The sequence below is a fragment of the Anolis sagrei genome, chromosome 8 (genome assembly GCF_037176765.1).
Source record: "Anolis sagrei isolate rAnoSag1 chromosome 8, rAnoSag1.mat, whole genome shotgun sequence".
NCBI classification, from domain to species: domain Eukaryota; kingdom Metazoa; phylum Chordata; class Lepidosauria; order Squamata; family Dactyloidae; genus Anolis; species Anolis sagrei.
Genome location: NC_090028.1, coordinates 38129029 through 38417386, shown reverse-complemented (window position 1 = coordinate 38417386; position 288358 = coordinate 38129029). Strand labels below are relative to the sequence as shown.

Below are 288358 nucleotides of genomic sequence, written 5' to 3'. Positions count from 1 at the left end.
TTGGGAACTACTGTCCTAAGGCATGATGCTACCATGTACATACACTCATTGTATAATGGTAGCCAATTGAATTCCTGGTGCACTACACTTCTGGTGTCCAATGGGCACTGATACACATTGGAGCACTGCTGGTCTGCCTATGGAGACCAGCTAGGGAAGGTTGACATACAACAGAGCTGCCTGGTGCATATCAGATGTGTCCACTCAACATCAGAAGTAGATAGTCATAAAAAATGGTCCATTGTACATCGCAAGGGTTCAATGAGATTGAGAAATGTCTCATGTTCACCAGGAGTAGTCGTGCACATCAGGAGCACCCAATGCAAATCTGGGCACTCTTCCTACCATTGCCAAAATTCACTGACTAGCTTTTCTTAGGAACTGTGGGAGGTTAAGTCCAACATACCTGGAGGACCAAAGGTTGGGAACTACTGACTAAAGGCAAGATGTTACCATGTACATTCACTCATTTATTTATTTATTTATTTATTTATTTATTTATTAACTTTATTTGTACCCCGCTAGCATCTCCCGAAGGACATCTCCCGAAGGATGCGGCTTACAAAGGCCGAAGCCTCAGAACACAATACAGTAAAAAACATAACACAACAATAAACAAAGCAAATCAAATAGTTAAGCAAAATAACAACAGTAACAATACATCAAGACACTTTAAAACTGGGCCGGCCAGCGCAATGGGGTACAGGGTTAAAAGTGCTGGAATGGCAGGAGGAACGTAGGATTAAAATAGTGCGGTGTGCAGTAATATTAATTGTACTAAAGTGCTTCTAGGACTTGGGATGGGAGATTCCTAATCTGAGAAGGCACATCGGAACAGCCAAGTTTTTAGGTTCTTTCTGAAATCTGCTAAAGTAGGGGCCTGTCGAAGATCTTTTGGAAGGGCATTCCAAAGTCGGGGGGCCGCCACAGAAAAGGCCCTGTCCTGTGTCCCCACCAAGCGCGCTTGCGACGTGGGTGGGATCACGAGCAGGGCCTCCCCAGATGACCGGAGCGAGCGTGTGGGTTCGTAGATGGAGATGCGGTCACGCGGGTTGGGTGGTCCCAAACCATTCAGGGCTTTGTAAGTGAGCACCTGCACCTTGAATTGGGCTCGGAAAATGAATGGCAGCCAGTGGAGCTCCTTAAACAGAGGGGTAGACCTCTCTTGATAATGAGCCCCGGTTAGCATCCTGGCTGCTGCCCGCTGGACCAATTGAAGTTTCCGAGCCGTCTTCAAGGGCAGCCCCACGTAGAGCGCATTGCAGCAATCCATTCTAGAGGTGACCAAGGCATGGACCACCCTGGCCAGATCAGCCTTCGCGAGGTACGGTCGCAGCTGGCGCACAAGTCTCAATTGTGCAAAGGCCCTCCCGGATACCGCCGACACCTGAGCCTCAAGTGTGAGCGACGAATCCAAGAGGACACCCAAACTGCGGACCTGTGGCTTCAGGGGGAGTGTAACCCCGTCCAACACAGGTAGCCACCCTATACCCCATCATTGCATAATGGTAGCCAGCTAGGACACCAGATAGGAAATATTGGCATACAACAGAGCTGCCTGGTGTACATCAGATACGGTGCACATCGGATGTGTCCACTCTACATCAGAAGTAGATATGCATAAAAAATGATCCATTGTACATCAGAATGAGATTAAGAAGTGCCTCGTGTTCATCAGGAGCAGTCATGCACATTGCATCCAATGCAAACAGGGCACTCTTCCTACCATTGCCAGAATTCACTGACGAGGTTTTGTTGCATTTCTGCTAAGCTGCAGTCCTGAGTTCTCAGGAAGAGTGGCTTCCCAGCTCTGTCGCTCAAGATCCTTCCTCTGCCAAGGGCATTGTTAATGCAAAGCATATCTTCGAGCAGCAGGCTGCAGAGAATGTTCCTGTGTCCAGCGCCTGGCTGTCATTCCAACATGCCGGCCCTTGGACATCTAAATCTGAGCTTGGAAAAGGAATAGATTTCAACAGAATCAGGGCTTACCATTTGAAGGGGCTTTAATTTTTTCCCTTACAAGTCCTTATATTCTAATCCAGTTAAGGTTAATGACTTACTGATTAACAACAGAGGACACATTATTGTCGAATTATCCATGGCAGCAGTGGTGATTTCAGGAATACCTTTGAAGAACATCTTTTAAATGGATGAGCATCATCCTGAAGTCATATTTCCTAAATGTCTTGACAGGTGTGGTAGAATCAAAGTTATTCATCTCTAGAGTGCCTTTCAAGTAACCAGTTCTTTAAAGAACTACATGATTGGTAGCAAAGCACATATTCTGACTGAGTACTTAGACAGAGAGAGCTGTTTGGCTCATCTCTAAAAAGATACAGAAGGAGGCATTATACAAGAGGAGTCTGTTTAAAAAAGAAATGGTGGTGGATAAGTACAGATGAAGATCTGTATGGTGGCTACTGGCTAGCTTATAATATTGATAGTTATGTGATGACAATTTTCTCCTTTTACAATTTTTTGAAAAGTCAAGCCATTATTTATTTATTATTATTTAAAAGTTTTGTATACCGGCCTTCTCACCTCTCTTGAGAGACTCAGACCGATTTCCAACCATAATATCACATACAATCAATAAAACATCATAATACATATTACAGTAAAACATTAAAACAGCAATTACAATCAATAACTACAATGGTCAGTTGTCACACTAAAATCGTTGCTCATCATCCTCCATCCATATCTCAGGGTGTTGGCTCACTCGTCGAATGCCTGTCTCCATAACCAAGTCTTCACCTGTTTCCTAAATGTCAGGATAGATGGGGCGGTTCTGATCTCCAGTGGGAGAGAGTTCCAGAGTCGAGGGGCCACCACCGAGAAGGCCCTGTCCCTCGTCCCCACCAGACACACTTGCGAGGCCGGTGGGACCGAGAGCAGGGCCCCTCCAGACGATCTTAATAATCTTGATGGTTCATAGGGGGAGAATACGTTCGGAGAGGTAAACAGGGCTTTATAGGATAACACCAGCACTTTGAATTGTGCTCGGAAGCTAATTGACAGCCAGTGGAGCTGGTGTAACAGCGAAGTGGTGTGCTCCCTGTACCTAGCACCTGTTAGTAGTCTGGCTGCCGAGCGTTGGACTAGCTGCAGCTTCCGGGCAGTCTTCAGATGCAACCCCACGTAGAGAGCGTTGCAGTAGTCTAAACGGGATGTAACCAAAGCGTGGACCACCGTGGCCAAGTCAGCCTTCCCAAAGTACGGGCGCAGCTGGCGCACAAGTTTTAATTGTGCGAAAGCTCCCCTGACCACCGCCAAAACCTGGGGCTCCAGGCTCAGCGATGAATCCAGGAGAACTCCCAAACTGCGAACCTGCACCTTCAGGGGGAGTGTAACCCCGTCCAGCACAGGCTGTCACCCTATGCCCTGTTCGGCCTTGCGACTGACCAGGAGTACCTCTGTCTTGCCTGGATTCAGTTTCAATCTCTTGTCCCTCATCCAGTCCGTCACAGCGGCCAAGCACCGGTTCAGGACTTGGACAGCCTTGGCATCAAGGCACAACTTGTCTCAGAAATCAGCAGCCAATAAGTGCAGTTTTGAAAATAAAGTGTATGGAGAGGAATGGGGAGGGAACCAGAATATAGAAAGGTTTGTTTGTTTATTTATTTATTTCAGATATTTGTATCCCTTCTCAATCCCCGGGGGAGGGGGGAGGACTCAGGGCGGTTTCCAGCCTGCAACAATTCGATGCCTCCAATGCACACATAGTAAAATACATAATAAAATCCAATCATTACATACATTTAAAATATTAAATCACATTAATTAATTAAAATATGCTTCTGTTTCTATAACAGCCTGGTGGCCTTACCTGAGCCAAATTCTGTAGTTAGAGACTCCTTCAAGCATGTCCATAGTCCATTTCCATAGCGATTTGTCATCATTGTCACTGTCATTGTCAGCAAGAAAACCCAAAGGCCTGATCCCACATCCACATTTTAAACTTCTTTCTAAAGGAAAGGAGGGACATCGATAATCTAATTTCACTGGAGAGTGAATTCCACAGGCGGGGGGGCCACCACCGAGAAGGCTCTGTCCCTCGTCCCCATCAAGAGTGTTTGTGACAGAGATGGGGCCAAGAGAAGTGCCTCCCCAGAAGATTTTAAACTCTGTGGTGGGATGTAGAAGGAGATACGTTCAGACAGGTATGCTGGTCCAGAACCGTATAGGATTTATAGGTAAACACCAGCTCTTTGAACTGTGCTCAGAACTGGATCGGCTACCTGTTGGGGTTCAGCCTGTGTGTGAACTTGAACCTAATTCTCTGATTGTATTTCCTGATGCCCATGTGAATTCTGAGGCCAATTTAGATGATGATGGGTTGAGTAGTGAAAATCCTACAGCTTTGGAAAGCGAAAGTCAAGATTCCCATGAGAACATACATTCCAAGCTAAGCGGAGATGGTTCACTCCCTTTTCCTCCCAGTTTTAGCTCTCCAGAGAATCAGGAACCTGGCCTGCCTAATGAGGATAGGGAGGGGCAGATTTGGCAGAGTTGGGGAGAAGCCCAATGTTTACGCAGGTCAGCCAGATTGAAGGAAATCCAAACAAAATCTTCAGGCGTGTCTCGCAATAGATTTCTTGGCCTTAAATATAACTGTTCTGAATACAGCTTCAGACCAGGCATTGTTCCAGATTCATGTGCCAGCGTTTGCAGGTCTCCTGATTCAAGTAGCCTTGTTCTTCAGAGGTCTTCTAGATGTCCTAAGTACGGTTAGTGATTTGCTAACAGGTTCCAGGTTTCAGCAGTTTTGCTGTGGGTTTCATGATCTTGTTTATGGACATTTCTTGTTGCTGGCTTTTTACTTTGCAATTTTTTCCTCTATTTTGTATTCATCTTTTATCAATAAAAAAGGATTGTTTCCTGAAGCCAAGTGTGGTGGATTGTTGTCTGAGGGTCCAGTTTCTTGCTCTGGGTTGCAACACTACCATTGAGACCAATGATTCCTAACCTGTGGTTCATGGACCACCAGTAGTTGTTTTACTCCAGAAGCAAGGAAAAGCAAGTGGAGGAAATTCCTTCCTTCTCTGGTTTAAAACTGGCTTCTCTGGCTTTAGCCAAGGCCAGGAAATTCCCTCCTTCTCTGGTTTAAAACTGGCTTCTCTGGCTTTAGCCAAGGCCAGGAAATTCTCCCCTTCTCTGGTTTAAAACTGGCTTCTCTGGCTTTAGCCAAGGCCAGGAAATTCCCCCCTTCTCTTGTTTAAAACTGGTTTCTCTGGCTTGAGCCGAGGCCAGGAAATTCCCCCATTCTCTGGTTTAAAACTGGTTTCTCTGGCTTGAGCCGAGGCCAGGAAATTCCCCCCTTCTCTTGTTTAAAACTGGCTTCTCTGGCTTTAGCCAAGGCCAGGAAATTCTCCCCTTCTCTGGTTTAAAACTGGTTTCTCTGGCTTGAGCCGAGGCCAGGAAATTCCCCCCTTCTCTGGTTTAAAACTGGCTTCTCTGGCTTTAGCCAAAGCCAGGAAATTCCCCCCTTCTCTGGTTTAAAACTGGCTTCTCTGGCTTTAGCCAAGACCAGGAAATTCCCCCCTTCTCTGGTTTAAAACTGGTTTCTCTGGCTTGAGCCTAGGCCAGGGACCAGAAGCGGGGAAAAGCTAAATAATTTCCGACTCACTTCCTGAGTCATAACAAAAATGGCGGAAAAAGCTTTGGAAGGGCAAAGGGACTTCCGGTTTTTAAAAAAGCTTCAATATTGCTTCAAAAAAGATAATTTTAACGAAATTACTACAAGCAACAAGTTATCCGATGCGACTCTATCCATGCCTAGTACTGACATTGACTTATGGATAAGTCAACTCGGGTTTGGCGGGTTAATTTTTTGACTTATATATAAGTCTATCCACTGTAGTAGCCTGTAGTTTGAGAATTGTTTAACCTCTCCAACAAAGCAGTTCCATGCCTTTGCAAAAGAGAGTCCAAACAAGAGAACTTGGCTTTGCAAAGATTTCAAATGCTAACCCAAGGAGTGTCCCTGACTGTGTCATTAACATGCTGGGTCAACACTAATGAAAAATTAATTGCCTTGTGAATTATACATTTCATATCCCCTTCTGCAAATCTAGCTCAGAGTGTCTGCCATTTATGTGATCTCTTTTCTATCAGCGGAGTTGGCTGCTAAATGAGCGGGTTTCAGGATTTCAGGCCTTGTTCTCGCTTGTTATTACAATTTGCCTTGAATGTTTTGCTTCAACCTTTTAATATGTTTTTCTTTCCTTAATTGCTTTCCCAGCAATTACGACAACCTGCCTAGGAAAAACCAATAACATCACTCCCACCGATCTAATAACATAAGGAGCTGCTTAATCATTTGATGAAGTAATCAAATCTTTATTTAAAAAACCCTTTTTTGGCTCTTTTGAATATTCACTCCAGGGAGATTTGGCCATCTACGTCAAGTGGCATTTCCTTCCTTGACAACTGAGTCTTTATTTGATGTTTGGAATAAATAAATAAATAAATAAATAAATAAATAAATAAATAAACGGACTCTGTTGTTGTTTATTGGCATTCTGAAAGGCAATATGAGGTTATAATTATCCATTATAATTCAATGCTGCTCAACAGGCATGATCTAATTTCAGAACTGGGGTTGGGAAGGGAGGAGAAACAGGAAATTGCAGGTCACTGGTGCAAGGAAAGGGGTAATTAAAATATTTTTGCCTTAACTGGGTTTCTAAATTGAAAGGGAAAATAATATTATACGGGTCCCTGGCAAGCATGGAGGCCGGGTCACCAGATCAATCGCGTTTTCAGAATCTTCAAGCAAGCTTTTCACCTTGAGACATAATTCTTTGTTCTTCCCAATGTTGAATTGTTTTAGGAAGCTCATTCCATGGGGTTTAACAGGTGCCCTAGAATCATAGGATCCTTGAGTTGGAAGAGACCTCGTGGGCCAACCAGTCCAAATGGTATTGCTGCCTCATCAAACTACAACTCCCAGGTTCCATAGCATTGAATCATAGAGTTGGAAGACACCTCGTGGGCCATCCAGTCCAAATGGTGTTGCTGCCTCACCAAACTACAACTCCCAGCTTCATAGCATTGAATCATAGAATCATAGAGTTGGAAGAGACCTCATGGGCCATCCAGTCCAAACCCTGTTGATGGCACTTCCCTTGTCAATTCTTTCCAAGATGAAGAGGAAGCATTGGGGAGAATCACCCTCTGGGTTCGTCCATTTAACCAATTCCAGATCCACCTCACCGTAGTTTTGCCTAGCCCACATTGGACTAGTTTCCTTGCCAGAAGGTCATGGGGGACCTTGTCGAAGGCCTTTCTGAAGTCCAGGTACGCTACATCCACAGCATTCCCTGCATCTACCCAGCTTGTAACTCCATCAAAAAAGAGATCCGATTAGTCTGGCATGACTTGTTTTTGATAAATCCGTGTTGACTATTAGCGATGACCGCATTTCTTTCTAAGTGCTTGCAGAGAACTTCCTTGGGCAGGTCACACACTCTTGGACACTCTTAGGGTGTTCATAAGCAAGAAATGACTGTTCTAAATGAAGGGATCTAGACTTTCTCATATTTACAGTACAGCGGAGAGTCATTTTTAAAAGAAAAGCACAAAAATGTGTCTCAGCCATGTCTTAGTGACCTTAAAAAACTCTACCAGAAACTGCAGAAAAATCTGTCCTGATGACATCACCACTACTCGCCAACTGAAGCTGCCTGCAAGCTGGTTTTTCTGACACTTCTCAGAAGGTGACATTACAGAGTTTGACTGTGGAAGGGAAGCAAGAAGATTTGCCCCAAATGTAGCACAAACGCTTCAAAAAGCAGCATGAAAAGTCTGAAAATACTCAATTGGAACAAGGGGTAAGAAACAGTAGCCTTTCAGGTGTTGTGAGACTCCCAATACCATCAGATGTAGACGCAGTGGTGCAATCATATCTGGAGAGCCGTGGGTTCAAGATCTCTGCCCTAAAGACCAGCATACATTTGAAATTTAACAAGTCAAGACACTTTTCTGCTGCATCTTCACCAACTTCAGACAGGTGCCAACATGTGTTTATTTACATTTCTCGCACATGCCATGCCATAGGCCCCTAATGGTAGCAGGATATGGAAAGCAGGTGCCACACCTGCCAACTGCATTGCTTTTCTAGGTCAAGCTCAGCTGACCTGCAACTGTGATTTCATCCATCAGATCTAGCAATTATATATTTTATTATTTATTTATTTACTAGCCATCCCCTGCCAGGCATTGCTGTGGCCCAGTGTGGAGATCTGGAAAGTAAAGTAATGAGAAAGTGTTGGTTTCTAATATATGTAATGCCTTTATGCTTGTGGATAAACACTATTTCTTGCTGTTTCTTTGTCAGTGTTAATGTGGTGATTGTCTGGTTTGCCTACTCTGGAACATGCAACATAGAATTGTCCTTCTGTAGGGGTCCCTTTCAAATCTATAATACTATATCTGTGTGTGTGTGTGTGTGCGTGTGCGTGTGAATCATATCTATCTATCTATATCTAAGGCTGGACGACTCTTTGTTGGGAGGACTTTGATTATGTTTTCTTGCTCTTGTGAAAGGAGTTGGGCTGGATGGCCTTAAGTATTTTCTATTGGTCATGGGGGTTCTGTGAGGGAAGTTTGCCCCAATTCTGTCGTTTGTGCAATTCCGAGTGCTCTTTGATTGTAGGTGAACTATAAATCCCAGTAACTACAACTCTCAAATGTCAAGGTCTATTTCCCTCAAACTCCATCTGTGTTCATATTTGGGCATATGGAATATTTGTGCCAAGTTTGGTCCACAGCCATCATTGTTTGAGTCCACAGTGCTCTCTGGATATAAGCGAACTACAACTCCCAAACTCAAGGTCAATGCTCACCAAACCCTTCTAGTGTTTTCTGTTGGTCATGGGAGTCCTGCTCTGCCACATTTGGTTCAATTCCTAGATAAATTTCATCAACTATCCATTGGATTGAGCAACAGGTTAGACTGTGAAGCTCCAGTTCCCAAAATAAATAGTAAAGGTAAAGGTAAAGGTAGTCCCCTGACGTTAAGTCCAGTCATGTCTGACTCTGGGGTGTGGTGCTCATCTCCATTTCTAAGCCAAAGAGCCAGCGTTGTCCGTAGACACCTCCAAGGTCATGTGGCCGACATGACTGCATGGAGCGCCGTTACCTTCCCGCCGGAGTGGTACCTATTGATCTACTCACATTTGCATGTTTTCGAACTGCTAGGTTGGCAGAAGAAAATAAATAGTACTGTATATCATATAATAATAATGGTTTGAGCACAGGAGTACAACTCTGGAGACCACTCAGCCCATTGTCCATGTATTCTCGCCCTCAGAAAACCCATTGAGATGTTTCCAAAATAGTCACCATAAATCATAAATGACAAGGTAATAGATCTTCTCTCTAAAGGTGACTCAGTCAATCAAACCCAAGTCATTAAATAAGGAATCCCTTTGTGGAATGTGTCAGGGGACCAGGAGAAACCGATCACCACCCACTTCCTCCTAGATAAGTTCCACCAGCGGTTCATTGGATTGAGCAACAGGTTAGACTGTGATGCTCCAGGTCCCAAAATAAATAGTACTGTATATCATATAATAGTATATCATATAATAATAATGGCTTGAGCACAGGAGTACAACTCTGGAGACCACTCAGCTCATTGTCCATGCGCTCTCACCCTCAGAAAACCCATTGAGATGTTTCCAAAATGGTCACCATAAATCATAAATTACAAGGTGATAGATCTTCTCTCTAAAGGTGACTCAGTCAATCAAACCCAAGTCATTAAATAAGGAATATGTCCAGGGACCAGGAGAAACCGATCACCACCCACTTCCTCCTAGATAAGTTCCACCAACTATCCATTGGATTGAGCAACAGGTTAGACTGTGAAGCCCCAGTTCCCAAGATATATTGCCCTCTGCTTTCTGTTATCTCAGCAGACCCTCTAAAAGCCACCATCTTCGACCCACAGACATCCCTTCTTCTGAGAAAAACAACTCGCCACCCTTTCTCGTATCTTCCTAGGTAATAAGCAAGGATATGCAGTTTGCAGTGATTTGCCATGTCAACTCAAACTCTTATCTCCCTGGGAAAGAGCAATATGTTTTTCTCACCGTCAAAGCTCAGCGTCTCATTGCTATACTCCAGACTCCTTTTGCCCAACAAAATGAAACAAAACCTAGGGCTTCAGTGGGAGAAAGTCATTGATAAACCAGTATGGTTCCTTCACCAATTTCAGGCAGAGCAAAGAAAATGATGAACAAGCGACTGAGTTGATTGGATTAGAGATGGGCAAATCTATCTATTTTACACAGGATGTTTTTTCCTCCGTATACAGAAATGTGCTGATTTTAGAACATTCTTATTAAGAACATGAATCAAAACATGAATTCCAGCCCATTCTTAGACATAGCTTTGAATAGATAAGCTGGGGTTAGTCCCAATGACTATCCAGGGTGCAAATCTGTTACTTACTTACTTGTAGTGATCCCTTGTAGCTTGAAGATGATAGTCCTCCAAGTGTAATGCCTTAGTGGTGGGTCCATAGGTGGCTGTGGAGCCCTATTCTTGACCCACATGTTCTCCCACAGTGAGGACATTGGTTTCCAGGTGGAAGGCGGTCCCTGAGGGTGATGGCCCTCCAAGTGTAGTGTCTTGGCCGTGGGTCCGTAGGTGGCTGTGGAGTCCTATTCTTGATCCGCATGTTCTCCTGCAGTGAGGACATCAGTTTCCAGGTGGAAAGCAGTCCCGGTCAGGGTTGGCTTGATGTGCCTTCCTCTTGGTATGTTTTCCCCTCTATTTGTATCTCTTCAAATTCTGCAGCACTGCTGGTCACAGCTGACCTCCAGCTAGAGCACTCAAGCGCCAAGGCTTCCCAGTTCTCAGTGTCTATGCCAGAGTTTTTAAGGTTGGCTTTGAGTTCATCTTTACATCTGTTTTCCTGTCCTCCATCATTCCATTTCCTGTTCTTGAGTTGGAGTATAGTTGCTTTGGGAGATGGTGATTCATACACATAGCTTTGAATAGATAAGCTGGGTTAGTCCCAATGACCATCCAGGGTCGAAATCTGTTACTTACTTACTTGTAGTGATAGCCTGAGGATGATAGTCCTCCAAGTATAATGTCTTGGTGGTGGGTCCATAGGTGGCTGTGGAGCCCTAGTCTTGACCCACATGTTCTCACACAGTGAGGACATCGGTTTCCAGGTGGAAGGCAGTCCTGGAGGGTGATGGCCCTCCAAGTGGAGTGTCTTGGTCATGGGTCCATAGGTAGTTGTGGAGCCCTATTCTTGACCCACATGTTCTCCCACATTGAGGACATTGGTTTCTAGGTGGAAGGCAGTTCCGGAGGGTGATGGCCCTCCAAGTGGAGTGTCTTGGTGGTGGGTCTGTAGGTGGCTGTGGAGCCTTATTCTTGACCCACATGTTCTCCCACAGTGAGGACCAGGATTTCCAGGTGGAAGGCGGTCCCAGAGGGTGATGGCCCTCCAAGTGTAGTGTCTTGGGCATGGGTCCGTAGGTGGCTGTGGAGCTCTATTCTTGATCCGCTGCACACTGCACACTGCACTTACCCTATAATCCTTACATATCACCTGTCACATCAGCACTTTTAATTCTGTACCCATTACTCTAGCCTGGCCCAGTTTTATTGTGTCTTGTTGTATTGTTTATTGTTTGCTGTTTAATATAGCTTTAATTGTTTTTTAATTTGCTTTAGGTTTTGTATTGTTATGTTGTGTTGTGAGGCCTTGGCCTTTGTAAGCCGCATCGAGTCCTTCAGGAGATGCTAGCGGGGTACAAATAAAGATAATAATAATAATAATAATAATAATAATAATAATAATAATAATAGGAGCAGCAATAGGACACCGTTCCTGCCAAATGCCATAAAGATCACATCCCACAATTTTTAGGAAATTTCAAAACTTTTTTTTACTAATTAAAACAAGTACCCTCTGTTCCAACTTCCTAAGCATTTGCCTTTCTTCTGTCTCTACATGGTTGTCATTGTCAACATAATGAAAGACGCCATCCTCCACAAGTAGACTATCCCCTAGAAGAAAAAGCACTGAGAGATACAGTGAACGGAACTAGCTAGCACACAATCTCTCTCTCTCTCTCTCTCCCTCTCAACATCCAGGACGCCACAGGAAAAAAGAGGTGCTCACCCTGGTATTTATAGACCAGCTTGATTAAAAGACACACGAGTGGCTTTCTTCTTCTGATTAGCTCAGGCAACAGGGCTCACAGAGAAAACCCATGCGCGCCTCTGGCTGCCACTCCATGTGAAGCCAAAACAAACCGAAAGCAGCCATTTTAGGCTGCCGCATGTTTTGTTGTGGCTAAAAAAAAAAATCATGGCTGCGCCGCCCATGCTATGTATTACAGGTAATCCGGTGCCCGAAAATGCCAAATAATTCGGAGGCCATTCTGAAAAACGGAACGGCGCACCCCCCTATTCCTCTTCTCATTGCTTCCCAAATTGTTGATTCGGTCAACGAATAGGAGTGGTAGCTGGTGGGGTTCATATTAATGGGACTGTAAATCCATCTGGATTTTATTTATGTATTTATTTTAAACATTTATATTCCACCCTTCTCACCCTGAAAGGGGGGGGGGGGGTCTCAGGGCAGAGCACAGCATATATACAGCAAACATTCAATGCCAGGACAAGAATTCATATAGGTAAAGGTAAAGGTTTTCCCCTGACATAAAGTCCAGTCGTATCCGACTCTGGGGGGTGCTGCTCATCTCCATTTCTAAGCCAAAGAGCTGGAGCAGTACCTATTGATCTACTCACCCGCCTCATAGGAAACCTGCTACAAAACAGGAGCATTTTTGTTGAGTTCCAGGGCCAGAGAAGTTGATGGCAGAAACAGAAGAATGGCCTGCTTCAGGGGAATGTGCTTGCTCCATCCATGTTCAACATCTACACAAATGACCAGCCACTGCCAGAAGGGACAGAGAGTTTCATCTATGCTGATGATCGTGCCATTATTGCTCAAGCAGGGAGCTTTGAGATAGTAGAACAGAAGCTCTCCGGAGCTCTAGGTGCTCTTACTGCCTATTACAGGGAAAACCAACTGATCCCCAACCCATCTAAAACACAGACATGTGCCTCAAGAACAGACAAGCATCCTGAGCTCTGAATATCACCTGGGAAGGAATCCCACTGGAGCACTGCAGCGCACCCAAATCCCTGGGAGTCACTCTGGGCCATGCTCTTACCTACAAGAAGCACTGCCTGAACATCAAGCAAAAAGTGGGTGCTAGAAGCAATATCATACGAAAGCTGACTGGCACAACCTGGGGATCACAACCAGACACATTGAAGACATCTGCCCTTGTGCTATGCTACTCTGCTGCTGAATACGCATGCCCAGTGTGGAACACATCTCACCACACTAAAACAGTAGATGTGGCTATTAATGAGACATGCCGCATTATCACGGGGTGTCTGCACCCTACACCACTGGAGAAATTACACTGTCTAGCCGGTATTGCACCACCTGACATCTGCCGGGAAGAAGCTGCCAATAGTGAAAGGACCAAGGCAGAGACATCTCCAGCTCATCCCCTGTTTGGGTATCAGCCAGCACGTCAACAACTTAAATCTAAAAATAGTTTTCTAAGATCTACAAAGACACTCGCTGGAACACCTCAGCAAGCGAGAGTCCAAAAGTGGCAGGCTCAAACCCAGAACCTCAACCAATGGCTGATACCAAATGAGAGACTCCCCCTGGACACGCAGAAGACTGGGCGACTTGGAAGATGCTGAACAGACGAGATGCAGAGCCAGCCTTAAGAAATGGGGCCACAAAGTGGAATCCATGACATGCGAGTGTGGAGAAGAGCAAACCAGAGACCGCCTGTTGCAATGCACCCTGAGCCCTGTTACATGCACAATGGAGGACCTCCTTGTGGCAACACCAGAGGCACTCCAAGTGGCCAGATACTGGTCAAAGGACATTTAATCAACTACCAAACTTACACATTTTGTGTGTTGTCTGTTTGTTTGTTTGTTTGTTTGTTTGTTTGTTTGTTTTGTTCTGTTAGAAATGTAACACAATTGACTGGTTGCCCTGACACGACAAATAAATACCCGAAGGCCTGGTCCCACACCCATGTTTTTACCTTCTTTCTAAAGGTGAGGAGGGATGACAATGACCTAATTTCCCCAGGGAGTGAATTCCACAGGCGAGGGGCCACCACTGACAAGGCCCTGTCCCTCATCCCCACCAAGCGTGTTTGAGACAGAGGCGAGGCCAAGAGCAAGGCCTCCCCAGAAGATCTTAAACTCCGAGGTGGGATGTTGAAGGAGATACCTTCGGACCAGGCCTGTAGCGAGGGGGTGGTTTTAGGGGTTCACCCCCCCCCCCGAAATGTTTCAGATTTTTTAAAAACCCTGGTTTACTCATGAATTGTAACTGGTTAATGCAGTCCCCATGCTGCTAAGTCTATGAGATACAAAAAATTAAGAGTCCCTCCAGAACTGCAAGCACTATCTCAAGCAAATATTGACAATGTATTCACACTGTCATTACTTGCAGCAATAGCTGATGTAGCGAAGCAACCAAGTTGGGGGTGTGTGAGTTGAATGCTCTCATTAAGGAGGCCAGACTTGGTGGAGGTGGTTGACAGGGGTGGAGCTGCGGGCTATGGAAGGTTGCTCTGCCCCCTGCTGTGCTCTTTGCTTCAGCGTGAGCTAGGAGGCAGGCTTCAACCCCACCCCCCCCCCACCCCAAATTTTCAACCCTCCCCAAAATTTTCAACCCCCCCCCCCCCAATTTTCAACGCCCCCCCCCCAATTGTCAACCCTCCCCGAAATTTTTTTCTGGCTACGGCCCTGCTTCGGACAGGTATGCTGGGCCAGAACTGTATAAAGTTCCCACTGTTAGCCCCAGCTTCTGCCAATCTAGCAATTCAAAAACATGTGAGTAGATCAATAGGTACTACTACTATGGGAAGATAAGGGTGCTCCATGCAGTCATGCTGGCAGCATGACCTTGGAGGTGTCTATGGACAACGCCGGCTCTTTGGCTTAGAAATGGAGATGAGCACCACCTCTCAGAGTTGGACACAACTAGACTTAATGTCAGGGGAAACCTTTATCTTTAGTTAAAGTTAGTTCTATCCTATCTATAAGGGAAGAGCAATCAACGATCCTCCAAATATTACTAAACTGCATTTCCATCATCCTGATACTATGTCAGTTAGGGCTAACTGGAGTTGCAATCCAATAACAACTATCAAGGTCAAATATTCTCCAGCTCTGTTGTGAACAATCCATTTTACACAACTCTCCTGTGCAAACTCAACTGTCAGGTAATTTTGCTTGCAGTTGCTTTAATAACATCTCAGAGAAGAACAGAAAAATCTGGGGAAATTCACTTGTATCCTCAATGGAACTCCCCAAATTGTTCTGCTGATATTCAGAAATGTGGTGCCTGCACCCCAGCTCAAAATCACCTTCTCCGTGATGTAGAGAGATCTATGATAGAAAGCCCGATGGCAAAATGCCATCATTGTCACATCCGTTCTGCAGAAAGTATACAAAATCTACCTAGCTGTAAACCAGGTTGCTTTTCTGCGTGATGACCTTAAAATAACTTTTATGCCAAGTAAGTGTCAGATAAGGAAAGGTTGCAAATACCCAGAGACTTCAGTCTTAATCCAGTATGTAGAGGGGAAATATCAGTGAGGTAGAAAAGGTTTTGAAAAAAATCAAATATAGCATTGAGAGTGGCAGGAAATCTAAGGAGGAGGAGAGAAGAGGAGCAAAGCAATGGAACACATTGAGATTTCACTACAAGCCATGTCAGGCATGTCGCTCTTCAAAATCCTGCCAGAGCAGGGCTTCCCCAGATAATCTTAAGGTCCTAGATGGTTCATAAGGGGAGATGTGTTCGGACATGTAAGTTGGGCCAGAACCATTTAGGGCTTTACAGGCTAAAGTCATTACTTTGAATTGTGCCCAGTAGCAAACTGGCAGCTAGTGGAGCTGGCGCAACAGAGGAGTTGTATGCTCGTTACTGCCTTTGTCACAAGTATGTTTGGCGGAGACGAGAAACAGGGCCTTCTCGGTGGTGGCCCCTTGGCTGTGGAACGCTCTCCCTATAGATCAGTTTTTCTCAACCTGGGGGTCGGGACCCCTGGAGGGGTCGCGAGGATGCGTCAGAGGGGTTGCCAAAGACCATCAGAAAACACAGTATTTTCTGTTGGTCACGGGGGTTCTGTGTGCCAAGTTTGGCCCAATTCTATGGTTGGTGGAGTTCAGAATACTCTTTGATTGTAGGTGAACTATAAATCCCAGCAACTACAACTCCCAAAGGTCAAGGTCTATTTTCCCCTGCATAGGCCTGCATAACTAGGTGTATAGTGTCTAGATCCAGGGAAGTCATACTACCCATGCTCTATTCCAGTGTTTCTCAACCTGGGGGTCGGGACCCCTGGAGGGGTCACGAGGGGGTGTCAGAGGGGTCACTCTTTGATTGTAAGTGAACTATAAATCCCAGCAACTACAACTCCCAAATGTCAAGCCTATTTTCGCCAACCTCCACCAGTGTTCACATTTGGGCATATTGAGTATTCGTGCCAAGTTTGGTCCAGATCTATCATTGTTTGAGTCCACAGTGATCTCTGGATGTAGGTGAACTACAACTCCAAAATTCAATGCCCACCAAACCCTTCCAGTATTTTCTGTTGGGCATGGGAGTTCTGTGTGCCAAGTTTGGTTCAACTCCATCATTGGTGGAGTTCAGGATGCTCTTTGATTGTAGGTGAACTACAAATCCCAGCAACTACAACTCCCAAATGACAAAATCAATCCCCCCCCCCCCCCAACTCCACCAGTATTCAGAATTGGGCGTATCAGGTATTTGTGCCCAGTTTGGTCCAGTGAATGAAAATATACCCTGCATATCAGATATTTACATTACGATTCATAACAATAGCAAAATTACAGTTATGAAGTAGCAAGGAAAGTAATTTTATCGTTGGGGGTCACCGCAACATGAGGAACGGTATTAAGGGGTCGCGGCATTCGGAAGGTTGAGAACCACTGCTATAGATATTACCTAGAAGGCCCTGTCTCTCGTCCTCACCAAACGTGACTGCGATGGCAGTGGGACCGAGAGCAGAGCCTCCCCGAATGATCTTAATGACCTTGATGGTTCATAGAGGGAGACACGTTTGGACAGGTAAACTGGGATGGAATAATTTAAGTTGGTATTTCTAAAGTGAGTGTGCTGTTGCACGCTGGGCCTGTGCATCAGACTGTAGACAGGACATAAATTCTGTGTGCCCAACGGGACGCCGGGGCTGCCTCAGATTAAAGGCCTTTGGATTTCCTTAAAACAGAGTCTTTAGATTGCTTAAAGGTTCAACAAAGTTCTTTATTATTGAAAACAAACAGGTACTTTAAGGCTTTCTTAGCAGTCTATTGGCTCTCTCTCAAGCTTGTCCACAGGGAACAGGCACTATCTTCTTAACTGTAATTATTATTATTATTTCAAAGTTTTATATACCGAGCTTCTCACCTCATAAGAGGGACTCAGCCCGGTTTCCAACCATAAAAACACATACAATCGGTAAAATATCAAAATACACATTACAATAAAACATTAAAAAAGCACATATATTTAAAACTACAGTGGTCAGTCGTCACACTAAAATCGAATATACACCGTCTTCCATCCAGATCATTGTCTAATTCTTCGAAAGCCTGTCTCCACAACCACGACTTCACCTGTTTCCTGAATGTCAGGATTGTTGGGGCAGTTCTAACCTCTGGCGGGAGAGAGTTCCAGAGTCGTGGGGCCACTACCGAGAAGGCCCTGTCCCTCGTCCCCACCAGCAGTGCTTGTGAGGCCGGCGGGACCAAGAGCAGGGCCCCTCCAGACGATCTTAGTAATCTTGATGGTTCGTAGGGGAGAATACGTTCGGAGAGGTAAACTGGGCCGGAGTCGTTTAGGACTTTATAGGTTAACACCAGAACTTTGAAATCCTTAATTTCTAATCTGGGCAGTCTGTCTTTGCCTCTGTTGGCGTGGAGCCCCTGCACCCGGTACCAACTACTTCTGGCTTCCGCGAGTGACCCTTACCAAGCAGAGCTTTGTAGACTTCCAGGGGAAAAGAACTCAGGTTTCCGTGATGGCTGACTGAAGTCCTTCAGCAAAGGAGATGTAAGGCTGTATAAACCCAGCCAAGCTGTGGGCTGTATATCTCCCCGGTCAAGCCGTAGAAGACGAAGCTTTCTACAGGAGTTCTTGGTATTATGTCCTGCATGAAAGGCTTCTCTGTGTGGAATGAACACAAATTGGCTCCTATTCCCTCCAAAATCCAAAAAAGGGGGTGGGACCAGGGAACCTAACTATAATTGACAGGTGGCTTGCCCTAGGATTGCAGCCAAAAGAAGCCACCTAACTGCAGAGTCCCTGAAACTTAGGACTACAACAAACATTCAATGCAAAGCAAACAAAATTGGAGCTCCTGGTACAGCTGTACCTGCACAGTGAGACTTACCTTCTTCCAAGATGGCCAGGGATCCAGGAGAAGATTCCTCCCACCTGACCTCTTCAACAGAGTACGGCAAAAGGCATCTCTGTACTTAACGAGATGCTTGAAAGTCAAATTTATCAAGCAGAGGTTGCAACTGGAGAAAAATCTCATTTGGGGAGAAATACCCTCATCTCCCTTCCCAACTTATTTATACCCCTAAAGATTCTTAATGTGAGGAATATGGTTTCATAGTTCCTTACTTTACTTACTTACTTAGGCGATCCCTCACTTTCTGAGGATGATTGTCTTCCAGTGTTCTTGTGGGTCCGTATGTGGCTGTGGAGCCCTATTCTTGCTCTGCATCTTCTTCCGCAGTGAGGGCATTAGTTTCCAGGTGGAAGGCGGTCTCGGTCGGGATTGGCTTGACGCGCCTTCCTCTTGGCACGCTTCTCCCTTTCGCCCTCCATTCATGCCTCTTCAAATTCTGCAGCACTGCTGGTCACAGCTGACCTCCAGCTGGAGTGCTCAAGGGCCAGGGCTTCCCAGTTCTCAGTGTCTATGCCAGAGTTTTTAAGGTTGGCTTTGAGCCCATCTTTAAATCTCTTTTCCTGTCCACCAACATTCCGTTTTCTGTTCTTGAGTTCGGAGTAGAGCAACTGCTTTGGGAGACGGTGGTCTGGCATCCGGACAACGTGGCCGATCCAGCGGAGTTGATGGCGGAGGACCATCGCTTCAATGCTGGTGGTCTTTGCTTCTTCCAGCACGCTGATGTTTGTCCGCCTGTCTTCCCAAGATTTGCAGGATTTTCCGGAGGCAGCGCTGATGGAATCGTTCCAGGAGTTGCATGTGACGTCTGTAGACAGTCCACGTCTCACAGGCAGGGTTGGGAGGACAATAGCTCTATAAACAAGCACCTTGGTCTCCCTATGGATGTCCCGGTCCTAAAACACTCTCTGTTTCATTCGGAAAAATGCTGCACTTGGAGAGCTCAGGCGGTGTTGTATTTCAGTGTCGATGTTGACTTTGGTGGAGAGGTGGCTGCCAAGTTAGCGGAAATGGTCAACATTTTCTAATATTACACCATTAAGCTGGAGAGGGGTTGGTTGGTGTCTGCTGGAACAGCACCTTGGTTTTTTCAATGTTCAATGACAGGCCGAGCTTCTCATATGCTTCTGCGAAGGTGTTTAGAGTGGCTTGTAGATCTTCTTCTGAATGCTCACAGACAATGTTGTCATCAGCATACTGGAGTTCTATAACAGATGTTGTTGTAACCTTGGTTTTGGCTTTCAGTCTGCTGAGGTTGAATAGCTTGCCATCTGTCCGATAGATGATTTCAACTCCAGTGGGAAGCTTCCCATCAACAAGGTGAAGTATCATAGCAATGAAGATGGAGAATAGAGTTGGGGCAATAACACATCCCTGTTTGACACCGGATTCCACTTTAAATGGGTCACTTTGGGAGCCACTGCTGTCCAAGACTGTTGCCATCATGTCATCATGGAGGAGCCGCAGATTCTTAATGTGAGGAATGGTTTCACAGATCCATGGTAGGACCGGCTATCTCAAATCCCTACTAAACGAATCCAGCCATTGCTGATGCCAACCATGGGAACATCTCTAACCTTGTTCAGAGCTAAACATGACAAACGGAAAGGGCAAATGAAAGAAAGAAAGGGAGAAAGAGACGGAGCAATGGCCAAGCGAGTGTTGTGTTACTGTTAATCTCTGCTTTGCAATACAGGCCCTGACAGTTTTCCACCAAGACATACGTGTCTGGGATAAGAAGGAGAGGAAGGGGAGAGGGGAAAAAAAAAGAGATCACAAACAATGTTGCCCTGAACTTTTTCGAAGAGCTCCTGTAAGTCTGCTCAGCAGCCCTGTACTTTCTGACAGGTATTTACCTGGGCTGATATAGTGGCAGCGAATGACGGGCGCTTGATGGATGCCGACCTGAAGCGAACATTCCGTTGACTTCTCCAAATTACTTTCTGTTCTGCTGGAGATGATTCTGTATCATTTCTGGGAGTGCTTTGTAAACTATCAAAGCAGGAGTCAAAGAAGGAATTGGGTGCTGAGTTACTGCATAATAATATTTCAAGGGGAGGATGTGAGCATTTACCATATTATGGCACCATCTCCCTTGCCATCATGAATCAGAAGTGCAGAGGAATATTAGGTCAGAGGTGTAGTCATTCTTGCACAGCTCATCTCGCTATGCATAAGTCCTTGGAGTTTTTTCCCCCAACTCAAGTCGCCTTCCCTCTTTATGGCAAAGATGGCCACAGACAGTAAGGGGATCAACGGGGGGCATCAAGGGATGTCATGTCTGCAGAACCATTGCCTTATCTTGGGAAGTTAGATCTGGCTACGGTGGTCCACGCTCTTGTTACATCCCGAATAGATTACTGGAATGCACTCTATGTGGGGCTGCCTTTGAAGACTATTTGGAAACTACAACTAGTCCAATGGGCAGCAGCGAGATTACTAACTGGATCAACATACAGGGAGCATACCACCCCGTTGTTGTGCCAGCTCCACTGGCTGCTGGCCCACTTCTGAACTCAATTCAAAGTATTGTCTAAGGCTTTCATGGTCGGACTCACTGGGTTGTTGTAGGTTTTTTCAGGCTATATGGCCATTGTCTAGAGGCATTCTCTCCTGACGTTTCACCTGCATCTATGGCAAGCATCCTCAGAGGTAGTGAGGTCTGTTGGAATTAGGAAAGTGGGTGTATATATTTGTGGAATGACCAGGGTGAGACAAAGGACTCTTGTCTGCTGGAGCTAAGTGTGAATTCTTCAACTGACTACCTTGATTAGCATTTGATGGCCTGGAAGTGCCTGGAGCAAACTTTTGTTGAGAGGTGATTAGATGTCCTTGTTTGTTTCCTCTCTGTTGTTTTGCTGTTCTAATTTTAGAGTTTTTTAATACTGGTAGCCAGATTTTGTTCATTTTCATGGTTTCCTCCTTTCTGTTGAAATTGACCCACCCCTTTCCCCGGGGTTTTGGAGGGAAAGGAGAACCTTTGTTCAGTCTCACTGTTTGAAGCCTAACAGCAGGACGTGTGGGATTCGCTTTCCCATCTGCAAAAAAGCTTCACTTCTCACAGCTCTGCTGGGGGAGTAAAGGAATTTCCACAGCTCTGCTGGGGGAATACAGCCAGCTTTTGCTGGGGGTTAAAGAAATAGATCCACAGCTCTGCTGGGGAGTAAAGAAATAGTTCCTACAGCCTTCATGGAGAAACTAAAGGACACCTTTCAGCTTGGCAAATCTACAGGAACCTTGCCTGGTAAGGGACCACTCGGGCTATCCATAAAGCAGCTTGGAGCTGGAAGTAGGGTCCTCACGCCAGCAAGGTAAAGAGAGATTGCCCAGGAAGGGGTCAAAGGATTTCCCTAAAGAAGAAAGGAACAGTTTACCACCAGTTGCCTGCCCCCTTGTTGGCAGATTGAGGAAGCTACCGGTTTTCCAAGGTTATAAAGTGTTTAATTCATTTGTTTGAAGATTTAATCCCAAATAAAGAACTTAATGTTGAACTTATCTTGAGCCTCAATAGAACTTTGTGTGGGGAAATCTAAAGGGCCTTTCAGCTGAGGCACCCCGGCGTCCCGTTGGGCATACAGAGAGCACGTCCTGTAAACAGACATTATTTCAGGCCCAGTGTGCAACAGCACATGGCTACAAAGGGCTGCTTAGTGTGAGTTTAGATTTCATCAAAGTCGCCAAGATTGCAAATGTAAATCTTGGGGTCCATTTTCTCTTTGCTTGTAAAATAGCCACAACCAAATATGTTTGCTCAGATTTAATTTTAGCTCAGAAAAACTATGCTGCAACCCATGCTGTTTGCTTCAAATCACCTTAAGCACCTTTACCTCCAGGTTGTCCAAAAGATTGATCAAAATGCAATTCACACATTCGAAGAAGGTGAGAAAATCTCAGGGGTGTTTAATAACTCCTACGAAAAGCCAATTACATCTTATGCCCAAATCCTTCCAGCATTTGACTGGACAGCAAAATAAATCGTCATTTCCCTTCATCCTTCCCCTTGCTGTGTATGTTACATAACTGCTTATTTACTGACAGGCAGCGTCCTGTTTTAAGCACTGGTATCATCTCAAGGAAAATGACTGAATGCTTGCATGCAGTTGGGAAAGAACCATTCATTGCCCAAGGCGTTCTGTTTCCTTTTAAGCAGTGCATGAACATCAATGAGGTTTTGCCATCCGTACTAACCAAAAAAAGTAGACAAGACTTCTATATTGTCTACACAGTTATGTGTGGATAGCTAGGTACTAGGGCTGTGCCTTTTTTGTAGTGTCTGTTTCATAAGATTCGTATATACAGTATGACTCGATATTAAGAAATGGATGGATGCCCATGCAAAAAAGTATGATTCAAAACACTGACTTATGACTTTCAGAAGAGTTATGTAAGTCTCATAAATGGCTCCAGGTCTCTGTCATGATACCAATCCCCCTCAAATGCCAGAAATACAGCTTAATGGTGTAACATTAGAAAATGTTGACCATTTCCGCTCCCTTGGCAGCCACCTCTCCACCAAAGTCAACATTGACACTGAAATACAACACCGCCTGAGCTCTGCGAGGGCAGCATTTTTCCGAATGAAGCAGAGAGTGTTTGGGGACTGGGACATCCGTAGGGATACCAAAGTGCCCCCGGTGGCACAGTGGGTTAAAGCGCTGAGCTGCTGAGCTTGTTGACTGAAAGGTCGCAGGTTCGAATCCGGGGAGAGGAGTGAGTTTTCATTGTCAGCCCCAGCTCCTGCCAACCTAGCAGTTTGAAAACATACAAATGCGAGTAGATCAATAGGTACCACTTTGGCAGGAAGGTAATGGCGCTCCATGCAGTCATGCTAGCCACATGACCTTGGAAGTGTCTATGAACACTGCCGGCTCTTTGGCTTAGAAATGGGGATGAGCACCAACCCCCAGAGTCTGACACAACTGGACTTAATGTCAGGGGAAAAACTTTACCTTCTCTTACCAAGGTGCTTGTTTATAAAGCTATTGTCCTCCCAAACCTGCTATATGCCCGCAAAACATGGACTATCTACAAACGTCACATGCAACTCATGGAACAATTATTATTTATATTATTTCGGGCACTTCTACCCTGCCCTTCTCAACCCCCAAGGGGGGGACTCAGGGCAGCTTACAACCAGCACATTTCGATGCCAACAATTCAACAGATAAAATACATAACAACAATAACCACAATAGTTAAAACATTCAATTAATACAATAACAACTAAAAAGCCAATCTAGTGGCCAACGTTCACCGAGTTCTAAAATCCGTAAGTCCATTCAGCATTACCATAGTCCTTCCCAAAATTCTGGTCGTCATTACCTTGTCAGTCTGCCAGATTACCCAAAGGCCTGGTCCCATATCCATGTTTTCATCAGCGCTATCAGCGCTGATGAATTCTATCAGCGCTACCTCTGAAAAATCCTGCAAATCTCCTGGGAAGACAGGTTAACAAATGTCAGCGTGCTGGAAGAAGCAAAGACCACCAGCATTGAAGTGATGGTCCTCCGGCATCAACTCCTCCGGCATCAACTCCTCCTCCGGCCTCATTGTCCAGATGCCTGACCACCGTCTTCCAAAGCTGTTGCTATACTCCGAACTCAAGAATGGAAAATGGAATGTTGGTGGACAGGAAAAGAGATTGAAAGATGGGCTCAAAGCCAACCTTAAAAACTCTGGCATAGACACTGAGAACTGGGCAACCCTGGCCCTTGAGCACTCCAGCTGGAGGTCAGCTGTGACCAGCAGTGCTGTAGAATTTGAAGAGTCATGAATGGAGGGCAAAAGAGCGAAATGTGCCAAGTGGAAGGCACGTCAAGCCAACCGTGACCAGGACCACCTTCCACCTGGAAACCGATGCTCTCACTGCGGGAGAACATGCAGATCAAGAATAGGGCCCCACAGTCACCTATGCACCCACCACCAAGGCACCGATCTTGGAAGAGAATCCTACTCAGACAACAAGGGATCACCTAAGTAAGTAACTAAGTCTGGGTCCCTATGCACACTGATCTCTTGGTACAATATCAGAGAGCAACTTTTCTGAATATTTGTATTGCCTTCAAAACATATGCCTCTTCTCACCTGTGTTTACTTACTTTGCAGTATCAAGGGAGAAGGAATCCATTCATATCACCAAAATTATGAGGCTGAGTTCCCTTCTCGCTATGATATAGCAATGATGATGACACCGAGCAAGCCAACTTCAGCAGAATAGCCACTCAGGGAGCATCGGTCCTGTTGTTTTCACAATAGGGCATATTCTTTTTGCTCGCCACCCACTGTTCAGAGCCAGGACAAAAAGGCTGGATTCATTTTCCCACTGCAAGGTTGTCACGTTGCCAAATACAGTTGACTTTATGGTGCTGTGACACAATCACTATCACTACATGGTTCCTGAGAGGTTGAGATCATGTAGAGAAGGACAAAGGAGTTGTAGTAAACGTATGGTGTTGAAAAAAGGATGTAGCAGAAGGAACCGTGTTTGGTAGGCATTCTGGCCTCCTCTGAGGAATACATTTTATGGATGAGCATTCGATCCCAATCTACCAAACAGTACATTGAATACAATTCTAATATTTTTTTGAACAATGCAAACAGAGGGTTCTACAAGTTATTGTTCAAAATATAACTTCCAAACTGTTGGGTTTCATTCCTGAACTACAGAAGTCTCTTGTGTCATCAAGTCTCCAGTCCTCAAAGAGTAGCTAGACTAGAGATAAGGTAAGGGCTATATTTTTACTCTTACTCCTTGTCACTATCCCCTTGTCACTATTGCATTTCTGTGAAGTAATTTCCTTTTTAAAAGTATTTTATTGCCCTGGGCTTGACTATATAGCCATTTTCCATTGTCCCTTCTGTCTTTTACTTCCTTCCAGTGAAGACACATTTTGCAGTTTATGTTCTCTTGGCTTTGCAAAAGTTGCTTATTGCTTTGCTACCTTCTTTAGACACCTTTGTAGATTCAATCAGTTTATTTTAAATTTAGCCAAAGACTGCTGCAGACAGCTATAGGGGTCCTTCAGCCATTTTGGCTAATGAGCAACAAGGCAGTGTGGGAAATGTACTTTAACAGCAGTGCCTTTTGCAATCTCTACCACCTTGTCTCTCTCCTGAGAAATCTGTATAAGGACCAAGTAGCAACAGTAAGAACTGACTATGGAACAACAGACTGGTTCAAGATTGGGAAATGCGAACGGCAGGGTTGTATCCTCTCCCCCAACCTATTCAACTTGTATGCAGAACACATCATGCGATGTGCGGGGCTTGAGGAATGCAAGGCCAGGGTGAAAATTGCTGGAAGAAACATTAACAACCTTAGATATGCAGATGACACCACTTTGATGGCTGAAAGAAAGGAGGAGCTGAGGAGCCTTCTAATCAAGGTGAAAGAAGAAAGGGCAAAAGCTGGGTTGCAGTTAAACATAAAAAAAACCCAAGATTATGGCAACAAGAATGATTGACAACTGGGAAATAGAGGGACAGAACATGGAGGCAGTGACAGACTTTGTATTCCTAGGTGCAAAGATGAGTGCAGATGCAGACTCCAGCCAGGAAACCAGGAGACACTTACTTCTTGGGAGGGGAGCAATGTCCAATACCAATAAAAGAGTGAAGAGTAGAGACATCACACTGGCAACAAAGATCCGCATAGTAACAGCAATGGCATTCCCCATAGTCACCTACGGATGTGAGAACTGGACCTTAGGGAAGGATGAGCAAAGGAAGAGAGATGCTTTTGGACTGTGGTGCTGGAGGAAAGTGCTGAGAGTGCCCTGGACAGCGAGAAGATCCAACCAGTCCATACTTCAGGAATTAAAGCCCGACTGCTCATTGGAGGGAAGGATACAAGAGGCAAATATGAAGTCCTTTGGCCACATCATGAGAAGAAAGGAAAGCTTAGAGAAGACAATGATGCTGGGGGGAAAGGAAGGAAAAAGGAAGAGGGGTCGACCAAGGGCAAGATGGATGGATGGCATCCTTGAAGTGACTGGATTGACCTTGAAGGAGCTGGGGATGGTGACGGCTGACAGGGAGCTCTGGCGTGGGATGGTCCATGGGGTCATGAAGAGTTGGAAACGACTAAACGAATGAACAACAACAACAGGTTGGCAGAATCTGGGCTAAAGGTCAGGCGCTCACATTGACCCGGGCTTTGTAGTGTCAACCTTCCGATTGGCAATATTTACGGCAGCTTGGTGATTAACCTGCTGTGCAGAAGCCTGGCCCAATGACTACTGTATGAGGCATTGACCCTCACCATCCCATCACTGAAGTGTAATGCCAATGGTATTGTATTCATTGTGGCTGGAATCCTCTTGGTGACATACTTATGCAAAATGTTACTACCTTCTGCAAATGGTGGAAGCTTTATCTTCCATGCATGCATTCATTCAAGGATTTCAATCTATATATGCCTTCTTCGTGCATTTCCTTTTGGCAAAACTAGTGATGCATGGATCAAACTTAATCCTTCCTGTATGCCTTTCAGCAAGTCAGGAGTATTCCTCTCCTCCATCATCCGCACAGCACTCTTTCTGGATTCTGTTTTCATGCTTACCGATTTTGGGGTGAAAAACAACATACAAAGTAATATGCATTTTTTTCTACAGGGCATGCTAGCGTGAAGCTATTTACATGTATTTGGATATGCAAAAACGTTCTTCTCCCTTTTTCCTTCATTTGCATCTCTTTCATCGTTGTCCATCCCTTTCTAAAGCAATACAATACGTCCCAGAGGCATGGATAGAGATAACCCCAAATTACTCCTCCTGCATTGTAATACTCAGCGGGACTTGTTTTGTAAATGTTGTGGAGAGTGAATCCTTGCAGTCCAGCTTCCCAAGGAGGCTCCCTTATGGAACACAGGGTGCGTTTACACTGTAGAATTAATGCAATTCAACAACAATTTAACTGCTATTGCTCAAGGCTATGGAATCATTGGAGCTGTCCTTTCAGAAGGTCTTTACTGCTTTGTGTTGTGTTGCTGCAGACTACAACTCCCAGGTTTCCATAGCATTGAGTCATAGAATCATAGAGCTGGAAGAGACCTCGTCCAGTCCAATCTCCTGCTAATAAAATCACATTCAGAGCACCCCCAACAGATGGCCATCCAGTCTCTGCTTCTTCTTCTTTTGGTCGTGTCAGGAGCGACTTGAGAAACTGCAAGTCACTTCTGGTGTGAGAGAATTGGCCGTCTGCAAAGACATTGCCCAGGGGACGCCCGGATGATTTGATGTTTTTATCATCCTTATGGGAGGCTTTTCTCATGTCCCCGCTTGGGGAGCTGGAGCTGACAGAGGGAGCTCATCCACCTCTCCCTGGATCCGAACCTGCAACCTGTCGGTCTTCAGTCCTGCCAGCACAGGGGTTTAACCCACTGCACCGGGGGCTCCAGTCTCTGCTTAAAAGCCTCCAAAGGAGGCGCCTCCACCACACTCCAGGGCAGAGAGTTCCACTGCTGAACAGCTCTCACAGTCAGGAAGTTCTTCCTAATGTTCAGGTGGAATCTCCTGTTCAGGTGGAATCTCCTTTCCTGTAGTTTCAAGCTGTCCTAGTCTCCAGGGAAGCTGAAAACAAGCTTGCTCCCCCGCCCTCCCTATGACTTTTCCTTACATTTTAATACATGGCCACCATGTCTCCTCTCATGTTGCTCTACTCCAAACTCAAGAACGGAAAACAGAATGTTGGTGGGCAGGAAAAGAGATTGAAAGATGAGCTCAAAGCCAATCTTAAAAACTCTGGCATAGACATTGAGAACTGGGAAGCCCAGGCCCTTGAGCGCTCCAGCTGGAGGTAAGCTGTGACCAGCAGTGCTGTAGAATTTGAAGAGGCACAAATAGAGGGCAAAAGAGAGAAATGTGCCAAGAGGAAGGCATATCAAGCCAACCCCAACCAGGACCGCCTTCCACCTGGAAACCAATGCCCTCACTGCGGGAGACGATGCAGGTCAAGAATTGGGCTCCACAGTCACCTACGGACCCACCGCCAGAACACCGACTTGGGGTGTGAAAAAGATCTTGGAGTCCTTGTGGACAACAAGTTAAACATGAGCCAGGAATGTGATGTGGCGGCAAAAAAAACCAATGAGATTTTGCCCTGCATCAAGAGGAGCCTAAGGTCTAGATCTAGGGAAGTCATGCTCCCCATGCTCTATTCTGCTTTGTTTAGACCACACCTGGAATATTGTGTTCAATTCTGGGCACCACAATTCAAGAGAGATATTGACAAGCTGGAATATGTCCATAGGAGGGTGACTAAAATGGAGAACAAGCCCTATGAGGAGCGGCTTAAGGAGCTGGGCATGTTTAGCCTGAAGAAGAGAAGGCTGAGAGGAGATATAGCCATGTATAAATATGTGAGAGGAAGCCACAGGGAGGAGGAGGGAGCAAACTTGTTTTCTGCTTCCATGGAGACTAGGAAGCAATGGAACAATGGCTTCAAACTACAAGAAAGGAGATTCCATCTGAACATGAGGAAGAACTTCCTGACTGTGAGAATCGTTCAGCAGTTGAACTCTCTGCCCTGGAGTGTGGTGGAGGCTCCTTCTTTGGAAGCTTTTAAACAGAGGCTGGATGGCCATCTGTCAGGGGTGATTTAATTGCAATATTCCTGCTTCTTGGCAGAATGGGGTTGGACTGGATGGCCCAAGAGGTCTCTTCCAACTCTTTGATTCTAGGATTCTATGGATTTGGTTGCTATTTCTCCTGCAAATAGGGCTAAAGACTGAAAGAATTACAAAAAACAGACTGCCGGTATTTTGTTTCATCATAAGTGACCTGGAGCTGTCAACAAATGCGAAGAACGAATACATTAGAGCATCTTAGCAAATATATTAGGGTACCTTTTATCATGATGCTAAGGTACTGAGAAGGCACGCAGAAAACACTAAATCAAATGTATTGATTCAGAGAGCCCCTGATGCTGGGGAGGAAAGAGTTGGAGTGGAGTATTGATTAAAATGGTTCAAAAGTTGCTTTACAGGAAGAAGCAATCTTTTCATATATATAAAAATCCCATTTTTTTCCATTGGAAATGTGCCCCCCCCCCCCCCCCCCGTCCAACTTCTGAGTAATTTGCCTGGAAGGGCAATCTTCAAAAGCCTGTTGCAGAAGGATCCCAATGGGAGAAAAAGACTACATCTGTGATACCTATGGATTTATCATCTGAACACATCTTTTGATCTCGAAAAATGTTCAGCAAGTCCCACTGACTTTTACAATGCAGGAGGAGTAATTTCGGGTGTTTTCCCCCCCTCCTTTCCCTCTCTCTCTCGTGGGTTTTGCTTTGATGACCTATTGATCTACTCAAGTGGCTTCCTGAAACATCTGGGGCATACAGATACGGCACCGAACCATCAGAGCAAAAATAGGATTAAAGCTGAAATTCTTGAAGTGACATTTCGCTCGGCGAGATCTGAAAATATCGGGCACTTTGCCTGCAACAAAGGCACCTCTCCAGCACTGCCAAAGAGGACTTGCAACCGTGAATCTCAACAGAGCTTGGAGCTCTCTCCTTAGTTAGTAGTCCCTGCCTTTTTTTAAAAAAAATCAGTTGTTAGGTGCGCAAAATTAAAAGAGTACGCAACAAAAGAACAGCCTCCTGCGTGCTCCCAACAACGGAGGCTCAAACGACTCAAAAGGAGCAGGTAGAGAGCCAAAGAGAGTTTGATGCTTGGAGAGGAAGGAGGGAGAGTTGGGGAGCATTAAACACCTGAGATCACCAACAAATCTAAGGAAAACACTGGAGAGCAAAAGAAAAAAAAATACCTTTAAACATCCTTGAGCTGTCACTAAACATTTCCCAACAATACAGCATTTTTCTATTTCCACTGCTAAGGCATCCAAGATATAAGAAATACAGATATCTATTGCTAAGATACACAAAGTATTATGTTATTGTTGTTGAAACTTCAAATATGATGTCATATGACAGGTTTATCTATATCAGTGTTACTCAACCTGGGGGTCGGGACCCCTGGAGGGGTCGCGAGGAGGCGTCAGAGGGGTCCCCAAAGACCATCAGAAAACACAGTATTTTCTGTTGGTCACGGGGGTTCTGTGTGCCAAGTTTGGCCCAATTCTATGGTTGGTGGAGTTCAGAATACTCTTTGATTGTGCCAAGTTTGGTCCAGATCCATCATTGTTTGAGTCCACAGTGCTGTCTGGATGTAGGTGAACTACAACTCCCAAACTCAAGGTCAATGCCCACCAAACTCTTCCAGTATTTTCTGTTGGTCAAGGGAGTTCTGTGTGCCAAGTTTGGTTCAATTCCATCATTGGTGGAGTTCAGAATACTCTTTGATTGTAGGTGAACTATAAATCCCAGCAACTACAACTCCCAAAGGTCAAGGTCTATTTTTCCCTAAACTCCACCAGTGTTCACATTTGGGCATATTGAGTATTCGTGCCAAGTTTGGTCCAGATCTATCATTGTTTGAATCCACAGTGATCTCTGGATGTAGGTGAACTACAACTCCAAAATTCAATGTCCACCAAACCCTTCCAGTATTTTCTGTTGGGCATGGGAGTTCTGTGTGCCAAGTTTGGTTCAACTCCATCATTGGTGGAGTTCAGGATGCTCTTTGATTGTAGGTGAACTCTAAATCCCAGGAACTACAACTCCCAAATGACAAAATCAATCACCCCCCCCCCCCCCAACTCCACCAGTATTCAGAATTGGGCGTATTGGGTATTTGTGCCCAGTTTGGTCCAATGAATGAAAATATACCCTGCATATCAGATATTTACATTACAATTCATAACAATAGCAACATTACAGTTATGAAGTAGCAACGAAAGTAATTTTATGGTTGGAGGTCACCACAACATGAGGAACGGTATTAAGGGGTCACAGCATTCGGAAGGTTGAGAACCACTGGTCTATATATATATAAATGCTCTGGTCATAATGGGTTCCTTAAAAACAAAAAAAAAACAATGAATGAAATCACACCAAATTTGGCAATAAAACGTCTCTCAACACAAGGAGTGACCATCACTCAAAAAATTATGATTTTGTCATTTGGGAATTGTAGTTGCTGGGATTTATAGTTTACCTACAATCAAAGAGCATTCTGAACTCCATCAACAATGGAATTGAACCAAACTTGGCACACAGAACTCCCATGACCAACAGAAAATACTGGAAGGGTTTGGTGGGCATTGACCTTGAGTTTGGGAGTTGTAGTTCCCCTACATCCAGAAAGCACTTTGGACACAAACAATGATGGATCTGGACCAAACTTGGCACGAATACTCAACATGCCCAAATATGAACACAGATGGAGTTTGGGGAAAATAGACCTTGACATTTAGGAGTTGTAGTCACTGGGATTCACAGTTCACCTACAATCAAAGAGCATTCTGAACCACACCAACGACAGAATTGGGGCAAACTTCCCATACAGAACCCCCATGACCAACAGAAAATACTTAAGGCCATCCAATCCAACTGCCTTCATCAGGGCAAGAAAACATAATCAAAGTCCTCCTTACAAAGAGCCATCCAGCCATAGATAAATAGATAGATAGATAGATAGATAGATAGATAGATAGATAGATAGATAGATATGATTCACACACAGAGAGATATAGTATCATAGATTTGAAAGGGACCCTTAAAGGACAATGATATCTTGCATGTTCCAGGGTGAGCAAAACAGAAACTCTCCACATCAACACTGACAAAGAAACAGCAAGAAATACTGTTTACCCATAAGCATAAAGAAATTACATATATCAGAAACCAACACTTTCTCATTACTTTATTTTCCAGATCAACAGACTGGGCCACAGCAACGCATGGCAGGGGACAGCTAGTTACTCATATAGTGAAAGGACCAAGGCAGTGACATCTCCGACCCATCCCCTGTTTGGGTATCAGCCAGCACATCAATGACTTAAATTAAGAAATAGTTTTCTAAGATCTACAGAGACACTCGCTGGAACACCTCAGCAAGCGAGAGTCCAAAAGTGGCAGGCTCAAACCCAGCACCTCCATCAATGGCTGGTACCAAATGAGACTGGGAGACTTGGAAGGTGCTGAACAGACTGCACTCTGGCACCACAAGATGCAGAGCCAATCTTAAGAAATGGGGCTACAAAGTGGAATCCATAACATGCGAGTGTGGAGAGGAGCAAACCACAGACCACCTGCTGCAATGCACCCTGAGCCCTGCCACATGCACAAGGGAGGACCTCCTTGCGGCAACACCAGAGGCACTCCAAGTGGCTAGATACTGCTCAAAGGACATTTAATCAACTAACAAACTCACAAATTTTGTATTATGTCTGTTTGTTTGCTTTGTTCTGTTAGAAATGTAATATAATTTACTGGTTGCCCTGACACGACAAATAAAATAAATAAATTGTACATCAAGTCTGATTGTTCATATGTTTAACAAGCACGGAATGTGCACTCTTTTCTAAATATTTTGCATATTTTTTCTTTTTTCATTTTTTGTTCATTTCTTTTGTTTCCTATATTCACTATAAAACAATAAAAAATAAAAAAAACAATGGATGAAATGGGAGAAATAAATCCCGCACACAACTCTAACAACAAGGTCAATGCATACTATTATCGTATTTACTTCTGCCTCTATTGCCAAGTCTTGAGTTCTCTCTCTTGGCTTACATTTTTGATGTTTCCCAACATCTAAAATGCTCTGCTCTTTTGCAATCTTTTTTTTTTTGCATTACCATGCTTGTTGATGGAATACTTAATCGACATCATCACAGATGAGAGACTACACGAAGTGAAACATGACTTATTGTGTGTCTTCGTTCCAATTTCTCCTTTATTCTTTCAGAATGCAACACAGCACGTGTGTCAGTGAGTGTGGTGGGGAGGTAATGCTTAGGTATTTCAGACATACTCCGTTTCACAGATTTCATTTCTGAACTTTTGATCTGACAGCAGGATTGCTGTAGCAGATCATAGTGCACCTGTTTTTTTGTATAGCAAATATTCATCCCATCACAGGGAACAATGTAGAGCAGAGCAGAGGTGAGCGACTGCGGTTAACGCTTTTAATATTGAAATATAGCATCAACGAGGGACAAAGCAATCAAATGCTTGGGTAGAATTTATTCAACTACGACCAAATGAGGAAAGGGAAATATAAAGTCCCTTCTAGGCCCTAGAATTTATGATTCTTGCTGAGGTAGAATCACCCATGCGTTTTTGGTAGAGATTTTCAACAGCTGCCTCCCTTTTAAAAAGTATTTTTTCATCAACCCCAAAGAAATGTTCATTGGCATTAATGCGGCGTGCTCTCACTTTCATTGGGTTTCATGTGGTATCACAATATTGTGATATAGTCTAATTTAGCTGATCTTCAATCAGCATGAGATCCTCCTTGATAGAATGCAGTGTTTCTCAACCTGGGGGTCGGGACCCCTGGGGGGGTTGCGAGAGGGTGTCAGAGGGGTCTCCAAAGACCATCAGAAAACACAGTATTTTCTGTTAGTTGTGGAGGTTCTGCATGGGAAGCTGGGCCCAATGCTCTCGTTGGTGGGGTTCCGAATTCTCTGTGATTATAGGTGAACTATAAATCCCAGCAACTACAACTCCCAGATGTCAAGCTCTATTTCCCCCAAACTCCACCACTGTTCACATTTGGGCATATTGAGTATTTGGGCCAACATTTTGTCCAGATCTATCATTGTTTGAGCCCACAGTGCTCTCTGGAGGTTGGTGAACTATAACTCCCAAACTCAAGGTCAATACCCACCAAACCCTTCCAGTATTTTTATAGGTCATGTGTGCCAAATTGGGTTCAAGTCCATCGTTGGTGGAGTTCAGAATGCTCTTTGATTGTAGGTGAACTATAAATCCGAGCAACTACTACGTCCAAATGTCAAGGTCTATTTTCCCCAAACTCCACCAGTGTTCATATTTGGGCATATTGAGTATTTGTGCCAAGTTTGGTCTAGATCCATCATTGTTTGAGTCCACAGTGTTCTCTGGATGTAGTTGAACTACAACTCCAAAACTCAAGGTCAATGCTCACCAAACCCATCCAGTATTTTCTGTTGGTCATGGGGGTCCTGTGTGCAGAGGTGGCCCTAGGTAATTTTCAACAGTAAGCAAACAGTATTTTGCCCCCCCCCCAAAAAACAAACAAACAAACAATCACTGATATATATTTTCTGTTCGTCGTGGGAGTTCTGTGTGCCATATTTGGTTTAATTCCATCATTGGTGGAGTTCAGAATGCTCTTTGATTGTAGGTGAACTATACATCCCAGTAACTACAACTCACATATGTCAAGGTCTATTTTCCCTCAAGAGCGCCCCTGGGCAAAATCAACTATACTACAAATGCTTACTTTGCGTAATGTGTTGAGCCGCCCCTGCTTGTGTGGGAAGTTTGGTTCAATTCCAACATTGGTGGAGTTCAGAATGCTCTTTGATTGTAGGTGAACTATAAATCCCAGTAACTACCACTCCCAAATGATAAAAGTCAATCCACTCTCCAACTCCACCAGTATTCAAATTTGGGTGTATTGGGTATTTGTGCCAATTTGCTCCAGTGAATGAAAATGCATCCTGCATATCAGATATTTACATTACGATCCAGTAGCAAAATTACAGTTATGAAGTAGCAACAAAAATAATTTTTTGATTGGTGGGGGGGAGGGGTCACCACAACATGAGGAAATTTATTCAGGGGTCGTAGCATTAGGAAGGTTGAGAACCACTGATATAATGTGATCCCTGGTTGACTGGGATCATTTCAGAAAGAGAAACAAAACCAAAGGAGCAGCAACCCGGATCCAAAATAATATTTCCAAAAGGTTAATATTTTATAACCCAAACACAAAAAATCACGTTACATCATATAATAAGGCTCAAATGCAGCCATCGCTAATAGTCAACATGGATTTATCAAAAACAAGTCATGCCAGACTAATCTGATCTCTTTTTTCGATAGAGTTACAAGCTGGGTAGATGCGGGGAACGCCGTGGTTGGAGTGTATCTGGATTTCAGTAAGGCCTTCGACAAGGTCCCCCATGACCTTCTGGCAAGGAAATGAGTCCAATGTCGGCTACAGTGAGGTGGATCTGTAATTGGTTAAATGGACAAACCCAGAGGGTGATTCTCCCCAAGGCTTCCTCTTCATCTTGGAAAGAAGTGACAAGTGGAGTGTCGCAGGGTTCCGTCCTGGGCCCGGTCCTGTTCAACATCTTTATTAATGACTTAGATGAAGGGTTAGAAGGCATGATCATCAAGTTTGCAGACGACACCAAATTGGGAGGGAGAGCCAAACTCCAGAGGACAGGAGCTGGATTCAAAACGATCTTGACAGGTTAGAAAGATGGGCCAAAACTAACAAAATGACGTTCAACAGTGACAAATGCAAGATACTCCACTTAGGCAGAAAAAACGAAATGCAAAGAGACAGAATGGGGGACGATGCCTGGCTCGAGAGCAGGATGTAGGAAAAAGATCTTGGAGTCCTCGTGGACAATTCTATGATTCTTCTGAAGGCTAAATATACCTGTCTCTTTAAGCCGCTCCTCATAGGGCTTGCTCTCCAGACCTCTGATCATTTTAGTCACCCTCCTCTGGACACTTTCCAGCTTGTCAACATCTCCCTTCAATTATGGAGCCCAAAATTAGACACAATATTCCAGTTGTGGTCTAGCCAAGGTAGAATAGAGCATGGGGAGCATGACTCCCTTGGATCTAGACACTAGACTCTTATTGATGCAGGCCAAACTCCCATTGGCTTTTTTTGCCGCTGCATCACATTCCTGGCTCATGTTTAACTTGTTGTCCATGAGGACTCCAAGATCTTTTTCACACATACTACTCTCGAGCCAGGCATTGTCCCCCATTCTGTATCTTTGCATTTCATTTTGTCTGCCTAAGTGGAGTATCTTGCATTTGTCACTGTTGAGGAAGCTTAATCATGGTGTAACGTGGCACCCAAATGGGCAAACTATAGATTGCAATCCTGGCAAAACAACTGTAGCCCACTGCCTCTTTCATGTGTGGGAGAATAGAGACAAAGGATCTCCCTTCTTATTGTGACATTGCGAGAGATCTATACTGTATATTTCTCCATCACAACGAAGCGGATAACTATCTTCCAATATTCCATTACCTTTTTATATATATACCAAGTGGGTTTTTTAATAATTCCAAAGCAATTCTGTGACACCCTTGGGGATCCCTTAATAAAGTTCTTGAGTTTGTTCTGTTATTCTAACCGATAAATGTCTTTAATTCTTGGCAACTTTCATTTTGCAAGCTGTAACAGTTTCTAAGTATAGGCTCTAAAGTGGATTCCCCAGAGCTTTCCTTTGCCTGACAAAGAAAAAGGCACAAATCTCGCCACCAAATAAAACCTCTGGCATTGCAAGTGAATAATTTTACACCGTCCCCTTTCATCTAGAGAGCATTTTGTTGATGAAGGGGTGAGAATTTGAAGCAGTGCATGGGGAGGGCAGCTCTGTCAATTTCAATTTCTCTTTCTTTATTTTCCAGCCACTATTCTATACTATTACTGTATCGGTTTCTATAATTTTAAATGGTGCATGGAAATTCAGATGTTTTTTAACATTAATTTTCCTAACACAGGTACTTGTGCAGTTTTTGCCTTGAATGGATGGTAAAATGATAATATGAGGGGCATTCATTAAAGATTTCCCCTGACCCACTTCTATTTATCACAAGATGCTGAAACTGCACATGTGTAATGATATATGTCTCTATAGCTTACGTGCCAATTTACAACTCAGAACTGAGAACAGTCTTGATTTTGGGTTGTTGTAGGGTTTTTTCAGGCTATATGGCCATTTTCTAGAGGCATTCTCTCCTGACGTTTCGCCTGCATCTATGGCAAGCGTCCTTGGAGGTAGTGAGGATGCTTGCCATAGATGCAGGCAAAACGTCAGGAGAGAATGCCTCTAGAACATGGCCATATAGCCCAGTGATTCCGGCCATGAAAACCTTCGACAATACAGTCTGGATGTTACAGGTGCTGAAGTGGTTTGAGGTTTGATAATGGACCCAAGGAATACAGAGTAGTCCTCAAGTTCCTTTACTTGAAAGGCCACATGTCAAAGGAGACATTAGATGAGATGAAAGAGGTTTATGGTGAGGGTTCCCCATCATATGATGTACTCAAGAACTGGCATTGTTCATTCCATTGTGGTCAGACTGTGGTGGAAAAAGCTTCAATTCCAGAGTGACCCCACTCTGCTATTGATGAACACACCATCCAGCAAGTGGAGGTCACCGTTTTGGAAAATCATCGCCAATCAGACCATCTTCACATGCATAAGGTATCCCCAGCTGCTCACACCTTTCCAGAAGCAGGAATAATAATAATAATAACAATAATAATAATAATAATACTTTATTTGTACCTCGCTACCATCTCCCCAAGGGGCTTGGTATGGTTTACATGAGGCCAAGCCCACAATACATCAGCAAAAAACAACAACAGTAATACAAAGCAATAAAATAAAACTCATAAACAGAAAATAAGCAGAAAACATTAACAATAACACAACAATGTTTAAAAAACCTATGACTGGGCCAAATGTAATAGCTAAATTTTTAAAAATAATGCTGAGCGTGACCAGGTGAAATATAACTAGGATAGAATTTTCGGAGAAGAATGAGGTGTGCAGACAATCCTAGATCACTAATAAAGTGCATTTAGGGACATATTGCTGGGAGTTTCCTTATTCTGGGAAGGCACACTGGACCAACCACGTTTTCAGGCTCCTCCTAAAAACTGCTAGAGTTGGGGCATGCCTGATGTCCTTGGGGAGTGAGTTCCAGAGTCGGGGGGCCACCACCGAGAAGGCCCTCTCCCTCGTCCCCACCAATCGCGCCTGCGATGGAGGTGGGAGCGCGAGCAGGGCCTCTCCAGATGATCAAAGAGATCATGTGGGTTCGTATACAGAAATGCGGTCACGCAGGTAGGCAGGTCCCAAACCATTCAGGTTTTTGTAGGTCAGAACCTGCACCTTGAATTGGGACCAGAAGATGAACGGCAGCCAACAGAGCTCCTTAAACAGGAGGGTTGACCACTCCCTGTAAGGAGCACCAGTTAACAACCTGGCCACTGCCCGTTGGTCCAATTGAAATTTCCAGGCTGTTTTCAAGGGCAACCCCACATAGAGTGCATTACAGTAGTCTAATCTGGAGGTGACTAAGGCATGAACCACCCTGGCCAGATCCGCCTTCACGAGGTACGGTCGCAGTTGGCGCACCGGTCTTAATTGTGCGAAGGCCCTCCCAGCCACTGCTGACGCCTGAGCCTCAAGCGTAAGTGATGAGTCCAGAAGGACACCCAAACTGCGGACCTGTGACTTCAGGGGGAGTGCAACCCCATCCAACACAGGTTGCCACCCTATACCCCAATCCGCTTTATGATCTACCAGGAGGACCTCTGTCTTGTCAGGATTGATCTTCAGCTTGTTCCTCCTCATCCAGACAGCCACAGCGGCCAGGTACTCGTCCAGCACCCGAGGGGCTTCCTTGGAGTTAGGTGGAAAAGAGTAGTAGAGTTGTGTGTCATCTGCGTAGAGATGGCACCCAACTCCAAAACTCCGGATGACCTCTCCGGAGGTCATGTAAATGTTAAAAAGCATGAGTCGAATGCTCTCAGGCTCTATTGACAATGTTCCATGGGAACCAGGAGGCCTTTTCAACAGACTGATCACACTGGATGAAAGCTGGCTCCATCACTCTGATCCTGAGACTAAAGTCCGGTCGATGCAATGGAAGCATCCTCACTCCCTGCCTCCAAAGAAGGCATGTGCCCAACTCTCGTAAGGCAAGATCATGCTCACAGTATTTTGGGACCAGCACGGAGTAGTTTTGATGGATTTCCTAGCAAAGGGTACCATGATCGCTGGGATATCCTATGCTTCACTGCTGTGGACATTGAGGAGGCCATCAAAACTGAGAGACAATGTGACATGCTCCCCAAAGGTGTCTGCCTTCTGCAAGACAATGCAGCAGTTCACAACTCTCCTGTTGCCCAAATGGAAGCATGCTCCTGTGGCTTTGAAACTTTACCGCATCCCTTATTTTGTACAGCCATTTAAGACTTAAAGCTGAAGTCTTCCATGCACCCATTTAGTGTTATATTCCCAGTGGACACAGAGGGATTTTATTCCTTGTGAAAATGGATTGAATTGGACTGTAATATCTTCTTTCTTTTTTTTTTTTGCAACAGAACAAAACAACAAGTACGGTAATTGCCAAAGCTGAGTGGAGACAGCCAAGGAGCTATTTGGATTCCAATCTCTGAAGAACAGGATCAAGAAATCAGTCTTGCAATGGAAAAAGCATCTGTCAGAAGCCTTCTCTTTCTTCCTTGACATCAGCTGAATATGGCTGACAGATATCCTCTGGACATAGCAAGTCGGCCTGCTTAATGGTGTGGTGAGTCTGGACACATAAAGCACATAAATGCGCTGTTTTGATCAGGTCCAGCCCAACTGTTTTGTAAAGTGAAGGCGACTACTTCAGGGAGCAGAAGAACAGCCTCTAAGACCGTGGTTCTCAACCTTCCTAATGCCGCAACCCCTTAATGCAGTTCCTCATGTTGTGGTGACCTCCAAACATAACATTATTTTCAATGCTACTTCAAAACCATAATTTTGCTACTGTTATGAATCATAATGTAAATATCTGATATGCAGGATGTATTTTCATTCACTGGACCAAATTTGGCACAAATACCAAATACGCCCAAATTTGAATACTTGTGGAGTTGGGGGGGGGGGCAGATTTTTACATTACAGTTATGAAGTAGCAACAAAATAATTTTATGGTTGGGGGGTCACCACAACATGAGGAACTGTATTAAGGGTTGCAGCATTAGGAAGATTGAGAACCACTGTATTAGAATAAAAAATATAGCATGGGAAAATCATGTTGGGGAGCTGTCCATGGTACTGATCTCTAGTTCTATAATAACTCCTTTGAATTTTGGGTTAAGATCAGAGTAAATTCATATCCCACTGCCTTTGGAGCGTCCACAACTTCTCAGATTAAAGCTGATCATCTTCATCTGGAAAAGGCCTCTGTGTGTGTGAGTATGTGTGAATGTGTGTGTGCACAAGAGCTCTCCCTTGATGTGATTCTGATATGATTCTGTGATTATTGTATTTCACATCTCACCACACTAAAACAGTGGATGTGGCTCTTAATGAGACATGCCGCATTATCACAGGGTGTCTGCACTCTACACCACTGGAGAAAATACACTGTCTAGCCAGTATTGCACCACCTGACATCCGCCGGGAAGTAGCAGCCAATAGTGAAAGGACCAAGGCAGAGACATTTCCAGCCCTTGTTTGGGTATCAGCCAGCACGTCAATGACTTAAATCAAGACATAGTTTTCTTAGATCTACAGAGACACTCGCCGGAACACCTCAGCAAGCGAGAGTTCAAAAGTGGCAGGCTCAAACCCAGCACCTCAATCCATGGGTGATACCAGATGAGAGACTCCCCTCTGGGCACACAGAGGACTGGGCGACTTGGAAGGCGCTGAACAGACTGCGCTCTGGCACCTCGAGATGCAGAGCCAATCTTAAGAAATGGGGCTACAGGGTGGAATCCACGACATGCGAGTGCGGAGAAGAGCAAACCACTGACCACCTGCTGCAATGCAACCTGAGCCCTGCTACATGCACAAGGGAGGACCTTCTTGCGGCAACACCAGAGGCACTCCAAGTGGCCAGATACTGGTCAAAGGACATTTAACCAACTACCAAATTTGCAAAATTTGTGTGTGTTTTTTATCTGTTTGTTTGATTTGTTCTGTTAGAAATGTAATACAATGTTCTGGTTGCGGATGACACGATAAATAAATAAATAAATATTGTATTTCAATAAATGTTACCTGAATAGTGTTAAAACCAAATTTGATCTCTAAATTTGGACTAAACTGCCTTACTATTCCTTGACCACTCTGCACAAAAGAACAGGAACCTCTTTGGGTTCATAACACTATGGCTCTGGAGACTAGGGTGCAAATACTGCTCAGTTTTGGAAACTCATTGATTGACCTTGGGCAAGTCGCATGCTCTCAGCTCAGAGGAAGGCAAAGACAACCCCCCGCTAAACTAATTTTGCCAAGAAAACCCCATACTAATTCCACCTTAGAGTCACCATTAGAAAAGATGGAAAAGCACACAACAACAAAAATAGATTTGTTATAGAAGCACAAAAATTTAACTGTAATGAAAATGCAGTGGAAACAGACTATTGTGCAAACCAGCTTCGTGGCGCAGACTGTCTTTCAAGTCAAATCCCTTAAGCCTTCACTATATTGAGACTACCAGCAAAGTACACAGTTGAGTGTGTCTAGTCATCTCATCTAGGTTCTGATCAAGCAGTGGAAAAAGAAAGATAAACTGTTGGAATTTGTCTATAAGTAGGTATTTTACAGCCAAGTGGAGAGGGAGAACATGGAAGGGAAACCACAGCCAACAGCTCTGTCAACTACAAAATCCCTTTGATTAAGCGCCGTTTAAGCTTCATGGTATCTGATTCTAAGTTTTCCTCTGTCACACGCCGACTGTCACTCTCTCCGTTTGAGCATATTTTTAGTTCTCTTTCTCCCCGTTCCTTTGTTCAAGCCCAAGTCAGGTGCATTTATTTTTGGCAGCACACATCCCGAGGTGTCAGAGGATATGGATCAATAGGGAAGGCAGACTATCTCTAAATTCCCTTCACCTCGCGATGTGGAGTCACGGAGGACAAACATTAGGACTATATGAATTCCCTTTGGCTCCATTTTGAGCATGAGTTGGTAAGCTAAGCTATTGGGGTGGAGGGGAATGGCATGGGAAATTAGGGTTGCCAAATCTCAAGCCCTGAGAGTCCAAAGCCAAAATCTGAAACCAAGGGAGGACTCCTTGTGGCATCGTAGAGAACAGCCCCTGATGATGTCATCAAGTATGACATATTAAATATCAACTATTTTAAAAAAACCCAGTGTAATAATTGGGGAATACATACACCCACATCTACCTTTCAAGGCAACCCTATCTCCCAGAGATTTCTCCTATTGCCTCAGAACCAGAGAAGAGGGCCCAAGTCTTGTCAATCAAAGCCAGTTCTCCCCATCTGGGAGCCCCAAATAGTAGGCCTGGGCGGTTTCGTTTCGTTAATTCGTAATTCGTTAATAATTCGTTAATTTTTCCAATTACAAAACGATAACGAACCATTCTGGAGCAATCATTAAAAAAAATGAATTTTTAAACACATTTTGTAAATGCTTCGTATTTCGTTATTGTGTTCGTTTCGTTATTGTTCTGAGGTCGTTTCGTTATTATTTCCACATGTCTGGGCCAGTTTTATGGTTTAATTAGTGAAAAAAAATTATAATATCACACCAACAGTCAAGAACAGAGGGAGAGGGAAGCTTCAGAAGTTTTTGGAGGTTTTTTAGCGTATTTCGCGGTCGCGTCCGCCATTAACGAATCGATTCGTTATTGTTTCGGAAATCGATTCGTTAATTTTTTACCATTTACGAAATTTCGTAAATATCGAACTTTTTAAAAGGAAAATTTTGTAATTATTTTAAATATCGAAACAAAAAAAAACCCCAAATACAAATCGATTTTAGAAACAAATTTTTGCGTTGTTACCCAGGCCTACCAAATAGATATTACTTGCACAGGCTGGAAGAAGAACTCCCTCAACTTTTGCTAGCTTCCCACTTACAAAGTGCACTGAAGCCAAGGCTCCCAATTCTTTATTCAGAATTCAATCACCCTAGAATTACAACATTAACAACCCTAGATATGCAGATGATACCACTTTGATGGCTGAAAGTGAGGAGGAGCTGAGGAGCCTTCTAACTAAGGTAAAGGAAGAAAGTGCAAAAGCAGGGTTTCAGTTAAACATAAAAAAACCAAGATTATGGCAACCAAACTGATTGACAACTGGCAAATAGCGGGAGAAAACATGGAGGCAGTGACAAACTTAGTATTCTTAGGCACAAAGATTACTGCAGATGCAAACTGCAGCCAGGAAATCAGGACACGTTTACTTCTTGGGAGGAGAGCAATGACCAATCTTGATAAAATAATTAAGAATACAAACATCACACTGGCAATGTAGATCCGCAAAGTTAAAGCGATGATATTTGCTAGGCTTGGTTGATCAAGAAAAAAAATGGTTATAAACCCGTTTCGTATATAGGGGGCACTGGCGTTTCGATTTTAAAATTATTTCTCAAATTTTCTTGAAAAAAAGATCGGAACTAATCCCGCAGTTTCCCTTCCCTGGGTGACTGCAAATGGCGATGGATGGCAGGGGAATGAGGTGGACATGGCTACGCCCAGCTCTTCTTGACGGCCACTGGGGGCCTGGCCTTCAGGAAGAGCTGGGCGTAGCCACGTCCACCTCACCCTTCCGCATCACCGCTTGTCGCCAGGGAGGCCAGGGAAACTGCGAGATTATAAACCTTGACCAGACATCCGAAAATAATTCCGAAAAATGGGTAAATTGTTTCAATCCGTAATTACTCCTCACACTATTCCGGCATGGCTCGAAATTGTTTCAAAAGTCATTTTAATACTAATTCATTCCGATTTTAGAAGCTTCCGAACAAGATCAACCAAGCCTAGTATTTGCCATACTAACCTATGGATGCAAATGCTGGACCTTAAGGAAGGCTGAGTGAAGGAAGATTGATGCTTTTAAAATGTGGTGATGAAGGGGAATTCTGAGAGTGCCTTTGACTGCAAGAAGATCCAACCAGTCCATACTTCAGGAAATAAAGCCCAACTGCTCACTGGAGGGAAGGATATGAGAGGCCAAGATGAAGTACTTTGGCCACATAATGAGAAGAAAGGAAAGCTGGGAGAAGAGAATGATGCTGGGGAAAATGGAAGGAACAAGGAAGAGGGGCCGACCAAGGGCAAGATGGATGGTATCCTTAAAGTGACTGGTTTGACCTTGAAAAAGCTGGGGGTGGCCATGGCCAATAGGGAGTTCTGGCTTGGCCTGGTCCATGAGGTCACAAAGAGTCAGAAGTGACTGAACAAATCAACAACAAAAAAGAATTACATTTTCCTGGGTATCTACCCTGCAGCATTCCAGGTGCCAGTGGAAGAACAAAGTACCTGTCCGAACGTATCTCCCCTTTTGAACCATCAAGGACCTTGAGATCGTCTGGGGAGGCACTGCTCTCAGTCCCACCTTTGTCTCAGGTACGTTTGGCGGGGACGAGAGGCAGGGCCTTCTCAGCGGTGGCCCCCCTACTATGGAATGCCCTCCCTAGAGAGATTAGATCTGTTCCCTCCCTCCTCATGTTTCGGAAGCAAGTCAAAACATGGCTGTTTGAGCAAGCGTTCTCAAACACAGAGTAACAGATATGGATAGATATAGGAATGGACGATTAACGATTGAACTGGACAATGCTTGACAATAAGGAGACGCAAATGATGTTGTTTTTATTGTTGCTGTGGTTTATGTAATTGAAATGTTCTATAATACTGTGTATACTGTTTTGTTGGAAACCGCCTTGAGTCGCCAATAGGCTGAGAAAGGCGGTATACAAATACAGCAAATAAATAAATAAATAAACAATAACAATTGTATTCTGTGCTAAAGAATATCTGAAAAAAAATCAAGATCATGTAATCAGAGCAACCATTCTGCACTGGAAAATTAATATCTGAAACTAGATGCATTTCCAATTTTGACACCATTCACACCTTGAAATTACTTTCTTAGACTGGGTATCATGACAACAATGTTCTATAAACCACATATAGACGTATTGTCGAAGGCTTTCATGGCTGGAATCACTCAGTTCTTGTGGGTTTTTTTGGGCTATATGGCCATGTTCTAGAGGCATTTCTCCTGACGTTTTGCCTGCATCTATGGCAAGCATCCTCAGAGGTTGTGAGGTCTATTGGAACTGGGAAAAAGGGTTTATATATCTGTGGAATGACCCGGGTGAGACAAAGGGCTTTTGTAAGTTGGGCTAGGTGTGAATCTTTTGACTGACCACCTTGATTAGCATACAATGGGCTGACTGTGCCTGGAGCAAACTCTTCTTGAAGGGTGATTAGATGTCCCTGCCTGTTTTTCTCTCTGCTGTTTTTGCTGTTGCAATTTTAGATTTTTTTTAATACTGGTAGCCAGATTTTGTTCATTTTCATGGTTTCTTCCTTTCTGTTGAAATTGTCCACGTTTGTGGATTTCAATGGCTTCTCTGTGTAGTCTGACATGGTGGTTGTGGACATCTAATCACCTTTCAAGAAGAGCTTGCTCCAGGCACAGTCAGCCCATTGTATGCTAATCAAGGTGGTCAGTTGAAAAGATTCACACCTAGCCCAACTGACAAAAGCCCTTTATCTCACCCTGGTCATTCCACAGATATATAAACCCCTTTTTCCCCAGTTCCAGCAGACCTCACCTCTGAGGATGCTTGCCATAGATTCAGGCGAAACGTCAGGAGAAATGCCTCTAGAACATGGCCATATAGCCCAAAAAACCCCACAAGAACACATATAGACGATTTTTGGTACTTCTGGTATTTGCTTTTCCAGAATATATGGCTTGAGTATCCATTACCTGAAAAACTTGGAACCATTTATTTATTACTCCCTGAGCTGCAATATTTTATCTGCTGAAAGAGGAAAATAAACCCTCATCCTCCACAGCTGGAGTAAAACACATCAAGACCTGCATTTGGAGTTGACACCTGCAGTCTCCATTGACAAGACCTCAACTGTGAAACAGCTCCATGGATCTTCGAAATACTCAGAGTGCCTCTTCATTCACACTCCACTTGTCAGCGACAGGCATTTTGCTAGTAAATAATGATCTGGACCCATTCACTGCAATTGGACTAAGTGACCTTTAGATCTGCTTTAACACAACAGTGTTTCACTCCCAGAGTCCCTTCCTCAACCTTTCTTTTGATGAGTCAATGAAACACAGAAAGACAAAAATCAATTCCAAACTCTCCATTGAAAACGAAATCCAAGCAATAGCTTTTGTAAACAAACAAACACCAACGCTGTATCATCTACTGATGGGTGCGTTCTCCCATTTATGACCTGCCAATGGGCAAACTTTGTTATGTGTGGATATGATGCCTAATCCATATCCAACCAACTTCTTCTGTCAACCAAAGCGCTTGTTAATGATTGGAGAGGACGTCGCCTCCATAAAGAACACCACTTTTGATGGACAGTCTCAAACGCAGAATATAAATCACAAAGGGCTTCAAATGGAACTGACAAGCAATGGGAACTGTCCTTTGGCAAGCTTGTCAGAAGGGTTTTTTAAAAAAGATTTATTTATTTTACACAGCCAAGACTACTGCTACACTAAACAGGGACATCCAGGAAGAGGTATTTTGCCAGCAATGAAGAGTTGACATCAAACTGTGATATGCTGAGAAAACAGACTAGTTTGGAAACAGGAATCAAAATTCAAGGTGCATGTTATGACCTATAAAGCCCACAACTGAAGAGAGATATTGACAAGCTGGAATGTGTCCAGAGGAGAGCGACTAAAATGATCAAGGGTCTGGAGAACAAGTCCTATGAGGAGCGGCTTAAGGAGCTGGGCATGTTTAGCCTGAAGAAGAGAAGGCTGAGAGGAGACATGATAGCCATGTATAAAAACGTGAGAGGATGTCACAGGGAGGAGGGAGCTGCCCTGGAGACTAGGACGCTGAACAATGGCTTCAAACTACAAGAAAGGAGATTCCATCTGATCATGAGGAAGAATTTCCTGACTGTGAGAGCCGTTCAGCAGTGGAACTCTCTGCCGTGGAGTGTGGTGGGGGCTCCTTCTTTGGAAGCTTTTAAACAGAGGCTGGATGGCCATCTGTCAGGGGTGCTTTGAACGCAATTTTCCTGCTTCTTGGTAGAATGGGGTTGGACTGGATGGCCCATGAGGCCTCTTCCAGCTCTATGATTCTGTCTTTGCAATTGCATCTCCCTCTACCAACCAGCATGAACTCTGACATATAGGAGTACTCCCAAATTGCAAACAGTCTTTCGGGGGCAGGATAACCTCGTCCAGTTCATAACCTCCAACACCAGGCTAGGACCTCTGATGGCAAGCACCTCTGTCATATCTGGATTCAGTCTCGATTTGTTTTTCTTCATCCAGCTCTTTACCTCCTCCAGGATGTGCTATCCTTAGCTGAGACTGTTATAAAGGTTTAGAGAAATATATTTGAGCGTCATCACCCAAATATAGTATTTCTCCAAATGCATGCCTCTGGAAGATTTTTTCTCATCATGTGGATGTCAAGAAGTATTGGAGATACAATGGCACCCTGTTGAAAGCTACATAACAGCTCCTTTTTTGAGGAGCTGCTATCCCTAAGCATCTTCATCTGGAACCCACTAGAGAAGTGTAATCAGAACCACTGCAGCACAGTGTCCTTGATTCCTACATCTCCCAGATATTCCAGGTTTTAACCTGTTTTATTGTATTTATATGTTTTAACTGTTTTGAACCAACCTTGGCACACATGATCTATACAAAATACTGGAAGGTTTTGGTGGGTATTGACCTTGAGTTTGGGAGTTATAGTTCACCGACCTCCAGAGAGCACTGTGGGCTCAAACAATGATAGATCTGGACAAAATGTTGGCACAAATACTCAATATGCCCAAATGTGAACAGTGGTGGAGTTTGGGGGAAATAGAGCTTGACATCTGGGAGTTGTAGTTGCTGGGATTTATAGTTCACCTATGTTGTTGTTCATTCGTTCAGTCGTCTCCGACTCTTCGTGACCTCATGGACCAGCCCACGCCAGAGCTCCCTGTCGGCCGTTACCACCCCCAGCTCCCTCAAGGTCAGTCCAGTCACTTCAAGGATGCCATCCATCCATCTTGCCCTTGGTCGGCCCCTCTTCCTTTTGCCTTCCACTTTCCCCAGCATAATTGTCTTCTCTATAATCACAGAGAATTCTGAACCCTACCAATGAGAGAATTGGGTCAAGCTTCCCATGCAGTACCCCCACAACTAAAAGAAAATACTGTGTTTTCTGATGGTCTTTGAAGACCCCTCTGACACCCCCTTGCAACCCCCCCCCCAGGGGTCCCAACCCCCAGGTTGAGAAACACTGGTATAGGGCTATCTATCCAAAAGCCTCCAGAGAAGGAGTTTAAGTGGAAAGAAGGAGCTTAAGTGGCAACTGGCAATCTCAATTTTTTGTTTATTTGATGCCCGCCTTTCTCTCTCCACCTTGCTATTCCTTAAGAATCTTTATAGCGTCAAAAGGACTTTTAAAAAGAATGTGGGGAAAATAAAAGAAGTTTAAATTGTGTTCATTTGAGAGCTTCAGTCTATCAGCAAGGCGGTAAGAAGAGAGAACTGAAGCCGCAGCAGAGGAATCCGACAGTTCCTGAAATGGCGGGGCTGATGACATATGACTAGAAGATAGAGAATAAGTTTTTAAGAGAGCGGTAAAGCAGCAAATTTGAAAACCACTGAATCACAATGAGTATAATCCACGGTGCGCAATCTTAAATATATCTGTAACACTCACTTCTGACATTTCCTAATCCTAGTTTTATATTGGAGACTATTGCCTGCTCATAAATACCTGAACTTAAAACTCACAGTTTGCAATATAACTAAAATGGAATGCAAAAGAACAGTTGATGGTGGAGAAAAAAAATCCCTTCCCCCCTCCCAGTCCTTTGTGGTTCTCCAACAGTGAATCCGAGGAAAGACTGGCACAGTCTCATGCAACAACTCTTTCCATCATTTACAGGTAGGCAAAACTTCATGGCATCATGATTTTCGAGAGGAATGGAACTGAATGTGCTATCGGAAAGTCATTGTAATGGTAGGGATGGAAGATCAAAATTGGAACTTAATCGTGCTTTGCAACAATGTGATGTAATTGTTGGAAGTCTAATATATTTTAGACTAGCCCAGTGTTTCTCAACCTGGGTGTTGGGACCCCTGGGGGGGGGGGTCGTGAGGGGGTGTCAGAGGGGTTGCCAAAGACCATCAGAAAACACAGTACTTTTTCAGTTCTTGTGGGGTTTTTCGGGCTATATGGCCATGTTCTAGAAGCATTTCTCCTGACGTTTCACCTGCATCTATGGCAAGCTTCCTCAGAGGTGAGGTCTGCTGGAGCTGGGAAAAAAGGGGGTTTATATATCTGTGGAATGACCAGGGTGAGACAAAAGGCTTTTGTAAGTTGGGCTAGGTGTGGATCTTTCAACTGACCACCTTGATTAGAATACAATGGGCTGACTGTGCCTGGAGCAAACTCTTCTTGAAAGGTGATTAGATGTCCCTGCCTGTTTTTCTCTCTGCTGTTTTTGCTGTTGCAATTTTAGAATTTTTTAATACTGGTAGCCAGATTTTGTTCATTTTCATGGTTTCTTCCTTTCTGTTGAAATTGTCCACATGTTTGTGGATTTCAATGGCTTCTCTGTGTAGTCTGACATGGTGGTTGTGAGAGTGGTCCAGCATTTTTGTGTTCTCAAATAATATGCTGTGTCCCAGTTGGTTCATCAGGTGCTCTGCTATGGCTGACTTCTCTGGTTGGAGTAGTCTGCAGTGCCTTTCATGTTCCTTGATGCGTGTCTGGGCGCTGCGTTTGGTGGTCCCTATGTAGACTTGTCCACTGCTGCATGGTACACGGTAGACTCCTGCAGAGGTGAGGGGATCCCTCTTGTCCTTTGCTGAACGTAGCATTTGTTGGATTTTCTTGGTGGGTTTGTAGATTGTTTGTATGTTGTGTTTCCTCATCAGCTTCCCTCTGCGGTCAGTGGTTCCCTTGATGTATGGCAGGAACACTTTTCCTCTGGGTGGATCTTCATCTTGACTCTCGTGGCTTGTTCTTGGTCTTGCAGCTCTTCTGATGTCTGAGGTGGAGTCTCCATTGGCCTGGAGAGCCCAGTTGAGGTGGTTCAGTTCATCTTGGAGGAGGTGGGGTTCGCAGATTCTTTTTGCACGGTCTGCCAAGGCTTTAATGGGGCTTCTTTTTTTACTTGGGTGATGGTTGGAGTTTTTATGTAGATATCTATCTCTGTGTGGGGTTTTTCTGTAAACAGTGTGACCCAATTGTTGATCTGGTTTACGGATGACTAGGACATCTAGAAAAGGCAGTCTTCCTTCATTTTCTTTTTCCATGGTGAACTGGATGTTTGGGTGGATGCTGTTAAGATGGTCCAGGAACCTTTTGAGTTCTTCTTCTCCATGGCTCCAAATGGTGAAGGTGTCATCCACATATCTGAACCATATCGTGGGCTTTTTGGTTGCTGTCTCCAGGGCAGTACTTTTTGTTGGTCATGGGGGTTCTGTGTGGGAAGTTTGGCCCAATTTTATCATTGGTGGGGTTCAGAATGCTCTTTGATTGGAGGTGAACTATAAATCCCAGGAATTACAACTCCCAAATGTCAAGTCTCTTTCCCCCAAACTCCACTAGTGTTCACATTATTGAGCATTCATGCCCATATTGATCCAGATCCATATTGTTCTTCGGATGTAGGTGAACTACAACTCCAAAACTCAAGGTCAATGTCCACCAAAACCTTCCAGTATTTTCTATTGGTCATGGGAGCTCTGTGTGCCAAGTTTCGTTCAACTCTATTGTTTGCGGAGTTCAGAATGCTCTTTGATTTTAGGTGAACTATAAATCCCAGCAACTACAACTCCGAAATGACAAAATAACCCACCCACCTACCCCCAATATTCAAATTTGGGCGTATTGGGTATTTGTGTCAAATTTGGTCCTGGGAATGAAAATACATTGTGCATATCGGATATTAACACTACGATTCATAACACTAGCAAAATTACAGTTATGACTTAGCAACAAAAATAATATTATGGTTGGGGGTCACCACAACATGAGGGACTGTATTATGGGTCACGGCATTAGGAAGGTTGAGAACCACTGTGCTATCGGAAAGTCATTGTAATGGTAGGGATGGAAGATCAAAATTGGAACTTAATCGTGCTTTGTAGCAATGTGATGTATTTGTTGGAAGTCTAATATATTTTAGACTAGCCCAGAGTTTCTCAACCTGGGGGTCGGGACCCGTGGGGGGGGGGGGTCGCGAGGGGGTGTCAGAGGGGTCCCCAAAGACCATCAGAAAACACAGTATTTTCTGTTAGTTGTGGGGATTCCACATGGGAAGCTTGGTCCAATTCTCTCGTTGGTGGGGTTCAGAATTCTCTGTGATTATAGGTGAACTATAAATCCCAGCAACTACAACTCCCAGATGTCAAGCTTTATTCCCCCCAAACTCCACCACTGTTCACATTTGGGCATATTGAGTATTTGGGCCAACATTTTGTCCAGATCTATCATTGTATATGTCTCTCTCGTTGACTTCCTTCATATCTTCCAAGTGGGTTTTCCTTTTCCTTCTTCCATCTTTATTTTCTTTTCTATTTTCTCTTCTACTTATCTTGCTGTATTTTTATTTATTTGGTCTGTATAGTTTGTCACATTTGTCCAGTCAGTTTCTTTTATTGGGGTTCCTTTATTTTTAGATATCAGATATGTTAACCTATCCATATTTCTGTTGTCTAAGACTTTTTCTATCCAGTTCTTTATTTCTGGAATATCTTCTTTTTTCCAAAGTTTCGCGTAGCACATTCTTGCTGCTGTGTTCAGTAAGAAAAGAAGTTTATCTGTATTTTTTCCAATTTGAATGCTATTTGTTTGTATGTGAACTATAAATCCCAGCAACTATAACTCCAAAATGGCATAGTCTATTTTCCCCAAACTCCACCAGTGTTCACATTTGGGCATATTGAGTATTTGTACCAAGTTTGGTCCAGATCTATCATTGTTTGAGCCCACAGTGCTCTCTGGAGGTTGGTGAACTATAACTCCCAAACTCAAGGTCAATACCCACCAAACCCTTCCACCCAGATCCACCCAGAGGAAAAGTGTTCCTGCCATACATCAAGGGAACCACTGACCGCATAGGGAAGCTGATGAGGAAACACAACATACAATCTACAAACCCACCAAGAAAATCCAACAAATGCTATGTTCAGCAAAGGACAAGAGGGATCCTCTCACTTCTGCAGGAGTCTACCGTATACCATGCAGCTGTGGACAAGTCTACAGAGGGACCACCAAACACAGCATTGCCCAGACACGCATCAAGGAACATGAAAGGCACTGCAGACTACTTCAACCAGAGAAGTCAGCCATAGCAGAGCACCTGATGAACCAGCCTGGACACAGCATTTTATTTGAGAACACAGAAATGCTGGACCACTCCAACAACCACCATGTCAGACTACACAGAGAAGCCATTGAAATCCACAAGCATGTGGACAATTTCAACAGAAAGGAAGAGACCATGAAAATGAACAAAATCTGGCTACCAGTATTAAAAAAAACTCTAAAATTACAACAGCAAAACAGCAGAGAGGAAACAACCAGGCACAGCTTAACACCTCTCAGCAGGAGATGTTTTCCTAGGCTCAGGCAGGCCTTCAAATGCTAATGAAGGTTGAAACATTCACACCTGGCTCTAGCAGGGAAGAGCTCCTTGCCCCACCCCAGCCATTCCACAGATATATAAACCCATTGTCCTAATTCCAACAGACCTCACTACCTCTGAGGATGCTTGCCATAGATGCAGGCGAAACGTCAGGAGAAATGCCTCTAGAACATGGCTCTATAGCCCGAAAAAAACCACAAGAACCTTCTAGTATTTTCTGTAGGTCATGTGTGCCAAGGTTGGTTCAATTCCATCGTTGGTGGACTTTAGAATGGTCTTTGATTGTAGGTGATTGTAGGTATTAAGGGGTCACGGCATTAGGAAGGTTGAGCAACACTGCCCTATACGGTTCTGGCCCAGCTTACTTGTCTGAACACATCTCCGTCTACGTCCCGCCTCACAGTTTAAGATCATCCGGGGAGGCAATTGTTTTACTGCTGTACCATGGACTCTGTTTTGAACTTTGCCTATAGGATTGTGCCTCTTGTTTTTACCTGAAGATCTTTGGAATTATATTCTGCGTTTAACCTAAATCTTTGGAACTTTGCAATGCTTACTCTTTATTTTGACTTGGACTTTTTCCTCGATAAACTATAAAACTACAGCTCTTGTGTGGTGGTGTTTGGAAGCAAGGCGAAGCTTACTCTGAGTTGCAACAGTGTCAACTTCTTCCATGACGGCTTCAGAAAACTTGTTCATTGTTGGCAGAAATGTATCCAATTGTCTGGTGATTATGTGGAAAAGTGAATAGTGGTAGTTAAAAAGCACATTCTAAGGATTACTTCGGTGTTTGATTTATTAAAATACTAGCTGTACCCGCCACGCATTGCTATGGCAAACCTTCCCTCTCTCTTTCTCCTCCTTCTTTTTCTCTCTCCTTCCTTCCTTCCCTCCCTCTTTCCTTCTTTCCCTCTTTTTCTTTCTCTTCTTCTTTCTTCCTTCTCTACCTGTTTCTTTTCTTGCTTCCTTTGCTGTTTGGTTTCATCCTTCCTTGTCTCCTTCCTTCCTTCCTTCCTTCCTTCCTTCCTTCCTTCCTTCCTTCCTTCCTTCCCTCTTTCGTTCCTTCTCTCCTTCCTTCCTTCTTTCACTTTTTTATTCCCTTCTCTTTCTTTCCTTCTCTACCTTTCTTTCTTTCCTTCTCTCCTTCTTTCCCTCCTCCTCTATCTTCCTTTCTTTCCTTCTCTCCTTCTTTCCCTCCTCTCCCCTTCCTTCCTTCTCTACCCTGCTTTCTTTTCTTCCTTCCCTCCTTCTTTCTCTCTTTCTCTCCCTCTTTTCTTCTCTATCTTTCTTTCCTTCCTTCTTTCTCTCCTTCCCTCCTTCTTTCCCTCTTTCTCTCCCTCCCGTTTCGTGTCGGTTTAGTTGCCCTCGGCGGCCCCCTGCAGCTCCCATGCCCTCTCCGAGTGTGAGTGCTTACATCGGTCTGGTGGGCTTTCTCAGGCTGGGCTCGTGTAGAGGGAGGCAGGCAGATGGCAGTGTGCATGCGGAGGGAGATTTGGGCATGGGGGAAGCTGGGAAATGGAGTCCTTGCTCATCGTTTTCCTCCCGAGGCCTCTGTGCATGCTCTGTGTTTTTCGGGTATTGTGCATTTGTGTTGTTGCGTATTGGTGTTTTGAGGGTTGTTGGTCATACCTTGGGGGAAGAGGTATGAGCAAGGCAAATGTGGTTAGATTTCGTCTGGTGGTTTAGCCATTTTTGACCGCCTAATTACGACCTTAAGGTTCTTATATATATAGATTCCCATCCAAACCGAAGTAACGAAGGTGAAGGCATTACTTTTCATTCAACCCTCGTATTTCTCATCAAAGGCAAAAGTCTTGGACTGTATTCTTGGCATGCTTCAGCTCGGGCTCTCCAGCGCATGCACACATTGAACACGGATATGTTTTCCATCTAGAGCGGCATTCTTAACATGCAGCTACTGTTATGAATAACCAAGGTGGGATGAAGCCAACCTTTCTGGTGAAACAGATCCATCTGCCGATCATCTGTCAATCCACGGGGGAATTAAGAAGAGAAATGGAACCGTTAATAAGACAAAGTGTCAGGAGAAAACACTAAAGTAAGTATGGGCATGACAAAGAGAAGATGTTGCTGCACGCAAAACCAATCGCAGCCTTCCTTCCTTCGCCTCCTCATCACACCCCGAATTCATTTCCTTCTGCTTATTTCCTTAAGGTAACAAAAACCTTACAAGGAACTCGGTGGTAGGCATACACAAATGTATGTAAATTTAAGAGCCTTTGTATAATGAAGTTACCCACCTGTCGGAGGATAACTCGAGTTGTTATTTTCTCTCCGTTCAAACTGTTTTGTCAGAGGCTGGTGTGTGTGTTTTTGTTTTGTTTTGTTTTCCATAAAGAACTTTCCTCCCGTTTTAACATCTTGAGGAACAAACATCGGGATTCTTCCTGCAGGAAATCATTGGGACTCCGTTCAGTCTCTAAATGTTATAGCTTCATCTCTCCATAGCCCGCCCCACACGCTTCTGTTTTCCACCATCTCTGGCAAAAGCAATCTGTCAGGTGATACCGGTAGGCAGTTTGTTTGTTCACGGCGCACTTTATTGCCTTGCTTACAACAAACAGTTTTTCAACTGCTCATCTCCCAACAATATCTGAGAATGGTTTTTCAATCTCCCTTGAATTTTATTACATGATGTTCAAAACATTGTGGATTTTTAAACAGAAATGATGGGAAAGGACTTGGGATTCAGATTCTTAACTAGGTTAATGGAGACATTTCCCTAAAATATCTTTGTTAAGAGGCTGAAAATAAAAGGAAGAGTGCATCTACACTGTAGAATGAATTGGGTTTGACACTACATGAACACCCATGGCTCAATGCTATGGAATCCTGGAAGGTGTGGCATTATTATTCATTTATTTATTTATTTAACTTGTATACTGCTACTCCCAATTTGGCTCGGAGCGGTTTACAGAAGCAGATTAAAACAATACAATTAGCTTTAAAATAACAATAAGCAGCGAGGACAGGTCATAGAATCATAGAATCAAAGTGTTGGAAGAGACCTCATGGGCCATCCAGTCCAACCCCATTCTGCCAAGAAGCAGGAATGTTGCATTCAAATCACTCCTGACAGATGGCCATCCAGCCTCTGTTTAAAAGCTTCCAAAGAAGGAGCCTCCACCACACTCCGGGGCAGAGAGTTCCACTGCTGAACGGATCTCACAGTCAGGAAGTTCTTCCTCGTGTTCAGATGGAATCTCCTCTCTTGTAGTTTGAAGCCATTGTTCCATGTCTTATTTATTTATTTATTTATTTACAGTTCTTATATTCCGCCCTTCTCACCCCGCAGGGGACTCAGGGTGGATTACAGTAAACACATATATGGCAAACATTCAATGCCAGTTTGACAAACATTTAACAGACAAATACACCGAGGCTATTTAATTTTTTTTTTGGCCACCAGGGGAGCTGCTGCTTTTCATCGTCCATCAATGACACCAATGAAGTTCTTCCGCATTCCACATTCCCCGGAGTCTTTTTTATTTATGGCATCATAAATTAGTTAAATTTAGCCTCCCACACAAGGTGGTACCTTATTTTCCTACTTGACAGATGCAACTGTCTTTTGGGTTGCAAATGTCGACAACGGGCTACACAATGGCTGGACACCCACTCCAGCCCGGGCTGGCTTCAAACTCATGACCTTTTGGTCAGAGTGATCTTAATGCAGCTGACACTCAGCCAGTTGCGCCACAATCCCGGTGCTAGTCTCCAAGGAAGCAGAAAACAAGCTTGCTCCCTCCTCCCTGTGGCTTCCTCTCACATATTTATACATGGCTATCATATCTCCTCTCAGCCTTCTCTTCTTCAGGCTAAACATGCCCAGCTCCTTAAGCCGCTCCTCATAGCGCTTGTTCTCCAGAGCCTTGATCATTATAGTCGCCCTCCTCTGGACACATTCCAGCTTGTCAATATCTCTCTTGCCCCGAGTTGTTCACCCATCAAAAGCTTGTCAGAAAAGAAAAGTTTTATTTATTTATTTATTTATTTATTTATTTATTAACTATATTTATACCCCACTAACATCTCCCGAAGGACTCGGTGCGGCTTACAAGAGGCCAAGGCCCAACACATCAATAAAACAACAGCGTAACAAATACAACAATAAATAAACTCATAAAGCAAAGCAATAAACATTAAAACAATAACAATAAGCATTAGACAGTAACACCACGACGTATTTAAAAACTAAGGCCAGGCCAAATGTAATGAATAAAATTTAAAAAATGCTGGACATGACAGGTGAAATGGATAGGTTTTTGGAGATAGGTGCGGTGTGCAGACAATCTTAAATCTCTAGTAAAGTGCATTTTGGACATGATGCTAGGAGTTTCCTATTCTGGGAAGGCACACTGGAACAGCCACGTCTTCAAGCTCTTCCTAAAGACTGCCAACGTTGCGACTTGTCTGATGTCCTTTCCGAAAAGCAAGTAGGTCTCGGATGGTTCGAGTTTCAACCGGCAAGGCATTCCATAAATAAGGGGCTACAATCGAGAAGGCTCTCTGCCTAGTAGATGACAAATGATAAATCCGGATGGTAGGGACTTCAAGCAAATTTTGGTCTTCAGACCAGAGTAATCTCTGGGGTTGGTAGGGGGATAAGCGGACCCTCAGATACGCCGGCCCCAGACCATGTAAGGCCTTAAAGGTTAATACCAGCACCTTGAAAGTAATCTGGTATTCAATCAGTAGCCAGTGCAGCTGTTGGAGAATTGGCGTGATACGACATCTCACCGGCACCCCGGCGAGAAGACAAGCCACCGCATTTTGCACCAGCTTTAGTTTCTGGATCACTGACAAAGGAAGGCCAATGTAGAGGGTGTTACAGTAGTCAAGGCTCGAGATGGCCATCGCCTGGATCACCGTAGCCAGGTCGTTCCTAGATAGGTAGGGAGCCAGTCGCCTAGCCTGACATAGATGGAAAAACGCAGATCTGCTCATTACAACTTCTTTAGTCCTCATTAGCAACAGAGTGATGTCGCCTCATGAACCTACAGCTACCAGGATTCCGTAGCATTGACCCATGGCAGTTAAAGTGGTGTCAAACTTCATTCATTCTACAGTATAGATGCACCCCAACAAGTCTTGTGATCTCTGGAGAGTACTTCCTCTCTGCCCTCTTCATTCCTATATTCATATGCTTGCTGATGTTATTGGTTATGGTAGAAGCATATGCCACAATGTGTTGAGATATGTGTGTGTGTGTGTGTGTGTGTGTGTATACCCTCATAGGGCTTGACTTCCAGACCTTTGACCATTTTTGGTCCTTCTCTGGACACCTTTCAGCTTGTCAATATCACTTTTGAATTGTGAGATCCAGAACTGGACACCGACCTAAAGCACTCTGTTCTCAAGGATCTATCATCATCACCTGCCAGTAGACCTATTTATTTATTTATTTGCTTACTATATTTATATACCGTCCCTCTCACTTTACTTAGGCGATCCCTCGTAGTCCGTGGATGATTGTCCTCCAAGTGTAGTGTCCTGGCAGTGGGTCCGTAGGTGACTGTGGAGCCCTATTCTTGATATGCATCTTCTCCCGCAGTGAGGGCATTGGTTTCCATGTGGGAGGCAGTCCTGGTCGGGGATGGCTTGACGCGCCTTCCTCTTGGCACGTTTCTCTCTTTTGCCCAGGAGGGAGTCTCTCATTTGTTGTCAGCTATTGGTTGAGGTTCTGTGTTTGAGCCTGCCACTTTTGGACTCTCGCTTTCTGAGGTGTTCCAGCGAGTGTCTCTGTGGATTTTAGAAAACTATTTCTAGATTTAAGTCGTTGACGTGCTGGCTGATACCCAAACAGGGGATGAGCTGGAGATGTCCACAGAAGCAACCAGCATGCTGCCAGATAATCTGGGATGAAGAAATAATCTGGGATCAGATCCTGTGATACAGGGCAGTGTAAATCTATCCTGAGTTACATTCACTTTCAGGGAAGGCAGCTGTGTATGTTGAAGGCAAAAATTGTTGAAATTCTTCTCCGTGCCAGAATTCCTTCCGAATGGAAAAGATTTGTGCATTTCTAGATGTTATAGGGCTAGCAGGTCGGGTTTGCCCTGAGCGTCCACGTCACCCATTTCATTCTTTTCCTGCAGATGGTAACCCCATGTGATATATCTTGCAATAACCTAGCCTGAAGGTGCTTAGTATAGTTTTGTTTCAAAACCTATTTGCATTTAGATGCCATTTAGGAAATATTTTTAGCCCGGACTCTTTACCATTTGACCTTGGGTGTGACCGAGCTGTCTTCTTACGAGCGCATCACAAACCCGAGGCTCCAACAATAAGACACTGTGAAACAAGCAATAATGGGGGGAAAAAATAAATAAAGCAAGCCACAAATAAGTATTCAATACTGAGGACAACAACAACAAAATCAGACCAACAGGACTTGATGGTTATGAATATGTATTTATGTATACCGGTGGGGATATTAATTATTTGAGCGTATTCCTGGGAATAACAACTTAAAATTCATCACCTAGCCCAGTATGTCATACATATTAACAAAGACAAATTTAGAACTCATTTGAATATTTTGCAATTTTGCCTTTAAGAAGCCTTTTGTTTCAGAGAGGATGACTGCAAAGGGAGGGAAAACAAAAGAGCAGCAATTTGGTTTTTACTCAGAGGTAAGTACAAAGGGAACACTTATAAAGCATGTCGTTACAAATGGGAAGCGAGCAAAGGGAGGTCAAGATGTGAGGGTTTTGTGAGATTTTCTCCATATTTTACACACAGACAATAATAAAATCCCAGATAATAATAAAAAAAATCAATGGCAGCAAAAAGCAAATCAGTTTTGAGCACAACACAATGACAAGAAAACCTGTTTTAAACATCATCCCATTAGATAAGAAGCACTGCCTGAACATCAAGAAAAAAGTGGGTGCCAGAAACAATATCATACGAAAGCTGACTGGCACAACCTGGGGATCACAACCAGATACAGTGAAGATATCTGCCCTTGCGCTATGCTACTCTGCTGATGAGTATGCATGCCCAGTGTGGAACACATCTCACCACGCTAAAATAGTGGATGTGGCTCTTAATGAGACATGCCGCATTATCACGGGGTGTCTGCGCCCTACACCACTGGAGAAATTACACTGCTTAGCCGGTATTGCACCACCTGACATCCGCCGGGAAGTAGCAGCCAATAGTGAAAGGGCCAAGGCAGAGACATCTCCAGCTCATCCCCTGTTTGGGTATCAGCCAGCACATCAACAACTTAAATCTAGACATAGTTTTCTAAGATCTACAGAGACACTCGCTGGAACACCTCAGCAAGCGAGAGTTCAAAAGTGGCAGGCTCAAACCCAGCACCTCAACCAATGGCTGATACCAAATGAGAGACTCCCCCCTGGGCACACAGAGGACTGGGCGACTTGGAAGGCATTGAACAGACTGCGCTCTGGCACCACGAGATGCAGAGCCAATCTTAAGAAATGGGGCCACAAAGTGGAATCCACAACATGCGAAAGTGGAGAAGAGCCAACCACTGACCACCTGCTGCAATGCACCCTGAGCCCTGCCACATGCACAGTGGAGGACCTTCTTGCAGCAACACCAGAAGCACTCCAAGTGGCCAGATACTGGTCAAAGGACATTTAACCAACTACCAAACTCACAAATTTTGTGTTTGTCTGTTTGTTTGCTTTGTTCTGTTAGAAATGTAATATAATGGACTGGTTGCTCTGACACGACAATTAACTAAATAAATTAGATAAAACCGTTTTGACGTCTTCTTGACAAAAACAGGGACAGAACAGACCATTTCGCATTATAGAACGGCAGTCTCTGTGGATGTAACTGTTAATGGCAGTCTCTGTGGATGTTACTGGAGCACCTCCTTGTCCAATTTTGATGCATTCATTTCAATTGGTGAATACTTGGAGGAATGAGGGCGACCACATGCATCCAAGACCCCTGCCCATCCCAGCTTTTAAAGGAAGATTGGCCGAGTGGGTGGAGGTGGTGGTTAATGCCTCCTTTCGGGAAGGCAAGTTTCCAGTGAGCTTAAAGCAAGCTGTGATACAACCGCTGTTGAAGAAACCATCACTGGACCCCACTCAATTGGAAAACTATCGGCCTGTTTCCAATCTCCCCTTTTTGGGCAAAGTCCTGGAATGTGTGGTGGCTTCTCAACTCCAGATATTCTTGGAAGACACAGATTATCTGGATCCGGCACAGTCTGGTTTTAGGCCGGGACATGGTACTGGGACAGCCTTGGTTGCCTTAGAAGATGATCTGCGCCGGGAACTAGACAGGGGGAGTGTGTCACTGTTGGATCTGCTGGACCTCTCAGCGGCCTTCGATACCGTCAACCATGGTATCCTTTTGGGACGCCTCGCAGGAATGGGCCTTGGAGGTACTGTTCTGCAGTGGCTCCAGTCCTTCCTAGAGGGTCATACCCAGAAGGTGTTGTTGGGAGATTCCTGCTCGACCCCACAACCATTGTCTTGTGGGGTTCCGCAGGGGTCAATACTATCTCCCATGTTATACTCCACTTTGGCAGGAAAAACGAAATGCAAAGATACAGAATGGGGGACGATGCCTGGCTCGAGAGCAGTACGTGTGAAAAAGATCTTGGAGTCCTCATGGACAACAAGTTAAACATGAGCCAACAATGTGATGTGGCGGCAAAAAAAGCCAATGGGATTTTGGCCTGCATCAAGAGGAGCCTAGTGTCTAGATCTAGGGAAGTCATGCTCCCCATGCTCTATTCCGCTTTGGTTAGACCACACCTGGAATATTGTGTCCAATTCTGGGCACCACAATTCAAGAGAGATATTGACAAGCTGGAATGTGTCCAGAGGAGAGCGACTAAAATGATAAAAGGTCTGGAGAACAAGCCCTATGAGGAGCGGCTTAAGGAGCTTGGCATGTTTAGCCTGAAGAAGAGAAAGCTGAGAGGGGATATGATAGCCATGTATAAATATGTGAGAGGAAGCCACAGGGAGGAGGGAGCAAGCTTGTTTTCTGCTTCCCTGGAGACTAGGACGCGGAACAATGGCTTCAAACTACAAGAGAGGAGATTCCATCTGAACATGAGGAAGAACTTCCTGATTGTGAGAGCCGTTCAGCAGTGGAACTCTCTGCCCCGGAGTGGGGTGGAGGCTCCTTCTTTGGAAGCTTTTAAACAGAGGCTGGATGGCCATCTGTCTGGGGTGATTTGAATGCAATATTCCTGCTTCTTGGCAGGGGGTTCGACTGGATGGCCCATGAGGTCTCTTCCAACTCTTTGATTCTATGATTCTATGATTCTATGTTATTTAACATCTACATGAAGCCGTTGGGAGAGATCATCCGGAGTTTTGGGGTGCGGTGTCATCTGTACGCAGATGATGTCCAACTCTGTCACTCCTTCCCACCCGCTACTAAGGAGGAATCAAAGAGTATTCTGAACCCCAACGACGATGGAATTCAACCAAACTTGGCACACAATGGGCAGTGTCCTTAAGTTTGGGAGTTGTAGTTCACCTACATCCAGAGAGCTGTAGACTCAAACAATTATAGATCTGGACCAACCTTGGCACGGATTATTATTATTATTATTATTATTATTATTATTATTATTATTATTATCAATGAGTCATGCCGCATGGTGGTGATGATGCTAATGTTTAATGTTCCTCTGTAAAGCACCATCCAAGAGTATGCTATTTGGTATAACAACAAGAAAAATAGTAGTAGCAGACAGTAAACTACCTGCCTCATCCAGAAACACCACTCACAATTCACAACCACCCCTTCAATCACGCACATGATGCACTGACTAAGGAAGCGAGAGACTGGGATTTCAGTATTGTTTCCATTTGCGGCGGCATTTCCATTTAGTCAAACCCTAAATGGGGGAATCAGACAGACAAGTGTTCATCAAGCAAAGATCATGATTTGACATTTCTGTAACTGCTTTGCTGAATTTGCCAGCCCTTGTGGGCTTTGCCGCGGTCTACGGAGCCATATAATAAGTATTGAGCAAGGATCCTGGAAGTTACACTGCAGTTTATTTCAATCAATATTTCTCGCTTTCTTTTTCTCGCTGGATGCCAAAGGCTCTCCTGCTATGTTCATCCTGGGCAGCCTGTGAAATGAGCAGCATTTAATAAATGTTGGCATTTGAAATGATTGCTCTCTCTCTCGCTCTCCAAACACATGTATGCCAGCTAGACAGGGACGCACCCGTCCTATTTCCCTGCCGAGTTTGATCCTATCAGTGCACAAAAGTGGAGAGGGTCACGAAAAGGAAACCTTTGGCAAGTAAAATAATCTCTAAACACAACTCTGAAGCTATATTTTTGGGGCTAGAGTCCTCAGAAAGCCCAAAATATCCTAAACACACCAGAGATTGTCTGCTCATGGAAAGTAAACAGAGACAGTCCTGGTTAGTACTTAGATGGGAGGCTGCTAAGGAATACTAAATGCTATAGACCAGTGGTTCTCAACCTGGGGGTCGGGACCCCTCCGGGGGTCACCAGAGAGTGTTAGAGGGGTCGCCAAAGACCATCAGAAAACACAGTATTTTCTGTTGGTCATGGGGATTCTGTGTGGGAGGTTTGGTCCAATTCGATTGTTGGTGGCGTTCAACTACAACTACAACTCCTCCCAAATGTCAAGGTCTATTTTCCCCAAACTTCACAAGTGTTCATATTTTGGCATATTGAGTATTCATGTCAGGTTTGGTCCATATCCATCATTGTGTGCTGTCGCATGCTGGGCCTGTGCATAAGACTGTAGATAGGACATAAATTCTGCGTGCCCAACGGGATGCCGGGGCTGCCTCAGATTAAAGGCCTTTGGATTTCCTTAAAACAGAGTCTTTAGATTGCTTTAAGGTTCAACAAAGTTCTTTATTAATGAAAACGAACAGGTACTTTAAGGCTTTCTTAACAGTCTATTGGCTCTCTCTCAGTCTTGTCCACAGAGAACAGGCACTATCTTCATAACTGTAACTAATGGGGAAATCCATAACTTCTAATCTGGGCAGTCTGTCTTTGCCTCTGATGGCGTGGAGCCCCTGCACCCGGTACCAACTGCTTCTGGCTTCCGCGAGTGACCCTTACCAAGCAGAGCTTTGTAGACTTCCAGGGGGAAAAGAGTTCAGGTTTCGGTGATGGCTGGCTGAAGTCCCTCAGCAAAGGAGCTGTAAGGCTGTATGATCCTCGGCCGAGCTGTGGGCTGTATAACCCCAGCCAAGCTGTAGAAGAGGAAGTTTTCTACAGGAGCTCTTGGTATTATGTTCTGCATGGAAGCTTCTCTGTGTGGACTGAACCCAAACTGGCTCCTATTCCCTCCAAAACCCAAAAAGGGGGCAGGAACAGGGAACCTAACTATAATTGACAGGTGGCTTGCCCTTTGATTGCAACCAAAAGAAGCCACCTATCTGCAGAGTCCCCGAAACTACAACAAACATGCAATGCAAAGCAAACAAAATTTGAGCTCCTGGTACAGCTGTACCTGCACAGTTTGAGTCCACAGTGCTCTCTGGATGTAGGTGAACTACAACTCCAAACTCAAGGTCAATGCCCACCAAACCCTTCTAGTGTTTTCTGTTGGCCATGGTAGCTTTGTGTGCCAAGTTTGGTTCAATTCCATCATCGGTGGAGTCCAGTGAATGAAAATACATCCTTTGATTGTAGGTGAACTATAAATCCCAGCGATTATAACTCCCAAATGACAAAATCAATCAACCCCCCCCCCCCACCCCACCACTATTCAAATTTGGGCATATTGGGTATTTGTGCCAAATTTGGTCCAGTGAATGAAAATACATCCTGCTTATCATATAATTGCATTACAATTAATAACAGGAGCAAAATTACAGTTATGAAGTAGCAAAATAATGTTATGTTTGGGGGTCACCACAACATGAGGAAATGTATTAAGGGGTCGCTGCATTAGGAAGGTTGAGAAACACTGCTATAGACTATACCAGTGGTTCTCAACCTTAACGCCTTAATACAGTTCCTCATGTTGTGGTGACCCCCCAAACATAACATTATTTTTGTTGCGACTTCATAACTGTAATTTTGCTACTATTATTAATCATAATGTAAATATCTGATATCACTGGACCAAATTTGACACATAATCTGATATGCCCAAATTTGAATAATGGTGTGGTTGGGGAGGGGATTCATTTTGTCATTTAGGAGTTGTAGTTGCTGGAATATATAGTTCACTTAGAGTCAAAGAGCATTCTGAACTCCACCAATGATTGAACTGACCCAGACTTGGCACACAGAACTCCCATGACCAACAGAAAATACTGGAAGGGCTTGGTGGGCATTGACCTTGGTTTTGGATCTGTAGTTCAGCTACATCCAGAGAGCACTGTGGACGCAAACAATTGTAGATCTGGACCAACCTTGGCATGGATACTCAATATATCCAAATGTGAATGCTGGTGGAGTTTGGGGAAAATAGACCTTGACATTTGATAGTTGTAGATTATTCGCAGAAAATACTGGGACTGTTTTGGCATTGACCTTGATTTTTGGAGTTGTAGTTCACCTACATCCAGAGAGAACTGTAGACTCAAACAATTATAGATCTGGACCAACCTTGGCACAGATACTCAATACATCCAAATGTGAATGCTGGTGGAGATTGGGGAAAACAGACCTTGACATTTGACAGTTGTAGTTGATCAGCAGAAAATACTAGGACTGTTTTGGCATTGACCTTAAGTTTGGGAGTTGTAGTTCACCTACATCCAGAGAGCACTGTAGACTCAAACAATTATAGATCTGGACCAACCTTGGCACGGATACTCAATATATCCAAATGTGAATGCTGGTGGAGTTAGGGGGAAATAGACGTTGACATTTGATAGTTGTAGTTGATCAGCAGAAATACTGGGACGGTTTTGGCACTGACCTTGATTTTTGGAGTTGTAGTTCACCTACATCCAGAGAGCAGTGTGGACTCAAACAATGATGGATCTGGACCAAGCTCAATATGCCCAAATGTGAACACTGGTGGAGTTTGGGGGAAAATAGACCTTAACATTTGATAGTTGTGGTTGCTGGGATTTATAGTTCACCTACAATCAAAAAGCATTCTGAACCCCACCAATGACAGAATTGGGTCAAAATTCCCACACAGAATCCCCCTTCCTTGAAGGGATTCACTGGCGCAAGCCTCCCTCTGGCCTAAACAGATAATCTGGGTTATTTATTTATCGTGTCATCAGCAACCAGACATTTGTATTACATTTTTAACAAAAACAAACAAATAGACAAAACACAGAATTTGCATGCTTAGTATTTGATTAAATGTCCTTTGACCAGTATCTAGCCCTTTTGAGTGCCTCTGGTGTTGCCGCAAGAAGGTCCTCCATTGTGCATGTGGCAGGGCTCAGGTTGCATTGCAGCAGGTGGCCTGTGGTTTGAAAACCACACTTGCATGACGTGGATTCCACTTTGTGGCCCCATTTCTTGAGGTTGGCTCTGCATCTCATGGTGCCAGAGCGCATTGAACTCCCACCATGAAATAAAGAGTCAGACATAAGAAAATGGATCTAAAGGGCCATTTTCTGACCTATTTATTGAAAGAATTTGTAGTAAGCTGTAGAGGGAAAATCTGTAAAAATACAAAATAGAACTCCCGGCTGAATGGCCACCTGGTGAGCCTAGTCCCTGGGCCAGGTGTCACTTCCTCTGACCACCTCCAAGGACAAGCGTGCACCAAGGATCCCGAGGGCCAAGCAAAATCCTTTGTCTGCACCTCTCGGCCGATCATAGTTGGAAGGCCATCCTGAGGGCGCTCCCTCCCAAACCTCAGAGTTTTTCAAGAGTGAGAATCCAGCTCCAAGGGGAGATCCCATTTTATGAAAACTTATGGGGACTTTGGTGGGAGTCCACCCTTCACCCCCTTAGGCGGGGGTGCCACGGTGCCTACCATAACCATTTCACCTTTAACATGCCATGGAAACTTATTAATACTCAAGGAAACCTATTTAAATGACACCACCCAAAAGCCAATTACCACACCCATCTGAAACAGTATGGGGTAGGAGAAAAAAAAACCAATGCAAACTTGGGGGGAAAAAATTCCTACCCGGCCCACATGCGACCAGTCTATACTCACACTGTCCATAGGGAGGGAGGGTGGGTCACGCCGTCCAAAGGAAACTGAAAGAGAGGAACAGAGCAGCCTCACCCAACTTGCTGCTCCACCCCCTCACATGCATGGGACAGCAAACTAGCTGGCCCAAACCAAGTCTGCCTCCTTCATGGGGTCATTCAAAATGCCCCCCCCCCCCCCGCATCTTAAGCTTTGCTTGGCTGCGGGTGGGGCGTCTGTTCAGCACTTTCCAAGTTGCCCAGTCTTCTGTGTGCCCAGGGGGGAGTCTCTCATTTGGTATCAGCCATTGATTGAGGCTCTGGGTTTGAGCCTGCCACTTTTGGATTCTCGCTTGCTGGGATGTTCCAGCGAGTGTCTCTGTGGATGTTAGAAAACTATTTCTTGATTTAAGTCATTGACGTGCTGGCTGATACCCAAACAAGGGATGAGCTGGAGATGTCTCTACCTTGGTCCTTTCACTATTGGCTGCAACTTCCCGGCGGATGTCAGGTGGTGCAATACCGGCTGAACAATGTAATTTCTCCAGTGGTGTAGGGCGTAGACACCCTGTGATAATGCAGCATAATCTGGGTTATTATCTTTGATAATCTGGATTATATGGCAGTGTAGATCTAGCCTTCAAGGCACACACAGACACATGCTTTTTTCAGAAAGCAGGAACTATTTTGTTTGCCCAGAGGTCAGGTTTATGGCCTCTAGCAACCACCATGGGCTACTTCAGATCTGCAAACACTAGGAGTGACTAACCACCATCACAAACCGAAAATTACACTGACTTCTGCTTTTGAATCTTTGCCTTCTAGTCCTTCCATAGATTCTCCACATTGCCTTGGCAGGGGGGAAATCCTGCTTCTGTGGCTGTAAACAAGAACAGCGACAAAATATACTGTAATATGAATTGCAGAAAGTGGAGCTGTAGAAGCAGCCGATTCCTTTTCCTCTCCCTCGAAATCTGCATAGCAGCATGAACTGTTTTCCCATCAGGAACAGTGATAATCCAGCCACAGGCCATAAAACACGAACAGAGCCTATGCAATTATTTTCAATCTACAATGCTGTGACAAAAAAAGGGGGTTATAGAGAATCTCCGAATGGGATTTTAATTGTGAGAATCCCTTATAGCCATTTCTCTTCACTGATACGTATCTGACATTTAAACAGTGACTTATTCCTTGTGCGTGACCACGTTGAAAGGTCATTGTCAATTTCCGTTCAAGTCATGGTATAAGTATGCTAATATTATGATGGTGAAAGGTGGAGAGGAACAAAGACTATGCAGAAAGATAAACCCATTGGAAGGCGCATTGCTATCATTATGACCGGTAATATTACGAAGGTGTTGTTGTGCATGAAAAGTCACATACTGAACGACCCTTGGAGTACTTCTGTATATTAAACTCAGGTGTTTGGGGGCTTTTGGGGATCTCTCCATCGTGCCCAACCCTTTTGCTTTTCCCTACTTCTCTTTGGGGAGCCCCCGGTGGCGCAGTGGGTTAAACCGCTGAGCTGCTGAACTTGCTGACCGAAAGGTCGTGGGTTCAAATCTGGGGAGTGGTGTGAGCTCCTGCTGTTAGCCCCAGCTTCTGCCAACCTAGCAGCTCGAAAACATGCAAATGTGAGTAGATTGGGAGGGATAGCCAATACTCCAGAGGACAGGAGCAGGATTCAAAACGATCTTGACAGATTAGAGAGATGGGCCAAAACTAACAAAATGAAGTTCAACAGTGACAAATGCAAGATACTCCACTTTGGCAGGAAAAACGAAATGCAAAGATACAGAATGGGGGAGGCCTGGCTCGAGAGCAGTACATGTGAAAAAGATCTTAGAGTCCTTGTGGACAAGAAGTTAAACATGAGCCAACAATGTGATGTGGCGGCAAAAAAAGCCAATGGGATTTTGGCCTGCATCAAGAGGAGCCTAGTGTCTAGTAGGGCTGGGCGGTTTCGTTTCGTTAATTCGTAATTCGTTAAAAATTTGTTTTTTTTATAACGAAGCGATAACGAACCATTCTGGAGCAACTTAAAAACAAAACGAATTTTTAAATTCGTTTCGTAAATGCTTCGGATTCGTTATGTATTTGTTTCGTTATCGGTTTGAGGTCGTTTCGTTATTATTTCCACATGTCTGGGGCAAGTTTTATAGTTGTTTTTTGTTTAATTAGTGAAAAAAAATTATAACATCACACCAAATGATAAAGGGTCTGGAGAACAAGCCCTGTGAGGAGCGGCTTAAAGAGCTGGGCATGTTTAGCCTGAAGAAGAGAAGGCTGAGAGGGGATATGATAGCCATGTATAAATATGTGAGAGGAAGCCACAGGGAGGAGGGAGCAAGCTTGTTTTCTGCTTCCTTGGAGACTAGGATGCGGAACAATGGCTTCAAACTACAAGAGAGGAGATTCCATCTGAACATTAGGAAGAACTTCCTGACTGTGAGAGCCGTTCAGCAGTGGAACTCTCTGTCGCGGAGTGTGGTGGAGGCTCCTTCTTTGGAAGCTTTTAAACAGAGGATGGATGGCCATCTGTCAGGAGTGATTTGAATGCAATTTTCCTGCTTCTTGGTAGGGGGTTGGACTGGATGGCCCATGAGGTCTCTTCCAACTCTTTGATTGTATGATTCTATGATTCTATGAGATCAATAGGTACTGCTCTGGCAGAAAGGTAAAAGCACTCCATGCAGTCATGCTGGCCACATGACCTTGGAGGTGTCTACAGACAACGCCAGCTCTTTGGTTTGGAAATGGAGTTGAGCACCAATTCCGTTTAAATTTTAATTATTACATTTGGCCCGGCCATAGGTTTTTAATGTTTTAAATGTTTTGTATGTTACTATTGTCATTGTTTATTGTGTATTTTTGGTTTTGAGTTTTATTTTATTGTAATTGTACTGATTATTTTGTTATTGCCTTTGTTTATTGATGTGCTGTGGGCTTGGCCTCATGTAAGCCGCACCGAGTCCCTTGGGGAGATGGTAGCGGGGTACAAATAAATTATTATTATTATTATTATTATTATTATTATTATTATTATTATTTCTTCTCTGCTCCTTCCATCTCCTTAACCCAGACAGCTCTGTATCCTCAGGTCCAAAGTTTCCTTTCTGTTAGGGAAAGAAGGAAATATATCTTTTATAAAAACCCAGATTCTACACTGAGTGCCATGGGCAACGCCCCAAGCAGATTAACATTGAGGACTGCAAGTGTTGCGTGTCAACAATTCAGGCAGCTGTTAGATTAGTGCACAGAATCTTAAGCAATGGGAGGCAGTAAGGATTCCATCAGGCTGAAGAATGTTTTTTTCTTTCCCCTTTCCAAGGCTTTGACTTAATTTAAAGGTCTAAATATTGGTGGAAAAGAGAGACGCTGCGCAACCTGAATTACAATGACGGCCACAGCCACCCCCTCCAGATCGTTGGCTGCCCTGAGCTCTTAGGAGGAAGGGTGCGGCATAGATCAAATAAGTAAGGAAGCAAATGAATAAATATTATTTCCAGGGAGAAATGCCATCACACGCATTATCTTCCTTTAATGCGCATAATGTCCAGCCTGAATGGTAGATCAATCTTATTAATGCAGATGGCAGCTGCTTCCCTAAGACTACCAAGTTATAACTACCTTGAAAATTACTGTTAAAAGGTATTTAATTACATTTATACTAATATTTCAGAAACACGACCACAATCCTTTCCCATTCCCCCAGACCAGTGGTTGCCAACCTTTGGTCCTCCAGGTGTTTTGGACTTCAACTCCCAGAAGCCTTAGCTGCCTTTTGGCCGATGATCAGGGATTCTGAGAAATGAAGGCCAAAAATACCTTGAAGACAAAGATTTTGGAAAATGTTGCTCTAGAGCAGTGTTTATCAACCTTCCTAATGCCACAAACCCTTAATATGATTCCTCATGTTGTGATGACCCAGCTTTTTCTCTCCACAAGGAAACTCAAAATGGCTTGTAGAATCATAGAATCATAGAATCCTAGAATCAAAGAGTTGGAAAAGACCACATGGGCCATCATCCAGTCCAACCCCATTCTGCCAAGAAGCAGGAATATTGCATTCAAATCACCCCTGACAGATGGCCATCCAGCTTCTGTTTAAAAGCCTCCAAAGAAGGAGCCTCCACCGCACTCCAGGGCAGAGAGTTCCACTGCTGAACGGCTCTCACAGTCAGGAAGTTCTTCCTCATGTTCAGATGGAATTGATATCAAGCTCTTTTTGGGCGGTCTCCCAGCGGGGGAGATCCCTTAGGACCGCTCAAAAGGGCCCTTGAACCTCGGTGAGGCCAGCAGAAGCCACTCCAAAGAATATAAAAATATTTAAAATTAATCTCACCGGAGGCGGAAGAAGTTCAGCGACCGAGGCGTTTATTTTGCGATTCAGCTGAAAAGGATGCGATTGTAGTGATCATTCACATACAAGCATAATTTTACAGAATTTCCAAACATTTTTATAGTGTGCAGACAAAGAAAAGCAGTTTCAAAATTCCCGCCCACCCTCTGCCGGCCGGCTTCGTGCTGATTGGCTGGCTGCGGAACAGCTGGGAGGAGGCTTGGCGGCACGCCTCGCCTCCGGACCAATCAGCGGGCTCCGCCGCCTCTGGGAGGCCAATCAGTGCCTTTCTAGCGCCTCTGGAGATGGGCCAATCAGCGGCTAGGAGACGGGACGAGGCTTGACAATGGCCGGGGAAATGATGAGCTTAGGGGCATCCGCCAGCTGGAATGTGAGGCTTTTGTCCTCACTGGCGGGGTGTGAGATAAGGGAATAATGGGTTTCCTGGTCTGTGATGGGTTTGGAAGGGGAAATATGAATGGCTTTTTCGATATCGGACCTCAGGGGGGATCAACGATATCTTGGTGATTTAATCAATCTTTTCTTTCTGAGTTTCTGTTGACCCCCTCCCCTCGCTGGTCTTGCTCCGAGGGCCAGGGTTGGGGATCAACAGTATTGTCCATGCAAGTGAATCAATCAGGAAGGGTTTTGGGGAGAACAAAGGAGCTTCTCCCCAAGGCAGGACAGTAATCCTCAGGTCACATCTTTATGGGGCAAGGGTCGGCAGGAAGGCGGGAAGGGGGAACACAGTATACTCTATACAACATTTCATCACATATATTTCATAAGGCAATCCCATCCCCATCCCAGGCAAAGTTTATTAAAATATTTGATCTTTATTATTGAAGCAAACGGGAATTTCATGGTCCCTTGGTGAAGGCGCATGGAAACGGAGGCTGCTTGCACTTCAAGGCAAGCCTTGTCAGGAGGTTTGTGTCCAAAGATATGACAAAAACAGTCCGAAGTGTGAGGCAGAAAGTCAATAAGAGAAGGCAAGGAAGGTCCAAGGATGATCGCTGGGTGAAATGGTGATAGTGTCCATTGTCCGTCCTTTGGAAAACTATGTCTCTCTCGCCAGAGACCGGGACTCACATCTGGCCGCCCTCCCGGGGTCTCCTATGGGCGACCACTGTGGGTCCCCGGTTGCTGGGGCCAGGCAGGAGCGAGCAGCGCTGAGGAGAAATGGGCTGTCTTGGAAGAAACCGGCCAAATTGACAAACAGCTGATTTCTGTCAAAGAAAATACTTTGAACAAAATCAATGTATTCTCGGGTGCAGGAGTCCAAAATGAGAAAAGGGAGATAGCAGTCAGTCTTAGGATTAGTAGCAGAAAAATATAAAATTTGAACGGCGGCGATCCGCCATTTTATGAATTTTCGCGGATAAGGGGGTCCAAAATGGCGGTTTCTGTATCCGCGGGTTTGGGAGAACGCAGATCCGGGGTCCAGGGGGTGCCCGGAGGCACCTCCCCGCAGGCTCATGGCTCTCCGGAGCCTGGAAAAAGGTCTATTTTAGTGTTGCTTTAGTTTGAGTCAAGGAAAGATACAAAAGTATCAAGCGGAGAGATTAAATGTTGCAAGTACCTTTATTAGGGGAATGTTACAAAGTATGGAGAAGGGGAAAGCAAAAGGAAACCACAGGCATTCCTGGCTGCTGGGGCGCATTTCATCTGTTGGTTCCAAACTTGGCCCCCAGGAACTGCGGAACTCTCCGCTGCGGCTCACACCAATGTGAAGGCGGGGCTCTCGGCTGCGCTCGGGTTCAGAATCTCCTTTCTTGTAGTTTGAAGCCATTGTTCCTTGTCCTAATCTCCATGGAAGTAGTAAACAAGCTTGCTCCCTCCTCCCTGTGGCTTCCTTGTGTGTCAAGGCAACACCTTAGTGTAGTTATGGCAGCAAAATTTTGCAACAGTTGAAGTCAGCTGAAAATGAAGATGGAAAATGGAAGGAGGAGGGGAACATTGGGACATTTTAAAAGCAGGAACATTGCAGGATGAATTGCCAAATTGGCAAAGCTGGCAAGTATGAGATCCTCCTTCATTACTCTACCTGCTCTGCTGTACCTGTGCGGTGGCCTTCATGCCCTACTGAAGTTCTTGGAGGCATCTGAATGTTTCTTCTCTTTCAGCAGGGATCTTCTTAATAAGCCATTGACGAAAGGAGGAAACTCTTGGGTACTAACAGGTGGCATAATTGGAAGAGCGAAGGTGACGCAGTGTTGAAATGCCAGCAGGAAGCAGGGTTAGGCATTGCTACAGAGAGTTTTTGAAGGCGCACAAATGTCATATCCTACTTTGCAGGAAACTCTGATCAAATATTTACAGACTTCATTGAAGGTGTAAAACAGGAGAGTCTACACATTGTAAAGGGCATAATTGCATTTCGTACATTCCAAAGCTTCAATCGGTATAAACATTGACCTGAACGCTCGCGAGCAGTCAGACCAATTTTGCTGCAATTTTAAGTGCCGTCAACAGCAGGATTGCGGTGGATTGGTGTAGGAAAAAAAATCCATACTAACTTATTACACATCACACAGCCCAACTAATATGCCTCTTCCTTTTAAGTTCAGCTTCACTTTTCAGTTCTCTGGGAGATTAATAGCTGCTACATCTGGATTCAGGCTACACAGAGCTGGGAGGGCTGCTTCTTCCAGCAACAGATGGAAATAATCACCAGAGGTCAATCAAATTCACTTCCTAAGCTTAGCAAAAGAGTGAGTTCTTATAAATATCTCCAGCCGTGGACTTTCTGTCCTGTATCAGCATAAGATGGGTCTCATTTTCTATTATGTGCTATGACATTGTTCTTGGTGGTTCCCTGAGATCTGGCAACCCCAGAGGTGTGTGTGTGTCTATTTTGTGTCTATGTGTTTGTGTGCATGCATACCCAGCAAGCATATACATGATTCAAAAGCAAGCAAACAGCGCTTCCCATGGGTTTGTTCCGAATCCCAGAAAGAGGCAGTTAATCACTAAGACAACATATTTATCAGCGTGATTAAGGAACAGAATGTAATAGTTCAATTAATAAGCCAAATGTTTTGGTTTCCACCTTCCTTGGATGCTTCAGATAAAAGGGAGTTTGCAGCCCACCTGGCAGTTTAGATCATGGAGTTATTGAGATTCTTAAGTGGACGATGTATTATCCTTTAGGCTAAGGCCGTGAGGTCTTAAAAGCCCCTTCTACACTGCCATATAATGCAAATTATCAAGGAAGATCATAAATATTATCTGCTTTGAGGTGGATTATATTACTTACTTACTTAGGTGATCCCTTGTTGTCCAAGTAGGATTGTCTTCCAAGATTGGTGACCTGGTGGTGGGTACGTAGGTGACGGTGAAGTCCTATTCTTGATCTGCATCTTCTCCCACAGTGAGGACATCGGTTTCCAGGTGGAAGGCGGTCCCGGTTGGGGTTGGTTTGACATGTCTTCCTCTTCCTCTTCAAATTCTACAGCATTGTTGGTCACAGCTGACCTCCAGCTGGAGCGCTCAAGGGCCAGGGCTTCCCAGTTCTCGGTGTCTATGCCTCGGCTCTGGAACTCTCTCCCATTGGAGATTAGAACTTCCCCTTCCCTCCTGACTTTTAGAAAGTTGGTGAAAACCTGGCTCTGGAGTCTGGCATTTGATGAGTGAGTCAATAACTCTTGACCACACGGACAGATGGGGATGGATAGTGATTTTATTCTGACGTCTTGGCCTTATGTAATTATATTATTGTATTTTAATGTGTTTTATATTAGTGTATTATGGGATGCGATGTTTCAAACTATTGTATATGAATTCCTCTGTTGTAAACCGGCCTGAGTCCCTCGTTGGAGGTGAGAAGACTGGTATATAAAAGTTCTAAATAAATAAATAATAATAAATAAGGTTGGCTTTGAGCCCATCTTTAAATCTCTTTTCCTGTTCTCCGACATTCCATTTTCCGTTCTTGAGTTTGGAGTAGAGCAACTGCTTTGGGAGACGGTGGTCGGGCATCTGGACAACGTGGATGGTCCAGCAGAATTGATGATGGAGGACCATCGCTTCAATGCTGGTGGTCTTCGCTTCTTTCAGCACACTGACATTTGTCCGCTTGTCTTCCCAGAAGATTTGCAGCATTTTCCAGAGGCAGCGCTGATGCAATCGTTCCAGGAGTTGCATGTGATGTCTGTAGATAGTCCACGTCTCTCAGGCGCATAGCAGGTTTGAGAGGACAATAGCTTTATAAACAAGCACCTTGGTCTCCCTATGGATGTCCTGGTCCTCAAACACTCTGTGCTTCATTGGGAAAAATGCTGCACTCGCAGAGCTCAGGCTGTGTTGTATTTCTGTGTTAATGTTGGTTTTTGTGGAGAGGTGGCTGCCAAGGTAGCAGAAGTGATCAACATTTTCTAATGTTATCCCATGAAGCTGTATTTCTGGCATTAGAGAGGGATTAGCTGGTGAGTGCTGGAAGACCACTTTTTCAAAGCAGAAAATGTGGGAATTTATTCAGCTGTGTAGAAGGGGCCACAGTGTAGAAGGGCTCATAATGAAGCCAAATGTGGACTAGAATTGGGTTGTTATAGGTTGTAGGTCACAACCTTTGAGGATGCTTGTAGTCATAGATGCAGGCGAAACGTCAGGAGAGAATGCTTCTGGAACTTGACCCAAAAAACCTACAACAACCCAGTGATTCCGGCCATGGAAGCCTTCAACAATACACCTCTATATAAATAAAAATGTAATGTTCGTTTGTGGGATTAACATAACTCAAAAACCACTGGATGAATTGACACCAAATTTGGACACAAGACACCTAACAACCCAATGTATGTCCTTCACTCAAAAAATTGATATTATCATTTGGGAGTTGTAGTTGCTGGGATTTATAATTCACCTACAATCAAAGAGCATTCTGAACCCCACCAACAATAGAATTGGGCCAAACCTCCCACACAGAACCCCCATGACCACCAGAGTGGGCCACAGCAACGTGTGGCAGGGGACGGCTAGTAATCTATATAAATAAAAATGTAATGTTAGTTTTTGGGATTAACATAACTCAAAAACCACTAGACGAATTGACAACAAATTTGGACACAATACACCTATCAGGCCAACAAGTGACCATCACTCATAAAAGCATTGAAAAACACAATGGAAGATACTTAAAAAGCCAAAAAAGCAAAAAGATGCTACAGTGCTTGTGTAAAAATGACTCCGCCGGCAAAAAAAAAAGCAGCACATTAGCATATCCACACTCTTTTCCATACTCCAGTTCCTAGCATCCCCTAGACCAGGCCCTTTAGGAAAGGTGGATGATTCAAATGCCCTGCTTCCAGGATGCAAGCTTTCTTCTCCTTGGATTTCTTTTAGAACATCCCAATCTCTGCATATTTCCTATTTCCTATTACTGCACTGCAACTCCCAGCAATCCTCCAGGTAGATAGATTAGATAGAGGTTGGTTGGTAGGTAAGTAGATTGATCAGGAGGACTGCTGGGAGTTGCAGTTCAAGAATAGGTAGAGAAGGAAGAATGGGGAGAAAGAGTAAGGGAAAGAAAAGGAAGGAAGGGAAAAGGAAGAGAAGGAATGTGAGAAGGAAAGGAAGGAATGAAAGAAAGAAAGGAGGAGAGAAAGAGGGAGGGAAGGTTGGCCACAGCAACGCGTGGCAGGTACAGCTAGTATATAAATAAAAATGTAATGTTCATTTGTAGGATTAACATAACTCAAAAACCACTGGATGAATTGACACCAAATTTGGCCACAAGACACTTATCAGGCCAACGAGTGACCATCACTCAGAAAAACAAAAAAAAACCAAAAAACACAGTGAAAAGGACTTAACCAAAAAGACTTTACAGCGCATGTGCAAAAATGGCTCCCTGACCACCCCTTCCATTTGTACTTGAGCCAAGTGTGAATGTTGCAATTGCCCACCTGGATTACCTTTGAATAGCCTTGCATCTTAAAAACCTGGCTTCTACAAGCCAGTGGAAAACCTTTGGTGTGGGAAGTTACCTAGTCCAAATTGTTTCATGTCTGGAAATCTTCTATTTTCTGAGGGCCACAGCAACGCATGGCTGGGTACAGCTCGTTCAGCTATAGTTGTGTGCCTTCCCAGACTAAGGAAAACTCTTAGCAATTATGTCCTCAAATGCACTTTAATATTGATTTAGGATTGTCTGCGCGCCCTCATCTTTCTCTGAAAACCCTATCCTAGTTCACCTCCTTGCTCATGTCCAGCACTTTTAAATTTTAATTCTTACATTTGACCCGGCCATAGGTTTTTAAATGCTGTATGTTACTATTGTCATTGTTTATTGTGTATTGTGTATTTTTGTTTTTGTGTTTTATTTTATTTTAATTGTATTGATTATTTGTTATTGCCTTTGTTTATTGATGTGCTGTGGGCTTGGCCTCATGTAAGCCACACCGAGTCCCTTGGGGAGATGGTGGCGGGGTATAAAAATAAAGTTGTTGTTGTTGTTGTTGTTATTATTATTATTATTATTAGAAACACAACAATATGAGTCCACAGCAGGCACTCTGCTGGCTGTTGTATTGGATCACACGTCGGACACTTCTCAAGTGTCTAGGACTGTGTGATGTATCGGTGAATAATGCGTGCAGATCCCAGTAAGGTGTCCTTCTGCAGCTGGCAGATGGTAATCTTGTCAGCGCCGATTGTGTTCAAGTTCAGGCCAAGGTCTTTAGGCATTGCACCCAGTGTGCCGATCACCACTGGGACCACCTTGACTGGCTTGTGCCAGAGTCTTTGCAGTTTGATCTTTAAATCTTCATATCAGCTTTTCCAGTTGTTTCTCTTCAATCCTGCTGTCACCTGGGATTGCGACATCAACAATCCATACTTTGTTTTTTAACACGATCGTGAGGTCAGGAGTATTGTGCTCCAGAACTCTGTCTGTCTGCATTCAGAAGTCCCAGAGGAGTTTGGAGTGCTCATTTTCTGTAACTTTTTCCAGCTTTTGATCCCACCAGTTCTTTGTGGCAGGCAGATGGTATTTGTGGCACAAGTTCCAATGAATCATCTGAGCAATGGTGTTATGCCTCTGTTTGTAGTCTGTCTGCACGATCTTCTTGCAGCAGCTGAGGATGGAATCTATTTTTTCATCTGCTTCCTTGCAGAGTCTGCATTTGGGATCTGTCGTCGGCTTTTCAATTTTTGCTTTGATGGTCTTGGTTCGAATGGCTTGTTCTTGGGCTGCCAGAATCAGGCCTTCCTTTGTCTCCTTTTTCAAAGTTCCATTTGTGAGCGACATCCATGTTTTTTCTTTGTCAATTTGGCTCTCAATTTTTCCCAGGAACTGTCCATGGAGAGCCTTCTTTTGCCAGTTTTCTGCTCTGGATTGAGTTTTTACAGTATTCACTCTTTGTATTATTATTATTTGAAACAGCACAAGATGAGTCCACAGCAGACACTCTGCTGGCTGTTGTATTGGATCACACGTCGGACACTTCCCAAGTGTCTAGGACTCTGTGATGTATTGGCCAATAATGCGTGCAGATCCCAGTAAGGTGGCCTTTTGCAGCTGACAGGTGGTAATCTTGTCAGCACCGATTGTGTTTATTATTATTATTATTATTATTATTATTATTATTATTATTGGTTCTTGCAACCCAAGAACAAGCCATTAAAACCAATGCCATCAAAGCCAGAATTGAAAAGTTGACAACAGATTCCAAGTGTAGACTCTGCAATGAAGCAAATGAAACAATGCATCACACTCTCAGCTGCTGCAAGAAGATTGCACAGAGGGACTACAAGCAGAAACACAACACAGTTGCTCAGATGATCAACTTGTGCCACAAATACCATCTGCCTGCGACAAAGAACTGGTGGAATCACAAGCCTGAAAAGGTTATGGAAAATGAACATATCAAACTCCTCTGGCACTTCCAAATTTAGACTGGCAGAGTTTGGAGCACAATACTCTTGACCTCACAATCGTGTTAAAAAACAAAGTATGGATCATCGATGTTGCACTCCCAGGCAACAGCAGAATTGACTAGAAGTACCTGGAAAAGCTTACAGAATTGAACCAAAATTGAGAGAAGTTGCTATATCAACATACTATTATAATGGGAGAAACCCATTATCACTAGCAATGATGGGTAATAGCTGTTCATAAACCTATCTATCTTGAGTGATACTCAGCTTTTTTCTGCTATCTATAACAGGGCTGGAGAAAATCTGACCTTGGACTGCAACTCTCTTCTGTCCTAGCCAGCACAGCCAATCATGGTGAGAATATTGAAAGATGCCAGCCATGTTCGCCTTCTCTGTTTTAATGTATGCAGGTCACTCCCTAAATCCCCAAGTGTTGCTACTTACTGTTCTTTCTTCTTTCAAATTGCTCCCCAGAGCAATTAGCTGAGCATCTTTGCTTAGCATCTTAATCCTTAGTGCCAATGGGAAATGTGCCTAAAAGACATATTATTGGACTAGTTCACATTAATCCACCTCCTCTTTCCTATCCCATTTATTTGCCCCCTCGGTTAAATGTTGGAGTTAATACTAAATGTTCGGAAAAGTTGTGGCATAGCAAGCTGCTGATGTCCAGATACAATTCAGTCCTTACTTGGAAACCTAAAAGGTTTCCAGTATGTTCTGACACTTATAGCTGACTATGCCTTGCACTTAATATGAAGTTGAGTTGTGCATAGAATTCGTTCCTACAGTTTCTACCATTTCTTTCATGTCTTCGGTTTCTTTGGGAGCACAAAACGGGAAACCCCCTCCCCACACAAACATCTGCTTGACATGAAAGCCTGCTTTCATCTGTAGCTGTTAGGGATTCCTCATTTTCGGAAGAGGAAGGGGAGCAGAGAAGTTCTTAGGAATTGGAGGGAGGAGAAGAATCAGATGATGAGGTTTTTCAAGTGCCCACATTTCTAGAGAAACGAAAGGAGTCAAAGCACAGATGGTGTTCAGCTAGAATAGCTGCTAGAAATGCTGAGCTAATTGGGAGACAGCCTAGCACCTCCTGCATGGGGAATTCAGGGCTATAAATCAGAAGAAGGAGCAGTCAGCTTTTGCTGTTAACAACTACTCTGTTGCCGATGTTTTCTCTCCAATTGAGCCTGCTTTGTGTCTGCGGCTAAGGACTTAGTGATCATTGCCCGTTGTCTGATGGAAGACTGCTGTTTCTTTTGGGACTTTGTAAGAGACTTTAATTTGTGTCTACATTAAGACTTCCTTGCTTACTTTTTCATTTTTCAACTGCATTTGCTTATTCTTTGTGTTTGTTGAAGTAAATAATTTTTCTTTTACTTTCAACATTGTATTAAGGCTGTTTTTGAAGGGCAACTCAGGACAGTAGTTGAACTTGCCTCCCTGCCTTGGGAAAAAATAGTGTGTGGCAAGGTGTGCAAGCAGGCCCAGAGCATGCCTGCAGTCGAGCACCTCTTACTCTAGAGTAAGAGGCACTTGGCTGCAGGCACTGGTAGGTGCTTTCACTTTCCAGGCCTGCCTGCATGTCCCACCACACACGCACTCGCCTTCCAAGGAGAGTGTGTGTGTGTGTGTGGCGTAACATGCAGGCAGACCCGGAAAGCGTGCACGCCTGCCAGTGCCTACAGTTGAACGCCTCTTACTCTAAAGTAAAAACAGCAGGTGCCAGGTAAGAAGAATGGAAGTGCACACTGGGAAGGGGGTTTCAGGAGGCTCCCAAAAACAAATTGAGGCCCCCAACAAAAGGCAAGACACGAAACAGGGCAAGGTTTACCCCAAAAGTACAACCCTACTATGGAGTATGTACCAAGTTAGAGCAGTTTGAGTTGATGGTTAAAGGAGCATAGCCAATTGTGGCAAGACTAAAAATAAGTGGGGCTGCATGAATAGAACGATGCATTGAAAGCCTATACAACATAGAGCAAATTGTGTTGTCGAATGCTTTCATGTTCGGAATCACTGAGTTGCTGTGAGTGCCCCAAAAAACACACAGCTACCCATAGAGCAAATTCTAATAGAAACATGTATACTGTACAAAACATAAATGAGAAGGATAACAACTAAAATAATGTAATAATACATTCTGATTAATCAACCTGGTGAAAAGTTCTATAGAAAGAAACCATCCATCAATGTATACAGAAGTGTCCAAAAGAGGAATCTGAGACTGAGTATAGTTGCTGGTGAACATAACGGTGACTTGTAATCTATTGCTCCATTTAACAACATCTGGAAAGATAGAAAGATAAATAAAAAAGATGTTGTCAGTGTAGTGATAATATGGACTTATATGCCTAGAGAAAGGATTAGAAGGATGAAAAACTGAATGAAATATATAGCTGTGAGCCAGCATGCTGTGGTTCCTTGAGATACTGGACTACAACTTTGGAGATCAAACTACTTGAAGACACGCAACCACCAACAACACTATAGAGTATCTTCCAAGTTACTATACCTTGAACTGGAGTTTAAGAACATGTAAACTGTTAGTGCACCATGGAATAACTTGGAATTTTGGAAAATAGGAAGAACATCTTCAAATATTTGGAATAGCAGAGATTCCCATCTGCCATAAATGCCCCTTCCTTCTCTTGCCCTAGACCTTCCTAAGTTCTAACACATTTCTGCCTTTTTGTCTTGCATCCTTCTCTGAATTAAAATGAGAATGCCATCATTAGTCATTCCATTTTGTTAACTCAATAGCTCATAGACACACACACACACACTCAGTTCGATGGCAATAATCAGTGTTCGTTGCAATTAAAGAAAAGAAAAATATGAAAATCATTGAACACTAATTAATTAGCTTTGATGGAAATGAGGCTCTCTTTCCTTCAGAAATGGAACGCCGTTCCAGGTAGCCCAGCTAGAATGAAGACTACTAATAGCATAATCAGTGAGGGATTTAATACCAGAAATGGTCACATAATTGTTGCATGCAATCAGTTTACGGAGGCCTAAGCATTTCATGGCTGCATATGGAGCTACAAATTGAGCTTGCCATCTGTCTGGGGGTAATCAAGAATGTCTTGATTTGATGAATACCTCCGGATCGCAGACAGGATGAGGGAGCCAATTGTCCCAGTCTTGCAATGAATAAACACAATATGATCTCTGTTACAGAGAGGCCCAGGACTTGAATAAAACAAAAGGAAAGGCTGCTCTGCTTTGATATGTGTAATCCGTGCACATGCAGACAAATATCTTTAGCTTCTTATTGCCCTTCAGTCTTCCAAAATCATAAAGCCTGTTTCCTCTGTTCATGTGAAAACTGGTAAGATCAACCTACCTAGGGCGCTTCCAGACAGCAGCAAATTGCAGGTTTTAATCAGGGTCAAAAAAATCCTAGGACTTCATAAGATGTCCACATACAGACCACTCTGATCAATCCACTATCCGCAACAAAAACTAGGTCAAGTGTATGTCCAGTCTGATGGGTCAAACCAAATATTACTTGAGACAGCCCCATGGTCATCATGGCAACCATGGGACCTGTTAACATGGCCTCACCATGAATGTTAAAGTCCCCCAGCACTACCAGTTGCTGGGATGCCAAATTTGAGACCACCTCTGCTAGCTCTGACAGGGAGACTGCTGTGTTGCGGGGTGGATGGTACACCAGCAGAATCCCCAAGCTGTCACGGGTACCTACCTACCTACCTTCAGGTGAACATACTCAAAACCAGAAGATTGCAGAACAGTGCATCTGATCTGACCACCGCAACCCCTCCTTCCCACCCACCCCCAGACCTGGCCTGCTAATACACCCCGAAACCTGGTGGGCACAGCTGGGTGAGATTTGTTGTGCAGAAGCGGATTTTAGCCAAGTCCCATGCAAAAGACACACAGGCAAGAGGAAAAAAGAACAGAAAAACTTTACTCTTATCAACAGAGGCATATACAAAATCAAACAGTACAACAAACTTACATAGTCCTTGTAAGTAACACAAAATCAGGCTTCTTCATTCAAATGAGAGAGCAAAACATAAACTTTAAGTAAATAGCTATTCCATCATAGCAAAAAGCATCACTGTTACAGCATAGCTGCATTACAGCATATTGCTTCTCTTCCTCAGAGTAGCATATTGTTTCTCCAAACTGTATTCTAAAATCCATACTGTTATACCTCACCGGGTGTGACCTCAACATGCTGGCTGACCTACATTACCAGCTGCACATAATTAACATCATAAGGTTTTTCTTTAACACACACTTGATCGTGCTATGACTTACTGTATCAAGATTTACCCCACGTGGCTCGTTCAACCACGTCTCGGTGATGCAGACCAGATCTGCCCTCTCATCATGGATCAAATTGTTTGTGCTGGCATTGTGCTGGCAGTGAATTTTGCCATTACCTATGTCGAAACCACTTTGAGTCCCCTTCGAGGTGAGAAAAGCAGTATACAAATACTGTAAATAAATAAATAATCCTGGATTACAGAAGTTTTGCCATTGACGGATCTGGCATTTAAGAGCAGGACCTTGAGTCCAGGGGTTCTGTCATGGAGACTACCACACCCAACCTTCTCCAGGGTCACAAGAACTTTGTTGCGCTTCTCTCTGGAATGATGGCAACCAACATTTCTCCTCCCCCACAAGACCTCAATGGTGCTCCTGCCGGCCGAAGCCCCCCCTTCCCTTCCCCCTGGGGAGATAGGTTGAAAGGAACTGGTATCTTGGAAAGCTAGTCAGCTCTCCAATAACACACAAGGAGACTACTAGGTTGGAACATAAACATCCACAGATTCACAGTAGATCCTGGAACCTTACTCCCGTGGATAGCAAGAATCCACTGTACTCCAAAATATTTGGTCCTTCCTTGTAACTTTTGTCCTGTCCACCGTGTTGCCAAGACATTCTCTGAAACTGAATTCTGTCTTCATGTTTTAAAAAGTTACCCATGCTTTAGTGATGTGGGTTGTTTTTGTAAATGACCCTATGCAACATTCTTTGGCACGTACATACACACATAAAGAGAAAGGGTAGTCACATGGAGGCAGAGTTGGAAACTTATTTTACTCTACTTCAATGGTAGCCCAGCTGTCACCACAATCTTATCACCTCCTGATTTATTACAGCTAACTGTAAAAAGCATTTAGCCATTCCGTTTACTTTTCTTTTTTTATCTCTATTAAAAGCCACAGAGCAGATGATTCTATAGCAACCATCCTGAGAGGATTAACAGCAACAGAGAAACATATCAGAAATATGAAATTAGCCTTCCATCACTCGCCCCGCTCTTCTTCATAATTTCCCTCTGAATGTTGGGAGAAAAGAAATGGAGTTTTCAAGGCAAGAATCTGGTTTGACAACACTAATAGATCAATATTTTAATGTTGCAATGAAATTCAAGGCATAACATTTCCAAGGATGCATGAGCAGAACACAAAAGATAAGCACAGTGGGATCTCCAGCAACTTCAAAGATATGACATGTCCCAATTTCTTGTTGTTCAAGTTTTATTTTTTTAAAACCTAATGATATTTTGGTCAATTTGTGCAAAGTCACTGAGATAACTGTGAAGAAGATGAAAAGGGAGAAGGAGAAAAGAAGGAGGATTACAATTATTTAATGATTGATTAGTATCTTGAGTATTCCTTGCCTAAGATAGCTCTGTAAAATTCATGGCGTTGCCATAGGCCGACAATTTGAAGTCACACACACTAAAGTCTTATAAAGTTACATGTTTGTTGTTTATTCATTCAGACTCTTCGTGACCTCATGGACCAGTCCACACCAGAGCTCCCCATCGGCCGTGGCCACCCCCAGCTCTTTCAAGTTCAAGCCAGTCACTTCAAGGATAACATACATTCATCTTGCCCTTGGTCAGCCCCTCTTCCTTTTTCCTTCCATTTTCCCCAACGTCATTCTCTTCTCCAGGCTTTCCTGTCTTCTCATTATGCCAGATCATGCTCAATATTTATGATTTTGTGATCTGGACGAACAGCTTTGTAAATTGTTGCTTTCTAATTTATGGTGCAAAGACCAAGGCTGCCATCTAAATCCCACTTTATGAGCCAGACAATATCGGTAGCTTTGGGATTTCTGTGGCTCTGAGGAACAGAGTGGTGAGGGAAGAAGTGTCTAGTTCTGTCCCAGGAGTGAAGCGCTTTGCAGGAAGCAGTTGCAACAGCACCCAAAGGAGTCAGAAGGCACTTCATTAATGCAAGAAAAGGGATAGATGCTGCTTCACTCACCATCCGGCTCTCCAGTGCCTCAAAAATCACTCCATTGGTGGTGCCACCAGGTTTCCAAGGTGTGTTTGGGTACAAGTTGCATCTGGAGATATGACAGAACTGTTGTTGCTACGTCTCCTGGTGCAGGATCTCGGCCAACTATCTTCTTGGGAAAAGTAGAAACTAGTTACCACCATACTGTCCTTTGAGGCTAAGGCAGTTTGGATTTTCTGACCTCTTGGGCAAGAGTAAGTCCAACCAACTTCAGGCTTATTGATGATTCATCACAAACTCATTCCAAACCTCAAGGCCAATTTGAAAGGAAATAGTGAAGAGAGAAGGGGGCACGGGACAGTTCCATCTTGTCCCCTGCATATGGTAAAAGTTGGGAACCCCTCCCGCCAGCACCAACTGCTGCTCTGGGACAGAGTAAAGAGAGAGGGGCCAGGGGACAGTTCCATCTTGTTCCCTGCATATGGAATCAGTTGGGAACCCCTCCCACCAGCACCAACTGCTGCTCTGGACCTGTGTAAAGAAAGAGGGGCCAGGAGACAATTCCATCTTGTCTCCTGCATATGTCATCGGTTGGGACCTCTCCTCCCAGCACCAACTGCCACTCTGGACCAGAGTGAAGAGAGAGGGGGCCAGGGGACAGTTCCATCTTGTCTCCTGCATATGTCATCAGTTGGGAACCCATCCCCCCAGCAGCACCTGCCACTCTGGGCCAGAATGAAGGGGGGCAGGGAACAGTTCCATCTTGTCTCCTGCATATGTCATCAGTTTCAGACCCCTCCCCCCAAAACCAACTGCTGATCTGGGCCAGAGTTAAGAGAGAGGGGGCCAGGGGACAGCTCCACCTTGTCTTCTGTGCTATGCTAATAATGTAATATAATGTAATATAATATATTGTATATTTAATTTAATATTTATAATATTATAATGTAATGCAATATAATAATACTACTACTAATAATATATTATAATTACATAATAATTACATATTACATATTACTAATAATATTACAATAAAATGGTATAGTAGAATATAGTAATATTTAATACTGATATTGTACTACGCTAATAATATAATATATTGTATGTATATATCTCTTGTGAGCCACTCTGAGTCCCCTTCAGGGTGAGAAGGGTGGCATATAAGTGTCATAAATAAATTGATAAATAAAATTTACAAAAATAAATAAATTAGTAAATAAAATTTACAAAAAGAAATAACAAATAGACAGAACAAAAAAAAAGATGCATGACCTAAGTCATTAAACTAGAAGTGCTAAACTTTGAGGTGTTACGTGGTTGTATGTCCTTGTTCTAGCAGCATTTTCTCTTGATGTTTCATCTGCAGATAGTGCTAGAAAAGGACCATACAACCCGGAAACCACACAACCATACAGTGTTAAACTTTGTTATCCTATACCAAGATTTTGGGACACAAATATGCATAAATGTGAGATTTGTCCTGGTAACTTCAACATATAACAGAACTTGTATTTTTCCAGTCCACTCCTGCCATCTCCGGGCCATGGAAAGAGGACCACTTCTGAGCAGAGGAGGCTCAAACTGTTTTACCAAAGGCCTCCTGAAACCTGGTCCCAGATCTCTGTCCTCCTATGGTGCAATTCTGCCATTAAGCTTTCAGCAGTGGGGGTTTGACTGCATTGGGTCAAATCACAGCAATTTCATCAATTAGAATCAAATAATCAACCCAGGGAAATAAAGCAGTCATCATAGAAGAGAACTTCCTTGAGTCATCCATGAATAATGCATCTCCCCTAGGCTTCTCTGGCAGGTGAGTTCCCAATTAAACATGCAAAGCTACGAGAACCTGCTTATTAACAAAATCCTGTCCCCATTGGATTAATCTTGTTCATACCAGCATCGAGACAAAGTAAGGATCAAAAAGTTATACTGACAATAATTGGGCTTGATGGGATAGTATTTTGCGCTTCTTGCAACTGTTTTGAGGAAATCAAGATCTCCTTGCCACGTTGTAAATACTGCTAAGGATTTGACTGCCTTGCTTATTATGAAGGGGCTCGTTGCTATGGGTTTTGATAATCTGGCACCTGAGAATAGAGAAGAAGAGCTTAATAGCCCTTGACACCATGGAATCTTTCTCTCTCTGGCCTTTGGGATGTCATCTACCCAGATGCTTAATCTCACTACAGTTTGCAAATGGAAAGTCACGTGAAAACAAGTTCTTCCATACCATTCCATGCAGGAAACTATTATCAAGGAGAATGGTTCTGGGCTTGGTTTCTTTCCAACATTCTAGGTGTTGACTGACATTTTGATCAATATTTCAGAGATCATGTCAGACCTAAGCAAACAAACAGACAAAATACAAAATTTGTGAGTTTGGTAGTTGATTAAATGTCCTTTGACCAGTATCTGGCTACTTGGAGTGCCTCTGGTGTTGCTGCAAGGAGGTCCTCCCTTGTGCATGTGGCAGGGCTCAGGTTGCATTGCAGCAGGTGGTCAGTGGTTTGCTCTTCTCCACACTCGCATGTCGGGGATTCCACTTTGTGGCCCCATTTCTTAAGATTGGCTCTGCATCTCGTGTTGCCAGAGCGCAGTCTGTTCAGCGCCTTCCAAGTCACCCAGTCTTCTGTGTGCCCAGGGAGGAGTCTCTCATTTGGTATCAGCCATTGGTTGAGGTTCTGGGTTTGAGCCTGCCACTTTTGGACTCTCGCTTGCTGAGGTGTTCCAACGAGTGTCTCTGTAGATCTTAGAAAACTATTTCTAGATTTAAGTCGTTGACGTGCTGGCTGATATCCAAACAAGGGATGAGCTGGAGATGTCTCTGTCTTGGTCCTTTCACTATTCACTGCTACTTCCCGGCGGATGTCAAGTGGTGCAATATTGGCTAAGTAGTGTAATTTCTCCAGTGGTGTAGGGCGCAGGCACCCCGTGATAATGTGGCATGTCTCATTAAGAGCCACATCCACTGTTTTAGTGTGGTGAGATGTGTTCCACACTGGGCATGCATACTCAGCAGCAGAGTAGCATAGTGCAAGGGCAGATGTCTTCACTGTGTCTGGTTGTGATCCCCAGGCTGTGCCAGTCAGCTTTCGTATGATATTGTTTACAGCACCCACCTTTTGCTTGATGTTCAGGCAGTGCTTCTTGTAGGTCAGAGCACGGTCCAGAGTGACTCCCAGGTATTTGGGTGTGTTGCAATGCTCCAGTGGGATTCCTTCCCAGGTCATCCTCAGAGCTCGGGATGCTTCTCAGTTCTTGAGATGAAAGGCACATGTCTGTGTTTTAGATGGGTTGGGGATCAGCTGGTTTTCCCTGTAATAGGCAGTAAGAGCACCTAGAGCTTCGGAAAGCTTCTGCTATACCAGCTTTTTCATGGATAATGTCATTTAGGAACAAATATGAGATTTGTGAATAAATAACCTTTTCTGTTTCAGACAGATGAAGATGAGAGGATTGGGACTTCAGAGCCTGGGAGACTGGGGGGTGATTTTTTTTTTCCAATGAGGGAAATGAGGGGATTTTAGAGCAAGATTCTGTCTGTGAAAATGGGATTGAAAAGTGAAACTGTTTTGGAGTCCAGCAGACAGGGAGATACAGTGACTGGTGGAGGCCTCTTCTGGGGAGACCCTGCTCTCGGTCCCACCTTCTTCACAGACTCGATTAGTGGGAACGAAGGACAGCGCCATCTCAGCGGTGGCCCCTTGGCTATGGAATGCCCTCCCTAGGGATATCAGATTAGCCCCCACCTCCTAACATTTCAAAAAAAGTTAAAACCTGGCTTTTAGAGCAAGCTTTCCAAAATACAGTGTAGCTGACAAACTCTGACCTTCGGAATGACTGGACAATGCAATTGGGTAATGATTTTAGTAATGAGACATTAAGGATTTACACTTTTATCGGTTTTATTTTATTTTATCAAATGTTATTTATGCTAAATGTTTTAATTGTTTTTATGTTATTGTAGGCATTGAATTGTGCCATTTATAAACCACCCTGAGTCATCCTCAGGCTGAGAAAGGTGGTATATAAATATGGTTAATGAAATAAATAATAAATAAAATAATACCAATAGCCTAGCAATCCCTGATAAAGACCTGGGTGGCCAAACTAGCTGGCCTGAGAGAGTAGCTGTGCTCAATCTTACGGTGGAAACCATGAAGCTCAGGAAATTGAAAAGGCTCAGTGAGAAGGAAGAGTGGAAAAATCTCACAAGCCAGAGAGCCAAGGTCAAAGAAATGACTTCATGTTTTGCAGTCCTTGAATCAGAGAAGTGTCTCTTTGAGAATTGAGAACAGGCAACACTGCAAAATAGTGAGGATCTCAAGTCATGTTTCCAGTTCATGTTTTTAGCCTAAGATCTTGGGAGTTTTGATTCATGTTTTGAGAAATTTTTACAGTCTTGGTTTTGGATTCATGCTCATGTTTTGATTCTTGTTTTCTAAATTCATCTGGCATCTTGATCAATATTTCAGAGATCATGTCAGACCTATAGTGACTTTAGGGATTCATGGATTATGTCATTTAGGAACAAATATGAGATTTGTGAATAAATATCCCACCTTTTATTGAAGGCTTTCATGGCCGGAATCACTGGGTTGTTGTAGGTTTTTTTGGGCTATATTGCCATGGTCTAGAGGCATTCTCTCCTGTCGTTTCGCCTGCATCTATGGCAAGCATCCTCAGAGGATGCTTGCCATAGATGTAGGCGAAATGTCAGGAGAGAACCTACAACAACCCAAGTTTTAATTATGTTTTAAAGTATGTTCACTATTACAGGAGTTTTACGACAGTGATTAGTGTCTATTTATGCATTTTCTTGTTTTTGTCTTTTACTGTTGATATGGTCAGTGGACAAATCAATAAACTTTACAGCTTTACTATTGTGCCTTTTGAATTATTTGAAGTGTTTTACTTCTTACCAGCTTGGTTGGGCTTTTTACTAACTGACTACTTTTTCTTATTACCTGTTGGATTTTGCCTTCCTTATTTCTTTTGGTGATTTTCCCTTTGTATATGTATTTTCTCCAATAAGCTGTTTTATTACTGCTTTGGGATTCCTGGTTGGGGTTAAAGGCAAGGTGAATTCTTGCTGTGGTGCAACACCACCTCCAAAGTCAAATAGTGGCCTTGCAACTAAAATTTTGGAGATAAACAAAGTCTACATTCTGCTTGACATCATTTTCTGTTTACAGATATGTAAAATACGTATATCCCAACATATACCATGGGAATTTCAGGATGCCGTACGAGTACAAGTATTTTGGGGTTTTTTTTATACTCCACTTTCTTCTCAGTGTCCTAATCCACAGCATCTCGGAAACCTTTCAGGCAGATTGAAATGGTATCAGGGAGGAGGATAACACCATTAGATGTAACTATAATGATAGAGCTCCATCATTGTGGTTGCATTTGACAATAAAGGATCTCAGCCATCGCATATAAACTAGAATATAACAAAAATACCAGTATGGATTAGGATTCCTACAGAGTTATATCATGTTGAGAGAGAAGGAGATGGCTTTGTTGAATTGTCAATATTAGTCCTGACCACCCATTGGTTCCTCTTGTTTGCTTTTGTTATCATTGATTTTGCATCTTTTCTGTCATACAGTTAAACTCACTCTAATGTGACAAGTCTTTAAGGATTTGTGCATGGTGTGAGCTTTTTGCTCCAAGCGGAAATAATTTCTGTTTCTAGAAGCCACTATTACTTAGAGATACTAAGACATCTTTCCCTGGCCTAGTGTTCTCCAGACTGTTGCGCTACAACGTACCTCATTAATTGCTGCCAACATAGAAAACATCTTAGCTATTTTCTGTTATTAGTTTCTTTATAAAGAAAATAAAGGAGAGACTGCAGAGATGGATCTGAAGTTCTAGTGATGCCTAATTTATTTAAAAGGATCATAGCTATTATATCACTTCATATATTTTTCTGATGGCTTAATATGGAAATCACTGCAAGATTGTCTATAGTACATCACATAAAGTAGCACAACTATTGGCAAGGGTTACTATCATGTCTGCGCTTATAATAATTCAGAAAACTAACATTCCAAATCATGGTCTAAACTAGGGTTTCAGATTATGGTGTATGACAGCTATGGACCGGGACATCCGTAGGGAAACCAAGGTGCTTGTTTATAAAGCTATTGTCCTTCCAACCCTGCTATATGCCTGCAAAACGTGGACTGTCTACAGACGTCACATGGAACTCCTGGAATGATTCCATCAGCGCTGCCTCCAGAAAATCCTGCAAATCTCTTGAGAAGACAAGCAGACAAATGTCAGCGTGCTGGAAGAAGCAAAGACCACCAGCATTGAAGCCATCCGCCATCAACTCCACTGGATGGGCCACATTGTCCAAATGCCCGCCAACATCTCCCAAAGCAGTTACTCTACTCCGAACTCAAGAACTGAAAACAGAATGTTGGAGGACAGGAAAAGAGATTGAAAGATGGGCCCAAAGACAACCTTAAAATCTCTGTCATAGACACTGAGAGCTGGGAAGCCCTGGTCCTTGTGTGCTCTAGCTGGAGGTCAGCTGTGACCAGCAGTGCTGCAGAATTTGAAGAGTCACGAATGGAGGACGAAAGAGAGAAATGTGCCAAGAGGAAGGTGCCTCAAGCCAACCTTGACCGGGACCGCCTTCTACCTGGAAACCAATGCCCTCACTGCAGGAGAAGATGCAGGTCAAGAATAGGGCTCCACAGTGGCCTACGGACCCAACTACCAGTACACCAACCTTGGAAGACAATCCTACTCGGACAATGAGGGATCGCCTAAGTAAGTACAGCTGTGCTGTTACGGCTGTACCAGGAGCTCCAAACTCCCTTTCATTCTTTGAGCGTTTGCATGTGCTTGTTCTGGCCATGCATTTTGCAGTTGGATGGTTCCTGCTAGGCTGCAGTCATGGGGCTAGCCACCTGTCTATCATCGTTAAGTTTTAGTTCTGCTCTTTTTTCCAGGTTCAGGAGGGAAAGGGAACCATTTTAGTTCATTCTTACAGTTGGAAGCTCAGCAAAAGAACATGAAAGTTTTCTACCTGTAGAGAAGCTTTGTTTCTTACAAAGTCTGGGGGATGACAGTCCCAAAAGCTCTGGCTGGGGAATTTACAGCCTCACAGCTTTAAGAACTGTCTCTAAAGAAAGGCTTTTAAGAGAACAGCTTTACAGCACAACCCTTGTTGGGGTTAGAGAAACGGACCTACAACTTTTGTGGGAAAAATCCTAAGGACTCCAGCTGGAAATTCTTCAGAGCCTTGGCTGGTAGGTCTACTTGGGTACCCAAGAAGCATTTTGGAGCCGGGAGTAGGGCCCACACTAGCAAAGCCTAGAAAGCAGATTGCCCAGGGAGGGGTTAAAAAGGTTTTTCCTCGTAAAGGAAAGAAATAGTTCTCCAAGCAAGTTGCCTCTCCATTGTAGACAAGTTAAGAAGCATTTGTTTGATTTGTTAAAGACGTGAGCAATAATAAAGAACTTTGTTAAACTTTTAAGCCTCTAAAGACTTTGTATAGGAAAACCCATAGGGCCTCTCATCCGAGGCACCCCAGCTTCACGCTGGGCACAAAGAGTACGTCCTGTTCAAAAGCCAATTGCTATAGGCCTAGTGCACAACAGCTACGGCTTGGTATGATGTCCATAATGACAACCATGGAAAGATGGAAAGCTATATGTGACTTACATTCCCAAATACAATTTGGAGCACTTAATGACCTTTGTGTACTATCTCTATTATGCTTACAACAAGTCCATAAAGCTGTGACATGAGGCTCTAACCCCCTTCTGAGCTTTCAGAAGGACAGAATGGAATAGAATAAATAGTACATCAGGGTAAAATTCAACAGTTTGCCAAGTTTCAAGACCTTTAGCAAAGGGCATCCACTGACAGCTCTCAAACCCAGTCCTCATCCTGAAAGCTGTCATTTTGCTAAGTTCCCCAAGGTACAGACAAACTGACGTCGGCAATCTGTTTAATAGAACTATGGGGAAAAAATATAAAGAAGTCTGAATCCAGGTACCCATTTTGTGCATTACACCTAAATAACGTTCTTCCACACAAAAATAATTACTGATTCCCTCCTGTTATCTTTAGCCAGCAATCTTTTATGGCAGTGGGAGTTTTGGTCGGAGGTCATTTTTGTTTGATGATATTGTTTTAAAAAGGGAAACCTTGCAGATCTCTTAGGAACCATAAAATCATCTTCCAATTGGCCAAGATCTGTCCTCTCCGACCCCTGCATTGAAGACCTGTTGCCCACCATAAACCCATTACCATAAAAGAGCAAAATGGTGTACTGGAAGAAGAATCTCATGGAGATAGAGTAGTATATAAATAAAGTATTATTATTATTATTATTATTATTATTATTATTATTATTATTATAATGTTTCAACTTCCAGAGTTCTAAATCAATGTTTCTCAACCTTCCTAATGCTGCGATCCCTTAACACAGTTCCTCATGTTGTGGTGACCCCAACCGTAAAATTATTTTCGTTACTACTTCATAACTGTAATTTTACTACTGTTATGAATCGTAATGTAAATATCTGATATGTAGGATGTATTTTCATTTACTGGACCAAATTTGGCACAAATACTCAATACACCCAAATTTATATACCGGTGGGGTTGGGGATTGATTTTGTTATTTGGGAGTTGTAGTTGCTGGGATTTATGGTTCACCTACAATCAAAGAACATTCTGAACTTCACCAATGATAAAATTGAACCAAACTTGGCATACGGAACTTCTATGACCAACAGAAAATCCTGGAAAGGTTTGGTGGGCACTGACCTTGAGTATGGGAGTTGTAGTTCATCTACATCCAGAGAGCACCGTGGACTCATACAATGATGGATCTGGACCAAACTTGGCACAAATGCTCAATAAGCCCAAATGTGAACAGTGGTGGAGTTTGGCGAAAATAGACCTTGACATTTTGGAGTTGTAGTTACTGGGATTTAGAGTTCACCTACAATCAAAGACCATTCTGACCCCACCAGTGACAGAATTGGGCCAAACTTTCCACACAGAACCCCCATGCCTTGAAGGGACTCACTGGCATGAACCTCCCTCGCCCATACAAGGGTATCATGCTGCCATGAGCCGAGCACGCCTGCTCTCCCTTCCCCACTTGGAATCAGGGGCGGCTCAACCCATTACGCAAAGTAAGCATTTGCAGTATACTTGATTTTGCCCAGGGGCGCTCTTGAGGCACTCTTGGGGGAAAATAGACCTTGACATATGCAAGTTGTAGTTACTGGGATGTATAGTTCACCTACAATCAAGGAGCATTCTGAACTCCACCAATGATGGATTTGAACAAAATATGGCACACAAAACTCCCACGACAAACAGGAAATATATATCAGTGATTGGTTGGGGGGTGGGGGCGGGCGTCAAAATACTGTTTGCTTACCATTGAAAATTACCTAGGGCCGCCTCTGCTTGGAGTCTCATAAATAGTCCTCCCCTTCACTGAGAGGTTGGCCAATCACAGCGGAGGAGGGCTATTGATGGGAGGATTTGCCATCTGTTTCCAAAAAAGAAGAGAAGGACAGGCAGAGAGATCTTCAGCCTACTCTGCCAAAGAGGTTCCTAAGACCATCAGAAATATATGTTTTCTGACAGTCTTTGGCTATTCCTCTAAAAAAACCCTTGCAACCCCCTCGGGGGTCCCCACCCCCAGGTTGAGAAACGCTGGTCTAGATCTCTCTTTTGAGGATTCCTCTCCTAGTTAAAAATAATAATTAGAGAGACTGCATAGACCTCGGAGAGAATGCACATAATTTGTATTTGTGACAATTCATTACACTATGCAACACGGTTTTGGTTCCTGGGTTATAAGTGTCATTTCCTAATTGGTTCTGTCATAAAAACATGGAATTTTATTTTATTAGACTGCAAAAGGAGGGAGGGACATCCTGCAGCATATTTCGCTCTAGTTTTTCAATAAACATCTCAAGTCTCAATTCAACTTAGTTTGTGGCAGCCGCAAAAACAAAGTTTCTGGGATATAACAACTACTTTATTTATTTATTTACAGTATTTATGTTCCACCCTTCTCATCCCGCAGGGTGCACTGCTTGTGCGGGAAGGTAATGGTGCTCCATGCAGTCATGCTGGCCACATGAACTTGGAGGTGTCTATGGACAACGCCAGCTCTTCAGATTAGAAATGGAGATGAGCACCACCTCCGCAAATCGGATACAACTAGACTTAATGTCAAGGGAAAACATTTACTTTTCCTTTTAACTGGGCCTTCATCAAACTAGAAATCCCAGGATTGTACAGCATTGTGCTGTGGCAATTAAATTAGAGATGACATCCCTAAAACAGGAGCTCCAAGAACTCCTGAAACTGTTTATCTCTTTGGCTCAGCACTAAGATTATTTATTTAATTAATTATTTATTTATTTACAGTATTTATATTACAATGTACATATATATGGCAAACATTCAATGCCAAAGACACACAACAGATATAGACAGACAGTCAGAGGCTATTTAACTTTTTCTGGCCGCCGGGGAGCTGTTGCTTTCATTGTCCATCTGCAACACTGATGAAGTACTTCTGCATTCCCCGCATGCTTTTGCTAGAGTGCTTTTTGCTGGAGTCTTTTTTTATAGCCTCGTAAATTAGTTAAATTAGCCTCCCCACACATAGGTGGTACCTAATATTCCTACTTGACAGATGCAACTGTCTTTCCAGTTGCAAAGGTCGACAACAAGCTACACAATTGGTTGGAAGCTCACTCCGACCTGCGCTGGCTTTGAACTCATGACCTTTTGGTCAGGAGTGAACGAAATGCAAAGATACAGAATGGGGGACAATGCCTGGCTCGAGAGCAATACGTGTGAAAAGGATCTTGGAGTCCTCGTGGACAACAAGTTCAACATGAGCCAACAATGTGATGTGGCGGCAAAAAAAGCCAATGGGATTTTGGCCTGCATCAATAGGAGCATAGTGTCTATATCTAGGGAAGTCATGCTCCCCATGCTCTATTCCGCTTTGGTTAGACCACACCTGGAATATTGTGTCCAATTCTGGGCACCACAATTCAAGAGAGATATTGACAAGCTGGAATGTGTCCAGAGGAGGGCGACTAAAATGATCAAGGGTCTGGAGAACAAGCCCTATGAGGAGCAGCTTAAAGAGCTGGGCATGTTTAGCCTGAAGAAGGGAAGGTTGAGTGGAGATATGATAGCCATGTATAAATATGTGAGAAGAAGCCACAGGGAGGAGGGAGCAAGCTTGTTTTCTGCTTCCCTGGAGACTAGGACGTGGAACAATGGCTTCAAACTACAAGAGAGGAGATTCCATCTGAACATGAGGAAGAACTTCCTGACTGTGAGAGCCGTTCAGCAGTGGAACTCTCTGCCCCGGAGTGTGGCGGAGGCTCCTTCTTTGGAAGCTTTTAAGCAGAGGCTGGATGGCCATCTGTCAGGGGTGATTTGAATGCAATATTCCTGCTTCTTGGCAGAATGGGGTTGGACTGGATGGCCCAGGAGGTCTTTGCCAACTCTTTGCTTCTATGATTCTATGATTCTAATGCAGCTGAAACTCAGACAGCTGCACTACAGTCCCCTTTCAAAATAAGTACCACACAATTAAACAGGAAATAATATTTTCTAACCAGGAACAGGTTTTATTTTCAAATTTTGTTGCATAATGTTATAGCAATCTAAAGGGAAGAGCGGCTCACAAGAGATTTTCAAAATGTTATAACAAGGAGTTTAGTGGGAAAACAAAATAGCCGGCCCTTACCTGAAAATCTATAAATAGTCTTCCCCCCAAAACACCAAAACCCCAACGCAGCCATGTTTGCCTTTCTCCCCTTGATTAAAATCCAGATGCCAGCTCTGAGTTGCAGACCTGCGGCTGCCTTTCCGCTTTTGATAACAGAAAGGAAGTGCCCGTGCCAACCTGGTAACGCCTGCTTAAAACGCATTATGCCCACGATCATGAACTGGAGCTAATCCCATTGTTTAATCCCTTCCAGTTGAAAATTAAAAAATGGAAACAAAATTATTAATTAAAAAGCAGCAGAGCAGCTATAATTTAATAACTATAATCTGTATGTCATAAAGAAAGCCAAAAAAGCAAGGAAAGAGGAAAACCTGCCCAACTGTCCTTACTTGTCCTGAACGGTACTTTCTCAAATTCTGAATAAGCGTTCATATGTGGAATATACAGGCCCAAATCCTATTCATGGCCCCAGTTGCAACACACCAGTTGAATAAATGAGATTGACTTACATGTTGACTTGCCAACAATTGATTCAATGGATGTACTCAACTTGGAACCAACCAATAGGATTCAGACTAAGGTAAGATAGAGAATCCACATGCTAATAGATTGGAAAACCTGCCATCTCCAACCTGAATTCTCAATTGATTATGGGAATTGCAATCCAAGAAATGCATAATTCTTGAAAAAAAAGATGATAATCTAAACCTGACACATTGAGAAAGTATATGAGAAATGATCGCACTGGCCAACGCATACTGTGGTCCCTCAAATGGTAGAACTCCTCCTGGGTACAGTTGACCTGCTGATTCCAAAAATGGCACCAGGTTTCCCCTTGTTGTTCATTCGTTCAGTCATCTCCGACTCTTCGTGACCTCATGGACCAGCCCACGCCAGAGCTTCCTGTCGGCAGTCACCACCCCCAGCTCCTTCAAGGTCAGTCCAGTCACTTCAAGGATGCCATCCATCCATCTTGCCCTTGGTCGGCCCCTCTTCCTTTTGCCTTCCACTTTCCCCAGCATCATTCCCTTCTCTAGGCTTTGCTGTCCCCTCATGATGTGGCCAAAGGACTTCAACTTTGTCTCTAGTATCCTTCCCTCCAATGAGCAGTCGGGCTTTATTTCCTGGAGGATGGACTGGTTGGATCTTCTCGCAGTCCAAGGCACTCTCAGCACTTTCCTCCATTATCTCTATTTTTGAGATACAGATCACATGTCATCAACCACTCTTCATCGGTTCACCCATAGAAAATCAGGATAACCATATCTAAGAAACCGGGGGGATGTGAAGAGAGTGAAGAGAGAGGGGTCCAGGGAACAGTTCCATCTTGTCTCCTGCATATGTCATCAGTTAGGGACCCTTCTTCCCAACACCCACTGCTGCTCTGGGACAGAATGAAGAGAGAGGGGTCCAGGGGACAGTTCCATCTTGTCTCCTGCATATGTCATCAGTTGGGGACATATTCTCCCAGCACCAACTGCTCCTCTGGGCCAGAGTGAAGAGAGAGGGGGCCAAGGGACAGTTCCACCTTGCCTCCTGTGCTATGCTAATAATATAATATAATATATTGTATATGCATATAATATTTATATTATAATTTAATACTATATAATACTACTTCTAATAATATGATATTATAATTATATATTTTATATGACATGTAATATTACTAATAATGTTACAATATAATGGTATAGTACAATATAGTAATATATAATACTGATATTATATTATGCTAATCATATAATGTATTGTATATATATATATGTTTGTTCTGTTATCTATGTATGTATGTATGTTCTGAGAGTGCCTTGGACTGTGAGATGATCCAACCAGTCCATACTTCAGGAAATAAAGCCTGACTGCTCATTGGAGGGAAGGATAGTAGAGGCAAAGATGAAGTCCTTTGACCACATCATGAGAAGAAAGGAAAGCTTGGAGAAGACAATGATGGTGGGGAAAATGGAAGGAAAAAGCAGAGGGGCCGACCAAGGGCAAGGTGGATGGATGGCATCCTTGAAGTGACTGGATTGACCTTGAAGGAGCTGGGGGTGGTGACGGCCAACAGGGAGCTCTGGCATGGGCTAGTCCATGAGGTCATGAAAAGTTGGAAACGACTGAACGAATGAACAACAACATGTATATGTATCTTGTAAGCTGTTCTAAGTCCCCTTCGGGGTGAGAAGGGTGGCATATACATGTCGTAAATAAACAAATAATAATAAATGGGGGCTATCAAATCAATGTTTTGAATCAGTGCCCCGAAATAACCCCAGGAATTGATCTAAAAACTAAGGTACCAAGAAAAAAAGTGTTGTTTTGTCGAAGATTTTTATGGCTTGAATCACTGGCTTGTTGTAGGTTTTTCGGACTATATGGCCATGTTCTAGAAGCATTCTCTCCTGATGTTTTGCCTGCATCAATGGCAAGCATCCTCAGAGGTAGCCCAAAAAACCTACAACAAAAAAGTGTTGGATTGCATCTTATCTAGGAAGGTTTTCACCTCCAGCATAGGAACATGTCAGATTTTCTAATTTCTGCAGGAAATGTGCAGAGAGAGATTGCCCTTGCCTTCTCTGAGAACAAGAGCATGTGACTTGGTCAAGGTCACCCAATGGATTTTCATGGTGGAATTGGGATTTCATCCATCATCTCCCAGTGTCTTAGTCCAACATCTTTACCATGACCCTATACTGGCTCTCAGCTCAATTTTGGAGAAAGTAAAACTATTAAAAGGGTCCATCGCTTGAATGTGTTTGCATCGTTATGCCTGCATAATGTTCTTTCTCTTCCCTTGATTTGCAGGCTCAGTTTTGTAATTATAAAGATATGTGCCCTTGTTTTTCCCATTTTAGCCATCTTGTCTGCCTGGGCTCTCAATTAATGCTGGCTGCAAGACCTTTTTAAAATTCAGAACCTGCTCTAGATGAAGCAACTGTTTACAGTGCGCAAATGTGTATAATCCATGTTGGGGATTTGGATTCCTCGAGGATGCTCCTGCAGGCGATTTCACAGAACCACATGATGTACTAAAAGCATTTGATTTCTGGATCTATGATAGAGCACAGAGATTGATGGGCAGGAATGGAGGCAGCCTGGTAACTACACCTCCGAGGAGACCCCCAGGAGGACCATTTCCTCCCAAAGTATCTGTAAATAAATTGCACTCAACATACTGTTGACAGACTTCCCCATGTTTGTGTGCAGCAAGGCAGCGCCAATTTACATCTCGCTTCACCTCCCTCATGAGGTTCTTCTGGCTCCTGATGTTATAGCTCCCTCCCTTTCGATCCCACAGTTCTTCCTCTGCACCTCCCTTCTTTTTCCCCAATATGCAATTTAGATCAGATGCTCAGGGCTGGCCAACTAATGTAGATGGATCGCAGAGAATCACGGAACTGGAAGAAAACACAAGGGCCATCCAGTCCAACACAGAGCTCTTGAGATTATACCATGGAGGAGAAGAGGAGAGAGGAGGGAAGACGATTTAAGTAATCACACTGGATTACCGGTGGCGCAGTGAGTTAAACCCCTGAGTCCGACAGGTCGCAGGTTCGAATCCGGGGAGAGGCAGATGAGCTCCCTCTGTCAGCTCCAGCTCCTCATGCAGGGACATGAGAGAAGCCTCCAACAAGGATGATAAAAACATCAAATCATCCAGGCGTCCCCTGGGCAACGTCCTTGCAGATGGCCAATTCTCTCACACCAGAAGCAACTTGCAGTTGACTTACAGTTTCTCAAGTCACTCTTGACACAACAAAAAAAAACTGGATTAACAAATACAAAAATGATATCCCTTATCCATTGACTCAATATCCACTGTTTCACTTACCCGTGCTCCACAAAGTATTCCCCTCCGAAGTGTTTATGGGTTTCTCTAGGTTATCCAGTGCTGTTCTCCAGTTGAAAGATCTGTTGCACTCCAGAACAGGAATAACCCTCTGACTTTAAAGCACCACATGTTGAGTAGGAGAAAACTATCCTTTTACTGAAAATAAGTAAAAGCAGCAAGAAACATTAACAACCTCAGATATGCAGATGACACCACTTTGATGGCTGAAAGCGAGGAGGAGCTGAGGAGCCTTCTAATCAAGGTGAAAGAAGAAAGCGCAAAAGCCGGGATGCAGTTAAACATCAAAAAAAAAAAAAGCAAGATTATGGCAACAAGAATGATTGACAACTGGAAAATAGAGGGAGAAAACGTGGAGGCAGTGACAAACTTTGTATTTCTAGGTGCAAAGATGACTGCAGAAGCAGACTGTGGCCAGGAAATCAGAAGACACTTCCTTCTTGGGAGGAGAGGAATGTCCAGTCTCAATAAAATAGTAAAGAGTAGAGACATCACACTGGCAATGAAGATCCGCCTAGTCAAAGCCATGGTATTCCCTGTAGTAAGCTACGGATGTGAGAGCTGGACCTTAGGGAAGGCTGAGCGAAGGAAGAGAGATGCCTTTGAGCTGTGGTGTTGGAGGAAAGTTCTGAGAGTGACTTGGACTGCAAGAAGATCCAACCAGGAAATAAAGCTCGACTGCTCATTGGAGGGAAGGATATTAGAGGCCAAGATGAAGTCCTTTGGCCACATAATGAGAAGACAGGAAAGCTTAGAGAAGACAATGATGCTGGGGAAAATGGAAGGAAAAAGGAAGAGGGGCCGATCAAGGGCAAGATGGATGGATGGCATCCTTGACTAGGTGAGGCATGAACATTCCCAGCATTCCATAGAATTGAGCACAGGCTGCTCAATCAGGCTGCTGCCTGATACATTAGAAATGGAATACTTTTATGATCCTGGCTCAATGTTAGGGAATCCTTGGAGATGTAGTTTTCCAAGGTCTTTAGCCTTCTCTGCCAAAGAATGTTCTCACCTCGCCAAACTACAAGGCCCAGGTTCCATAGAATTTAGAAGAGACCTGGAACACTCACGGCAGCTGCTGCCTGATATATTAGAAATTGAAGGCTTTAATGATCCCGGCTCAGTGTTAGAGAATCCTGGGAGATGCAGGTTTACAAGGTCTTTAGCCTTCTCTGCCAAAAAATGTGCATGCCTCACCAAACTACAAGTCCCAAAATTCCATAGAATTGAGAAGAGACGCTCATGATGTGTTCTGCATATAAGTTGAAGAGGTTGGGGGAGTATAGACCCTGCCGTACGCCTTTCCCAATCTTGAACGCTCACGGCAGCTGCTGCCTGATACATTAGAAATGGAAGACTTGGCTCAATGTTAGGGAATCCTGGGAGACATAGTTTTACAAGGTCTTTAGCCTTCCCTGCCAAATAATGCTCATGTCTCACCAAACTGTGCATAAGACTGTAGACAGGACATAAATTCTGTGTTCCCAACGGGACACCAGGGCTGCCTCAGATTAAAGGCCTTTGGATTTCCTTAAAACAGAGTCTTTAGATTGCTTAAAGGTTCAACAAAGTTCTTTATTAATGAAAACAAACAGGTACTTTAAGACTTTCTTAACAGTCTATTGGCTCTCTCTCTATCTTGTCAACAGGGAACAGGCACTATCCTCATAAACTGTACATTAACTAATGGGGAAATCCTTAAGTTCTAATCTGGAGAGTCTGTCTTTGCCTCTTTTGGCGTGGAGCCCCTGCACCCGGTACCAACTGCTTCTGGCTTCCGCAAGTGACCCTTACCATGCAGAGCTTTGTAGACCTCCAGGGAGAAAAGAACTCAGGTTTCTGTGATGACTGACTGAAGTCCTTCAGCAAAGGAACTGTAGGGCTGTATAACCCCGGCCAAGCTGTGGGCTGTATATCTCCTCGGCCAAGCCGTAGAAGATGAAGCTTTCTACAAGAGCTCTTGGTATTATGTCCTGTATTATGTCACAGGCTTCTCTGTGAGGACTGACCCAAATTGGCTCCTATTCCCTCCAAAACCCAAAAAGGGGGCGGGATCAGGGAACCTAATGATAATTGACAGGTGGCTTGCCCTATGATTGCAGTCAAAAGAAGCCACCTATCTGCAGAGTCCCTGAAACTTAGGACGACAACAAACATTCAGTGCAAAGCAAACAAAATTTGAGCTCCTGGTACAGTTGTAACTGCACACCCAGGATTCTATAGACTTGAGAAGAGACCCGGAACGCTCACGGCAGCTGCTGCCCGATACATTAGAAATGGAAGACTTTTATGATCCCTACGCAGTCCCTCACTACTGAACACATAACGATTGTGGCTATAAATAGGTTATGAATGTGTAACACTAGCTTTAACATTTATAATGTAGATCATGAATCCCAAACATGGCATTTCCCATTCCTGAGACATACACACAGCACCAAGGTGTATATACACAGTTTTAATCACTCCTGTCCTATTGCCTGTTGAACAGGATTTGGAATGGTTAGGCCAAGTGGTATATCACGAGTGTCTTGATTGTTATCACACAATTAAAGACAACTACATTGCAGTGATTTATGCTGCCCTTCACGAGCTTTGTAATTACTTTAATAAAGATAATGGGGTACAGATAGTTGGAAAATAATTATTCAAGTGCAAGTAGTTATTAATGAATAATAAGTGCTCGTCAATTAAGGATCAAGACGACGCTAAATAGGGCCGGCAATCATTTTATTGTGGATTCTAATTTTGATTATTAGGTCAATGGGGCTGCAGAAAGCCATTGTCGGCTCGGAAAGAGAAGCTACAAATTTGACTAAAACAAATCACAATTTTAATACCGGAGTTCTTTCAGCGGAGGATTCAACTTAATGTATCTGACAGCCCTTTAGGCTCTCGCCCGGGCACGCTGTTATTGGGAAGCGTTAGTAACATGGCCATTTTGTCTGTGCAAAGACATTTTAATTGAAAAATCATTTGCCCATCAATTCCCATTCCACAAAGAGAAAGGAGGAAGAGAGTTGGCGAGTCGGAGGCAAGGGGGGTTGAATCTGCATGATGACCATAAAACAATTTGTTCATTTGACTCACTAAATCACCGAACATTATGCCGTGAAGAAAATGATTAAACCAAGTTAGCATTTCGTCTGCAAAGTAATTACGTTATTATGCATTTCATCCACACAGATACTTCTGCCGGTGAGCACATTCATCTTGTTGACAGAACGTCTATACGCATTGGATGGAAAGGCATTTTATATAGTTGATGCAATTCATTTTGTTCACAGGACGCTCGTGAACTTAAGCTAAATTTCTGTCGGCAGGATAGTTTTTGCCGTGGGAGAAAATTAATCTTGTCGGCTAAATCTGCGGTCAGAATGAGTTGGAAGGAAGCTGGATAAATTGGTCAAGCATCTAGACATCTGGGGTCAGGCAACACATAATCTTCCATTGCATGATTTTGGTCCCACCAACACCCAAACACACACATGCGGGAAGGAAAAGTACTGTAATATTTCCTACTAGCCGTTACCTGCCATGCGTTGCTGTGGCCCAGTCTGGTGAACTGGAAAATAAAGTAATGAGAAAGTCTTGGTTTCTAATATATGTATTTTTATGCTTGTGGGTAAACAGTATTTCTTGTTGTTTCTTTGTCAGTGTTGATGTGGAGGTTGTCTGGTTTGCCTAATCTGGAACATACAACATATAATTGTCTTTCTTTAGGGGTCCCTTTCAAATCTATGATACTATATGTCTGTGTGTGTGTGAATCATATATATCTATCTATATCTATGGCTGGATGGCTCTTTGTCAGGAGGGCTTTGATTACGTTTTCTTGCCCTGGTGAAGGGAGTTGGACTGGATGGCCTTCAGTATTTTCTGTTGGTCATGGGGGTTCTGTGTGGGAAGTTTGCCCCAATTCTGTCTTTCGTGGGGTTCAGAATGCTCTTTGATTGTAGCTGAACTATTAATCCCAATTACTACAACTCCCAAATGTCAAAGTCTATTTCCCCCACACTCCATCTGTGTTTATATTTGGGCATGTGGAATATTTGTGCCAAGTTTGGTCCAGATCCATCATTGTTTGTGTCCACAGTGCTCTTTGGATGTAGTTGAACCACAACTCCCAAACTCAAAGTCAATGCTCACCAAACCCTTCTAGTGTTTTCTGTTGGCCATGGGAGTTCTGTGTGCCAAGTTTGGTTCAGTTCCATCATTGATAGAGTTCAGGATGGTCTTTGATTGTAGTTGAAATATAAATCCCAGCAACTACAACTCCCAAATGACAAAATCTAATTTTTGAGTGATGGTCACTCCTTGGGTTAGTAGGGATCTTGTGGCCAAATTCGGTGACAATTCATCCAGTGGGTTTTGAGTTATGTTAATCCCACAAACGAACATTGCATTTTTATTTATATAGATAGGATCTTTTTTCTTTTTCTAAAAAGCCACCCAACTTGGGAAGAGCATATAATACAGTCCTGAGGGGAAGGATTAAGCTTCCTTCTACTGTCATGCTGTGACTGACCTAGACATACATAAATGTGATTTATATATGTTTATATCTCTTTTTGGACAGAGCACAGGAAGCTATCTTTAGACCTTTCTGCTACATCTAAAACTCCCCCATTTCCACTTCTTAATGGGGACAACAGGGAGGATGCAATTCAATGATGAAATGCGACTGTTCTGGACTCTGAGGGGAAGGAAAGAGAGGACACACTCCTTTGTTGAATGCAGTCCCATTCCTTCCTGCTCCAAGCTGAAATTCACAGCTTCTTCGTCATCCAAATTGACTCCCAGAGACCCTTCTTGGGGTTTGACAGCAACTGGAGTGAAGGGAAGAGAGAGCATTACCCTTCTTGGATTTAAGTCCACACCTTCTACTCTAGGTTGTAACTTCCTTCTTCCTTCCCTTACTCAATTGTTATGTAGCATATAGGAAACACTGATTGAACACCAAGCACAAAGTAGCTGCGTGCAATAACATCCTACGGCAGTGGTTCTCAACCTGGGGGTCGGGACCCCTGCGGGGGTCACTAGGGAGTGTCAGAGGGGTCGCAAAGACCATCAGAAAACAAAGTATTTTTGGTTGGTCATGGGGGTTCTGTATGGGAAGATTGGTCCAATTCAATAGTTGGTGGGGTTCAGAATGGTCTTTGAGTGTAGGTGAACTATAAATCCCAGCAACTACAACTCCCAAATGTCAAGATCTATTTTCCCCAAACTCCACCTGTGTTCACATTTGGGCATATTGAGTATTCATGTCAAGTTTGGTCCAGATCCATCATTGTTTGAGACCACAGTGCTCTCTGGATGTAGGTGAACTACAACTCCAAACTCAAGATCAATGCCCACCAAACCCTTCCTGTGTTTTCTGATGGCCATGGTAGTTTTGTGTGCCAAGTTTGATTCAATTCCGTCGTTGCTGGAGTTCAGAATGCTCTTTGATTTTAGGTGAACTATAAATCCCAGCAACTACAACTCCCAAATGACACAATCAACACCCTCCCCCCCCCCCCCCCAACCCCACCACTATTCAAATTTGGGCATATCAGGTATTTGTGCCAAATTTGTTCCAGTGAATGGAAATACATCCTGCTTATCAGATAATTGCATTACAATTAATAACAGGAACAAAATTACAATTATGAAGTAGCAAAATAATGTTGTGGTTGGGGGTCACCACAACATGAGGAAATGTATTAAGGGGTCGCGGCATTAGGAATGTTTAGAAACACTGTCCTACGGAAACTTACTGGCAGCACATGGGGTGTGGACCCAAAATTAGTAAGAACATCAGCCCCGGCCCTGCCATACTCAACTGCCAAATATGCCTGCCCTATTTGGCACAAGTCTGCCCATGCAAAGCAGGTGAACGTAGCATTGAATGAAACATGCAGAATAATCACAGGATGTCTTAAACCTACACCTGTTAATAAACTCTACAAACTAGCTGGCATTCCTCCCTCCCCCTTGACGAGCATAGGTCTGCCCATGCAAAGCAGGTGAGCATAGCCTTGTATGCTTGTCAACTGTGCTCTGCCTCATGTACACAGGAAGAGTTGTTGGAGGCTACAGACAATGCCATTGCTGTTGCCCGTTTTTGGTCAAAGGATATTTAGCATCCTGCGCTCCTTCTATTTTTGCCAGTTTTATACTAATTTATGCAATGCTTTTGATACGAAATAAATAAAAGTTGCTGGGATTTATAATTAACCTACAAAGAGCATTTTGAACTCCATCAATGACAGAATTGAGTCAAACTTGGCACACAGAACTCCTATGAACAACAGAAAATACAGGAAGGTTTTGGTGGACATTGACCTTGAGTTGTAGTTCACCTATAGTTGTAGTTGCTGGGATTTATAGTTCACCTACAATCCAAGAGCATTCTGATCTCCACCAATGATAGAATTGGGCCAAGCTTCCTACACAGAACCCCCATGACCAATCGAAAATACTGTGCAACTCCACTGACACCCCCTCATGACCCCCCCAGTGGTCCCGACCTCCAGGTTGAGAAACACTGCATTAGAAAAGCTGCTGATTGACTATTAGGAGGAACATTTTGATAATGGAAACAACTAATTATAAAGCGACAGGCTCTTCTATGTTGGGGATCTTCCAACATGGGCAAAAGAGAGATGTATTGGAGATGCTATCACCGAAGAAGGGATTGGGTAAAATGGCCTACAAGACCTTGAAGCTCTATGATTCTATGGTCCAAAGTTGGATCATTAGAAATACCCATTAGTAAAGGTAGTCACAAAGCATTTGTGTATTCCCTTTTTCCTTTACTTGACTGATGGCAAATACTTCCCATAATAATTAACTTCTCCACAGATCTCCGGTAACATTTACCCGCATCCTTACTAATAAGTAAAAGAAGCATGAACATCAAAAGATTATGGGAGCTAAGTATTTAAGTGCTATGAATAACACTTGGGTTGTTTTATTTTATGTGGCAATGAATAATTCATTTTGTTCTTTAAAGAAGATATTAAGTGGTCGCTGGCAGTACCCACACGGGTAGTCTGCGGTTTCCTCCCTGCAATTTACTGAACTAGATATGTGCAGAATATTCTCCCCTTCCCTGAATTTTAAAGGTCTACTTTGCTTAGTCTATTGCTTCAATGTTATTTACTACTGTTCTCATGTTGGGGAAGAAGAAAAACCAACACCACAACCGGATAAAGAGGAGAAGTGCTACAATTACGGTTGCCTTTGTTGTGTCTTTGCTCTCTTCCTCTCTAACCAATGAGGGCAAGGAGAGGATGAGACCTTCAGCAATACCTGACATGGCTGAAAAGCAGGCAGGGATGCAACCACATCAAAATCCATGGACTCAGTGAATGCCTCATCTATGGAGGCTTTCAAACTCAATCCTTGGTCTTATAAGTTACTAGCTGTACCCACCACATGTTGCTGTGGCCAACCTTTCTTCCCTCTTTCTCACCTTCTTTCTTTCTCTCCTTCCTTCCCTCCCTCTTTCCTTCCTTCCCTTTTTGTGTTTCCTTCTCTCCTTCCTTCCTTCTCTACTTCTTTCCTTCCTTCCTTTCCCATTTTTCTTTCTCTCCTTTCTTCCTTCACTACCTCTTTCTTTCCCTCCTTCCTTCGCTCTTTGCTTCCATCCTTCCTCCTTTCTTTCCTTCTTTCCCTCTTTCTCTCCTTTCTTCCTTCTCTACCTCTTTTTTCCCTCCTTCCTTCGCTCTTTGCTTCCATCCTTCCTCCTTTCTTTCTTTCCCTCTTTCTCTCCTTTCTTCCTTCTCTACCTCTTTCTTTCCTTCCTTCCTTCCTTCACTATTTGCTTCCATCCTTCCTCCTCTCTTTCCTTCTTTCCTTCTTTCTCTACTTCTTTCCTTCTCTCCTTCCTTCCCTCCTTCTTTCTTTCCATCCCTGGTGATGGATGAGGCTCCCCCCCCTCACCGGGGCGCGACCATGGAATGCATTTGCACGCATGTGCCGTGTCATTTTCTATCTTTTTTGGATTTTAAAGTTATTTTCATTGTTTTAGGGGGTGATTCTTTGAGTGATGGTCACTCCTTGGGTTAGTAGGTGTCTTGTGGCCAAATTTGGTGTCATTTCATTCAGTGGTTTTTTGAGTTATATGCATCCCACAAATGAACATTACACACACACACACACATATATGTGTGTGTGTTGTCCCCTACCATGCGTTGCTGTGGCCCAGTCTGTGTAAATGTGTTTTGTGTGTATTATATGTGTGTATATATTTGTGTATATATGTATGTGTGTGGTTTTGCATATGCATTGTGTTTTTTTTTTCCTTTTTTGGCTTTTTAAGTCTCTTCCACTGTGTTTTTCAGTGTTTTATGAGTGATGGTCGCTCGTTGGCCTGAGAGGTGTCTTGTGTCCAAATTTGGTGTCAATTCGTCCAGTGGTTTTTGAGTTAAGTTAATCCCACACACAAGCATTAGATTTAGATAGATGATACATACATAGATAGATAGATAGATAGATAGATAGATAGATAGATAGATAGATAGATAAACGTGGGCTTAGACCTATGGGAAGCTCTTTGATAATGATATGTCCAAGACTCCTGATCATCAGCAGTCCTACCCAGACCCTGCAAGGTCAGGGATATGGCTTTTTTCATTGATTTCAATCACCAGTTACATCAGTGTTTCTCAACCTTCCAAATGCCGTGACCCCTTAATACAGTTCCTCATGTTGTGGTGACCTCCAACCATAATGCTATTTTTGTTGCTACTTCACAACTGTAATTTTGCTTCTGTTATGATGTTATGAAATATTAAGTATCTGATATGCAGGATTTATTTTCAATCATTCACTGGACCTGATGCGCCAAAATGTGACTACTGGTGGGGTTGGAGGAGATTGATTTTGTCATTTGAGAGTTGTAGTTGCTGGGATTTATAGTTCACCTAAAATCAAAGAGAATTCTGAACTCCAGCAATGATGGAATTGAACCAGACTTGGCACACAGAACTCCTATGACAGACAGAAAATACTGGAAGGGTTTGGTGGGCATTGACCTTGAGTTTTGGAGTTGTAGTTCACCTCCATCCAGAGAGCACTGTGGACTCAAATAATGATGGATCTGGACCAAACATGACATGGATAATCAGTATGCCCAAATGTGAACACTGGTGGAGTTTGGGGGTGGGGGAACAGACCTTATGCCATTGCGCCTGGGGGCTATAACTCTTAGTGAAAGAGGCATGGACGTGACATCTTTCCCCAGGGGATTGCTTCTTGCCCTCCCTTGGAACTCCCAAGGACCAAAACACTGTAGATAATTCAAAATAGGTTTAATGGTTCACAAAGAGTTATCCCTTTAAGGCAATAAGCTGGACGTTTCAAAGGGGTAAAGGAAATATACATTACAGCCTCTGGTTGTCTTGGATTCAAGGAGTTTTGCAGCTGAGAAGCTTTTCCAGGTCCATCTTTCTCAATGGTTGTGAATATCGGAATAATCACAACCCCAATTCCAATGGTCTATATTTTGAAGGCACAAAGCCTTCCTTTGGTGCCAAAGAATTGGTTTGAAGGTGCTTGAGACTTCTCAACGTCATCCAAGTTGATCTGAACATGAAGCATAAGTCTCAAGGGTAAAAACCTCAGAATTGGTGCTGAGAGGTAACTTAATCAAGGGCTTCAGAGCCAAGTCTCTCTCTCATGTCCATCTGATAGAAAGTTTGATGGTGGAATGGAAAAGGAAACACTGTCCTGCTCTCTAGGAAGAGGTGGGGTCAAACAATTGAGCAGGAGGAGCAATTCAACTGGTGCAAACAACATTGATTGACAGCTATAAATAACCAATCAATCCAACTATACATTTACAGGCTAAAAAGGCAAAACCAGGCATGATACAACAGCTCAAATCCTGCAACTAACAGTTCTACATATAGGTGGCACCACTCGCGCCATCACAGACCTTGACATTTGGGAGTTGTAGTTGTTGGAATTTATAGTTCACCTACAATCAAAGAGGATTCTGAACCACACCAACGATAGAATTAGGCCAAATCTTCCACACAGAACCCTTGTGATGAACAGAAAATACAGGGATATATGAATCCACACTGCCATATAATGCACTCCAAGCAGATAATCTGGATTTTATATGGCAGTGTAGCATGGAGCCTGAGTTTGAGAGTAATTGTCCCAGTTAAAAGAGAATGGTGGACTTCTGATGCTTCAAAGATGGCCAATGTTTTGATGGATCACAATGCTGTTTTAACTATTTTTTCCTGAATTTTTAATCACACTGTAGAGTAGACTTTAACGATAGTTTACTCTCTATTTTGATAATTTTCTACTCGTGTACATACATCTGTGCAATTTCCTGCCACCTCCAATTAGTAGCAAAAGAATGGATTCCACTTTCTCATAGTTCAACCATCTCAGTTTGTGGAATGCCTAGATTAATGATGAGTGATGAACCACTATGGGATGGAAAAGGCTGCACCTGACAGGGAAACATCTATTTGATGGAGGGGGGCTTCGTGTGTCTTTCCTACTAGCACATAGATTTTGGTAGCATGTATAGGCATAGTCATTTGGCTAAGGTCAAACCTGTGACAGTCCACTTTAATAAAAACCCATCTTTAACAGCACGGCCATTAGTTATATCAGATGTTCAGACCATCTGCTGTACAGAGGGTTTCTGTAAGTATAACCATCTGTTCCTTGTTACTCTGTCATTGGAAGTATTATGACAAAAGGTGAGACACCCAAATGGTTTAGCTGCAATCCAAAAGCTTCCTCTTCGAGTTGGGGGGGGGGGGGATAGTCATGCTATGTAGAGGAATCCCAAATGACATTCAACAGATTGGGACAGATTTAGGATTTGTCCAAAGTGCAACTGGCCTGAAGATTGCCGTTCTGAGTTTTGGGAGAATACATCCATTTTTTAAGGCAGCATCTGACATAAAGCTTCCAATTTTACTTTTTAAAGTGAACTAGCTATTCTAGTCACCTAAGTCTTACTGCTACCACAGTAACTGTTTTCTCATTGCTAACACATCAGTAGTAATAGTAGTACTTATTTATTTATTAATTTGTGACATTTATATGCCACCCTTCTCACCCCAGAGGGGACTCAGAGCAGCTTACAAGACATCTTCTATATATATATAAATGCTCTGTGCATAATGAGCACCTTAAAAACAAAAGAACCAATGAACGAAATCACACCAAATTTGGCAACAAAATGTCTCACAACACAAGGAGTGGCCATCACTCAAAAAATTATGATTTTGTCATTTGGGAGTTGTAGTTGCTGGGATTTATCATTCACCTACAATCAAAGAGCATTCTGAACCCCGTCAACGATGGAATTGAACCAAACTTGGCACACAGAACTCCCAAGACCAACAGAAAATACTGGAAGAGTTTGGTGGACACATTGACATTGAGTTTGCGAGTTGTAGTTCACCTACATCCAGAGAGCACGGTGGATTCAAACAATGATGGATCTGGACCAAACTTGGCACAAGCACTCAATATGTCCAAATATGAACACAGATGGAGTTTGGGGGGAAATTGACATTTGGGAGTTGTAGTCACTGGGATTCACAGTTCACCTACAATCAAAGAGCATTCTGAACCCCATGAATGACAGAATCGGGGAAAACTTCCCACACAGAACCCCCATGACCAACAGAAAATACTTAAGACCACCCAATCTAACTCCCTTCACCAGGACAAGAAAATGTAATCAAAGTCCTCCTGACAAAGAGTCATCCAGCAGATAGATAGATCTGCAACACGTGGCGGGTATAGCTAGTAGCCTGTCTATATGCTCATTAGTTCCTGCAGGTGTCAAGTTGTTTTCAAGCCCCAAATCCGGGGAACTCTCTGAGAGCAATTCAGAGAGTAAACTCTCATCTCTATACCCTGTAGGAACATTCTCATGGGAAACCACACTTTGAACCGGTGTCTCTCTGTCATTCTCTGCATCAGTATCATTGACCAAACCATTGCCATCTCGACCCTCATTGACATCATTCCCCACATCCAAAGCACCTTGATCTTGAAACACAATCACAGGCTAAACTCCAACATAGGGTTTTATAGGTCAAGACCAGCACTTTGAATTGTGCTCGGCCTTCTATAGCTGGACTACAACTTCTGTGTTTCTCATCATCTATATAAATAAAAATGTAATGTTCGTTTGTGGGATTAACAGAACTCAAAAACCACTGGGCGAATTGACACCAAATTTGGACACAAGACACCTAACAACCCAATGTATGTCCTTCACTCAAAATAAGTTAATTTTGTCATTTGGTAGTTGTAGTTGCTGGGATTTATAGTTCACCTACAATCAAAAGTATTCTGAACCCCACCAACGATGGAATTGAACCAAACTTAGCATACAGTTTTCCCATGACCAACACAAAATACTGGAAGGGTTTGGTGGGCAGTGTCCTTTGGTTTTGGAGTTGTAGTTCACCTACATCCAGAGAGCACTGTGGACTCAAACAATAATGGATCTCGACCAAACTTGGCACAAATACTCAATATGCCCAAATGTGAACACTGGTAGAGTTTGGGGAAAATAGAATCTTGACATTTGGGAGTTGTAGTTGCTGGGAATTATAGTTCACCTACAATCAAAGAGCATTCTGAACCCCACCAACGTTAGAATTGGGCCAAACCTCCCACACAGACCCCCCATGTGGGCCACAGCAATGTGTGGCAGGGGACGGCTAGTTAGATATAAGACTGATGTGGCCCTCCCTGAAAATGAGTTTGACACTCCTTCCTTAGACTGTATTCAGACCATATTTTTTTCAACGCGTTTCTTCCACCTCTCTCTTTCCTTCCTCCACTTCTTGTTCGTGGCTCATAGAGAAGGATCAATTGACTCCTTCCCATTGCTCACACTGTGTCAGAACACACCAAGGTAAGAAGTAGCTGAAAATGAATTATAATCCCTTGCTGTTATGGATTTTTAAAGAAAGGTACAGCATTCCAGCTTGCTACTGAAAAATCAACAACTAGTTAATGAAGTAATTCATTGCAAATCGCACACTGCTTTGACATCCAGGTCTAGCCATCCTCGCTCTCGGTTGTGTGTATGATACAGTACTAACCATTCACTGGCTTTTGGATTATTCCTCATCCACACACATTTTCCTCCTACTGTGTCTTAAATATTACTCTTGTCAAACTTAAGGCTCCTGATCTTTCATCATGGAAGGAATAATTATTGTTAGTCATGAACCATTCAGAATAAAATTGTTGTTTGTATTGAAATTACTCCGGCTTCCCTGCTCTTAATCAAAGTACCTGAAAACAGTGTCTCATACGTGACATGTTATAATAAACGGCTTCTAAAAATCTTCTATTATCCTAACCACTTTCATTACATTTTCCGAGATGGGTTTTTTTTAATGTAATTTAAAAATTGGAACCTTCTAGGAAGAAAACTCTAGCAGATACATATTTAATGGCACCCTTTTACTTTAGAGAGAAAATGTTCATATTGGCACAGAAAGAAATGCAATTATAGTAAAAAGGTGATATTGCAAAGGAAATTGTAGGGGTTGAATTTCACATTCGAGTGAGGACCAGTTGTCTTCTGTTTACCTACGAAGCATGTTGCGTGTGAGCACAATACGCTTCAAGTGCAGCAGCCTATGCAGATGTGTCAAAACTGAATGAAAACAGGAATGGGATCAGACAGCCACAGGGTGCAAAAGGCACCTACTTCCACTCCCTTCAACATTTCATAGATGAAAACTGGGATACAGTGTTCCCTCACTTATCGCGGGGGTTACGTTCCAGGACCACCTTTGATAAGTGAAAACCTGTGATGCGGTTTACAACATTTAAAACAACAATAATTCCGATTAAAAATATAAAACACATACATATACAATACACAGTATTGGGCCACCAATACAGACCAATGCATCTCTGAATTAAAATCATAATCCATTTTCGTTGTCTGTGATTGCCAGTCCTTGATCAAAAACTTCATTGCATCGGATTAGCCGAATGCTTGCTCAAACATCCATGTTTTCAGTATGTTTTCAGTATATATGGAGCCCCCGGTGGCGCAGTGCGTTAAAGCACTGAGCTGCTGAGCTTGTTGATCGAAAGGTCGCAGGTTCGATTCCGGGGAGCGGCGTGAGCTTCCGCTGTCCGCCCTAGCTTCTGCCAACCTAGCAGTTCAAAAACATGCAAATGTGAGTAGATCAATAGGTACCATTCCAGCGGGAAGGTAACGGTGCTCCATGCAGTCATGCCGGCCACATGACCTTGGAGGTGTCTACGGACAACGCTGGCTTTCTGGCTTAGAAATGGAGATGAGCACCACACCCCAGAGTCAGACATGACTGGACTTAACCTTTACCTTTACTATATATATATATATATATATATATATATATATATATCCATACTAGCCATCCCCTGCCACGCGTTGCTGTGGCCCAGTCTGGTGATCTGGAAAACAAAGTGTTGGTTTCTAATATGTGCAATGTCTTTCTGCTTGTTTTTCTTTGATGTGGAGAGTGTCTGGTTTGCCAACTCTGGAAAATGCAATATATTATTGTCCTACTTTAGGGTTCCCCTTCAAATCTATGATACTATATCTGTCATATACATATACTGTATCTGTGTGTGTGTGAATTATATATATCTAACTATATCTATGGCTGGATGGTTCTGATTAGGTGTTCTTGCCCTAGTGAAGGGATTTGGACTGGATGGCCTTAATGCAGCATTTCTCAACCTGAGGATCAGGACCCCTGGGGGGGGGGGGGGTTGCAAGGGGGTGTCAGAAGGATCACCAAAGACCATCAGAAAGTTAGTATTTCCTGTTGGTCATGGGAGTTCTGTGTGGGAAGTTTGGCCCAATTCTATCGTTGGTGGGGTTCAGAATGGTCTTTGATTATAGGTGAACTATAAATCCCAACAACTACATCTCCCAAATGTCAAGGTCTATTTTCCCCAAAATTCATCAGTGTTCACATTTAGGCATATTGAGTATTCATGCCAAGTTTGGTCCAGATCTATCATTGTTTGAATCCACAGTACTCTCTGGGTGTAGATGAACTACAACTCCCACACTCAAGATCAATATCCACCAAACCCATCTAGTGTTTTCTGTTGGTCATGGGAGTCCTGTATGCCAAGTTTGGTTCAATTCCATCATTGATGGAGTTCAGTATGCTCTTTGATTGTAGATGAACGATAAATTCCAGCAACTACAACTCCCAAATGACAAAATCAATGTTTTGAGTGAAGGACATACATTGGGTTGTTATGTGTCTTGTGTCCAAATTTGGTGTCACTTCGTCCAGTGGTTTTTGAGTTCTGTGAATACCACAAACGAACCTTACATTTTTATTTATATAGAGATATATATATGTTGCACTCTAGGACAGGAATAGCTCTCTGATTTTAAAACACCACACCTCGATTAGGGAAAAAAAATCCTTTTATTGAAGATAAGTCAAAGCAGGGAAGTAAAAAAAAACACTATAAAGGAATAGTTAACTCTAATTAGGTAAGAAGACAAGCAGGAACAAATTAGTCTAAGGTAAGGTTCAGCAAAGTCCAAAAACAAAGTATACTCTTCTCTAACAAAATCCGAAGGAGTATACAATCACCAGAGACCAAGAGTCAAACCATGGAACAAGAAATCCTTAAACATGAATCTTCCAGGCAAAATTTCCATGAGGCAAGAACCAAAACTTACCAGTATTCTAAAACGATGCTTCGTCTGACTATATTTCTGATGCTTGGAACTTTATATCCCCTCATTAAGCCTTTCCAAGCACTCAGAAATTTCTTCCCAGAAGCCCCCTGCACAGTGGGAAGTCTCTCACTGCTTGGTCAGCTGGCCAACCGAAGGCAGACCCCACCCCACCCCTGGATCGGACACGGCCGGCTTCCCCAACTCACCCCAACAGCCTTTGCAGCACTGCGCTGGGCTTCTGCAGGGCTCCATGGCTGCTGGGTCAAAGTGGGGAAGCCAGCCCTAGCCGATCCAAGCAGTGGCAGGCTCCACCCCTGGATCGACCAGGTCCAGCTTCCCCACCTTGCCCCGGCAGCCACAGAGCCTGCAGATTCGCTGTGTAATGGTTAGGGTTTAGAATATTAATTCTAAACCATAACCACGAAACAACAAGTCTGTGGAAAGCGAACCGCAAAACAGTGAGGGAACACTGTACATATATATGTGGCCAAGTAGCATCAGAGTGTAGTCACAATGGCAAAACTTATTTTGGTAAGGAATAGAAAAGCTTGGAGAATTTGCCTGTAACCGACCCATGTATGCATTGTTTTCTAAACAATTTGTTGTCTATGTATTTAGACATATGCATTATGCCCACATGTGTTATTGCCTCAACCTTATTTTCCATCTTCATCACTATGATACTTCATCTTGTTGATGGGAAGCTTCCCACTGGAGTGGAAATCATTTATTGGACAGATGGGGAGCTATTTAACCCCAACAGACTGAAAGCCAAAACCAAGGTCACAACAACATCTGTTACAGAAATCCAATATGCTGATGATAACGTAGTCAGTGCACATTCAGAAGAAGACCTACAAGCCACTAAACACATTTTTCAGAAACATATGAGAAGCTCGGCCTCTCATTGAACATCGAGAAAACCAGCTCTGCTGGACTGGCCACATTGTCTGAATGCCTGATCACCGTCTCCCAAAGGAGTTACTATACTCCCAGCTCAAGAATGGGAAATGTAATGTTGGTGGACAGGAAAAGAGATTTAAAGATGAGTTTATAGCCAATCTTAAAAACTGGGGAGCCCTGACCCTTGAGTGCTCTAACTGGAGGTCAGCTGTGACCAGCAGTGTTGCAGAATGTGAAGATGCATGAATGGAGGGTGAAAGGAAGAAACGTGTCAAGAGGAAGGTGTGTCAAGCCCCCACCTTGCTTGTGCAGTGTACTTAGAATACACTCCAGATTTTTCTTTATTATTATTATATTATTATAATTATTACTTACTTAGGCGATCCCTCATAGCCCAAGACACTGCACTTGAAGAACCATCATCCTTGGGCTACGAGGGATCGTCTAAGTAAGTAAGTAAGTATGCCTACTTGCCTATGCATTTAGACATGTGGGCATAAATATTATCTAGATATTTAGCTTGCAAAGGCCATCCAGTGAGCAATTTACTATAGATCCCCTTAAAAAACAACTTTTTAAATGGCCAAATCTGGAAATCTGAATTAAGCAACAGCTCCCGGTGACATCTCTCAGCTCCACAACTTCAATTAATGCCACGTAATGTTTTTTGTGCTTGTTTAATCCTCCTTTGCAAATTACCTTTTATACAAGATAATGAGAGAGAAGTCAAAACCTTGTTTGAGTGGAATAGAATTATCACTAGTAATTATATACAATGAAAACTCCCCAGAAATTTCTCCAGTCTCGACTTGGTGCATCCTTTCTGTTCTGACACTTTGCTTTGGGCTTACATCTGTAGAAGAATGACAAAACAAGTTACAGACATTCCTCAAGGAGAAGCAATTGAAATGGGAGGTGATAGAAATACATTATGTCCTAGACTGGTCCAGCCTTCTAGATGGCAGACAGAAGTTCTATATCAGTCAAGGACTTTGCAGCATGTAGGTAAGACAGAGAGGGATATTACATTATGGCAGCCTACTTCTCTTCTTGGACTGACCTTGAAGGAGTTGGGGGTGGTGATGGCCGACAGGGAGCTCTGGCGTGGGCTGGTCCATGAGGTCACGAAGAGTCGGAGACAACTGAACGAATGAACAACAACAACTTCTCTTCCTCTTCCTCCTGTATATGGGATCCCTAGTGGCACAGTGGTGAGAAGGAAGAAAGAAGAGGGGCCGACCAAGGGCAAGATGGATGGGATCCTTGAAGTGACTGGATTTACCTTGAAGGAGCTGGGGGTGGTGACGGCTGACAGGGAGCTCTGGCGTGGGCTGGTCCATGAGGTCGGGAAGAGGTGGAAACGACTGAACGAATGAACAACAACAACAACATAAAGACAATTAAAAACATTTAGCATAAATAACATCAGATGAAATAATAAAATCGATGGAAAACATACATCCTCAGTATCTCATTACTAAAATAATTATCCAGTCACATTGTCTAGTCCTTCCGTAGATCAGAATTTGTCTGCTATACTGCATTTGGGAAAGCTTGCTCAAAAAGCCACCTACAATGAAAGAGCATTCTGAATCCCTCCAATAGAATTGGGCAAAACTTTCCATACAGAACCCCCATGACCAAGAGAAAATATTGTGCTTTCTGATGGCCTTTGGCAACCCCTCTGACACCCCTCATGACTCCCCCTCCCCAGGGATCCCGACCCCCAAGTTGAGGAACACTGAAATAGAGGGACTAGGACCTATTGTCAGGCTTTACCTGTTAATCACAGCGAGAAGGCAGACTGGCAATGGGATGCACATGGTGCCATGCAATAGGGAACACCACAAAAGGTGATCCTCCAGCAGCAGTGACAATTTGCCTGCCTCGTGTAATTAAGTGAGACAACATCTTTTTGCATGCTTGTATCTCTGGTGTTTGTATGGAAGTTCATTGGCTACACTTTCCCACAGCATGGGCACACAACTATGGAGAAACTGCATCTAGTGAATTTCTAACAATGCAGAAACATGACACCGAAAAGGTGAACATCTTTAAGATGAGAAACACCTCTGTGTTTCTTAAACACATGACCTTATTTGAAGGCCAAAAAGATAGTTGAAAAACTTGCAGGGTTGTCACAATTTGAAGGCTCTTGAGAAGGAAGAAGGTCACCGCTATTTGAACTTCAGCCATTCTCTAAGAAGGAGGAACAAATAAACTTCACATTTCTTGGCTCAAAATAATGACCACCGCATCTTCCTCAGAGCTGGTTTTCCTATTACTCACGATGTAGACACTGTGGGCCCGTTGTCAGAAATACTCAGCGTAATTTATATGACAAGCACTTAGATTCGTGCTATCAGTTCTCCCAGCAATATGTAAGCAATATCGCTTTTGACAAAAGTGTTCATAAAAGGTGATGGCATTCTCTTGGGAGCCTCTGGGCCTTTGGGGAAGGAGCAAAGATATGGAGAGATCACGGAGGACTCAAAAATAACTGCATGAACACAGCTAATGTCCAAACAGATGAAATGAAGCAAACAGGAGGGAGCACAAGCAGAGATTGACAATGTAAAACAGTGGTTCAAAACCTTTTTCTGACCAGGGACCACCTTGACCAGGGACCACTCTCCAACATTAGTACCAAAAGGGTTACGAATCAGTATTTGGTCAACTTTAGATTTGGTTTGGTTATTTGATTAAAAAAAATGCATTGGATAGACCACATCAGCTCTGCAAAAAATTGCACTGGATAGACCACATAAGCTCTGATACTGTGTTGGTGTTCAGCCTGTGATTGTGTTTCAGGATCAGGGTGCTTTGGATGTGGGAAGTGGTGCCAATGAATCAAGATGGCAATGGTTTGGTCAATGATACTGATGTAGAGAAGGACCAGGAGATCCCTGTGCAAAGAGTAGTTTCCCATGAGAATGTCCCTCAAGGGAGTGCAACAGATAGTATACTCCCTGAATTGTTACCAGAGGGTTCCCAAGATTTGGGGCTTGAAAACAACTGGGCACCTGGCCCAGCTGCGAGACTTAATGAGCAAATAGATAGGCAAGAGGAAATTAGTCAAAACAGATAAGCTGAACAGTGCTTTAGGTGGTCTGCCAAGCTTCGACAGAAAAAGATAAGGGGATCTCAAGTAAAATGAAACCAATTCCTGAATAGCTTAACATATTATGATTCCATAATATGACGCAGCGGATTTTTAGTGTAATTTAAATGTTGTGTATTAGTGATGTTAGTCTGTTGTCCTGAATGCTTTGTAATGTGTCTTTTTGTATTGTACACCGCCACGAGTCGTCCTAGGGCTGAGAGTGGCGGTCAATAAATGCAAGAAATAAATAAATAAATAAATAATAAGGGGATAAAAGTTCCAGGTTTGGGAAATATAGTCAGATGAAGCATCGTTGGAATCAAGTGTAGTTCTTGTCCTTTGTTTCATGGAAGCTTTGTTTGGAGGATTCTTGTCTAAGTATTTCTTGTTCATGATTTGGACTCTTGGAAGGTATGAATGCCTACTCATGCCTTGGACTAATGTTTCCTGTTATATGGCCAGGGTCCATTGTATCTTAGAGACCGACTCTCCTTCTACCATCATCGGAGGTCGCCATGACCATCCCAACGCGATTTGCTCTATATACCGGGTCCTAGGGAAATGCACTTGGAAAGCACCAGACGCAGATGGGCCTTCTCTATTTCTGCCCCTGCCTTATGGAATTCCTTGCCTCCCTATTTGAGAGCCATGTGTGACTTAGAGCATTTTATCCTAGCCCTTAAGACCTGGCTTTTTACTAGAGCATTTGACCCATGTTAATTTTAATATTTGTATGTATGTGTTTTATCCTGTATAATTTCTGCAAGGTAAATCGCCTGGAGCATCTCGGATGGAGGGCGATTAATAAGTAATTAAAGATGATGATGATGATGATGATGATGATGAGGTTTTCCTGAATTATATTAGAGAAGTGTGGACTTTGTTTTATGAACTTTGCTGAACTTTACCCTGGATAATTTTTGCTCTTGCTTATCTTCTTGCCTAATTGGATTTACCTATTATTTTAAGTGCTTTTTACTTGCTGCTTTGTAATTATCTTCAATAAAAGGATTGCTTTCCATTCAACGGTGTGGTGTTTTAAAATCAGAGGGCTTTTCCTGTCCTGGAGTGCAACATACAGAACATATGCCATCAAGTAGTCACCATCTACCCGCCCACAGGAAACCATATTTAATAATCCAGAGTGAATGTGGTCTATCCAAAGGGGTTGGAACTGGTCAGTGACAGGGAAGGAGTGGCAGGCAGCACAAAGGAAATGAAAATAAAATAAAATAAAAAAGAAGGAGGCTCACGGACCAGATTTTCATCCTTGTGGCCCACTGGTGGTCTCACAGGTTAAGAACCATTGATGTAAAACAACTCACAACTGCATTCATTTTTGATTTTACATTTTCCCCCAACTTTCCAGGACCACACCAGGAATTTATTTATTTATTTATTTCAAAGTTTTATATACCGACCTTCTCACCTCTTTTGAGGGACTCAGACCGGTTTCCAACCATAAAAACACATACAATCGGTAAAACATCATAGTTCATATTACAATAACACATTAAAACAACAAATATATTCAAAACTACAGTGGTCAGTCGTCATACTAAAATCAATTATACATCATCTTCCATCCATATCTTAGGGCAGGGGTCCTCAAACTAAGGCCCAAGGGCCGGAGATGGCCCTCCAAGGTCATTTACCCGGCCCTTGCTCAGGGTCAACCTAAGTTTGAAATGACTTGAAAGCACACAACGATAACAACAACAACAATCTTATCTCATCAGCCAAAAGCAGACCCACACTTCCCATTCAAATACTAATAAGTTTATATTTCTTAAATTTATTCATTTAATTCATTTTAATTAATGTAAGTGTTTTTTGCACTACAAATATATGTGCAGTGTGCATAGGAATTCATTCATATTTTTTCCAAATTATAATCCGGCCCTTCAACCGTTTGAGGGACTGTGACCTGGCCCTCTGTTTAAAAAGTTTGAGGACCCCTGTCTTAGGGTGTTGTCTCACTCATCGAAAGCCTGTCTCTGTAGCCACGTCTTCACCTGTTTCCTAAATGTCAGGATAGAAGGGGCGGTTCTGATCTCCGGTGGGAGAGAGTTCCAGAGTCGCGGGGCCACCACCAAGAAGGCCCTGTCCCTCATCCCCACCAGGAAGAAAAATCAAGCAATATTTGCCACCTCTAAGTGCCTATCTGTTGAGTGCATAACATCCTTTATAACCATTGTGTCCGTGGCATTTTTCCTCCCACTGTGAACCCCTATACCAGTGAAATTACCCTCGGGTAGTGCATCATTAGGATTCCAGCCTGTATTCAATGAGCTGTAGTTCCAAAAAAGTAGCATCTCCAGCTTCTGCAAATTGTTTAGTAGCTGCCGTTAACTAAACAACAAAGGGAACTGAAGATATCTTATCATAATTATCCTGTTTGTTTGGCCCTCTGTACCGTGTTCCCTTTGTATCCATGCATTCTGTTCCAAGATCCCCCATGGATACCAAAATCTGTAAATGTTCATGTCCCAATATATACAATGGTGCAGTAAAATGGCCTTCATTATATATAATGACAAACTCAAAATTTGCTTTTGGGGGCTTAAAAAGATATTTTCAAGCTGTATGCAATTGAATCCATAGATATAGAATCTATGGATACAGAGGACCAGCTCTATTCTAGAGAAAAGCTGGTTCTCCAGCTTTGTAAGCACTTATGAAGCTGGCATCCTTTGCCTGACTGAAAACGTGAATGCTAACAATTAGAGGGGGAGATGTGGGATTGCTCACCTGGCAGACAAACTGTAGTTTTGCCAAGGCTTTTGTGTCACCGGTAATGCCAACAAATGGAGGCTCTCGCCACAAAAGAACAGCCCTCTTGGAACACAACCAAGACCTGCTGCTCCGGCTGCATGTTGCTGATAATGCCAAAGTTCATGTCAAGACGTGTAGGCTCTGAGGTTGCCTTGCACTTGCTTGTTATTGCTGATCTCCTGGGCTCTGGAGGGGAAGTTTCTCAACAACGGATGGCAGGCCTTTCTTATATCAAACCTAACTTGATCGCTTTTCCCCAAGTCAAGGTGCTAATTACAAGAAATATGTTTCACGACTTTAAAATACCATTGCCACAGATGTTGGGATCCTTGCCAATCATTGTCTAAGATGTTGCTTTCGGCAGTGCCCCATTAGCGAAGATTAAATTAATGACTCTAGTTGCATTGGCTCCCTGGTTAGCAGAAAGGATTTCTATAATGCCATAACGGTGTGCTACATTCAGGTTAATAGGCTTTCGGAATGTGGGACAAGGTTGTAATTCAGTAGCAGAGCACAACATTTGCATGGAGTACATCTCAGAGTCACCTCCTGGCATTGTTAGCTGGACTGGTTGCTGAAAACCCTCATGGGAGGCCATTTTCCAATCTGCATCATCTTTACAAGTAGGAGAACATTACATCTGGAGAACATTGGGTTGTCTATCTTAGGCCTCCATTCAGCTACCAGTTTCAAACAATGATCTAAGTGAATTTTGGGAGATAGGCAAGGGTGATCTATTGCATCTCCCCATCCCTTTCATAGTACTTGCCTCTCTCCTTCCCTGCATTGGGTGGTGGGAGCTCCAGAGACATGCCTGGATATGTCCATGAAACCAACCATAGAACCATGTCATTCTCTAGGATCTTGGAAAATCCATCAAAATGCCAATCTGTATCTAGTTATATTCCCTTAGCCGGAATAATCTCTAATGCACCCACTCTCCACTGCCCACTTAAATGGCCATGGAAGGGGAGACATAGCATCAGGGTAAGTTCTATAGAATTTGAATCATTGCATAAGAGAGGTGATACATTTCATCCTCTGTAACAACCAAACTTTTCACTTTTTACATATTTTGCTCACCCGATTTAAGCCCACCACCCTATATTCATTGAAACAATAACACTGAAATAAACCTTTCAACAATTAGGTTCTGTAAGGTTTTGGGGCTGTATGGCCATGTTTCAGAAGTATTCTCTCCTGATGCTTCGCCTGCCTCTATGGCAAGCATCCTCAGAGGTTGCGAGGACATCCTCAGAGATTGTGAGGACCTCACAACCTCTGAAGATGCCTGCCATAGATGCATGGCAAGCATCCTCAGAGGTTGTGAGGACATCTTCAGAGTTATGAGGATCTCACAACCTCTGAGGATGCCTGCCATAGATGCCTTCCATAAATGTATGGCAGGCATCCTCAGAGGTTGTGAGGACATCTTCAGATGTTGTGAGGACATCCTCAGAGGTTATGAGGACCTCACAACACCTGATGATGCCTGCCATAGATGCTTGCCATAGATGCATGTCAGGCGTCATCAGAGGACGTGAGGACCTCACAATCTCTGAGGATGCCTGTCATAGATGCCTATCATAAATGCATGGCAGGCATCCTCAGAGGTTGTGAGTACATCCACAGAGGTTATGAGGACCTCACAACCTCTAAGGATGCCTGCCATAAATACCTGTCATAGATGTATGGCAGGCATCCTCAGAGGTCGTGAGGACATCCTCAGAGGTTGTGAGGACCTCACACCCCCTAAGGATGCCTGCCATAGATATCTGCCACAGATGTATGGCAGGCATCCTCAGAGGTTGTGAGGACATCCTCAGAGGTTGTGAGGACCTCACAATCTCTGAGGATGCTTGTCATAGATGCCTACCATAAATGAATAGCAGGCATCCTCAGAGGTTGTGAGGACATCCACTGAGGTTATGAGAACCTCACAACCTCTGAGGATGCCTGCCATAGATGCAGGTGGAACGTCAGGAGAGAATACTTCTGAAACATGGCCATGCAGCCTGAAAAACTTACAGCAACCCAATTATTTTGGTCATGAAAGCATTCGATAATACTTTCAAAAATTGATTCAATGGTCTACCTCAGGTGAGACTACTAGTAGGATCCAAGCTGTTGTGTGCTATCTACAACAACAATACATCACACAGTGTTCCCCTCCATACTCCTCCAAGTCACATATATGCTTTTTAAACAGCTTGGCCCTTGATAGTGACAATCACTGTGGTATCATGCAAACATTTTCTGCATCAGATACAGTCATAATTTGTAACTGCCATCGATGCCTGGCAGGCATCCTCAAAGGTTGTGAGGACATTCTCAGGGGTTGTGAGCACCGGAATTGTGGCGCAGATGGCTGAGTGTCAGCTGCATTAAGATCACTCTGACCAAAAGGTCATGGGTTCGAAGCCAGCCCGGGCTGGAGTGGGTTTCCAACCAATTGTGTGTAGCCTGTTGTCGACCTTTGCAACCCGAAAGACAGTTGCATCTGTCAAGTAGGAAAATAAAGTACCACCTTAAAACAATAACAACAAGGGTGGTGACTTCAAAGATCAAAAGTCTACACCTGTCTCCAGAGGGGCCCAGATGCCCCCTGACCCTGAAACCCCCAAAATCTAATCCTTACATGGCCGATCTTGGGAGTGCAGTTGCTCATTTTGTTGAATGGGGAGGCTAAATTAACTGATTTATGAGGCCATAAAGAAGACTCCAGGAAAGCATTCCAGAGGGGAAGCATGCGGGAATGCGGAAGTGCTTCATCTGCGTCGCAGATGGACGATGAAAGCAACAGCTCCCCTGGTGGTCAGAAAAAGTTAAATAGCCTCTGTGTATGTCTATATATGTTTGTATGTAAAAAATTGGCATTGAATGCTTGCCATATATGTGTACACTGTAATCCGCCCTGAGTCCCCTGCGGGGTGAGAAGGGTGGAATATAAAAGCTGTAAATAAATAATAAATAAATAACTGAGTAAACTATAAGATTCATGTACGCATAGGTATATGTCCACACATGTGCACATGTATGTATTGCAGTCAGCAATGCAAGCTGAGATTAATAGGATTACCAGCACATAATGTTTTCTGTCCTAAACGCACATTTTCATGTAGCTACTGATAAAGTCAAGCAGTGTCCTTGAAGGATATGTTAACAAAGAGAGACGTGGAGAGAGGAGAGAAAGAAATGAAATGCGAATGCTTTTGTGTCACCATTCAAATACATCTCGGCTAAATCATGCTTTTCAACAACAGCAGAAAAAGCAAAGGAAAAGGGGGAAATTATCTGGTGTTTTCTTGTCCAATCAGTTATTTAATTATGAGGAGTGTCATTCGCTAAAGCTGTGAAAAGCAGAGGGAAACACTTTGGAGACCCTTATGAAGGGTAAAAATACAATTATGCATTGTAATGAAACCTTGCAGAGATTGCCTCAGCCAGTAGTTCAAAGCACTCTGATCTACTTTCAGAGACGCATAAACAATGCCAAGCAGCCTTCTCCTTTCCTCCTCCACCATCATCAACACACAAACACCCTACACACTCACACACAGAGACACACGCGCATATAATTGCAGTGTCAGTCATGGTGTCCATGCAGAATGCCAAACACAAAACATCATCTCTAGCTTGATTTATTTCAGTGGCTTGCAGGCAAAATTGCAGGAGCAGAGTGTCCTCTACTGGGGAAACGGACCTTGATTCCTTACCTGAAGATAATACAATGCAACAACAAAAAAAGGAATCCCAATGATGCCCTCCTTTCCCCCACCTAAAAAAAATCCAACTTTTTCCATCAATCATTATTGCACCCGAGGAAAAAAAGCGCCATTCTTTATAACACATAAAAATAGCAGAGAAAGAGAAAGACCATCGGAGAGATATAACAACATGGAGCGCCAGCCGCTTCCGATTTGATTAATGGCCCAATAGCTGCCACTTATATCATTCACCATAAGTGATCCTAAACTGTTTAACTTGCTCATGCATGCCATCATTGAAAGGGGCCTATTGAACCATTTGTCAAAGCTAACTAAAGAGACTCGCAGCATCAAATGTCCTTTTATCGTGCTTTTATCACAATCCAGATATAATATGTGCCATCTGTAAATTCAAAATGGAACCTGCAGTGTAAAGCTAGCATTTCTTGTTTATCAGACACTATCAGTTTTAGAGGAAACCAGGAAAGGACATCATTTCCCCTGGGGAAGGAGGCAAGGAGGGAGGGAAGGAGAAAGAAGTTGGGTCTGTCACAACTATCTTTGAGGATTTTTTTTTAAAAAAAAATGCCAGCCTAAATCTGGAAGCGTACTTTGGCTGCACCCCAAAGCTTCCACCAGCCATTATACTCCCTAAAATGGAGATATCCAGTTTAAAGAACTGCAGGTGATTGAGACTGGAAGAAGAAAAAATCCAAGGACTTCTGAGAGGAACGCTTTAGGGCAAGAAGTTGCTCCGTGGGTGTTGCGTGTGCACGTGCGATACGCCTCCCACAGCCAACCCAATAAGACACTCACACAAGATGTGGGGAGAACAATGGCCACAACTCATTTATTGATAACAGGACAAGGGGTTGGCAGCCAAGCATGGGTCCTGGATCATGATCGGGCAGCCCAATACTGCCCGATCCCGAACACATCAGGGGTGCCGCCGGCACAATACCAGGCAAACGCAACCTGGCACCCCTGGAACCACCAGGCGTCCCCCCCCTAACCGCTAGGGGAGGGGTACCAAACCAGATCCAGGACCCATGCCACGCCAACACGGAGTTGCGACAAGGAGCATACCACAAACAGGTAACAGTTAACAGGTAACCATGACAGGAAAACACAACACAAGTAAACTGCCAATGAAAACATAAACTGATTGCAGGGTTGGTGGGGTGGATCAGCTGTTGCAGGCCGAGTGCCTGCCTGTGAGCCAGGGGCAGCCTTATGAAGGCTGCCCCCGGGAAGGGGAGGCTAGCTCAGGCCTCACCTGAGGTGGGCGTGGCCAGACGCCCCATTGGCCCCCTGACCCACCGGCGGGAAACCTTCCCGACATCCGAGGGGGCTTCTGGGAGGAAGAAGCCCCCCTCCGGCAAGAATGGCAGTGGGAAACGCCCAGCACCGCAACTTCTTTGGCCAGGTAAGTCTGGCCATGCCTTTTAAGATGCATGGCCATCTCATTCCCAATGCAGCACAAAGTCACTTTGATGGGTTTTTTGCCCCAAATTAGGTAGAGTTGCGGATGCCCCAGAGTTCCCTTAAAGTTTCAGAGCAGCTCCACACTTCTGTGTGTCTATGGACCTCATCACATCACAATTTGCCACCCTCCATGGTGAATTAGGGCAGCACTGGGGACACTCCAGCAGGGCCGTAGCCAGAAAAAAATTTCGGGAAGGGTTGAAATTTTCGGGGGGGGGGGGGGTTGAAATTTGGGGGGGGGGGTTGAAACCTGCCTCCTAGCTCATGCTGAAGCAAAGAGCACAGCAGGGGGCAGAGCAGAATTCAATAGCCTGCAGCTCCACCCCTGTCAACCACCTCCACCAAGTCTGGCCTCCTTAATGAGAGCATTCAACCCCCCCCCCCCCCAAATTGGTTGCTTCAATACATCAGCTATTGCTGCAAGTAATGACAGTGTGAATAAATTGTCAATATTTGCCTGAGATAGTGCTTGCAGTTCTGGAGGGACTCTTGATTTTTTGCATCTCATAGACTTAGCAGCATGGGGATTTGGTTAACCAGTTAAAATTCATGAGTAAACCAGGTTATTTTAAAAATCTGAAACATTTTGGGGGAGGGGGTTGAACCCCTAAAACCACCCCCTCGCTACAGGCCTGCACTCCAGCACTTCAGTTGGCAGCGTTTCCCCATCACACATGGGGAAGTGTGGCCATGTGGATTAATAACCCAGTTGTTCCTAATGGAACATGGGGTGTGTGACGGCGCGAGTGGCACCACCTATGTGTAGAACTGTTAGTTGCAAGATTTAAACTGTTGCATCATGCTTAATCCTGCCTTTTTATCCTGCTTATGTATAGTTGGATGGATTGGTTACTTATAGCTGTTAATCAGTACTGTTTGGCTCCATCTCTTCCTGCAGGAGGGGTGTGCTTCCTTTCTTTTGATTCTGTCATCAGAGTATTTATTCATTCATTTATTTGCATTATTTCTACCCCGCCCATATCAGCCCGAAGGCGGCTCAGAGCAGCATACACAGTGGGCACAATTCGATGCCATAAAAATACATACATTGATAAACAAAAAGAACCATTATAGTGCATTTGAACATAAAGACAGTGCATAATAACAATTTTAAAAACAGAAAACGATGTCCTCTCGTTCAAGTCCTTATCCGTTCCATCGTCTTGGGTGGTTCCTGGGTCATTTTCCGATTCAAGTTTGTCTATTTATTCGGAGGTTCCAAATGCTTGCGTGAAGAGCCAAGTTTTTACTCTTTTCAGAAAGGTCAGGAGGGAGGGGCCTAATCTAATATCCCTAGGCAGGGAGTTCCACAGCCGAGGGGCCACCACAGAGAAGGCCCTGTCTCTCGTCCCCGCCTTACTAGTTAGATGGTCTCAGATTTTCTAGCATTCCAAGCAGAAATGTAATTCTTCGACTACAAGAATAATAGAATCCTAGAGTTGGAAGAGACCTCATGAGCCATCCAGTCCAACCCCATTCTGCCAAGAAGCAGGAAAATCAAATTCAAAGCACCCCCGACAGATGGCCATACAGCCTCTGTTTTTTTAAAATATTTTTATTGATTTTTCCATTGCACATAAAATTAGGGCTCCAGAGAATACAGAGAAAGTGTGCCTCTGTTTAAGCTTCCAAAGAAGGAGCCTCTACTACACTCCGGGGCAGAGAGTTCCACTGCTGAACAGCTCTCATAATCAGGAAGTTCTTCCTCATGTTCAGATGGAATCTCTTTTCTTGTAGTTTGAAGCCATTGCTCCACGTCCTAGTCTCCAGGGCAGCAGAAGACAAGCTTGCTCCCTCCTCCCTGTGTCTTCCTCTCACGTATTTATATATAGTTATCATGTCTCCTCTCAGCCTTCTCTTCTGCAGGTTAAACATGCCCAGCTCTTTAAGCCGCTCCTCATAGGGCTTGTTCTCCATACCCTTGATCATTTTAGTCACCCTCCTCTGGACACATCCCAGCTTGTCAATATCTCTCTTCAATTGTGGTGCTCAGAATTGGACACAATACTCCAGGTGTGGTCTAACCAAGGCAGAATAGAGCATGGCGAGCATGACTTCCCTAGATCTAGACACATGTTGACTTCATTTGGTTGGCATGTTTTAAACCACCTCTGTCACAGCCCTGATCTCACACTCAGTGACTATCAACAGTTCACTAAACTGCGAAGGAACACCAGGGAGGAAAACACTTTTCCGACGACAATGAGGTGAAAATCAAAGTGACTAACTGGCTGTAAAAGGCGAAAGGAACTTCTATGACACAGGCATCAAAAACTCATCCCACAGATGACAAAATGTATTGAACTGAATGGTGATTATGTGGAAAAATAATGTGATCCCTATACTACAATCCATGTAAGTTTTATTAAAATATATTCATTATTTGTATTTTTAAAAAAATCTTGTAACCTTACAAAATTTCGATGATCGAGATGTTTTTAAACAGTGTATTTTAATGTTTAGATAAATGTATTATTGAAGGCTTCCAATCACTGGGTTGTTGTAGGTTTTTTGGGCTATATGGCCATGTTCTAGAAGCATTCTCTCCTGACGTTTCACCTGCATCTATGGCAGGCATTCTCAGAGGTTGTGAGATCTGTTGGAATAAAGTCCAGGGTGGGAGAAAGAACTCTTGTCTGTTGGAGGCAAGTGTGAATGTTTCAGTTGGCCAACTTGATTAGCATTTGATGGCCTGGCAGTTTTTAGGTGTGGCTTCTTAGTGCCTGGGGGAATCCTTTGTTGAGAGGTGATTAGCTGTCCTTGATTGTTTCCTCTATGGAATTTCCCTGTGTTTGAGTGTTGTTTTGCTGTTATAATTTTAGACTTTTTTAATACTGGTAGCCAGATTTTGGTCATTTTCATGGTTTCCTCCTTTCTGTTGAAATTATTATTTATTTATTTATTTATTTATTTACAGTTTTTATATTCCGCCCTTCTCACCCCGCAGGGGACTCAGGGCGGATTACAGTATACACATATATGGCAACCATTCAATGCCAGTTGACAGACAACGAATACAGACAGTATACAGAGGCTATTTAACTTTTTTCTGGCCGCCAGGGGAGCTGCTGCTTTCATCGTCCATCAGCGACGCCGATGAAGTTCTTCCGCATTCCACATTCCCTGGAGTTTTCTTTATGGCCTCATAAATTAGTTAATTTAGCCTCCCACACAAGGTGGTACCTTATTTTCCTACTTGACAGATGCAACTGTCTTTCGGGTTGCAAAGGTCGACAACGGGCTACACAATGGCTGGACACCCACTCCAGCCCGGGCTGGCTTTGAACTCATGACCTTTTGGTCGGAGTGATCTTAATGCAGCTGAAACTCAGCCAGCTGCGCCACAATCCCGGTGTCCACATGCTTATGGTTTTGGACAAATGATTTTAATGTTTATGTATGCATATAATCTATTCATGTCCCGTCATTGAATGTTTGCCATTTGTATGATGTGCTCTGTCCTGAGTCCCCTTCGGAGTGAGAATGGAGGAATATAAATGGTTTAAATAAATAAATGTCCGGATGACCCGCGTAGTAATGTTAGCAATTGCCTTCCCGGTGCGAGAAAGCCTTCAAACCTCGTGCAGTTTTTCTTTTCTTAATTACTGTTTTATTTGGATGTAAAGTACATTTACAAACAACAGTACACTCTCGCTCCCCCAGAATTAGTTAAATTAATGTAATCAACTATCACAGTCTTACATGTCGTCCACCCAGCATGTTTACATCAAGCTGAGACACAGCTCGTTGGCTTCCTTTCCAATTGTAAATCATTGTGTCAAACTGTACTACCCAAAACTCCTGTTGATTTATTGGTGGTCCATCTTTTGAAGTCAGATCTGTAGATGAAAAATTCCTAGGAAGCCGGCTCCCTTTATCTCTTATCTTTCCAGTGAGTTATAATTTTTCAGATAGGGCAGCTGACCAAACTCTATCCAGTCAACTTCTGCATAAAACTTCGCAAGCTTTTCCTAAACTTTGCAACTTTCCCATTACTGGCAGCTCCCAGTAATAACTTTTTAAAAGAATTTTAGACAATGGCAGAAATTGAAATGTTCTGCTCAAAAGGCTTCTAAACCCTATTTCAATCCCTTTTAAATCACTAAAAATATAGAAAAATGTGACTCATTGCATTACAAAGAAAAAATAAAGTATTATTTTAATTTTGGCATTTAGGTCATTATGCCCACAAATAATAATAATAATAATAATAATAATAATAATAATAATGCACAAATACTGTGGGACTTTCGAATCCAGACTGACAAAGTTTTCGAACACAATACACCAGACATCAAGATTGTGGAAAAGAAAAAAGTCTGGATTATTGATGTCGTCATTGCGGGTGACAGTCACATTGAGGAAAAGCAACAGGAAAAACTCAGCCGCTATCAAGACCTCAAAATTGATCTGCAAAGGCTCTGGTATCAACCATTCCAGGTGGTCCCAGTGGTCACTGGCGCACTGGGTGCCATGCCAAAAGACCTCAGCCGACATTTGGAAAAAATAAACATTGACAAAATCACGATCTGTCAACAGCAAAAACCACCTTACTTGGATCTCCACGCATCATTTGAAAATACATCACACAGTCTTAGGGACAGAGCGCAGTCTGTTCAGCGCCTTCCAAGTCGCCGAGTTTTCTGTGTGCCCAGAGGGGAGTCTCTCGTTTGGTATCAGCCATTGGTTGAGGTTCTGGTTTTGAGCCTGCCACTTTTTGACTCTCACTTGCTGAGTTGTTCCAGTGAGTGTCTCTGTAGATCTTAGAAAACTATTTCTTGATTTAAGTCGTTGACGTGCTGGCTGATACCCAAACAAGGGATGGGCTGGAGATGTCACTGCCTTGGTCCTTTCACTACTTCCCGGCAGATGTCAGGTAATGCGATACTGGCTAGGCAGTGTAATTTCTCCAGTGGTGTAGGGCGCAGACACCCCGTGATAATGCAGCATGTCTCATTAAGAGCCACATCCACTGTTTTAGTGTGGTGAGATGTGTTCCACACTGGGCATGCATACTCAGCAGCAGAGTAGCATCGCGCAAGGGCAGATGTCTTCACTGTGTCTGGTTGTGATCCCCAGGTTGTGCCAGTCAGCTTTCATATGATATTGTTTCTAGCACCCACCTTTTGCTTGATGTGCAGGCAGTGCTTCTTGTAGGTCAGAGAACGGTCCAGAGTGACTCCCAGGTATTTGGGTGCGCTGCAATGCTCCAATGGGATCCCTTCCCAGGTAATAATCCTCAGAGCTCGGGATGCTTGTCTGTTCTTAAGGTGAAAGGCACATGTCTGTGTTTTAGATGGATTAGGGATCAGTTGGTTTTCCCTGTAATAGGCAGTAAGAGCACCTAGAGCTTTGGAGAGCTTCTGTTCAACCATCTCAAAGCTCCCTGCTTGAGCAGTAATGGCACGATCATCAGCATAGATGAAACTCTTTGTCCCAACTTGTGATTTTGGGATACGAAATCCAGCATATAGATCTCGTTTGCTGTGACATACTGTGCTTTTGTGTCAATAATAATAATAATAATAATAATAATCTTTATTTATACCCCGCCACCATCTCCCCAATGGGGACTTGGGGCAGCTAATATGAGGCCAAGCCCAAAAAATACAATACAACACAATAAAATATAGAATGCACATCAGAAAATAATTATAGTAGCAAAACAAAACAATAAAGCAAATTCACACAATATAAAATCGAACAGGATGGGCAAGTTAAATGGATGAGATAAAATGACAAAAAACCATTACCAGTAACTGGTTTGTCTTTCATTCTTTCTCTACTCAAAATTTGCACCTATCTATCTACATTGGAACTTCTGATCCATTTAGTTTTCTTGGCAAGAATACTGGGGTGGTTTGCCATTGCCTTCCCCAGGGATCGCGCTTGGTCTGACCTGCTGGGGAAAATGGAAGGAAAAAGGAAGAGGGGCCGACACAGGGCAAGATGGATGGATGGCATCTTTGAAGTGACTGGCTTGACCGTGAAGGAGCTGCGGGTGGTGACAGCCGACAGGGAGCTCTGGCATGGGCTGGTCCATGAGCTCACGAAGAGTCGGAAGCGACTGAACGAATGAACAACAACACCACATTGGAACTTCAGTACAAAAACTCCATAGCAATGTGGTGCCAGAGCAGACCCCAAGAATAACTTTGGATTTTGACCTAAAATGATGCAAAGTGCCATATAGTCAGCCAAACAATCAACAGCAATGTCAAAAAGGAGATCTTGTTCCAAGATTTTAAGTAGTTTTCCTGTGCTGACCCTGGATGCTTTTCCAACTTTTTGGTTCTATAACTCTCTAAATTAGAGACTTAATTAAAACCATATTTGCAGAGGAGATGGTTGCCTGGTCAAAGCCATGTGATGCTCTCTATGTAAAATTGGATTTACACTACCTGCCATTGGCAGCTGGTGCATCCAATGTCACAGGGCAGTGAATCTGTTCTAGGTTTTACTCTGAATTGTGAAAAAAGCCAAACCATACGCCTTGTCATAATTCCTCCTGAGAAGAGAGAAATTACATGTGTAGCCCAGTGGTCAAGAAGTTGAGAAAGAGTCACTCCTATTGCTTCACTCAGGCTAACTTATGAAAATCCTCCATAATACATAATAGTTAAAGACTTTCAGATAGCAAGTGTCTAGAATATTTCTGTGGGAAGTCCGTTTTGATGTCCGGTTTGGGAAGATAACGTAAGATCTGGTCAGGAATGTTAGCCAGATGGAAGATGACTCTGCTCTCTCTACACCAGTGGTTTTCAACCTGTGGGTTCCCAGATGTTTTGGCCTTCAGCTGGTAAACTGGCTGGGATTTCTGGGAGTAGTATGCCAAAACACCTGGGGACCCACAGGTTGAGAACCACTGCCTTACTCTATAAGCCTTTACTAGGGATAGAGTCACGTCGGATAACTCGTTGCTCATAATAATTTAGTTAAAATTACCTTTTTGAAGCGATATTGAAGCTTTAAAAAAAAACCAAAAGTCCCTTTTCCCTTCCAAAGCTTTTCCTGCCATTTTTGTTACGATTCAGAAAGTGATTCAGAAATGATTCAGCTTTTCCCCACTTCTGGTCCCTGGGCTCTGATCAAGCTAGAGAAGCCAGTTTTAAAGCCAGAGAAGCCAGTTTTAAAGCCAGAGAAGCAAGTTTTAAACCAGAGAAGGAAGGAATTTCCTGGCCTCGGCTCAACCCAGAGAAGCCAGTTTTAAAGTCAGAGAAGCCAGTTTTAAACCAGAGAAGGAAGGAATTTCCTGGCCTCGGCTCAACCCAGAGAAGCCAGTTTTAAAGTCAGAGAAGCCAGTTTTAAACCAGAGAAGGAAGGAATTTCCTCCACTTCCTTTTCCCTGTTTCTGGTCCCTGGCCTCGGCTCAAGCCAGAGAAGCCAGTTTTAAACCAGAGAAGGAAGGAATTTTCTAGCCTCTGCTCAAGCCAGAGAAGCCAGTTTTAAACCAGAGAAGGAAGGAATTTCCTCCACTTGCTTTTCCCCGCTTCTGGTCCCTGGCCTCTGCTCAAGCCAGAGAAGCCAGTTTTAAACCAGAGAAGGAAGGAATTTCCCGGCCTAGGCTCAAGCCAGAGAAGCCAGTTTTAAACCAGAGAAGGAAGGAATTTCCTCCACTTCCTTTTCCCTGCTTCTGGTCCCGGGCCTCAGCTCAAGCCAGAGAAACCAGTTTAAAGCCAGAGAAACCAGTTTTAAACCAGAGAAGGAAGGAATTTCCTCCACTTGCTTTTCCCCACTTCTGGAGTAAAACAACTATTTTCAAAGTAAAGACCACCCAATGAAACAGGAAATAACACTTTCAATTATCAATTATCAATTATCAAAAGGATTTTTAAGTCTCAGAAGTTTCGAAAAGTTTTGAAACTTTTTTTCTGTGAAAATCGGAACTGACTTTAGAATCAAACCACCAGCGCCCCCAACATCCAAAACAAGTTTTGAACCAATTTTTATCAGCCAAGCCTAGCTTTTACATTGGACGGTATTAGTGCTGACTTAAGGCCTCCATTCAGTTCAATATGGGACAGAAAGTCATATCTTTGATCCTCCAGCACAGCCATCTCATTTCTCCTGGGATTGCAGGAGAACAAAATCCTCCTTCAAAATTATTTTCACAGTGTAAGATTCCAATGGACATCCAAACTTGAAAAGTACAGAAATTTATCAAGAGATTCTTCACACTTAGAGTACTTTCTCAGATATTTCTGCCCATGAGATGAACTGTCCCTTTTTGCCATTGACCATCTGTCCATAACCTTTTTGTTTCTCATAATTACTAAACTAATAGACTCCTAATGAAACGATAAAAAGGAAATTCATCTGCTTGAAAACGGAGTGTTCAATAATGCCTTTGCTCTCCGAAGAGGTCATTCAATTGTTTGTTCGATGAGCTAGACATCCGTGCATCAACCTACCCTTTGCTATGGTTGCTGGAAGTAGATGCTTCTTTTGCATTAATAAGGACACTGAGAAAAGATCATAAACCAGATGGTCAAGGCATTAAAACATACTGCCTTAGCATAAAGATGATAGCAGGGTAGAGCACCAGATTTTCTCCCAGTCCCAAATCACCTTCCCATATTGCTTTGAGTCCTTTTTTTATAGCATTATAAATGCCAAGCTTCTGGATCACAGATAATCTTAGACACACAGGCTGTCAAAACAGATGATGGATCAGTTTGAGACCTCTTCTTTAAGGATGAATGTTAGTGAAGATGCAGACAAGGACTGTGGTGCCGCTCATGATTTGTGTTTGAGTGCTTCCCTGGTAATTGGAAGACCCTGTTGGAATGAATCTCGTATCATATACAATTTATAACTTCTCCAATAGAAGAATTGGTTTTCCTTATCAACAAATGCAAAATTTGGGTGGTCAACAAAAAAAAGGGGGGGGGGGGGCTAGCGAAGGTCCACATCATGAGGAGACAGGAAAGCCCAGAGAAGACAATGATGCTGGGGAAAGTGGAAGGCAAAAGGAAGAGGGGCCGACCAAGGGCAAAATGGATGGATGGCATCCTTGAAGTGACTGGACTGACCTTGAAGGAGCTGGGGGTGGTGACGGCCGACAGGGAGCTCTGGCGTGGGCTGGTCCATGAGGTCATGAAGAGTCGGAGACGACTGAACGAATGAACAACAAGTGAAGGTCCTGGAGCCAGAATCCTTCTCCATCTCTGCCAGGATTTAATTATATATTTTGGAAAGGTATTTTGAATCCTCTCCAACATTCTTGTGCAGAAAACATTGGCCAGAAATCACTTGGAGGCTCACTTCTTCGTAGGTGGACTTACTGTATATACTTGAGTATAAGCCTAGTTTTTGAGCCCCTTTTTTAGGCTGAAAAAGCTCCCCTCGGCTTATATTCAAGTCAAGGTTATTTATTACTTTACTCTACTTATTTATTTTATTTATTTATCGTGTCATCAGCAACCATACCATTGTATTACATTTCTAACAGAAGAAAACAAACAAACAGATATATATATATACTAGCCATCCCCTGCCATGCGTTGCTGTGACCCAGTCTGTGTATATGTGTTTTGTGTGTGTATATATGTGTATATGTGTGTGTGTGTGTGTGTATATATTTCTGTATATGTGTGTTTGTGTATATATATGTGGTTTTGCACATGTGTTGTAATGTATTTTTTTTGCTTTTAAAGGCTCTTCTGCTGTGTTTTTAAGTGTTTTTATGAGTGATGGTCACTCGTTGGCCTGAGAGGTGTCTTGTGTCCAAATTTGGTGTCAATTCGCCCAGTGGTTTTTGAGTTATATTAATCCCACAAACAAACATTACATTTTTATTTATATAGATTCTATTATTATTCTATTATTATTTATAGTATTATATATTTATTATTATATTATTCTATGTTATTATTATTATATTTCTATGACCCTCTGCACATGCTCAGGAACAGTAACCTACCTTTGCAGTGCTGGGTTTCTAATTATTATTATTAATGTATTTTTATTTTTATTTTTTGTCTTTTTAAGTTTCTTCTGCTGTGTTTTCCAGTGTTTTTATGAGTGATGGTCACTCGTTGGCCTGAGAGGTGTCTTTGTGTCCAAATTTGGTGTCAATTCGCCCAGTGGTTTTTGAGTTATGTTAATCCCACAAACGAACATTACATTTTTATTTATATAGATTCTATTATTATTCTATTATTATTATTATTATTTATAGTATTATATATTTATTATTATATTATTCTATATTATTATTATTATTATTATATTTCTATGACCCTCTGCGCATGCTCAGGAACAGTAACCTAGCTTTGCAGTGCTGGGTTTCTAATTATTATTATTAATATTATTATTAATGTATTTTTATTTTTATTTTTTGTCTTTTTAAGTTTCTTCTTCTGTGTTTTCCTGTATTTTTATGAGTGATGGTCACTTACTGACCTGAGAGGTGTCTTGTGTCCAAATTTGGTGTCAATTTGCTCCGTGGTTTTTGAGTTATGTTAACCCCACAAACTAACATTACATTTTTATTTATATAGATTCTATTATTATTCTATTATTATTATTATTTTATTTATAGTATTATATATTTATTATTATATTATTTAAGTTTCTTCTGTTGTGTTTTCCAGTATTTTTATGAGTGATGGTCACTCATTGGCCTGAAAGGTGTCTTGTGTCCCAATTTGGTGTCAATTCGCTCAGTGGTTTTTGAGTTATGTTAATCCCACAAACAAATATTGTGTGTGTGTGTGTGTGTATGTGTGTGTGTGTGTGTGTGTGTATACACACACACACACCATATTTGTTTGTGGGATTAACATAACTCAAAAACCACTGAGCGAATTGACACTAAATATATATATATATATATATTGATCTGGGAAATAAAGTAATGCTTGTGGGTAAACAGTATTTCTTGCTGTTTCTTTGTCAACGTTGATGTGGAGATTGTCTGGTTTGCCTACTCTGGAACATGCAACATACCATTGTCCTTCTTTAGGGGTCCCTTTCAAATTTATAATACTATATATCTCTCTGTGTGAATCATATGTATCTATCTATATCTATGGCTGGATGGCTCTTTGTCAGGAGGGCTTATGATTACGTATTCTTGCCCTGATGAAGGGAGTTGGATTGGATGGCCTTAAGTATTTTCTGTTGGTCATGGGGGTTCTGTGTGGGAAATTTGCCCCGATTCTGTTGTTTGTGGGTTCAGAATGCTCTTTGATTGTTGGTGAACTATGAATCCCAGTCACTACAGTTCCCAAATGTCAAGGTCTATTTTCCCCAAACTCCATCTGTGTTCATATTTGGGCGTATTGAGTGCTTGTGCCAAGTTTGGTCCAGATCCATCATTTTTGGAGTCCACAGTGCTCTCTGGATGTAGGTGAACTACAACTCCCAAACTCAAGGTCAATGCCCACCAAACCCTTCCAGAATTTTCTGTTGGTCATGGGAGTTCTGTGTGCCAAGTTTGGTTCAGTTCCATCATTGATGGAGTTCAGAATGCTCTTTGATTGTAGGTGAACTATAAATCTCAGCAACTACAACTCCCAAGTGACAAAATCATAATTTTTTGAGTGGTGGTCACTCCTTGTGTTGTGAGATGTTTCGTTGCCAAATTTGGTGTGATTTCGTTCATTGGTTCTTTTGTTTTTAAGGTACTCATTATGCACAGAGCATTTATATATATATAGACACACACACACACACACACACATATATACACACACAAAACACATATACACACTGGGCCACAGCAATGCTTGGCAGGGGACGGCTAGTACATTAATATAACAACAACAATCATTATCATCATTTTAACTAGTATTTCTCAAATTTGATTTGCGTTCTAACTTTTGTATTGAAATGTTTTCTAAAGGTTGCACTCTGCCTTGGATCTCATGTTGGGAGAAAAGGTGTGCTGTATATCGAATAAAATAAGGGAAATAAAAATATTTTCCATCTGGGATTGATACTTTAGAAGTTATCTTTCTGAGCACATTAATGGAGTGCAAAAACAGGTCGATCGTCTTTTATCGGGAACGCCAGAATACTCCAAAATTCAACATTTTCCACATGGATGGCTGAGATAATGGCACCTTTGCTCTCCGGTAGTTGAATGGGCACACACTTTGTTTCATGGACAAAATTATGAAAAATATTGTGTATAAAATTACCTGCAGGCGATGTGTATAAGTTGTTTATGAAACAGAAATGGATTTTGTGTTAACACTAGGTTCCCATTGGCAATATATCTCATTATGCATGCAGACACAAACACAGGTATTCCATAATCCAAAAAATATCCACAATCCAAAACACCTCTGGTCCCAAACATTTCAGATAAGGGGTACTCAATCTATATCATCGCTCCCTGCAACAGAAGTTAAAACTACTGCAATCCTTTAAAAGAAACCAATGCTGCCAATACGATCCCTACAGCAATGTTCTGGGGTTGTAATAAATTAATTTGGCTCCCTCCTCCTTTCTCTCTATCTTCTACGCTATAGAAAAGTCACTGCAACATGACCACTTAATATTTGTTACTGGAACACATTATCCCTCCAGGAGGAATATGTGGGAGTCGTACCGACATAAGAGGTTTCTTTCCAAATTAATCAGTATTAGGATTAATCATGCAAGAAACAGAAGTCAAAATTTAATATTTGAAAAGAAAGTTGAAAGAATAGCCAAGAATAATTAAAACATGCTTTCAAGCTTCCATTTGCAAGTCTATTGCATTAGTTCCTCTGTTTGGATTCAACAGTGTTTCAGTAACAGCCACAGATTTATTAAATCACTTTCCCTTCTGCATTGGCTCTTTTACTATTATTAATTAATTAATTAACAAGCATACTTTCATCTTTCACTTGCATTCCTTCTCTTCTTCTGCCCCCCCCCCCCCAAGCCCGCCCAGCCTTACAATATTTTAGGGCAAACACAGATGCATTATCTTAAAGGTGTCAGCCAGAATTCAATATGAGACGTACATCTTCCTAAGTGGAATTATGTGTGTGGGAAATAGAACAGAGCCATTCTGCAATGTCAACGTCCACTTAGGGACTGTTATGACATCACATCCATTGTGAAATGGTGGAATAAGTGATGAACACCTATGTGCATCAGGTTATTCCCCTGTGCACACCCGGTTTCCAGGTAAGAAGTGCTGGAGTACAACAAGAGCACCTGATGCATGTTTCAAATGAATCTAGCGTCCATTTAGATAGCCCAATGCCCACCATCCATATGGAGAGGCCAACATCCATCCAGAAAGACCAATGTTCATCCAAAAAGACAAAGACCCATCCAGAAACATCACTGTCCATATGGAGAGGCCACCTTCCATCCAGAAACACCAATGTCCAGCTTATTCCCCTGTGCACACCTGATTTCCATGTAAGAAGTGCTGGAGTACAACAGGAACACCTGATGCATGTTTCAAATGAATCTAGCGTCCTTTTAGATAGCCCAATGCCCATCTGAATAACTCAGTGTCCACCCAGAGAGACCAAAGTACATCCAAAAAGACCAACACCCATCCAGAAAGATCAATGTCTTCTGGAGAGGTCAACTTCCATCCAGAAACACCAATGTGCATCCAGAAATACCAACATCCATCCAGAAAGTCTAAGATCCATCCAGAAAGATCACCATCCATATGGAGAGGCCAACATCCATCCAGAAACACCAATGTTCATCTAGAAAGACCAACATCTATCCAGAAAGTCTAAGACCCATCCAGAAAGATCACCATCCATATGGAGAGGCCAACATCCATCCAGAAAGACCAATGTTCATCCAGAAAGACCAACATTCATCCAGAAAATCCAAGACCCATCCAGAAAGATCACCACCCATATGGAGAGGCCAACTTCCATCCAGAAAGACCAATGTTCATCCAGAAAGACCAACATTCATCCAGAAAATCCAAGACCCATCCAGAAACATCACTGTCCATATGGAGAGGCCGACTTCCATCCAGAAACACCAATGTCCATCCAGAAAGACCAAGACCCATCCAGAAAGATCACCACCCATATGGAGAGGCCAACATCCATCCAGAAACACCAATGTCCATCCAGAAAGACCAAGACCCATCCAGAAATATCACCATTCATATGGAGAGGCCAATATCCATCCAGAAAGACCAAGACCCATCCAGAAAGACCAAGATCCATCCAGAAAATCCAAGGCCCATCCAGAAAGATCACCATTCATATGGAGAGGTCAATATCCATCCAGAAAGATCAATGTCCATCCAGAAACACCAAAACCCATCCAGAAAGATCACCGTCCATATGGAGAGACCAATGTTTATCCAGAAATACCAACATCCATCCAGAAAGACCAAGACCCATCCAGAAAGATCACCATTCATATAGAGAGGCCAATGTCCACCCAGAAAGACCGATGTCCATCCAGAAAGACCAAGACCCATCCAGAAAGACCAAGACCCATCCAGAAAGATCACTGTCCATATGGAGAAGCCATCTTTGATCCAGAAAGACCAATGTCCATCCGGAGAAACCAATGGAAGAAATATCTTAGCATAAAATATCTTAGCATGAAACTTCTGTCAGGCTTAAAAGCCTTTCACAGAAGCTCTGCCAGGCTCACCAGATACAGTTCTGAAAATCATAGACTCTGGAGACATCAGGTTACAAGCAAATTCAAGTATACTAAGCACAGAGCAAAAGCACATCCATCTACAGCGAACGTCTAAGCATGAAAAAAAAACACACAGGAAACTATAGTCAAAACAGTTCTTACAGCTGCTTGGCTCTTCTGCTGCAAATTGGTAACTCCCTAAATTTCTCACACCACTCAGCAGAGAACTTATCTTATGACTACTCAATCACAACCTCAAAGGTAAACAATTCAGCACAGCATTATACTCTATGTGGCATCCATACTGGCAATACATGAATTACATTTAAAACATATTACAAAACTTCATTAAACTCTGACAACTTCAAAGTAGAGTTTCCATAAAACAAGCAAGAGAACTTTGCGTGATTCTAAATGATGCTTCATCTGACTGCATATCCCAAACTTGAGACTTTTATCCCCTTGTTAGCTAGGTCACTAGCGGTCAGAAATTCGTTTTTCTTTAGTTGCGACTTTGTTATTGTTTTCTGGCAGATCGCCTAAGCCTTTGCACAGCTCTCCTGTTTTTACTGAACTCTACTTGTCTATCTCTTGGCTTGTTATCTAATTGCTCATTAATTTCTGCAGGTGCCAAGCTATTTTCATGTTCACTCTTCCCACACCCCTCAGGGACATTCTCATGGGAAACTACAGGGATCTCCTGGTCCTTCTCTGCATCAGTATCACTGACCAAACCATTGCCATCTTGAAACTCATCTTGAACCTCATTAACATCATTCCCCACATCCAAAACACCTTGATCCTGAAACACAATCACAGACTGAACTCCAACAAAATTCTGCCTTACCAATCAAAATAACTCTTTTTTTACTTTAGGAATTGTTCAACTGTAATAGTTTGGCTCAGAGGATGATAAACTCTTTGCATTTGAAGAGTCCCCCTTCGAGGGGAGAAGGGTGGGGTATAAATATAGGAAATAAATAAATATACAAACAGAGGTTGGATAGGCACCTTTCAAGGGTGTATTACTGAAATAAGGAACCAATATGGTTTAGTGATTTGAGTGTTGTCCTACAACAACTGAAACTACAGTTCAATTCCCTGTTTGACCATGGAAACCCATTGGATGATCTTGGGCAAATCACACACTCTCAGCCCTAGAAAAAACCATTAATAGGTTTACATTAGAGTTATCATAAGTCGGAAATTACTTTAAGGACCTCAACAACAAAGATGGGCCTTGTTGTTCTTCCCAACATTATGCTTCTAAATTTATATTTATTTATCGTGTCATCCGCAACCAGAACATTGTATTACATTTCTAAAGGAACAAAACAAGCAAACAGGTAAAAAAAAAAAAACACACACACACAAATTTTGCAAACTTGGTAGTTGATTAAATGTCCTTTGACCAGTATCTGGCCCCTTGGAGTGCCTCTGGTGTTGCTGCAAGAAGGTCCTCCATTGAGCAGGTTGCATTGCAGCAGGTGGTCAGTGGTTTGGTCCTCTCCGCACTCGCATGTCGTGGATTCAACTTTGTAGCCCCATTTCTGAAGGTTGGCTCTGCATCTCGTGGTGCCAGAGCGCAGTCTGTTCAGTGCCTTCCAAGTCGCCCAGTCTTCTGTGTGCCCAGGGGGGAGTCTCTCATCTGGTATCACCCACGGATTGAGATGCTGGGTTTGAGCCTGCCACTTTTGAACTCTCACTTGCTGAGGTGTTCCAGCGAGTGTCTCTGTGGATCTGAGAAAACTATTTCTTGATTTAAGTCGTTGACGTGCTGGCTGATACCCAAACAAGGGATGGGCTGGAGATGTCTCTGCCTTGGTCCTTTCACTATTGGCTGCTACTTCCCAGCGGATGTCAGGTGGTGCAATTACACCGGCTAAGCAGTGTAATTTCTCCAGTGGTGTAGGGCGCAGACACCCTGTGATAATGCGGCATGTCTCATTAAGAGCCACATCCACTGTTTTAGTGTGGTGAGATGTGTTCCACATTGGGCATGCGTACTCAGCAGCAGAGTAGCATAGCGCAAGGGCAGATGTCTTCACTGTGTCTGGTTGTGATCCCAAGGTTGTGCCAGTCATCTTTCGTATGATATTGTTTCTAGCGCCCACTTTTTGTTTGATGTTCAGGCAGTGCTTCTTGTAGGTTAGAGCACGGTCCAGAGTGACTCCCATGTATTTGGGTATGCTGCAATGCTCCAGTGGGATTTCTTCCTTCCCAGGTCATCCTCAGAGCTTGGGATGCTTGTCTGTTCTTAAGGTGAAAGGCACATGTCTGTGTTTTAGATGAATTAGGGATCAGCTGGTTTTCCCTGTAATAGGCAGTTAGAGCACCTAGAGCTTCGGAGAGCTTCTGTTCAACCCTCTCAAAGCTCCCTGCTTGAGCGGTAATGGCACGATCTAAATACACGCATGCAATAATCAAAGTGTGAAAAAACCGATATATTCCAGGAAATACAAAATAATGAAAGGAGAATTTTTACCCATCCTGAGCAGCAGCCTCTCCGTGAACACAGCACTCTGAGATATATTTGTAACTGTTTTTGAGATAGAGATACCAATTTCCCTCCTTGTACAGTGACTGAAAGGCAAAATCCCATCTTTGCACACAAGATCCAAATAATGCTTGAGTAACCCTGAATTGTATGAAGATTTGGGCAGACTCGGTTTAAGTTATTCCTTATGCATACTGTAAGATTTGGGGCAATCTAACTCCCACGAAGAATCTGGACAGCTCAGTAATTCAAATAAATCCTCACATCAGCAGGTGGTAAAGGGAATCTGTACCTCGCTTTATTTTTGGAGGGGGGCAGCTTACTGTCAAGAATTTTTAAGCACAGGCTGGATAAACCCCTTTCTGAAAGAATCTTCTGCACAGCCAAGTGTGAAAGCCAAAGCGATTTTGCCTGAAAGGTTTCCAAATCACTTTTCATGTCCGTGTCTGGCCAAAGAAAGAAACTCCAGGGTCAATGTGTTTCAGAAGTGTCCTTTCGTTACTTCTTAACTGAGCAAAGTCATCTGCTGGCTTATCTAAAAGGGAGGAGATGGGAGCAGTCAGGAAAAGTTGGTGGTGACAAACAAAAGAAAAAAAGGGGGAAATAAATAAATAAATAAATATTCACACAACATTTTAAAAGATGTCCCGGTTCTCAAACACTCTGTGCTTCATTCAGAAAAAGGCTGCACTCGCAATGCTCAGGTGGTGTTGTATTTCAATGTTGACTTTTGTGGAGAGGTGGCTGCCAAGGTAGAGGAAATGGTCAACATTTTCTAATTTTACACCATTAAGCTATATTTCTGGCAGTCAGGAAAATAGCCTTAAATTCTCTCTTGGTGATACTCCTTCCCATTTCTGGCCTAGAGTCTTCTGATAGTAGTGGGGAATACACACAGGACATTCGATGCCATGGACAGTTATATTACACTGTTTAACAAAATTTGAAATAAAAAATCTGTTCCTGGTTTGAAAGTGTCAGTGCTGATACGTGTGTCATAGCTTCACCATCACGGATATAGATGGTTACTTTGTCCTTGGGCTTGACTTTGTGGCATCTGTCCCTTGACAGTTGACTTCTAACAAGGTCATGCTTTTCCTTGACTCCTTTCCCAGACCTTGGGAAGTCTGACTTGGCCACGGTAGTCCACGCTCTCGTTACATCCTGTATAGACGAGAGACAGGGCCATTTCAGCAGTGGCCCCCCGGCTATGGTACACCCTCCCTAGAGAGATTAGATCTTCTCCTTCCCTCTTAACGTTTCGGAAGCAAGTCAAAACGTGGTTGTTTGAGCAATTGTTCACAAACAGAGTAACGGATATGGATAAATGATATAGGAAATTGATGATTGACGATGGAATCGGACAATGCTTGACAATAAGGAGACGCCAATGATGTTGTTTTTATTGTTGCTGTGGTTTATGTCATTGTAATGTTTTAAAATTGTATTGTAATACTGTGTATACTGTTTTGTTGGAAACCACCTTGAGTCGCCGATAGGCTGAGAAAGGCGGTATACAAACACAGCAAATAAATAAATAATAAATAAAGTGTTATTTTCTGTCGAATTTTGTGGTGCTTACTTTGAAAGTAGTTGGTATACTCCAGAAACTTTGTTTTTGTGGCTCCCACAAACTAGGTTGCATTGAGGTATTCATTGAAAAACTATTTCGTATACTTCTACCCCGCCCTTCTCAACCCCCGAGGGGGGACTCAGGGCGGCTTACAAAAAGGCACATCTTGGTGGCTGCACAAATACAACAACACATAAAACCAGCAATTAAATGGTCAACAATTAAAAACAATTAAAACAACAATATATCACACAATCAATAGCCAATCTCAGACACAGCATTCGCCATTCAGAGTTCATATTTCGTTCCACCTTGTCCAGTTCCTATCCATCGTCACAGTCCCTTATTCATCTGCCAGATTGCCCAAACGCCTGGTCCCACATCCATGTTTTTAATTTCTTTCTGAAGGAAAGGAGGGATGTTGCTAATCTGATCTCCCCGGGGAGTGAATTCCATAAGTGAGGGGCCACCACTGAGAAGGCCCTGCTCCTCGTCCCCGCCAGTCTGACTTGTGACAGAGGCGGGGTCGAGAGCTGGGCCTCCCCAGAGGATCTCAGACTCCGAGATGGGACGTAAACTGAGCCAAATGTTTTGTAGGCCTAAACATCAATATGGAAAAATCGGAAATTCTACATAAAAACATGAACTGGAAGGAGATAAAAGAAGCCCATTCTATTCTAGGGGTGAAACTGTGGGCAAAAAAGTTAAAATATCTGGAGGTTTATATACCAAAAAATTAAAATAATATAATACAGATAAATTATAACCAATTATGGAAGAAAGTACCGTATATTCCGGAATACAAGGCGACGGGGGGGAGGGGTGGTAATAAGACGATGCCCCAACTTTTGATGATAAAATACAGAGTTAGGTATATACTGAGTGTTTAAGACTACCCCCCTCTTCCAAGACTATGCCCGCACGGCCCCCACTGCTCACCGTTCAAGGACCTCCTTGCCCTCACCGCTAACCTCCTCTGAAAGCCACTGGGCATGCCTAGGTCCAAGGAAGTGCCTCCGGACGACGACTCCTAGCAGCGCTGGCCGATGGCATGTCTTGGATGTGCTAATGGCAGACGCGACCGCGCAATACACTAAAAAAACCTCCAAATGGGACAGGGGGAACTTCTGAAGCTTCCCTCTCCCTCTGTTGTTGACTGTTGGTGTGATAATTATATTTTTTTCCACTGATAAAACAAACAACAACTATAAAACTTGCACCAGACATGCGGAAATAATAACGAAACAATTACGAAACGAATTGAAAAATTTGTTTCGATTTTTAGTTGCTCCTGAATGGTTCAATATCGCTTCATTATCCAAAAAATAACGAATTAATAACGGATTACGAAAATAACGAACGAAACCGCACAGCCCTAGTAAGTACTAGGCCTGGGCGGTTTCGTTTCGTTAATTCATAATTCGTTAATAATTCGTTAATTTTTCCAGTTACAAAACGATAACGAACCATTCTGGAGCAATTATTTAAAAAAACGAATTTTTAAATACGTTTTGTAAATGCTTCGTATTTCGTTATTGTATTCGTTTCGTTATTGTTCCGAGATCGTTTCGTTATTTTTTCCGCATGTCTGGGCCAGTTTTATGGTTTAATTAGTGAAAAAAAATTATAATATCACACCAACAGTCAAGAACAGAGGGAGAGGGAAGCTTCAGAAGGTTTTGGAGGTTTTTTAGCGTACTTCGTGGTCGCGTCCGCCATTAATGAATCGATTCGTTATTGTTTCGGAAATCGATTCATTATTTTTTTACCATTTACGAAATTTTGTAAATATCGAACTTTTTAAAAGGAAAATTTTGTCATTATTTTAAATATCGAAACAAAAAAAAACCCCAAATACAAATCGATTTTAGAAACAAATTTTTGCGTTGTTACCCAGGCCTAGTAAGTACCACTGAGTGTGGTGGGTTTTCCAAGTTCCTAAATGTAGATTATGTCAGCTGCAGTAAGATTTGCTGGAACTCTGAATATACTTGAATATCAAATAGCTGGAAATGGGCATAAATCAGCATAGCAAGGTCACTGTGATACTGGCAAAGCTCGAGACTTAGAAGAGTGTGACAGGTAAGAGTCACCCTTGCTCCATTCTTCTCACCATCTCTCGGGATTCTGTGGCAAAATGGGACGGATAACCCATTTTCATAGGAGACATGTATTGACAGAAAGGTTCTCTTGAAATATACTGCTCTTACAACAGTGCATGTTCAGTGGAACTTAATCCACAGCTTTCCTAATCTCTCTGGGAGAGTAAGAGGATTAGTGGGAGATTAGTTGAGACATCTTAGATCGCTGTTTTTGTTTTGGTTTTTTTTAAAAAAACAGCTATTCTTAAAGACTTAAAGATTTAACATCTGGTTAAGATGACAGCTACCGATCTGCTCGTTCCCTGCTCCGCTAGGAAAAGCCTGGAATACAGAAACTTGCACAACATTTAGGTAATTTCTCCATTTTTAACATGGTGGCTGGGACTACCCAAACAGCCACTATGAAATGCCAGTCTTTAATGTCTGAAAGGCATTAAAAATAACTTTGCTCTGAATTGGTTTTGTAATATCATATACCCAAATGTGATTGGTGATATGACATAACGAATTGTGTGTGTTCAATGCTCAATGCCTGATTGGCCAGATCATAAACCCAAAAAGCAGTATAGGATCTTAAGAGTTGGAAAAGACCATCCATGAGGGCTGAATGAAAAGTAATGCTTCCACCTTCGTAACTCCTCAACAGATGGCAGTCCTGGTATGCGACAGGTACTGGCTTGTTCAGTAGACTCGCCTCTACAGTTCCCTTTTGGCAGGAAGCCTTAGCAGAAAAAGTAATGCCTCTACCTTCGTAACTCCTCAACAGAAGGCAGTACTGGTATGCGGGAGGTACTGGCTTGATCAGTAGACTCTCCTCTACAGTTCCATTTTGGCAGGAAGCCTTAACAGAAAAAGTAATGCTTCCACCTTTGTAACTCCTCAACAGATGGCAGTACTGGTATGCGGCAGGTACTGGCTTGTTCAGTAGACTCTCCTCTACAGTTCCATTTTGGCAGGAAGCCTTAGCAGAAAAAGTAATGCCTCCAACTCTTATAAATCAAGGTCAATTCCTGCAAACCTGGTCATGGGAGTTCTGCGTACCAAATGTGGTCCAGGTCCATTAATGAAGGGTGTCACAGTGCTCTGTCTTGATACAGGCTTAAGGGAGAGGCAGTGGGTGGGGTTATGCAAATTCCACACAAGGAACCCTGGGATGTCTGGCTGTGGTGGTGGAAACATTTCAAATCTAGGATGAAATTCTCCCTGAATGAAAGCATTCCTTGGGTAGTTAGTGTTTGGGGAAGACATGTTAGTGTTTGGTTAGTGTTTGGGCTACATGTTCATAGTGCTTGCTGTAATCTGCAATGTCAGTGAAGGGAGTGCCTTTGGAGGCTTCTCAGAACTTGGAACTATAGCCTGTTTGTATGCAAGGGTTGAATGAAAAGTAATGCCTCCACATTCATAACTCCTCAACAGATGGCAGTACTGGTATGCGGCAGGTACTGGCTTGTTCAGTAGACTCTCCTCTACAGTTCCATTTTGGCAGGAAGCCTTCACAATGAATGGTTGTGTTGTTAGAGTGTGAAGTATGGAACCCTGCACAGATGGGTACCTTAAGCGTACCTTTTGCTTATTGATTTATGCTGTAGTTGTGATTATTGGCTATTCCTGAACTGCATTACCTTTGGATTTCTATGAGACATTTGGATTCCTGTGAGGCTATCACCTATTGCTATGCGTCTTCATTCCTTATTCCTACTTTTTTCATATTTTATGTGTTTTTACAATAAACTATTTACTTATACGCTGGACCAGGGTCGTCAAACTAAGGCCCATGGACCAGATGTGGCCCTCCAAGGTTATCTACATGGCCCCCATTCTAAACATTAGACTTAGGGTTGCCCTAAGTCTGAAACGACTTGAAGGCACACAATAACAACAAGCCTAAATAACTTGACTATCTCATAAGCCAAAAGCAGACTCATGCTTCCAGTTAAAGTACTGGTACGTTTATGTTGGTTAAAATTGTTCTTCCTTTCAAATATTGTATTGCTGTTTCATGGCTTTTTGTTCTACAAATAAGATATGTTTGTGTTTTTTAAAAAAAATATATATCTGGGCCCCCTTGTCAGGACCCAGAAGCCTTAAACAATGCCAGACACAGATAAAAGGTTCAAACACAGCTTTATTGCAAACAAAAGGACCCACAAAGCACTTAACTTCAGTGCTAAAGTCTGCTGGAGCAATTTGGCACCAAAAACAAGTTGATAGGAGAAACAAAAATATAATCCGGATTATAGCGCTGCCTAATAATCCGGATTAAACAAAAGATGGAGCGAATTGCTTAAAAATCAAAATAGGACAAAAGCACAGTCTATGAAGCTGGAATAACGTAGTTTCAAAACTAAAAGTTGTTAAAGCCACAAAGATATTAGTGAACAAAGTCCAGAAGTCCAAAAGCGAAGTCAAACCGGTCTGTAGTCAATTCCATTGAGACGCAAAGCTGGAACGCTGGAGTCACCGAGGAAACAGGAGCACAGGAACACACGAAGCTATAGCCCAGGATCCAAGGTGGAAAGTTGGCAGGTACAAAGAATTATGTCCCATGAAGACACTTTGCCTTCTGCAACTTGCAGTTCAAACTGAACCCACTTTTATCTCAAATTCTTCCTCAGAGCTTGATGAGCTCCCCACCCTCTCGTCATCACTCTCAGCTGCTCCCAAGCCTGCAGCTGAATGTCATCCCTCCACCTCTGCCAACGATTATCAGGGTTCAGATCCTGCCAAGAGTTCCCTGGCTGCCAATCCCCAGTGAACCCCTCAAATTCCTCACTAGAGGTGGACTGGTTACAGATATCCCTTATTTTTTGCACACAGGTTCAATTTAACTCCTCATCTTCTTCCATATCACTCCCAGTCCCAGAACTCCTTTCAAACCCAAAGAAATCTTCATCCTCTGTTGGTGCACAAAGTATTTCCCGAATACGCTTCCTTTGTAATTCCCCTTCAGACTCTGGCTCCCGAGCAGCCCTCTTTACACCTCTGCTCACTTCCCCATCCCCCATCTCACAATCGGAGAAACTTGGAAACGTGTCAGTATCACTTGGGGCCATAATCATTTCTCTAATGTGCTATTATTATTAATCGTGTCATCAGCAACCATACCATTGTGTTACAATTCTAACAGAACAAAACAAATACACAGATTAAAAAGAGAAAGACAAAAACACACAGATTTTGTAAACTTGGTAATTGGTTAAATGTCCTTTGACCAGTATCTGGCCACTTGGAGTGCCTCTGGTGTTGCCGCAAGAAGGTCCTCCATTGTGCATGTGGCAGGGCGTAGGTTGCATTGCAGCAGGTGGTCAGTGGTTTGTTCTTCTCCGCACTCGCATGCCGAGGATTCCACCCTGTAGCCCCATTTCTTAAGATTGGCTCTGCATCTCGTGGTGCCAGAGCGCAGTCTGTTCAGCGCCTTCCAAGTCGCCCAGTCTTCTGTGTGCCCAGGGGGGAGTCTCTCATCTGGTCCAGAAGCAACGATCCAGAAGCAACCAGAGACGACTTGCTCTAATGTGCTGAAGCTGCTGTTCTCCCTCTGACTCCAAAGTAGACCCATTCTCCCTGCTACTAGGAGTAGCAACTCGAGCAACACGCTGAACTACAACACCCCTACTGTCTGAGGATCTATGAACTGGCCCTCTGCTTAAAATGTCTGAGGACCACTGCTCTGGACTCTTCTGTGGTGCTGTGGTCATAGTAGTCTCCAGGCCTGGGGAGCAACACTCCAATACAAAACAAAGCAAAAAAATCTATTATTGCAATTTGTGTAAAATATATTTTGTAGTCAACTCTTGCTTCTGTAAAAATTTGTTTCTACTTCTAACTTTGAACTCACTTTGCAGCAACCAAAGTCAGCTGAGGACAACGGATGAAAGAAGGAGAAGGAGGGAGCATCCAGCTGGTGAAAAACTGGGACACTTGGAGAGTATGTTTGCCAATACAGACAGTGTTGAGAGACGCTGACATTCATTTCCCAACAACATCAAAAAACGTTGTGCATTCTCTGTCCTTGCCATAAGGCATAAGATGCATCTGCATGAGAACTTAATCACATACAGAAATCAAGTGGTAATTTCCAACCAATCACTTGACTACTTGCCTCCTAAATCCTCCTTTCCTTCCAACGCCTTCCTTTATAGCCAAGCTAAAGGCCAAGCATTCATGAGAACAGCAGATGACATAAGTTGGGGCTTGTAAATAAATGATCTTGCCGCTCCCGGAGATTTTTCACAGCATAAATATCTCTTGACTTTTTCATTGTTTGGATAAATGAATACAAGGTGAGAGCTTCTGAGAAGCTGCTGATTAAAATGCCCTTTATTGTTAAAAGCATAATTAAATAATACTTGGATTTATCTCTCTCTTCCGGGAGATTGGGCTCCTAAAGAAATTAGAATCTCAGCCGACACGGTCAGAAAGTCATCCAGTTAATAATGCATTTTAATTATCATCTTTCCAACTCATGCACATGTACAAGATTTTGTTCTACTTTTTATCCCCTGTTACTTTTTAATGATGCCGAAGACTGGATTTGGACGTTAGGTTAAGTTATCCATTCAACAAGACGTAATTTTGTGTGAGGATATGAAAAATTGTGACATTACATTATAGAATGTTTGCTGTTCGAAATGGTTACTCAATCTCTTCCCAATTATATATGTTTGGCTATTGTTCTCTAATTAGGAGTGGCATTTCAGCCCTGGGCACCCATAATGTAGATGCTAAAAGGTACAAATTACCACTAGAGATTTATTTGTGTGTAAAATATCCAAACAGAAAATATCAGAGTTCAGATATCAAGACCGGTTGACATACAAATGTGCTAACAGCTTAGCAGGACAATAACATTTATCAACTGAATTCCAAGTGTCTAGATCTAGGGAAGTCATGCTTCCCATGCTCTATTCCACTTTGGTTAGACCACACCTGGAATATTGTGTCCAATTCTGGACACCACAATTCAAGAGAGATATTGACAAGCTGGAATGTGTCCAGAGAAGGGTGACTAAAATGATCAAGGGTCTGGAGAACAAGCCCTATGAGGAACGGTTTAAGGAGCTGGGCATGTTTAGCCTGAAGAAGAGAAGGCTGAGAGGAGATATGATAGCTTGTTTTCTGCTTCCTTGGAGACTAGGACGCAAAGGGACAATGGCTTCAAACTACAAGAGAAGAGATTCCATCTGAACATGAGGAAGAACTTCCTGAGCCATTCAGCAGTGGAACTCTCTGCCCCGGAGTGTGGTGGAGGCTCCTTCTTTGGATGCTTTTAAACAGGGGCTGGATGACCATCTGTCTGGGGTGATTTGAATGCAATATTCCTGCTTCTTGGCAGAATGGGGTTGGACTGGATGATGGCCCATGAGGTCTCTTCCAACTCCTTGATTCTATGATTTTATGATTCTATGATTTTGCTTAATCATAGAAGGAACTCTAGCTTTGGATCTTGCAGTAAATAATAATTAATAATAATCTGCACAAGGCGTGACAACTGATCATTTATGACCGCATCAGCCTTGTGGTTGCTTTCAAAGGGCCTGTTGGAGTTCAGCCTGTGATTGTGTTTCAGGATCAGGGTGCTTTGGATGTGGGAAGTGATGCCAATGAATTTCAAGATGGCAATGGTTTGGTCAAAGATACTGATGCAGAGAAGGACCAGGAGACCCCTGTGCAAAGTGTAGTCTCCTGGTCCTTCTCTGCATCAATATCATTGACCAAACCATTGCCATCTTGAAATTCATTGGTATCACTTCCCACATCCAAAGCACCCAGATCCTGAAACACAATCACAGGCTGAACTCCAATAGACCCTTGAGAATGTCCCTGAGAATGTCCCTCAAGGGAGTGCAACAGATAGTATACTCCCTGAATTGCTGCCAGAGGGTTCCCAGGATTTGGGGCTTGAAAACAACTGGGCACCTGGCCCAGCTGCGAGACTTGATGAGAAAATAGATAGGCGACAAGAAATCATTGACCAAACCATTGCCATCTTGAAATTCATTGGTATCACTTCCCACATCCAAAGCACCTTGATCCTGAAACACAATAACAGGCAGAACTCCAACAGCCCCTTGAGAATGTCCGTCAAGGGAGTGCAACAGATAGTATACTCCCTGAATTGCTACTAGAAGGTTCCCAGGATTTGGGGCTTGAAAACAACTGGGCACCTGGCCCAGCTGCGAAATTTAATGAGCAAATAGATTGGCGAGAGGAAATTAGTCAAAACAGACAGATCAAACAGTGCCTTCGGCGTTCTTCCAGGCTCCGACAGAAAAAGATAAGGGGATCTCAAGTAAAATGAAACCAATTCCTGAGTGTGTGGAATAGCTTAATGAGGGTTCTAGGTTTGGTAAATATAGTCAGATGAAGCATCATTGGAATCAAGTGTAGTTCTTCTCCTTTGTTTCATGGAAGCTTTGCTTGGAAGTTTCTTGTTTAAATATTTCTTGTTCATTTTTTGGACTCTTGGGGGGTATGAATGCTTACTCATGCCTTGGATTAATGTTTCCTGCTTTCCTGAATTTATTAGAGAAGTGTGGACTTTGTTTGATGGACTTTGCTGAACTTTACCTTGGATTATTTTTGCTCCTGCTTATCTTCTTATCTAATTGGATTTACCTATTTCTTCTAAGTGCTTTTTACTTGCTGCTTTCCAATTATCTACAATAAAATGATTGTTTTCCCTTCAACAGCCTGGTGTTTTAAAGTCAGTGGGCGTTTCCTGTCCTGGAGTGCAACAGGGCCATTGAATCCATGGATGGAGCAATCGTGTGCAGATCTCCTACCAATTATTGCATTTTATTCCCATGGTTCCCACTGAAAAGCAGGTGGAATGGGAACTACCAAGGTTTCCTATCCTGTTTATTGCGCAACCGTATCATATGGGGCTTGGGTCAGAACAATATTATTCCATGGAAATAAGTGGTTTTAACCTGGATCACTCTCTCTTGTATCATATGGGGTTTGGAGCAGAACAATAGGATCCTGGGACAACGACAACACCTTTTATTATATTATATCTGTTTGTCTGTATGTTTTACTTTTTAAATGTTTATATATATCACTTTATTGTGTAAACCAATTCTGTGATGAGTTCCAAGAAACATTTCTGCAGTATGCAAATATAAAAAGTCAGATTGCATAGGCATGAATGTCACACAATACAGCTTTTTCTGGAATGTACTACTTCAAACTGCTGGGAAAGAATTCTGTGTTTCATAGTTCTTTCAAATTAAACCTCCCTGCTCATCAAACATTAGCAGGAAGAAGGAGAAAGAAAGAAAGAAAGAAAGAAAGAAAGAAAGAAAGAAAGGTGTGTTCTGCCTCCAACAAGAGAATTTGTCACTTTGAGATTTTTGCTCGCGGAGGGCTGGATAGAAGAGGCCTGGCCTGGTGTCTCCAATGTTCTCCGTGTGAGATGAAGAAGTCCGTGAACCGTGTTTTGATTGCATTGATCAATAATCATTTTACTGCTGTCTCTGATGTTCAGGAGTTACAGCCTTGGGAGGATTTTGTTTTACAGCAGAGACAAAAGGCTACCCAGGAAGGGGAATAATTGTATGCAGAGAGTCAAGGATACACATTTAGTGGAAGAACAGCCTGAGTGAATCAGAGGAAGCCACAGGCCATCTCACACAAACACTGTGTAACTAAGAATAGCTGATCCCAAGTTCACTCCAGGGATACCTGCTGCGGCGCAAGGACTGAGATCCATGCTATTTCCCACTGTTCGGCTGAATGTTATAAAAGTGGAATTCTCAGTCACCTGTAAGAGACAGACAAGTGTGATCTGCAACACAATGGCTTGCTTCTGTTCAAACTTCCAGATGCCCCATTCCATCTATCTTGTTTTCCCCACATACCCAATAGACACTGAAAGCATAAAAATAGAATAGGAAAATGAGGGCCATCCAAGAACTCCTGAAGGGTCTAGACGAGTGATACTCAACCTGTGGGTCCTACAACTCCCAGAAATCCCAGCCAGTTTACCAGCTGTTAGAATTTCTGGGAGTTGAAGGCCAAAACATCTGGGGACCCATAGGTTGAGAACCACTGTGAACCAAGAACCCCTAAAGCACATGCTGGTAGTCTCAAAGCTCAACTTCTGTAATCTATATATATATAAATGCTCTGTGCATAATGAGTAACTTAAAAACAAAAGAACCAATGAACGAAATCACACCAAATTTGGCAGCAAAACGTCTCACAACACAAGGAGTGACCATCACTCAAAAAATTATGTTTTTGTCATTTGGGACTTGTAGTTGCTGGGATTTATAGTTTGCCTACAATCAAAGAGCATTCTGAACTCCACCAATGATGGAACTGAACCAAACTTGGCACACAGAACTCCCATGACCAACAGCAAACACTAGAAGGGTTTGGTGGGCATTGACCTTGAGTTTGGGAGTTGTAGTTCACCTACATCCAAAGAGCACTGTTGACTCAAACAATGATGGATCTGGACCAAACTTGGCATGAATATTTCATATGCCCAACTATGAACACAGATGGAGTTTGGGGGAATAGACATTGACATTTGGGAGTTGTATTCACTGGGATTCACAGTTCACATACAATCAAAGAGCATTCTGAACCCCACGAACAACAGAATCGGGGCAAACTTCCCACACAGAACCCCCATAACCAACAGAAAATACTTAAGGCCATCCAATCCAACTCCCTTCATTAGGGCAAGAAAACGTAATCAAAGTCCTCCTGACAAAGAGCCATCCAGCCATTGATATAGATATAGATGGATAGGATTCACACAGAGAGAGATATATTATCATAGATTTGAAAGGGACCCTTAAAGAAGGTCAATGATATCTTGCATGTTCCAGGGTGGGCAAACCAGACACTCTCCACATCAACACTGACAAAGAAACAGCAAGAAATACTGTTTACCCACAAGCAGAAAGAAATTACATGTATTAGAAACCAACACTTTCTCATTACTTTATTTTCCAGATCAACAGACTGGGTGACAGCAACACGTGGCAGGGGACAGCTAGTATTCTATATATTGGGCTAGCTCTCTACCAAGTTCAGAAACTTCAGTAGATTTAAAACACGGCAACCACACTATTGCTACATTTGGGAGTTAACATACTGAACCTATATTAAAATCAGTACACTGGCTTCCAATTAGATTCTGAGCAAATTACAATGTGTTGGTTCTGACTTTTAAAGTCCTACAAGGGTTGAATGAAAAGTATTGCCTCCACCTTTGTAACTCCTCAACAGATGACAGTACTGGTATGCGGAAGGTACTGGCTTGTTCAGTAGACTCGCCTCTACAGTTCCATTTTGGTGGGAAGCCATAGCATTGAACAGTTGTGTTGTTAAAGTGTGAAGTATAGAACCTTGCACAGACTGTCGGTCAATGCGACTAAAGCAAAGTGCACTCATTGAATTCTTGACAGCAGAAGGTGTCACTCCAAAGGAGATGCATCAGAGAATGCAAGCTGTTTATGGTGATTGTGTTGATATGAGTACTGTACGTCATTGGGCAAGTAAGTTGAAAGATGTTGAGGAGGGAACATCAGACTTACGTGACAAACAAAGAGTTGGACATCCTGTGACAGCAACCACCAAGTTTCACAAGCAAAAGGTTGACAGATTGATTCAGGACGATTGTGGTATCACTTAGAGAAAAATTTCAAGCATAATCAGCATTTCACAACAACATGTGGGTCACATTATTGCTTTGCTTGGCTATCAGAAGATCTGTGCACGATGGGTACCCAGGATGAGAGAACTGTGAGACTCTGGTTGCGGGAACAGAGTGTTGACTTCTTCCGTGACGGCTTCAGAAAACTTGTTCATCGTTGACATAAATGTATCCAATTGTCTGGTGATTATGTGGAAAATTGAATAGTGGTAATTAAAGAGCACATTCTAAGGATTATTTCTGCGTTTGATTTATTAAAATATTCCCATCCAAACCCAAGTAACAAAGGTGGAGGCATTACTTTTCATTCAACCCTCGTAATATCACTTCACCAGCCATAGTACGAAATGCTTCCTTTCAGATTTCTAGACAGCTAGCTGTGTCCTATTTTAAGGTACCCAAGTTCATGGCAAGATGGATGTTGTCATCATTTGGGTACCACCACAAGATAACTAGGCATGGCCTGTGGGGAAGACGCTCACAAGGGACTATACTTTAGGGGAGTAATTGTAGAAAAGCAGAGAGTTCAATGTACCTCTCCCGCTGTCTGAAAACAGCAGTAATTTTCTCTGTGGGCACAATAACTAATTTACCGAAGATTGCCTGGATGATAGAGGACAAGACAGGGCTGCTTCAGCTTGTCATTTCCTTGTCTGCAACGTCCTGAGTGGTTGGCGCTGTGGGAAAGTTGCATGTGCAAGAATGAAAAAGACATACAGCACACCCCCATACATATCTACCGAACGGGTTCAAATGGTCTTCCTTCTAGATCAAAATTATGGGATTGCAGCCTTATTGACTTGGCACATTTCTACACCATCTGTTTTCTACCTCGTTTCTGTTTACTTACCACGTTTACGCTTCATTGGCTTTGTGGGAGAAGGAGTGAAACACAACATTTAGCAGACTGAAGCCAAAGGATACAACATAGATTCTAATTAATTACATCAGTTTGTCTGAATTTGTTATAAACCAGAAGGTGGGTATGTGCTCTCCTCTGTATAATAGATATAGTATTATATTATGTGCCTCTCCTGGTGCATAGCAATGCACAGCAACCCTTGGTTGCATTGCAATGGTGCAAAATGTTGGGAGTTGCAATCCAACATCCTCTGAGGGCCATCTCAATTCACACCACAAATCTCCTATGAGTGAATTGCAGTCTCCCTGTGACCAGTGCTCCTAATTTCTTTTATGTCTTCTCTAGGTATTTCTTAGATCCCCCAGTGAGACTTTAATGTATGCTTCATTTGATAGTGTTCATTATTACTCATGTTTTTGCACGTGCACAAAAAGTCTTGGAATATATTCCCCACTGGTACAGGGAAATATGCTGTATTTATTTGCAAACAGAACATAAGCTATTTTAAAGGTCACACTTGAAATATTTTTAAGTTTAGTTACAAAAATGAGGAAAGTTGCACATAACTGCTGAGCTTACTGTTGTGATCTCAAAATGCTTAGATTTTGAATCCTTTGCAAGATAGGTTTAGAACAATGGTTCTCAATCTTCCTAATGCCGTGACCCCTTAATACAGTTCCTCATGTTGTGGTGAGCCCCAATCATAACATTGTGTCAGCTTTTCCAGTTGTTTCGCTTCAATTCTGCCGTCACCTGGGATTGCAACATCAACAATCCATACTTTGTTTTTTAACATGATCATGAGATCAGGAGTCTTGTGCTCCAAAACTCTGTCTGTCTGAATTCGGAAGTCCCAGAGTAGCTTGATGTGTTCATTTTCCATAACCTTTTCTGGCTTGTGATCCCACCAGTTCTTTGTTGCAGACAGATGGTATTTGTGGCACATGTTCCAATGAATCATCTGAGCAAGAGTGTTGTGCCTCTGCTTGTAGTCTGTCTGCGCGATCTTCTTGCAGCAGCTGAGGATGGGATCTATTGTTTCATCTGCTTCCTTGCAGAGTCTACATTTGGGATATATTGTCGACGTTTCAATTCTGGCATTTGTTCAAATAGCTTGTTCTTGGGCTGCCAAAATCAGGCCCTCCTTTGTCTCCTTTTCCGAAGTTCCATTTGTGAGCCACAGCCATGTTTTTCCGTTGTCAATTTGGCTCTCAGTTTTTCCCAGGAACTGTTCATGGAGAGCCTTCTTTGGCCAGTTTTCTCTTCTGCTCTGGATTGTGTTTTTATGATATTCTCTTTGTCGTTTGCACTTGAAGCAGATTATTATTATTATTATTATTATTATTATTATTATTATTATTATTATATTCACCCCCAGATGGCCAAAGGAAAGGACTGGAAGAGAATCGGCCAGTCAACTTGCTTTGAGTGAATGCATCAGAACGGAATGCATCACATTCCTGAACCCCATATAAAAGCTTTCATATCAATTTTGCTCTCTGCTTTCAGACCATATGTGACCATCTCCCCTCTGCTGTTTTTTTCCTGTCCTCGGCTCCAAAAGGCATGGGCTTCGATGCCATTCCTACAGATGGGAACCATAATACAGCCATCACTGGTTCTTCGGTCTCTATCAATATCTGTTCCGTATTGCCACGCACTTAATTAAAATGGAGGCCCCTTTTTCGTTTTGCTTCTGCTACCTTGTCCGCACATAATTAAAAGTCCAGGAAAGATTATGACTGACAGTGCTTACATAACAGATAAATTACCTGTCAAGATTAATGCGTCGTCAATGCATCCTCCCGACTGTGAAAAAAGAGAAATTCGGGGTTTCAAATCTGCTGTCATTTCAACTTTCCTGACAGGTAGCGCGGGCCAAATTTTCAAGATGTCTCACTTGCAAACACATACAGTTCTGGGATGCAAACGATTGAATTTAGACATCTGCCTTCCTGGTTGGCTCCCAAATTATGTCTAAATTTCCATTATAGAAGCTAATACAATTATGGGAGAGAATGAAAGGCAGATGCTGAAGCTCTGCCCCCAGCCCCCCCAGGCATGGATTGCCATTTCACTTGTACCAAGTGGCTTGTCAAATGGCCATCCCATCGCATGTTGTTAAAAACAGAATGGCCTATTAAACTCCTGGAAATGTGGCACATTATTCTTCCCACATCACGTTCCCAGGATGAAGGAAGGAAGGAAGCATTATGTACGTGTGTGTTGCAGTGCCTGAGGATCTCACATATGATCAACTGTACAGAGTTTAATGAGAAAATGCCTCTAGAACATGGCCATATAGCCCGAAAAAACCCACAAGAACTGAGAAAATGTATTGTTAAAGGCTTTCATGGCTGGGATCACTAGGTTCTTGTGGGTTTTTTTCAGGCTATATGGCCATGTTCTAGAGGCATTTCTCCTGACGTTTCGCCTGCATCTATGGCAAGCATCCTCAGAGGTAGTGAGGTCTGTTGGAATTAGGAAAATGGGTTTATATATCTGTGGAATGGCTGGGGTGGGGCAAAGAGCTCTTCTCTGCTGGGGCTAGGTGGGAATGTTTCAACTGACCACCTTCATTAGCATTGGAAGGCCTGGCTGAGCCTGGGGGAATGTTTTGTTGAGAGGTGTTAAGATGTGCCTGGTTGTTTCCTCTCTGCTGTATTGCTGTTGTAATTTTAGAGTTTTTTAATACTGGTAGCCAGATTTTGTTCATTTTCATGGTCTCCTCCTTTCTGTTGAAAGATGAAGATGAGTAAAAATGAAGATCCACCCAGAGGAAAAGTGTTCCTGCCATACATCAAGGGAACCACTGACCGCAGAGGGAAGCTGATGAGGAAACACAACATACAAACAATATACAGACCCACCAAGAAAATCCAACAAATGCTCTGTTCAGCAAAGGACAAGAGGGATCCTCTCACCTCTGCAGGAGTCTACCGTATTCCATGCAGCTGTGGACAAGTCTACTTAGGGACCACCAAACGCAGCATTGCCCAGACACGCATCAAGGAACATGAAAGGCACTGCAGACTACTTCAACCAGAGAAGTCAGCCATAGCAGAGCACCTGATGAACCAGCCTGGACACAGCATATTATTTGAGAACACAGAAATGCTGGACCACTCTCACAACCACCATGTCAGATTACACAGAAAAGCCATTGAAATCCACAAGCATGTGGACAATTTCAACAGAAAGGAAGAGACCATGAAAATGAACAAAATCTGGCTACCAGTATTAAAAAAACTCTAAAATTACAACAGCAAAACAGCAGAGAGGAAACAACCAGGCACATCTTAACACCTCTCAACAAAACATTCCCCCAGGCTCAGCCAGGCATTCAAATCCTAATGAAGGTGGTCAGTTGAAACATTCCCACCTAACCCCAGCAGAGAAGAGCTCTTTGCCCCACCCCAGTCATTCCACAGATATATAAACCCATTGTCCTAATTCCAACAGACCTCACTACCTCTGGGGATGCTTGCCATAGATGCAGGCGAAACGTCAGGAGAAATGCCTCTAGAACAGTGGTTCTCAACCTGGGGTCCCCAGATGTTTTTGGCCTACAACTCCCAGAAATCCCAGCCAGTTTACCAGCTGTTAGGATTTCTGGGAGTTGAAGGCCAAAACATCTGGGGACCCACAGGTTGAGAACCACTGCTCTAGAACATGGCCCTATAGCCCGAAAAAACCCACAAGAACCTGATGTTAATTGACTCAAGGCGATTAATGTGGGGGGTTTTTGGGGTGGGGGTTAATTTTTGTACTAAAATTTCTAGACTTATACATGGGTCCATACAATTATAGCAACCAGACCAGGGCCATTGACTCAATTGCCAAACGTTGAGTAAACACATAAGTAAATCCCAATGTTTCACTGGGTCTGTTCTATTTGGAACTGGCAACCAGACTCAAACCCTTGGGATTATTTTTCCCCTAAGATGGATTTATATGGCTCTCCCTCCTTCTTCTCCATAAATTAGTATAATTTCATACATTTATAATTATGTGATGATTTGGGCCAATTATGGTTGTTTCGTTTCTAATTTTGTCTGCCTCTTTCAGTCAGGTTGTTGTCACTGATGTTGTTTTCCCAAAAAGACTGCCAATGAAAAATTTGCTTACATTCCTTCCTCACTTCCTAGCAAAACACATCAATACCCAGACAGTCTGATCATATGAGTGTTAACCAGGGAGACATCTAACATTAACATTTGCAAAATGTACTTAAATCACTGTAAATACCAACGCAAACACGTTTTTCTCTAAATGATCCCACTTCATAGGAATGCCTGATTTCAAATTGCTGTTTAAGATGCATAACCAGTTAGTGTGTAAATATTTTGATTTTTTTTCTGATTAAAGCTGGAAATCTAAAATTTCTAACTAGTGGCAATTCAGGGAACCCAAATGTTCGGGTGTTTGGGGGGTGGGGGGGAATTAAGCAGGGCTAAGCTGTCAATTAAGCAGGGCTAAGCTGTCATGCCGGCCACATGATCTTGGAGGTGTCTACGGACAACGCTGGCTCTTCGGCTTAGAAATGGAGATGAGCACCACACCCCAGAGTCAGACATGACTGGACTTAATGTCAGGGGACTACCTTTACCTTTACCTTTAAGCTGTCAAATTTGAATATTTTTGATATAATAAATGAATGACATTAAATAACTAAATACAGTCCTTATGTCTAGAGCAGTGGTTCTCAACCTTTCTAATGCCACGACCCCTTAATACAGTTCCTCATGTTGTGGTGACCCTCAACCATAACATTATTTTTGTTGTTACTTCATAACTGTCATTTTGCTACTGTTATGAATAGTAATGTACATATCTGATATGCAGGATTTATTTTCGTTCACTGGACCAAATTTAACACAAATACGCCAAAATTTGAATACTGGTGGAGTTGGGGAGGTTGATTTTGTCATTTGAGAGTTGTAGTTGCTGGGATTTATAGTTAACCTGAGCTCTCCGAAGTTCTAGGTGCCCTTACCACCTACTACAGGGAAAACCAGCTGATCCCTAATCCATCTAAAATACAGACATGTGCTTTTCATCTCAAAAAGACAAGCATCCCAAGCTCTGAGGATCACCTGGGAAGGAATCCCACTGGAGCATTGCAGCGCACCCAAATCCCTGGGAGTCACTCTGGACCGTGTTCTGACCTATGAAAAGCACTGCCTGAACATCAAGCAAAAAGTGGGTGCTAGAAACAATATCATACAAAAGCTGACTGGCACAACCTGGGGATCACAACCAGACACAGTGAAGACATCTGTCCTTGCGCTATGCTACTCTGCTGCTGAGTATGCATGCCCAGTGTGGAACACATCTCACCACACTAAAACAGTGGATGTGGCTCTTAATGAGACATGCCGCATTATCACAGGGTGTCTGCGCCCTACACCACTAGAGAAATTACACTGTCTAGTCGGTATTGCACCACCTGAAGTAGCAACCAATAGTGAAAGGACCAAGGCAGTGACATCTCCAGCCCATCCGCTGTTTGGGTATCAGCCAGCACGCCAATGACTTAAATCAAGAAATAGTTTTCTAAGATCTACAGAGACACTCGCTGGAACACCCCAGCAAGCAAAAGTCCAAAAGTGGCAGGCTCCAACCCAGAACTTCAACCAATGGCTGATACCAAATGAGAGACTCCCCCTGGGCACACAGAAGACTGGGCGACTTGGAAGGCACTGAACAGACTGCGCTCTGGCACCACGAGATGCAGAGCCAACCTTAAGAAATGGGGCCACAAAGTGGAATCCACGACATGCGAGTGCGGAGAAGAGCAAACTACAGACCACCTGCTGCGATGCAACCTGAGCCCCTTCTCTTGTCACTACTGTGTGATGTTGGAAGGCATACAACCATTGGGTGGTTCACCCATAGGATTTCAGTAATAATGCCCACTGTTCACTCCTTCAGTCTGTCTTACTTGACACTCTCTCCACATTTCTTCCAACTTAGAAGTACATATCTGTGTTACTTTGTATGTGTGGGAAATCTCATCTTTACACAAATTAGTAGCATGTTGAACCACTTATTTTTCCTCTAGATATCTCCTTTTACCATTTTCTTCAAGCCTACAAAGCCTACATCTTCATCCCACCTGTCGCTGTATCATTTCTGATCTGGGAGGGTGCTTCTTCGATAGCGCATAATCGGGCTCCCTCCATCCCACCGGGTTGTGCGCCATCCTCATAATCACACAGCACAGGAATCTGCAATCTAACCTTATCTTAAACAGCTCCAGCAACGGCACTATAATTACTCCAAGGAGGCAGTTTAATGCTACACCTTATCTCTCTTCTGGGAAAAATAAAATATTTTTGAGATAGCTCTAGCGGGAGGCGTTGGGCAGAAAAGATAAAGGATAGACGCGATCAAGTATTTGCTTCCTGTGTTTTACCAGAAGATGTTATTTGGAGGAAATCAAAGGATGGACATTGATTAGGCTACTTTTCATGCTATTATACAGCACAAAGGATTACTTGCTTCTTTTAATCTAGACAGGTTTTTAGCTTGTCTTTCTTAAATCCCTGCTTATGAGTTGCATAAAAAGAGCCCTGATGGATCACGTCGAAGACATTCCTTGCATTCCGATGCCACCGGAGATGTCTGGGAAGCCCATCAATAGGACATGATCAGCGTAAGGTTGTGGCTTCTATGTTGGCAGAATGGCAAGCACACTCCATGTTTTAGCCTTGGCCTTAAAGGTGCTGTCCAAGGTGCTGCTCCAACTCCCAACTTGGGGAAAAGGCAGTGGTTCTCATCCTGTGGGTCCCCAGGTATTTTGGCCTACAACTCCCAGAAATCCCAGCCAGTTTACCAGCTGTTAGGATTTCTGGGAGTTGAAGACCAAAACATCTGGAGACCCACAGGTTGAGAACCACTGAAGTAGAGTATAAAATAGAGTGATGGACAAACAGACGAAATGGTTCTGGCCCAGTTTACCTGTCCAAACGTTTCCTCCCCTATAAACCATCAAGGACAACAAAGATCTTCCAGAGAGGCCCAGCTCTCGGTCCCTTCGCAGTCATGCTTGGTGGGGATGAGAGACAGAGCCTTCTCTGTGGTGGCCCCCTGGTTTTGGAACTCTCTCCCAAATGAGGTTTTTAATTATTTATTTCCAGCATATCTATCCCGTCCTTCTCAACCTCCGAAGGGGGACTCAGGACGGCGGCTTACATTGGCAATAATTTGAGGCTATAAATACAAACAAACAACAATATATCAATAGTTTAAAACAATAAATAAATCATTAGGTTATTTTATTTGTCGTGTCAGAGCAAATAAACAGACATTATATTACATTTCTAACAGAACAAAGCAAACAAACAGACAAAATACAAAACTTGTGAGTTTGGTAGTTGGTTAAATGTCCTTTGACCAGTATCTGGCCACTTGGAGTGCTTCTGGTGTTGCTGCAAGAAGGTCCTCCATGGTGCATGTGGCAGGGCTCAGGGTGCATTGCAGCAGGTGGTCAGTGGTTTGCTCCTCTCCACACTCGCATGTCGAGGACTCCACTTTGTAGCCCCATTTCTGAAGGTTGGCTCTGCATCTCCTGGTGCCAGAGCGCAGTCTGTTCAGTGCCTTCCAAGTTGCCCACTCTTCTGTGTGCCCAGGGGGGAGTCTCTCATTTGGTATCAGCCATTGGTTGAGGTTCTGGGTTTGAGCCTGCCACTTTTGGACTCTCGCTTGCTGAGGTGTTCCAGCGAGTGTCTCTGTAGATCTTAGAAAACTATTAGGTTAAAAGCAGTTGAAACATTTGTCAACACCATGAAGCCAGTCCAGTTCAATTCCATAATTTTGTCAAAACCATAAGCCATTCCAGTTCAGTTCCATATCCAAGCCCTGCCAAGAAGAAGGGGTGCTTTCCTTCTTCTTGGCAGGGGGTTAGACTGGATGGCCCATGAGGTCTCTTCCAACTCTATGATTCTATGAGTGAGTGGCTTTCCTCTCTGACTCTCCCTCACTATTCCTAATCAAGATGAGATTGGTTTTATATACAGAAACCCCAGGGAAGTGAAATGGACGTTTAGCAAGGTTAGCTCTAATTTCACTTCACCCCTCACCAAAAAAACAATTCCTCTTTAATTCAACACTTCCTCACATTGGATGGGAACAGAATAGCATAAGACTAGTGTGATAGTGGATGTTTCAGAGAAGTATGTCAGCAGTTCTCATTAGCTTCAACAACATCATTTTGCAGAAACAACAGCTTGGTGTGATAAAGTCATCAGATATATAAAAAGGTACTTGAATCTACATAAGAGGTCATTTTGTATGTGCAGCAAGAGGTGTTTGTGTGTGATTTGTGTGGAGTACATGAAAGAGATTACTGCAGACGCAGAGTGCAGCCAGGAAATCAGAAGACACTTACTTCTTGGAAGGAGAGAAATGACCAATCTCAATAAAATAGTGAGAAGTAGAGACATCACACTGGTAACAAAGATCCACACAGTAAAAGCAATGATATTCCCGGTAGTAACCTACGGATGTGAAAGCTGGACCATAAGGAAGGCTGAACGAAGGAAGATAGATGCTTTTGAACTGTGGTGCTGGAGGAAAGTTCTGAGAGTGCTTTGAATCGCCAGAAGATCCAACCAGTCCATACATCAGGAATTAAAGCCCAGCTGTTCATTGGAGGGAAGGATTGTTGTTGTTCATTCGTTCAGTCGTCTCCGACTCTTCGTGACCTCATGGACCAGCCCACGCCAGAGCTCTCTATCGGCTGTCACCACCCCCAGCTCCTTCAAGGTCAGTCCAGTCACTTCAAGGATGTCATCCATCCATCTTGCCCTTGGTCAGCCCCTCTTCCTTTTTTCCTTCCACTTTCCCCAGCATCATTGTCTTCTCCAGGCTTTGCTGTCTCCTCATGATGTGGCCAGAGTACTTCAACTTTGTCTCTAGTATCCTTCCCTCCAATGAGCAGTCAGGCTTTATTTCCTGGAGGATGGACTGGTTGGATCTTCTCGCAGTCCAAGGCACTCTCAGAACTTTCCTCCAACATCACAGCTCAAAAGCATCTCTCTTCCTTTGCTCAGCCTTCCCTAAGGTCCAGCTCTCACATCCGTAGGTGACTACAGGGAATACCATGGCTTTGACTAGGCGGATCTTTGTTGCCAGTGTGATGTCTCTACTCTTGACTATTTTATTGAGATTGGACATTGCTCTCCTCCCAAGAAGTAAGCGTCTTCTGATTTCCTGGCTACAGTCTGCATCTGCAGTAATCGTTGCACCTAGAAATACAAAGTCTGTCATGGCCTCCACATTTTCTCCCTCTATTTTCCAGTTGTCAATCATTCTTGTTGCCATAAGCTTGGTTTTTTTGACGTTTAGGAGGGAAGGATAGTAGAGGCCAAGATGCAGTCCTTTGGCCACATCATGAGAAGAAAGGAAAGCTTAGAGAAGACAATTATGTTGGGGAAAATGGAAGGAAAAAGGAAGAGAGGCCAACCAAGAGCAAGATGGATGGATAGCATCCTTGAAGTGACTGGATTGACCTTGAAGGAGCTGGGGGTGGCCATGGCCAACAGGGAGCTCTGGCGTGGACGGGTCCAGGAGGTCACGAAGAGTTGGAAGCAACTGAACAAATTAACAACAACAACAACAACAAACATGTAAGAGAGAGATGCACACTTGGTAAAGGAATGTTACACACATGCACAAGAACTACCTAAATTCCCCAGTCAGCATGACCAATGTATTTATTTATTATTTATTTAAAAGTTTTGTATACCGACCTTCTCACCTTTCTTGAGGGACTCAGACCAGTTTCCAACCATAATGTTTCCAATGTACATGCTGGTTAGAGGATTATGAGAGCTGTCGTCTAGAAAATAGAACTTTTCCCGAGCTCTGATTTTGAGATCAGACAATTCTCCATATTTCACACAGAGCCAAAACAATTCTCCATTTCACAAAGAAAGATAGGCAGGGAATGCTTTTGAGTCCCTCCAGCAATCTGCCACCCTTTTTGGGATACAATTGTAGGTGACCCCCAGCTCTTTGTGTCATTCCCTCCACTGAGTTCTTCCTCCCCATAGATTTCCCTAACTTCTCACAGACCGTCTACCAACCCAAGTTCATCCCACATGCTGAGCTTCTCAGCTCTCTGTCCGCAAGCGATGATGAGCTGCATTTTAAATAAAGACTTGAAGTGCCTCAACACTTCCTTCACACTCAAAAATTAGCTATCAAACATAATTAGGTTAATTTACCCAAATGTTCCTGTGAAATGTGAGCACAATATTGACAGTGAAAGCAGGCATACGGAGCATATGACCTTGCTGGTGATGGAGGACTGAACTGGCTCTTCGGTCTAATCTTCGTGAAAGGACAGGAACAAGCATGTGTCCAATGTTCGGTAGATAGGAGAGTTCAGTCTGGATCCATGACTGGGCTATTTCAACTCTCTTGTAACTATTAGTTTTCCTGGCACTTTGCTACCTCTGATCCTAAGAGGTTTTTCTCACTATGAGCTCAGAGTACAGTTAATGTCTACTATTCATCTAGGCATTTCTGAACCTGGGAGTCAGGACTCCTGAGGGGGGTCGTGAGGAGGGGTCAGATGGGTCACCAAAGACATCAGAGAACACGGTATTTTTTGTTGGTCATGGGGGTTCTGTGTAGGAAGTTTGGCCCAATTCTATCATTGGTGGGATTCAAGGGGCTCTTTGTTTGTAGGTGAACTAATAAATCCCAGCAACTACAACTCCCAAATGTCAAGGTGTATTTTCCCCAAACTCCATCAGTACTCACATTTGGGCATATAGAGTATTCATGCCAAGTTTGGTCCAGATCCACCGTTGTTTGAGTCCTCGTGAATGGTCCATGCCTTAGTCACCTCTAGATTGGATTACTGTAATGCACTCTACGTGGGGCTATCCGTGAAAAGCATGGGAAATAAACAAGACGAACTCCAACTTTTAGCACAACACCACAAATATGATATCATAGGGATCACTGAAACCTGGTGGGATGACTCCTATCGCTGGAATGTAGATATCGAGGGGTATAACCTCTTTCACAGAAACCGAACAAAGGGGAGAGGAGGCGGAGTAGCCTTATATGTCAAAAACTCTTATGCTGCAGAAGAAATTCAAGACAGCAATCTGGGAAACCAGCTTGAAATCATCTGGATAAGAATCAAGGGAACTGGGACTCAAAAAGATGTCGTTGTAGGCGTCTACTACAGACCCCCAAGCCAGGAGGAAGAACTTGATGAAGTCTTCTGCCAACAGTTGACCAAACAGGCACAGAGAAGAGATGTAGTAGTCATGGGTGATTTCAACTATCCCGATATTTGCTGGAAAACAAACTCGGCCAAGAGTACAAGGTCCAACAAATTTCTCGCTTGCCTTGCAGACAATTTCATGGTCCAGAAGGTAGAAGAGGCAACAAGGGGATTGGCTACTCTTGATCTCATCCTAACAAATGCGGAGAACCTGATCGATGCGGTCGAAGTGGTAGGATCCTTAGGGGCAAGTGACCATGTGCTCCTGCAATTTGAGGTACAAAGGAAGGCCGAAACTAAGACAAGTCAAACCCGCATTTTGGACTTTAGGAGAGCTGATTTCCAAAAAATGAAGGAAACGCTGAGCAGCATTCCGTGGACACAGATACTAAAAGACAAGGGAGTTACGGATGGATGGGAATTTCTCAAGAGTGAAATACTCAAGGCGCAATTGCAAACTGTGCCAACAAAGAGAAAAAATAGGACAAGTGCAAAGAAGCCAGAATGGATGTCCAAAGAACTTCTAACTGTGCTAAGACACAAAAGAGACATGCACAAGAAGTGGAAAAAGGGAGAAATCACCAACGAAGAATTCAAACAAATAGCCAACACCTGTAGGGAAAAGGTCCGCAAGGCTAAAGCAAAAAACGAGCTCAGACTTGCCAGGGACATTAAAAACAATAAAAAGGGCTTCTATTCTTATGTCAGTAGAAAAAGGAAAAACAAGGAGGCGATAGGACCTCTTCGAGGAGAAGATGGGGCAATGATGACAGGGGATAGGGAAAAGGCAGAACTACTTAATGCCTTCTTTGCCTCGGTCTTCTCACAAAAAGAGAGTTTTCAACCTCAGCAAGATGGAGTGGATGAGGGTTTGGAGGACATCCAACCCCAAATTGGGAAAGAAGTCGTTCAGGAATACCTGGCCGCTCTTAATGAGTTCAAGTCCCCAGGGCCAGATCAACTACACCCCAGAGTATTGAAGGAACTAGCGGAAGTCATTTCGGAACCATTGGCAACCATCTTCGAGAGTTCTTGGAGAACGGGAGAAGTTCCAGCAGATTGGAGGAGGGCCAATGTGGTCCCAATCTTCAAGAAGGGAAAAAAGGATGACCCAAACAACTACCGTCCGGTCAGCCTCACGTCGATACCGGGCAAGATTCGGGAAAAGATTGTTAAGGAAGTGGTCTGCAAACACTTAGAAACAAAAGCAGTCATCGCTAATAGTCAACATGGATTTATCAAAAACAAGTCATGTCAGACTAATCTGATCTCTTTCTTCGATAGAGCTACAAGCTGGGTAGATGCAGGGAATGCCGTGGATGTAGCGTACCTGGATTTCAGTAAGGCCTTCGACAAGGTCCCCCATGACCTTCTGGCAAGGAAACTAGTCCAATGTGGGCTAGGCAAAACTACGGTGAGGTGGATCTGGAATTGGTTAAGTGGACGAACACAGAGAGTGCTCACTAATGCTTCCTCTTCATCTTGGAAAGAAGTGACAAGTGGAGTGCCGCAGGGTTCCGTCCTGGGCCCGGTCCTGTTCAACATCTTTATTAATGACTTAGATGAAGGGCGAGAAGGCATGATCATCAAGTTTGCAGACGACACCAAATTGGGAGGGATAGCCAATAGTCCAGAGGACAGGAGCAGAATTCAAAACGATCTTGACAGATTAGAGAGATGGGCCAAAACTAACAAAATGAAGTTCAACAGTGACAAATGCAAGATACTCCACTTTGGCAGAAAAAACGAAATGCAAAGATACAGAATGGGTGACGCCTGGCTCGAGAGCAGTACGTGTGAAAAAGATCTTGGAGTCCTCGTGGACAACAAGTTAAACATGAGCCAACAATGTGACGTGGCGGCAAAAAAAGCCAATGGGATTTTGGCCTGCATCAAGAGGGGCATAGTGTCTAGATCTAAGGAAGTAATGCTACCCCTCTATTCTGCTCTGGTTAGACCACACCTGGAATATTGTGTCCAATTCTGGGCGCCACAATTCAAGAGAGATATTGACAAGCTGGAATGTGTCCAGAGGAGGGCGACTAAAATGATCAAGGGTCTGGAGAACAAGCCCTATGAGGAGCGGCTTAGGGAACTGGGCATGTTTAGCCTGAAGAAGAGAAGGCTGAGAGGAGATATGATAGCCATGTATAAATATGTGAGAGGAAGCCACAGGGAGGAGGAGGGAGCAAGCTTGTTTTCTGCTTCCTTGGAGACTAGGACGCGGAACAATGGCTTCAAGCTACAAGAGAGGAGATTCCATCTGAACATGAGGAAGAACTTCCTGACTGTGAGAGCCGTTCAGCAGTGGAACTCTCTGCCCCGGAATGTGGTGGAGGCTCCTTCTTTGGAAGCTTTTAAACAGAGGCTGGATGGCCATTTGTCAGGGGTGATTTGAATGCAATATTCCTGCTTCTTGGCAGGGGGTTGGACTGGATGGCCCATGAGGTCTCTTCCAACTCTTTGATTCTATGATTCTATTCTATAAAATGGCTCGGAAATTCCAGATGGTCCAACGGGCGGCAGCCATGTTGTTAACCGGGGCTCCTTACAGGGAGTGGTCAACCCTCCTGTTTAAGGAGCTCCACTGGCTGCCATTCATTTTCTGGACCCAATTCAAGGTGCAGGTTCTCACCTACAAAGCCCTGCATGGTTTGGGACCCGCCTACCTTCATGACCGCATCTCAGTATACAAACCCACGTGATCTCTTCGATCATCTGGAGAGGTCCTGCTCATGCTCCCACCTGTATCTCAAGTGTGATTGGTGGGGACGAGAGAGAGGGCCTTTTTGGTGGTGGCCTCTTGACTCTGGAACTCACTTCTTAAGGACATCAGGCTTGCCCCAACCTTGGCAGTCTTTAGGCGGAGCCTGAAAACGTGGTTGTTCCAGTGTGCCTTCCCAAAATAATGACCCCATAGCACATTGTCCTCCAGAGCACTTTATATTGTTTTAGGTCTGCTTGTATGTTTCCACAAACGCCCCATCACTTTTTCGCCCATGTCCAGCATTATTTTTTGAATTTTTAATTACATTTGGCGTACCCATAGATTTTAAAATGTGTTGTCCTATTGTTAATGTTATTCTTTTGTTTTTGTTTGATTTTAATTGCTTGTATTGTTGCTGTTATTGCTTGTATTGTTGTATTATGTGCTCAGCCTCATGTAAGCCGCACCGAGTCCCTTGGGGAGATGGTAGAGGGGTACAAATAAAGATTATTATTATTATTATTATTATTATTATTATTATTATTATTATTATTATTATTATTGGAACAGCTACACAGATCAGTTCTAAGCAATATACAACTCTGTTCCTTGCTCTAAACCTCCTTCTTCTGGTCACTAATCAAACATAACAGGTGAAGAACCTTGTGAGTTGGATGGAGGATCTTCTAGTTTAACTATATCTAGTGCCCCATCCCTGTCTTACATATAGTTGCTTTCCTATCCTGGATCTTAAGCGGTTTCCCAGAAAATATTTGAGTGATCATTGTGTTAAAGTAATGAATACAGATGAATTTTTCATGTGACCCAGCTTGGTTTTGTTTGGTTTTTTAAAAACTTTTTCTACACTACTTACTTTTCAGCTTCCTTTGATAAATTATACGTTGGCTTTTTACTTCATCATGTTTTAATGACTTCCTGCCATTCAATTCATCGTTCCATCAATACTGCTTTGCCTTGCCTGAAACTCAGAAAATGTAAATAGCCCAGAAAAAAAATGAAATAACACTTTGTCATACTTGCCAATCTCTCTGTTGTGTCCCACTATAAGGAAAGAGTTTTGAATATTTGGTTCTCACTCAAACTATTCCCATAGTCTCTCATATATTCACATCACTCCCACTATCAGAAGCAGATGTACACAACTCTTTTACTGAAACAAAAACTATTTATCTAATTATCTAAAGTAGTGGTTCTCAACCTGGGGGTCGGGACCCCTGGGGGGGTCGTGAGGGGGTGTCAGAGGGGTCACCAAAGACCATCAGAAAACACAGTATTTTCTATTGGTCAAGGGGGTTCTGGATGGGACGTTTGGTCCAATTCTATCATCAGTGCAGTTCAGAATGCTCTTTGATAGTAGGTGAACTATAAATCCCAGCAACTACAACTCTCAAATGTCAAGATCTATTTTCCTCCAACTCTACCAGTGTTCACATTTGGGCATATTGGGGCTTTGTGCCAAGTTTGGTCCAGATCCATCATTGTGCTCTACCTGGATGTAGGTGAACTACAACTCCAAAACTCAAGATCAATGCCCACCAAACCCTTCCAGTATTTTGTGTTAGTCGTGGAAGTTCTGAGAGACCAGACTGGTTCAATTCCATCATTGGTGGAGTTCAGAATGCTCTTTGGTTGTAGGTGAACTATGAATCCCAGCAACCACAACTCTCAAATGTCAAGCTCTATTTTCCCCCAACTCTACCAGTGTTCACATTTGGGCATGTTGGGGCTTTGTGACAAGTTTGGTCCAGATCCATCATTGTCTGAGTCCCACTATCACAGTGCTCTACCGGGATGTAGGTGAACTACAACTCCAAAACTCAAGGTCAATACCCACCAAACCCATCCAGTATTTTTTGTTAGTCATGGAAGTTCTGAGAGACAAGACTGGTTCAATTCCATCATTGGTGGAGTTCAGAATGCTCTTTGGTTGTAGGTGAACTATGAATCCCAGCAACTACAACTCTCAAATGTCAAGCTCTATTTTCCCCCAACTCTACCAGTGTTCACGTTTGGGCATGTTGGGGCTTTGTGACAAGTTTGGTCCAGATCCATAATTGTCTGAGTCCACAGTGCTCTACCGGGATGTAGGTGAACTACAACTCCAAAACTCAAGGTCAATACCCACCAAACCCTTCCAGTATTTTCTGTTAGTCATGGAAGTTCTGAGTGACAAGATTGGTTGAATTCCATCATTGGTGGAATTCAGAATGCTCTTTGGTTGTAGGTGAACTATAAATCCCAACAACTACAACTCCCAAATGACAAAATCAATCTCCTCCCAAGCCCACCAATATTCAAATTTGGGCATATCACGTATTTGTGCCAAATTTGGTCCAGTCAATGAAAATACATCCTGAATATCAGATATTTACATTACAACTCATAAGCTGCAAAATTACAGTTATGAAGGTGCAACAAAAATAATTTTATGGTTGTGGGTCACCACAACATGAGGAACTGTATTAAGGGGTCACGGCATTAGGAAGGTTGAGAAACACTGATCTAAAGGGATATGAATGGGGTGTTTGAGTGTCAAACTATTGTTTTTGGAGACCAGGGTCCAAATATCACTCAGCCATGGGAACTCTGAGAGTGACCTTGGAGAAATCACCGTCCTAGCCTAAGAGGAAAGCAATGGTGACCTCTTTTCAATTAATCCTGCCAATAAAACCCCATGGTAGAGTTTCCATAGGTCAAAGTTGACTTGTTGGCAGTTACCAACAAATTTAATATATAAGCTTGGAAAGTATTTTTTTAAAGAAAGAATTGGTTGTACGTGGGTTGAATGAAAAGTAATGCCTCCACCTTCGTAACTCCTCAACGGATGGCAGTACTGGTATGCGGCAGATACTGGCTTGTTCAGTAGACTCTCCTCTACAGTTCCATTTTGGCAGGAAGCCTTATCATTGAACAGTTGTGTTGTTAAAGTGTGAAATATGGAACCCTGCGCAGACGTTCGGTCAATGCGACTTAAGCAACGTGCAGTCATTGAATTCTTGACAGCAGAAGGTGTCACCCCAAAGGAGATTCATCAGAGAATGCAAGCTGTTGATGGTGATTGTGTTGATGTGAGTACTGTGCATCGTTGGGCAAGTAAGTTTAAAGATGTTGAGGTGGGAACATCTGACTTGCGTGACAGAGTTGGACGTCCTGTGACAGCAACTACCGCGTTTCACAAGCAAAAGATTGACAGATTGATTCAGGATTATTGTCGTATCACTCAGATAGAAATTTCAAGCATAATCAGCATTTCACAAGAACAAGTGGGTCACATTATTGCTTTGCTTGGCTATCGGAAGATCTATGCACGATGGTTACCCAGGATGAGAAAACTGTGAGACGCTGGTTGCAGAAACAGAGTGTTGACTTCTTCCGTGACGACTTCAGAAAACTTGTTCATTGTTGGCAGAAATGTATCCAGTTGTCTGGTGATTATGTACAAAAAGTAAATAGTGGTAGTTAAAGAGCACATTCTTAGGATTATTTCTGTATTTGATTTATTAAAATATTCTCATCCAAACCCAAGTAACGAAGGTGGAGGCATAACTTTTCCAAAAGTCCAGAATTGTTTATTTCCCAAATAGCTCACTTTTCGCAGGTAGCTCATTACTTGCACATAGTTTCCTCCACTTCCTTTCTAAGGTTGCAGAATTATGCTCATTTACTCACTTATTCAGCTCAGTGGAATGTTCTTCTGAGTAGAAATGCAAAGAATTGTGCTATGAAGCAGACCCCCAAAAGTATAGGGTTTTTTTGCATTCAAGTTTCAATTCCCATTTTGCTCATTATAACTACAGCCTGCCCACTCGTTTAGGGTATATGAAATAGTCTATTAGCATTCATTCTACTGCATTTGCTCCGTGTATATTAGAAGTGAGACCATAGGGGAACTTTAAACCAATGATTTGGTTCATGAATTTTTTATCTCTTTTCTTTCACTGTACTTGGGACCATCAAACAACTCCCCATTTTATTTTATTTTTTATTTTATTTTTCTGCCTGATAGTTTTTCGTAATCAAAAGATACGTGTCAGCTCCTAAGACAATCTGCAGAGAAGGAGTGTCATCCCGGACATGAATTGACATGATGTTTGCTGGCACTTCTCAACTTCAGAGAGATTATCTTCCTGGGATAGGGAAATGTCAGAAAGGTTTCCATCTCCAGCATAAATCAATGCTTTTCTTCTACTCCTTGCTTCCTGAGCATCGTTGCTGCATGACCCGGATTGCTGTAGATGCCCTTGCATGTGGGGCATGCTGAGATGGTTTCACACGGATGCCTCTCTAAGAGGCCAGGAAACAGAAATACTTCAGAGGGCAGGTGTAAAAAGAGGCTATTGGACCAGCAAGGCTTGTGAATGTTTTCTTTTTATAGCATGCCATGAGCTCTTCTCCATCTGTGTGCAAACGGGCATCTTGCGGCCCCGTCAGCCAAGCGGCACAAACTGAGCCAATCCACTCTTCACTGGGGAGCGAGCGTTTCAACCCATCCCTCTCTTTTCTCTTCCAAATAGCTGGTCAACACCAGTGCCAATCGCCTGGCGTCCTCTGATTATTTACACACAGCCTCAGAATCTGGATCCGGTTTGGGATTCAAGTGTGCAACACCTGTCTGTATGCAGCATTCCACATCCAGATGGAGACAGAGTTGTGGAAGGCTGCACTCACACAAATTGGCCCCAGCTGGGTTGAGGTGACTGCCTTCCATTGAGATGTGGATTGCAGCCATACTCCATTGCTCTGGTCATCCCATGTTTACATGCAATATTCAGGAAATTCTCTTCTCTTTTTTTCTCATGAAAATTTATGACATATACGCTGTGGTTTGCTTTGGCAATTAGAGCTGAAACTCAAAGATTTGTGTTCTTCTTGTTCTTGTTCACCAGTGTAGACTGGAAGAACGGAGATATGGGTTCAAATTCCCTCCCAGATATGAAACTCATAGAGCAGCTTTGGATCCATCACTCTACTTCAGTCCAGTCATCATCATCGATGATCACTTGTGGTCGGGTATGTTTGTCTTCCAGAGGTAGAGTCTTGATGGTGGGTCTGTAAATGACTGTGAAGACCTATTCTGGATCCACATGATTTTTCCAGATGGAAAACACTCACAACAAAAACTTGCTTCAGGTGCCTTCCTCTCAGCACATTTTTTCCTTTCCCTGTATACCTCTTTGAAATCCATAGCACTGCTGGTAACAGCTGACCTCTAGGTAAAATGCTTGAGTAACAGGACTTCCCAGTTCCTGGCATCTGCACTTGTGCTGTGCTACTCTGCTGCTGAGTATGCATGCCCGGTGTGGAACACATCTCACCACGCTAAAACAGTGGATATGGCTCTTAATGAGACATGCCGCATTATCACGGGGTGTCTGCGCCCTACACCACTGAAAAAATTATACTGTCTAGCCAGTATTGCACCACCTGACATTCGGTGGGAAGTAGCAGCCAATAGTGAAAGGATCAAGGCAGTGACATCTCCATCCCATCCCTTGTTTGGGCATCAGCCAACACGCCAATGACTTAAATCAAGAAATAGTTTTCTAAGATCTACAGAGACACTCGCTGGAACACCCCAGCAAGTGAGAGTCCAAAACTGGCAGGCTCAAACCCAGAACCTCAACCAATGGCTGATCCCAAATGAGAGACTCCCCCCTGGGCACACAGAGGACTGGGCGACGTGGAAGGCGCTGAACAGACTGCGCTCTGGCACCATGAGATGCAGAGCCAACCTTAAGAAATGGGGCCACAAAGTGGAATCCACGGCATGCGAGTGTGGAGAAGAGCAAACCACTGACCACCTGCTGCAATGCAACCTGAGTCCTGCCACATGCACAAGGGAGGACCTTCTTGCAGCAATACCAGAGGCTCTCCAAGAGGCCAGATACTGGTCAAAGGGCATTTAATCAACTACCAAGCTAGCAAATTCTCTGTTTTGTCTGTTTGTTTGTTTGTTTGTTTGTTTGTTTGTTTGTTTTTGTTAAAAATGTAATACAAATGTCTGGTTGCTGATGACATGATAAATAAATAACATTTGCAGTTTCAGGTAAGTGCGGTCCAGCCAGGAAAGTATTCAGTAAACAAACAGACAAAACACAGAGTTTGCAAGCTTGGTAGTTAATTAAATGTCCTTTGACCAGTATCTGGCCACTTGGAGTGCCTCTGGTGTTGCCGCAAGGAGGTCCTCCCTTGTGCATGTGGATATTGTTGCAATCCAGAGCAGGGAACGAGGCCCTAAGATAACTATCCACCACACTTGGCTGTGAAAAACAATCCTTTTTTATTGAAGAAAAATGGTTACAAAATAAAGAAAAAATGCAAGTCAAAAGCCACAGCAAAATCAGCAAACATGAATTTAAATGGACAAAGCAAAACCAAAAGCTTCACTGGGAAATACTGGAACCTGTTAGCAATCCACTAACCGTACTTGATATCCTAGAAATCTTCCCAAACTATGGCCAGGGAGCCGGGAGAACTGCCAAGGTCTTCATCAATTCTGAAACGATGCCTGAACTGAGACAATCACCTCGGCGTATTGCAATTAAAACTCAAGAATTGGTTCCGTGAACCGCCCTTCTGTTTTGAAGCCAATGTTTTTAATTCTTGAATTCGGGAGGATCTACGCAAGCTGAGTGATTTATTTCTATCTTGCCAAATTTGGCCCCTTCTGTTGTCATTACAGTTAACAGGTGCAGAAGGGAGGGAAAGTTCAAGGTCTCCCTCTGAAACATTCTCATGAACACTGGTACTTTCATTTTCCAAATCTACAGAAGTTCCTTCCTCACTAATTTCAGGAACTCTGAAAACTCTGGCATAGACACTGAGAACTGGGAGGCCCTGGCCCTTGAGCGCTCCAGCTGGAGGTCAGCTGTGACCAGCAGTGCTGCAGAATTCGAGGAGGCACGAATGGGGGGTGAAAGAGAGAAACGTGCCAGGAGGAAGGCGCGTCAAGCCAACCCTGACTGGGACCGCCTTCCACCTGGAAACCAATGCCCTCACTGCGGAAGAAGATGCAGAGCAAGAATAGGGCTCCACAGCCACCTACGGACCCACAAGGAAACCCATGATGGAAGACCATCTTACTCGTCCAACGAGGGATCGCCTAAGTAAGTAAGTAAGTAAGTAAGTAAGTAATTTCAGGAACATTGGCATTTTCCAAACCTACAGCAGTTTCTTCCTCACTAATTTCAGGAGCATTGGCATCAAAAGGTACATTTCCACTAGCATCAGTAAATATACTTTCATTAGCATCAGGAGGAACAAACAGAGAATCAGGTTCAAGTTCAAACTCAGGCTGAACCCCAACACATATAGTGGACTTAACTATCCAAGTATACTTAGCAGCTGATCTAGGATCTTGGCCAAGATTTATAACTTGTATGATGAACATGGTTACACTGTGTCTGTTTTGATTTCTGTAAGCAACGACGAGTCCCAGACTGGGACACTGTCCAGCTATAAATAAATATGTAATAGTACTAGCAGCGGCAACAACAACAACCGCGACAACATTAATGGGAGGGCAGGGAGCAGCCGTCTTGGACAGTGTGCCACAAGAGAAACCCTTTCCATTTCTAAAAATGAGAAGGCTAGATTTAACCTTTCCCCCCAGCTGGTTTTCTTCTGTGTTCCTGAAATTTTATCCATCAGAGAGCATTCAAACATGAACCGTGCGTCCCAGGAGTGGCACGACGCAGGCAAAGGTGTAGCATCTTCTCCTCCTGATTGTATAAGCAGCTCTTCTGTCCTGGCCTTTGCAGAAGAAAAGGGTTTTCACTGGCGAAGGGTCACTCTCCTTCCTTGCTTGACATTCCTTACCTGTCATCATCCTAATCGTTATTTTTTGACCTCATTATGACTTTTAGAGCAACCAATTACTGGATGTCATTTGCAGAGAGAGGATAATAACTCCAGGCAGGGGGAGAAAACCCAGCAGGAGTTGATGAACTCTTGAGAAAGGAAGATCTTGTTATTCAAATGCACTTGTTAAAAATAACAAGCAAAAATATGGATGATATGTAATATTTAGGAAGAGCTCTTTCAGAATAGAAAGCTGACATTCACAACATGGGGTCAGTAGCAATTTAAGCCTCTGGAGAATGTGTGTTTTTCGGCAGTGTCAGAAGCAAAGTCTAGTCGTTTCTGAGAAAGCTTTTAGTGTGTTTGTGCACATTTGTGTTCAAGTGCTAAGGAAATAAGAATGATCAAATGGCTTCCCATCACTGGGAACTGAGTTTATATTTGATGTCGTTCCCCTAATCTAGAGATGGGTGCTCATCGCATGGGCAGAACATCTTCCCTGAATCTATATATATATATAAATGCTCTGTGCATAATGAGTACCTTAAAAACAAAAGAACCAATGAATGAAATCACACCAAATTTGGCAACAAAACGTCTCACAACATAAGGAGTGACTATCACTCAAAAAATTATGATTTTGTCATTTGGGAGTTGTAGTTGCTGGGATTTATAGTTCACCTCCAATCAAAGAGCATTCTGAACTCCATCAACGATGGAATTGAAGCAAACTTGGCTCACAGAACTCCCATGACCAACAGAAAATACTGGAAGGGTTTGGTGGGCATTGACCTTGAGTTTGGGAGTTGTAGTTCACCTACATCCAGAGAGCACTGTGGACTCAAACATGATGGATCTGGACCAAACTTGGCACAAGCACTCAATATACCCAAATATGAACACAGATGGAGTTTGGGGGAAATAGACCTTGACATTTGGGAGTTGAAGTCACTGGGATTTATAGTTCACCTACAAACAAAGAGCATTCTGAACCCCACCAATGATGGAATTGAACCAAACTTGGCACACAGTTCTTCCATGACCAACAGAAAATACTGGAAGGGTTTGGTCGGCAGTGTCCTTTTGTTTTGGAGTTGTAGTTCACCTACATCCAGAGATCACTGTGGACTCAAACAATGATGGATCTGGACCAAACTCTACACAAATTCTCAGTATGTCCAAATGTGAATGCTGGTGGAGTTTGGGGAAAATAAGAATCTTAACATTTGGGAGTTGTAGTTGCTGAGATTTATAGTTCACCTAAGATTAGAGCAGTCTGAATCCCACCAACGATAGAATTGGGCCAAACCTCCCACACAGTACCCCCATGTGGGCCACAGTAATGCATGGCAGGGGATGGCTAGTTACATATATATATATATCCACACACACACCTCTCTCCCTCCCCATATAAAGATATTACCTGACTCCTCTTTGTAGGCTGACTTCAAAAATATCTCTAGTGTCTATGTATATGGGTTAAAGAAAAGGAAAGAGCAAAGAAAAGAATGTATGGTGATGAAACATTATCTGCATATGTATAAGAAGAGATGGAGATGGGGAAATGAGAAAAAATAGCATGGCTACATAAAATCATAGAGTTGGAAGAGACCTGGTGGGCCATCCAGTCCAACCCCATTCTACCAAGAAGCAGGATAATTGCATTCAAAACACTCCCGACAGATGGTCATCCAGCCTCTGCTTCAAAGCCTCCAAATAAGGAGCCTCCACCACACTCTGGGACAGAGAGAGTGTTCCACTGCTGAACAGCTTTCACAGTCAGGAAGTTTTTCCTAATGTTCAGGTGGAATCTCCTTGCTTGTAGTTTGAAGCCATTGTTCCGTTGCGTCCTAGTCTCCAGGGCAGCAGAAAACAAGTTGGCTCCCTCCTCCCTATGATTTCCTGTCACGTATTTATACATGGCTATCATGTTTCCTCTCAGCCTTCTCTTCTTCAGGCTAAACATGCTCAGCTCTTTAAGCTGCTCCTCATAGGGCTTGGTCTCCAAACCCTTGGTCATTTTAGTCACCCTCCTCTGGACACATTCCGACTTGTCAATATCTCCCTTCAATTGTGGTGCCCAGAATTGGACACAGTATTCCATTTGTGGTCTGACCAAGGCAAAATAGAGGGTTGGCATGACTTCCCTGGATCTAGATACTATATTCTTTAAGCCACTCCTCATAGGGCTTGTTCTCCAGAACCCTCCCCCTCCCAGCACAACTGCTGCTCTGGATCAGAGTGAAGAGAGAGGGGCCGTGGGACAGTTCCATCTTGTCACCTGCATATGTCATCAGTTGGGGACCCCTCCTCCCAGCACCACCTGCTGCTCTGGGGCATAGTGAAGAGAAAGGGGGCCAGCGGACAGTTCCATCTTGTCTCCTGAATATGTCATTGGTTGGGGACCCCTTCCACCAGCACCAACTGCTGCTCTGGGCCAGAGTGAAGAGAGAGGGGGCCAGGGGACAGTTCCATCTTGTCTCCTGCATATGTCATCAGTTGGGGACCCCCCCCCCCCTCCCCTGCACCAACTGCTGCTCTGGGCCAGAGTGAAGAGAGAGGGGGCCAGGGTACAGTTCCATCTTGTCTCATGCATACGTCATCAGTTGGGGACCCCTCATCCCCCCCCCCCCCCAGCACCAACTGCCAATCTGGGCCAGAGTGAAGCGAGAGGGGGCCAGGGGACAGTTCCATCTTGTCTCCTGCATATGTCATCAGTTGGGGACCCTCCCCCTCCCCTGCACCAACTGCTGCTCTGGGCCAGAGTGAAGAGAGAGGGGGCCAGGGGACAGTTCCATCTTGTCTCATGCATACGTCATCAGTTGGGGACCCCTCACCCCCCCCCCCCCAGCACCAACTGCCAATCTGGGCCAGAGTGAAGCGAGAGGGGGCCAGGGGACAGTTCCATCTTGTCTCCTGCATATGTCATCAGTTGGGGACCCCTCCCACCAGCACCAACTGCTGCTCTCGGCCAGAGAGAAGAGGGGGGTTGGGGGGCCAGGGACAGTTCCACCTTGTCTCCTGTGCTATGCTAATAAAACAAAACAAAACAAAACAAAACAAAACAAAACAAAACAAAACAAAACAAAACAAAACAATACAATACAATACAATACAATACAATACAATATAGCAATGTGCTGGCAGCACCCTGGTGTAATAAGCAGTATCGGTCAACAGCAGGCTCCCCGATCCATGATCTAGGACCCATGCATGGCAGCCAACCCTTGTTCCTGCCCAAGTTGTGACCAATTTATATCCCAAACCGGTGTATGCGTCATCTTTGGTTCCACAGGCAGGAGGTGTGTCGCCCATGCACACGCAATGTGTTTGACACCCCTGTTGAATTCATGCAGTTTGACAACACTTGATTCCTTGAGATTGTGCTGAGCTTTCTTCCAGACATTGTACTCATTCAACAACATTTTTTTCCACCATGTATATTTACGGTGGGATTAAAGGCACTGAACTCAGTGGGAAAATCAGTCTAGGCCAACTTTTCTTTTTCTATGTGTTAGAATAACATGGCAATATAACTACTGCAGAATCATAAGATGGTGATTAAAACAAGACTTCAGTGTATGTTGACTTAAAAGTGATCTCCAGCAAAATCAATACGATTTACTGCAGGGAAAGTTTGCTTAGGATGGGAGGTCAATGTGAAAGATTTCTCTTGGTGGAAATCCAAGACGTGGCAGCAAGTGTATACCAGCTGGCTAATAATAATAATAAATCGTTGCCTCTTCTGTTTTTCTTTGGCGTCAGAGCTCAAGGTCAACCCAAAGCCTGTTTTAGAAGTAACTTTTGTGGATTCAGTGTCCACCCAGCCCCCCAAGTTTCCTCATTGGGAATGCTGTCATTTTCTCCGGAGCTTGGCAGGGAAATCATATATAACACTTTATAATCACTAATTAGGTAAACGTGCTTAAAAGGGTTCCCTGTTGTGCCATTTATCAGGGATGCAACTTGGTAATCAGCGCTTGACTTTAAAAGTGTCATAATATCCAGAGTAGAGCCGGCCTCTTTGCTGGGTTATTTGGCACTAAGTGGAGTGCTGGGAACACTCCTGTGCTTATTATCATTTCGATCCTGTTATAATAGGATACCCTGAGTAATGATTTTGCGAGTGGTCCCCATGCTAGAGATGCTTAAACAGAAGTTTTCCTAGCAAAGTGGATGACTTGGCCTGATTTTTATGGAGAGTCCTTGAATGGGGGAGCAGAGCTCCGCGAGAGACCATGCTTTGCATGCAGAACATGCTTTGCATGCAGAAAGTCTCCCAATTCAATTCCCAGCATTTCCAGGTAAAGAATAAGAGAAAACAGTATGACCAGGGGTGGAAAGGACAGTCAAATGGTTAAAAATGCACCTTTACATAATAATAATAATAATAATAATAATAATAATAATAATAACAATAACTGCAAAGACTCTGGCACAAGCCAGTCAAGGTGGTCCCAGTGGTGATCGGCACACTGGGTGTAGTGCCTCAGGACCTTGGCCTGCATTTAAACACAATCGGCACTGATGAAATTACCATCTGCCATCTGCCATCTGGGATCTGCACGCATTATTCGCCGATACATCACACACTCCTAGACACTTGGGAAGTGTGCCGTTACACCCAGACGTTATAAAAATAAAACTGAGATGTGCTGCTCTCTATGTCTGAGTGAACTGCAAGTGTCTTTCTTTGGAAGCTTGAGATATTCAGCAACTGAGACTGTTAAAGGTTGAACATCAAAAAGGGAATATTTATTCTTCAAAGTCCTTGCAGACTTGGCACAGTTCATCAAAGTTATAAACAGAACAGTCAATAGGTGAAACCACAGAGATATTCTTTCTTTCTCTTCTCCTCCAGGCACTAAATTGACTTTTCCCCAGAATGGCAGATAAGATTCTGGAATCTTTTCACCCTAACCCTAAACTGTCATGGTTAGAAAAAAGCAGGATTTTTCCCTATCTATAGCTCAGGGTTAGTTCTGGAGATAAACCCTATGAGGAGCAGCTTAAAGAGCTGGGCATGTTTAGCCTGAAGAAGAGAAGGCTGAGAGGAGACATGATAGTCATGTATAAATATATTAGAGGAAGTCACAGGGAGGACTTGGAAGATGCTGAACAGACTGCGCTCTGGCACCACGAGATGCAGAGCCAACCTTGAGAAATGGGGCTAGAAAGTGGAGTCCACAGCATGCGAGTGCAGAGAAGAGCAAACCACTGACCACCTGCTTCAATGCAACCTGAGCCCTGCCACATGCACAAGGGAGGACCTTCTTGCAGAAACACCAGAAGTGTCCAGATACTGGTCAAAGGACATTTAATCAACTACCAAGCTTGCAAACTTTGTGCTTTGTTTGTTTGTTTGTTTGTTTGCTAAAAATGCAATACAACTGTTTGGCTTGCTCCTGATACGATAAATAAATAAATAATAGGGAGGAGGGATCAAGCTTGTTTTCTGCTGCCCTGGAGATTAGGATGCGATACAAAGGCTTCAAACTACAAGAAAGGAGATTCCATCTGAAAATAATAATAATAGTAGTAGTAGTAGTAGTAATAATAATAATTTATTTGTACCCCGCTACGATCTCCCCAAGGTGTGGTTTACATGAGGCCGAGCCCACAATACAACAATAAAAACAATAGCAACAGTAATACAAACAATAAATAAACTCATAAACAGAAAATAGCAATGAACATTAACAATAACACGACATTTAAAAACCTATGGCAGGGCCAAATGTACTAAATTTTTTAAAAAAAAATAATACTGGGCGTGACCAGATGACATATAAACAGGATAGAAATTTTGGAGAGGGATAGAGCATGTTGACAATCCTAGATCACTAAAAAGTGCATTTAGGGACATATTGCTGGGAGTTTCCTTATTCTGGGAAGGCACACTTGAACAAGCACATTTTCAGGCTCCTTCTAAAGACTGCCAGCGTTGGGGCATGTCTGACATCCCTGGGGGGTGAGTTCCAGTCGGGGGGCCACCACCGAGAAGGTCCTGTCCCTCATCCTCACCAAGAACTTCCTGACTGTGAGAGCTGTTCAGCAGTGGAACTCTCTGCCCCAGAGTGTGGTGGAGGCTCCTTCTTTGGAAGCTTTTAATCAGAGGCTGGATGGCCATCTGTCAGGGGTGCTTTGAATGCAATGTTCCTGCTTCTTGGAAGGGGGTTGGACTGGATGAAGTCTCTTCCAACTCTGTGTTTCTATGATAAACCTATGAAATGCACTGCAGAGCAGAACTTCTGCATTGTAGCATTAAATGTAATCTGGAATGGTAGACAGCAAAGGATGCACATGCTTTTAAAAAAAATCAAGATTTGGACATGCAGTGAAGAACTCCAGCTTTGCTGCATTCTCACGTCACTTATGGTCTCTGTCCCTGGGAACTCTGAAGCGCAAAATGCCAATCCTCATTCCAATGCAACTTCAGATTGGCGTGAATCAGCCTTAAATGTCTTTGTTTGCATTTGCTCTCTTGGTCCCGATCAGTCCCATCTTAAATGTTAGCATCAATCATCGGAAAGAACATGCACTCTCCTGTTCCACTCACTCCTTTTCACCTGTATACACCAAATTTCATATCTTTTCCCCCCTTTCTTGAAGGAATCTCATTATCCTTCAGCTTTACCTATATCAGGGTTGCCCAATAGGAACTGATTATCTCTGTAATGAAGTTCAGCAGGGGAGCCTGGTATAATCTATTCTTTGAAACACTATCTTACCCTAATGATTTCTATGTCCTTATTTACTGCAATCTCTCTTGCCTCGGCGGCTGCCTCTTTGCATAATAATCAGCGCATTCTGTGTGTCTATAAGCGAGCGAGAGAGAAAGCGAAAGAGCGTGCAGATTGATTTTCTTCTCCCCTTTCCATTATAGTTGTAATTATAGGTATACATCACTGTAGCCACACCCAAGATTGGATAAATACAAACATGAGGTGAAGTACCTAACAGAAATGTGGAAAGGAAAGGAATTTTTTGCTCCTAAGATACATAGAAATACCTTCAAGTGCAATGCCTGCACCCCAGAGCTTGAAAAGCTGACTTTTTGTCACCAGAAGTCCCAGAAGCTTCCAGACATAATGCCCAGGGGATACTGGGAGCTGTAGTCCCCAAACATATAGTACAACAACCTCTGTACATGGCATTCATCGACCTTGCAAAGGCATTCGACACAGTGAATCGCAGCGCTCTCTGGACCATCCTCCACAAAATCGGGTGCCCTAACAAATTTGTGAACATCCTGCAGCTCCTCCATGATGACATGATGGCAACAGTCTTGGACAGCAATGGCTCCCAAAGTGACCCATTTAAAGTGGAATCAGGTGACAAACAGGGATGTGTTATTGCCCCAACTCTATTCTCCATCTTCATTGCTATGATTGCTTGTTGATGGGAAGCTTCCCACCGGAGTGGAAATAATCTATCGGACAGATGGCAAGCTATTCAACCTCAACAGACTGAAAGCCAAAACCAAGGTTACAACAACAGCTGTTATAGAACTCCAGTATGCTGATGACAATGTCATCTGTGCGCATTCAGAAGAAGATCTACAAGCCACTCTAAACACCTTCGCAGAAGCATATGAGAAGCTCGGCCTGTCACTGAACATTGAGAAAACCAAGGTGCTGTTCCAGCAGTCACCAGCCAATCCCTCTCCAATGCCAGTAATACAGCTTAATGGTGTCACATTAGAAAATGTGGACCATTTCCGCTATCTTGGCAGCCACCTCTCCACCAAAGTCAACATTGACGCCGACATACAACACCGCCTGAGCTCTGCAAGTGCAGCATTTTCCAGAATGAAGCAGAGAGTGTTTGAGGACCGGGACATCCGTAGGGATACCAAGGTGCTTGTCTATAAAGCTATTGTCCTCCCAACCCTGCTCTATGCCTGTGAGACGTGGACTGTCTACAGACGCCACATGCAACTCCTGGAACGATTCCATCAGCGCTGCCTCCGGAAAATCCTGCAAATCTCCTGGGAAGACAAGCGGACAAATGTCAGTGTGCTGGAAGAAGCAAAGACCACCAGCATTGAAGCGATGGTCCTCCAACATCAACTCCGCTGGGCCGGCCACGTTGTCCAGATGCCCGACCACCGTCTCCCAAAGCAGTTGCTCTACTCCGAATTTAAGAACGGAAAGCGGAACGTTGGTGGACAAGAAAAGAGATTTAAAGATGGGCTCAAAGCCAACCTTAAAAACTCTGGCATAGACACTGAGAGCTGGGAAGCCCTGGCCCTTGAGCGCTCCAGCTGGAGGACAGCTGTGACCAGCAGTGCTGCAGAATTTGAGGAGGCATGAGTGGAGGGTGAAAGAGAGAAACGTGCCAGGAGGAAGGCGCGTCAAGCCAACCCCGACCGGGACTGCCTTCCACCTGGAAACCAATGCCCACACTGCAGAAGAAGATGCGGAGCAAGAATAGGGCTCCACAGCCACATACGGACCCACAAGGAAATCCATAATGGAAGACCATCTTACTCGTCCAACGAGGGATCGCCTAAGAGGAAGAAGAAACATATAGTCTCTAAGGTCAGCCTGGTCCTGGAAAACATCTGATGTCTTGTTTCTGTTGGTAGATCCTGAAGGGATAGAGCAGTGATTCTCAGCCTTCCTCATGCCGTGACCCCTTAATACAGTTCCTCATGTTGTGGTGACCCCCAACCATAAAATTAATTGTTGTTACTTCATAACTGTCATTTTGCAACTGTTATGAATTGTGATGTAAATATCTGATATGCAGGATGTAGTATCATTCACTGGACCAAATTGGGCACAAATACCCTATATGCTCAAATTTGGTTGGAGAGGGGATTGATTTTGTCATTTGGGAGTTATGGTTGCTGGGATTTATAGTTCACCTACAATCAAAGAGCATTCTGAACTCCACTAACAGTGGAATTGAACCAGACTTGGCACACAGGACTCCCATGACCAACAGAAAATACTGGAAGGGTTTGGTGAGCATTGACCTTGAATTTTGGAGTTGTAGTTCACTTACATCCAGAGAGCACCATGGACTCAAAGAATGATGGATCTGGACCAAACTTGGCATGAATGCTCAAATGTGAACACTGTTGGAGCATGAGGAAAATAGATCTTGACATTTGGGAGCTCTAGTTGCTGGGATTTATAGTTCACCTACAATCAAAGAGCATTCTGAACTCCACTAACAGTGGAATTGAACCAGACTTGGCACACAGGACTCCCATGACCAACACAAAATACTGGAATGGTTTGGTGAGCATTGACCTTGAATTTTGGAGTTGTAGTTCACTTACATCCAGAGAGCACCATGGACTCAAAGAATGATGGATCTGGACCAAACTTGGCATGAATGCTCAAATGTGAACACTGTTGGAGTATGGGGAAAATAGATCTTGACATTTGGGAGCTCTAGTTGCTGGGATTTATAGTTCATCTACAATCAAAGAGCATTCTGAACCCCACCAATGATAGAATTTGGCCAAACTTCTCACAGAGAACCCCCATGACCAACAGAAAATACTGTGTTTTCTGATAGTCTTTGGCGACCCCTCTGACACCCCCTCGCAACCCCTCCAGGGGTCCCGACCCCCAGGTTGAGAAACACTAGGATAGAGAGATAAGGAAAATGACTCATTCTCCACGAAACAGGTTGCTTCGAATGCCTCTGAAACCCAAATAGGCACAGAATGAAACTTTCTTAAGGTTTCCAGTATTTGAGCAAAAATCTGCATACAATGCAAGAACAATGTGTTCAGTGTGAATTTGTGCATGCAATGCCATTTCTGCAAGGACGTACATGCACTTTCTTTGCTTACTTACTTACTTAGGTGATCCCTCATTGTCTGAGTAGGATTGTCTTCCAAGATCGGTGTACTGGTGGTGGGTCCGTAGGTGACTGTGGAGCCCTATTCTTGATCTACATGTTCTCCCACAGTGAGGGCATCGGTTTCCATACGGAAGGCAGTCCCGGTCAGGGTTAGCTTGGCACGCCTTCCTCTTGGCACGTTTCTCTCTTGGCACGTTGATTGCGGAGGACCATCGCTTCAATGCTGGTGGTCTTTGCTTCTTCGAACACACTGACATTTGTCCGCTTGTCTTCTCAAGAGATTTGCAGGATTTTTCAGAGGCAGCGCTGATGGAATCATTCTAGGAGTTGCATGTGACGTCTGTAGACAGTCCACATTTCGCGGGCATATAGCAGGGTTGGGAGGACAATAGCTTTATAAACAAGCACCTTGGTATCCCTATGGATATCCCGGTCCTCAAACACTCTCTGCTTCATTTGGGAAAATGCTGCACTCGCAGAGCTCAGGCGGTGTTGTATTTCAGTGTCAATGTTGACTTTTGTGGATATGTGGCTGCCAAGGGAGCGGAAATGGTCCACATTTTCTAGTGTTCCACCATTAAGCTGTATTTCTGCATTGGAAAGGGATTGGCTGGTGACTGCTGGAGGAGCACTTTGGTTTTCTCGATGTTCAATGTCAGACCAAGCTTCTCGTATGCTAGTTGCTCGTTTGGTTCAGATGCTTCATGTTGCCATTCAACACAAGATGTGCATCTGCCCTGTAGAATTAATGCAGATTGATACTGATTTAACTGTTATGGCTCAATACTATGGAATCTTGGGAGTTGTGGGGTTTTTCAATAAGACCTTCTCTGCCAAAAAGTGCTGGTGTCTCACCAAACTACAAATCCTAGTCCATAGCATTGAGCTGTGAAAATTAAAGTGGGGTCAAACTTCATTAATTCTACAGTGTAAATGCACCCAAAATTTCACAGGCTAATTAATGCAAAAATCTAAATGTAAGCATTTATATTCTGGATTTAGAAGTTGAACTATTATGTCTTGCAGAGATGCTTTGCAGCTCTCCCCAAACAACTCTTCAGTATATAGGAAACAGTTGCACATACACCCTGATCTTTGTTAGAATGAATGGCCATTTATATACCCTTCCTCCAAAAACTGCATGAAATCTGCACTCACTAATAGATATATATAATGAACAAAAAAAGAGGAGTCAAAGTGGTGTAGTGGTTTGAGCACTGGACTAGAATTCTGGAAAGGTGGGTTTGAATCTCTGTTCATCCATGGCAAATTACTATAATCCACTGTAGTCCACTGTAATCATGTGGATTCAGCAGGATTCTTGTTGGCATGCAACAATTATACACACTAGATCAGGTATGGGCAAACCCAGGCCCCTTGGGCTCTTTTCTCAAGCCCTCCTCTCTCTCACCATCCTATCCTATCCTATCCTATCCTATCCTATCCTTCCTTCCTTCCTTCCTTCCTTCCTCTTTCCCTCCATCCTTTCCTTCCCTCCCTCTTTCTCCTTCCCTTATTCCTTCTCTTCCACCCTTACAGCGTTCCTTCCTCCCGTCTTTCCTCCCTCCTTACCTCTCTTTCTCCTTCCTTCCTTCCTTCCTTCCTTCCTTCCTTCCTCCTTCCCTCCATCCTTTCCTTCCTTCCCTCTTTCTCCCTCCTTTCTTCCTTCTCTTCCACCCTTACATCATTCTTTCCTCCCGTCTTTCCTCCCTCCTTACCTCTCTCTTTCCCCTTCCTTCCTTCCTTCCTTCCTTCCTTCCCTCTTCCTCCCTCTCTTCTTCCTTCTCTTCCACTCTTACATCCTTTCTTCCTCTCATCTTTCCTCCCTCCTTACCTCTCTCTCTTTCCCCTTCCTTCCTTCCTTCCCTCCTTTTCTTTTGTTTTTTCTTTCCCTCTTTGCATACTTTGCATTTCTTTCATTCATCCATATTTATTCAGAACTAGCTGTCCCCTGCCACACATTGCTGTGGTCCAATCTGTGTATATGTATTTTATGTGTGTATATATTTGTGTATATGTGTATATATGTGGTTTTGTGCATGCGTTGTAATGTATTTGTATGTAATGTATTTGTAATGTATTTTTTTTTTGTCTTTATAAATCTCTTCCACTGTGTTTTGCAGTGTTTTATGAGTGATGGTCACTCGTTGAAGTGATAGGTGTATTGTGTCCAAATTTGGTGTCAATTCATCCAGTGTTTTTTTAGTTATGTTAATCCCACAAACTAACATTTTATTTTTATTTATATAAACTAGCCGTCCCCTGCCACACGTTGCTGTGGCCCACATGGGGGTTCTGTATGGGAGGTTTGGCCCAATTCTATTGTTGATGGGGTTCACAATGCTCTGTGATTGTAGGTGAACTATAAATCCCAGCAACTACAACTCCCAAATGTCAAGATTCTATTTTCCCCAAACTCTACCAGTGTTCATATTTGGCCGTATTGAGTATTTGTGTAGAGTTCGGTCCAGATCCATCATTGTTTGAGTCCACAGTGATCTCTGGATGTAGGTGAACTACAACTCCAAAACCAAAGGACACTGCCCACCAAACCCTTCCAGTATTTTCTGTTGGTCATGGGAGAACTGTGTGCCAAGTTTGGTTCAATTCCATAGTTGGTGAGGTTCAGAATGCTCTTTGATTGTAGGTGAACTATAAATCCCAGCAACTACAACTCCCAAATGACAAAATCAATTTTTTTGAGTGAAGGACATACATTGGCCTAATAGGTGTCTTGTGTCCAAATTTGGTGTCAATTCGTCCAGTGGTTTTTGAGTTCAGTTAATCCCACAAACGAACATTTCATCTTTATTTATATAGATTAATGTACAATGGAGCTTAATGGATTAATTAATGGATTAATGTGTGGGGCTGGATGAATGCAAAGCTGGGGTGAAAATTGCTGGAAGAAACATTAACAACCTCAGATATGCAGATGACACCACTCTGATGGCCGAAAGCGAGGAGGAGCTGAGGAGCCTTCTAATCAAGGTGAAAGAAGAAAGCGCAAAAGCCGGGTTGCAGCTAAACGTCAAAAAAACCAAGATTATGGCAACAAGAATGATTGACAACTGGAAAATAGAGGGAGAAACCGTGGAGGCCGTGACAGACTTTGTATTTCTAGGTGCAAAGATTACTGCAGATGCAGACTGTGGCCAGGAAATCAGAAGACGCTTACTTCTTGGGAGGAGAGCAATGTCCAATCTCGATAAAATAGTAAAGAGTAGAGACATCAGACTGGCAACAAAGATCCGCCTAGTCAAAGCCATGGTATTCCCTGTAGTAACCTACGGATGTGAGAGCTGGACCTTAGGGAAGGCTGAGCGAAGGAAGATCGATGCTTTTGAGCTGTGGTGTTGGAGGAAAGTTCTGAGAGTGCCTTGGACTGCGAGAAGATCCAACCAGTCCATCCTCCAGGAAATAAAGCCCGACTGCTCACTGGAGGGAAAGATACTAGAGACAAAGTTGAAGTACTTTGGTCACATCATGAGGAGACAGGAAAGCCTAGAGAAGACAATTATGCTGGGGAAAGTGGAAGGCAAAAGGAAGAGGGGCCGACCAAGGACAAGATGGATGGATGGCATCCTTGAAGTGACTGGACTGACCTTGAGGGAGCTGGGGGTGGTAACGGCCGACAGGGAGCTCTGGCGTGGGCTGGTCCATGAGGTCACGAAGAGTCGGAGACGACTGAACGAATGAACAACAACAACAATGGAGCTTTCATTCAAACAAGTATGTATAAGACTAAAACCTGGGTTTCCTCATAGAACGGTTCTCTATCCATAAGCCTTCGAATATTTAGGACTGTAACATCTCAAAGGACCTTGGCCAATGGTCACAGATTCCAAAAGATGAAGTCCAAAACATCTAGACGGCCAACGTTTGGAAACGAGGTCCAGTATGAAACCGAAATGTTAGCTTTAACTTTCAAACTCAGCACCAAACTGTTGAAACTTTCAGCCGTATAATATTCCAAACAAAATTAAGGTGATGGATCAGCACTCAGTCAATAGTATTAATTTAAGCAATTTACCATTCCATAGCTCTTTATTTCTCTTAATTAAAGCAGGCTACAAAAAGGTTAACGCTTTGTCACCGGTGATTAATGCCACGTTTTTAAGATGGTGTAAAGAGCACACTACACGCAATGTCAAAAGGTATTAAGCTGTCTCTAACTTTGTTTGCTAATAAAATCTTGGAGCTCGTTATGCATACAGACGATCGAAGGTTAATGGGCAATTTGATGGGGTTTTTTTCCAAATGCTTTTTATTTAGAGCAGCCAGGCCAAAATTATTCTTGGTTTTTTCTTAAAACTTTGCAGCTGAAAAACATCTTTTCATTCCTCTGCTGCCTTTGAGTCCTTTGCCTGCAAAAAGTGCAGTTGTTTTGCATAGATTGTCCTTATTTGTAATTACTTTTACTGTTTCTAGGGCAGGCAGCAGAGAGCAAGATCTGGCTAGTTGTGTAGTATTGTGACATCTACTGTTTGCAATCCCTTACTGGATAGTCAGTCATCCCTTGTTCTGTCGCGCACTGGGCCTGTAACAGCTGTCTTTTCTATAGGACGTATGTTTTAAGCCCAGTGGGAAGCCAGGGGCGCCTCAAAGAGAGGTTCTCAGGGATTTTTCTGAAGTGATGGTCTTTAGAGTCTTTAATGATACAACAAAGTCTTTATTATGGAACAAACAACAAATCTTCTATGGTTCAAACAACACTTCAAGGCTTTCTTAGTCTAGTCCTCAATGGACTGGTACCTGAGTTTGATTAACTGTACTTTCTCTGTAAGAAAAAACCCTATTTAACCTCTCCCAGGCTGTTTACTATCTATGTCTCATCGGTGTGGGTCCTACTACAGATTCCAAATGTGTCTGGGTATCGAGTAAACCTACCAGGCAAGGCTTGAAGATATTTCAGCTGGAGTTCCATGGATCTGTAATGCTGTCCTCCCTCCAAGCATTCTTTGAAAACTTCAGGGCTGTTTTCCCTCTGATTGCTGTGAGGCTGAGAGGCTGTGAGCTCTCAGCCAGAGCCTTGGGACCTTTTCCCTGGAATTTCTGTTTCTGTTTCCCCGGATGTTCTTGAGAAAAGAAGCTTTTCTATGGGACAAGCTGGTCTACGTCCTATAGTTTAGCTTCCTTATGCAAGACTGCCCAAAAAATGGCTCCTTTCCCTCCCAGAGCCCTGAAAAAGGGGCAGAACCAAAGCTTAATTATGATGGACAGGTGGCCTGCCCCATGACTGCAAACAGATAACAGAAAGAAAATAAAGTTGGAGCTTCTGGTACAGCTGTACCAGCACATCCCTCTACATTTTCAAATTTGACTTTGGCAGATTTGATCCTTTGTGAATTTTGATTAATTGAAGACGGACAGGAAGTTTCAATTGGTCCAATGGGCAGCAGCCAGGCTCCTTACTGCAGCAAACTATAGGGAGCATACAACACCCCTATTGAAATGGCTTCATTGGCTGCCGATAAGTTGCCGAGCCAAATTCAAGGTGCAGGTGGATATATTTGGACTTTTTCCCTTTCCTAACATCTGTTTTTACAGGGATTTTATGTCAAGCTGCAGAACATGGATTCATCCTCCTTTCTCTTTATCCCATCACATTTCTGAGACTTAGGTGATCCCTCGTAGTCCGAGGATGATGGTCCTCCAACATCAGTGTTCTGGCGGTAGGTCTGTAAATGGCTGTGGAGCCCTATTCTTGACCTACATCTTCTCCCACTGTTCTAGTACGGCTGTACCAGGAGCTCCAACTTCTTTTTCTTTCTTTCAGTGTTTGCATGTATTCCAAGGTTCCATGCATTTTGCAATAAGGTGGCTTCCCTTGGTTTGTCCTATTAATAGGTGGTGCAGATGGATGTAAAGAATATCTTTTTTTGTGATTGGGTTGGATCAACTAAACACACTTCAGTCCTATCAAGGCTGGGCTGAGGAGCAGCAGCAAATGATGTCCTTTCTCTTCCATCTTGGACATGTTTTGTGTGGCTGCAATGTGTTCTCTGGGGGATTCTAAGAGGTGTGTTTGCCCAAAGCAATGGGTTGAATCCTGTTGGATGCTTTCAAGTAGAGTTTTACTTACTTACTTAGGCAATCTCTTGTTGTCCGAGTAGGATAGTCTTCTGAGATCAGTGTACTGGTGGTGGGTCCATAGGTGACTGTGGAGCCCTATTCTTGACCTGCGTCTTCTCCCACTGTTATGATACGGCTGTACCAGGAGCTCCAACTTCTTTTCCTTTCTATTGAGTGTTTGCATGTATTCCAAAGTTACATGCATTTTGCAATAATGTGGCTTCCCTTGGTTTGCAATTATAGGGCCAATGACCCATGAATCATGATTAGGTTCTTTAGTTCTGCCCCTTTTTCTGGGTTTAGGAGGGGAAAAGGGGACCTCTAGTTCAGTTCACACAGAGAAGCCTTTCGTACAGGACGTGAATCAGTTCCACCTGTAGAAAGCTTTGTCTTTTACAGCTCTTTGCTGGGGGAACTCAGTCCCACAGCTCTACAGAGAAGCATATCTTTTGCTGGGGGGATCCAGTCCCACAGCTTTACAGCAAGCCTTCACTGGGAATTGAAGACCTTCTTTCCTCTTGGAAATCTACAAAAGGACTCTGTTCAGTAATGACAACTCGCGGCAGCCATAATGCAATTTGGACCAGGTGTAGGGGCCCATTCCAACAGAGCCAAATACAGATTTGCCCAGGTAGAGGTCAAGGATTTCCCTGATAGTGAAGAAACAGTTCATGAAGATAGTTGCCTGTCCCTTGTGGACAAGATTAAGAAAGCTACCAGTTGATTCAAAGCCTTGAAGTATTTGTTTGATTTATTGAAGACCTAAGCACTAATAAAGAACTTGGTTAAACTTTCCAAGTTTCTAAAGACTTTGTTTAGAGAAATCCAAAAGGCCTCTAATCCGAGGCACCCCCGGTGTCCCGTTGGACATACAGAACACGTCCTGTCTACAGACTCTTTCACAGGCCCAGCGCATGACAGCACACCCACAGTGAGGGCATCAGTTTCCAGGTGGAAGGCAGTCCCAGTCAGGGTTTCTTTGACGTGCCTTCCTCTTGGCACGTTTCTCTCTTTCGCCCTCCATTCATGTCTCTTCAAATTCTACAGCACTGCTGGTCACAGCTGACCTCCAACTGGAGCGCTCAAGGACCAGGGCTTCCCAGTTTTCAGTGTCTATGCCAGAGTTTTTAAGGTTGGCTTTGAGCCCATCTTTAAATCTCTTTTCCTGTTCTCCAACATTCCATTTTCCATTCTTCATTTTGGATTAGAGCAACTGCTTTGGGAGATGGTGGTCAGGCATCCGGACAACATTAAAAAATGCTGACCATTTCCGCTCCCTTGGAAGCCACCTCTCCACAAAAGTCAACATTGACACTGAAATTCAACACCGCCTGAGCTCTGTGAGTGCAGTATTTTTCCGAATGAAGCAGAGAGTGTTTGAGGACCGGGACATCCATAGGGAGACCAAGGTACTTGTTTATAAAACTATTGTCCACCCAACCCTGCTATACGTCTGCAAGACATGGACAGTCTACAGACGTCACATGCAACTCCTGGAATGATTCCAGAAAATCCTGCAAATCTCTTGGAAAGACAAGTGGACAAATGTCAGCGTGCTGGAAGAATCAAAGACCACTAGCATTGAAGTGATTGTCCTCCGCCATCAACATTTCTGATAGCGGTAGAGTGGTGGCTTTTGGGGGGAAACAAATCTGTGATTACTGGACATGTAACTAGCCCCCTTTCCCCATTGATGGAAGTGACAAAGAAAGCAAACAATATGTGGATTTTGGCATTTTGGGAAACTCAAACTATACATCCAAAGATCCCAAACTGAATATATTTATATTCTGACGTCACTCACTACAAACTATAGTGCAAGGCGATGTGAGGTGGCCCAAGGTGGCCGAAACAATTTTATTCCTTGAGGTAAAGCTTGCCATAAATGCACCGGCTAGACAAAGCGTTGATTGACAGTTAGTAGATTCCCCAGCAATAAGGATCAAAGGCTCACAAATGGCAAGAGATTTCATCAGCCCATAAAAGAAATGTGTCACTTGCCATCTCACAAGATAGATTGCCTGCTGATTGCCATATATCCATCACTAAGATGAATACATACTCTGCACATGTGGGCAGAGGACAACCATTTGGTGGCCTGTTCAGAAGAAAATACATTTTGCTTTCCAAGTTATATCTAATATTCTTTACATTTATAATCCATGCCCTATGTGTGATCTCATATATCACATCTTCCTTCAGTGTTAAAATATTAAAGAGGGATTAAAATGTAAATTTCTAACCATATCAATTGACTAATAAAACAGGCAGTTTTTCTTTCCTTGCCGCTTTTCTGCTCATAAAGAAAATGCTACCCTGGAAGCTTCTGAAACATTCGGTTTATAATTATTCACACACATACAACCAGAACTGAAATGAATGGAATTGGAAGCTTGAAGCAATTTTTTCAATGGTTTTATTATCTCTCTGTTTGGCTTTGTTTCAATATTCCAAATTACGAGTGGTTGGATTTTGAGGAGAAATGCATTGTAAGGAATTATGTTTGGTATCAAGCTGGTGGCCTGGAGCCACACGGAGACAGAAGGGTCAGTCAAATCAGTTTGCTCTCCTATGAAGCAATATGTTGGTCACATTGAAGAGTAAAGAGAGAATCACAGCTTTTTATTAGATCTGGTTGAAGGGTTTTGTTTCAGTTGACAGATGTTGAAATATAATCTGGAATATCAGTCCTTATATAGCAGTGGTTCTCAACCTGTGGGCTACAGCCCACTGGTGGACTACAAGACCTAAAAGAAGGTCCACGGCTCCAGGCCCGTAGCCAGGATTTCGATTCGGGGGGGGGGGGGGGGGGCTGAGTTTTTTTCAGGGGGGGTTTCGGGGGGGCTGAGTTTCGGGGGGGGGGTCTGAAAGAGGGTCTACCCTAGCAAACCTTTTGTATCATTACCCCAATGCCCCCATGCATATGGGATATATTGAGCATGGTGATCAGATCATGATATGAATAAACATAACAGTTTAAATAATGCACCAGTAAGGCCTTTTCGCGAAACACCATGAGAATTTTGGGGGGGGGGGGGCTGAAGCCCCTCAAGCCCCCCCCCCCCCTCCCCCCGGCTACATGCCTGCACGGCTCTAGATTATGAGATATGGTTTTCTGTGGGTGAGCAGATGTTGACTACTTGATGGCATATGTTCTGTATCAGAAACTAGAGCTGATGTGGTCTATGCAATGCAATTTTCTGAATCAGCACCCTAAATAACCAAACTAAATCTAAAGAATTTTTTTTTTGTCGTGTCAGGACCGACTTGAGAAACTGCAAGTCGCTTCTGGTCTGAGAGAATTGGCCGTCTACAAGGATGTTGCCCAGGGGATGCCCAGATGATTTGATGTTTTTATCATCCTTGTGGGAGGCTTCTCTCATGTCCCCGTATGAGGAGCTGGAACTGATAGAGGGAGCTCATCCGCCTCTCCCCGGATTCGAACCTGCAACCTGTCGGTCTTCAGTCCTGCCGGCACAGGGGGTTAAACTGATTCGTAACTCTTTTGGTCCTAATGTTGGAGAGTGGTCCCTGGTCAAAGTGGTCCCTCATCCTGTGGTCCCTGTTCAAAAAAAAAAGGTTAGGAATCACTCTTATATAGTAGGCCTGGGTAACAACGGAAAAATTTGTTTCTAAAATCGATTTGTATTTGGGGGGGTTTTTTGTTTCGATATTTAAAATAATTACAAAATTTTCCTTTTAAAAAGTTCGATATTTACGAAATTTCGTAAATGGTAAAAAATTAACGAATCGATTTCCGAAACAATAACGAATCGATTCGTTAATGGCGGACGCGACCGCGAAATACGCTAAAAAACCTCCAAAACCTTCTGAAGCTTCCCTCTCCCTCTGTTGTTGACTGTTGGTGTGATATTATAATTTTTTTTCACTAATTAAACCATAAAACTGGCCCAGACATGCGGAAATAATAACGAAACGACCTCAAAACAATAACGAAACGAATACAATATCGAAATACGAAGCATTTACAAAACGTTTTTGAAAATTCGTTTTTTTAAATAATTGCTCCAGAATGGTTCGTTATCGTTTTGTAATTGAAAAAATTAACGAATTATTAACGAATTACGAATTAACGAAACGAAACCGCCCAGCCCTATTATATAGGGTTGTCTTCCATAGTTCCATGTCTTCCAAATGCTTTGTAAATTGATTGCTGGGAAGTAATGCCTTGGCCCCGTTTTCAACCCATATGTGTCTTGTGGTCTTCATGAAGGGTGATGACAACAATGCCAAACCCAGGATGTTCTTTTCCTGAACTATCAATGCCTAGATTAGATGGAGGATCACAGTTATGATGAATGCACCCGCCAATTATTTTGCTACTTATTTTATGTTGGAATAACTATGCATATCCTCATCAATTGCAGATGGATGGATGGATGGATGGATGGATGGATGAATAGATAGATAGATAGATAGATAGATAGATAGATAGATGAACAGATAGATGAACAGATAGATGAACAGATAGATTGATTGATTGATAGATAGATGATAGATAGATAGATAGATAGATAGATAGATGTTCCTAAACAGTTTGGGACCCGCCTACCTTCGTGACCGTATCTCTCTTCATGAACCAGCCCCAGCTCTTCAATCTTCGGGGGAGGCCCTCCTTTAGCCCCTGCTAGTCTCACAGGCTTGTCTTGTGGGTACAAGGGAGAGAGCCTTCTCCTCTGTGGCCCCCCGACTCTGGAACTCTTTGCCCGGAGAGATTAGGAAAGCCCCTACCTTAGAAACCTTTTAAAAGAATCTCAAGACCTGGCTCTGCCGTTGTGCTTTTGGAGCCATATAACCTTATGCTATTGCTCCCCTCAACGCTTTTGTCCTTTGTATTGTCGAAGGCTTTCATGGCTGGGATCACTAGGTTCTTGTGGGTTTTTTCGGGCTATAGAGCCATGTTCTAGAGGCATTTCTCCTGACGTTTCGCCTGCATCTATGGCAAGCATCCTCAGAGGTAGTGAGGACCTCACTACCTCTGAGGATGCTTGCCATAGATGGAGGCGAAATGTCAGGAGAAATGCCTCTAGAACATGGCCATATAGCCCGAAAAAACCCACAAGAACCTAGCTTTTGTCCTTGTTTACTACCTCATTTCCCTATGAGCTCTCCCTTGCAAATAATCTGCTCCTTTTATCTCACCCTGAGTTTTTAATCATTTTATTGTACATGCTCATTGTTATTGTGATTGTTCATTGCATTCTTATGTTTAGTGTTCATTGCTTATTGTATTCATCATGTTTTTGTATTTTACTGTGTTGTTGCTTGTGTTTCGGTTTTTATTTTATTGTATTTTACTGTATTGTAATTTGCTGTTTGGGCTTGGCCTCATGTCAGCTGCCCCGAGTCCCTGTTGGGGGCAATGGTGGCAGGGTATAAATAAAGATTATTATTATTATTAGATAGATAGATAGATAGATAGATAGATAGATAGATAGATGATAGATAGATAGATAGATAGATAGATAGATAGATAGATAGATAGATAGATGAAGAGATAGATAGATAGATAGATAGATAGATAGATAGATAGATAGATCGATCTTGGGAGACTATCTCCCAAGATCTATGGCATGTGAAAATTGAAGCATTTGCAGACATTTCTTTGTCTTCCTGGTATGATTGAACCAGAAGTTGACCTCTTGGCTTCTGCTTATTATTATTATTATTATTATTATTATTATTATTATTATTATTATTAGATAGATGAACAGATAGATAGGTAGATAGATAGATGAACAGATAGACAGATGATAGACAGATAGATAGATAGATAGATAGATAGATAGATAGATAGATAGATGAACAGATAGATGAACAGACAGACAGACAGATAGATAGATAGATAGATAGATAGACAGATCGATCCTGAGAGACTGAAGCTGCCATGTGAAAATGGAAGCATTTGCAGACATTTCTTTGTCCTCCTGGTATGATTGAACCAGTAGTTGACCTCCTGACTTCTGGCTTGTTATTATTTATTTTGCTTATTTATTTAAAACATTTATATTCCACCCTTCTCACCCCAAAGAGGACTCAGAGCGGAGCACAGCATATACGCGGCAAACATTCAATGCCGGGACACAAATTCACATACAATACATAAACATTAAAAACATTTATCAAAATATTAAAATACACCATTTAAAACTGTTCTGTCATATGCTGGGCTTGAAACGAATTGCTTTTAAAACAAGACGTGCAACTTTAGCCCAGCGGGAAGCCAGGGGACCCAAAGAGAAATTCGTAAGGATTTTCACCATAAACAGTCTCGAGAGGGCTTGTGAAATATAACAAAGTCTTTTATTGGTGAACAATCAACAGAAACTTCTTTTGTCTTCAAAAGGTTAAACAAATGCTTCCAGGCTTTGTGCAACTGGTGGCTTCTAACTATTGCTTTTACTCTAAAGGAAAATCCCTTTCCAAACTTCTCCCAGGCTAACTGTGATCCTAAACCTAACTGATGTGGATCCACTACCGGGCTGAACTGCATCTCAAAACCGAGTGGACCTACCAGTAGGCCTGTAGTCACTTTAGCTGGAGTTCTTGATGTTTAAAGCTGTTATTCCCTCTGAAATTTCTCAGGGCTGTAAGGCTGTTTCCCTTTGGGAATCTTTAGATGCTCTTAAGACTGTTCTCCCCCAGGAAGTCTTAAGGGTTGAAGCCTTTGTACAGCAGAAAGTCTGTACACGTCCTGCACATTGACTTTCCTAGCTGAGACTCACTGAAAATGGCTCCCTTCCCTTCACAATTGTCCTGAACAGCGGGCGGAACCAAACTTAACGATGATGGACAGGGGGTCTGCCCTATAACTGCAAACTTTAACAGGAAGCCACCCTTTTGCAGAATCCCAAGCCTTGGGCTGCAAGCAAACACTTAATACAAGGCAAATAAAGTGGGAGCTTCTGGTATAGCTGTACCAGCACAAAAACCATCACTTGTTATGCAAGTGACTGCTTAAGATGCAATGAGAGAAAGATTGGGAGAGGATCAGTTCCCTCCATGAGTCAGCAAGTGAGTGAGATGAGGTCCTTCCAACCATGGAAAGTATTGTTTACAAACTTCTTTTGACTCTGTCATGATAGTTAAGTTCAAAAATATAAGGTTTGATGCTATCCATGGGTTCAGACATCCCCACGGAGAATATGGGGGATATTCCCTGTGGATAAGGGGGGAGTACATGCTGATTTATCCACTTGGACATAGATTCAAGGCACCTTAGTGGGCTTCAGCTTCTCAAGATGTTTCCGAGTCTCAGACATCATAGTGAGTACAGCAGCAGAACAAGTATAAAGTCAGAATGGTATCCTTGCTTTCATCTGTTATTTTCTTCCTCAACTGGGCATGAAATGAGCAAAGCCTCGAGTAGTTTCATTCCATGCAGGGGGGAAAGGGAACAGATGTAAGGCGCAGATTAACACTTTCAACTACAGGGGGGAAATTCGATTAGAGCAGAGATGGGCAAAGAGCAGCTTTTGAGCCATATGTGTGTGGCCCTCAAGGTCATTTCCAGACCCTTACCTTCTCAATGTATCACCCAACAAAACCTGGCATAAAATACTACTTTTTTCACTGAGAGTATAGATCCATATAATCCAGTTCAATGCAGTTAAACTGCATTCTGGAACTGCCTTATATCACAGTGTAAATATGACCTCAGTCTTTTCTGGATTAACCCACAACTCTTAGCCCTTCCAGACCCTATATCCCAAGATCTGATCCCAGGTTTTCTGCTTTAAACTGGATTATATGAGTCTGCACTGCTAGATAATCTGGGATAAACAGAAAACCTGGAATCAGATATAGGGCCTGTCTGGAAGGGCCTTCACTAAATCCTGAGAACTTTGGTCTGAATTATATTATTTGTCCTGTATAGAGTTAACCAGTTTAATTGATGGGATTTACCAACATGTTGGTTCAACAATGACTTGACTCTACTTGGCGACATGATGGCAACAGTCTTGGACAGTGACCCATTTAAGGTGAAATCAGGTGTCAAACAGGGATGTGTTACTGCCCCAACCTTATTCTCCATCTTCATCGCTATGATACTTCATCTTGTTGATGGGAAGTTTCCCACCGGAGTGGAAATCATCTATTGGAGAGATGGCAAGCTATTTAACCTCATCAGATTGAAAACCAAGGTTACAACAACATCTGATATAGAACTCCAGTATGCTGACGACAACATCGTCTTTGCACATTCAGAAGAAGACCTACAAGCCACTCTAAACACCTTCACAGAAGCATACAAGAAGCTCAGCCTGTCATTGAACATCAAGAAAACCAAAGTGCTCTTCCAGCAGTCACCAGCCAATCCCTCTCCAATGCCAGAAATACAGCTTAATGGTGTAACATTAGAAAATGTGGACCATTTCCTCTACCTTGGCAGCCACCTCTCCACAAATACAACACCACCTGAGCTCTGCAAGTGCAGCATTTTTCCAAATGAAGCACACACATTCAGGGCATCCATAGGGATCCCAAGGTGCTTGGTAGGGGTACCAAGGTGCTCAAAGCCAACCTTAAAAACTCTGGCATAGACACTGAGAACTGGAAGCCCTTGCCCTTGAGTGTTCCAACTGGAGATCAGCTGTGACCTGCAGTGCTGTAGAATTTGAAGAGGCATTAATGGAGGATGAAAGGGAGAAACGTACCAAGGGGAGGCACATCAAGCCAAACCTGACTGGAACTGCCTTCCATCTGGAATCCGATGTAACACTGCAGGAGAACATGTAGATTAAGAATAGGACTCCACAGTCACCTATGAACCCACCGCCAGTTCCCCGATCTTGGAAGAAAATCCTACTTGGACAACGAGGGATCGCCTAAGTAAGTAAGTAAGTAAGACTCTACTTAAGAGCATCCAACAGGATTCAACCCATTGAACCCATAGCAGCCACACAAAACATGTCCAAGATGGAAGAGAAAGGACATCATTTGCTGCTGCTCCTCAGCCCAACCTTGATAGGACTTAAATGTGTTTAGTTGACCCAACCCAATCACAAAAAAGATATTCTTTACATCCATCTGTACCACCTATTAATAGGACAAGCTTCTGAAACCATCTCCGAGAATGGGAAACTAGCTGTCAATCCCATTTGACTAACTAGAGTATCTTGTGGCAGGCATGATGTATATGTGACCCATCTGTACAGCCTGAACCATTCATATAGGGGCAGCGGGGGAATGAAGTCAGATTAATTGGTCCCTCAAACAGCATGAATCTGAAATGCATGACGATCAGGCCCTGTGGCTGAAGCAAGTGTCAGATCGTAAGTCAGCGCAACTGCTGTTGTATGAAAACACATCTGTTACCACCAAACCGCATGTCTTGTACTCATATTTAATTAGCATGAGTGCCATAATGTATTTTTTTTTAAGAAAGAAATAGGTGTGAGCTTATAAGAACAAGAAACCGAGGAGTCTTTATGCTGAATGTTTACTTCTCCTTTGACTGTCTGTTGACTCACTGAGGATCAGGTTTCCATGCTCCCTGCAACTGCACAAGATGCTGCAAGGTGAGTTTTCACTGGCGCAGAGTTCTTCTTTGAATGGATTGTGATCTGCAGTTCCCCATGGTAGATCTCTTACTTACTTAGGCGATCCCTTGTTGTCCGGATAGGATTGCCTTCCAAGATCGGTATCCTGATGCTGGGTCCGTAGGTGACTATGGAGCCCTATTCTTCACCTGCATGTTCTCCTGCAGTGAGGGCATCGGTTTCCAGGTGGAAGGCGGTCTCGGTTGGGGTTGGTTTGACGTGCCTTCATCTTGGCACGTTTCTCTCTTTCATCTTCCATTCGTGCCTCTTCAAATTCTACAGCACTGCTGGTCACAGCTGACCTCCAGCTGGAGCACTCAAGGGCCAGGGCTTCCCAGTTCTCAGTGTCTATGCCAGAGTTCTTCAGGTTGGCTTTGAGCCCATCTTTAAATCTCTTTTCCTGCCCACCAACATTCTGTTTTCCATTCTTGAGTTCGGAGTAGAGCAACTGCTTTGGGAGACAGTAGTCGGGCATTCGGACAACATGGCCGGTGCAGCGGAGTTGATGGCGGAGGAGCATCGCTTCAGTGCTGGTGGTCTTTGCTTCTTCCAGCACGCTGACATTTGTTTGCTTGTCTTCCCAAGAGATTTGCAGGATTTTCCGGAGGCGGCGCTGATGGAATCATTCCAGGAGTTGCATGTGACGTCTGTAGACAGTTCACATCTTGCAGGCATATAGCAGGGTTGGGGGGACAATAGCTTTATAAACAAGCAACTTTGTATCCCCAAGGATGACCCGGTCCTCAAACACTCTCTGCTTCATTCAGAAAAATGCTGCACTTGCAAGCTCAGGCAGTGTTGTATGTCAGTGTCAATGTTGACTTTTGTGGAGAGGTGGCTGCTAAGGTAGTGGAAATGATCAACATTTTCTAATGTTACACCATTCAGCTGTATTTCTGGTATTGGAGAGGGATTGGCTGGTGACTGCTAGAAGAGCACTTTGTTTTTCTCGATGTTCAATGACAGCTCGAGTTTCTCATATACTTCTGCGAAGGTGTTTAAAGTGGCTTGTAGGTCTTCTTCTGAGTGTGCACAGATGATGTTGTCATCAGCATATTGGAGTTCTATAACAGATGTTGTTTTAACCTTGGTTTTGGCTTTCAATCTGCTGAGGTTAAATAGCTTGCTGTCTGTCTGATAGATTATTTCCACTCCAGTGGGAAGCTTCCCATCAACAGAGGTTCCCCCCACTTGCTGGACCCTTCCATTGTGCTGTCCATTCCAAGCTCCTGCTCTGACTGAAAGAGGGAAGATGGTCAGCAGTGCCTCTCACATTTGCTGTGTCCGCGCGCAGGAGGGGGCAGGGCCATGGAATTCAACTAATCATGCACTGTGTCATCTTCTAGCTTTTTTGGATTTTAAAGTTCTTTTCACTGTTTTTTGGTGATTTTTTTTTTGGAGTGATGGTCACTCCTTGGGTTAGTAGGTGTCTTGTGGCCAAATTTGGTGTCATTTCATCCAGTGCTTTTTGAGTTATGTGTATCCCACAAACGAACATTACATTTTTATATATATAGACTAGCCATCCCCTGCCTTGCGTTGCTGTGGCCCACTCTGGTGGTTATGGGGGTTATGTGTGGGAAATTTGGCCCAATTCTAAAGTTGGTCGGGTTCAGAATGTTCTGTGATTGTAGGTGAATCCCAGCAACTACAACTCCCAAATGTCAAGATTCTATTTTCCCCAAATGCCATCTGTGTTTATATTTGGGCATATTGAGTATTCATGCCAAGTTTGGTCCAGATCCATCATTGTTTGAGTCCACAGTGCTCTCTATATGTAGGTGAACTACAACTCCAAAACTCAAGGTCAATGCCCACCAAACCCTTCTAGTTTTTTCTGTTGGTCATGGAAGTCCTGTGTACCAAGTATGGTTCAATTCCATCATTGGTGGAGTTCAGAATTCGCTTGGATTGTAGGTGAACTATAAATCCCAGCAACTACAACTCCCAAATGACAAAATCTTTTTTAGGGGGAGGGATGGTCACTCCTTGGGTTAGTAGGTATCTTGTGGCCAAATTTGGCGGCAATTCATCCAGTGGTGTTAATCCAAAAACAAACATTACATTTTTATTTATATAAAGTAGCTGTCCCCTGCCAAACATTGGTTTGGCCCAGTCTGTGTATATCATAGAATCATAGAATCAAAGAGTTGGAAGAGACCTCCTGGGCCATCCAGTCCAACCCCCTGCCAAGAAGCAGGAATATTGCATTCAAATCACCCCTGACAGATGGCCATCCAGCCTCTGTTTAAAAGCTTCCAAAGATGGAGCCTCCACCGCACTCCAGGGCAGAGAGTTCCACTGCTGAACGGCTCTCACAGGCAGGAAGTTCTTTCTCATGTTCAGATGGAATCTCCTCTCTTGTAGTTTGAAGCCATTGTTTCGTGTCCTAATCTCCAGGGAAGCAGAAAACAGGCTTGCTCCCTCCTCCCTGTGGCTTCCTCTCACATATTTGTGTTTTGTGTATGTATATGTGTATATGTGTGTGTGTATTTTTGTGTATATGTTTATATATGTGGTTTTGCACATGCATTGCAATGGGTTTTTTAAAAAAAAATTGGCTTTTCAAGTCTCTTCCACTGTGTTTTTCAGTATTTTTTGAGTGATGGTCACTGGTTGGCCTGATTGGTGTCTTGTGTCCAAATTTGGTGTCAATTCACTCAGTGGTTTTTGAGTTATGTTAATCCCACAAATGAACATTATATTTTTATTTAAATCGATTAGAAGTTCTTTCAATAAATAGGTCAGAAAATGGCCCTTTAGATCCATTTTCTTGTCCCTGGTCTCTTTATTTCATGGTGGGAATTCAAAGAAATGACTGGAGTTCAAATGATGTCTCTTATCCTCCTTTTTTATTAGTATCATTATCTCTAAAGAGAGAGAGAGAAAGAACTAGGAAGCATGTTTAGAGATGCATAAGAAGATCTGGAGGACTCTTCATGCTAAATGTTTACCTTATTTTTTCATTGACCCACTCAAGAGTCCAATTTAACAAAGACCATGAACTCTTCTAGTAGATGTTTCTGCTGCTGATTTAAACATGGGTTATAAGAGTGCTCCGGGGTCTTATTATACACAATGAACTCACCTAACAGGTTCCCCAAACTATTTACTGAGAACAATATTGCTGTTTTCTTCCCGATAAGTAGGGTAAAAGTTGCCTTCTCTCCCCTCCGCCCTGTTTCCATCCTTCACAGTAAGAATCCTCCAGTGTAATGCATTTTAAAATTTAAATTTAAATTCTCTCTCCAGCTAGCAAAACAACTGTAATCAGTACATCACGCCTGCAATCTTATTGTAATTGCATATTGGGGGAACTTCTTCCTACGGATTTATCTTTCGATTTCTCTCACTTTCAGGGCTTTATTGTGAGCCATGCAGGTGAAAGTCGCGACGAGGATATCAAAACAGGGGTAAGCCTTCTTTCTTGTCTTCAAGGGTGTGCGTAAATAAGCATTTCTGAGCGACTTGGTATTGTTAGCTTGGAGAAATGCAAATAAAAATAAAATCACATCCATATCATTGCATGAATTTTTGAACAGGTTTTTTTTAGCTGAATTATTCCCACAGGTTTATTTATTTATTTATCTATCGTATCAGGAGTGAACCAAGCAGTTGTATTGCATTTTTTAACAAACAAACAAACAAAACACAAAGTTTGCAAGCTTGGTAGTTGATTAAATGTCCTTTGAGCAGAAGCTGGCCACTTGGAGTGCCTCTGGTGTTGCCGCAAGAAGGCCCTCCATTGTGCATGTGGCAGGGCTCAGGTTGCATCGCAGCAGGTGGTCAGTGGTTTGCTCTTCTCCACACTCGCATGTCGTGGATTCCACTTTGTAGCCCCATGTTGTTGCATCCCAGATCAAGAAACGAGACCATAAGATTAAATCCACCACGCTGGACTGTAGGAAAAACAATCCTTGTTTATTGATGAAAAATTGGTTACAAAAGAAAGGTAAATGCAAAGTCAAAAAGCCACAACAGAAACACAGCAGTCAGTAGAATCTCTGAACTTGAGCAAAATTCCAAAAGCCACAATATAAGAACCAGGAACCTGTTAGCCTCTCGCTAACCATGAACTTGAAAACTAGAAGCCTCTGGGATTACCGGCCATGGAACACAGGAATTCTGCCAAGGCACAGCCACAGTCCCAAACGTTGCTTGATCTAAAGAGACACCCAGCAAGAGGCCTCTTAAACCAAAGAAGATATTCTTTGAAACGCCCCTTGACTTTGAAGCCTGGGCCTGTCTCTCCTGTAAACCATTTGACCTTCGTAGAAACTGTGAAACATTTCTGTCTCTAACTATCTGTACTCTTCGGTCCTCATTAAAAAAACCCAGGTGGAGAGATATCACGGCTACCTTCCAAAACATTTTCCTCCAGCTGTTCAGTTTCGCTTTCCTCGCCGCTGACCTCAGCATCAACAACAGATTCCACACTGTCAGGGAGAGCTTGCTCAGTTGGAAAAACTATCAGAGAATCCCGTTCACACAGATCAGGATCAGGCTGAACCCCAACACATGTAATGATTCTTACCTTGTAGGCAGAGAGAGAAGCCTGGAATGTCAGTAGGCAGGACTCCATTTTGGGAGTGTCAGCAAAGGAAGCAGACATCTTGGGAGTGTAAAAGGAGAAGAGGGGAGGAGCTGAACCTCTCTTTTGATTGGTTAGGACAGATGGGAGGCATTTAGCCCTGAGAGGGAAAAGTGTCAGCTTCAGAGACAGGAGAGAGATTGATTTTTGGGTTTGAAGAGGAAGGATTAGTTTTGGGAACAGAGGAGAAGAGAGGTAGATTTTTGAGCTTAGATTTTTCTGTCAGAGAGCATTTGTGACAGGCGATTCTTCATTATTGGCCAGGAGGGTCAAGGTAGACGCCTGGGTGCTTGTGTGGGTTTTTACACAAGTGGTTTGCTCTCTGGGTTAGAGTAGATTAGCTTATAGAGTGTAGCTAATTGCTTTAGGGACAACCTGGTTAGGTTAGTCTGAGGAACTCAATGCTACTGAGTTATTGTAGAGTGAGGTGTTTTATGCATATCTAAGTCAAATAACCCATTTATAGTAACCATCAAGATTATTGTACCTCAGTAACCATTCAAGCTTGTGTGCCTCATTAAAGAAGGTAGTTGTTTGTTCAATATTATAATTAAACATTTTCTCTAGTTCAACTTTTAAAGAAGCCTCAGTAGTGATTCATTCCTGTGAGAATATTTCCATCTGTTTCAACATCTTAACAACAACTATTTCTTGATTTAAGTCGTTGACGTGCTGGCTGATACCCAAACAGGGGATGAGCTGGAGATGTCACTGCCTTGGTCCTTTCACTATTGGCTCCTATTTCCCGACGGATGTCAGGTGGTGCAATACCAGTATTCCCACAGGTGCTAGATGGCATTCCTAACCTCAGATTAGGCACAAAGCTAACCACCAAAAACAACATGGGAACATTTTTTTTCATTTTTTTATTTATTCAAATGAACATACATTTGCAAATGTTAGTTGCATACAGTACAATACTTTCTATCTATTAGTGTTCCGTAATCATTTATTTACATTTTTATTTAGAACATTTGTATCCCATCCTATTCTCGACCTCTGAAGAGGGACTCAGGGCGGCTTCCAACAATATAAAAACACCAATAAAATACACAATAGCATAAAATGATAATAAATATTTATTTATTATTAATTTATTATTTACAGTATTTATATTCCGCCCTTCCTACCCCGCGGGGAATTCAGGGCAGATTACAATGTGCATATACATGGCAAACATTCAATGCTATAGACCAGGGGTCCTCAAACTAAGGCCCGAGGGCTGAATTCGGCCCTTCAAGGTCATTTACCCGGCCCTCGCTCAGGGTCAACCTAAGTCTGAAACGACTTGAAAGCACACAACAGCAACAACAACAATCCAATCTCATCAGCCAAAAGCAGGCCCACACTTCCCATTGAAGTACTAATAAGTTTATATTTGTTAAAATTGTTCTTCATTTTAATTATCGTATTGTTTTTAAGCATTTTTGCACTACAAATAAGATATGTACAGTGTGCATAGGATTCATTCATATTTTTTAAAAATTATAATCTGGCCCTCCAACAGTTTGAGGGAGTGTGACCTGGCCCTCTGTTTAAAAAGTTTGAGGACCCCTCCTATAGACAGACAACATATATAGACAAACACACAAAGGCCATTTAACATTCCAGCTTCATGAGGGTATTCTGTCCACCAGGGGAGCTGTCGCTGTACCGTTCATTTGTGACACTGATGGAGTACTTCCTCATTCTTTGCATGCTTGCTGGAGATTTTTATGGCCTCGTAAATTAGTTAAATTAGCCTCCCTGCATAAGCGATACCTAAATTTCCTACTTGACAGATGCAACTGTCTTTTGGGCTTCAAAGGTTGACAGCAAGCTACACAAATTGGTCGGAAGCTCACTCCGACCCGGTACTTCCATCAGTGTCACTAATGGGCGGTGAAATGACAGCTCCCCTGGTTGCCAGAAAAGCTGTATTGCTAAATAGCCTCTGAGTGTCTGCCTATATATGTTTTTTGTCTATGGCATTGAATGTTTGCCATGTATATGTACATTGTAATCCAACCTGAGTCCCCTGCAGGGTGAGAAGGGCAGAATATAAATACTGTAAATAAATGAATACATAGCCAATATAGCCACTATGGATGCTCAGGAGATCCAACCCAGAATGTAAACAATGCTAAATACTTCCAATCTCCCAAGTATACTTTGTAAAATGTGGTCAATAAATGGAACTGAAGGTCACAGTAGAAAGAACAATTGGATACCATTGATTTGAATTCTAGGTTGGATCTCCTGAGCATCCAAAAATCCAATTACAAGTGACCAGTTGAGATCCTTGAATAGATTGCCCCTTATTGAGCAAGCATCACCCCAATGAGTCAATATGACAAGTGAGCTACCGACCTTAGGAAGTCGAGTTTCCCAAAGAGCTTTGATTTACTAAGTTGGAGCTGATTTACAGAACACTATCCACAACATTTTTAAATGCCATTCCAGGCTAATTGCAGTACTCAGCTGATCCCAAGTGATTAATAAAGTTCCTGACTAATTTTCTCTCTCTTTCTCTCTCTCTGTCTCCTCAGCTGCCAGATGGAGTGCGACAAATTAATCTGCATCGCATAATGCAGATTTGCACATTAATAACACACAAAGATTCCAGGTGAAGGAAAACAGGGGAACCATCTACTTCTGACCCATCTTCCAGTTGACCCTTGAAGAACATAAGCGAGATTGACTAATTAGCCATTGCCAATTTATTATACTTTGAACAATATCAGAAATCCCATAGGGCATCTTTCAAAATGCAATAGGTGTAACATATTAATATATTGCCTTGTAATTGCAATTTAATAAACAGTCAACATAATAAAGAACTCAATATATGGTGAAGCCGTATTTGGATGGTCATCACATTATTACACAATTTTTTTTGTGATATATTGTAATACTAGCTGTACCTGCCATGGATTGCTGTGGCCAACCTTCCCTCTCCTTCTTTCTTTCCTTCCTTCCCTTTTTTCTTTCCCTCCTCTCCTCTCCTTCGTTCTTTTTCTTTCTCTTCCTCTTCCCTTCCTTCCCCCCTTTTCTTTCCCTTCCTCTTTCTCCCCTTTGTTCCTTCTCTATGTATTCTTGGACTGCATCATGTATCATGTTCTGCAGTTGATGGTGGTTGGTTGGTGGTGGAAAGGTTAATGTAAGTCTTAGTTCTAAAGGGTTGAGTAATCTGTAAGTAAGAGCTCATGGGTGAAAGCAATTAAGAGCGGAGGCATGCACGAGATAGGTTGCAGTTGGGTGTTTCTGGATATAAGGAGCTATCCTTGGGATTGATCTTTGGGAGAAAAGTATTTGTTTTATTTTGGTGGTAGATGCTGCTGGTTTTCCCCCAGGTTTCTGGATTTTTGGTATCCAGACCTGTCTCCTGAACCTTTGGAACCCTGGAACCTTGAATTTTTGGACTGGCTTTTGACTACGGTATTGACTCTTGATCCCTGGACTTTGCTCAATGAACTTTGGCATTTGACTACTGTACTGGACCATTTGCTATCAGTTTTTGTTTTGTATTCTGTGGAAATTGGAAATACTCTGTAAAGGCAGAGCCTGGCATCGTGACAGACTGCAACTCCCAGCAGTCCTTCTGATAGATTTATCAACTTACTATCTCTATCTAATCTATCTATCTGGAGGATTGCTGGGAGTTGCTGTCCAGGAATAGGAATTGGAAATATGCAGAGATTTAGGATGCTCTCAAAGAAATCCAAGGAGAAGAAAGCTTACATCTTGGAAGCAGTGCATTTGGATCATCTTCCTCTCCTAAAGGGCCTGGTCTAGGGGATGCTAGGAGCTGTAGTCTGGAAGAGAGTGTGGACATGTTATTGTGTGTTTTGTTTCTCGGGGGAGTAGTTTTTGTGCATGCGCTTTTTGCATTTTTGGCTTTAAAAGTCCCTTCCACTGTGTTTTTCAGTGTGTTTATGAGTGATGGTCACTCCCTGGTCTGTTAGGTGTCTTGTGTCCAAATTTGGTGTCAATTCGTCCAGGGGTTTTTGAGTTATCTTAATCCCACAAACTAACATTACATTTTTATTTATATAGATTGTTCATCTTTCTCCAAACTCGAAGGAGCGCAAAACCAGATGTGCAAGTTCAAATATATAAAGGATTTCCTTAAATATTGTGAATAATTTTCCAAAAACAAAGGACATTGAATCTTTTTTCCTCTAAGAGCTTCTGGGATTAGAGATGCTTCTTCCTTCTTGGGAAAAATTCAAGATGAGGTGGCTGTTATTTTGATCACAGCAAATAAGGAAGGACTTTAGTATCATGACCATTGGTAGCCTTTTTCACTGAAAGCACGAGCTTGACAGGACCACATAATTATTGCAATTAAAATAAAGTGGCATAAGTAGCATTAGCATTTTGCATGTTTACATATTTGGCAGGAAGGTGTCAGAGTGCATTGCAGCTCAGCAAATTTGGATGGAGTGCAATAATGTACTGATTTACATGGGACTGGAGTGAGCTTCACTGGGTAGTTATGCAGGAACTAGATAGCTAGGAAGGATTTGGATAAGTAAAGATATATTATTGAATAGCAATGTCAGGATCATTCATGTCAGGTATGGTCAAAAGGTTAAACCCTTGTGTCAGCAGGACCGCTGACTGACATGTCAGAGGTTCGAATCCAGGGAGAGCGGGTTGAGCTCCCTCTGTCAGCTACAGCTCCCCATGCAGGGACATGATAAAAGCTTCCCAAAAGGATAGTAAAACTCCTGTCTTGTTCCTGGTTCATGCTTGAGCTCAAGGCCCAAGATTCCTGGTCAAGTTTGGCTTCTGGCTTTATGGATTTATCAATGGATTCATGTGTTTGTTCCTTGCTTCCTGGATTAATGTTTGTGTTTTAACTCTTATTTTTTGGATTTACCTATTGTCTTTGGGACTTGCTTTCTTTATTACCACTTGGATTTTTACCCTATTATTTGCTTAAGGTGCAGGCATGTAGCCGGGGGGGGGGGGGGGGCTTGAGGGGCTTCAGCCCCCCCCCCCCTGAAATTCTCATGGTGGTTCACGAAAAGGCCTTAAACTGTTATGTTTATTCATATCATGATCTGATCACCATAATCAATATATCCCATATGCATGGGGGTATTGGGGTAATGATACAAAAGGTTTGCTAGGGTAGACCCTCTTTCACTCAGACTCAGCCCCCCCCCCCCCGAAACCCCCCCTGAAAAAAATTTAGCCCCCCCCCCCCCCCCGAAACGAAATCCTGGCTACGGGCCTGTTAAGTTGCCTTTGGCCCTTCCTTATATGTGTTTCATCAATAACTATTGTCATTTTCTTGCCGAAGGTAGATTAAATTGATTTTACCTGTCTGAACGTATCTCCCTCTATGAGCCAATTCAAGTATTAAGATCTGCAGGGGAGGCCCTGTTCTCGGTTCTACCCCCTTCACAGGCGCGATTGGTGGGGACGAGAGACAGGGCCTTCTCGGTGGTGGCCCCTCGGCTGTGGAACTCCCTCCCCAGCGACGTCAGATCAGCCTCCTCCGTCCTGATTTTTTGCAAAAAAAAAAACAAACTTAAATCCTGGCTGTGGAAGCAGTCCTTTGGCAAGTAGAAATTGAAATGCAATATACCCTCACAAACCCAACATTGGAAAAAATCAGGGTGACGAGTTCAGAATTGGTATTTTGACTGGTTTTAATGGTAATTTATTTGCTTATTGATTTTAATGATGAATTGTGTTTATTAACTGTGGCACTGAATTTTTGTAAGCCTCTCTGAGTCCCTCTCAGAGTGAGAAGAGTGGGATAGAAATAGAATCATAGAATCATAGAGTTGGAAGAGAGCTCATGGGCCATCCAGTCCAAAACCATTCTACCATAAAGCAGGAATATTGCATTCAAAGCACCCCTGACAGATGGCCATCCAGCCTCTGTTTAAAAGCCTCCAGAGAAGGAGCCTCCACCACACTTTGGTGCAGAGAGTTCCACTGCTGAACAGCTCTCACAGTCAGGAAGTTCTTCCTAATGTTCAGATGGAATCTCCTTTCTTGTAGTGTAATTAGAACCTGGAAAAATTTCTTTTTTTCAACTACAGCTCCTAGAATCCCCCAGATTTTCCATCTCTAGTGTTGTGTAGGGGTTTGAATGTTGGACTACAACTGGAAACCAGGGTCGAACTTCCACTTAGATATAGTAATCCAATGGGACTCTCTCAGCTTCAAAGAAAATATCTTTTTTTCTGAAGACCATGCTCTCCTTTCCCCCAATTTCATATGCTGCTGATTTAATATTTCCTACTCTATCTTTTTCATCTATGCTACATTTCTACAGGATGTGATAAGGACATGCATACGAGTGACTTGCTTTGCCTCGCAAGCAAACAAATTGTTCCAGGCTGAAAGGGGTGACCTTGGAGTCTGAGTTTTTACTTCTGTAATGAATGCCAAAAAATAAAATTATCAAAATGAAATAGCCAGTGGCGAGAAATCTGAGTGCACACATCCTTTCTAGGAACCAAATGGAACGAAAAGCCAATTATTAATTTAGTCAATTAGTGTGCTTTGAAAGCAATATTCGATATATTAAGGAACCCATCCCTAGCGTGTGCCTACATTCTACAAAAAGCGCCGTTTTGATGGTATTTACAATGAAAAAAAGGTCATTTCTCAGACGTGCTCATCAAAGGAGAGCAATTTTTGAAGCTGCCAGTTTTAATGAGAGGAAGCCTTTTTCATCCAAATGAAGGGAAACAGGAGGCATGAATTAGAAATGAAACACAAGACATTTATTGTAGCGATCGTGCCTTTTTTAATCCCTAGCTGTGTGGAACAATATTTTCCTAGCTTTCCACCATAACTCCAGATGAAACATTGGAAAGTACATCCATTTGCCAGATGCATGGAAGATTATGGTGCCTCCTTATTTGGGAGCAGCCTTGGCCTTTGTGATGAATTAAAGGCACTGTTGTGTGGCAGGGGAGACCTTTCTTTTCTATCCCACCGCTGCCACCATTTTATATTGTAGCAAGGGAGAGAGACTATTCCTTTATTTAAGGAAAACCTCTTTACTCTTATACTGATTCAGTTTCTTCTTTTATATTAGCTGGGACTTTCTGTGTGCTGTTTAACCTTTGTACAGGCACTGAGACACACTTCTGTATAACAAAGTAACACAGTTTATTTATAACTTCAGGCTTCAACGCTTGTGGTTACATTTATGTTTTGTTGCAATCTTGAGGCTTACAGTCAGTATAATATACTTGGTTTACTTTTCTGAAATAGACTTTCAATGTTTCTCATTCACAAACATGTTACTTGCTTTACACACTCTTGACTGAAATTATGTTCTGACTAAAGCACCACTGGCTTTCTTTATGTTCCTAAAACTTGAGCTCTATTTAACTAACTGCTTCTATATATATCAGAAGTCTTTAACACATCTTCATTACTGCTTATTTCTAACAGGAGTTCCTAACTCTTTTCTCTCACAAAAGTTCCTAACTGTCCCTAACTCTCTAACTGTACCTCACAAACAGCAGCCGGAGTCGTTTAGGGCTTTATAGGTTAACACCAGCACTTTGAATTGTGCTTGGAAGCTAATTGGCAGCCACTGGAGTTGGTGTAACAGCGGAGTGGTGTGTTCCCTGTACCCAGCACCCGTTAGTAGTCTGGCTAAAACTTAGTAGACTTGGCTAAAATTTGGCTAAAACACACTCTGCGCCACACTATTTACAAGTACTGTTGCCATGTTAGCTTTCTACAAATGGAGTTGATGGAGAATGAAGGTTCCTATCATCACCTGGTGGACTGGGGCAGCAATGGCAGTGCCAGGAATTGACATTTCAGTGACCAAAACAAAGGCGTAAAATAAGAAATACAGATTGAGCTGAATGCTGATTTGTTTTAATTAACCTAATAAACTTGATTTTGAGAGTTGACGTCTCCCCATGGCCTATATTGTTTGCTGAGCTGTCAGCGATGTTTTGCTAGATAGGCTACAATTACAATATTGTGTGCCCAGGGCCATCAAAGAGGTCCTAAAAACATTCTGTGCTGATCACATAGACATCCGATAAGGTTTACTACATATCATAGAATCATAGAATCAAAGAGTTGGAAGAGACCTCATGGGCCATCCAGTCCAACCCCCTGCCAAGAAGCAGGAATGTTGCATTCAAATCACCCCTAACAGATGGCCACCCAGCCTCTGTTTAAAAGCTTCCAAAGAAGGAGCCTCCACCAAACTCCAGGGCAGAGAGTTCCACTGCTGAACGGCTCTCACAGTCAGGAAGTTCTTCCTCATGTTCAGATGGAATCTCCTCTCTTGTAGTTTGAAGCCATTGTTCCGTGTCCTAGTCTCTAAGGAAGCAGAAAACAGGCTTGCTCCCTCCTCCCTGTGGCTTCCTCTCACATATTTATACATGGCTATCATATCTCCTCTCAGCCTTCTCTTCTTCAGGCTAAACATGCCCAGCTCCTTAAGCCACTCCTCATATGGCTTATTCTCCAGACCCTTGATCATTTTAGTCGCCCTCCTCTGGACGACTGCAAGAAGTTGCACTAGAAGTTGCTCATGCACACTTTGTCTTTGGGTGCCTCTACACTATAAAAGGAATACAAGTTAGACCTTAAGGATCGATATTAAACTGATAAAATGATATTATCGACAACTAATATTGTGGGCAACAGAAGAAGAACAAGTGAAAGAGGTGATGATCAGGTGGGCAAAGGCAATAGGTGTAGATGTACCTTCTGCTTAACTTTGATGTTCTATAGAATATTGATGCTTGGAAGAAACTTTATCTAACTCAGCAGTTCTCAAAATGTGGCCCTGGGAGCCATTGGAGCAACTCTTAGCCTCATCATCATCAACATCATCATCAACATCATCATCATCAGGAGGCAGATGGCTTCTGCAAGTGAAACAAATGGTAGAAGAAAAGAAACATGCCCTGGCAGATGATGTAAAAGGCAGTCAAGAACCAACATTGAGGGAAGTCAAGAGTAGTAAACTGCTTCAAGTGCAAAAGACAAAGAGTGAATACTGTAAAAACAATGCAGAACAAAAGAGAAAACTCTCCATGGACAGTTCCTGGGAATAATCGAGAGACAAATTGACAAAGAAAAAACATGGATGTGCTTCAAAAATGGAACTTTGAAAAAGGAGACGGAGGGCCTGATTCTGGCAGCCCAAGAACAAGCCATTAGAACAAATGCCATCAGAGCCAGAATTGAAAAGTCGACGACAGATCCCAAGTGTAGACTCTGCAAGGAAGCAGGTGAAACAATAGACCACATCCTCAGCTGCTGCAAGAAGATTGCGCAGACAGACTACAAGCAGAGGCACAACACCGTTGATCAGATGATTAATTGGAACTTGTGCCACAAATACCTGCAACAAAGAACTGGCGGGATCACAAGCCGGAAAAAGTTACAGAGAATGAACACATCAAGCTACTCTGGGACTTCTGGATTCAGACTGGGTTTTGGAGCACAATACTCCTGAACTCATGATTGTGTTAAAAAACAAAGTATGGATTGTCGATGTTGCAATCCCAGATGACAGCAGGATTGAAGAGAAACAACTGGAAAAGATGGCACGAATTGAGGATTTAAAAATCAAACTGCAAAGACTCTGGCACAAGCCAGTAAAGGTGGTCCCAGTAGTGATTGGCACACTGGTGCAGTGCCTAAAGACCTTGGCCTGCACTTAAACACAATCAGGGCTGACAAAATTACGATCTGCCAGCTGCAAAAGGCCACCTTACTGGCATCTGCACGAATTATTCACCGATACATCTCACAGTCCTAGACACTTGGGAAGTGTCCGACGTGTGATCCAATACAACATCCAGCAGAGTGTCTGCTGTGGACTCATCTTGTTGTGTTTCAAATAGTAGTAGTAGTAAAATAATAAATAACCTTGGCTCAAGTATAAGACAAAGTGGGCTTTTCCAGCTTTAAAAAGGCCTGAAAAACTCGACTTATACTCGAGTATATACGGTAATTCTCAGGGATACTATACGTTAATATGAAATATAACATATAGTATCCTTGAGAATTACCAATCTTTAGAACTTAATATAAGTTCTAAAGATCAGAATCTTTGTTCATGACTATGTAGAGAAGGACTCTATTGATTATTTGAAAGATACCAAGGTGTTAGTGAAATGATCGTCTGATATATATTTTTTCATTACCATCCTTAAACACATTCCATTAACTTACTTCCCAGTCAAAAATGTAAATCATCCCATCTCTTAATCTCCTATTACTCATACTAAATTATTACCAATAGCCACAGAAAGACACATTTGACTACAATAAGAAAAGCAACTGACACTTTGAAGTATTAAGGAAGAGCATGTGAGGTATCTCATTTTAAAAAAAACAACCCTTTTTTGAAAAATTGTCAATTCGGAAAAAAGATCTGTTCAAACAGAAAATATTACTAGTACATTTAGCTGTGACAGGATTATCATCTCTTGTCACACTGAGAGACAGTGATAACTTACAATTTGATATTGTGAAAAAAGAGGTTTTATAGAACTAAATCCTTGAATCTTCAAAACGAAATAGATCTTCTTTATGGAAACATCCAAATAGATAATAGTCGCATTAAATTTCATTATCTTCATTGTTGATTGTACCAGATGGTATGTATCATTTGAAACTAAGTGAAAGTTTTCCCTGTTTCATAACTTGCTTGTAGCAAAGCAGGGCTGGTTAAATACTGAAGAAGAGTGTTGGGTGTGCTACAGGAGAAAGAGAAACCAGTTTATTCCAATTTGAAACATCAAGCTTCCTTGTTTGCTATCTTCAGGGGCGGCTGAAGCAATAGGCAAGATACGCATTTGTGTGTAGCGCAAATCCCTGGGGGGCGTTCTTGAGGCGCCCCCCCACACACACACAGCAGGTTTTATTATTCAGTGATTGGTTTTGATGGAGGCACCAAAATACTGTTTGTTTACACTTGTAAATTACCTAGGGCCGGCCCTGACTAGCTTGACCATATTCTGATGTTGGTTGGCCATGGTTTCATCTGTTGGAGAGTATACAATCCGTATGCAACAGACTTTTAAGGTTCATGCGACATTTTAGAGTTTTCTTCTGAAAACCTATTGTATATCTACTAGTTTATACAAGACATGATGATAACTTGTTTTGTATGAATTAGGCCACTTTTTTTTTTTGCAATAATACTCTCTCAGATATTGGGATGAGCTCCCATTGGTGCAGTGGGTTAAACCACTGAAATGCTGTACTTGCTTACTGAAAGGTCACAAGTTTGAATCTGGGGAGCGGCGTGAGCTCCCGCTGTTAGCCACAGCTTCTGCCAACCTAGCAATTCAAAACAATGCAAATGTTCAGCAGGAAGGTAATGGCATTCCATGTAGTCATGCTGGCCACATGACCTTGGAGGCGTCTGCAGACAATGCTGGCTCTTCGGCTTAGAAATGGAGATGAGCACCAACCCCAGAGTTGGACACAACTGGACTTAATGTCAGGAGAAAACCTTAACTTTACCTAGATCTTGGGATGTCATTGATGTATCCACCCACAAGCATGGTTTTATTTTGTGCTTTAGATCCTTGATCTTGTATCCGGTTCCTTTTAAGATGCATGGAACGTTGGGGATGTGTCAAACTTAATATACATTTTTCTAGTGTTATTAAGTAAATATAGTTCTTTACTACAGTCCTCAAGTGATTCAGGAACCAGGTCGTAGGATTTTAGGAGTGATTGAGGCATTAATTCAGTGTAAGTCAGTTGCAGGGTATCTAGCAGGATGAAGGGAGGAGCAAGAGGGTCATTTTCAGACAGTTCAGAAATCATTCAGTAAGTCATTCGTCCAGTTAAAAAATCCCTCAAGAAGTAAAACCGAATTATAAATGATAACCAGCCCAAGGTCAGGAGAACACAAATAGCACTTCTAATTCCCAAAGGTATTAGAGCAGGGGTTCTTAAACTAAGGCCCAAGGGCCGGATGTGGCCCTCCAATGTCATTTACTCAGCCCCTGGTCTAAACTTTATACTTAGGGTCACCCTAAGTCTGCAACAACTTCAAGTCACACAACAACAACAACAACAACAACAACAGTCTGAATTAACTTGACTATCTGATCAGCCAAAAGCAGGCCCACCATTCCCATTGAAATAGTGGTAAGTTTACGTTGGTTAAAATTGTTCATCATTTTAAATACTGTAATGTTGGGTTGTTGTAGGTTTTTTCGGGCTATATGGCCATGTTCTAGAGGCATTCTCTCCTGATGTTTTGCCTGCATCTATAACAAGCATCCTCAGAGGTAGTGTGGTCTGTTGGAACTAGGAAAATGGGTTTATATATCTGTGGAAAGACCAGGGTGGGACAAAGGACTCTTGTCTGCTGGAGCTAGGTGTGAATGTTTCAACTGACCACCTTGATTAGCATTTGATAGCCTGGAAGTACCTGGAGCCATCTTTTGTTGTAATGTTCTTTCATGTTTTTTGCAGTACAAATAATATATCTACAGTGTGCATAGAAATTTGTCCATTTTTTTCTCAAAATATAGTGCCCCCCCCCCCAAAAAAAGTCTGAGGGACAGTGAACCAGCCCTCCTTTTTAAAAGTCTGAGGGCTCCTGGATTCAAGGATTGAAAGCACAAAGCTACCAGGTTGTGGCTGGGAGATTTATAACAGCTCCCTCTAGATACCAGGTACCTACTTAGGTCAGTGTCTTGTACTTAACATTCTATGGGAAGGATGGAATCTCCTTTTGTCTCTTCATTGGTCAATGAATGATGGCAGTGGGTCTTCGGTGTCTGCAACTTCCTTCCATTCCTGATTCCTCAGACTGAGGAAGACCACCAGCATCAGGAATTGGCAATTCCTGGCACTCTGCCTCCACTTCTTTAACTCCAGAGATGAGTTATGATACATTTCTGGAACTGAAATTGTGGCAATATTTGCAATATTCGTATTTATATGTTGGGTTGTATAAATTTTGTTAGTATTGATGTGTTGTTGTTGTATTTGGGCATTGAATATTTGCCTTTTATGTTTGGAATCTGCCCTGAGTCCCTTTGGGGAGATAGAGCAGAATATAAATAAAGTTATTAATATTCTATTATAATTGTCCTCATACAACCAACAAAGAAGCATACCTGCACTGTAGGGTAACTCACCTCATGCTTTCCTTTAATATATTGGGGCAAGGATTATATGCAGTTAGTTCTGCCACATCAGCCTGTAGAAGACCCATTGGCACTGCTTCTCTACTAGAAAAACTAGCCATTCTATTAGAATATAGTTATCTAATGTCATTACATAACACTATGAATGAGCTAGCACTTGAATCTGCTTGTTTTCCTTCACTTTGCATCCTTTTTCTTCTCTTTTCTTATGTGTTGTGCCTCCCAGCCATTATTTAAAATGCTAAACCACTTTGTCAGAAAGATGATATGTGAGAGTGGTAAATAAATAAAACGACAACAGTCGATCACATACAGAAAGCCTTCCATGTTTCATATTTTATATTGCTGTGCATGACCTCAAAATAACTGTGAGCTGTTCAGTGAAATTATTTCACACATTCGGGATCTGTCTTTTATACAGAATGACATATAGGAAGAATCCCAGAGTAGATCGAACTGACAAGAGGTACAATAATCCATTTGGAATGCTCTTCCTGGGTTTAAAAATAAAAACGTCCGATCTCCAAAGAAAAGTAACTTTCACAAATATAACTTTTCATTCAGTTCATTCCATACTTTGTTTTTTAACACGATCATGAGGTCAGGAGTATTTTGCTCCAAAATTCTGTCTGTCTGAATCCGCAAGTCCCAGTTATTATTATTATTACTATTACTATTAGTTGGGACTTAAAAATTTACTGTTTAATGATTGGCTATAATATATCTAATATACTTCAGCGATTGGGTTGTTGTAGGTTTTTTCGGGCTATATGCCATGTTCTAGAGCAGTGTTTCTCAACCTGGGGGTCAGGACCCCTGTGGGGGTCGCGAGGGGCTGTCAGAGGGGTCGCCAAAGACCATCAGAAAACATAGTATTTTCTATTGGTCATGGGGGTTCTGTGTGGAAAGTTTGGTCCAATTCTATCGGTGGGGTTCAGAATACTATTTCATTGTGGGTGAACTATAAATCCCAACAACTACAGCTCCCAAATGGCAAGGTCTATTTTCTCCAAACTCTACCAGTGTTCATATTTGGGCATATTGAGTATTTGTGCCAAGTTTGATCCAAATCCATCATTGCTTGAGTCCACAGTGTTCTCTGGATGTAAGTGAACTACAACTCCAAAAACTCAATGTCAATGTCCACCAGACCTTCCCAGTATTTTCTCTTGGTCATGGGAATTCTGTGTGGCAAGTTTGATTCAATTCCATCATTGGTGGAGTTCAGAAGGCTCTTTGATTTTAAGTGAACTATAAATCCCAGCAACTCCAACATTACCAAATGACGAAATCAATCACCTCCAACCCCACCATTATTCATGTTTGGGCTTATCGGGTATTTGTGCCAAATGTGGTCCAGTGACTGAAAATACATCCTGCATATCAGATATTTACATTACAATTCATAATAGTAGCAAAATTACAGTTATGAAGTAGCAATGAAAATAATGTTATGGTTGGGGGTTACCACAACATGAGGACCTATACTAAGGGGTCACGGCATTAGGAAGGTTGAGAACCACTGACATAGAGGCATTCTCTCCTGACGTTTCGCCTGCATCTATGGCAAGCATCCTCAGAGGTAGTGAGGTCTGTTGGAAGTAGGAAAATGTGGAAAGACCAGGGTGGGACAAAGGACTCACATAAGCATCATATGATGCTGTCAACATATAGACAAGAAGGGTTACAATTAAAACAATAAAAATCATTAAAACACATTATACAGATACATTACCAAGCTCATTAAGCAATAAATTAAGATAACAGTTAAAACCAAGACCAAGTCGGGTAAATCCAATATTGCGTATGTCCTAACTTTGCTTCTAATTGTCGCCATCCACTAGGCCAGGGGTCCTCAAACTAAGGCCTGGGGGCCGGATGCGGCCCTCCAAGGTCATTTACCCGGCCCTCAACCTAAGTCTGAAATGATTTGAAAGCACACAACAACAACAACAGGCTATTGTAAAGCCGCTGTTGAAGAAACCATCACTTGACCCCACTAAATTGGACAACTTTCGGCCTGTTTCCAATCTTCCCTTCTTGGGCAAAGTCATGGAAAGCGTGGTGGCCTCACAACTCCAGGTATTCTTGAGAGACACGGATAATCTGGATCCGGCACAGTCTGGTTTCAGACCGGGACATGGTACCGAGACGGTCTTGGTCGCCTTAGTCGATGATCTGCGCCGGGAGCTAGACAGGGGGAGTGTGTCCCTGTTGGTGCTCCTGGACCTCTCAGCGGCCTTCGATACCGTCGACCACGGTATTCTTCTGGGGCGCCTTGCAGAGATGGGTCTTGGGGGCACTGCTTTGCAGTGGCTCCGGTCATTTCTGGAGGGTCGTACTCAGAAGGTGTTGCTGGGGGACTCCTGTTCAGCGCCACAGCCGTTGATCTGTGGCGTTCCTCAGGGTTCCATCTTGTCCCCCTTGCTGTTTAACATCTACATGAAGCCGCTGGGTGAGATCATCCGGAGTTTCGGGGTGCGGTGTCACCTGTACGCAGATGATGTCCAACTCTGTCACTCCTTCCCACCTGCTACTAAGGAGGCCGTCGAAGTCCTGAACCGGTGCCTGGCCGCTGTAATGGTCTGGATGAGGGCGAACAAACTGAAACTAAATCCAGACAAGACAGAGGTACTCCTGGTCAGTCGCAAGGCCGAACAGGGTATAGGGTTACAGCCTGTGCTGGACGGGGTCGCACTCCCCTTGAAGGCGCAGGTTCGCAGCTTGGGTGTGACCCTGGACTCATCGCTGAGCCTGGAGCCTCAGGTTTCAGCGGTGACCAGGGGAGCATTTGCACAGCTTAGGCTCGTGCGCCAGCTGCGCCCGTATCTTGGGAAGTCTGACTTGGCCACGGTGGTACACGCTTTGGTCACATCCCGCCTCGACTACTGCAACGCTCTCTACGTGGGGCTGCCCTTGAAGACGGCCCGGAAGCTTCAGCTAGTCCAACGCGCGGCAGCCATGTTGTTAACGGGAGCAGGACGCAGAGAGCATACAACGCCCCTGCTGTCCCAGCTCCACTGGCTGCCGATTCGCTACCGGGCCCAATTTAAGGTGCTGGTGTTATCCTACAAAGCCCTGAACGGTTCCGGCCCAAAATACCTCGCAGACCGCATCTCGGCCTATGAGCCCACGAGGGCCTTGAGATCTTCCGGGGAGGCCCTCCTCTCGGTCCCGCCTGCCTCACAGGCACGTTTGGCGGGGACGAGAGAGCGGGCCTTCTCGGTGGTGGCCCCCCGGCTGTGGAACGCCCTCCCTATTGAAGTTAGACAGGCGCCCTCCTTGATGGCCTTTCGTAGGGGCCTAAAAACATGGCTCTTCGAGCAGGCCTTCAATTGAGTGTATCTTGAAACGACACTGGAATGAACTAGGATTATGAAATTTGGCTATGACCCCAGGACTTGACGAAGCGGATTTTTAGTATAAGTATATGTTATGTTGTATTGTCTAGTCTGTACTGTCGTGATTTATTGTACATTGTTCCTTTTTGTTGCTGTTCACCGCCCCGAGTCGCCCTCGGGCTGAGAGGGGCGGTCAATAAATGCAATAAATAAATAAAATAAAATAAACAACAACAACAATCCTACCTCATCAGCAGGCCCACATTTCCCATTGATATACTAATAATTTTATATTTGTTGAAATTGTTCTTCATTTTAATTATTGTATTGTTTTAAGTGTTTTTTTGCACTACAAATAAGATCTGTGCAGCGTGCATGGGAATTCATTCATTTTTTTTCAAATTATAATCTGGCCCTCCAACAGTTTGAGGGACGGTGACCTGGCCCTCTGTTTAAAAAGTTTGTGGACCCCTGCACTAGACGAACGCCTGGTCCCAAAGTCAAGTCTTTGTCCTCTGAAGGACAGGAGGGAGGTGGCCATTCTGATGCCCTTAGGGAGGGAGTTCCACAGACAAGGAGCCACTGCCAAGAAGTCCCTGTCCCTCATCCCCACCAACTGCATTTGTGAGAGTGGTGGGATCGAGATGTTAAGCTTCATGATGGTTCGTAACAGGAGATACACTCGGACAGGTAGGGAGAGAGAATTTCCTCTAAGGTTTATGACCTCTGGAAGCTGTCCAGCCGGGTAAGAATTCCAAATAGGTTGCTTGCTAGCTATTCTGAGTTGCATGAGCCAATTTTATCACCAATATATCACAAGTTTCCAATGTTTTCCAGTTATTATCATTTTACCCACTCGGTTATACTTTCATACAACACCTGTTCTTGGTGTCTTCTGTCTTGAATATGTTTAGTGAGGCATCAGTATGCACATTTCATTCTCTTCTTATTTACAGCTTGTTTCTTCCCTTGCGTTCTTTTTATATATATATATCTTCTCTGCCTTTCTGATTACGGGTGCTGATTCCCCTCCTGTCCTTTTGCTCAGCGTGACATTGTTCAAATAAATCTCACTTGATAGGCGCCTTGTAAACTGTGCAGATTGTTATGAGCAGATTCTTGTTTGAGTGAGCTTTGTTGGTTTAGAAAATAAAAAGCAAAATATGCAATAGAGTGTAAATGGCAGGTCGTCCATCTTCGAGGATGCTGTTTCAGAGCAAGAAGAGTGAAAGGCACACATCCAAACCATTATGCAATATAGAACATGGTGCATGTGGACCAAAAGGTCATAAAATCCTAGAGTTGGAAGAGACCTTGTGGGCCATCCAGTCCAACCCCATTCTGCCAAGAAGCAGGAAAATTGCATTCAAAGCACCCTTGACAGATGGCAATCCAGCCTCTGTTTAAAAACCCCCAAAGAAGGAGCCTCCACCACACTCCAGGGCAGAGAGTTCCACTGCTGAACAGCTCTCACAGTCAGGAAGTTCTTCCTCATGTTCAGGTGAAATCTCCTTCCTTTTCTGTAGCCATTGTTCCATTGCGTCCTAGTCTCCAGGGCAGCAGAAAGGAAGGCTGTTTCCTCCTCCCTATGACCTCCCCTCATTCCCCTTTGAAGACTGTTCGGAAGCTTCAATTGGTCCAACGGATGGCAGCCAGATTGCAACAGGAGCAGCACTCAGGGAGCATACAACTCCACTGTTGCGCCAGCTCCACTGGCTGCCAGTTTGCTACCGGCAGGGGCGGCTCAACCCATTACGCAAAGTAAGCATTTGCAGTATAGTTGATTTTGCCCAGGGGCGCTCTTGGGGGGAAATAGACCTTGACATATGCGAGTTGTAGTTACTGGGATGTATAGTTCACCTAAAATCAAAGAGCATTCTGAACTCCACCAATGATGGAACTGAACCAAATATATATATATATATATATATATATATATATATATATATATATCAGTGATTGGTTGGGGGGGGGGCGCCTATGAAGCCCTATATGGTTCTGGTCCAACTTACCTGTCTGAACGCATTTCCCCTTATGAACCATCTAGGACAGTGGTTCTCAACCTGGGGTCCCCAGATGTTTTTGACGTACAACTCTCAGAAATCTCAGTCAGTTTATCAGCTGTTAGGATTTCTGGGAGTTGTAGGCCAAAAACATCTGGGGACCCCAGTTTGAGAACCACTGATCTAGGATGTTAAGATCATCTGGGGAGGCCCTGCTCTCGACTCCATCTGCATCACAAATTTGTTTGGTGGGGACGAGAGACAGTGTTGTGACAGCTGGATTCACAGAGTGACTCTGATGAGGAAAATGGGACTCAGGTTCACAGTTTGGTTCAAAATGTCCCTGTTATAGATCGTGAAGAAGTGCAGTTTCCCATAGTAAGGAATGAGAGTGTTGATTCTGAAAACAGCCAGGTGCAGATTGACTCACAGAAGGAGGACAGTTCTCAGCCTGATAATGAGCAAGCAGGGAAACAGGCTGACACTAACAGACTGACCTTGACGAAATGGGAACCTTAGATCGGGCTGACCGTTTGGAATTCTGAGTTCGAAGGAGTGAGGGAATAGCTAACAAGAGGGAGGCCAGAGGCCAAAGAAACGCCTTCATGTTTTGCAAAGGATATTAAGCGGTGTGTTTGAGACCAAACTTTTGTCAAAGCAACTTTTTGTTCAAATAAGAAGCTTGCCTTTGTTTGTCTGGATTATCTTCTTGTGTTCTTCATTTCAGGACTTTGTCATGTTCTCTTGGGTTTTGCTTTGCTGGTGCCTTTTTGGATTAAGCTTCAAGTGTTATGTTATATTGATCTTTTGGAACATTAACCTTTGCTTTTAAGAACTTTTTACCTTTTATTTTTAATTTTTTTTTGTCGTGTTAGCAGTGACTTGAGAAACTGCAAGTCACTTCTGGTGTGAGAGAATTGGCCGTCTGCAAGGACGTTGCCCAGGGGACGCCAGGATTATTTTTAATAAACTATAAAGACTTCTGGCTGTATGCAGTTTGGTGTTTTCAGCAAGGTGGATCTACTCTGAGGATCTACTCTGAGGTGCCTTCTCAGTGGTGGCCCCCTGGCTATGGAACGCCCTTCCTAGGGACATTAGATCAGCTCCCTCCCTTTTGACTTTCTGAAAAAAAGTCAAAACCTGACTGTTTAAGCAGGCGTTTGAAAAGGCAGTGTAACAGACATAGGAATATGGAACAATTGGACTATGAGATCGGATTACGTTTTTATCTAGAAGACGAAATGATTTGCTTTTATTAATTTGTTATGGTTTTAATCAATATGTTAATGCTTTTAAATGTTTTAATTTTTTTATGATGTTGTTGGCATTGAATTGTTGCCTTGTGAACCTTCTCAAGTCGCCTGCGGGCTGAGAAGGGTGGTATAAAAATGGAGCAAATAAATAAAATAAATAAATATTTGTAAGAGTTAAAGTACAGTATTCACACTGACCCATGGATAACTCAATCCAAAATTTCCAGACGTATACATGAGTAACCAGAGTAATTCTTTTTTCTTTTCTTTTTTACAGTAGTAGTAAGATATTTTCATCTACCCCATTTGATCTGAATTTGGAAGACCAAACATCCTGGTTGAGATCGAGTTTGTTGCTCTGGATCAATACAGCTCATTGTGGTTTTCGATTCTCTTTGGGAAACTAGTTAGGAGGACTGATGCGAATGCCTGGACTTGCAGACTTTCCAGCGCAGCACTGGTATCAATTGAGCCTTCAATCTAAACTAGCTGAGCTTTCCTGCAGTCCTGATAATAGCTGGGAAAGATTTTTTTTTCCTCTAGCAAGGTATCCGTTGGCATGCTGTTAGAGAATTATGATGGTGTAAGTTGGACTCACTTCTATGGTTTTTGCAAAGATCACAATTATATTCACCCTTGCAATGACCAAAAGTCTCCAGCTTCCAGGCAAAGAATGGACAAAGAGAACTCAATCTGTTTTTTGTAGCCCTCAACCTTTCTTTTTGGGGAGCATCAAATCTTTAGAGAGAATTCCATTTACTTCCAGATTTGAAACACATACACACCACAATTAAAACTTACTGAAGTGAAATTTTAAGTCCAGGAGGCAAAAAATGTTCCAGGGTTGGAATTGTATTCTCTAGGTCTCCCAGGGCATTTCCAGAAAAGGTCCAAAATGTGAGCCCTGTCAGACCGTTACCTGAGGCATCCAAGCAATGCCACAGGAAAAAGTGAATAAATTCAGGACAAAGCAGGTAAATCCTGCTTTGACTAGATTTAATTTGACACACCATTAGACCCCGGCCTTCCTGAAAGGCCAGGTTTAATGGGGTATAGACCATGTGGGGACTGATCACAGGACTGCTTCCACAGTCCAGGGGTCAGTCCCCACAGCCCATCTCAATTATTTGGGCTTCCAAAAGCCTGGAGAACCAAGAAGGGTGCCCACCCCCTCCCCAATCCACCCCACCCCCAAAAGCCCTTGAAATAAGAAAAAACTTGCCAGGCTGCCATGGTGGCTTTCCGTAGACTTTCTGACATGTAGAAATTAGGTGCCAGGAGGCGGGGGAACAAAATAAATGTATGAGAATTTGAGCAGGTTGGGATGACCCCCATGCCCTCCCAGGAGTTACCAGAAGGACATGAGGACACCCAACTGAGAAATCCCTGATTTTGGGGCTGGTGTGGGGACAGAAATGCCAAAGCAGGTCTTGGCGCACATTTCTGTGAAGTCTGGAAGCACCCTCAGCTTGACAAACACCTTTCCTGCCCCCAGAATGCTCCCTTCTGTCGAAGGGAAGACAAAAGAGTGTGTGATCGTCCAATCCAATTTATGATTCATCATGGACTTGACCATGAATTTGAACTTGGTTGTGATCCTGGACCCATCATTGAACTTGGAACCTCAGGTTTCGACGGTGACCGGGAGAGCATTTGCACAATGAAAACTTGTGCGCCAGCTGTGCCCACACTTTGGGAAGTCTGACTTGGCCACGGTAGTCCACGCTCTGGTTACATCCTGTATAGACTATTACAATGCTCTCTACGTGGGGTTGCCTTTAAAAACTGTCCACATCATCCTCCAACAAGGGCGAGACACCATAATTCCTGGATGCAACCCACATGTTGCTCCCATGGTGAATCTTCAGGTAACAGGTATAACACTCATCCCCTGCTCATGAGGGTTCGTTTTATCATCACAGATTAGTGGCAAGTGTCCACATAGTCATTTGTTGTTGTTGTTTATTCATTCAGTTGCTTCCGACTCTTCATGATCTCATGGACCATCTCACACCAGAGCTCCCTGTTGGCCGTCACCACCCCCAGCTCCTTCAAGGTCATGCTAGTCACTTCAAGGATGCCATCCATCCATCTTGCCCTTGGTCGGCCCCTCTTCCTTTTTCCTTCCATTTTCCCCAGCATCATTGTCCTCTCTAAGCTTTCCTGTCTCCTCATGATGTGGCCAAAGGACTTCAACTTAGTCATTATCACTCCCAAAACTTCTCAAAACAAACTGAATACCTGCCTGGAGATCACACAGAAACCATCTGTTACCAGCATCCGACAGGTGAACGCCACCTGATCGGTAGAATTTATTTATTTCGTATACTTCTACCCCGCCCTTCTCAACCCCCGAGGGGGGACTCAGGGCGGCTTACAAAAAGGCACATCTTGGTGCCTACACAAATACAATAACATATAAAAACCAGCAATTAAATGGTCAACAATTAAAACAATTAAAACAACAATATATCTCACAATCAATAGCCAATCTCAGACACAGCGTTCGCCAACTCAGAGTCCATATTTCGTTCCACCTTTGTCCAATTCCTATCCGTTGTCACAGTCCTTTATTCATCTGCCAGATTGCCCAAACGCCTGGTCCCACATCCATGTTTTTAATTTCTTTCTGAAGGAAAGGAGGGATGTTGCTGATCTAATTTCCCTGGGGAGTGAATTCCATAGGTGAGGGGCCACCACTGAGAAGGCCCTGCTCCTCGTCCCTGCCAATCTCACTTGTGACAGAGGCGGGGCTGAGAGCAGGACCTCCCCAGAGGATCTCAGACTCCGAGATGGGACGTAAAGGGAGATGCATTCGGACAGATACGCTGGGCGTCTGTCACCGAGTGACTTCGGGGTGCCTAAAGAAATAACCCATAGCTAACCCACAACATGGTGTTGACTGGTAATTTTGACAGTTGGAGTGCAAAACAGCAAAATCCTCTTTTGTTCCACCTCTTCCTGCTTTGAAAACTGTCCCAGATTATCTCGTAGTTTGCTCATTCTTCCTGATTAATAAAGTTTGTCATCTTGACCACAGTCTCAGCTATAACTCCTGCCAAATCCTGAGGCTTTTTGGTGAGTCTGAACGGGACGTAGCAGATTTAGTTCCTTGTTATGCCCCAACACAGCTGTCCACATTTTGGACTCTCTTTGAGGATCTGACTATGGGCAGAAGGAAGTCACAGTGAATATCTGCCTTTTAAAATTGACCGTTATATCATTGTACACATTTGGCATGAAAGAAGACTTACAGAAGCTTCAATCGGGCCATATAAACCACAAGATCCAACATCCTGCCATGTATCGGAGGCTTGATTCCCATCCTTCAATTTCTTAACAAAAGTGGCAAGCGGCAGTCATTTTTATTAAAATAAAAAATAATGCAATGCGACAGCCAACGGGAAACCCAGAGTCATTATTTGTTTTTGTTTCCTGAAACTCAATTAGATTGTGTAGCATTAAAAAATCTGAACTTCCAACTCTCGGTGCGAGCTCGTTCTTTAAAAAAAATGAACCCAGTGTGTTTCCCTGAAGGAAATGACTTGTAGCCTTCTTCAACCCCATTATGTGCAATATCATTTCATCACCCAAATATCCCCTCGCAGCTGCAGCAGGCTGGCAAGCACCAGTCACAAGACAAACTCATCTACATATGGCTTCTGGCCTTGCTCACTAAACTAACTTGCAAAGACAAATTGCGGTGTCAAAAAGGAGCTCATTAAAATTTTTATATCTGATTGTTGCGCTACCCTTAAGTCCCTAGATGCTCATCCCTCTTGTTGCCGGGAGCCTTCAGTCCCTAAAGCTCAAAGATTTTCAAGGGCAGCCGACACACCAATTATATATCTTAAAAAGGGGTTTGCTTATTAGTCGAAAATGAAGCATACAGCCATCACTAATTCGCATTTCCCCAAAAATATGGCTCCATTACCCCAGTCAAGCAACTCTGCTGAATACCAGGGTATTCCAGAGTGCATTTAATTCATTGCCAACTTTGTGCTGAGGCAACAGCAACAATTACATCCATTGAAATTGGAATTAAGACGGTTATCCACCCTTGATTGGCCTATCACTTCTATTTTTCCTGTCATGCATTCAGAATCATAGAGTCATAGAATCAAAGAGTTGGAAGAGACCTCATGGGCCATCCAGTCCAACCCCATTCTGCCAAGAAGCAGGAATATTGCACTCAAATCACCCCTGACAGATGGCCATCCAGCCTCTGTTTAAAAGCTTCCAGAGAAGGAGCCTCCACCACACTCCGGGGCAGAGAGTTCCACTGCTGAACGGCTCTCACAGTCAGGAAGTTCTTCCTCATGTTCAGATGGAATCTCCTCTCTTGTAGTTTGAAGCCATTGTTCCGCGTCCTAGTCTCCAGGGAAGCACAAAACAGACTTGCTCCCTCCTCCCTGTGGCTTCCTCTCACATATTGATACATGGCTATCATATCTCCTCTCAGCCTTCTCTTCTTCAGGCTAAACATGCCCAGCTCCTTAAGCCGCTCCTCATAGGGCTTGTTCTCCAGACCTTTTATCATTTTAGTCACTCTCCTCTGGACACATTCCAGCTTGTCAATATCTCTCTTGAATTGTGGTGCCCAGAACTGGACACATGATCGTGAGGTCAGGAGTATTGTGCTCCAAAACTCTGTCTGTCTGAATCCTCAAGTCCCAGAGTAGCTTATTATTATTATTATTATTATTATTATTATTATTATTATTAGTTGGGACTTAAAAATTTACTGTTTAATGATTGGCTATAATATATCTAATATACTTCAGTGATTGGGTTGTTGTAGGTTTTTCGGGCTATATGGCCATGTTCTAGAGCCATGAGGGCGAACCTATGACACGTGTGTCAGCACTGACACACGTAGCCATTTTCGATGACACACAGCCGCATGCGGCCGCATACAGAGAAGATGGGGCCGCATCCCAAGAAGGACATTTCATCCTCGGCTCCTACACCAGCATTTTTCTATAATGCCGAGATATATTGCATTATAGAAAAAGCAGGTAACTTAAATAATTAGTTTTTGGTTTATTAAATACAGTTATATATTACAATAATATATTTTTCTTATTAAACTATAAATATCATGAAATTATGGGTTTTTCTCGAAGTGACACCCCACTCGAGTTATGCTCGCTTTTTTGGAGAGTATTGACACACCAAATTCAAAAGGTTGCCCATCATTGTTCTAGAGGCATTCTCTCCTGACATTTCACCTGCATCTATGGCAAGCATCCTCAGAGGTAGTGAGGTCTGTTGGAACTAGGAAAATGGGTTTATATATCTGTGGAATGACCAGGGTGGGACAAAGGACTCACTTAAGCATCATATGATGCTGTCAACATATAGACAACAAGGGTTACAATTAAAATAATAAAAATCATTAAAACACATTATACAGATACATTTTACAGGTTGCACTCCCCCTGAAGACGCAGGTTCGCAGCAATGAGTCCAGTGTGACCCTGGACTCATTGCTGAGCCTGGAACCCCAGGTTTCAGCGGTGACCAGGGGAGCATTTGCACAGTTAAAGCTTGTGCGCCAGCTGCGCCCGTACCTTGGGAAGTCTGACTTGGCCACGGTAGTCCACGCTCTGGTTACATCCCGATTAGATTAGACTACTGCAACGCTCTCTGCGTGGGATTGCCTTTGAAGACGGCTCGGAAGCTCCAATTGGTCCAACGATCGGCAGCCATGATTCTAACAGGAGCGAAGCACAGGGAGCATACAACCCCCCTGTTGCGCCAGCTCCACTGGCTACCAATTTGCTACCGGGCTCAATTTAAAGTGCTGGCGTTGGCCTTTAAAGCCCTAAACGGTTCCGGCCCAACTTACCTATCTGATCGCATCTCTGCCTATAAACCCACTAGGGCTTTGAGATCATCCAAGGAGGCCCTGCTCTCGATCCCGCCTGCTTCACAAGCACGGCTGGCGGGGACGAGAGATAGAGCCTTCTCGGTGGTGGCCCCTCGGCTGTGGAAAGCCCTTCCCATGGACATTAGTTTGGCTCCATCATTAATGGTATTCCGGAAAAAGTTGAAAACCTGGTTATTTGGACAGGCGTTTGAATAGACAGCGCAATGAGTGTAATGAACATAGGAATGGAACAATGGATGACGAATCTGGATCACGTTTTTAGTTATGAGACGCCAGTGGATGGTTATTGTTGTTAACTGTTAATGTGGTTATGATGTTAATTGTTTTTATATACCGTGTTGTTGTAGCATTGAATTTCTGCTGTTCTTGTTGTTAACCGCTGTGAGTCGCCTAAGGGCTGAGAACAGCAGTATACAAATAAAGTAAATAAATAAATAAATAAATAATAAATTACCAAGCTCATTACGCAATAAATTAAGATGCCAGTTAAAACCAAGACCAAGTCGGGTAAATCCAATATTGCGTATGTCCTAACTTTGCTTCTAATTGCCGCCATCCAATGACTAGATGAACGCCTGGTCCCAAAGCCAAGTCTTCCATTGTCTTCTGAAGGACAGGAGGGAGGTGGCCATTCTGATGTCCTTAGGGAGGGAATTCCACAGACAAGGAGCCAAGAAGCAGGAATATTGCACTCAAATCACCCCCTGACAAATCACCCCTGACAGATGGCCATCCAGCCCCTGTTTAGAAGCTTCAAAAGAAGGAGCCTCCACCACACTCCGGGGCAGAGAGTTCCACTGCTGAACGGCTCTCACAGTCAGGAAGTTCTTCCTCATGTTCAGATGGGATCTCCTTTCTTGTAGTTTGAAGCCATTGTTCCGCGTCCTAGTCTGCAAGGAAGCAGAAAACAAGCTTGCTCCCTCCTCCCTGTGGCTTCCTCTCACATATTTATACATGGCTATCATGTCTCCTCTCAGCCTTCTCTTCTTCAGGCTAAACATGCCCAGCTCCTTAAGCCACTCCTCATTGGGCTTGTTCTCCAGACCCTTGATCATTTTAGTTGTCCTCCTCCGGACACATTCCAGCTTGTCAACATCTCTCTTGAATTATGGTGCCCAGAATTGGACGCAATATTCCAGGTGTGGTCTAACCAAAGCGGAATAGAGGGGTACCATGACTTCCCTGGATCTAGACACTATGCTCCTATTAATGCAGGCCAAAATCCCATTGGCTTTTTTTGCCACCACATCACATTGTTGGCTCATGTTTAACTTGTTGTCCACGAATGTTGCCTCTTGGTCTCTGTTGGAGTTCAGCCTGCGATTGTTTTTCAGGAACCGGATGCTTTGGATGTGGGAAGTGATGCCAATGAATTTCAAGAAGGCAATGGTTTGGTCAATGATACTGATGCAGAGAAGGACCAGGAGACCCCTGTGACAATTGTAGTTTCCCATGAGAATGTCCCTGAAGGGAGTGCAACAGATACTCCCTGAATTGCTACCAGAGGGTTCCCGGAATTTTGGGGCTTGAAAACAACTGGGCACCTGGCCCAGATGCGAGACTTAATGAGCAAAGAGATAGGCGAGAGGAAATTAGTCAAAACAGACAGGCCGAACAGTGCCTTCGGTATTCTGCCAGGTTCCGACAGAAAAAGATAAGGGGATCTCAAGTAAAATGAAACCAATTCCTGAGTGCCTAGAACAGCTTAAGGAGGGGATTAAAGTTCCAGGTTTGGGAAATATAGTCAGATGAAGCATTGTTGGAATCGTGTAGTTCTCGTCCTTTGTTTCATGGAAGCTTTGCTTGGAGGATTCTTGTCTAAGTATTTCTTGTTCATGATTTGGACTCTTGGAAGGTATGAATGCCTACTCATGCCTTGGATTAATGTTTCCTGTTTTCCTGAATTATATTAGAGAAGTATGGACTTCGTTTTTATGGACTTTGCTGAACTTTACCCTGGACTATTTTTGCTCCTGCTTATCTTCTTACCTAATTGGATTTACCTATCTCTTTAAAGTGTTTCATACATGCTGCTTTATAATTATCTTCAATAAAAGGGTTGTTTTCCATTCAGTGGTGTGGTGTTTTAAAATCAGAGGACTTTTCCTGTCCTGGAGTGCAACAGCCTCATCCTAAAGCGACTCTGTGATATGGAAATATTGGAAGCACAAACACTAGCATTTATTTATTTGTGTGCTTATTTAAGAAAGCTTTGGTTTTCCTTTGTACTCTGGGGCCAGGAGTGACATCTGGTGGCAACACTAGGGTTGGTGTCATGCAGTGTGCTAACTCATGGTGTCACCTCCATGGACTTCTTCCTAGATCAGGCCATACAGATTCCTGCTCCTTCCTCTGAAATATAGCCTACAGCACCTGGTATTCATTGGCAGTCTCAGCTCCAAGGTGGATCAGAGCAATGTGGAGCATGATGGCACCACACTGTAGTACCTGATCTTGTGATCAGATCTTGTGATCAGATGTAGTATCTGATGTTGTAGTCTCTCTTCACTAAATCCCACTGTTCGTCCCAACTACATCCAGTTAATCAATGGGATTTACCAATGCAACTGTTGACACAGTGAGTCTATTCACCTTGGAACCAACCCATCTCGTCTCCATTATTGCTATTCACTTTCACTATCAACAATGGTGTATTTCATTGATTTAACTGATATTATATATACTTAATTACTTAGATGATCCCCCATTGGCCGAGTAGGATAGTTTTCTAGGATCAGTGTTCTGGTGGGTCCGTAGGTGACTGTGGATCCCTATTCTTGATCTGCATCTTCTCCCACAGTGAGGGCATTGGTTTCCAGGTGGAAGGTGGTCTTGGTCGGGGTTGGCTTGACACGCCTTCCTCTTGGCACGTTTTTCCCTTTCGCCCTCCATTCGTGCCTCTTCAAATTCTGCAGCACTGCTGGTCACAGCTGACCTCCAGCTGGAGCACTCAAGGGCCAGGGCTTCCCAGTTCTCAGTGTCTATTATTATTATGTATAGGCTAACTTGTAACAGACATTCTCTGGACAACTCAGGAAAAAAGTAAGGAGTTAAAACAATTGCAATTACAATAAGAATGCAATTCAACACAGAACTCTCCTTTACAGGCAACATTAATGTGCGTTTCCATCAAGGTTTCTGAGCACAGTCTTAGCATTGCATATTCTTCCCCGAATGGCATAAGAAATGAAGTGCCGTTTTCCATAAGGCTTTCATCACTTAGCAATGAAAAGGAGCCTGTCTGGATTTTGCAATGGTGTTTCTCACCCTCCTCCCCTCAAAAGGTCAATTTATTTCTCAGCTTTGACACTTCTGAGATGTCAAGGCGATTAAAATGTGATAGCTCTTGCTGTCGGAAAGGAAGTCCAACTATAGTAACATACTATATCAAAATATATACCACATCAAAATCAAGAGGTGATGTAGAGAAGTCCAAAGTCAATAGCAGTTGGAAGCTCCCATATCAGAAAGGTTGGTCAGTCCACTCCAGAGTGAATTCCAAACTTTAAAGGACCTATCCAAGTTTCTAGTATGAATAATAAATTAATAATAAATTAATAAATAAGAGACGTGGCAGTATACAGTGGAAATGTTGGTTTGGTCATCATTTTGAACCAAACTCACTTCATTCTTCCTGGGATAACACATGAGCCCAAATATAATTTACCTCCATTCTATGTATTTCCCCAAATTCTGCAACACGACCTTTGGGTTAAAATCTATATCTATAAAAATGTTATGTTCGCTTGTGGAATTAACATAACTTAAAAAACCACTGGATGAATTGACACCAAATATGGACACAATACACGCATCAGGCCAACAAGTGACCATCACTCATAAAAACACCGAAAAACACAGCAGCAGAGACTTTAAAAGCCAAAAAATTAAAAATTACATTACGATGCATGCGCAAAACAACATATACACAAATATACACACACATATATAAATATACTAGCCGTCCCCTGCCACGCGTTGCTGTGGCCCAGTCTGTTGATCTGGAAAATAAAGTAATGGTTTCTAATCTATGTAATTTCTTTATGCTTGTGGGTAAACAGTATTTCTTGTTGCCTCTTTGTCAGTGTTAATGTGGAGATTGTCTGGTTTGCCTACTCTGGAACAGGCAACTTATAATTGTCCTTCTTTAGGGGTCCCTTTCAAATCTATGATATATCTCTCTCTGTGTGAATCATATATATCTATCTATATCTATGGCTGGATGGCTCTATGTCAGGAGGGGTTTGATTACGTTTTCTTGCCCTGGTGAAGAGAGCTGGACTGGATGGCCTTAAGTATTTTCTGTTGGTGATGGGGTTCAGCATAGGAAATTTGCCCCAATTCTGTCGTTTGTGGGGTTCAGAATGCTCTTTGATTGTAGGTGAACTATAAATCTCAGTAACTACAACTCCCAAATGTCAAGGTCTATTTTCCCCAAACTCCATCTGTGTTGATGTTTGGGCATATGGAATATTTGTGCCAAGTTTGGTCCAGATCCATAATTGTGTGAGTCCACAGTGGTCTCTGGAAGTAAGTGAACTACAACTCCCAAACTCAAGGTCCATGCCCACCAAACCCTTCTAGTCTTTCTGTTGGTCATGGGAGTCCTGTGTATCGCCTTTGGTTCAATTCCATCATTGGTGGAGTTCAGAATGCTCTTTGATTGCAGATGAACTATAAATCCCAGCAACTACAACTCCCAAATGACATAATCAAAAAATTTTGAGTGAAGGACATACATTGGGTTGTTAGCTGTATGCTGTCCAAATTTGGTGCCAATTTGCCCACTGGTTTTTGTGTTCTGTGAATATCACAAACAAACACTACATTTTTATTTATATAGATATACACACAAAATGTATATCTATACATTTTTGAGCCCCCGGTGGCGCAGTGGGTTAAAGCACTGAGCTGCTGAGCTTGTTGATCGAAAGGTCGCAGGTTCGATTCCGGGGAGCGGCGTGAGCTTCCGCTGTCAGCCCTAGCTTCTGCCAACCTAGCAGTTCGAAAACATGCAAATGTGAGTAGATCAATAGGTACCACTCCGGTGAGAAGGTAACGGTGCTCCATGCAGTCATGCCGGCAACATGACCTTGGAGGTGTCTACGGACAACGCTGGCTCTTCGGCTTAGAAATGGAGATGAGCACCACACCCCAGAGTCAGACATGACTGGACTTAATGTCAGGGGACTACCTTTACCTTTACCTACACACAAAATACATACACCGACTGAGCCAAAGCAACGCGTGGCAGGGGACAGCTAGTTGTATATATAAATAATCACATTAAGAAAAGTTGAATGCAAAAACTACATCTTCACAGTAGAACATGAGGTCTCCATCACCATTTCAAAACACGAAATCTTTTCTGAACGACCCTGGGACACAAGTCACACATTTGGCTGAACCTTGCAGGCAAGATTGCAATGAAGACTAATTGAGACAAGATAAACGCATGATGCTCTGAACTCTGCAGAGACACAATTTGTTCAGCAACCAAAGTGTATAAACGAGAGCATACCCTCCAACAGCTCTGATTTGGCAGGGACAGTTCCGATTAATCCTTTCTTGTTCCACTTTTTGAGTTGTTTTCAAACTGTGCCACTGCCTGTCCTCCTTATTTTCCCCTTTCATGCTCAACTTACTTCAATTCCTGCAAGTGAGTTCAAGAACATTTTGCCATCTTGACCACATGCTGATGTTACTTCTGTTTTCATCTAAGAAATATTGGATGATATGCCAAAGTGAAGTTATTAACCTATACCTCTAAACAGGTACAGGTTGATTGTCTATGGACTGACAGAAGCAAATGAGAAGCTCGGCCTGTCATTGAACATCGAGAAAACCAAAGTGCTCTTCCAGCAGTCACCAGCCAATCCCTCTCCAATGCCAGAAATACAGCTTCATGGTGTAACATTAGATAACGTTGACCATTTCCGCTACCTTGGCCACCTCTCCACCAAAGTCAACATTGACACTGAAATACAACACCACCTGAGCTCTGCAAGTGCAACATTTTTCCAAATGAAGCACAGAGTGTTTGAGGACCGGGACATCAGTAGGGATACCAAGGTGCTTGCTTATAAAGCTATTGTCCTCCCAACCCTGCTATACGCATGCGAGATGTGGACAGTCTACAGACGTCACATGCAACTCCTGGAACGATTCCATCAGCACTTCCTTCGGAAAATCCTGCAAATCTCTTGGGAAGACAAGTAGACAAATGTGAGCATGCTGGAAGAAGCAAATACCACCAGCATGGAAGCAATGGTCCTCCACCATCAACTCCACTGGATCGGCCACATTGTCCGGATGCCCGACTACCGTCTTCCATAGCAGTTGTTCTACTCCGAACTCAAGAACAGAAGATGGAATGTTGGTGGGCAGGAAAAGAAATTTAAGATGGTTTCTAAGCCAACTTTGAAAACTCTGGCATAGACACTGAGAACTAGGAAGCCCTGACCCTTCAGCACTCCAGCTGGAGGTCAGCTGTGGCCAGCAGTGCTGTAGAATTTGAAGAGGCACGAATGGACGGTGAAAGAGAGAAACGTTCCAAGAGGAAGGTGCATCAATCCAACCCCGACCAGGACCACCTTCCACCTGGAAACCAATGCCCTCACTGCGGGAGAAGATGCAGATCAAGAATAGGGCTCCACGGTCACCTACGAACCCACCACCAGTGCACTGATCTTGGAAGACTACCCTACTCAGACAATGAGGGATCACCTAAGTAAGTAAGTAATTGACTGAATCCTATTGTTGTTTCCAGATAGAGCAGAACCACTGAATTAATGTGATATACCTACATTTTGGCCCAGGCCCACCATTCAACTTTTCATTCTATGGAAGAACTTTTACTTGAATTAACCAACAGAATTCATTCCAAATGTTCCCTATTGGATGTGACAGGTGAGCTGTTGAGCATTTCTTCCAAGATAACAAATAAGACTTTTGAATGAGCCAGACCAACCCAAATAGAGTCAGCTCTGTCATGGGGAAGAGCAAGGCTGTATTATGCCTCCCCTTGAGAGTTTATCTTCCTCAGAAGATGAAGAAGACTTACTGCAACAGAGTCCTTGCTCAACAATTCGGTGTAATGAATGGCCAAGACCTCCTCCAGTTGAGCAAGAAGGGGAGTTGGAAGTGAGACAAATTAAGCATTTGATGCAGACCTTTAGACGCAGGGAAGGACTGTATCTGTTGCACTCCAGAGCAGGAACACCTCTGTCCTTAAACACCACACCAGCTTGGTATAATCAGCAAGCAGTTTATTGAATAATATATGTAAGCAAAGAAGTAAAAATGGTAAAACCAGCATTGTCCATAGAGAAAAGATAGTCCATGAGTTTCAAGGAACAAAGGTAAAACACAAGATCCAAAGGTATAAAATGCATAGAACAAGGTAGCATGAAAATCCAATACACAGATCAGGAGCCTGGCAAACCTTGGAACATGAATCTAGAAACATCTGGAAACAAGAACGTTGTGAAATTTCAACATTGACAAGATTGAGCTAACTCTTTCCCTTGTATCAATATAAAGCATTTCTTGATTCCAGAACTGAAAGGAAAGCATTTCTCTTACCCTTACCACCAGATAAGGGTTTTTTATCTCTCTTTTCCTGCAGATCTATCAGGCCAGTCAACTTAAACTAAGTGTTCTGGTATGGCTGTACCAGGAGGTCCTACTTTATTTGCTTCGTATTAAATGTTTGCTTGCAGTCCAAGGTTTCAGGGACTCTGCAGAAGGGTGGCTTCCTTTGGTTGCAGTCATAGGGCAAGTCACCTGTCCATCATCATTAAGTTTTGGTCCTGCCCCTTGCTCAGGGCAATTGGGAAGGGAAAGGAGCCATTTTTAGTTAGTCTCAGTAAGGAAAGCTAATGTACAGGACGTGTGCAAGCTTCCCCTGTACAAAAGCTTCAACCCTTAAGACTTTCTAGGGGAAAACAGTCTTAAGAGCATCAAGACCTTTTGGGGGAGAACAGTCTTAAGAGTCTCCAAAGATTTCCAGGAAAACAGCCCTAAAGACCAAAGAACTCCAGCTGGAGAACATCTAAGCCTTTACTGGTAGGTCCACTCTGCGTTCGAGAAGCAGTTCGACCCAGTAGCGGAACCCACATCAGTAAGGGTTAGATTACAGACAGTCTGGGAGAAGTTAAAAAGGGGATTTTCCTTTAAAGTAAAGAAGAAGTTATTGAAGACAGTTGCCTGTCCTTCGTGGGCAAGTTTAGGAAGTTACCAGTTGCATAAAAACCTGGAAGCATTTGTTTAACTTTCTGAAGACAAGAGAAGTTTCTGTTTGATTGTTCATTAATAAAGGACTTTGTTATACTTCACAAGCCATCTAAAGATCATTTGTGGTGGAAAACCTCTGAGAACTTCTCCTTGGGCCCCCTGGCTTCCCGCTGGGCAAAGGTTGCACGTCCTGTTCTAAAGGAAATTCTTTACAGGCCCAGCGCACGACAGAACACTAGGCAATAAGGACCACCTTCTTTTTCACTTCAGGCAGCAAAATATCTTGAGCTGGACCTGAAAGAAACCCACCCATCCTGCTATCTGGAAGCCACATGCCACAGGAGAACCTTCCTTCAACCTGAGTTTCACTTTGTAGCCCTACTTCAATGCGTTGAAGTGCCAGGTGAAACCCTGGCTAAGGAGCTGGAATTGAATTTAATGCTTAGCTTTCCAACAAGTGTCATTACGTGAATGAGAAGGCGCCTTCGTCCTCCCCGCACCTCCTCACCCTCCACTCTTCAGAGGCACAGAAGAAAAGAAGCAACTTGACTGACATTATCTCCTCCTGGACAGAAACCAATTTCTACAAGAACTCAGCAATTTGGTACTGGGAGATATAAAGTGCATTCAGGGAATCATCTTTTTTTCCCTCTCCCTCAAATTATAGGTTTGTCATTTAAGAAGTTTAAGACTGCTGTAACGGCCTCACATCTTCTCTCTCTCTCTCTTTTTCCATTATAGTTACCATCTTTGATGTCTAGAAGATCTGTCGGCTCCCTTCGAACAACAGCGATGGGAACGCAAGCATTTCATTCCTCACCCTTTGCTCCAAAACAATATCTTGGTCACAGGAGGATAGGTTTGGGAGCTTTGCAATCCACTAATACAGACCGAAAAGAAGCAGATCGCTATCAACATATCAGAACTGATGTGGCAGAAAGCATATTATAGAGCTCAAACAGATGGCAAAAGAGGCGGCAGGAATGATTACTGAGTTGAAGGACCTTACCTACAAGAAAAGGATGAAGTATTTGAAGCTTTTGGGGGGAAAGGGGAGGGGGGGATGACATGAATAAGAAGGTATAAAATAGAAACTTATACAATTATCTAGTTTTTCTGAGGATGACCTGGGAAGGAATCCCACCGGAGCATTGCAGCGCACCCAAATACCTGCGAGTCACTCTGGACCATGCTCTTACCTACAAGAAGCACTGCCTGAACATCAAGCAAAAAGTGGGTGCTAGAAACAATATCATACGAAGGCTGACTGGCACAACCTGGGGGTCACAACCAGACACAGTGAAGACATCTGCCCTTGCGCTATGCTACTCTGCTGCTGAGTACGTATGCCCAGTGTGGAACACATCTCACCGCACTAAAACAGTAGATGTGGCTGTTAATGAGACATGCCACATTATCACGGGGTGTCTGCGCCCTACACCACTGGAGAAATTACACTGTCTAGCTGGTATTGCACCACCTGACATCTGCCGGGAAATAGTGGCCAATAGTGAAAGGACCAAGGTAGTGACATCTCCAGCCTACCCCCTGTTTGGGTATCGGCCAGCACGTCAACGATTTAAATCAAGAAATAGTTTTCTAACATCTACAGAGACACTCACTGGAACACCCCAGCAAGCGAGAGTCCAAAAGTGGCAGGCTCAAACCCAGAAACCCAATCCATGGCTGATACCAAATGAGAGACTCCCTCCTGGGCACACAGAAAACTGAGTGACTTGGAAGGCGCTGAACAGACTGAGCTCTGGCACCACGAGATGCAGAGCCCACCTCAAGAAATGGGGCCACAAAGTGGAATCCACAACATGCGAGTGTGGAGAAGAGCAAACTACAGATCATCTGTTACAATGCAACCTGAGCCCTGCCACATGCACATGGTGAACTGGATGTTTGGGTGGATGCTGTTAAGATGGTCCAGGAACCTGTTGAGTTCTTCTTCTCCATGGCTCCAAATGGTGAAAGTGTCATCCACATCTCTGAACCATATCATGGGCTTTTTGGTTGCTGTTTCCAGGGCTTGTTTTTCAAAATGTTCCATGTAGAAATTAGCTATGACCAGGCTGAGAGGGCTGAGAGGAGTTGTATGCTCCCTGAGCACCGCTCCTGTTAGCAACCTGGCTGCTGTCTGTTGGACCATTTGAAGCTTCCAGACAGTCTTCAAAGGCAACCCCATGAAGAGAGAGTTGCAGTAGTCTATATAGGATGTAAGCAGAGTGTGGACTACTGTGGCCAAGTCAGACTTCCCAAGGTACGGGCACAGCTGGCGCTCAAGCTTTAATTGTGCAAATTAGGCTTGGGTAACCACGGAAAAATTTGGTTCTAAACTCGTTTCGTTTTTAGGGGGCTCTTGCGTTTCGTTTTTTTTTTAATAATTCCGAAATTTTCCTTTTAAAAATTTCGAAATTTACAAAATTTTATAAAATTACGAATTGATTCGTTAATGGCGGACGAGATTGCGCAATATGCTAAAAAAAACCCCTCCAAATGGGACAGGGGGAACTTCTGAAGCTTCCCTCTCCCTCTGTTGTTGACTGTTGGTGTGATAAAACAAACAACAACTATAAAACTTGCACCAGACATGCGAAAATAATTACGAAATAATTACGAAATAATTTCGAAATAATTACGAAATAATTACGAAATAAATTCAAAAAATTGTTTCGAATCTTAAGTACTCCTCACACTATTCCTGCATGGCTCAATATTAGATCGTAAGCTAATTTAAATACGAATTAATAACGAATTCCGAAACTAACTAACGAAACCGCCCAAGCCTGGTGCAAATGCTTTTCTGGTCACTGCCGAAACTTGGGGTTCCAGGCTCAGCGATGAGTCCAGGATCACACCCAAGTTGTGAACCTGTGTCTTCAGGGGGAGTGTAACCCCATCCAACACAGGCTATAACCCTATGCCCTGTTCGGCCTTGCGACTGACCAGGAGGACCTCTGTCTTGTCTGGATTGAAATTCAATTTGTTCGCCCTCATCCAGACCATCACAGAAGCCAAGCACCGGTTCAGGACCTGGACAGCCTCCTTGGCAGAAGGTGGGAAGGAGTGACAGAGTTGGGCATCATCTACATATTGATGACACCGCACCCCGCCCCGAAACTCTGGATGATCTCTCCCAATGGCTTCATGTAAATGTTAAATGTAATGCTACCCCTCTATTCTGTTTTGGTTAGACCACATCTAGAATATTGTCTCCAATTCTGGGCACCACAATTCAAGAGAGATATTGACAAGCTGGAATGTGTCCAGAGGAGGGTGACTAAAATGATAAAAGGTCTGGAGAACAAGCCCTATGAGGAGCGGCTTAAGGAGCTGGGCATGTTTAGCCTGAAGAAGAGAAGGCTGAGAGGGGATATGATAGCCATGTATAAATATGTGAGAGGAAGCCACAGGGAGGAGGAGGGAGCAAGCTTGTTTTCTGCTTCCTTGGAGACTAGGACGCGGAACAATGGCTTCAAACTACAAGAGAGGAGATTCCATCTGAACATGAGGAAGAACTTCCTGACTGTGAGAGCCATTCAGCAGTGGAACTCTCTGCCCCGGAGTGTGGTGGAGGCTCCTTCTTTGGAAGCTTTTAAACAGAGGCTGGATGGCCATCTGTCAGGGGTGATTTGAATGCAATATTCCTGCTTCTTGGCAGAATGGGGTTGGACTGGATGGCCCAGGAGGTCTCTTCCAACTCTTTGATTCTATGATTCTATGATTCTATGGTTCTACATGGGAGACAATATTTCAGTAGTTGCTGGGCAGCTCTGTGTCAAGATGGGCGATGAAGCTACTCTAGGCATTACATTTGAGCCATCCAAGATGCTGAGCCTATTCCAGGGAAATAATTTGATGTCTTGGATAACTCTTTAAAGTTCAGAATAAACCCCTGAGTGGCGTCACTCTTCGACTAGTATCGAAGCTATTGACTACTAGTATTCTCCGCAACTGCAAAGTGGGAAAAACAATATTGCACAAGCCAGGAAAAGAAAACAGTCAGAAAACTGTCAGAGTTTAAATTCTTAGATACAATTACCATTTCAAATGGTTTAAATGAGATCTTTGATGTCGCTTCCTCCCTTTCTTGTTTGCTTTAATGAATTGCTCTTTTTACTTGTGTGCTTTAGAAAGGGGCGCATACCAGCAATTACTTTTTTTTTTTTTGGCAACAACTACAGAAGTAACTGAAGCATCTTTAATGGAGAAATAGAATGGCTAGCCATCAAAATGCATGTATTGTCAAAGGCTTTCATGGCCTGTAGAGCCTGAACTGGGCTCTCCAGGCCAATGGAGACTCCACCTCAGACATCAGAAGAGCTGCAAGACCAAGAACAAGCCACGAGAGTAAAGATGAAGATCCACCCAGAGGGAAAGTGTTCCTGCCATACATCAAGGGAACCACTGACCGCATAGGGAAACTGATGAGGAAACACAACATACAAACCACTTACAGACCCACCAAGAAAATCCAACAAATGCTACGTTCAGCAAAGGACAAGAGGGGTCCTCTCACCTCTGCAGGAGTCTACCGTGTACCATGCAGCTGTGGACAAGTCTCCATAGGGACCCCCAAATTGAGCAGCATTGCCTGAACATGAATCAAGGAACATGAAAGGCACTGCAAACTACTCCAACCAGAGAAATCAGCCATAGCAGAGCACCTGATGAACCAACCTGTTGCACAGCATATTATTTGAGAACACAGAAGTGCTGGACCACTCTCACAACCACCATGTCAGACTACACACTGGGATTGTGGCGCAGCTGGCTGAGTGTCAGCTGCATTAAGATCACTCTGACCAAAAGGTCATGAGTTCGAAGCCAGCCCGGGCTGGAGTGGGTGTCCAGCCATTGTGTAGCCCATTGTCGACCTTTGCAACCCGAAAGACAGTTGCATCTGTCAAGTAGGAAAATAAGGTACCACCTTGTGTGGGAGGCTACATTTAACTAATTTATGAGGCCATAAAGAAAGAAGACTCCGGGGAATGTGGAATGCGGAAGAACTTCATCGGTGTCGTTGATGGACGATGAAAAGCAGCAGCTCCCCTAGCGGCCAGAAAAAAAAAAGTTAAATAGCCTTTGTCTGTTAAATGTTGTTTGTCAAACTGGCATTGAATGTTTGCCATATATGTGTTTACTGAGTCCCCTGCGGGGTGAGAAGGGCGGAATATAAAAACTGTAAATAAATAAATAAATAAATACACAGAGAAGCCATTGAAATCCACAAGCATGTGGACAATTTCAACAGAAAGGAAGAAACCATGAAAATGAACAACATCTGGCTACCAGTATTAAAAAACTCAAAAATTACAACAGCAAAACAACAGAGGGGAAACAAACAGGCACATAAAATCACTCTCAACAAAAGATTCCCCCCAGGCACTTCCAAGCCATTGAATGCTAATCAAGGTGATCAGCTGAAACATTCACAGCTAGCCCCAGCAGACAAAAGTCCTTTGTCTCACCCTGGTCATTCCACAGATATATAAACCCATTTTTCCTACTTCCAACAGACCTCACTACCTCTGAGGATGCTTGCCATAGATGCAGGCGAAACGTCAGGAGAAAAATTGCCCCCAGAACATGGCCATATAGCCCGGAAAAACCTACAACAACCCAGTAATACCATTAATGAACAATTAGGCATAGGTTTTTAATTTTGGGGTATTTTTTGTTTGTTTGTTTTTTTCTGGGTTGGAACCAGAATCAAGCATTAGAAATTGTAGGCATCCATTTAAAAGCATTCGGAACATCCGGCCTGGCTTTCCAAAATCCTGAATCAGCAGGAATAGATTGGATTTTATCCTTCATGCCACTTAAGAGAGAAAGAAAAAGGCGGCTGTTTGAGGCAGAATGTGTCAATCTCATAAATTAATTACAGCCAGCTCAGTGACCCATAACCAGGATCGTTTCTTCAATCATTGTCAATCGACTTCCTTCCAATTGAGCGTGAGTCCGTATCTGACCTGACTTACACCGCGGGGAGTTTTCTCAATAACAGCAGAATTTGACCCCTTGGCATCAGATATGAAAGTCTGTTTACAAATCCCTTCCATTTCTCAGGAGACTTGGAGCAAGTCTAAAATATGCTCTGGTTACAATTTCAGAACTCTCCTCCCCCCCCCCCCCCCCCCAATTATTATTGGCAGCTCTGCTTTGTTTTTCATATCCCCCTCCGTCTGAATTGTAAACACAAAACACAACGAGTACAGGGAATGTCTTGGTTCCAATTATTCTTTGCATACATACCCATATTTGTTTGGCACCATTCCATGATACATAATGATCCAATTTAAACTACTATGGCAACATCCTATATAATCCTTGGATTTAGAGTTTAGGGAGGAGATCCACAGTGATGTGGTGGTTTGAGCATTAGACTAAAACTCTAAGATTATCCTCTTAACCATGGAAACCCAGTTGGTGACTTACTAACTTACTTACATAGGCGATCCCTCGTTGACAGAGTCAGATTGTCTTCCAAGTTCGGTGTACTGGTGGTGGGTCCGTAGGTGACTATGGAGCCCTATTCTTGATCCACATGTTCTCCTGCAGGGAGGGCATCAGTTTCCAGGTGGAAGGCAGTACCGGTCAGGGTTGGCTTGATGCACCTTCCTCTTGGTACATTTCTCTCTTTCGCCCTCCATTCATGCCTTTTCAAATCCTACAGCACTGCTGGTCACAGCTGACCTCCAGCTGGAGCGCTCAAGGGCCAGGGCTTCCCAATTCTCAGTGTCTATGCCAATGTTTTTAAGGTTGGCTTTGAGCCCATCTTTAAATCTCTTTTCCTGTCCACCAACATTTCAGCAACAGACAAGAGGGATCCTCTCACTTCTGCATGAGTCTACCGTGTACCATGCCGCTGTGGACAAGTCTCCATAGGGACCACCAAACGCAGCAGCATTGCCCAGACACGCATCAAGGAACATGAAAGGCACTGCAGACTACTTCAACCAGAAAAATCAGCCATAGCAGAGTACCTGATGAACCAACCTGGACACAGCATTGTATTTGAGAACACAGAAATGCTGGACCACTTTCACAACCACCATGTCAGACTACACAGAGAAGCCATTGAAATCCACAAGCATGTGGACAATCTCAACAGAAAGGAGGAAACCATGAAAATGAACAAAATCCGGTTACCAGTATTAAAAAAAACTCTAAAATTACAACAGCACAACAACAGAGAGGAAACAAACAAGGACATCTAATCACCTCTCAACAAAAGTTTGCTCCAGGCACTGCCAGGCCATCAAATGCTAATCAAGGTGCTCAGTTGAAACATTCACACCTAGCTCCAGCAGACAAGAGTCCTTTGCCCCACCCTGGTCATTCCACAGATATATAAACCCTTTTTCCTAGTTCCAACAGACCTCACTACCTCTGAAGATGCTTGCCATAGATGTAGGTGAAACGTCAGGAGAGAATGTCTCTAGACCATGGCCATATAGCCTGAAAAAACCTACAACAACCCACCAACATTTCGTTTTCCATTCTTGAGTTTGGAGTAGAGCAACTGCTTTGGGAAGTGGTGGTCGGGCATCCAGACAATGTGGCCAGTCCAGCGGAGTTGATGGTGGAGGACCATCACTTCAATGCTGGTGGTCTTTGCTTCTTCCAGTATGCTGACATTTGTCCGCCTGTCTTCCCAGGAGATTGAAAGATTTTTCGGAGGCAGCGCTGATGGAATCGTTCCAGGAGTTGCATGTGACGTCTGTAGATAGTCCACATTTCGCAGGCATATAGCAGGGTTGGGAGGTCAATAGCTTTATAAACAAGCACCTTGGTATCAGCCTAATAATAATAATAATAATAATAATAATGGAGATGGAGGGCCTGATTCTGGCAACCCAAGAACAAGCCATTAGAACCAATGCCATCAAAGCCAGAATTGAAAAGTCGAGGACAGAATCCCAAGTGTAGACTCTGCAAAGAAGCAGATAAAACAATAGATCACATCCTCAGCTGCTGCAAGAAGATCACACAGATAGACTACAAGCAGAGGCATAACACCGTTGCTGAAATGATTCATTGGAACTTGTGCCACAAATTCCTTTCCTACCTTCAGCATGATGGTGGGGAAGTACTTTGCTCCCTTCCGGCGAAGGGAAGACAAAGAGTTAAAAGTCCCAGCAAGGGCTTGTTGTGGGCGGGGCCCAGGTGAATTGAGCTCAGCCCACCTCACTTGGCCTTAGTCAGTTGACCCACCCACCTGCCACCGCTGCAGTGTACTTGTCAAGGGTCGCCATTAGGGGCCGGGTAGGAATTTTTTCCCCCTCATATTCTGGGGGGGGGGGGTTTCGGCAAATTTGGTTGAGGGGGGTCTTAAATAGGCATCAAATTTATGGCAGGCACATGCAGGTACTGGTGTGCACCACAGGAAGGGGGAGTACGCTACAGTCTCTATCTGTTACCTGAAGAGTTCCCACAGGAGCAACATGTGGGTTGCATCCGGGAATTATGGTGTCTCGCCCTTGTCGGAGGATGACGTGGTCAGGCGGGGCCACCGCCTCATCTGATTAATAACAAATTCAAGTTCAAATTCATGTTCAAGTTCACTGTCAAGTTCAAATTCATGTTCAAGTTTATGTTGATTGATAAATTGGATTGGATGATCACACAGAGATTGATTGGTAACATATAATAAAAGTTGCCCATAGTTAACCCACAGCATGGTCTTGTCTGGTGATTTCGCCGGTTGGAGAGCAATACCATCTGCCTGCGACAAAGAACTGGTGGGATCACAAGCCTGAAAAGGTTACAGAAAATGAACACAATACTCCTGACCTCACAATCATGTTAAAAAAACAAGTATGGATCATTGATGTTGCAATTCCAGGTGACAGCAGACTTGAGAAGAAGCAACTGGAAAAGCTGATATGATATGAGGATTTAAAGATCGAACTGCAAAGACTCTGGCACAAACCAGTAAAGGTAGTCCCAGTGGTGATCGGCACACTGGGTGCAGTACCTAAAGCCTTTGGCCTGCACTTAAAAACATTTGACACTGACAAAATTACCATTTGTCAGCTGCAAAAGGAAATCCTACGTGGATCTGCACACATTATTCGCCAATACGTCACCCATTGGAAGTGTCCAACGTGTGGTCCAATACAAAAGCCAGCAGAGTGATCTTGTTTGCTGTGGATTCATAATAATAATAATAATAATAATAATAATAATAATAATGTATTGTCGAAGGTCTTCATGGCTGGAATCACTGGGTTGTTGTGAGCTTTCCAAGCTATATGGCCATGTTCCAAAAGCATTCTCAGAGGTTATGAGGTTTGTTGGAAACTAATTATATCTAATTTGGTGCAGTCTGAATAAAGAGAAAAACAAACATTTCAAAAGAATTGTCGTTAAAATACCTCGGAAATAAAACATCACAATCATTGGCATTTTAAAAAAATGAAAGAAGCAGTGTATACGAAGGAACAGATTTCAGGTCACCTGTGATCCCCAAAACAAGGTTTCCAACACAACAAAACAAAACCCCCAAAACTCTTAAAATTATTCCTGGTCCATTCACACGCCTGCATTCTCATGTGATCCGATAGAGAAATTGGTGTGACAATGACAAAGCAACCTTGATCTATAATGGGAATTTATATCCCATGTCAATCATCCATTATTGGCTAATTACAATGAATGTGCTTTGTGCGGAATTACAAAGTGCGTTTCTGGCACTGCTTTTGTTTTTTTTCCAAGGCATAGCTTCGTTTCAGAGGTGGAGAGAATGAACAAAGAGCCCGACGGGGGGTCTGCTAACACAGAGACAGATTTGGCACAGGAACACTATATTCTCATTTTTCTAATAATCATAGAATCATAGAGTTGGAAGAGAACCCAAGGGCCATCCAGTCCAACCACAACAACAATCTAAGCAGATCTGGACATGGTCAATGCTTGGACAGGAGGCTATAGGGGAATCCCATGCATACCAATACAGGCAGTCCCCAACTTGTTCCGAACAAGATACAGTATATATCTAAGTTAACATATGTATATTTATTTATTTATTTATTTATTGATCTTACTTATATACCACTGTTCTCAGCCCGAAGGCGACTCACAGCGGTTCACAACAAATACGAACAGCAAAAATTCAGTGCTACAGTATAGAAACAGTTAACAACCTAACACATTACACAATTAATAAACAGTTACTACAATACCCATTCACTGTAGTCTCGTCATCAAAAACATGTTCCAGATTCGTCATCCATTGTTCCATTCCAGTGTTCATTAACCAATCATTGCACTAATTATTCGAACGCCTGCTCAAACAGCCAGGTCTTCACTTTTCTGCGGAATACCATTAGAGATGGTGCTAGTCTAATGTCCGTAGGAAGGGCGTTCCACAGCCGAGGAGCCACCACCGAGAAGGCCCTATCTCTCATCCCCGCCAGCCGAGCTTGAGAAGCAGGCGGGATCGAGAGCAGGGTCTCCCCGGAAGATCTCAAAGTCCTGGTGGGTTCATAGGCAGAGATGCGGTCGGATAGGTAGCTTGGGCCGGAACCGTTTAGGGCTTTAAAGGCCAACGCCAGCACTTTGAATTCAGCCCGGTAGCAGATCGGTAGCCAGTGGAGTTGGCGCAACAGGGGGGTTGTATGCTCCCTGCGCTCCGCTCCTGTTAAAATCATGGCTGCCGAGCGTTGGACTAGTTGGACTAGTATATACGTATGTGAGCAGCAGTGTGTGTTTGAAGCACTTCCAGAAACCACTGCAATCCCCACGAATGATGGACCAAGACCAAATTTGGCACACAGATTCCCGTATGACCCTCTTTATGTCCCGCTGTGGGTTGGGGGAGGATGGACTACAGACGGTGGGATCTGCCATACGTTCATCCGCTTCGGCTTCCACAGACCGCTGCGACCACCACAAATGACGGACCTGCACCAAACTTGGAACACAGACCTGTGTGACTCACTTTATGCCCTGTTGAGGTTTGGGGGAGGATGGATCGTGAACAATGGGATTTGCAGTCCTTTCAACCATTCCCACATGCCACTGTGACTCCCCACCAATAACATAGAATCATAGAATCAAAGAGTTGGAAGAGACCTCATGGGCCATCCAGTCCAACCCCATTCTGCCAAGATGCAGGAATATTGCATTCAAATCACCCCTGACGGCCATCCAGCCTCTGTTTAAAAGCTTCTAAAGAAGGAGCCTCCACTCGGAGGGCAGAGAGTTCCACTGCTGAATGGCTCTCACAGTCAGGAAGTTCTTCCTCATGTTCAGATGGAATCTCCTCTCTTGTAGTTTGAAGCCATTGTTCCATCGCGTCCTAGTCCCCAGGGCAGCAGAAAACAAGCTTGCTCCCTCCTCCCAGTGGCTTCCTCTCACATATTTATACATAGCTATCATATCTCTTCTCAGCCTTCTCTTCTTCAGGGTAAACATGCCCAGCTCCTTAAGCCGCTCCTCATAGGGTTTGTTCCCCAGACCCTTGATCATTTTAGTCGCCCTCCTCTGGACACATTCCAGCTTGTCAATATCTCTTTTGAATTGTGGTGCCCAGAATTGGACACAATATTCCAGGTGTGGTCTAACCAAAGCAGAATAGAGCATGGGGAGCATTACTTCCCTAGATCTCGACACTATCCTCCTCTTGATGCAGGCCAAAATCCCATTGGCTTTTTTGCCACCATATCACATTGTTGGCTCATGTTTAACTTGTTGTCCATGAGGACTCCAAGATCAGACCTTCACCAAACATGGCACAGAGAACCCTCGTGGTGAACTTTATGTTCTGCTGAGGTATTTATCAATGGAAATTGCTTGGGGCTTTTGAGAACAAGGAACAGGTGTTTGCCATTCCTATATATAGATACAATATAAACATTATTCTGTAGTATTATTACAGATGGTTACCCTTCCTATAAGCAAATCATCCTGAAGTGTTGTAATGCTTAATCATGCTACGGTTTCAGCATCCCGAGCTCTGAAGATCACCTGGGAAGGAATCCCACTGGAGCATTGCAGCGCACCCAAATCCCTGAGAGTCACTCTGGACCATGCTCTTACCTACAAGAAGCACTGCCTGAATATCAAGCAAAAAGTGAGTGCTAGAAACAATATCATATGAAAGCTGACTGGCACAACTTGGGGATCACAACCAGACACAGTGAAGACATCTGCCCTTGCGCTATGCTACTCTGCTGCTGAGTACGCATGCCCAGTGTGGAACACATCTCACCACGCTAAAACAGTGGATACGGCTCTGAATGAGACATGCCGCATTATCACGGGGTGTCTGCGCCCTACACCACTGGAGAAATTACACTGTCTAGCCGGTATTGCACCACCTGACATCCACCGGGAAGTAGCAGCCAATAGTAAAAGGACCAAGGCAGAGACATCTACAGCTCATCCCCTGTTTGTGTTTGGATATCAGCCAGCACAACAACAACTTAAATCTAGAAATAGTTTTCTAAGATCTACAGAGATACTTGCTGGAACACCTTAGCAAGTGAGAGTCCAAAAGTGGCAGGCTCAAACCCAGAACCTCAACCAATGGCTGATACCCAATGAAAGACTCCCCCTGGGCACACAGAAGACTGGGCGACTTGGAAGGCGCTGAACAGACTGCTCTCTGGCACCACGAGGTGCAGAGCCAACCTTAAGAAATGGGGCCACAAAGTGGAATCCACGACATGCGAGTGTGGAGGAGAACAAACCACTGACCACCTGCTGCAATGCAACCTGAGCCCTGCCACATGCACAAGGGAGGACCTCCTTGCGGCAACACCAGAGGCACTCCAAGTGGCCAGATACTGGTCAAAGGGCATTTAATCAACTCCCAAGCTTGCAAATTTTGTGTTTTGTCTGTTTGTTTGTTTTGTTCTGTTAGAAATGTAATACAATTAACTGGTTGCCCTGACATGACAAATAAAATAAATGCTACGGAAGAAAAGGCTCTGAAAGTTGGAGAGATGGATAGGACACTTTTTTTTCATGTCACGAGCGACTTGAAAAATTGCAAGTCACTACTGATCTGAGAATATTGACCATCTACAAGGATGTAGCCCAGGGGACACCCAGATATTTGTTGTTTTGCCTCCCTGTGGGAGACTTCTCCAATGTCCCTGATTGTTTCCTCTCTGAAGTTCCCCTGTGTTTGAGTGTTGTTTTACTGTTATAATTTTAGAATTTTTTAAATACCGATAGCCAGATTTTGTTCATTTTCATGGTTTCCTCCTTCTTGTTGAAATTGTCCACATGCTTATGGATTTCAATGGCTTCTCTGTGTAGTCTGACATGGTGGTTGTGAGAGTGGTCCATTTCTGTGTTCTCAAATAAAATGCTGTGTCCAGGTTGGTTCATCAGGTGCTCTGCTATGGCTGACTTCTCTGGTTGAAGTAGTCTGCAGTGCCTTTCATGTTCCTTGATTCGTGTTCAGGCAATGCTGCTGCGTTTGGTGGTCCCTCTGTAGACTTGTCCACAGCTGCATGGTATACGGTAGACTCCTGCTGTCCGTGTGCTCTAAAATGTTCTCAGGTAAAGTATTTGCCGCAACACTGCAGAGGTGAAAGGATCCCTCTTGTCCTTTGCTGAACATAACATTTGTTGGATTTTCTTATTGTGTCTGTAGATAGTTTGTATGTTGTGTTACCTCATCAGCTTCCCTATGCGGTCAATGGTTCCCTTGATGTATGGCAAGAAGACTTTTCCTCTGGGTGGATCTTTGTCTTGACTCTCGTGGCTTCTTCTCAGTCTTGCAGCTCTTCTGATGTCTGAGGTGGAGTCAGTCTACATTGGCCTGTAGACTGCTGCCCAGCTCACTTCGACTGGAGCTTGCCAAACTGGAGTTTGTATTTTTTTAAAAGAAAAATGATTCCTTTAAAAAGTTTATGACTTAAGAGAAAGAAATGTTCCATTTTTCATTGCAGTTTACTCAAAAACCAGTGCTGGGTTAATGGAAAATGTTCTCCTGCGAGCGGCTCTAAGCCACAAATATCAACTATAGCTGTTCAACTGCTTTTAGTAATAATAAAGGAGATTCACAGTTCTGCACATTCCTTTGTCATCTTCTACCCTGCGCTTTGCTTTATGGCTCCATGCATTCCTGTAGCTTAAGACTCTACCACTACTGCAAAAAGCAGAGAGATGTGGGAACCTAGGAATCTGGCTGTTTTATAGCAATCCAGGTCTACACCAGGAGCGCGGAGCTGGTGGCAGTCTAGAGGTCATGGCATTACAGGTCCCATTGTTATGAATAACATTTCCACAATGGAAAATAATATCCCACTTCTGACATCAATTTGTCATGAATGACTTTTCAATAACTTTAAAGCATAGGTTCTTTTTATTGCAATTTCCAGTGTGAGAGGGCATATGAGATTACAGAAAAACATTTAGAAAAAGAATGACATTAGGCATACAGACATACAGACATACAGATTCTCCAGAAAATCCTGCAAATCTCTTGGGAAGACAAGCGGACAAACGTCAGTGTGCTGGAAGAAGCAAAGACCACCAACATTGAAGTGATGGTCCTCTGCCATCAACTCCGCTGGGCCGGCCACGTTGTCCGGATGTCTGACCACCATCTCCCAAAGCAGTTGCTCTACTCTGAACTTAAGAACGGAAAACAGAACGTTGGTGGACAGGAAAAGAGATTTAAAGATGGTCTCAAAGCCAACCTTAAAATCTCTGGCATAGACACTGAGAACTGGGAAGCCCTGGCCCTTGAGCGCTCCAGCTGGGGGTCAGCTGTGACCAGCAGTGCTGCAGAATTCGAGGAGGCAAGAGTGGAGGGTGAAAGAGAGAAACATGCCAGGAGGAAGGCACGTCAAGCCAACCCCAACCGGGACCGCCTTCCACCTGGAAACCAATGCCTTCACTGTGGGAAAAGATGCGGGTCAAGAATAGGGCTCCACAGCCACCTACGAATCTACAAGGAAACCCATCATGGAAGACCATCTTACTCGTCCAACGAGGGGTCACCTAAGTAAGTAAGTAAGTAAGTACAGATTCTATGCAACTACATTGGATTTACAATTGCATGGCTAACAAACTGTCACACCTCAGGATAGATTCACCTTGTCAGAACACCACACACACCAAGGCTGTAGGTTTTGTAGTTTATTAAAGAAAAGGCAAAGTCTTAAACGCAAAAGTAAAGTTGCAAAAGTTCAATAGCCAAACGGAGTCTTAAATGCAAAGGCAGAGTTTCCAAAGTCCAAAGGCAAATAACATGAAGCATAATCCATAAGCATTGATCCAACAAGATTCCATGGCAGCATGACAGAGTGCCCAGAAGCTAAGATCCAAATCAAAGTACCAAGAAGCCAAAAGCATTGCCCAAAAGCCCAGGCAATCCCAAGACGTTATCAGGGTGTTCGCTGAAGTTGCACTGACAAAAGGTTGCCTGCAATCAGCTCACTAAATATACTTTCCCAGCATGAAAGCATTCCTTTGACCTCTAACCTCTCTCTTGTTTGCAAACCTTGTACTACAGCGAACTCTGAATTGCAAGCGATCTGCCCTATCTAAATCTGCAGAGCCTTCAAGGTTGAATAACTCATTATCCTGGAGCTGGGAATTGGCAACCTGAGTGTTGGGGTTCAGCCTGATCCTGATCTGTGTGAACTGGATTCTCTGATAGTTTTTCCAACTGAGCAAGCTCTCCCTGACCCTGACAGTGTGGAATCTGTTGTTGATGCAGAGGTCAGCGGGGATGAAAATGAAACTCAACAGCTGGAGGAAAATGTTTTGGAAGTTAGCCGTGATATCACTAGCCGTGATATCTCTCCACCTGGGGTTTTTAATGAGGACCAAAGAGAACAGATAGTTAGAGACAGAAATGTTTCCCAGTTTCTACGAAGGTGACATCGTTTACAGGAGAGACAGGCCCAGACGTCAAAGTCAAGGGGCGTTTCAAAGAATAACTTCTTTGGTTTAAGAGGCCTCCTGCCGGATGCCTCTTTAGATCAAGCAATGTTTGGGACTGTGGCTGTGCCTTGGCAGAATTCCTGTGTTTCATGGCCGGTAATCCCAGAGGCTTAGTTATCAAGATCATGGTTAGTAAAAGGCTAACAGATTCCTGGTTCTTGTATTGTGGCTTTTGAAATTTTGCTCAAGTTCAGAGATTCTACTGACTGCTGTGTTTTTCTGTGGCTTTTTGACTTTGCATTTACCTTTCTTTTGTAACCAATTTTTCATCAATAAACAAGGATTGCTTTTCCTACAGTCCAGTGTGGTGGATTTAATCTTATGGTCTTGTTTCTTGAACTGGGATGCAACACTGGGAATCAGCAGGCAGAGAGCTCCCAGGCTGGCTCGCCTCCTCCACCTGCACCTGTGAAGTTTTACTAAGATCAGAAACATCTTCTAAGACAACATCCCTTCCCATGGGAAACTGGAACTCCTCGTCTTCAGCATCAACATCATCTGTATCAACAATAGGAACATGTTCAGGAATCTGAAACCCATCATCCTCTTCCTGCTCTTCCTGAGGCTCCAACTGAGCCACAACACAAACAAAGGGGAGTTACATTTTCACTCAGCATTCACACACATACACGTGCATTCATCCTCATGCACCCAAATATTATCATATCCTTTTCTCCCTCCTTGGAGAAGCACCTGTTAGGCCAGACCCTGCTTCCCTGCCACCTGCCAACATAGTTCCAAAACTTCCATAACTTCAAAACTTCACAATTTCTCCTTCCCTAAGCACAATGACAAGGACCAGATCTCTGTTTTCCCTACAGCAGAACTTGACTCCCTGCACAAAATCCAAGACTCCAAATGTGCACTTCTTTCTATTCCCTTGAGAAAGAAGCCCCAAAGTGTACAGACTGCTCCCGTGCAAATCTGCCACTCTCCAAATTCATCTCTCCTTTCCATGGAGCAGAGCATAGTGGGTGGAACAAACTCCTCAGATCTGTCACAATTAGAGCATTATTAGACTGAGTCTTTTATAGGAATATTCTGCTCATGTAGTCCCAAAGTTGTAAATGAATGATAGACGTCTTCCATCCTGGCTCCATCTCAGTTTCCTGGCCAGATGTTGATCTTCTTGATTGGTGTTGATCTTATTTTGACTTCTTTCCTAACATTGTAAACATTTCTGATATCACTGCCCCAGTTCTTATCATTGTTTACTTTTCAGTTCTTCTTAGCAACTTTTAATTACAGTCCAGCAAGCAGGTAGTTAGTCATTTGAGGCCTGTCCCTGTCCCTTTTTCCTTTCCATCCTCCCTCCCTTTCCTCCTTCTTCCCCTTTCTTCATTTCCTTCCCCTTACTTTCCTTCCCTCCCTCCTTTCTTCATCCCCTCCTTCCTTTCCTTCTTCTTTCCTTCCTTCCTTCCTTCTCCTTCCTTTCCTTCCTTCCTTTTTCCTTCCTTCCTGTCCCTCCTTCTTTCCTTCCCTTCCCTTTGTTCCCTCCTCCCCTCCCTCCCTTCCTTTTTCCTTCCTTCCTTCTTCCTTTCCTTCTTTCTATGTAAGATATAAATACAATATTTTATATATTGTTATATAGATTACTACATAATATGTTACTATTATATATTACTACATAATACAAATTAAATAGACTTACAGAATAGAGTTGGAAGGGACGGTCAAGAAGTAACGAGAGGAGGGAAAGAGGGAAGGAATGAAGGTGGGAAAGTGGGAAGGAGAGAAGGAGGGAGGGAAAGAAGGAAGGAAAGAAAGAAAAGTAGAGAAGCAAGAAAGGAGAGAAGGAAATAAAAAAGTGAAAGGAAAAATACAGAGAAGGAAGGATGTAACCAAGGAGCAAACAAAGGGAGGAAAGAAACAGGTAGAGGTGGAAGAAAGAAGAAGATAAATAGGAAGGGAAAGAAAAAGAGGAAAGGAAGGAGAGAAAGAGGGAGGGAAGGTTGGCCACAGCAACACGTGGCGGGTACAGCTAGTCTATATAAATAAAAATGTAATGTTCGTTTGTGGGATTAACATAACTCAAAAACCACTGGACGAATTGACACCAAATTTGGACGCAAGACACCTATCAGGCCAACGAGTGACCATCACCCATAAAACACTGAAAAACACAGCAGAAGAGACATAAAAAGCCAAAAAACAAAGAATACATTGCAACACATGCGCAAAACCACACACATATATGCAAACACACATATACACAAATATAAGCACACATATACACACACAAAACACATATACACAGACCAGGCCACAGCAAGGTGTGGCAGGGGATGGCTAGTAATTAATATAAGCCCACATTGCCTTGCTTTCTGTTTCCAAGAACCACATCTTTGTTTCTGGGCTTTCATTTACTTTTCTCCAGCACCAACTGCTGCATTAAACAGTAAACAGAGAGTGTTGCGGAATGACTTTCATAAAATGCTGGGAAACGTATGGGTGGAAAGCACTAGGTTAATTGCCACATTTTATGGTCATTTTAATAATTGTTACTGTTAACGTTCCAGGTCTATTTCTTCTGAGTTTTGTGCATATTAATACAATATCCCTTTGGAAATGGCCTAAAGAGTTTCTGTATATGCACAACAGGCTCATGTTTACAACAAAGAGAGCTACTTGAAAGATGGGGATCATGATTGTTTTTACCCCCAATGTGTTAATCTCTTAAATTATCTGACTCTTAAATTTTCTGAGGGGTTGTTAAGGCATTTATTGGGACTGTTCCTTACAACATTCACACCACCTTCTAATTCATTGTCCTCGGTATGACCTTATAGGTTTTCACATTTACAGATTCCTTACAATATGCATAATGTAGACTTTCCTATATTACAAATTGTTGTCGGTCAGTGGTAAAAAGCAGAGGTCATACATTTTACAAGTTTTACAGACTTTTCCAATTCTGGGAATTCTGGGATTTGTCACCTCCAGAAAATAACTTGAGTATATCTGGAATACAGATATACTGGCAACAAAGATCCATTGCCTAGTCAAAGCCATGGTATTCCCTGTAGTAATCACCTACGGATGTGAGAGCTGGACCTTAGGGAAGGCTGAGCGAAGTAAGATAGATGCTTTTGACCTGTGGTGTTGGAGGAAAGTTCTGAGAGTGCCTTGGACCGTGAGAAGATCCAACCAGTCCATCCTCCAGGAAATAAAGCCCGACTACTCATTGGAGGGAAGGATACTAGAGACAAAGTTGAAGTATTTTGGTCACATCATGAGGAGACAGCAAAGCCTAGAGAAGACAATGATGCTGGGGAAAGTGGAAGGCAAAAGGAAGAGGGGCCGACCAAGGGCAAGATGGATGGATGGCATCCTTGAAGTGACTGGACTGACCTTGAAGGAGCTGGGGGTGGTGACGGCCGACAGGGAGCTCTGGCGTGGGCTGGTCCATGAGGTCACGAAGAGTCGGAGACGGCTGAACGAATGAACAACAACATCTGGAATACATATGTTTGGCATTTATATAGCCCCAGATGCAGTTTCTAGCTTTTCCACCCAGATAATCTACACACATAATAAAAGTGAAAAATATATACGAGGGTTGAATGAGAAGTAATGCCTTCATCTTCGTTACTTGGGTTTGGATGGGAATATTTTAATAAATCAAACACAGAAATAATCCTTAGAATGTGCTCTTTAACTACCACTATTCACTTTTCCACATAATCACCAGACAATAGGATACATTTCTGCCAACGATGAACAAGTTTTCTGAAGCTGTCACGGAAGAAGTCACACTCTGTTTCCGCAACCAGCGTCTCACAGTTCTCTCATCCTGGGTATCCATTGTGCACAGATCTTCCAATAGTTAAGCAAAGCAATAATGTGACCCACACGTTCTTGTGAAATGCCGATTATGCTTGAAATTTCTCTCTGAGTGATACAACGATTGTCCTGAATCAATCTGTCAACCTTTTGCTTTTGAAACTCGGTGGTTGCTGTCACAGGACGTCCAACTCTTTGCTTGTCATCAAGTCAAATGTTCCCACCTCAAAATCTTTAAACTTATTTGCCCAACAACGCACAGTACTCACATCAACACAATCACCATAAACAGCTTAAATTCTTTGATGAACCTCCTTTGGGGTGACACCTTCTGCTGTCAAGAATTCAATGACTGCACATTGCTTAAGTCGCATTGACCGACTGTCTGCGCAGGGTTCCATACTTTGCACGGTAACAACACAACTATTCAATGCTAAGGCTTCCGGCCAAAATGGAACTGTAGAGGAGAGTCTACTGAAGCCAGTACCTGCCGAATACCAGTGCTGCCATCTGTTGAGGAGCTACGAATGTTCACGTACAATAAAAGAGCATTCTGAACTTCACCAACAACAGAATTGGGGCAAACTTCCCACACAGAACCCCCATGACTAACAGAAAATAATTAAGGCCATCCAGTCCAACTCCCTTCACTGGGACAAGAAAACGTAATCAAAGCCTTCCTGACAAAGAGCCATTCAGCCATAGATATAGACAGATAGATATGATTCACACAGAGAGAGATATAGTATCATAGATTTGAAAGGGACCCCTAAAGAAGGACAATGATATGTTGCATGTTCCAGAGTAGGCCAACCAGACACTCTCCACATCAACACTGACAAAGAAACAGCAAGAAATACTGTTTACCCTCAAGCATAAAGATATTACATATATTAGAAACTGTGCAGGTACAGCTATACCAGGAGCTCCAATTTTGTTTGCTTTGCATTAAATGTTTGTTTGTAATCCCATGCTTGGGATTTTGCAGCAGGGTGGCTTCCTGTTATAGTTTGCAGTCATAGGGCAAGCCCCTGTCCATCTTCATTTAGCTTTCGTTCCGCCCCTTTTTCTGGGTTTTTGGGAAGAGAGAGGAACCATTTTTAGTCAGTCCACACAGAGCAGCTTTCCATACAGGACATGAAACCAAGAGCTCCTGTAGAAAGCTTTGTCTTCTACAGCTTGGCCAAAGTTATACAGCCCACAGCTTGGCCGAGGATCATATAGCCTTACAGTTCCTTTGCTGAAGGACTTCATTCAGCCATCATGGAAACCTGAGTTCTTTCCCCCTGGAAGTCTACAAAGCTCTGCTTGGTAAGGGTCGCTCGTGGAAGCCAGATGTAGTTGGTACCGGGTGCAGGGGCTCCACGCCAACAGAGGCAAAGACAGACTGCCTAGATTAGAAGTTAAGGATTTCCCCATTAGTTAGTATACAGTTATGAAGATAGTGCCTGTTCCCTGTGGACAAGATTGAGAGAGAGCCAATAGACTGTTAAGAAAGCCTTAAAGTACCTGTTTGTTTCATTAATAAAGAACTTTGTTGAACCTTTAAGCAATCTAAAGACTCTGTTTTAAGGAAATCCAAATGCCTTTAATCTGAGGCAGCCCCGGTGTCCCGTTGGGCACACAGAAGTTATGTCCTGTCTACAGTCTTATGCACAGGCCCAGCGTGCGACAGCACAGAAACCAACACTTTCTCATTATGTTATTTTCCAGATTACCAGACTGGGCCACAGCAATGCGTGGCAGGGGACAGTTAGTTTTGTATAAAATGTTTAAATTGTACACATTATGGATTTTCAACAGATACTACTGAATGGTGTTGCCTTTGTTGCCCAACCAGCAGATGGGATGGATTTTTTGTAAAAAAAAAAAAAAAAAAACAGAACCACGGGATATTTTGTGGGATTTCAAAATGCTTCTGTCAGGGCTGTTTAAGCAGGAGCTTTGCAAGTAAGATTAGCAAGTGCTTCTGAAGACGATTTTAGCACTGTGCCGCTCTTATAAACCCTGACAGTCCTGCCATTAAGATTAAATAAACTATTCTAGTGTTAAAGTCTCATAAGTTACTGGATTTGACAAGTTCGCCTGTTTGTAATATGGCATCGTCCTGTGCTAAAGCCGAGCCCAATTATGCATTGCCCATCCTTGCAGGCGGAAGGCTCAGAGTTGGTGCGCTGGTACATTTGTGCATCTCTGTGTGAGGAGTATATCACTTTTCTCCCTTCGCCGAGTTGAGCAGTACGTTAGAATTCGCAGCACATCCCCGGTTTAGTCATAGACAGTTCTCTCAATACTGTTTGATTTCAAAGCTGTGGGATACAAATCCTCTGCAATCAGGACATGTTTGTTATTAATACCTCTAATCTGACCCTGGGCATGGAATCTTGTGTTGTGCGATTCCTCCAGCTACATAAGCAGAGATGCCTGCTCCATCTCTCTTCATATTATTTCCTCTACATTAGCAGGAAAGGCTATTGTGCAGAGGGGAAAGGCAGACAGAAACCACAGACATATAAACTACACTATGTAGCAAAATTTGGAAAAATTTCTGTTCCTGGTTTGAAAGTGACATTTCCTATTTACTTGGGCGTATCAGGTATTTGTGCCAAATTTGGTCCAGTGAACGAAAATACATCCTGGATAAAAGATATTTACATTACGATTCATAACAGGAGGAAAATTCCAGTTATTTATTTATTTAGCATGTCATCCGCAACCAGAACATTGTATTACATTTCTAACAGAACAAAACAAACAAACAGATTAAAAAAACACACAAATTTTGCAAACTTGGTAGTTGATTAAATGTCCTTTGACCAGTATCTGGCCACTTGGAGTGCCTCTGGTGTTGCCGCAAGGAGGTCCTCCATTGTGCATGTGGCTGGGCTCAGGGTGCATTGCAGCAGGTGGTCAGTGGTTTGCTCTTCTCCACACTCACATGTCGTGGGTTCCACTTTGTAGCCCCATTTCTTAAGATTGGCTCTGCATCTCGTGGTGCCAGAGCACAGTCTGTTCAGCGCCTTCCAAGTCGCCCAGTTTTCTGTGTGCCCAGGGGGGAGTCTCTCATCTGGTATCACCCATGGATTGAGGTTCTGGGTTTGGGCCTGCCACTTTTGGACTCTCGCTTGCTGAGGTGTTCCAGCGAGTGTCTCTGTAGATCTAAGAAAACTATTTCTTGATTTGAGTCGTTGACGTGCTGGCTGATACCCAAACAAGGGATGAGCTGGAGATGTCACTGCCTTGGTCCTTTCACTATTGGCTGCTACTTCCCGGCGGATGTCAGGTGGTGCAATACCGGCTAAGCAGTGTAATTTCTCCAGTGGTGTAGGGCGCAGACATCCTGTGATAATGCGGCATGTCTCATTAAGAGCCACATCCACTGTTTTAGTGTGGTGAGATGTGTTCCACACTGGGCATGCATACTCAGCAGCAGAGTAGCACAGTGCAAGGGCAGATGCCTTCACTGTGTCTGGTTGTGATCCCCAGGTTGTGCCAGTCAGCTTTCGTATGATATTGTTTCTAGCACCCACTTTTTGTTTGATGTTCAGGCAGTGCTTCTTGTAGGTCAGAGAATGGTCCAGAGTGACTCCCAGGTATTTGGGTGCGCTGCAATGCTCCCGAGGGATTCCTTCCCAGGTAATCCTCAGAGCTCGGGATGCTTGTCTGTTCCAGTTATGAAGTAACAACAAAAATAATTTTATGGTTGGGGGTCATCACAACATGAGGAACTGTAGTAAGGGGTCATGGCATTAGGAAGGTTGAGAAACTCTGGTTTAACCCATTGCGCCACCGAGGGCTCCAATTCTCCAGATAACACTGACAGATATTATAACAGAATACCTATGCGGACAAGACATGCAATTCATTGCTCAATACTTTGGATTAAAGCCAATCCCAGGGGTGCATAGAAAGTTGTTTCTGTCACTCTGCTGCAAGCTTCTGGCCCTTCCGTCTCCCACCCCATGCGTGCCTGTGCGCACACACACCTGCTAAACAGTCTTACAATTTGCATATCGCAGGCAAGGAAATAAACATCATTTCATGCATTGCTGCTTATTAATTTCTCCTTATGAATATTTAACTGGAGACTAGGAGCACCTTGGGTGTTTGGGGAAGATAAAAGGTTACAGTACTTCACCATCGAGATATTCCTCCAATTGTATTTTCCCCTCCCTCCTTGCCTTAGTTTCACCTGAACAGCCGTTAAGTTAACAACAGCCAATAACGTGAGGCTGCAAAATCACCACAAAGCAATCCATTGGCTATTAGGCAGTACGGCCCATAAAAATCTATTCACAGGATTAGACTATCCAGATACTTAGAATATTACCATTTAGGCCACTGAGTAAATGGTTACTTTGGATGGTTTCCCTGCCTCTGACTCTTTATCTGGATGTGTTTGGTGGGGACAAGAGACAGGGCCTTCTCAGTGGTGGCCCCTCAACTTTGGAACACCCTCCCCAGGGATATTAGATTGGCCCCCTCCCTCCTAAAATTTTGTAAAAATGTTGAAACCTGGCTTTTTTGAGCAAGCATTTGCAAATGCAGTGTAACAGGCAAATACAGATCTGTGTGTTGTTGTAGGTTTTTCCGGGCTATATGGCCATGTTCTGGAGGCAATTTTTCTCCTGACGTTTCGCCTGCATCTATGGCAAGCATCCTCAGAGGTAATGAGGTCTGTTGGAACTAGGAAAAATGGGTTTATATATCTGTGGAATGACCAGGGTGAGGCAAAGGACTTTTGTTTGCTGGGGCTAGGTGTGAATGTTTCAGCTGATCACCTTGATTTGCATTCAATGGCTTGGAAGTGCCTGGGGGAAATCTTTTGTTGAGAGTGATTTCATGTGCCTGTTTGTTTCCCCTCTGTTGTTTTGCTGCTGTAATTTTTGAGTTTTTTAATACCGGTAGCCAGATTTTGTTCATTTTCATGGTTTCTTCCTTTCTGTTGAAATTGTCCACGTGCTTGTGGATTTCAATGGCTTCTCTGTGTAGTCTGACATGGTGGTTGTTCAGAGGGTTCAGCATTTCTGTGTTCTCAAATAATATGCTGTGTCCAGGTTGGTTCATCGTATGCTCTGCTATGGCTGATTTCTCTGGTTGAAGGAGTCTGCAGTGCCTTTCATGTTCCTTGATGCGTGTCTGGGCGCTGCGTTTGGTGGTCCCATGGTACATGGTAGACTCCTGCAGAGGTGAGTGGATCCCTCTTGTCCTTTGCTGAACGTAGCATTTGTTTGGATTTTCTTGGTGGGTCTGTAAGTGGTTTGTATGTTGTGTTTCCTTATGCAAATCAATGTGATCAGCTGAAACATTCACACCTAGCCCCAGCAAACAAAAGTCCTTTGCCTCACCCTGGTCATTCCACAGATATATAAACCCATTTTTCCTAGTTCCAACAGACCTCATTACCTCTGAAGATGCTTGCCATAGATGCAGGCGAAACGTCAGGAGAAAAATTGCTTCCAGAACATGGCCATATAGCCCGGAAAAACCTACAACAACCCATGGATTCCGGCCATGAAAGGCTTCGACAATACATTAAATACAGATCTATGGAACGACTGGACAATGTGCTTTGAAATATGATTTTAGTAAGGAGACGCTGAGGATTTATGTTTTTATTGGTTTTGTGTAGTTTTTATATTGGGTTGTTGTAGGTTTTTCCGGGCTATATGGCCATGTTCTAGAGGCATTTTCTCCTGACGTTTCGCCTGCATCTATGGCAAGTATCCTCAGAAGTAGTGCTTTTTATATTATTTGGTAAATGTTTTAAAATTGTATTTTATGTTGTTGGGGGCATCGAATTGTGCCAACTGTAAATGCCTTGAGTCACCTTCGGGCTGAGAAAGGCGGTATATAAATACGATAAATAAATAATAATAAATAATATCTATGAGTTTCGCCCTAAAACTCACCCATAAGCTGTTCGATGTGTGGATTTTCTAAAAGCTCTTACAGTGTAGTAGTTTCAGGACTGGACTAGGGACATCATTCCACACTGTTTTTTGAAGTGTTACTAAACATTTTGAACATGGAGCCTCACATGGCCACAAAAAGCACATCATACGAGGGTTGAATGAAAAGTAATGCCTCCACCTTCGTAACTCCTCAACAGATGGAAGTACTGGTACGTGTCAGGTACTGGCTTGTTCAGTAGACTCTTCTCTACAGTTCCTTTTTGGCAGGAAGCCTTAGCATTGAATGGTTGTGTTGTTAAAGTGCAAAGTATGGAACCCTGCACATACGGTTGGTCAATGTGACTTAAGCAAAGTGCAGCCATTGCATTCTTGACAGCAGAAGGTGTCACCCCAAAGGAGATTCATCCGAGAATGTAAGCTGTTTATGGTGATTGTGTTGATCAGGCATGTAGCTAGGGGCAGGGGCTATGGGGGTTTCGCCCCCCCCCCCCCCGAAATTCTCATGGTGGTCCGTGAGAAGGCCTTACTGGCACATTATTTAAACTGTTATGTTTATTAATATCATGATCTGATCACCATTCTCAATATATCCCATATGTATGGGGGTATTGGGGTAACAATACAAAAGGTTTGCTAGGGTAGACCCTCTTTCACCCAGACTCACCCCCCCCCTCCCGAATCAAAATCCTGGCTACGGGCCTGGTGTTGATGTGAGTACTGTGCGTTGCTGGGCGAGAAAGTTTAAAGATGTTGAGGTGGCAACATCTGACTTGCATGACGAAGAAAGAGTTGGCTGTCCTGTGATAGCAACCACTGAGTTTCACAAGCAAAAGGTTGACAGAATTGCATAGCTGAGGGGCCAGCATGGAGAAGGCCCTGTCTCTTGTCCCCACCAACCGTAATTGCGATGATGAGGGAACAGCGAGCAGGGCCTCCCCAGACGAGGAGGTGGTTCATAGAGGGTTCATAGAGGGAGATACGTTTGGACAGGTGAACTGGGCCAGAACTGTTAAATAAATAAATAAATAAATAACTACTAGGCTTGGGCGGTTTCGCTCGTTAATTTCTTAATTCGTTATTAATTCGTATTTAAATTAGCTTACGATCCAGTATTGAGCCATGCAGGAATAGTGTGAGGAGTAAATTAGATTCGAAACAATTTTTTCAATTTATTTCATAATTATTTCGTAATTATTTCGTAATTATTTCGTAATTATTTCATAATTATTTTCGCATGTCTGGTGCAAGTTTTATAGTTGTTGTTTGTTTTATCACACCAACAGTCAACAACAGAGGGAGAGGGAAGCTTCAGAAGTTCCCCCTGTCCCATTTGGAGGGTTTTTTAGCATATTGCGCAATTGCGTCCGCCATTAACGAATCAATTCGTAATTTTACGAAATTTCGTATATTTCGAAATTTTTAAAAGGAAAATTTCGGAATTATTTTTAAAAAAAGAAACGCAAGGGCCCCCTAAAAACAAAACAAGTTTAGAACCAATTATTTCCATGGTTACCCAAGCCTAATAACTACAACACAAATATTTGTCTAGGTCATTTTACTTATGATGCCTGGTTCAGAGACAAATATTTAGGAAATAGTAGGCCTGGGTCACAACGGAAAAATTGTTTCTAAAATCAATTTGTATTTGGGGGGTTTTTTTGTTTCGATATTTAAAATAATTACAAAATTTTCCTTTTAAAAAGTTCGATATTTACGAAATTTCGTAAATGGTAAAAAATTAACGAATCGATTTCCGAAACAATAACGAATCGATTCGTTAATGGCGGACGCGACCGCGAAATACGCTAAAAAACCTCCTGAAGCTTCCCTCTCCCTCTGTTGTTGACTGTTGGTGTGATATTATAATTTTTTTTCACTAATTAAACCATAAAACTGGCCCAGACATGCGGAAATAATAACGAAACGACCTCAAAACAATAACGAAACGAATACAACATCGAAATACGAAGCATTTACAAAACGTTTTTGAAAATTCGTTTTTTTAATAATTGCTCCAGAATGGTTCGTTATCGTTTTGTAATTGAAAAAATTAACGAATTATTAACGAATTACGAATTAACGAAACAAAACCGCCCAGTCCTAGGAAATAGCCCTGAAGGACCTGGAAAACTCTACACTGTCACCACCTCATTGACACAAATAGGAAAATGAATATTAAACATGAAGGTCACGTAAGATAACTTTGCATAAGAAAAATAGATGTTAAAAAAATAATTGCAATACATTTTTTTAAAAAATGAGAAAATCACTACTTCTGACAACTGACATAAAAAGATATTTTTGCGGAGATGAGTAAGAAAGGAACAATTGCAGTTATTGATAATCCCATTAGAAGAAGTCCTTACTAATGTGGAGCTCTGCTGAATAGAACAACGTAATGTTTTACATTGACTGCCCTTTAAAGGTCTGTGTTTGATTTGTTAAACATGTTTTCTGCCATTTATTAAAGGTGCCGGTATAATTTTCTCATTAAAAAGTCAAAGAATTATAAGAGACCTGGAAACAAAGAAGGCTCCCTTTCATAATAAAAAGTCCTATTGTAGTTAACATAGTTTACAAAGTCTACCTGCGCTACAAAGTGCCACAAAACACTGAACTTATCAGGAAGCCTTTTCCTTTAATGGAATTGGAAATGTATAATTAAAACACGGAATATTCAAGAGTGACACACATCAAACGTGAATGCAAAAAAGGAATAAAAACCAACATTTCAAAAAAAAAAGAAACAAATTTAAGCCAACATTTCAAAAACTAATAGCCTCAGTAGTAATAGTCCAGATTACCTCATTTAACCTGGGTTGTTTTCATAGAATCATAGAATCATAGAATCATAGAATCAAAGAGTTGGAAGAGACCTCACGGGCCATCCAGTCCAACCCCATTCTGCCAAGAAGCAGGAATATTGCATTCAAATCACCCCTGACAGATGGAATCTCCTCTCTTGTAGTTTGAAGCCATTGTTCCGCGTCCTAGTCTCCAAGAAAGCAGAAAACAAGCTTGCTCCCTCCTCCCTGTGGCTTCCTCTCACATATTTATACATGGCTATCATATCTCCTCTCAGCCTTCTCTTCTTCAGGCTAAACATGCCCAGTTCCCTAAGCCGCTCCTCATAGGGCTTGTTCTCCAGACCCTTGATCATTTTAGTCGCCCTCCTCTGGACACATTCCAGCTTGTCAATATCTCTCAACAAAGTGTTTTCTATTCTGATCAGAAAATGACCCAGGAACCAGAATGTCCTCAGAAACCATGGTGTGCTGTCTCACGCTGGGCCTATAGCAATTGGCTTTTGAACAGGACTTGCTCTTTGTGCCCAGCGTGAAGCCGGGGTGCCTCGGATGAGAGGCCCTATGGGTTTTCCTATACAAAGTATTTAGAAGCTTAAAAGTTTAACAAAGTTCTTTATTATTGCTTAGGTCTTCAACAAACAATCTTAGATCTTCAACAAATCAAACAAATGCTTCTTAACTTGTCTACAATGGACAGGCAACTTGCTTGGAGAACTATTTCTTTTAGGCCTGGGTAACAACGGAAAAATTTGTTTCTAAAATCGATTCGTTTTTTGGGGGTTTTTGCGTTTTGATATTTAAAAGAATTCCGAAATTTTTCTTTTAAAAAGTTCGATATTTACGAAATTTTGTAAATGTAAAAAAATTTACGAAACATTAACGAAACAAATACGAAACAATAACGAATCGATTCGTTAATGGCGGACGTGACCGCGCAATACGCTAAAAAACCTCCAAATGGGACAGGGGGAACTTCTGAAGCTTCCCTCTCCCTCTGTTGTTGACTGTTGGTGTGATATTATATATTTTTTTTCACTAATTAAACAAAAAACAACTATAAAACTTGCCCCAGACATGCGGAAATAATAACGAAACGACCTCAAACCGATAACGAAACGAATACATAACGAATCCGAAGCATTTACTAAAGGAATTTAAAAATTGGTTTCATTTTTAAGTTGCTCCAGAATGGTTCGTTATCGCTTCGTTATAAAAAAAATAACAATTTTTTAACGAATTACGAATTAACGAAACAAAACCGCCCAGCCCTAATTTCTTTCCTTTACGAGGAAAACCCTTTTTAACCCTTCCCTGGTCAATCTGCTTTCTAGGCTTTGCTAGTGTGGGCTCTACTCCCGGCTCCGAAATGCTTCTTGGGTGCCCGAGTAGACCTACCAGCCAAGGCTCTGAAGAATTTCCAGCTGGAGTCCTTAGGATTTTTCCCACAAAAGTTGTAGGTCCGTTTTTCTAACCCCAACAAGGGTTGTGCTGTAAAGCTGTTCTCTTAAAAGCCTTTCTTTAGGGACTGTTTTTAAAGCTGCGAGGCTGTAAATTCCCCAACCAGAGCTTTTGGGACTGTTTTCCCCTGGACTTTGTAAGAAATGAAGCTTCTCTACAGGTAGAAAACTTTCACGTCCTGTAGCTGAGCTTCCAACTGTAAGACTGAACTAAGATGGTTCCTTTCCCTCCTGAACCTGGAAAAGAGGACGGAACTAAAACTTAACAATGATAAACAGGTGTCTAGCCCCATGACTGCAGCCTAGCAGGAACCATCCAACTGCAAAATGCATGGCCAGAACAAGCACATGCAAATGCTCAAAGAACGAAAGGAAGTTTGGAGCTCCTGGTACAGCCGTACCAGCACACATGGGGTTGGACTGTAGGATCTGTCTTAAAAGTTAATTCAGTCCAGGTCAATCATTGGTCTCCAGCAGGATTAATGTCATCAGCTACTTACTTAGGAGATCCCTCAAAACCCCAAGGATGATGTTCCTCCAAGTGTAGTGTCGTGGCAGTAGCTCCATAGGTGGCTTTGGAGCCCTATTCTTGATCCGTTTGTTCCCTCGCAATGAGGACATCAGTTTCCAGATGGAAGGCGTTTCTGGTCGGGGTTGGCTTGAAGCACCTTCCTCTTGGCATGTTTCTCCCTTTCACCCTTTTCAAATTCTGCAGCATTGCTGGTCACAGCTGACCTCCAGTTAGAGCACTCAAAAGCCAAGACTTCCAAGTTCTCAGTGTCTATGCCACAATTTTTAAAGTTGACTTTAAGCCCATCTTTCAATCTCTTTTCCTGCCCACCAACATTACATTTCCTTTTCTTAAATTTGGAGTAGAGTAACTGCTTTGGGAGATGGTGATCAGGCATTAACACAACATGGCCAGTCGAACAGAGCTGATGGCATAGGAGCATCTCTTCAGTGCTGGTGGTCTTTGTGTTGCACTCCAGAACAAGAATAACCACCTGACTTTAAAACATCACACGCTGAATAGGGAAAGAAATCCTTTTATTGAAGATAAGTAAAAACAGCAAAGTAAAAAAAAAACACTTTAAAGGAATAAGTAAATCCCATTAGGTAAAAAGATAAGCAGAAACAAAGTAGTCGAAGGTAGAGTTCAGCAATGTCCAGAAACAAAGTCTACAACTTTCTAATAAAATCCAAAGAACCAGGAAACGTTGATCCAAGGCATGAGCAGGTAGTCACAAGAGACAAAAAACCAAACCTGGGAACAAGAAATCCGTAAGCATGAATCTTCCAGGCAAGGCTTCTATGAGATGAGGACAAGAACTTAGTAAGATTCTAAATGATGCTTCATCTGGTAATATTTTCCATGCTTGGAAGTTTTAGGCCTTTCCAAGCACTCAGAAACTAGTGTCGTTTTCCTTGAGCGGCCCTTATCTTTTTCTGTTGAAGCCTGGCAGAACGCCTAAGGCCTTGCTTAGCCTGTCTGTTTTGACTAATTTCCACCTGCCTATCTATATGTTCATTAGTTTCTGCAGGTGCCGAGTTGTTTTCAAGCCCCAAATCCTGGGAACTCTCTGGGAGCAATTCAGGGAGTAAACCATCATCCCTATATCCTGTAAGAACATTCTCATGGGAAACTACACTTTGAACAGATGTCTCTATGTCATTCTCTGCATTAATATCATTGACCAAACCACTGCCATTTTGAACCTCATTTACATCATCCCCACATCCAAAGCACCCTGATCCTGAAACAAAATCACAGGCTGAACTCCAACATTTTGCTTCTTCCAGCACACTGATGTTTGTCCACTTGTCTTCCCAAGGGATTTGCAGGATTTTTCAGAGGCAACGCTGATGGAATTGTTCCAGGAGTTGAGTTTGATGTCTGTAGACAGTCTCTGTTTTGCAGGTGTATAGCAGGGTTGGTAGGACAATAGCTTTATAAACAAGCACCTTGGTCTCGCTATGGATGTCCCGGTCCTCAAACACTCTCTGTTTCAAGTCAATCACAGGTCTTCAGCAGGGTGAAGGGAGAAGCAAGGGAGTGGTCATCAGCTAGCCTAGAAGTTGTTAAATAGTCAAAATAAACAAAGTCAGGAAGAAGTAACAAAGAGTCATAAATCGTACTCAGCCCAAGGTCAAGAAGGAGGATTAAAAGCAAGAAAGGCATCAAGGAGTGAGTGGAAAATTTATAGGCAGGTAATTAGAGACATGACACTGTGTCCTATTTAATAACCACTGGGAATAGCATAACGTCTCTCTTTGCATATGCATTAATGACATCACTAGAGTCCATCAGGTTTAGGCCTAGAAACTTAAGAGTCTGGGATAGTCTTGGGCTGGCGACCTTGTCTGCAACACTTGCTCAACTGTAGGTATAGGCAAAGGTTGTCCCTTGACATTAAGTCACAACCAGACACAGTGAAGACATCTTGCGCTGGGCTACTCTGCTGCTGAGTACGCATGCCCAGTGTGGAACACATCTCACCACGCTAAAACAGTGGATGTGGCTCTTAATGAGACATGCCACGTTATCACAGGGTGCCTGCGCCCTACACCACTGGAGAAAGTACACTGTTTAGCCGGTATTGCACCACCTGACATCCACCGGGAAGTAGCAGCTAATAGTGAAAGGACCAAGGCAGAGACATCTCCAGCTCATCTCTTGTTTGGGTACCAGCCGGCACGTCAACAACTTAAATCAAGAAATAGTTTTCTAAGATCTACAGAGACACTTGCTGGAACACCTCAGCAAGCGAGAGTCCAAAAGTGGCAGGCTCAAACCTAGAACCTCAATCCTGAGCCTTGCTACATGCACATGCACAATGGAGACCTTCTTGCAGCAACACCAGAGGCACTCCAAGTGGCCAGATACTGGTCAAAGGACATTTAATCAACTACCAAGTTTGCAAAATCTGTGGGTTTTTTTATCTGTTTGTTTGTTTCGTTCTGTTAGAAATTTAATACAATGGTATGGTTTCTGATGACACGATAAATAAAAAAAAAGTCCAGTCATGTCTGACTCTGGGGTGTGGTGCTCATCTCCATTTCTAAGCCGAAGAGCCGGCGTTGTCCATAGATACCTCCAAAGTCATGTGGCCGGCATGACTGCATGGAGCACCTTTACCTTCCCGCCAGAGTGGTACCTATTGATCTACTCACATTTGCATGTTTTCAAACTGCTAGGTTGGCAGAAGCTAGGGCTGACAGCGGAAGCTCATGCCGTTCCCCAGCGGAAGGGTCATGCCGCTGACCCTTTCGGTCAACAAGCTCAGCGCTTTAACCCACTGTGCCACTGGGGTCTGCTGCTGAACTGTGGACTAAAACATTTTTTTATTGCATGTTGGCTAAATGCAGAGGTTCTTGATATCATTGATCATGGTATCCTTCTGAAATGCCTGTACGGGCTGGGAATTGGAGGTACTGCATTGCAGTGGTTCCAGTCGTACCTCTCTGGCATGTTCCAGATGGTGGCACTTGGGGATAGCTGCTCCTCAAACAAAGAGCTATTATGTGGTATCCCACAAGGTGCCATTCTATCCCTGTTCTGCCCCCATGCTGTCTTAACTACTTGGAAGGTGAACTGGCTGCGCAGGGAACAGAACCGAGACTATAAAGCTGAATCAACCATGAATTTATGAACTGAAAAGAATTTTAGACTTTCTGTCCTCCTGAGTCTCACTATGAGGAGAGGTAAAGTCTTTGAGAGATGGACACAGTTCTGGCCACAGTTCTGGCGACAGCTCCCCTGGTGGCCAGAATACCCTCATAAAAAGCTGGAATGTTAAATAGCCTCTGAGTGTCTGTCTATATATGTTGTGTGTCTATGGCAGGGGTCTTCAAACTTTTTAAACAGAGGGCCAGGCCACAGTCCCTCAAACTGTTGGAGGGCCAGATTATAATTTGAAAAAAGCATGAATGAATTCCTATGCACACTGCACATATTTTATTTGTAATGTGAAAAATCATGAAAGAACAATACAATATTTAAACAAAGAACAATTTTAACCAACATAAACTTACTAGTATTTCAATGGGAAGTGTGGGCCTGTTTTTGGCTGATGAGATAGGATTGTTGTTGTGTGCTTTCAAGTTGCTTCAGACCTGAGCGAGGGCTGGGTAAATGACCTTGGAGGGCCTTATCTGGCCCTCGGGCCTTAGTTTGAGGACCCCTGGTCTATGGCATTGAATGTTTGCCATATATGTGTACATTGTAATCCGCCCTGAATCCCCTGTGGGGTGAGAAGGGTGGAATATAAATACTGTAAATAAATAAATAAACAAACAAACAAACAAACAACACTTGCAGCAAATTTCAGGATGTGTAAATTTGTTTCTGCTGATGAGGAGATATTGGAAATATAGATATTGATTTATTGATTGATTTATGTATAAGTTGTATGTATTTTACAATTACTGAAATGCATAGAAAAATCAGGCGCTCTCTCTCTGTATAGGAAACGCAAGCTGTGTCCAGGCACAGCAAGAGCGAGGGGGGACATTCCAGGAGAGAGAGATAAACCACAGAGGCTGGTACGAAAGGCCCAGTGTCTTCCTTCTAAGTAAGGAGTCTCTTGACAAGTCAAAGTGGGCCCCTTGATTGATTGATGGATGCTTGCTCTTTAGAAACACAGACATGCCTTTTCCATGTTAGAAGATAGAATTTGATGCTAAGATGATGCAGTGAGTGACAATAATGTATGTAGAAGCATGTTCTTTGTTTGTGTTGCAATCCAGAGCAGGAAACGAGGCCCTAAGATAAGTATCCACCACACTTGACTGTGAAAAACAATCCTTTTTTATTGAAGAAAAATGGTTACAAAATAAAGGGAAAATGCAAGTCAAAAGCCACAGCAAAATCAGCAAACATGAATTTAAATGGACAAAAATCAAACCCAAAGCCACACTGTAAAATACTGGAACCTGTTAGCAATCCGCTAACCGTACTTGATATCCTAGAAATCCTGGGAGAACTGTCAAGGTCTTCATCAATCTGAAACAATCCCTGAACTGAGAAAGTCAGCCCGGCGGAAGGCACTTAATGCCGAAGAATTGGTTCCGTGAACCGCCCCTCTGCTTTGAAGCCATTGTTTGTATTTCTCTTAATCTGGAAGACCTTTGCAAGCTGAGTTATTTACTTCTGTCTTGCCAGATCTGGCCCCTTCTGTTCTCATTAAGGTTCCCAGGTGCAGAAGGGAGTGAAAGGTCATGGCTTCCCTCTGAAACATTCTCATGAACACTGATACTTTCATTTTCCAAATCTACAGAAGTTTCTTCCTCACTAATTTCAGGACCATTGGCATCAAGAGGTACATTTTCATTAGCATCAGGAAGTACATTTTCATTAGCATCAGTAAATATATTTTCATTAGCATCAGGAGGAACAAACAGAGAATCAGGTTCAAGTTCAAACTCAGGCTGAACCCCAACAGTTTGCTTGAACCTGGAATCTATGAAAGCCACAGTCCGCCCCTCTATCATTTGCTCTGGTTTGCTTTTGGGACGCAAGTCCACTCCAGGGCCCCAGTTGGATAAATAAATCCGTGCTTTTAGACCTCCGGAACTCTCTTTGTCTCTCCTTTCCTGAAACCTTCTCCCTGCCATTTCACTGCCACCCAGAATCCCAACTGGGACAAAAATCATTTCCCATACCTTTCCCTCTCCCGGATGCTCAAACTGAAGAATCAAGTTAGTCCAGAGTCCAGGCCATTACTCATATCTTTTCTGAGCAGAGCTATTCCAGTCATAATGATTCACAAGCCTTTGTGAAGAGCAGTCAGTCTCCAAAAAGAGAAGGGAAAAAGCAAAAGGAACTTTCAATGAAGACCATTTGGGCTAATGCAGCTCCTTTGATATTACTGACAACATTATGCCAGTCTCAGCAACAATTTTCTTTATGATAAATGAGTAGAGGGTTAAAGAACATTGGCATGAAATGAAGCCTTTGAAGCTAACCATTGATCCTTTCATTTCTTCCCCTCTTCGAAACCTCAATTTGGAAGGGAAGCATCCAAACAAAGGGACTTGCGCTGATGCGTGGATGTGATCTGCTGTCTGGGGACCCGTTCGGGCTGTCACTTTGCATGCGACATGAAGAGTGATCGTGGAAGGGCTTGCAAGCGCCGCACCTGTAATTTATCCCATTTATGCTGAAGGATCTTTGATATTTAAATTAGTCTCCCCTTCCCACCCGAACATATCACTTTCCTCCCATGTAAATGCTAATCAAGAAGACTGATGCTTAATGGAGCAAAAAAAAAAAGGCTCCAGATGTGTGTGTGTGAGAGAGAGAGAGTTTAATGTGCAGTTGCAGCTCTCAGAAGAGGATGAAAAGTCTAGAATAATATCTCTCTGGAGCACCTCTCTCACCCTTCTCAATAAGGCCAATTAGTTCTGGGCCTATCTTACCCAGCGTTTATGAAACACGGCTGTCAGATTTGGCAATGAGATTATCTCTGCTGTGGTTCCTCTTAAAAGGGCCCTCCAGATATTGGCTGGAGGGGAAGTTTTGAGTTGGAGTTGCTGGGATTTATATTCAACCTACAATCAAAGAGCATTCTGAACTCCACCAACGATGGAATTGAACCATACTTGGCACACAGAACTCACATGACCATCAGAAAATACTGGAAACATTTGGTGGGCATTGACCTTGAGTTTTGGAGTTGTAGTTCACCTACATCCAAAGAGCACTGTGGACTCAAACAATGCGGGGATTAGGATGCTCTCAAAGAAATCCAAGGAGAAGAAAGCTTGCATCTTGGAAGCAGTGCATTTGGATCATCTCCCTCTCCTAAAGGGGATGCTGGGAGCTGTAGTCCAAAAAAGAGTATGAATATGCTTTTGTGTGTTTTGTTTGCCAGGAGGAGTTGGTTTTGCTCATGTGCTGTAGAGTCTTTTTGCTTTTTTGCCCTTGTAAGTCCTGTTCTGTCTCCCAGGAGCCTGGTTTGCCTTACCTTACAGTTGCTTGAAGTTGCTCCCTCTTGCATTTTCTCCCAAGGCTGCTGCAGCTTTGCAAGAGCCCTGAAAGTTAACAGTTTCAGAGGCTGGAAAGCCAGCTTGCAGGCGTCTTTGCTACTATTGGCCTAGAGAGCAGCTCTTTGGGTTTAGAGCCCACCCCTTCTCCTGGGCTTGAGATCTCCATTTTGGAATCTCCCCTGCCTCCTTCAGTTTAGAGGAAAGACTTCAGACGTGCTGATGGTAAGGCAGGTAGCTGTGGGAAAACCATTGCAAAAACTATTGAGTTATATAGAAGCATATTGAGATATAGATTGAGAAATAGATAGATAGATAAATTTAGTATTGAGTTAATATAGATAGTAATTGAGTATTGAGCTATATTGAGTTACTAGCTGTCCCCTGCCACGCGTTGCTGTGGCCCAGTCTGGTGATCTGGAAATAATGGTTTCTAATGTATGTAATGTCTTTCTGCTCGTGGGTAAACAGTATTCCTTGTTGTTTCTTTGTCAGTGTTGATGTGGAGAGTGTCTGGTTTGCCTACTCTGGAATATCTAACATATCATAGTCCTTCTTTAGGGGTTCCTTTCAAATCTAGGATACTATCTCTCTCTGTGAATCATATCTATCTATCTCTATCTCTGGCTGGATGGCTCTTTGTCAGGAGGGCTCTGATTACATTTTCTTGCCCTGGTGAAGAGAGTTGGACTGGATGGCCTTAAGTATTTTCTGTTGGTCATGGGGGTTCTGTGTGGGAAATTTGCCCCAATTCTGTCATTTGTGGGGTTCAGAATGCTCTTTGATTGTAGGTGAACTATAAATCCAATAACTACAACTCCCAAATGTCAACATCTATTTTCCCCAAACTCCATGTTCATATTTGGGCATATGGAATATTTGTGCCAAGTTTGGTCCAGATCCATCATTGTTTGAGTCCACAGTGCTCTCTGGATGGAGGTGAACTACAACTCCCAAACTCAAGGTCAATGCCCACCAAACCCTTCAAGTATTTTCTGTTTCTCATGGGAGTCCTGTATACCATGTTTGGTTCAATTGCATCATTGGTGGAGTTCATAATGTTCTTTGATTGTAGGTGAACTATAAATCCCAGTAACTACAACTCCCAAATGTCAAGGTCTATTTCCCACGAACTCCATCTGTGTTCATATTTGGGCATATGCAGTATTTGTGCTAAGTTTGGTCCAGATCTATCATTGTTTGAGTCCACAGTGCTCTCTGGATGTGGGTATTCTACAACTCCCAAACTCAAGGTCAATGCCCACCAAACCCTTTTAGTGTTTTCTGTTGGTCAGGGGACTCCTGTGTTCTAAGTTTGGTTCAATTCCATCATTGGTTGAGTTCAGAATGCTCTTTGATTGTAGGTGGACTATAAATCCCAGCAACTACAACTCCCAAATGACAAAATCGTAGAGTGATGGTCACTCCTTGTGTTGCAAGATGTTTTGTTGCCAAATTTGGAGTGATTTCATTCATTGGTTCTTTTGTTTTTAAAGAACTCATTATGCACAGAGCATTTTTATATATATAGATAGATAACTATTAAGCTATATTGAGCAATTGAGTATTAAGCTATATTGAGATATTATAGATAGATAAGCTTAATTGAGAAGATTGAGTTATATAGTTATAGAGAGAGAGAGATTTCATTGCTTTGTCTCCAGAACTAACTTTAAGCTATAGATAGGGGGGGAAACTGTGTTTTTTTTTTCTAACCATAACAGCTTAGGGTTAAGGTGAAAAGATTCCAGGATCTTCTCTGCCTTCTGGAGAAAAGTCAACTCAATGACTGGAGGAGAAGAAAAAGAAAGAATATTTCTGTGGTTCCATCTATTGACTGTTTGTTTGTAACTTTGATAAGCTGTGCCAAGTCTGCAAGGACTTTGAATAAATAAATATCCTTTTTTGATGTTTAAAACCAGTAATAGCCTCCGTTGCTGAGTATCTCAAGCTTCTCAAGAAAGACACCCGCAGTTCGCTCAGACATAGAGAGAAGAACATCACGGTTTTATTTTTTTATAGCGTCTGGGTGGACGGCACAAGTCCCTTCTGTTGTGTTTTTCAGTGTTTTTATGAGTGATGGTCACTCGTTGGCCTGATAGGTGTATTGTGTCCAAATTTCATGTCAATTCGTCTAGTGGTTTTTGAGTTACATTTCTGAGTTACATTAATCCCACAAATGAACATTGCATTTTTATTTATATAGATGTGTCTGCTGTAAAACAAAGTATATTTTTATTTATTTATTTATTTATTTACTTTGCTTATATACCGCTGTTCTCAGCCCGGGGGCGACTCACAGTGGTGTACAACATAGAAGAACAAAATTCAAACCACAGTATAAAAAACAATTCATAATCCAACATTATACAAAAACATCATTATTACTACAAAAACCATTCGGCAGCGTCTCATCGTCCAAATCACAATCCAATATCATTTTCCGTTGTTCCATTCCTATAGTCATTACCAATCATTACACTTCTTGTTTGAACGTCTTCTTGACCAACCACGTCTTTAATTTCCTGCGGAATATCATCAGGCAAGGAGCCAGTCTAATGTCCACGGGAAGGGTGTTCCACAGCCGAGGAGCCACCACCGAGAAGGCCCTATCCCTCGTCCCCGCCAGCCGTGCTTGTGAAGCAGGTGGGATCGAGAGCAGGGCCTCCCTGGAAGATCTCAAAGTCCTGGTGGGCTCGTAGGTCGAGATGCAGTTGGATAGGTATCTTGGGCCGGAACCGTTTAAGGCTTTATAGGCCAACGCCAGCACCTTGAATTGAGCCCGGTAGCAAATCGGCAGCCAGTGGAGCTGGTACAACAAGGGGGTTGTATGCTCCCTGCGTCCCGCTCCTGTTAGTATCATGGCTGCCGCACTGGTGCTTGGACCAATTGAAGCTTCCAGGCCGTCTTCAAAGGCAACCCCACGTAGAGAGCGTTGCAGTAGTCTAAACGGGATGTAACCAGAGCATGGACTACCGTGGCCAAGTCAGACTTCCCAAGGTACGGGCGCAGCTGGCGCACAAGCTTTAGCTGTGCAAATGCTCCCCTGGTCACCGCCGAGACCTGGGGTTCCAGGCTCAGCGATGAGTCCAGGATCACACCCAAGCTGCGAACCTGCGCCTTCAGGGGGAGTGCGACCCCATCCAACACAGGCTGTAACCCTATGCCCTGTTCGGCCTTTCGACTGCCCAGGAGTGCCGCTGTCTTGTCTGGATTCAGTTTCAATTTGTTAGCCCTCATCCAGTCCGATACAGCGGCCAAGCACCAGTTCAGGACCTGAACAGCCTCCTTAGTAGTAGGTGGGAAGGAGTGATAGAGTTGGACATCATCTGCGTACAGATAACACTGCACCCCGAAACTCCGGATGAGCTCCCCCAGCGGCTTCATGTAGATGTTAAACAACATGGGGGACAGTATAGAACCCTGCGGGACCCCACAAGACAATGGTTGTGAGGTCGAGCAGTTGTCCCCCAGCAACACCTTCTGGGTACGATCCTCTAGAAAGGACCTGAGCCACTGCAAAACAGTGTCACCAAGTTACATTTCTGAGTTACGTTAATCCCACTAATGAACATTACATTTTTATTTATATAGATGTGTCTGCTGTAAAACAAATGATGTATAACAAATGTATTGAATTATGATAATATAAACAAAAATAAGGAACTCAAAAAAGCAACGTTCAATTATAGTTGGCCTCATAGAACCCAGAAAGAGGTATGCCTGGAGTCTCTGGTGTTGAGTCTCCCTTGGATGCCCCGTTCAGACATGCAGGACAGAGCTTGGCAAGTAGTCCTGAAATGCATTTCCTCGAGGAGGCCTTTTCCTCAGCAGGCATCGTTACTTCTTTTAAATGTCTTTTATGATTGCAGCAATTTAAGCAAGAATCTGACTCAGAGGTTTATCAGCATGTCAGAAGTTTTGAGTCTTCGAATGAAGCAGTGTTCCTCTTACGGGCCAATCTCCCCCATTCATACTGGAGAAAGCCTGGAGCAGAAAGCTCCACTAGATGTAACCACAACCCTTGCTGTTTTGACTGCTTTTTTATCTTTTTAAGCATATGTTTTAAATTGTTTTAATATTTGTTAATAGTTTTAACTCTGTGCTAATATCGAGGGGGTTTTTTTGTATGGTTTTTCACGGTTTTGTAAGGGTTTTAATTTGCAAGCGCGGAACTGTGTTGAATAGCTTTTTATCTTTTAATTGCATTTTGTTCTTTTCGCTCGATACTGCGTTTTAACACCGCGTTTTAAGCCTGTGAATAGTTTGGTTCTATTTTAATGTTCATTTTTTTGTATGTCGTTCATGGTCTTGTTCATTCCTATTGTAGAAGAAGAAGAAAAACTTTATTTTATTACCCCTGCCTCTATCTCCCCGAAGGGACCCGGGGCGGCTTACATGGGGCCAAGCCCAAGGCATAGTACATTTTTTTTGGTCGTGTCAGGAGCAACTTGAGAAACTGCAAGTCGCTTCTGTGCAAGAGAATTGGCAGTCTGCAAGGATGGTGCCCAGGGGACGCCCAGATGATTTGATTCATTTATTTATTTTATTATTTATTTCAAAGTTTTCTATACCGAGCTTCTCACCTCTTAGAGGGACTCAGCCCGGTTTACAACCATAAAAACATACAATCAGTAAAATATCATAGTTCATAATTACAATAACACGTTTAAAATAACAACTATATTTAAAACTACAGTGGCCAGTCGTCATATTAAAAACAAGTATACCTCATCTTCCATCCACAATCCTAGGGTGCTGTCTCATTCATCGAAAGCCTGTCTCCACAACCACGTCTTCACCTGTTTCCTGAATGTCAGGATAGATGGGGCGGTTCTCGCCTCCAGTGGGAGAGAGTTCCAGAGTTGCGGGGCCACCACCGAGAAAGCCCTGTCCCTCGTCCCCACCAGACACGCTTGTGAGGCCGGTGGGACCGAGAGCAGGCCTCTCCAGATGATCTTAATAATCTTGATGGTTCATAGGGGAGAATACGTTCGGAGAGGTAAACAGGGCCGGAGTCGTTTAGGGCTTTATAGGTTAACACTAGCACTTTGAATTGTGCTCAGAAGCTAATTGGCAGCCAGTGGAGCTGGTGTAACAGCGGAGTGGTGTGCTCCCTGTACCCAGCACCCGTTAGTAGTCTGGCTGCCGAGCGTGGGACTTGCTGCAGCTTCCGGACAGTCTTCAGAGGCAACCCTACGTAGAGAGTGTTGCAGTAATCTAAGCGGGATGTAACCAAAGTGTGGACCACCGTGGCCAAGTCAGACTTCCCAAGGTATGGGCGCAGCTGGTGCACAAGTTTTAGTTGTGCAAAAGCTCCCCTGACCACCGCTGAGACCTGGGGTTCCAGGCTCAGCAATGAGTCCAGGAGAACTCCCAGACTGCGTACCTGTGCTTTTAGGGGGAGTGTAACCCTGTACCCTGTTCGGCCTTACGACTGACCAGGAGTACCTCTGTCTTGTCTGGATTTAGTTTCAATCTGTTGTCCCTCATCCAGTCCATTACAGCGGCCAAGCACCGGTTCAGGACCTGGACAGCCTCCTTAGATGTTTTTATCATCCTTCTGGGAGGCTTCTCTCATGTCCCCGCATGGGGAACTGGAGGTGATAGAGGGAGCTCATCCGCCTCTCCCCGGATTTGAACCTGCGACCTGTCGGTCTTCAGTCCTGCCGGCACAGGGGTTTTAACCCACTGCGCCACCGGGGAC

The 288358-nt window shown here is 43.2% G+C and overlaps 1 long non-coding RNA gene across 1 annotated transcript; it reads left to right on the top strand.

Annotated features, from left to right (window-relative positions):
* Nucleotides 1–207245: 207245 nt before the first annotated feature.
* Nucleotides 207246–214715, top strand: LOC137097549 (uncharacterized). The gene is made up of 3 exons (XR_010910260.1): nucleotides 207246–207329; nucleotides 210710–210763; nucleotides 214470–214715. It is a non-coding gene; the product is annotated as an uncharacterized lncRNA (long non-coding RNA).
* The last annotated feature ends 73643 nt before the right edge of the window (nucleotides 214716–288358 follow it).